The 288,358-nt window shown below is 47.1% G+C and overlaps 1 protein-coding gene across 2 annotated transcripts; it reads left to right on the top strand.

Moving 5' to 3' along the window:
• Window positions 1-73,333: 73,333 nt before the first annotated feature.
• GALM (galactose mutarotase) lies at window positions 73,334-272,211 on the top strand. Of its 2 annotated transcripts, none has more exons than XM_086927186.1 (7): window positions 73,334-74,268; window positions 141,086-141,240; window positions 142,073-142,279; window positions 145,155-145,236; window positions 201,609-201,750; window positions 267,113-267,287; window positions 270,847-272,211. In XM_086927186.1, exons 1-7 carry the CDS (start codon window positions 74,073-74,075, stop codon window positions 270,922-270,924), a joined length of 1,035 nt encoding a protein of 344 aa, XP_086783312.1. In that variant the 5' UTR covers window positions 73,334-74,072; the 3' UTR covers window positions 270,925-272,211. The 2 variants fall into 2 exon arrangements, with proteins under 2 accessions (XP_086783312.1, XP_086783313.1); XM_086927187.1 differs by having other exon boundaries at window positions 73,358-74,268; window positions 267,131-267,287.
• The last annotated feature ends 16,147 nt before the right edge of the window (window positions 272,212-288,358 follow it).

The following is a 288,358-nucleotide window of genomic DNA, read 5'->3' as shown; positions in this document are numbered from 1 at the left end:
AAATGGCCATGGAATAGCAAAATGATTAAACCACTGTAAGCATCAGATACACAAGTTGAAGGAGAGAAATAAAATGCCTCACTGGAGAGGAAAAGGGTGGGTGCCTAGTGTGCAATGGTTACTGAACATTATATCTGTGTTACTGACAAACTGCACAACCCTTCTTCCAGCCAATCGAGTCTCCAAAAATGTACGTAAAGTACACAACTTTAGAGGTTTTTTCAAAGCAGTTTAGAAACATCTGCTCTAAAATTGTCCTGACTTGTTAATATTCTAAGCAATAGCGCATACTGCTGGGATAATTTATTACGTCACAACTTCATAAAGAGTAGTTCAATAAAAAGCGTGCAGCAGCAATCCAAATTAAAACAAATTGACAAACCTAGTCGGTCAGGCAAGTCCTATTGGCTTTATCAATGCTTGTTCAGTAATTTCTTATTGCTGAAATTTGGCAAGAAATCTATTTCATCACTAATCCTACCACACTAAGGTGTTCAATACAGATATTAGAGTGGCTGGTGGGGCGTGCAAAGCAATATGCTCGTTTTAAGTAGAATTTTTAAATAATTTCCAATGTTACTAAGGCCGGGATGCTGCAAGGAAGGTAGCAGAGGCTTCTGCTGGCCCTCCCTTGGCACTCTACCCTACCCTCACTCCGGCTTGTTTGCTTCAGGTCAGTCCCCAAACACCTGCTCTCACAGCCTCCATCAGGATTTGGAAGACTATTAGCTGCGTGTGCATAAGGATAAATAACAAGTAATGCACAGTGACATCATGGGCAGCATCTGTCAGATACAGAAGCCAAATTTAAACCTCTCTGGTTGTTTCCACCACAATCATAATCTCGCTCAACAACCACACCCCTGGAGGAACACACCAGTCATCCCTGAAGACACTGGTACTCACTCTGAACTGTCTTCAGGGACACGTAAATACCTCATCCTTTCCTTCTAACAGGACATCCAGTGTGCTTCCCAATAAGTAAATAATTTGGATTTTATTGCTTGATTAATATAAATGATTGAACATAAATAAACTAATAAAAGCATTCTTAAAAGAACATTTGTCGAATTTTTAAATGTTCTCTTATGGCTCCTATACTAAACCGTGGCTATTCGTGCAATAAAAGTGAAGTTGTACAGGGCAAGTGTTGGGAAGTATGACTCTACTCTGCTTCTTCATGGGTCCTCGATGACCTGAAAGTGCAGGGCACAAGCTCCTTTGCCTTATGGCAGGCACAAAAGGGATTGTTAGTCGCCTTGCTCATTTCTGACAGAGCCAACTTAATAAACTTGAGAAATCGAGGTCGGAGGTGCCATGCAAGCCAGCTTCTTCTGCTGAATTACAAGTTCGAATGTTTAGGCCTTTGAATACAAGTTTCAGCCAAAAAAGTGCTTCCTAATGGTAGCTTGTCCAGAAGCCTATAATACAGCACATCTACTGCAATCACTTTGCACACTTCAAATATACATCAGAGAACACAGCACTAGAAATAACAGTCTTCAAAACACTGAAAATTTTATAGCTGCAAACCAGCTACTGTTACATGTTTCGAGCACAGGCCAAGGAGGTGTTTATCTCCCCGCATAACCACTCATGCTTTTGCCAAATATTTGGTCAAAAACTGCACCATGGTCGAGATAGCTCCAAAATGTGAAGAACTGTAATGCCAATCATGACAGAACTCTGGATGGTCTGTCAATGGCATAAGCGCTTTGTAGGCCGACTCACTACATTGAAAGTTAGAGTTTCCTTCAAAGTATTGGAAGGATTCACGCAAACCTTTGTTGACCTGGCTAACCCCTCCCAACAAATAAATGCCACTCTAATGTCCTGAACCACTCCAGAAACTCCAATTTACTTGCAACTACACCAGGAGAAGGTGGCAGCCCAGCTCAGGAAAGCCTAACCAGCACCAGTCCACAAGTTCAAGAAGTACGGTGCTTTCCTCAAATAATTCAGGACCCACCTCTTCCTAGAACTACTTTCGCCCTCAGGCAGCTAGACACCCATTCAGCGAGTCACCATATCCACGGACAACACAGCACGTTCATTACACATACTCAATTCTATAAACATAAATAAAGGATATCAAAAATTAGAGCCAGATGGCTTAAGTAGGTGAATTCTAGGGCAAATTGTATGTTTTAAATGTCTTTAAGATATTGCAGAGTAAAACACGCATGCCAAGCTTCCATAATGATTGACAATTACAATGTGTATGTGAAAAGATCTACGCCCCAAGATAAAATATAATTGTATTCTGTATCAGATGTCTGTATCAAACTCAGACATCCATATCAAACCCCAGGGTCGGATTGGCAGAGTGGCCTGAGGCAAATGCCAGCTGGTCGGCTGTTTTTATTTTGGTTTTTTTTAGCTGCAAATAAACTCCCAACATTTGCCTTGGTTGGTGGCACACAGCCCGAAAGGCTGCTGCAGGTGAAGAGCAGATGCCAGACCTCAGCATGACCCAGTACAGACCCTGGGTGCTCACTGTCATGTGCAGTAGGACAATGGACCAAACTGAGCCGGCACAGCATGTGGTGCGTCTCCCCCCATCCTGAGTCACTGAGTGGGACAATGAGGCCTCAGCGAGTGGCGAGGCTGTTTTTGAGCATCACAGCTAGCACTAGTGTAAGTGGAGATGAAGAAAAAGAGGGTTTGTGCGTGCAAAGAGACAGCCATTTAAGAGGCTCTACTTTTGTCTCCAGCAGCAGACAAATGAGCCTGAGGTGTTTGCTGCCATCTTGTCACCTTCAAAACTGCGAGGGGCCCCCGTTTTTAATTGAGAGAAAATATTTAAAAAAAAATAAGGCTAGCTATAAAACTGAGAAAAAAAAACTTTGGTGACAACTCAAAACAATCGTTTTTTTACAACAATACTGTGAAACACATTCACCCCTTGACAAAATGACAAAGGAAAGAGAGTAACAAAATGAAATGAGAGACAAAAAGAAAAGTGAGATATGCCAGGTGAAGAAGAATAGCAAAAAGAAGGGATTAAGATAGAGGAATAACTCCCCCGATACGAATGAAGCAACATTTTATGACAACTAATTATCCACAAGTGTGGGCCAGTTCTTCAATGGGTGCCCAGGCCTAATTTTGATCGTAATCCAACCATGTCAAACCCTTCCTTTTTAGATAGTGTTCTCCAAATCATTCTGGCACTGAAGAGAAATATCCGAATATGCCCGAACTCGTTTTTCTAGAATGGTCAAAAATGTATTTTGAGCCATGCATAACTGTTTTCACATTAAGATTTACGATAATCAGCCGTCAGCCCTCTGTAATCCGTTTTCTTATAATTGTGTGCAACGGGTAAACTAATGTAAATGTCACTTCCTGTTTACAAAAACAAATAAATACTATAATTTCAAAATTTATGAACTGCTGCACAACGGCAGCCATGTTCAAAGTCCAAAAATAAAGGTAACAATTTTTCTAAAACGTTTAAACGGTTACTGTTTTTTTACCACTGGAACCTCAGTTCACGCTGGAATGCTTAGCAACTCATCTATTAGAGAGTCATAGAAGAAAGAAAAGAAGGGCACGTTTAGACAATAAATTGAAAGTGAGGCCGGGCCCACCAAAGTGACGATCATTTTAATTGTCAGTCATCTTTGACAGGAGAGAAGAACGTTATTTTTTTAATCGACGATGAGACGAGAGAACTTGATTTTGAATGAGACAAACGGTGAGGCATGTTTTGGGGAGGCAGGCACAGTACCTCCGCCCGAGTGCACATCGGCGGCTCACGAGAGCAGCAGCATAGCAGCAACTTAAAGAGACACTCGCTTGGTGCTGCAAAGCCCACGGCTTCCCCCGCCTCCGCCGACAAACTTTAACAAGAAATAAAAAGATTATTTCAAGTTACCTTGGCGGGGCTTGCTGGGCTTGCTTGTGTGCTTCCCAGAGAGACAGGAGATTGGGAAACACGCGCGCGCGGCCGGCGCCGATCGCTTTCCAGAGCGTGCGCGTGACCTCTCCTGTCTCCTGGGAAGCACACCCAGCAACATTAGTATCGCGCCTGCGCGATGGCATATGGCTTCGCCATATGCATCGCAGGCGCGAGACCTAAAAACTGCTGGGTAATATTAGGCAGTGATACGTACCTGCCCCACGAGTAAGTAGGCCAGTGAAGGTATATGATTGGCCTCACAAGACATCATGGATCCATGGCACTGAGTTTTAGGGGACAAATGGTTTTCCAGAAGCCGGTAAAAAGATGAAAAGCGAAAGTGCGGGACTCGCCTGACTGTGCCCAGAAGTGCGTCCCCACGTGTCTGCGAGGCTGAGGCAGCTAAGCTTGTGAGCGTGAGTAGCTGGGTTTGGGGATCACAGTGCTGCAACATGGCAGTATTAATTGTACCAACTACTGACGATTACCAGAGGGTCTTAATCGGTTTCCTGGGACGTCCTGCAGCTGCCGATAATCCGCTACAGTAATTAGGGCTGACCACGGAGAGGAGAGGTGTCCCTACACCCGAACCCATGATGCTGGATACAAATCAAATCATTATGGCCATGTCCTGGTGGCCAAGATAGAGCCATGTAATGGGGATTTGGGGGGCAGCCACCCATAGAGAGGTCTGCACCCCAGGTGTATTGGGAAATGGAGCAATCTGTCCACTGCTGCGGTTTGGGCTTGTTTGGGCTATAGACATAGCCCAGGTTGTTTAACCGGACATTTTGGAGTCCCCTGCTACTAATATTTTTTGGTAACACAGTGGCTGGTACTATAGAGATGGCCTTTATTTTCGTTTTTCTGTTTGTTAGCCTTTAGAGGTAGTGTTTGTTAGCAGTCAGAGTTAAGGGTGCTGTATATATATAGCATGTCTTTTACTTGTGCCTCCTGTTGCATGTAGCATGATAGTGGATGAAAAAGTGGCCCAGACAATGAGGCTTTTGAAGGAGATGGGGTGCCTCAATCTCATAGCGGTGAGTGCTCTGCCGCACGATGGTCGCCCTGTACATAAAGCAGCAGATGGGGTTACGCTTACAGAGATGGCCTGTTAGCCGCCACACTAGTCCTCTGTGGTGGCAATGAACCAGGTGAGCATGTTGGGCCGCTCCCGTGTGAGGAGAGCAACCCCCAGGAGGTGTGTGACATGCCGTGGGGCATCGTCTGAGCCCACCAGGCCCTCTGGCACCGATTACATGCAGGAGATCTGCCATGGTAAGGTGGTAACAGAAGAGAAAGTATTAGTGGCAGCCGAGAGGCAGTGCAAGTCTTCTCAGGCTCTCAAAGAGATCTTGTTAATGAGAGCAAGGAAGGACCGCCCAAACCGCCCTGGAGGAGGTATTGCCATCGTCCACAAATCCACCCTCCACCTGAGCACACTCCCTGATGAGCCCACAAACCTGATGGAACACCTTCACTTCAAGATACTGGCAACCCCTACCTCCACTCTCTGAGGAACCCTCAACTACTGACCCACTGGACCCCGCGAACTTTTCGCCAACTCCATCACGGACATCATCTCCCCGCATACCATCACGTCCACAAACTACACCCTGATGGGAGACCTCAACTTCCACCTCGACAATCAACTGGACCCCAGCACAGCATCCCTTCTGGACAACCTTCACAACATCGGACTCTGCCAGATCGCGACCGAACCCACGCAGTCAGCAGGTCACACCCTCGACCCTCTCTTCTCAACAGGAAACTCCATCACCTTCAGCCACAACAACAAACTCCCATGGACTGACCATTGATGCATCCATTTCACCTTCAGAACACCCACCATCCACAGACACCAGCACCCGCTCCAACGAACAAACTGGACCAGAATCACAGGCGACCAGCTAACCTCCTCACTCAGCAACTCCACCCCAGCCATCGTGGAAGACAATGACCCCAACACCGCAGCCCGTACCATGCACAGATGGATCTCCGACAGCAAAAAACACAGTTGATGGACAGAATGTAGAACAATGTCATACATTCACCCCAGTACAAGGATCTGGGCCTAAATCCATCATTTTTGTGCACTCCACACCACCCTGGGTTAGACACTGGCTATATGCAAATCAGCTCTGACCCTGTGCCTCATGGGAACAGTCCAGTCCGAACTACCAAGCCATGTCTTTCCCAGACCGGAATCAAGCATCCAAGGACCGGTTTCTGGCTATCAGCCTTCATCAGCCTGGATAGCTTGACTCCAGTGGTGTGGAGAGCCTGGGACTCACGTCTGAGTAAACCCAGCACACTCTGGGTGAAAATTGCAAAAAACACAGTTGATGGACAGAATGTAGAACAATGTCATACATTCACCCCAGTACAAGGATCTGGGCTAAATCCATCATTTTTTTGCACTCCACACCACCCTGGGTTAGACACTGGCTATATGCAAATCAGCTCTGACCCTGTGCCTCATAGGAACAGTCCAGTCCGAACTACCAAGCCATGTCTTTCCCAGACCGGAATCAAGCATCCAAGGACCGGTTTCTGGCTATCAGCCTTCATCAGCCTGGATAGCTTGACTCCAGTGGTGTGGAGAGCCTGGGACTCACGTCTGAGTATACCCAGCACACTCGGGGTGAAAATTGCAAAAAACACAGTTGATGGACAGAATGTAGAACAATGTCATACATTCACCCCAGTACAAGGATCTGGGCCTAAATCCATCATTTTTCTACACTCCACACCACCCTGGGTTAGACACTGGCTATATGTAAATCAGCTCTGACCCTGTGCCTCATGGGAACAGTCCAGTCCGAACTACCAAGCCATGTCTTTCCCAGACCGGAATCAAGCATCCAAGGACCGGCTTCTGGCTATCAGCCTTCATCAGCCTGGATAGCTTGACTCCAGTGGTGTGGAGAGCCTGGGACTCACGTCTGAGTAAACCCAGCACACTCGGGGGGAAAATTGCAAAAAACACAGTTGATGGACAGAATGTAGAACAATGTCATACATTCACCCCAGTACAAGGATCTGGGCCTAAATCCATCATATTTTTGCACTCCACACCACCCTGGGTTAGACACTGGCTATATGCAAATCAGCTCTGACCCTGTGCCTCATGGGAACAGTCCAGTCCGAACTACCAAGCCATGTCTTTCCCAGACCGGAATCAAGCATCCAAGGACCGGTTGACGATCGTAAGTGGTGTTTTTTACTCACACGAATATGGTCGAGTCTGGTATCTATGAACCGCAAATGACGAGTTTAGTGGGTGTACGTAGTTTTGCTGTGCTAACCTAAACCGTTCGTCTGTTTCGTGGGTTTCTATATCTGTACCCACGGGTTCCATCTTAGATACGGCATCCATTTTGTTTCTTGCCCTCAAGTAGCCAGCGAACGGACGCTGTCCGCTTCGCGACCCTGGGATTCCCAAGACTCTTGCGGAAGACACGTTTCCTTTGAAAGTGTCTTTATGATGAGGGGGATGATACTGTAAGGCAGATGGCCCCGCTCGAGGCTCATCTTGCCGTGCCGGTCTATTGTCTCAGCCGTGCATCTCATTAGGCGCGTCTCTTTGATGCTTGCAACTCGTGTTTCCCGACACCACCCCTTTTTACACCTTTTCCGATCTCCCCACTGTTTCTGCCTTCCTCTGCACCTGTTTCTGTTCCTTCTTCGATCTGTTTACTGCCAATTGGAATGTACTAATGGTGGGAAGATGGGTTTTTACAGTTGGGAACCACCAAATGTTTCCGTACTTATGTTCCGGGCCCTGAATACATGAAAGCAACCCCTTCTGACGTTTATAATGGGAACCAAGTTGTAAACCTTTGTGTATCATGTTAATCTATGGGAGAAATGTGTATAAAAGGAGCGACCCACAGTAGCAATTTGAAGCAGGCTCCGCGAACCTACATGTGATGTACTTCTCGTGACTTCTGTGTTCCCTGCAGTAATAAACCTCGAATCTTTGACGCCGAAGGAAGTATCCCGTGTCTCTGTCATTTGTATGCCTGAACAGGTTACCCACGAAGGTTTCAGGTGTTGTCCCCTGGCACCGCTGGGTCTTAGAAAAACCCAGTCCTTCAACCCCAGTACAAGGATCTGGGCCTAAGTCCATCATTTTTTTGCACTCCACACCACCCTGGGTTAGACACTGGCTATATGCAAATCAGCTCTAACCCTGTGCCTCATGGGAACAGTCCAGTCCGAACTACCAAGCCATGACTTTCCCAGACTGGAATCAAGCATCCAAGGACTGGTTTCTGGCTATCAGCCTTCATCAGCCTGGATAGCTTGACTCCAGTGGTGTGGAGAGCCTGGGACTCACGTCTGAGTATACCCAGCACACTCCGACAGCGCCAACACCTTAGCCCCCCTCAAGAAAAACAACAACACCCACGCCAAAAAAGCCAGATGGTTTACCATCGAACTTCGAAAGTCCAGTAGCACTTGCCGCCACCTCAAAAAGGCCTGGAGGAACACCAAATCCACAGAAGCCCACAACAACCTCAGAGCCACCACCAACGCCCATTACCAACTCATCCGAGAAACTAATAAAAAAGCGATTGAAGACAGAATCTCCACTCATGCACACAATAGTCAAGAACTCTTCAACATCATCAAGGAGTTCACCCAACCCACCAGCGACCGACATCCTTCCTCTACCGACTCTATCATCTACATCTCTATCATCTATCATCCTTCCTATCTCTATATATCTACATCCTTCCTCTACCATCCACATCCTTCCTCTACCATCTACATGACTCTATCATCTACATCCTTCCTCTACCAACTCTATCATCTATCATCTACCGACTCTATCATCTACCGACATCCCTCCCTCACAAGACCTCCGCGAAAAACTCAGCACCTTTTTCCCCCACAAAATCAAGAGCATCTACGACAAATTCGACGAAGACAACCAACACACTGAACCCTCACCGACCACCCCGACATCTTGAAGCCAACGATCGAAAACTGGACAGCCCTCACCACCAAAAACACACTGAAGACAATGAAGTCAATCCGCTCCGGAGCCCCCACGGACCACTGCCCCCACCACGTATTCAACAGAGCTGCCGACACCATCGCACCCATGCTCTACCACACCATCAACCGCTCCCTGGGGACCGCCTCCTTCCCCGATGACTGGAAACACGCCTAGGTCAACCCCCTCCTGAAAAAACCATCAGCGGACCCCACCGACCTCAAAAACTGCAGACCCATCTTCCTGCTCACGTTCCCAGCGAAAATCATCGAGAAAGCCATCAACAGCCAACTCGCCACATTCAACGAAGAGCACAACATCCTCGACTCCGCTCAATTCTGCTTCAGAAAAAAACACAGTACAGAAACCGCCCTCCTCAACGCAGCAGACGACATCCGCACCCTACTGGACAAGTGAGAAACAGCAGCCCTCATTCTCCTCGACCTCTCTGCGGCATTCGACACAGTCTCTCACTGCACCCTAACACACAAACTCCACAACGCAGGGATGGAAGACAAGGCCCTCAACAGGATCCGCTCCTTCCTATCCGGCATAACGCAGCGCGTCAGACTACCCTTCTTTCCTCTCAGACCCTACACCTACCACCTGCGGAGTCCCCCCAGGCTCCTCCCTCAGCCCGATGCTCTTCAACATCTACTTGGCTCCACTCGACCCCATCGTCCGAACCTACAGACTCAACATTGTGTTTTACGCAGACGACACCCAACTCATCCTTTCCCTATCCAATGAAACCAACACCGCCAAACTCAACTTCGAGAAGGCATGGAAGCCGTCACCAAATGGATGAAAAACAGCTGCCTACAACTAAACGCCAATAAAACGGAAGTACTTATCATGGGTCCAAACCCCAATACCTGGAACGATACCTGGTGGTCCCCGCCCTCGGAAACCCACCCACCTCCACGGACCACGCACGCAACCTGGGAATCATCCTGAACTCAGAGCTCAAAATGGACAGCCAGATCAACTCTGTCTCGTCCTCCTGTTCCCACACCCTCCCCCTCCTACACAAGACCTTCAAATGGATCCCTCTTGAACACAGAAAGACCGCCACTCATGCCCTGGTCAACAACAGACTCGATTACGGCAACGCACTCTACGCCGGAATCAAGAAAAACCTCACCCGCAAGCTACAAAACATCCAAAAAGCTGCTGCCAGACTGGTCCTCAACCTACCAAGACACTGCCACATATCCCAGCACCTGCGCACACTCCACTGGCTCCCCATGGAAGCTAGAATCACCTTCAAGATACTAACCCACACTCACAAGGCCCTCCACGACACCGGACCAGTCTACCTGAACAGCCGACTCAAATTTCAGGCACCCCAAAGGACCCTATGATCCGCTCAGCTCTCCTACGCCGTGGTCCCACAAACCAGAAAGACCAGATTGGGAGGCCGCTCCTCCTTCCTCGCAACCAAATCCTGGAACAACCTTTCTCTCCACCTCAGACAGACAGCATCGCTTCACATCTTCGTAAGAAACCTCAAAACCTGGCTCTTCGACAGACCCCTTCCTTGATGGACCGGAACCTGCGACCCCCCCTCCCAGTGCCTTGAGACCCTTACGGGTGAGTAGTCGTGCTTAACAAACCCATGATTGATTGATTGAGGGCAGTGGGTGAGGCCACTGGGAATGCATGTGCGGCTGCTAGTAAAGGGGGGAGGAGTAGGGTGACCAGGCGTCCCGGATTTGCCTGGACCGTTCTGGTTTTTCGCCTGATTTCAGGAAATTAAGCCCATTTCCCGGTTTTTAGGTCGAGCCTAGCGCAGCGCGTAAGCGTAGCTCTAGCAGATGACCTTTTGGAATCGGTCTGCGCTTTTGAAACACTTGTGCTTGTGGCACGCAGGAGCCATCCGTTTCCAATTAGCATGGGCGGGCGTTTTTTTACATTTGCCTACTTGCGGTCGCTTTCACTTTCTTGCCAGCTGTTATTCAAGGCACTGGAACATTTTTTCTAAAATGGCATGATGATAATCTGCATTCTTCCACTACTTGTGAAATTGGAATGGTTTTACAATTCCTGATTGATGGGTTTTATAAAGGTATTTCAGTCGCTATATTAAGAGCACAAGTGGTTGCTATTCAAGAAGAAAGTAAGGCATCTCCCATCCATGTTCTCACTCGCTGTGGAAGTCTCGGGGTAAACTGACACAGGCTCTGTGTTTGCGCGCCTCAGAAGGAGACAGCAAGAGCGCGCAAACGACCTGGCTGGACTGTAGTTGAGCTCATGCGCTCCTCCCCGGGATCCCCGTACGTCACGCTTCCCAGGTGCAGTGCAGGTCGGGATGGGTAGATGTTGAGAGCTCTAGACTGGGGCATGCCCATTGCGGCACCGAGCCTTCTAATGCTGCTCACAGGGCTGTTCTAACACCCCCGGACTGGAGTCCCTTTACCAGCCGTGCCTGCATGTCTCACGCCGTCCCCATGGAGATCAGGAAGTTCACCCGGGGGCTGAGCAAACTGGACACCGTGGCCGAACTGCGGCAGAGTGTGTCCAAGTCGGTGCGGAGCTCAGTGCTGCTGGTGAGTGTACTCCTCTCAGAAATGCCCATTAGCTTCAGGGCACCAATAGAGTATCTAACTTGTAACTCTTGCTTTGAAATGGACACTAGAGTTTTTTTCATTTAGCACGAGCTGCTCTCCCCCAAAAAAAACCAATGCTATTGAGCCTGGATTGCTTCTCACCAGAGCTCTTATCTTGTCCATTGACTATCAATTTGCACAATGTATGGAATCATGTATCCACACAAACTCTTGTCCCCTGTAAGCATGGATTGTGCCTACATTGCCACAGCTTGCCTCAACACTTGCCTAAACTATCATTTCCATAACTTGCTTACTACATCAATATTGTCGTTCTGATCTGTGCATGGACTGCACTTCTGTAAAGCACTTGCTTTGTACATGGACTCCCACCCCTCGCAATTGTTCATTTATTGCCACCACCTTCTTTGCACGAATGGCCCCCTGCAACCACTCGCAAGGTACATAGACTGTACCACACACTGACATGCCTTCTCACAACTACCTGAATTGTATGTTGACTCCTTTCTTCCAGCCCATTAGCTGTCACTGTGCATAAACGTACCTCTTCCCTGATTTGTTATGTGTAACTCTTTCTCTCACCACACTCTCATACTACAGTGCTGAGTGCCCAATGTTTTGCACTGTGCATTCGTTGTCCTACTTAGTGAAGCATGCATGGCCTTTTGTTAGTGGTACTATTATATTTATGTTCAAAGTAGCGGAACGCAGGGGCCATCTGTTTTCAATTAGTGTGGCAGCGCATGCTTATTTATATTTGCCTACTCGCGGTCGCTTTCACTTTTTTGCCGGCTGTTATTCAAGGCACTTGAACATTTTTCTAAACTGGCGTGATGATAATCTGCACTCTTCCTCTACTTGTGAAATTGGCATGGTTTTACAATTCCTCCTTGATGGGTTTCATAAAGATCTTTCAGTTGCTGTATTAAGAGCAAAAGTGGCTGTTATTCAGGCCTTTCGTAGTCCAATTGGGGAATTTCCTGATTATGACATTTTTGCATTTTGACTCCATAAGAGTTTTGCACTCTTCAGACCTATGACTCAATCCTTTTGCCCTCCATGTGATCTTCCATTAGTTGTCACTTCTTTACAAGGGCTTCCTTTAGGACCTCTTTGTATGGTGGTGTTAAAGTGGTTGACCTTAAAGGTTGTGTTTTTGGTCGCAATCTCCTCTGCTAGATGGCTGGGGGACACAGAACCTTATTGTGTAAATCTCCAGGTTTAGACATTTTGGAAGATGGTATAATTTTAAGAACGGATCCATCTTTTTAAACTAAAGTCCCTACCTTTGCTCATAGAGAACAAAAAATATTTCTTCCCTCTTTTTTTTCTTATCCTTCTTTAGAGGATGAGCGGTTGCTGCATTTACTGGATGTAAAATGAGCCCTTTTCATTTATTTGAACCACACACTCTCTTTCAGAAAGTCTGAAAGTTTGTTTGCTACCTTTGGTGGGGTTAACCAGGGTATCAAAGCTTTTAGTACTATGTATTGCGGGCGCGGCGAGTACTGCCATGAGGGTTGCTATGTAATGGTAACCTGTCCCCCCCAGTTGGACTGATTTCTGACTAAACATAGATTGGGAGTTCTTAAACAACCTTCAAACACCCTCCTCAAGGTAAACCTGTTCTAAACAACCATCATTAATAACATTTATATCTCAAAGAAGCTTTGCGGATGCAGGTGTGTGTTGGGGTTGAGCTCTAAGTCGAAGATCTCGCCCCCCTGTCTTCTTTTGTTGGACCTTCATTCTGGTGGCTGTTACAATAGTTTCTGGTTTGTCCCACCTCAATATTTACATCCTAATACATGAGCATGTACTGTAAATATAAGTAAACCAGCAGTAAACAGCATTACCAGCACCTACAATTATAATTAATCTAACCAAGACAAGATGATTGCTGCTAGATAATGTGCTCTGGCAAAGAAAGATCAGTGGGCTCCCCTAAGAAATGAACCCGAAGAAATCAAACACCCAATCCACAAAAAAGGCCCATGTAAAAGCGCAAATAAAGGGGGCCACTCAGTCACTAATTTCGCCTATAGCAAGGATGTTTGAAAAATCGACTAAAATCCCACAGAAATTTTAATTCATGAAAGATCCATTAACTGCACTTATGACTATGCCTATGCAATCGGAGCAAGATTTTAAATCCTTACAGTCCCCACTTAAACCAATAAACGGAACGAAAGCAATGAACGGGGTCTGGGATCCAAACATCGAGGTTGGAGCTAACTCACCAGCTAAGCTCTATGACAATTCTGAGGGAACAGACCCACATACAGACCTAAGAAATGACCATCTATTGCGTAAAATATTTGTGCAAGAACCGAAAAATGGCCCAGTGGAAAGAGCTATTAACTTAGAGGTCATTAATCAATCTAACATCATACAGGCACCTAGTTATGAATCTATTCCGATACCGCTGGAGGCCAATGTGGTCATAAAAAATAATCAAGCTCTTACTCCCATTGATTTGCTATTAGCACCTAAACCAGGTTTTCAAAATGTTTTAGAAGGAGCAAAGTCTGTACATGTATCAGGAAACCAACATACTGACGTAAATGGTCAATTCATAACGCTAAAATATGATTCTTCGAGAATTAATTGAGCAGGAAAATAATAGTCACTTACAGATCCTAGAAAGTTCTATCAATGAAATAGGAAGCAAGCATCAACAATCATCTGGAACTGGTATTGCATTAACAAATGGGTCTGCAATCAAAAAACAACCAATACTAATAAACGGATCATCAACCATAAAAGAAAATGCTCTTTTCCAACAGAGTGTACTATTTCCAAAGCACGCATTGTCAATTACACACAAAGGTAGTCCTGACACTATAATAAACGATGTAGATAACAATAGTACCTCAAATAGTAATGAACAAAATCTTGACCTTAATTCAAAACAAACAGGGAAAATGGATGCTGGAACAATATGGGACATACATTATCAAACCTCAGTATTAACTTTGGAAGCTTTAGCTTCTCAGTCTAAAGAAATAGATTTTCAAATTGACATTTTGGGCCTTTTGGCAAATGCAGTCGTAGGAACAAATTAGCCGACCTAAACAATTTAATAATAAAAGTTCAAGAGGAAAAAGCTCCAACCTGTATAGAATGCACATGTGCTCCAATAATAAATAAATTAGTATTAATTCCGGATGTTGTAAACACAATATTGGAGGACGTCAAATATGCTATTCACAAACAGAATGCAGAAGATAGGGAGGGGATTGGAAACCAGTTTAGGAAAAATTCAATCTCTGAAAGCAACCAGTAGCAACCGACTGAACTGTCCATAAAAAAAAATGATAAGTCAAATCTGATTAATCAAGCAAAATCAATCGATGACTCAAGTAAAAATAAGGCAAATAATAGTTCAGGAGTCTCGCCCAGTATCCAAAACAAAGAAGATGAGGTTACAGTGGCTTTTGAACTAACAAAAAGACAGAAAAAGAAACTAAGGAAAGCAAGAAATAGGGTAAACAAGGAAAGCATTCTATCTAGTGAAACAGATAAAGCCGAAACCCATAAAGGAAGAGCTAGAACTCCAGATCCCAAATACAGTAGAACCACAATAACTGCAAACCAAAAAAATGAACAGAAAAAACCATCAAACGGGGGAGATATTAGGACGCCACAAATTAATGTGGCAAAAAACAATGTAGAAGAGAACATTATTACCGCAAACCAAAAAAACAACGAGAAAAAAACATTAAACAGAGAAGACACTAGGAGGTCTCAAACTATAGCGACAAAAAACACTGTTGAAGGGATTTCATATTACGACATTTTCGCCAAACCGTCCGCTCTCAGACTAAAACAAAGACCGAATGAAAGTAAAATAATTAGTATCACTGAAACCTCCGACCTAACCTCCGGATTATGTGAGGTCGAACATTAAACATTACAGGAGGTGCAAACAATAAATACAATTAACCCAAATGGATGTATAATAAAAGATCTCATTCTTTACGGAACCCAAAACGACCAAACTCAGTGCATGATTGATGAAAATAATATTAAATCCTCAAGAGATTTAGGAACCATACTGTTAGACCTGTCTGGCTTTTTGGCGAAGTCCCTCCTAATTATTATTTATTTTGTCCCCTTTTTGCCCCTCATACCCTTGATCATTTTTTTGTCTACTGACTTTTTGTAGGTGTTGGCCAGGGGAATAGGTGTTCTTTCTCCCCCTCATAATCTCTTACCTCAGGCCCAGAGGCCTGTTCTGACAGGAAAGTTGGCACCACCTAAAATGGTGGCCACCAACTGCCCCAACTGTCACACACAGAACTTGGCCATAGCCTAACATAGGGCATTCTAGAACCTTCTGGTCCATTCTGGACCACTGAAGGGCGGCCTATATAAGGCGGAATGCAGGGAAGCCATTTTGTGCTGACCAGAGAGTGGAGGAGTGAGGCAGCGGTGAGAGGAGGAGGACGCACTGGGAGCAGTTAGTTTGTCCTTGTGACAGACAACCACTACAGGGAGACGTTCCCCCTTCAACCCCTGACCAATCCCTCCCAATCACCTTCTTCCACTGGAGAGTGTAATCCTCTGCCCAGTTTAGAATCCCCAGAGACTGTCCCAGAAGAAGGATCCCAGTGGAATCATAGCAGTAAGGGTTCCCCCTGTCCAGTTCATCATCTGGTTGCTGGCCGACTGCTGGACACCCTCCCCCCACCTAGCGCTACATCACCCCTGTGGCCATCTTCCTACCTGTGGGGGTAGAGGCAGAGAAGTGACAGGCTGTACTGCCCTGACTGGCGCGAGTCAAGCGGCGCCGTGTGGAGCAGTTGCTGGATCAGGAGGTGAGGAGCCGACCTGTGGTGGTTTCCCTGGTCCCCGGAGTTGAGAGGAGTGAAGGGAGGCGCTGACGCGAGCGCGCGATCTCCAGGAAGGAGACGCTGCTCCCTCGCGCATGCCCCCAGCGCTGTAGTGTCCCGGGTGCAGGAGGGGCCTATGATCGAGCAGGCCTGGGTGGGCGCGTCCTTCCTTGAAGCGAGGGCGGAGTACAGCGGAATCGGAGCCGGCACTACTGCGCAGGTCTAGGAGTATAGTGACCCCGCCGAGCGTGAAGGAAAAGCACCGGCTGCCTCAGGAGACCCGGAGAGAGTCCCGCCTTCTCCCGATTACCGCCGTAGTTGTGAGGTAATCTTCCCCTCGCTCGAGCGCCACACAGGAGGACCGGCGCGAGCGAGAGGGGAGAAGTAAAGGAGCCGATTGTGGACAGGAGAAGCGGGCAAAGTCCTTCCTCCGCTCGGGCACCGCCAGAGGAGCTGGCTTGAGCGAGAGAGAGGAGCGGAGGTGCCCTGAGGGCTGGTGAGCCTCGCCAGGATTGGGCATACTTAATCTGTTGTGAGGCCTTCACCACTCGTTTTTCCTAGTAAGGCCGAATCATCAAAAAACAAGTAAGGAGGTAGTTCAGTGGGGAAGTGACTTTCACCTAATTAAGTGGTGCTCAAGCCTACAGGGAGGCACAGTGGTCAGTACTTGTGTCCTTCTACAAAGGAAATTGGTGAAGGGAGTAGCTTGAGAGAGCGAGTAATAAAGGAAGGTTGCTGGTGTCTAAGTAAAATCCACTATTTGAGAAACTTTCAGCAACTGTGTTTAAGAAAGAAGGGGCTAGTAGTGCTGTAGGAGATCAATAGTGTGTACTACATAGTAACCTTACCTAACTGACTTTGAGATTGATGGTAATGTACTGTATTGTGATTCCTATTAAATCTTCTTCGCCGCCGGCACTCGCCAATCTACTCACGCCCTATGTGCCTTCGAGATCCTTGAGATCGGAGGGGCTTCATTTGGCTGTCTGTCCACGCTTTAAGCTGAGCAGAATGGGTGGCCGTTCCTTTAGGGTGCTAGCGGCAGGTTTATGGAATTCGCTCCCGGTACACATCCGAGCTCTTGAGGATTTGCTCGCCTTCAGGCAGGCGATTAAAACTTTCCTGTTTCCAGTGTCTAGTTAATTTCTTTTCTTTTATTGTGTGTTATGTTACAGCGTCTGTCAAAGCGCCAGGACGCCCCTTTGCTGGGGCAGCTGCACGCTATAAAAATATAAATAACATAACATAACATAACATAACATAACTAATATGTATTGAACTGTGATTCCACCTGAAGCTGAATTGTTGCACTTAATTATTTAAAAAAGAAAGGAGTTACTTGCTAAAGGTGAATGAATAATAAGGTTAGAAGTACTGAAGTAGTTAATTAATAAATTGCTTAGCAGCTTTAGAAGTGTAATAGTTGATATAAGATAACCTGAAATGATATAAGCTATTTATATCTAAAGTGACCTGAAATGTTCTAAGCTATTTTATATGGTGAGAACAGAGAGTATATTATTTTTATAAAGCAGCACGTATTTTCCCACATATTTGGTGTAGCGTTTTCTTTTTGAGTGCTATTGCGTGGAATTACTTTTGGGTGGTCTGCAACCTTTACACTGTGCCTCTGATATGCTAGTCTTGCCCTAGGCCAGGCTACCCAGTTCCATCATATTGGTGCCTAGCGGTGGGATACTGACTTGGTTGCAGCTACTCACTAGTAATTTGACGTAATACACCAAACCTACACCAGGAGTTTTCTCCTTGCGGCCCTCCCAATTAGTCTTTTTGATTTTTCCAAATTTATTCCTGGTGGTGGGTGGAGTTGGCTTTAGGTTGCCCTTGCAACTCTGAAATTTCTGGTGTGTATCTAGGTTTGCCTGACTCACAATGGAGTTCGCTGTGGAAAACCTAGAGGTCTATTCCGTGTCACAATTGAAAATGTTCTTTCAACAAATGGGGGTATTTTTCAAACATGGTGCCAGGAAGGGGGAGCTCCAGACCAGTCTTAGGGCTTGGGTGGAGGCGCACCAAGGAAAGAAGGAGGAGGATGAAGAGGCCGACCAGGACACGGTGGGGGAGGTAGAAGAGTTATTCCGCCATGAGGGGGTAAACTTACTCACAGGACCCGTGTCCTACTCCAGAAGGGGCAGTAGCATCTCTGGGGGAAGCCTAACGGAAGCCGAGCTCACCGATAGGAGGGAGAAAAGACAGTTAAGGTGGGAGTTGGCTAAGTTGGAGCAGGAGAAAGAGGAGAGGAGGATGGCCCACGAGTTTAGACTGAAGGAACTGGAGCTCCAAAGTCTGCGACGGGGGTCCTCTCCTAGTAGGAATGGTGGCAGCGAACCAAAGGAGTCAGCCAGGGAGACCAAACCCCATTTACCAAAAGACCTGATAGCAAGCTTCAGTCAGGGGGACGATATAGCAAAGTGGCTGGCTGCTTATGAGGTTTCTCTGAGGGTTCATGGGGTGCAGGAGAAGCACTGGGGGGGTGGTTTGTACAGGTACATGCCTCCTGCTGGTCGGGACACCTTGCTGGCCCTGGATCCAGAGGAACAAACTAACTACCCCACCATGAAGCTGGCGTTGTTGAGGAAGTTCGGGCTTACCCCAGAAAGGTACCGACAGAAGTTCAGGGGGAGCCACAAATTGAGCACTCAGAACTGGGTGGACTTCCTTGACTACGCCAGAAAGGCCTTAGAGGGTTGGGTCAAGGGCAGTGAGGTAAAAGATTATGAGGGGCTGTACGATCTATTTTTGAGAGAACACCTCCTCGAGAAATGTTTTCCCGAGCTGCGCCAACACCTGGTGGACAGCAAGCTGACCAATCCCCGGAAGCTTGCAGAGGAGGTGGACATCTGGACAAGTACCCGGGTGTCCTCCAAGGGGACTGGAGGGGAATCTCAAAAAGCCGGACAGGGCGCCCCCCAGAAGAAGGAGGGGGGAGAGAAAAAGAAAGAGTTCTCTAAAGGTCCCCAAAATAACTTCCAAGGGAAGGGAGCAGGTTTCACCCCTAGGGCAAACCCGCCCCGGAACCCTAATCCTGGCCAAAGCCAGCAGCCCAGGGTTCTCCACTGTTTTGAATGTGGTGGTGTTGGACATTATAAGGGGGATGTCAGATGCCCAAAGAGACCACCCCCTCCCACCGGAGGAAAGTCACCGGGAGTAGCTAGTGTAGCGCTCGGGGAGGAGTTGCCCTTAGATAAGGGGGGTGAGTGGACGGATGTCACCTTAGTGTCCCTGGGAGAGCGGGAGATGGTGCCAAAGATCCAGGTGCCCCCAAATACTACAAAGTATGGGCAATGGGTTACCATCAATGGCCAGAGAGGGGAGGCTCTGAGAGATACAGGAGCCAGCATGACTATGGTGAGAAGTCAGCTGGTGTCTCCAGAGCAGGTTGTTCCTAATGTACTCCACCCCGCCGCGATGGCTGACGGCAGAATGGGCCACTATCCAGTGGCTGAGGTTCCCTTTGAGTGGGAGGGGGTTGCAGGTTCACTTCGAGTTGCCGTAAGCTCTGCCGTGCCAGTCGATTGTCTGTTGGGGAATGACATGGAACACAACACTTGGAGAGAGGTGGAATACCGGACGCATTCTGCGATGCTGGGTACACCTGACTGGGCCTGTGTCAGCACACGGTCTGCGACTGCCCGGAGAGGGAGTTCGCCTGGGTTGGAGCCTGGAACAATGGCCCAACCCGCTGCTAAGAAGGGACAAACCCGGAGACAGAGAAAGCCTGCTCCTGCTTCCACACCCCATGAGACAGATCGGCCACCTGCGGAGGTGGACCAGGAGTCCGTGGAGGGGGAAGTAGACTCTCTGGAGGATTTGCCCATCCCTGCGGAGTGGCATGTGGAGGGAAGTCCTACCAGAGAGGAATTCTGTAAGGGGCAGAGGGAGTGCCCCACCCTTGAGGGACTGAAGCGACAGGCTGAAGCCCAAGCAGCAGGTGATGTTACGGGACATTACCATATTTACTGGGAGGATGGACTCCTCTACAGTGAACCCAAGGTACCCTTGCCTGGTTCATCAAGGGCCTTGGTAGTCCCGCAACAGTACAGAGCCTTTCTTTTGGAATTGGCTCATGCCATACCCCTGGCAGGACACTTAGGCCAGGACAAGACCTTTGCACGGCTTGTCCTCCACTTTTACTGGCCTCAGATGAAAGTGGCGTCCGACACTTACTGTAGGACATGTGTAACCTGCCAGGCCAGTGGGAAAACAGGGGTGAAGCTAAAAGCTCCCCTGGAACCACTTCCAGTCGTTAGCACACCCTTTGAGAGGGTGGGCATCGACATTGTAGGGCCTTTGGATCCACCAACAACAGCTGGTCACAGGTTTATCCTGGTTCTGGTGGATCATGCCACACGGTACCCAGAGGCAATACCTCTGAGGACAGTCACTGCACCTGTAGTGGCAAGAGCCCTAATGGGAATCTTTACCCGAGTGGGATTTCCCAAGGAAGTTGTGTCCGACAGGGGGACCAACTTCATGTCAGCATACATGCGGGCAATGTGGAAGGAGTGTGGAGTGACCTACCGGTTCACCACTCCTTATCACCCCCAGTCGAATGGACTGGTTGAGAGGTTTAATAAGACCTTGAAGGGCATGATCAGAAGTCTGCCCGAGAGCCTGCGGAGGAAATGGGATGTCCTCCTACGCTGTTTACTCTTTTCCTACAGGGAAGTGCCCCAGAAGGGAGTGGGCTTCAGCCCCTTTGAGCTTCTGTATGGGCACCCTGTACGCGGTCCTCTCAGCCTGGTGAAGGATGGTTGGGAGAAGTCTCCCAGGAAATCCCCCCAGGATGTGGTGAGCTACATGCTGGCCTTCAGGAGCCAAATGGCGAAGTTGTGGAAGCAAGCTTCTGACAACTTGGAGGCCAGCCAGGCAGTCATGAAGGAGTGGTATGACCACAACGCTCACCAGGTGGAATTGGAGCCTGGACAGAAAGTGTGGGTGATGGAGCCTGGAGAGCTTAGCGCCCTCCAGGATCGCTGGACAGGCCCCTTTGAGGTGTTGGAGAAGAAGGGTAAGGCCACATACCTGGTGGACCTTAAGACCCCTCGACAGCCCCTACAGGTGCTGCATGCCAACCGACTCAAGCCCCACCACGAGAGGCCCGAAGTCATGTTGATGATGGTGACTGACGGGGAAGAGGAAGCGGAAAGCGAACCTCTCCCAGATCTCTTTTCGTCCCAAGAGAAGGATGGGTCAGTGGAGGGAGTGATTCTCTCTCCTACTCTAACTCCTGAGCAACGGGAAGACTGCCGCCAGATCCTGGAGCAGTACTCTTCGTTGTTCTCCCTTGTCCCGGGAAGGACCCACCTGTGTACCCATGATGTGGACACAGGAGACAGCCCACCAGTGAAGTCCAAGACCTACCGGCTGTCTGACAAGGTGAAGGCTAGCATCCATGGAGAAGTTGCCAAGATGCTAGAGCTGGGAGTAATTGAACCTTCCAACAGCCCTTGGTCCAGTCCGGTGGTGCTCGTGCCAAAAGCCGCACCACCAGGCACCACACCCGAACTGAGGTTTTGTGTGGATTACCGAGGACTGAATTCAGTAACCAAGACTGATGCTCATCCGATCCCTAGGGCGGATGAATTGATTGACCGGCTAGGAGCTGCCCAATATCTGAGTACCTTTGACCTCACTTCAGGGTACTGGCAGATCTCCTTGACAGATGGAGCAAGGGAAAGGTCAGCCTTCTCCACGCCTGAGGGACACTACCAGTTCTGTGTGATGCCCTTTGGGCTCAAGAACGCCCCTGCCACATTTCAGCGGCTGGTGAACCAGGTCCTCTCTGGAATGGAGAGTTTCTCTGCTGCTTACTTGGATGACATTGCTGTCTTCAGTAGCAGTTGGGAGGACCATCTGCAGCATTTGCAAGCCGTTCTCCAGGCCCTGAGACAAGCTGGATTGACCATCAAAGCCAGCAAATGCCAGATTGGGCAGGGGTTGGTTGTGTACCTTGGACACTTGGTGGGTAGGGGGACTGTGCAGCCCCTGCAGGCGAAGATTGAGGCAATCATGGCCTGGGAACCCCCCAAGACACAGACTGAGGTCCGAGCTTTCCTGGGCCTCACAGGCTACTACCGTCGCTTTGTGAAGGGGTATGGCACTATTGTAGCGCCCCTCACAGAGCTCACCTCCAAGAAACAACCTCGACGGGTAGTTTGGACGGGAGCTTGTCAGCAAGCTTTCGAGAAATTGAAACAGGCAATGTGTGCGGCACCGGTCCTGAAGGCCCCAGACTTCTCCAAGGAGTTCATTGTCCAAACAGATGCATCAGAACATGGCATTGGGGCAGTGTTATCGCAACTGAATGAAGAGGGCCTGGATCAACCTGTAGTCTTCTTATCCAGGAGACTGCTTCCCCGGGAACAGAAGTGGAGTGCCATTGAGAGGGAAGCTTTTGCGGTGGTGTGGGCTCTGAAGAAGCTGCGGCCATACCTCTTTGGCTCGCACTTCCTGGTTCAGACTGACCACCGACCCCTTCGTTGGCTGATGCAAATGAAGGGGGAAAATCCCAAGTTGTTGAGGTGGTCCATCTCCCTACAGGGAATGGACTTCGGGGTGGAACATCGGCCTGGAGTGGACCACGCCAATGCAGACGGTCTCTCCAGGTATTTCCGCCTTAGTGATGAAGACTCCCAAGGGGTTGGGTAGTTCTCCCCACTTTCAGCTGGGGGGGACGCGTGTTAGACCTGTCTGGCTTTTTGGTGAAGTCCCTCCTAATTATTATTTATTTTGTCCCCTTTTTGCCCCTCATACCCTTGATAATTTTTTTGTCTACTGACTTTTTGTAGGTGTTGGCCAGGGGGATAGGTGTTCTTTCTCCCCCTCATAATCTCTTACCTCAGGCCCAGAGGCCTGTTCTGACAGGAAAGTTGGCACCACCTAAAATGGTGGCCACCAACTGCCCCAACTGTCACACACAGAACTTGGTCATAGCCTAACATAGGGCATTCTAGAACCTTCTGGTCCATTCTGGACCACTGAAGGGCAGCCTATATAAGGCGGAATGCAGGGAAGCCATTTTGTGCTGACCAGAGAGTGGAGGAGTGAGGCAGCGGTGAGAGGAGGAGGACGCACTGGGAGCAGTTAGTTTGTCCTTGTGACAGACAACCACTACAGGGAGACGTTCCCCCTTCAACCCCCTCCCAATCCCTCCCAATCACCTTCTTCCACTGGAGAGTGTAATCCTCTGCCCAGTTTAGAATCCCCAGAGACTGTCCCAGAAGAAGGATCCCAGTGGAATCATAGCAGTAAGGGTTCCCCCTGTCCAGTTCAACATCTGGTTGCTGGCCGACTGCTGGACACCCTCCCCCCACCTAGCGCTACATCACCCCTGTGGCCATCTTCCTACCTGTGGGGGTAGAGGCAGAGAAGTGACAGGCTGTACTGCCCTGACTGGCGCGAGTCAAGCGGCGCCGTGTGGAGCAGTTGCTGGATCAGGAGGTGAGGAGCCGACCTGTGGTGGTTTCCCTGGTCCCCGGAGTTGAGAGGAGTGAAGGGAGGCGCTGACGCGAGTGCGCGATCTCCAGGAAGGAGACGCTGCTCCCTCGCGCATGCCCCCAGTGCTGTAGTGTCCCGGGTGCAGGAGGGGCCTATGATCGAGCAGGCCTGGGTGGGCGCGTCCTTCCTTGAAGCGAGGGCGGAGTACAGCGGAATCGGAGCCGGCGCTACTGCGCAGGTCTAGGAGTATAGTGACCCCGCCGAGCGTGAAGGAAAAGCACCGGCTGCCTCAGGAGACCCGGAGAGAGTCTCGCCTTCTCCCGATTACCGCCGTAGTTGTGAGGTAATCTTCCCCTCGCTCGAGCGCCACACAGGAGGACCGGCGCGAGCGAGAGGGGAGAAGTAAAGGAGCCGATTGTGGACAGGAGAAGCGGGCAAAGTCCTTCCTCCGCTCGGGCACCGCCAGAGGAGCTGGCTTGAGCGAGAGAGAGGAGCGGAGGTGCCCTGAGGGCTGGTGAGCCTCGCCAGGATTGGGCATACTTAATCTGTTGTGAGGCCTTCACCACTCGTTTTTCCTAGTAAGGCCGAATCATCAAAAAACAAGTAAGGAGGTAGTTCAGTGGGGAAGTGACTTTCACCCAATTAAGTGGTGCTCAAGCCTACAGGGAGGCACAGTGGTCAGTACTTGTGTCCTTCTACAAAGGAAATTGGTGAAGGGAGTAGCTTGAGAGAGCGAGTAATAAAGGAAGGTTGCTGGTGTCTAAGTAAAATCCACTATTTGAGAAACTTTCAGCAACTGTGTTTAAGAAAGAAGGGGCTAGTAGTGCTGTAGGAGATCAATAGTGTGTACTACATAGTAACCTTACCTAACTGACTTTGAGATTGATGGTAATGTACTGTATTGTGATTCCTATTGCAACTAATATGTATTGAACTGTGATTCCACCTGAAGCTGAATTGTTGCACTTAATTATTTAAAAAAGAAAGGAGTTACTTGCTAAAGGTGAATGAATAATAAGGTTAGAAGTACTGAAGTAGTTAATTAATAAATTGCTTAGCAGCTTTAGAAGTGTAATTGTTGATATAAGATAACCTGAAATGATCTAAGCTATTTATATCTAAAGTGACCTGAAATGTTCTAAGCTATTTTATATGGTGAGAACAGAGAGTATATTATTTTTATAAAGCAGCACGTATTTTCCCACATATTTGGTGTAGCGTTTTCTTTTTGAGTGCTATTGCGTGGAATTACTTTTGGGTGGTCTGCAACCTTTACACTGTGCCTCTGATATGCTAGTCTTGCCCTAGGCCAGGCTACCCAGTTCCAACACATACTATCTAATGAGAAGGACGTACAAAGCCATATGCAAAAAGATAACCAAACCCGGACCGACCGCAACGAAAACAACCCATCCAGTCTATTGAGTACCTGTAAAAAACATGATGTTCTCCCGGAACAGAACGAAATGGGAAGTAAAGGTCTAATCATAAATTGCTCCAAACGAGAAGAAACGATTGATGACCTGAATTATAACAAAATGCAAGAAAATGTACTCATTGTAAAAAGAGGGAAGAGCAGGCAGATCATCTGCATGGAAAACAGAAGAATGAGGGAAAACATAGGGGTAACATCTCCAACTAAAAAAAGGACCACACAAATAGTCCTCAAGCCAGTATATGAATCAAGAGGCCCTCATGACATTTTAAATAGAGGAAACATCCTCCGGTTAATGAAAAACTTACCAACCCTTGATAGTATATCATCAGAAGACATTGAAACAGTAGGCCTTCAGCCAAATCCGGAAGGCACTCTGCCACTAACACTGATATCAGTACCCACAGGCCCAATTGTGGACTCCATATTGAAGGAGCATGGATGTTTCCATGAATGGGGTATATTAATAAGTCAACTCCCGCCAAAGGTTTATCCAACACCCCTTTTACATACCGGAAGTAATGCAAAAAAATCTCAGTCTGTTGAACACAACGCCATTTTCTCCGTATTAAAAAAACCCCTGGGGAAAACAAACCATGAAGCTAAATCCTGTTCTATCCCAATAGAAAAAATGGAAGTAAATGAGGTAAACGACCACTGGATTAAGGCATCTCTTCATTGCTCAAAGGACCATTGACAAAACCTACCGCAAGACCAACTTCAAGAAAATCCTAGGGTACTGTCTAAATTGAAGCTATGCTCATGGAATATTAATGGGATCTCTGGTCAGTGGAAGGAAGCTAAAATCCAACGTTTTTCAACTCAAACCCATATAATTTTATTGCAGGAAGCATGGGCTATAGACCGATTAATGTTAAAACATCATACAGGATACTTTGAACCAGCCGTAAAATATCAGAAATTTGGACGGCCCTGTGGAGGTTTAGCAATTTTCGTATCAAACGATCTAGATGCGAAACATGAGTCAATTCAAATGAGCAATTCTAACCTTCTCGTATTAAAAATTCATTATAAAGTGTAGGAAGGTGGATACCTGACTATGGTTACCCCAGATTTCTTTGCCTAGTGTTTAGCTGGTTTTCGACTTAGTTGGCCTGGGATCCTGCTAATCAGGGCACCAGGCTATCTGCTCTCTCTTTAAAATGGACTTCATGTACCCTAGATACATCTCCAATTGGATATTGGGTCACCTTGTCAGCCCCTGTACAGTGTACTATAGGTACCCAGGGCATAGGTGCATCCAAGGCCTACCAGGGGCTGCAGCATATCTTTTGCCACCCCTGGCTGGCCATCCAAACTGACACAACTGGCTGATCACTCAGCTGGGGCAAGGTGGTGTAATCACCCCTTGCTTAGATGTAGTATACCTATGTCTAAACCTATATCTGGACACATACACCTATAAGTCACCCCTATGGCAGGCCTTAACAATCCTGGAGGCAGAGTGCTTGGTTTTATGTGAGATGGTGCTCTAGCATGAGCTGAGCCTGTCTACAGCTTTCGGAACCATGTCCTTATAGCTGTTCTGGGATATTGCCATTCATATACTCTTAAGTGCATTATAATCCTCGCGGTTACTTGCTAACTTTGGTTTGGCTTTATCAAAACATGTTGTGTCATACGCTTTGGAATACTACCCCCTTGCCAGTCCTGGTGACGGGAGTAGCATTCCACCCTTCTAGAGGGAGAAGACATGTTACTTTCCTTAAACGCGGTTAAATCTAACCAGAGCCTCAGCATCACAAAATGGATGCTGCTGCCACAGACACAAGTCTGGCCTCCTGCTGCTGACCGAAATTCCGGCAGGGGAGGCCTGGACAAAAGGTTTCCTGTCACAGGGAGGTGTTACACCACCCCAGACAGGAGATAGTGGATTGGGGCAGGGAGGGCTGAATGAAACTAGACACTGCCTGGGGCACACAAGGTGTCCCATGCAAAGTTCAGTTCAAATCGGTGCTGGGGCACTCCAGCCCCAGCTCTGGCATGAAACTGGACAAAGGGAAAGGGGTGTAACCACCCCTTTCCTGGGTCCCACCCATAGGAGGGACCTAGCAGGTGATCCAGCCCCTTGATCTGGAATAAAGGTAGGAGCTGTGCCACAGCACATCAGATCATCCTGACTGAAACTTTGAAACAAAACTCTGGACCCTTCGACATCCTACTCAACGTAGAAGACTGAAGAATCCCCCTTGTGGTCAAGGAGTGGCCACCCTGTGGAAGCAGGCACCATCAGCGCTCAAAGGTTTTCTTTGCTGTTGCTCCCGCCGGAGCTCAAACAACAAAGACCAACAAGGCCTGGACTCCCAGACTTCCAACAGCCCAATCCACAGTCCTAGCAAACCTGAGACCCGTGGAGGCGACGCGAGACGTGGGACCGGCCATCTTAAAAAACAAAAAGTGCTTCCTGTGCAGCTCCTGAGGCACCCTTGAGGCTGTGCATTGGGGATTGAGAAGCCCCAGCCCCGAGCAGCCTGTGCACCGAAGATCACCTCTCCACACTCACTGAGTGCTGCGTGGGGCCCTTTTGCACTTTTCCTACTTGACGTGTTGTCCGGTCACTTGCCTGTTGGCTAGTGGCCTCTGTGACGATGATCCTTCAAATTTACACTGCTGGTCTGGTTGCTCTAGACTGGCCCTAGCTCCTCTGAAAAGGATCCACCGATCTGACCTTCCCGGTTTGATCCAGAAGCCATCTTTGAGTCCTGCGTGGGTTGCATTTGCCAAGGCCTGTTGACTCCGATTCAGGAACCGACACCGCCGACAGCGAGAGCCTTTGTGGGACAGCTCGTGTCCACCAGCTGGTCATCCTCGATCCTTCCTGGTCTACGTGGCAGCGGAGACAAACTACTTGACAGCACCTGATCGCAACCCGACATTGCCTGGTTCCGTCCTGGTTCCATCCTGGTCACTGGCTAGTGACCTAGACTCTGTCCCCTCTGCTTTCAGGTACTCTACATCTTCGATCCACCCTTGGATTCAACCGGACTCTTCTCTCCTGGTCGCCTGCAGCATCTTTTCCTCCAGGCTCCATAGAACTCCACAAAGAAACCCGACGCACTTTGGCACCTATGCACCCGCTTCCTGTGGGTGAGGTAACGAGGGTACTCCAGTGCCCCTGTAGTTATTTACATCCCTAGTGTCCTAGTTTCAAGTGGCTAAGTTTTAGTCCAGTCGGAAGACGCCCAAACCTATAACTTTCTGATTTTTACGTGCCATTGACTTGTATGGTAAACGCGGTGGCCTATAGACACTGCACCCGCATCCTGTGGTCCTCCTATGTCCTAACCTTTGTTAGTCCAGTGTAGGCCCAGCGATTCCCAAGGCCCTAGGCCTTACCATTGTTCGTGAGGTGGTACTTATACCACTTTTTTAATATATGGTTTGAGTGGCCACCGGCCTATCCATAATTGTGCAGCTTATTGTATGTTATATTAAGTTCTTTGTTTAACGCTTGTGCTTCTGTGCTCATAAAGAGTATAGGGGATTATTCTAGAAATAAATACATATATTTTATGATATATAACTTGTGTGGTGTCCTTTCATTTGATATTAAAAGGATTGCATTTGGTAAAACAGCTGGCTTCACATGCCCTCTTGAGTTTAGCCTAAGACTGCTTTTGACCATGCTACCCCTAAGATAGCTGGTCTATAAGGTTGACTTACAACCAATCATCATAAGGGTCGTTTGGACTGGTGCAAGGTGCTCACTAGAATTAGTGATCATCATATACCAAGCCAACTTCTCACATAAACCTTGTAAAAATATACCTTACAAAATTGTGACTCTAGTAAACGTCTATATACCGCCGAATAGGACCACAAAGAAAATTCTGATTAATACTTTAAATAACCTATTACTTGAGCAAATATTGGATGAGCCATTGGCTGATTATATTGTTACAGGGGACTTCAACACCAATTTGTTAATGCCCTTGGTACGGAGTGAATTTGTCCAATCACAAAATCAGCATTGGGCAATCCCTGACCCAATAACGTAACCAAAAAACGTCAGTCAACAAAATAAAATAGGGATAAAACTGGTGAACGACATGGAAGCGTTAGGACTTAGAATATTGAACAGCAGATTTTCAACTGACTCTCCACCGGCTTGTTCATTTCACTCAAGAAATGGTTCTTCACGAATTGATTACACCTTGACGTCTCTATCAATATACCACCAGGTGATATCTTATTCCTTGAATAAAGTGACGGAAAGTGACCACAGCCAGCAAATCATTGATATAAATATATTATGTCCAAAATCCGAGACCTTCAAGACAATCCCTGGAGAGATCTGTACTATTAATTACACAAAACTTATATGGAAACCCGAAAATAAGGATGAGATCATGGCAAGGGCAAAAAAGCTGGTGATAGAATCTATGGTCGAAAACATTACAAATCCCATTGAACGATGGGAAAATTTTACACACAAAGTAGTCACTGATAATACTTTAAAAACAAGTGCTCATGGAAGGAAAGGTCCATATAATGAAAAAGGGGAAGGCGCAGTAAACTACATCTTCCTTCCATATGCTGTAAGGAAACTCAGATGCCTACGAAACAGGCTGAGGAGACACCTAATGAGTTCTCCGCTTAACAAAGTTACAGCAGCGTCACTGAAGAATACCAACCGTAAATTAAAGAAAGTGATATGGAATGAAAAGAATAAAGCCAGGCAAGACCTAAGGACAAAAATATTCCATGCAAGTACATTGGCAAATTCAAGGGAGTTCTGGAGAATAATTAATGGCTTATCTAGACCAAAGAATCTTGGAATTGGAACAAGTCTATCTGAAGAAAAATGACTTTTCTTAAATCTCATCTTAACCCAAACCAACTGACTCTGATGCAATCCAATGTTGATATTTCTGTAACAAAGATCTGCAAAGAAGGAGATAGCGAGATAATTATAACAAAAAGTCAAGTGGCAAGCTTGATAAAAAAAACAAAAGGATGGTGCCCCTGGTCCGAATGGCATTCCTTTTGCACTCTTTAAAGAAGCGCCCGACTTTTGGTCAGTTCACTTTACTGATGTTTTTAACGATGTGGTTGAGAGAGGAGAAATCCCGAACTCATGGAAAGGATCGCTTATAATACCCATATTTAAGAAAGGCAACTGGCAAAAGCCAGGAAACTACCGTCTAATCACTTTACAGGATACAGACGCAAAGCTGTTCGCGGGTATTCTCCTGATGAACCTAACAGACTGGGAAAAAAAGAGCAGGTAATACCCCCAAACCAAAAAGGCTTTGTCAAAGGCCTTGGTACGACAATAAATCTTTTAATCTTAGCAATATTAATAGAAAAAGCAATACTAGCCAAATTACCCTTATATTTGTGTTTCGTGGATTTTAAATCTGCCTTTGACTGTGTCGATCGAGAACTTCTGTGGGTCAAGCTTGAAAAACAAGGAATTCCAGCAAAGCTGTTAAAGATGATTAAGCTCTTGCAATCTGAATCTTGGGTCAGGGTGAGGACTGGTAACGGCTCTACATTAACCAAAATAATTCCAACATCGAGTGGGCTCAAACAGGGTTGTGTGTTGGCTCCCTTACTTTTTAATTTATTTTTAGCTGATCTTTCTCTCGAACTAACCTCCATTAATGCCAACCCACCAAGGTTAGCTCAAACTCAGACATCCAGCTTACTATATGCGATGATGTTATACTTATGAGTCATGCAAAGACTGATTGACGGCATCTCTAAGTACTCCGAGGAAAATGGTATGCATATAAACTATGCCAAGACCAAAGTGATGGTAATTACAAAAAACGTGCGACTAAAACACGCACATACATGGTTCCTGCAAGGAAAAAAACTGGAACAAGTAAATGACTATAAGTACTTGGGAGTAACTTACAGTGATAATGGCAAGTTCGTGACGCACAAACACGATATTACAAGGAAAGCGAACTCCCTTATTTGTGCATTTAGATCAATCTAGAAATCTATTGGGGATTTGTCTTATCATCCCTTATTAAAATCTATTGCAGCAAAATTACTACCTACTCTGTCATATGGTAGTGAGGTGCTCAACGGGAAAGATGCAGAGATTATCAACACCTCGGTTGCAAAAACTTATAGACTTTTATTTTCTCTCCCAAAGAATGCCTCACAAACCCAAGTGAGATTGGAATTCGGCCTAAACGACCAATCTTGTGCAAGAAAAGGAAACATAATTTAAGTGTGTACACAGAATAAAAAACGATTACGACAATGAAATGTCTCGTCTACTTTGGCAAGAAATAAGTCATAACTGCTCCTTAAATACCGCCTCCTATTTAAATCTAGCAATTAATGAGTATGGTATAGCTCCTAACTGGAACTCCATGGTTAAACAGGAGAGCTGTAAAAAGACAGTAAATAAAATTACGGACTATCTCTCCTTGATAAAAGGACAAAGATAACTTTGTTAAAAGACAGCATGCGCGGCCAATCGTAAATGGTTTTAAGAAAAAGAAGATACAAACCTATCTGGAAACATCTTGGTCGGATCTTTTTTTTTTTTATTCAATGCTAGGTTTGGTATCTTTCCAGGCTTCTGCCATTTGGCACATTGGAAAAGTACGGAAGATATCTGTTTGTGTAGGCTATGTAAATCTGGTCAAGAAAACATCTTACACTTAATGTGCCTTTGCCCAAAACTGGAAGCGGAAAGAAAAAGTATACTTAAGAAACTGTTTAACGAACGAGGAGTAAGGACTTGTAGACAGGCACTAATGGCAACATTAGATCCAGAAGACCTATCAATTAATTCAGCTTTCGTGAAATTTCTCATATTGGTTCAAAAAAAGTTGGGAGCCTGTCTTTGAATAGACTATAATCAGTGTCAAGATGATTCTACTAAATGAATAATTTTAAAGGACAGAATATTTTATTGTCTTACGAGTAGTATTTGAATATATGCATTGTGTTAGCATTTTATATTTGTATAAGTTTTAGCTGTTTTGTAAGATTTTAATTAATCAAACAAATAAATTGAAATTGAAATTGAGTGCATCCTTGCGGGGAGGCTGGATGAGCCTTTCAAGTCTGAAATGGAGCAGCAGAGAGGAGGGTTGGGAGGGCAAGGTATGGTCCCCCAGTGCAAGTTGGAACACAGTGCGGTGGCCCAGCATGTTCAATGCATGCGGAGGTGGGCAAATCAGGATGCCCCGAGGGTGGCAGAGAAATAACTGTTGGACGTGTCGATACTCGATTACGAGGAAGGGAGTGTTGAGGAAGGTGAATTGAAGGATGAGAATGATATTCCAATTGTGGAGTTGTGATGGTGGCAGCAAAGCATGAGGCAGTGGGAGTCACTAATGAATGTAGTGTTTTGCAGGATGCAGGCTCTCTGAAATCTCATGGTGGACACTGTGTGACCTTGCGAAAGGAAGGGATGGCGAGGCAGCAGGCTCCGGAGTAGGCACCGACATTGGTGCCAGGAAAGGAAATGCGGGGTGGTGCAAAAGCTGCCAAAATGGTGTCCTTTGGGGTGGAGGTAAAGGAGCTTCAGGAGACCAGTGAGGCCCACTTCAGGCAAGGTCTGTACATCAAGGACACTGGTGTTGGTACGGAATAGCGCAGCCTGGGTAAGATGGTGAAGCCGGTGCTGGGTCGCAGGGAGCGCAAACAAGGGATCATAGATTTAGTGGGATGGAAGTCAGAGACCCACAAAAACAGCCTCGGACTTCAAGCAAGGATTTAGATAAGGGTGTAAATGGGAAAGTTGGGGGTGAGAAGGCAGATGGTGAGGGGAAGGCAGACAAACTAGAGAGCAAAGAATTGAAAATGACAAAATTGCCAAATATGGGGATGTCTAAACCCTTAGGGGCTCATCTAATGCTAGCTATTAAGGAGAAGATATGGAAGGGGGAGTATGTGAAGATGTTTAAACTGTTACATTGGGTATTAAGCGCCAAAGAGTGTTCCAAGTAAGAGGAATAATAGCGGTCCAAGCAGCCGAAAGCGCAGATGACTATAGAAATTTGAACTGGAGCCTTCTGGTTAGAAAATTTCTGGTTAGGCTAGAGCTTGCGCCTAAGCCAGGCAGAAACCACCGCTCTAGTTAGGGCAAGGGAGTTACACACTGAAGATAACTCCTGCTCACCCCCTTGATAGCTTGGCACGAGCAGTCAGGCTTATCCCAGAAATGAAATGAAATGAAAAATTATATTTATATAGCGCGTACATACCCTAAGGCCTCGCAGCGCTTGAACTGAATAGTGTGGTGAGCAGATAGCAAGGTTAACACATTTTGGCGAACAGGTAAGTTTTTAATGTCTTCCTAAAGACCATCAGGTTGCTAATTTCCCGCATATTCGGCGGGAGCGAGTTCCACATCTTAGCTGCTAAGTGTGAAAACGCCCGGCCTCCCCAGCGAGCCTTATTGACTTTAGTTGTCGTGGCAAGATGAAGGACGCTGGAACGAAGGGTTCTCGATGGAATGTAAGGTACGACCAGAGAGCGCAGGATAGCTGGACCTGTTCGGTGAAAAGCTTTGTGCACAATGCACATAGCTTTAAAGTGCATTCTGGCAGCTATTGGGAGCCAGTGGAGTTCTTTTAAGGCCTTCCTTGCTGATTGCCCACGAGGGATGCCAAACAAAAGTCGAGCAGCACAGTTTTGTGTAACTTGGAGTCTGTTGATCACTGCTGCCGGGGCTCCCAGATATAATGCATTTCCATAATCCAGGCGGGAGAGTATCAAGGCCTGAACCATGATTCTCCTCGCCTGGAAAGGAAGCAATGGGAGAATCTTCCGGAGCATTCTCAACAGTCCAATACAGGTGGAAGCAGTTTTAGTGGCCTGCACAGAAAAATCCAATGCTTTATCAAGCCAGACTCCAAGGCTTTTGATGTGGGGTTTCGGTGAGGGAGGAGCACCAAGACAGGCGGGCCAGATGGGAACCAGAATGGTCGGTGCGGAATTGCCCAGTAGCATAATCTCCGTCTTCTCCCCGTTGAGTCTGAAACATGAGGAATGCATCCACTTGGCTACTGCCTCTAGACAGGGCCCTAAGGTGTTGGATGAACCCTCTGTGTGATCCAAGGAGACCACCAGTTGGGTATCATCCGCGTAGGTGATAATACGCACACCGAAGGGCTGTACTATCCCTGCCAGAGGACTCATGTAGACATTAAAGAGCGTGGGGCTCAGGGCCGAGCCCTGAGGAACCCCACAGCTCAGAGGGTGTTTCGAGGATGCTACCTCGCCCTCAAACACCTGGAAGAAGCGCTCATCCAGGAAGGAGGTCAGCCATTTCAGGGCCGCGCCCGACACGCCCATGCCATTTAGACGATGTAATAATGTGGCATGGTTAACCGTGTCGAACGCGGCACTAAGATCTAATAATATAATGGCTGCCTTCCCTCCCTGGTCCAGCACGGATCTCGTTTCTTCCGTTACCGCGAGTAAAGCAGTTTCGGTGCCATGTTGAGGGCGGAATCCCGTCTGGGAGGCACAAAGCAGATCATTGGACTCCAAATACTCTACCAAGATGTTATTGATGTGTCTCTCCAGCAACTTACTCATCCAAGGGAGAAGGGAGATGGGGCGGAAGTTGGCCCAGTTGTTCTGGTCTAATGTAGGTTTTTTGAGAAGGGCCCTAACCATTGCACATTTCCACTGGGCAGGGACCAAGCTGGAAACAATGGACGAATTTAGGACATCTAAGATGACAGGACATATGGCCTCGCTGACTTTAAGGAGGGTCTGAGGAGGTTCAGGATCATTGGGAGATCCTGAGGTGACTTTAGAAAAAATTTTCTTCAGTGCAATTGAGTCAAGAAGAGGGAACTCCTCGAGCGAGCTGTAAGCTGGGGCGTCCGCTTTAGGGTCAGCAGTAATGTCCCGCTTCTCTGCATCAGTAGGGAAAGAGGAATAGATGGCCAAAATATTCTGAGAGAAAAAAGTTGCCAAATTGTTACATCGAACAAGCGCCCCAACAGAGCATTGTGTTAGGCAATGTGTAAAGTGTTTGTGCAACAGACACACAGCAGCAACACACTAGGCACACCACAAAAGAAACTCCACACAAGGTTATATAAAAAATAGCCTTTGTATTATTCAAAACACATTAGAATCATAATCACACATATACACTGTGCCAGCTGGCACTAGGTAATAATTTACAGGGGATTATATACATGACAGGGCCAATCGGGCCACTGTCAGAACCATCACAAGCACAAGTAGTAAAAATAAAACTCTACCAGTAACTAGTGGCGAAATACTGTACTCAGCATAAGCACAAGCAACATAACCACATTATGTCTGCATCACATTAGGCATAAAACACATTATGCATAAATCACAATTAGGAGGGCACCTTAGTGACACTCCCCAGGTGCATACATCACCTTTCCTTAGGGCCTTGCGCCCTCCTGGTACACACAGGTACCACAGATGGCCCCAGGCCCACTGGCCTTCTGTGCGGCTCGAATGCCCCCTGTCCCAAATGTCAGGGAGTAAATATAGGACCTTCCACTGGCCCTTTGGCTGCCTTGGCAGCAGCAAAGATGTGCGCCACTCACTGGGGGCCAAGGGAGTGTATCTCACTCCTTCCTTGTCACGAAACAAACATGCCCCAGTCGTTGCAGCTGCCCATGCTCTCACGGTGCAGCTGTGGAAATTGGCTTAGGCACCACTGTGCCTGGGGAGTCCCACTCTGGGGCTCCTGCAACAAAATTGCCCCTACTTTAAAGCTGTATGCGCTCCTGCGGTGCAGCTGTGGAAGCAGCACTGAGACCACTGCGTGCCTGGAGAGCCCCTACTTCCCGGGGCTCTACTCACAAAAGAAATCATTGCTGGCACCGACAGTGCTGGAAGAGCCCCGTTCACCGGGCTCCCTCTCCTGCAAGCACTTGGCCCCATCCGGCTGCGGTCTCAGCCCCACTCACTAGGGCGTCTCAGGACTTCTCCCATCTTTCTTGATATGGCGTGGCAACACGGAGTTCACAGCTTACCTGGCAGGACACGGAGGTAGCGGGACATGGAGCGCGATCTCCATCGGTGTCGTCCCCTCCACCTCTACGCCTTCCAGGCCAGTCTTCGGCATTACGCAGGGTTTCCACCGGCACGGGAGCCCTGCCCCACTCCAGGCAGCAAGTCTGCCTGACTTCCTCTTGGGCCGTCGTCATCCGGTTTCCTCGGTCAGGGGGTCCGCCTGATTTCTCACCTGGGTCGCAGCGGTGAACAACACGAGCCCATGCTCGAGCTCACAGTTAGCGGAGGCTTCTCTAAGCATACCAATGCGGGGTGGGCTCCTGCCAAAAGCGGCATCAATGTGGGGTAGGCTCCCACCAAAAGAGTACCAAATGGGGGGTAGGCTCCTGCCTCACTCTCCAGCAGCATGGGGGAATCCCTACTCCGGGATTCCCTCTAAATACTTTGCAACCCAGCGCTGCACAGCCCCAAAGCTCCCCTCGTCCTGGAGCTTCTAGCTGGGCCAGGGAAAGTGCTCACCAGCACTGCCTCTCTCCCCTCCAGGGGAGACAGGAAGCAAGGCACAGGCAGGCCAGCACACCGGATCCCCAGTGGCGGTACCTCCTGGCAGTCCAGCAGCCTGCCGGCTGCAAGCTCAAGTAAGCACCCAAGCACAAGAAAAGCACACAAACATGAGGTCACAGCCCCAGTATATATACAGCACTCTCCTTTGTCTGCGTTGGCACAGGGCTTGGGGGAACCAACCTCAACTGGTTCTGGGGGGTATTAGAGCACTTTGTTTTCAGGGCTCCTCTTCCTCTTTGTCAGGTGGATGCTCGCGGTCATCAGACACACCACAGGGGGGCAGAGCCAGCATTGACACAGGCAGGTACAGATCTATTCGGGGTCAGGGGACTACTCCTCCCACTACTCCAAATGCAGATCAACTGTTCAGCCTAGCACTGACTCACCCTTCCCTCCCTGGAGCCACACAACACCTCCCCAGCCCCAGTCACTCCAGATCCAGACAAGCAATAGACATCAGGCAAGCAGACACATAGCACACAGAAATGCCAACTTCTACAAGTGGCATTTCTAAAATAGTGATAATAAATCTGCGCACACAATTATGCAGCATTTATTATTACCATTCCAAAAATACCAAACTTGACCGCGCTGCTCCTCTCATATCAGGAATTACCACTGAAACACTTATCAGGGAATCCCCAATGCATTCCTATGAGAGGGCAGCCTCACAGCAGTGAGAAACAAAAATGGCTGTTTGTCACTACTAGGACATGCCAGGCACTTAAGGAACATGTCCTACCTTTAACCTACAATGCACCCTGCCCCTAGGGCTAGATAGGGCCTACTTAAGAGGTGACTGACATGCAGTAAAAGGGGGAATCACAGAAATGACGCACACTTTAGGTGCCACGTCACAGCTGCAGTAACACTGCACGCACAGGCCCTGTAATGGCAGAGGTCTGAGACAGGTTTGAAAGGCTACTTTGGTGGGTGGCGCAATCAGCGCTGCAAGCTCACCAGTAGCATTCAATTTACTGGCCCTGGGTATCTGAGATACCACTTTACAAGGGACTGACAGGTAAATTAAATATGTCAAACATGCGTAGATCAATCTTACCATGTTAACCACAGAGAGCACATGCACCTTACACTGGACAGCAGTGCTAAAGTGCCCAGAGTCCTAGAACCACCAACACCATGTCAGAAAAAAGGCTAGGAGGAAGGCAAAAAGTTCAGGGATGACCCTGCAAAAAGGGCCAAATCCAACACTTCCTTATTTATGCTAACGGATACTTTGAAAAGTACCCTGAGAAGTCAGGTGAACTCTTTAAATATATGGGTTTCATCATAAAAGCTCAGATAAACTATGGAGGATACACTTGGGTAGAACATGATGGTGCGCTCTGGATCCAGAGGTGCAATGGGGTGAAATTGACAGTGACTTATGGCAGCATACTATACTATGGGGCCTGCTAAATTTGGCAAAATGATTTTTATGGCTAGTGGATTGCTGATAGTCTATCGGCCCTTTCAGTGGTGCCCCACCCAGTAATGGGTGGAGGGTAACAGGAAAAGGACAGGGTGGTTAAACAGGGGCTTGCTGAGATTGCAAAAAGGGTCTTTGCATTACAGAATATTGTAAATTTCAGCATGAATGTTACAAATGCCTGGGCAGACATGCTATGGTCAACTGCTATGGGCGGGTAGAAAATCAAACTACCCAGTGAGGCATTGCCAGCAGCAGGGGAAAATGGGGGGCACAACATCAGGGTCAGTCAACAGGTTTCAGGGCAGCGATGGATGGACAAGGACCTGGAGAAAAAGGCTTGTACACCAATTAAATTGGACAGGTTGGAATTGTGACTTTCATAGTATGACTGAATGGGTGACGCCAGGCTATTGTTGCAAGGATTTACTTGGGGGTTCAGGCTGGAGTACAAAGCCAGAGGGAGTGGCACTGGGCAACCAATTTGAAATCACCCAACGCACATTCACACAGGTATTGAGGGATAAAGTGGACAACGAAATAAAGGATGGCAGGATGGTGGACCCCTTTGATGATTGGGCTATCAAGTACATAATTTGTGTCCCCTACAGGGGTGGTACGAAATAAAGAGCAAGGATATTTCAGGTTGATTCAACATTTATCCTGGCCAGAGGGCTGTTCAGTTAATGTCTTCTTGCAAGAGGAGCAGGTATTGGTGTCTTATTCATCAGTGGATATGGCTCTATCCTTAGTGGAAAGAGTCAGACAGGGGCACTAATGGCTGAGAGCGACATTAAGTCTGCTTTCCTTTTATTGCCAGTACACCCTGCTGATTTTCATCTTTTTGGAATACAGTTTGAGACCAGATGGTATGTTGACAAGGAACTCCCCATGGGCTGCTCTATATCATGTGCTCTCTTTGAGTGTTTCAGCATCTTTTTACGTTGGCTTTGGTTAGATCTGGGGGTTTCTAGTTGGCAATGGTATTCACCTTGGTCCAAAAAGGGACCCTTACTTCTAAGTCAGGAGAAGGGGACTACACTCCTTAATATCCCCTGCTCACCCCCTTGGTAGCTTGGCATGAGCAGACATGCTTCTCTCAGAGGCAGTGTATTAAGCATTTTTGAATATACACAGTAATACAGTGAAAACACTACAGATGGACACAACACAGGTTTTATAAAAATAAGTATTCTTTATATAGACTTAAACACAAGACCACAAACGACAAAAATCCACAATACTACACTTAAGATTGCTTAAAAGATGATCAAAGTTACTTAGTTCAAGTTGATGATAAATGCGACAAAGTTCTCAACAAAGTACCTGAATATGTAACGCAAAGTAAACAAAAGACTCACAAAAGGGGAGATGCGTCGGTTCCGTGACCCGGGGGAGATGATGCGTTGTGCCTCAATGCTTGCGCAGAGTAGGGGATGCGTCATAATCCTTACCGATGCGGAGGTGATGCGTATATTCTCGGCCTGCGGGCCCGTTGCGGTGCGCAAGATGGCGCCTTGATGCGATGCGATGATCCGGTTGTGATGCGAGAAGATGGCACCCTTGATGAGGCAATGCAATGACAATGCGTCGATGCCCTGGCAGCCTTGCGACGACTCTGTACTTTGGAGCCGTGACAGGCCCTGCGACACGCTTCTCCGGTGATGCGATGGTGCCTCTCACGATAATGCGATAGCAGGCAGCTTTGATGAACACACGCTTCCAGGGAGATGTGGCAAAGGCTCGCTTCTCAGGCGATGCAACGATTTCAGCTGCGCCAGCGACATGCTTCCTCTCGATGCGTCGCGCTTCCACCTCCCAGTGACACGCAAATGTCTGGAGTTGAGAATTCCGAGCAACGAAATTTAGAGGGGAGCTGGAGATGAAGTCTTTAGTCCCTGAGACTTCAGCAGGAGGCAAGCACAGTTCAAGCCCTTGGAGAATATTCTGAAGATGATGAAAGTCCTTAAAAAGTGCCTTCTCCTTTCCTTGGCAATGAAGCAACCACTGCAGGCCAACCCAGCAAACAGCACACTGGCAGAGGGGCAGTAAAACTCCTGCAGCTTCCTTGGTTCTGCTCCTTGGCAAAAGGTTTCTTGTTCCAGAAGTGATCTAATTTCTTGGGATCAGGGTCCCAATAGTTATACCTCAAAATCCTTTGTTCTCTGAAGGCAGAGAGGCCTCTGCCTGGTCCAAACCAGTTCCTGAACACTTTGTTTACATGAGTCTCTTCTTCCTTTCTCTGTGCAGGGCAGAGGCATCAGCCGCCCCACAGGAGGTGGAGCCAGCACAGGGGAGTGAAGGCACAGCTCTGGAGCACTTTGTTGACATGCTTCCTCCTTTCCTTTTACAGTGCAGGGCAGAGACATCAGACAAGCCACAGGAGGTGGAGCCAGCATTGTAGAGGGAAGGCCAAGCCCTATTCAGGTCCCAGGTGCAACTCCTCCCTCCCATCTAGATGCAGTTCTCTCTATTCACCACTGGGCTGCCCAGCCTGTCTCCTGGAATCCCCCAGCCCTGTCACTCACAAACCCAGACAATTAATACACAACCTAGCAGAGGCAGGCCTGGACAGTTTGGCAAGAAAAGACCTACTTTCTAAAAGTGGTATTTTCAAACACAGAATATTAAAACCAACTTTACTAAAAGATGTATGTTATTATTCTGAGTTCAGGCATACTAAATTCGAATTTCTACCATGTTCCCTGAGTCAGTTAGGATTATGAGAATGTAATAATCTAACTGCCCATTCTAGCCTATGTCGGACAGGTAGCCTTCAATAGTGAAAAATGAAAATGGCTGTAATTCACTATTAGGACAGGCTACACACACCAGAGCATGTCCTACCTTATACTTACAATGCACCCTGCCCTTGGGTCTACCATAGTGGTGTCTAATATGAAGCAAAGGGAAGGTTTAGGGACTGGCAAGTGGGTGCACTTGGCCAAGTCGACATGGCAGTGCTAGACTGCACATAGGCCTTGCAATGGCAGGCCTGAGACATACTTTACAAGCTGTTTCTGTGGGTGTCATAACCAGTGCTGCAAGCCCACCAGCAGCATTTGATTTACAAGCACTGTGCACACACAGTGCACTGTACTAGTGGCTGACAGGTAAATCAAATAACCCAATCATAGAATCACCAATTAGTACATACATTAACATAGGGAGCACTTGCACTGTGGCACTGAATAGCAGTGGCACAGTGCCCAAAGCATATAACCAGCAAAAACATATCAAAACAGAAGAGGCAATCCGTCAAAATAGAAAGGAGACTCTCGCCAATGATGCCAGGTCTAACAGCTATTTACATGGTATACAGGAAATGAGCACATCACACACTATTTGGATGACGTATTTGTTGTTGCGAACCCTATTTCAATGGACTGCCAGTGTCTGCTGGTAAGTTTTCAGGAGTTGATGGTGGATCTTGGGGTGGCACTGGAAAAGAGAGTCGGAACCAGTACAGTGTTGTCTTTCCTAGGCATTGAGACTGATTTAGGGACTATGGAAGCTAGACTGCCAGAAGATTAACAAAAACTGAGAGGGCATCTGCTGCTAGATGCGATGCTGGTTAAAGCCAAAGTCATGGTGAAGGAGGCTCAGGTGCTCTTGGGACATTTGAATTTTGCATGCAGGGTTGTGAGAGCAGGGAGGGCATTTTTTTTTTTTTTTGGTAAACCTTTATTAGCATTTCTCAGTTACATTCAAAGTCTACCAACTGTCACGGTTGAACAAAGGTACAGAGGTAGTACAACAAACAATATAGAACAGGATCAATGCGAAAGTACACCTCACAGTATCCATGTGTAACTCAGGAGAGTTTAGTAGAACATGGTCACAGGATTAAGGAAGGTTTGTTTTTTCAAAATTAAGAGAAAGCAGGATCTGATGCCGCACAGTTAGACCTTGCCAATGCTAGGGTTACACCTGAAATAGGATATTTACGGCAGGACCATCGTAGGCAGGATATTCGTGTCAGGACGCAAAATCAGGATATTCAACAAACATTACATGTCCCCACCCAAACAGTGCCTGTCCGCCATGTCATAGAGCATTAAAAACATAAACCCTTTTACTGAACTAGGAAAACGCACGGAGAAATACCTCTAATCAGACCCGCAGAAAAAGGAGAAGAATAAAGGAAGAAAGGAAAGAAAAACCAAAACATTAACAAGAAAAATAAAGGCCATAAAACTAAAAAGTTGAATAGAAAAACAAAAATACCCTACCCCCATCCCCCCACCCTGCACCCCTGCATACGGCTACGGCCTACCCCCCTAGCAGTGTGCCTGTCGCCCAGTATCTAAACCCGAAATATAGGAAGGAAAAGATAAAGAGGAGAGAAAGAGACAATATTCCACATGAAGTAAGAGGAGGAAAAGAAAAAAAATGAAAGAAAACCCCACGAAAGGGGAAGAAGAAAACATGGAGGGTCCCCAGTACAGGCCCCCCCCACCCCCGCCGCCTCGCATCCCTGCAATAATACCGTAGTGGATGGTCAAATGTCAAAGACATAAGCAGATTCAAGATCACAATTACAGCCCAACCCCGCAAGCCACCCAGGCAAGATGGAAACCTCCCCATGCTAGTACAAAGGAACTGAGTGTCATTGATGTACATGCACTTCGATGTCCCGAGTCAGAAACATATCGCAAACATTATAAGCGGGAGAAGGCAAATAGAATAACACAGTGATCGGGCAGACCAGATCAAACAGGAATAGGAAGCCTTGCAATGTTCCAAGTAACTGCACCTTCAGGAATAATCCGCCGCCATTTTAACCGTCTGTAATCCAAAGAACAATGTGTAGGAGAACCAAGGCAGCCATTTCGCAGTTTCAAAGCTTTACACTAGGAGAGGCGAGCAAAAGGGAAAATAATCAAACATAGCCGGCGGACGCTCCAATTAAGTGATGTATCCGTGGAATCAGGTGTCGATGAAGCAATCAATCAAAAGCATACAAGCAGTTTTACTTACGTGAACATTCTTCCACGCCACCGAGAAAGTCTAAGCGGGGTCCCACCACAAAACCTGTTCAACGAAGGCCGAGCAGGGGCCACATGAACAAAGTCTCGCAACAAAGATACCTGCGGCAAAGTGTTCTCCCCATTCCGATGACACCGAGCCCTCCCCTGTAGCAGTCCATTTCCAAGTCCGTTCTTTCAGCGCACGGGGGGCATCCACTCAACTCCCCTCGATCCACCGTGCGCGCTTCCAACGCCGTCTGTGGACACACCACATTAAAACACTACTCACAGGGGGGACCCCCAACACGAACGCCGCTTAAACAAATGCCAGGGCCGCCCACCCCGAGTCCGATAAAGAGGGAGTGGTGTCGTCAGTACCCCCACGTTAGTACCCATTAGTATCTTCGTCCCACTGCGTGGCGGATAAGCACATTCGGGCCCCCACAGTCAAAAAAGGCGCCACAGTGGTACAGCGCCGCAGCCAGCCCCAAGGAACTGAAATGCCAGGAGTAGGCAGTACAATGCAGGCCAAACAGCGCTCCAACCGAGTAGCCAGCGGCAGTTGGTGGACGAGCAAGCCCATCAGGGGGAGAAGGGGGGGGGAGACACCAAACCAGCGCTGAAGAATAGCATGTGTTCTGCCCTCCCGGTATACGGGGTAGCGCTGGAGCCAAGTTCTCAGGGGTGGGCTGACCTGCATAGCGGTTGACCGGTACCTTCTGGGTCCCTGCGGCCGTTGTTATTGCACTCGCTGGCGGCGGCGAAGTCATGTTAGGTCCCGGCTGCAAATCTCGTGCAGGCCAAAATCACGGAGGTCCGTAACTCCGCTTTCGGAGCATGGAAATCGCTCGGGTCGGACGCATCTGCTCAGCGCCCCTTCCGACACACGGGAGCACCGGAGCTGTGCGGGGCGGGCGAAGAAATCAGGTGGCGGGAGAGGAGAGCCGGCGGAGCCGGGAGCCCGGGCGACCATCTTGGCCGCCGGTCTGGCTCCGCCCCCAGGGAGGGCATTTTAAAGAAGGTTTGGATTGTTGTTGTCAGGTTTGCCTTTACTGCATCACCATGTGAGATTATCACAGGTGTCAAAGAGAGCGTGAGGATGTGACAAAGTTTTCTTGAATTCTTAAACGGATACCATTGGTAGCTTTGAGGGAAGTGGATTAGGATGTGCAAATATTTTCAGACGCTGCAGGAGGTATTTGCTTTGGGCTCTATTAACAGGGGCAATGGTGTGCAGAGAAATGGCCACTTTTTGGAGTTTTTCCCCTTGGTGGTAGCGGTGACATTATGGGGAGCCAGTTGGTTCACAAGAAAGTTCTATTTCGATATGACAATATGTCAGTGATGCAGGCGGTCAACAGGCAATCTGCCAGGGATGAACAGGTGTTTGTAGTTACTGCAGGTTTTTGTATTGAGGTGCTTGAAATATGATATTATTTTTAGAACCCGACATGTACCTGGTGTGGACAATGACCCTGCGGATGGTTTGTCTTGTTCACGTTGGAGTGAATTGCATGGGCTGGCCATGGAGGCAGACAAAGTCAGGACCCGGATGCCTCAGGAGCTTTGGACTGTAGTAGACAGAGGATGCTCCAGTTGGTGGTATAAATTCACTTGCAGTTTCTACTCCGACAGCTTATACTCATGCTTGGTCAGAATCCTTAGTGGGTGGTGCCCAAAAAGGGCAGGAAGACTGGGCTAGGACAGAGGATGTGGTCCAATTTATCATGCCAATAATAGATAAAGAACAGTCATGCATAACCATTTTGGGGAAATTGGCGGGTATAGACTTTATGTGGAAGCTTTAATGGGGTTATGCTCCCTCGGCGGGTTCAGCCTTTTCGATGTTATCAGTTCTGCTCCTTACTACTGACCCCTCCTTTACAATTCACGTCAATCACACACCTGCTGTTTCAACCTATCCCAGTGCGGCACTCTGTGACGTCAGTGCAACTCCGGCAACTGACCCTCCCTTCACAAGGTAATACGAAAACGTATTTCTTTTACTCTTCCTTTAACTAAATTTTGTTAGTAACAACATTAAAATATTCGCACTCTGCCTGTTCCACTAAACAAAGGATATATTTCAACTTATTCCGGAAACTCAGAATTGCTCCTCTTATACTACGAGTAAAACCTTCCATTTACCCTTCATTCAAGCTCGAGAGAACTTGTTACACCTTCAGAGTTACCCTTTCTAGGTGATATAAGACCAAAGTTTCATCAGCGAACCCCTTCGCTTTCACTCACACTCAACTTTTATTTGAAAAAGTCCCTAATTTAACACTGCCAACCCTGTGTAGCTTTTCAGTGCTATTCCAACAGACGAGTAACCTCACTGCAATATGGCTTCTATCATCACCCGCTATTCCTTCCCCGGTAATTTTCCAGACGACATAAAACAAGACACTAACCCTTTTTGTTAAACATAAATCAATAATCAAAAATCAATACATATCACCAAACTAGTCAATCATAACCGTAGCTCTGCTTCCAGAAAACTGATCCAGCGGCTCACCAGCAACAGGTACTCCAATACCATATACTCAGCTGGTCCCATAAACACACACTCACACAATCTGGCAATACACTGCTGGAGTCAATTATTTATGGTTTTCTACCATTTCAAGATTAGTCACTTCTTATTCTCAACTAAACTTTCACTAATCAAAAAGTTATTTCCCCTGGTCAATGGACCATCAGTTGAACTAGTTGATGGTGAAATTAAATTAAATAATCTTCCCACATTTTAAATGACAACAGACTCTGGAAGTATTTTAAATCTATATCTAAATTAATTTCATGTGAACCACTTACAAAGTACAGTACAGTCTCCGTCACTCATAGGAAGGAAGATTTGATTAAACAATCATCAAACACATACTTTTATATTTTGCAATGACTTATGCTCAGAAAGAAGAGGATAGAGAGAAAAGAACATTGGCACATACACAGGAAATATTTACGTAGGATGTTGTGAAAACCAGCCCCCTGGCCAAGGAGCTGGGAATGGTCTCCCGGGAAAGATCAGGTGACAAAAGCTTCAGGGCAGGAATCAGGACAGGATAGATGACCTCTCTACCACCGACGCTTGCATAGCACCCCTCTCTGTCACTCTCCTTCAGTCTATTGTTCAAAGATCGCCCCCCTTAATTTGTATTCACAAATCTTTATTCCCACCCGTATTCACATCTTACTAGACACAAAAATAGAATTTTGATGTGCTCCCATTCATTCAGAGGACTTTGGAGTTGGTTTCCAGGGTATGTATATTTTGCGTCTTGGACTGTATTCAAAAGTCACATCACTTCTTCTGCCTCAATCACACCACGCATGTGCGGAGGTCAGGTGGGTTATAGACTCTGGATTCGTATGAGAGGCCCAAATGCATACTAATAAGAAAGTCAGAAAGACAAATATTAATTTTAAAATAAAATGGTTTCACTGTATACTACCTATCTCTGCCCTAATCCCATTCATTTATTAATGCTCTCCCCACATTAGCATTAGTAAAATAGCTTGTGTTAGTTTCAGCAAAGCAGATGCTAAGCATGTTAGTTCTCAAGCAGCCATTTAAATAGCGTCTGCTCAGACACAAGAAATTCCTCCAAGCGACAGCTCGTCATACTGCTTAGGTGCAGTTGACGAATGCGCAAAAAGATTTCCAGTTAGCAGCCATTTTAAAATTTCACTTGAGTTACTTATTAGTAAAATCCGTAGGCAAGCTTCTCTGTCTTTTATGTTCAATGTTGTGCATATTAATTTACACAATACGTAGTTAATACAATATTAGAAGTTAAATGAGAGGATTGCTTCCAAACAAGTCTCTTTTCTACGAGTCCTTGCTCCATCAGCACGAGGGGTTGGGGCACGTTACATCCGCAAAGGTTTGGTGACAGAAACAGGTAAGCAGGGTAGAAGCCGGGAAGGAATTATGGGTCTGGGCAGATGGTCTTCAGACTTTTTCCAATGTTATGTTAGAGGAGGGAGGATGAATTCTGAGTCACTGTTCTGGTTTTCAAATGTTTGCTTCTTTTTTTCAGATTCCGGAGGCTGACGGTTTGTCTATTTTGATTGTGGGCCACTCTTTCGTAAAGAGGGCTAAGAGCCAAACGACACAGCAGCCATGACACAAATGTGAGTCTTGGTGTTAATGTGTACTGTATGCTGGCATGGCAATAGTGGCAAATGCTGGAGGGAGCTTTTACCATATTTTAATAGGCTGTTGGGGGGAGGCAAGTGCCTGATGTTTTGTTATTGCACTTAGGTGAGAACAAATTAGTTGTGGAGAAAAGTTTGGCTTTGATAAATTCTATGAAGGATGACTTGAAGGACATTCAACGTCAGTGGTCAGGATGCCATGTGATATGGGCAGATTTAATTCCCAGCAGGGTCTGCGTAGGGCCCTTAGGCAGGCAGCTATAGACAGGACCAGGAGAAAACTCGCAAAAAAATGAGTTCCTTTTGTTGGGACCTGGGACTGGGCAGACTTGAGTATTCGGATATGCATTGTGATGATGTTGAATTTTTCCGTGGAGACTGGGTACTCTTGTCGTTCATGGGTATGGAGTTGTATTTGTTACAGTTGAAACTTGTGTTGGCCAAAGTTTTAAACATTCGTTAGTCCGTGTCCTGTTTGGGGGTGGGGGCAAAAAATGTTGTGAGGGGGCCTTTTCCTGGGTGGCTGTTGGTCAAGAAGTTGGCAGGGTTTACCAAAGTTTATTGTTGTTGACAGAGGCAATTCAGGCTGAAAGGGATCAGGTAGACAAGCTCACATCTGGACAGGCTAGGAAGGTAAAGGTTCTGTAATACGTTTTGTTAGTTAGGGGTTAATAGTTGTAGAAATGAGGGAGGGAGGGGAGTTTAAAGATATAAGTAGCAGTTGATAAGCACTAGAAAGTAGACAATTACAGAATTAAGTTGTTGTGGGGGGATGGATATTTAAGGATGGCAGTTAGCTTAACATAGGTGAACAACTTTGCATAGTGAGATCTGCAATTTTGTAAGGCAAAGGTCCATGTTTGTTTTTGTGATGTGCACCTGTTTCAATGAAGCTTCCTTTTTCACACAAACCTGGTGTCAGTCGTTGGTGCTGCTCCCCGTCTCTTCCTCCCCATTGGTCAGTCTCGCGAGCAGTGGCCCTCACACTGACCACACATACACACCAGTTGTCTGGGCAGCAGGGTGAAGTAAAAAACACAAATAGATTCCAGAGACTTGAGATTCCACCAGGACTAATGACCAATTGTGGCCCAAAAAACAAAAAAAGGATCCTTGGGATCCACGTGAGGCTGGCTGGGCCTACTGGCGTTTTTTGTTATGTTTTAACAAAGACTTTCTGTCGCTGTGAGTGTGTGAACCTGCTGCTGTATCCATGTGACATGTCTGAGAGAGGCTGGGACTCGCAAAGCAGTGTTTTTCATAAGTCTTGCATTGTTGCGCTGCGGAAACAATTTATCAGTCACAAATCAGACTATTGTTCACTTTATAAATATGAATGATTCCAGGCTGACAGCCATGAATAAGCAGGTATAAGTAAATAGCCTTGGACACGCAGTGACACAGCAAGCAGCTGAAAAGTGCCTGGTCTGTTGTTGTTGTTAATTCCTGCAGCACCTGAATTCACATGAAGCAGGTGGAGGCTGTAATGCGCGACTAAGGCGTTTTATAGTGCAGTGATGCAGACACTAGCACTCAAATGCGTTAATGTAACCCATGATGCGTGGTACTTGGTAGGGCTGCATGCATGGGCCGAGTCAGAGCAAGTTATTCTATTTCAGGACAGGAGGCTCCGATTATGCTAGTCTCATTTCTTTATTTAGAAATGCCCAGCAGCCATGTAAAAAACTACATTACCCAGAAACACTTGGGTCATAACCATAGAGTCTGTACTATAAATAGCCATGTAGACAATCCCACTTCCTCTTTCTTTGCTGCTCCGCAGCCAGTTAAGTGCTACTTCTCTTACTTTACTGTTGTTCTTGTAGTTGCTTGATTTGCTTTGCTGACGCATTGTTTATTGACTTGCATTTCGCGCTGTGCTTGCGCTTTTCCCCGCGTTTCAATTTCCCGGTTCCGCTTTTCCTCTGGCGGCGTAACGCAGTTGGGAGCGAGTGTCTCCTCCCGGAGGCTGGGCGCATTGTGCCTGTGCCCTTCTAGCTCTTGTGGAGTGGAGTTTGGGGGTTTCGACAGCCTCGCGCTGCTTGCGCGAGCTGTCTGGTTTCTTGGCAGGCAGCCAGTGTTCGTGCAGGCGCGATAGTGCATTTCCGGCGCTCCGTGTGTTTCTCTGTCACGGGAGCTCTTCAGAAGGACGTCCTTACGGCGTTTACGCCCACAGCCTCAGGACTCAACCTCTTTGACGTAGGAGTCTGGCTAAAGGTCCCCGGCTGTAATAATAAGCATAAGCTTTGCCTAGAGTGACATTTTGTGTGTGGCAGCGAGCCCTCCCTCCACTCTTTATTGAACTTTGTCAGTATATTTATACTGTTTTGGCTTGCTGTAAGGGTTTTTTCACTCCCCTGTGACTTTTGCCTTCGGCAATTATTATCCTTCCTCCTATTGTGGGCATATTTCACGTTTATCGTGCATTATGAGTGATTACTATTATGATGAGGAAGGTGAGTTTGAGGAAGAGGCTCCTGAATCTCTGGAGCAGGATCTAGTGGAAGCTCTTGACAGAGGAGTGCAACACTCCATGAATAAGGAGCTAGTCCGCGCTATTACGCCCTTGAAGCGGCATTTGACCAAATATGCCCAACAACAGGGTTGTGTGCCTGTGGCAAAAAAGTCCTCTTCTTCTCCAAGTAATCCCCATGCTCCTGATTTCAAGAAGTTGGCACAGTCTCTGTCTTCCGCCAAGCCTTCCACTATTGTGGAAGATGACGAAAGTGATGATCAACAATCTTCTTCGTCTTCTGACCCCGCTCCTCCTCCGCCAAAGAAGAAAAAGTGTAAGGAATATTTTGTGGATGCACCGTCTTACCCTCCAGTTCTCACATTCGAGCCTGCAGACATTGTCCATCCCCATTCCACTGCATGGCTACCGTCCCCTGCGGTGACGGAATACGTGCAGCAACACATCCGCCAGCCCTTTGAAAAGGAGGTGCGTGCCCGTCTCCGCTCCGAATGTCCAAGGCCCGATCTGGCGGATCACCTGGCGGACACTCCTGAGGTGGATCCCACCATGATTACTTATTTACGCAAGTTTGCGAATGATCCCAAAAAGGGTCTCAACAGGTCCTGGCGTACGTGCCAGGACAAAGTTCTGGATCTCCTAGGGCCCCTCAGCAAGATTTTGGATCTTGGATTTCTTGCCAAAAGTACTTCTAGGATGGTTGATCCGGATGAACTGATAGAATGGGCTCAGCGTGCCATTTGTCAGTTGGGCAATGCCAACTGCGCGCTCTCCAGCGAGAGGCGCCGCTCTATTCTTCTCAAGCTCGACCCTAAGCTGGCAGATCTTTCAACTTCTGAGTCAGGCTCTGCAGCCCAGGGTTTGCTTTTCGTACAGCCCTTTTTAAAGGAATTGACCAATTTTGTCAACACCTTTTGTGGCCTGGATAAGGCCCAGGCCTCTCTTCGCTGGACCTTTCGTCCGGTTTTCGCCAGGCCGGACAAAATAGGGGACGTTCGTCCGGCCGCGGTCAACAGCAGCCCTCCCAAAGAGGGTATCAGTCCCATAGAGGAGGCCAACAAGATTCGGGCTACACCCAACGTTCAAATTTCTACCCTTACAGAAAAGGACGTGGCCACTATCAGAAAGGACGTTCCGGTGGCACCTCCGGCGGATATCAGGATTCCGCCACTGCAGGTGAGACTTCTTCCTGCATGCAGTGTTGTTCTGGGGGGCAGGATTCGCCTTTTTCTAGACAATTGGCGTTCAATCTCCAGCGATGCATGGGTGCTGGAGACGGTTCAGGGATTCAAAATCGAGTTCTATCAGCCCTTACGTCAGTCCCATCCTCCTTTTCCCCTTCATTTCTCAAAGCAAATTCAAGAGTTCATCCCAGAGGAACTCAGGTCTCTGGAATTGAAAGAGGCGATTGTGCCGACAGTGCGCCACCCTCAGTGCTTTGCCAGCTCAGTCTTCCGGGTGGAGAAGAAGGGAGGGGGATTGAGGTTAGTTCTCAATCTGAAGGAGTTCAATGTGGGAGTGGTTTAGCGTCACTTCAAGATGGAGGGCATCCATCTGCTGAGGGATCTCCTGTGGGAACGGGATTGGATGGTTCGTCTGGACCTCAAAGATGCTTACCTCTCTGTTCCGATCTTCCCTCCCCATCGCCCCTTTCTGCAGTTTCAGTGGCTGGGGACTTGGTACCAATATCAGGTTCTACCCTTCGGCCTTTCGTCAGCACCTTGGTGCTTCACGAAGCTGTTGCGTCCGGTTGTGGAGTCGCTCCGCAGTCGCGGGGTTCGCTTGATCATCTATTTGGACGACATCCTCCTTCTGGCGGATTGTCCTGTCAAACTGATGACTCATCTGGAGTGGACTATCGACCTTCTTCAGTCCCTCGGGTTTTTGGTGAATGTTCCCAAGTCTGTGCTACATCCTACTCAAGAGATAGATTTTTTGGGGTTCAGTGTCAACTCCCTCACTTGTCAACTTCTGTTGCCTCATCAGAAGATTCGATACACCAAACGGAAATTGACTTCCGTTATCTCGAGTCAGACTGTGTCGTTGAGATCGTTAGCACGAGTTGTCGGTCTCTTAGCGTCTTCACTGCAGGCGATCTTTCCAGCTCCGCAGCACTACCGTGCGTTGCAGCATCTGAAGATTCAGCATCTTCAATGGGGCCTTCAATATTCCGATCAGATTCCTCTCTCGGAGGAGGCGAAGTCGGAAATGCAATGGTGGCTGGATCATATGGACGCCTGGAATGGCCGGGCTCTTTTCGGATCCTCTCCGGAGATTGTGATCGAGTCGGATGCCAGTCGTTGGGGCTGGGGAGCCCGCTGCGGCCCGATCTTGACAGGGGGACGGTGGTCTCCACAGGAACTTTCACTCCACATAAATTGTTTGGAATTGCTGGCGGGATCGTTCACGATCAAGTGCCTGTCACCTCTTCAGTCCCACTGCTGCATACTTCTCCGGATGTACAATGTATCAGCAGTACGATACATCAACAAGCTGGGAGAGACTCGGTCGAGGTTGTTGGCAGAGATTGCCGAGGAGTTTTGGCACTATTGTCTTCAGCACAAGATCACAGTTATTGCGGAGTACCTTCCTGGTTGTCGCAATCTTGTTGCGGATTGGAACTCCAGGTATCTGAAGGACTTCAGCGACTGGAGACTCCACCCTCGTGTGTTTCGCCAGCTCATTCGGTCTTGGGGCCCTTGTCTGATCGACCTCTTTGCGTCCCGTCTCAACACCCAACTTCCCCAGTTCTTCAGTTGGAGAACGGATCCGGAGGCTCTGGCCACGGATGCTTTCCTTCAACCGTGGCCGTCATCCCTATGTTATGCGTTTCCCCCATTCATGATGATCCCCAGGGTTCTGGCTTATGCGACACGCTTTCGGGCGGAGTTGATTCTGATTGCTCCTCTGTGGAGGGCTCAGCCGTGGTTCCCTGTTCTCCTGGAAATGGCATGCGCATTGCCATTTCTTCTTCCTCGGAAGTGGAATCTCCTGTTAGATCCGCTTCAGAATCCGCATCCCCTGGTTCAGTCAGGCTCTCTCCTTCTCCTGGCGTGGCGGATTACGGGGAACGTTGGGCGGTGTCAGGCCTTTCTGCGGACGCTACCAGATTTCTCACCAACGCCTGGGCCCAAGGTACTCACAAACGTTACAGAGGTTCATGGAAACGTTGGAGTGATTGGTGTGCTCAACGGCAAGTTGATCCGACATCAGCTGATGTCTCTTTGATCGTCAATTTTTTGGCTTCTCTATCTTCTTCTTCTGGTTTGGCGTACCGCACAGTAAACAATTTCCGTTCCGCTATTTCGGTGGGCCATCTTCTTGTGGATGGGAAACCTGTGGGAGAACATCCTCTTGTGGCTAAGGTTCTTAAAGGTATTCGTCTGGCTACTCCTCCACGTCCCAAATATGTTTCTTTATGGGACGTTTCGGTTGTCTTACGTTTCTTGGAAGCCTGGCCGGTCAATTCTTTGTTAACTCGAAAACAACTTTCGGACAAACTTACTATGTTGTTGTGTTTGCTTTCCTGCAAACGGGTTTCAGATGTCCGCGCTTTGGATCTTGCAGGGCGTAGCTTCACACCTGAGGGTGTTACCTTTCGCCTCTCCAGGCGCACTAAAACCAATACTGAGGTCATTTCTTACCCTTCGTTTCCTGCTCGTCCTTACCTTTGTGTTGTCCAATGCCTTAAGGATTATGAGGTGAGTACTTCTCTTCTTCGCTCTGATATGCAAGGTCAATTGTTGATTGCATTACAGAAGCCCTTTCGCCCCGTTACTCCGGCCACGTTGGCTCGCTGGGTACGGTGGCTTATGGGGGAAGCGGGCATTGATGTTTCAGTGTTTGGTGCTCATTCTGCCCGTGGGGCCATGGCCTCTAAGGCCTTCTCTTTGGGAGTCACCTTGTGGGACATTATGAAAGCTGCTGACTGGTCATCGGATTCTGTTTTCAAGACCTTTTACTTTAAGCCTGTTGCTACTGTTGCTTCTGTTGTGGTGGATGGGCTTTGAACAAGCATAATCGGAGCCTCCTGTCCTGAAATAGAATTCAAAATTTGCAAACATTTGTGACAAGAATTTTCAATTCTATTAAGGACTAGGAGGCGAGGATTATCCCAGCATTTGTTTGTACATTGTATTTACTGAAGAATGTTCACGACTTACTCTGTGTTCCATTGTTTACTATTGACTTGTTTTCTTTACCCACCCTTCTTTAACATGTTCCTGTATATGATGGACGTGTATTACGGCTTTGTATCTCTTTTCAGGATCTGATCACAAATGACGTGCCTGCAGTGTGGCGTGGATGTTCTTGCTTTCTTCTTTAAAGATTGTTTCCTGTTTCTCCCTTCGGCAGTTGCTGTATTTAACTTTCCTTTGTTGCCCTGGACTGGGGTTTGCTTTTGCATTGACTTTCTTGTACTGTTTTCTGCTTTCCTGCATTTCCTTCTCACCAAAGAAAGAGGAAGTGGGATTGTCTACATGGCTATTTATAGTACAGACTCTATGGTTATGACCCAAGTGTTTCTGGGTAATGTAGTTTTTAGGTCTCGCGACCTATCGATGTGCGCAAGCGCATAGAGCGGAGCGAGAATTCAAGTGGCGAAAACATCGTGAAACCAAAGGGCTTTCAGCCCCGCGGTTTTCATGCAGTTCCCGTGTACATGCACGCGCATCGCATGCAAGCCCAGCCTCTCGCATTCCCAGGCTCTCCCGCCCCCATCCGGCATCAGGCTTCTCCTCCCCTAGCAGCACTCCTCCCACACCAGCAACTCCCCCCTCCCACACCAGCACCTCCCCTCTCTCTCCCCGCAAACACAGCCTTGCCGTAGCAGCACTCCTCCCACACCAGCACCTCCCCCCTCCCACACCAGCACCTCCCCTCTCTCTCCCCGCAAACACAGCCTTGCCCTAGCAGCACTCCTCCCACACCAGCACCTTCCCCCTCCCACACCAGCACCTCCCCTCTCTCTCCCCGCAACAGCACTCCTCCCACAACACAGCCTTGCCCTAGCAGCACTCCTCCCACACCAGCACCTCCCCCCTCCCACACCAGCACCTCCCCTCTCTCTCCCCACAACAGCACTCCTCCCACACCACACGGAGGATTCAGCAGCCGCTCTCACCAGCTTGTGGCTCTTGCAGGCAGTCTCCTCTAATCAGGCCCGGCCGATGCACCACGCTCCTGATTCAGCCGTATTGCAGGCCTCACCCGGGCCTCATGTTGTCTGCCGCAGAGAGCTATCGGCACTTTGCAGGCAGTCTCCTCTAATCAGGCCCGGCCGATGCACCACGCTCCTGATTCAGCCGTATTGCAGGCCTCACCCGGGCCTCATGTTGTCTGCCGGAGAGAGCTATCGGCACTCCGCATGTTCCACCCAATGCAGGGCGGCAGCAGATCCAGATCACGAGGGCGAGCCAGTCATCTCATCCCCAGTCGCCAGCAAACCGGTGGAGTTTCCGGGGTGCCGCACCAGGGGGCGCCCTCTCAGCCAGGCACTCAGAGTGAAGGCCAAGAGCCGGGTCGGCACTCCCAGGTTTGTGTGTGACACCAGCCGCCGCCTCCCAAGCCACACCACACCGAGGATACAGGAGCCGCTCTCACCAGCTTGTGGTTGTTGCAGGCAGTCTCCTCTAATCAGGCCCGGCCGATGCACCACGCTCCTGATTCAGCCGTATTGCAGGCCTCACCCGGGCCTCATGTTGTCTGCCGCAGAGAGCAATCGGCACTTTGCAGGCAGTCTCCTCTAATCAGGTCCGGCCGATGCACCACGCTCCTGATTCAGCCGTAATATGTACAGTATCAAATCCCACTTTATCCAGGGTATGAATGCGCTGGTGAAATACACTGGATTTACAAGTGAAGATGCAATCACATGAGAAAGTTTGGCCGCCCAAGTGCCTCTGGTCAAGTCTGGCTCTCCTCTTGACCCTTGCCCGGCCCATATCCTCCGTCACATCTTTGTTACCTGCCCGGATCCCCCCCTCCACCTTTTAAATAGCTCCCTTGCCCAAGGTGTAGTTCCCAATTCTTTGAAATCAGCGGTAATTGTGCCTATTTTAAAAAAACCTGGGGCTGATCCTTCTGTCCCCGCCAATTTCCGCCCCATCTCCCTCTTGCCATTTCTGGCTAAGGTACTCGAGCGTCATGTCACCCGCGCTCTGAGTTCCTTTGTGGAGACGCATGGAGTTCTTGCCCCCCGCCAGGCCGGCTTCCGCCCCGCTCACTCCACAGAGTCCGTTGTCATCTCGGTCCTGGACAACCTCAGGGAGGGTATGGACACCAATCAGCACCAGGCCCTTGTGCTCCTCGATCTTTCAGCCGCCTTCGACACGGTTGACCATACCATCTTGTTGTCCCGTGTCGAGGCGGCGGGTATCGGGGGGACTGCCCTGGTCTGGTTGTCCTCCTTCCTGAGTGACCGCACCCAGGCTGTCCGTCTGGGTGATTTCACGGCGGACGTCTGGGGAGTGCAGTGCGGGGTTCCCCAGGGTTCTTCCCTCTCCCCCCTCCTGTTCAATCTCTATCTTGCCCCCCTTATCTTTTCCCTTCAACAGATGGAGGTTGCCGTATTTAATTATGCGGATGACCTCCAGCTTGTTTTCAATCTATCTTCTTCTCCCTCTTCTGTGCTAAATTTTCAATCTGTCATGCTTCACATCAGGGACTGGATGAACCACAACCACCTTAAACTCAACCCTGATAAGACCGAGTTGGTGTTGACGGGTGGTTCATCCAGCCCCTGGTCCTCTCTCTTCTGGCCCCCCTCTCTTGGTACTTCTCCTGCTCCCTCCTCCTCTGTTAAAACCCTGGGTATTAAAATCAATTCACAACTCACCCTTCACTCCCAGGTTAGCTCTGTGGTATCTTCCTCCTTTCTTTCCCTGCGAACTATCCGCAGAGTGTCTCGCTTTTTCACCTTTTCTGCTCTTAAGATTATAATCCTGGCCATGGTGGTGTCCCGCCTGGATTACGGCAATGCTTTATATGCCGGCATCCCCGCCTACAGCTTGCGGCGTCTACAACAGATTCAGAACCAGGCGGCCCTCCTGGTCTTCAATTTCCCTAAATTCCACCACTCTTCCCCCCTCTTGAAATCTCTACACTGGCTCCCTGTGGGTGCCAGGGTCCAATTCAAGCTTGCAACCACGACCTTTCTGGCTCGACTTGGATTGGCTCCGGCCTTTATCTCGTCCGAGATCACTCCATACATTCCTACTCGGGAACTTCGCTCGTCTTATCAATCCCTACTCACTGTTCCCCGTTTCCGGAGAAAGAAGTGGGGAGGATCTAAATTCGCCACCCTTGCCCCGACCCTTTGGAACTCCCTTCCCCTTGAACTTCGTACCATTACACAGTACCCTCAATTCCGTAGGCACCTTAAGACTTATCTGTTCAAAAAGTCTTTTGACTAATTTCCCCCCACCCATCTCTGCCTACTAGCTTTGGATCCAGTTAGAGTCAGCACCAAGAAACCGCTGGTATACGTGCGCTATAGAAATAATTTTAAATCAAATCAAAATAAATCATGAGGTATTGATAGAGCGCGCAGTTCCCCCGGGTCACCTGAATTACCAATTCTTTACACGCACTGGGCCCTTGGCGTGCAAGCCTTTAATACCACACTAATTAGTTTGGGTGAACTGGGTGAGGATTTCTCCTCCTGCACGCTGCTATGAGTAATTAAGGTTTGGATTCACCTCTGCTTACCATGCACCTGACTTACCACAGGCACAGTTCTTTCGACGGACCTGGAGCTATTAGGGAAAATAGTAGACAGGCCTAACATCAGATATTCTTTATAATCTGTAAAAACTTTCCACAATTTCGTAAAATAACCACAGACACCTGAGGATATTTAAAGTTTTATATAAAGTTCAAGGAGAATATGACAAGGCAATAAGCGATAGGCAGTATAAAACATCTAATATCAAAATCAAAACCATGAAGTAGCTATAGATAAGTGCTAAGACCATTAGTGTATATGGGAAGACTAGAGGTAGGATTTTTAGAACAAAACTAGTCACTGCAATTTTATACTAAAACATAGGATGTGGATGGGACCTAGAACACGTACTTAACCTAAGTCTTTAAACTTTTCTTACTAAGTTCACCGCAATCAGGCTAAAGGTAGGGGAAAAATTGGAACATACTAATATACTATGACAGTAGGTAATTTCCTAAGGGAGGGGAGAGAAGTGGAACAATTCTAATAAACAATAGCATATAACTTGTTCTCAATGAGATAGAGCAATATCTCGGCAAGAGGGCTTTATTAAGGAAGGAGAGAGAGAAGTCAAGAGAGAGAGAGAGAGAGAGAGAGAGAGAGAGAGAGAGACGCAAACCCACAGGTTAATATTTACCTAGGACTGAGAGAAGACTAACCCTGGCCACGGGTCAGTTGGAAGGACGGGGACAAGGACCCTCAGGAAGGAATGCCAGAATGCGAGCAGGTACAGCTCACGGACAGTAAGGACAGGATACCCCTCAGGATTTGGGATCAGGACTGGGCTCACCAAGGTACGACCAACACCCACAGCTTCAGCAGCAACGCCAGCGTTACCCCTCTCTGCAAGTAATCCGCCAGTAACCCCGATTTGGGTTTTTCGAATTTCCCAGCAAAGTGCTTCGCCAGCACTTAGGATTATTTCCACCCCTTAGGAGTTTGTGGAAAGTATGGACAGAGTGCTCCGCAGCACTTCAGATTGAGCACCTATAGAGTTCGTAGGGTCAGTGACAGGTCTGCTACTCGGACAAGTCGGACAATTTTCCTAAGCTAAACTAGGGCAGTTATACTGTTTTGGGGTCCCTCAGACCACCCACCAATGTTGCAAGTGACAGTTTCCCACATTGTGATTGGTCAGGAGAGGTGGTGCGGTCATTACCACCTCCTAGAATTCAGTTTTCTCATACTTAATATTCAATTTTGCACACCCGCCCCCCGGGTTCACGTTCCCATGCATGGAATACAGCAGTACAGGACAGTTCACAATAGGTAGCAACAGTATTGCTTTTTCCAAGGTAAGACTCCGTATTCCCAGCGATGTTCCCAGGCGCATTGTGCTTCAGGAGCCAGCTGGCTAGATTTAGCTTCTGCGCAGTTAGAACTTTCCCTGGTCACCTGACAGGGTTCAGAGGAGCCTCAGCATGGCGTCGCTCATGTATGCCCCAGCCCACAAAGACGCGGTACATGAAAAGTAAGCGAGAACAAATTAAAATCACATATAAAATGATCACACTGTATACCATGATAATATTCTAACCAACCCTTACTTTATAATGACTATAGCATTATGGTTTAGTGCGAAAAGATAGATAGGCTAAAGCAGCAGTAGCAAGCGGAGAGCGTGGTGAGAGACAAGCGGCCATATTTGCAACAGTGCGCATGAGCACAGAATCCCTCCAGATTGCGAGTGCGTCACATCACATGGGTATGACCAACGCATGCGCAGACTGAATTTCGGCAAAGCAGCCATTTTTAGTGCAAGCTTCGTTTAGTACGAGAAAAGACAAACAAGCAAGCATCCTGGGGACACCCGCGTGTTGGGAAAAACACTTTAAAAAATGACGAATAATGAGGTTAATATTATTATGCAATTTAGACAAGGGTTTTGCATACGAGCAGGGCGCTGGCACGCGAATCCCAGCTCCATCAATCCCCTCTTTGATGATATTTACTATCATCACCACATAGAAGGAAACAGATGCCAACTTTTCTCATTCATCCACATCGTCCATTTCAATTTCAATAAACTTATTGTTTAGTTTTCTTTCAGCTTCCCTATGAGAGTGGTGATTTTTCGCCTTTTTGTAAATTGCACTCTTTAGCTCTTCTAGTTCTAATTCATCAATGTTTCTTTTCACCCCCCTCTGATTTACTGTATATTTCTTTTTGCACCTTTGGCATTTGCAGCAGATAAAAATGATCAATACAATTACACCTATTACAACTATTGGCATCAGTATTTTCCACAGAAGATTTTTACCTAGGTTAGTAAACCAATTACCTATAGAGGAGAGACCTCCAGTCAGTCTCGTCCAGGCACTGTCAACCTCTAATGGTTTGAGTTCTTTTTCCAAATTAGTTATGTTTTTCACATATTGTTTTAGTTCGATACTTTTATCAGGAATGTAAGTGCAACAATGTTGCGCTTTCAGCATTCTACAGACTCCGCCCTCTTTTGCTAATAGGGTGTCAAGGGCAAGACGGTTTTGTAAAACCATGGATCTGATCGCAACCATTTCAGTATTGACCAGCAGGAAACCAGCAGCAGTGTCCGTTGATAGCCGGTCCACTACTGTAGACAATTTGCAGATTCTATGGGTGTTCAGAACTACCCCCATTCCAGGTATCAGTGCACTAAAAATATCACCTATAATTTCACCTACACTTTCACGTCTACTACGCACTAAGCCATTAGTTTCTTCATCGCTTCCAGCTGCATTATTCACATGGTATATTTTCGGGAAAACAATGCCAAAGTAGCAGCTTCCATACCAGTGATCCGGCAATTTGAAATAAGCCTTGTTCCCACATATATAATATATTCCGGGAAACACAGGTTCTGACCCATTTTTGAAACCCCAACCTCCAATTACCTTGTAATTATGTTCACACTCGCTGGAACCGATGAATACATTGTTATAGTACTCTGTCTTTTCCCTATGGATACAAAGTTTCCCCTTTCGTTCAAAATCCAGCAACAAGGCAGGACTAGCTTCGCCTTCCGAGGTGTTATCCATGTGTTCAGCCCACCTGGGGACTCTATCCTTCTCGTCATTTGCCTTCTTCTGAAACTTCTCTCTCCTTCTGTCTGCCATCTTTATAAACATCTTTTCCTGCTCTTGCAGAGAACAAGTCAGATTATCTTCTCTTGCTTGATCTAAATCTATGTTACCTATAGTCAGGAAATATTCTCCCATATAGCGGGTCACGTCACTTGTAGTATGTACACGGTTCAAGTGTCCTCTAACAGGAAGTTCAGAAAATACTACGTCATCATTTGAATAATAGTACTGCAAGGTGCTTCTATAGAACAAGCTAGCTAATATACTACAGGAGATTCCATAGGTCAAAGGTAGATGGTGGTATGTCACGCCTTCAGCCACTGAGGTTGGTAGCTTCATGCAGACATAACAGTCCTCTATTTCCATAGCTTCTACATAATGCACTAACAAGTTAGCAAAAACATTTAGATGCGTCCTGTTTCTCATTTTGTGAAAATGTAGTCCATCCTCATCTGATGTTTCTAATTTTGGTCGTGTGTGTGTCAGTCCTACTCGTTTGTCGCGTCTTTCTAAACTTCGTGGTGTTTCTGCAGTCTGTACAACCCCTACGTCTACTGCTTCGGGTTCAGTAGGGGACAAGTTAGGATTTTTACTTATCATAAAAGGTAGAAAAACTGTTAGTCCTATCCACATTACTATTAACATGGCTACACTACACAAGCATACTTTACAACAGGTTTTGAGACACCCACACCGGGATCTCCCAGAGACATTCGGATCAGACATATTTAGCTTACAGGTGGCTTTTGCTACCCCTCTTCGTTTCTTTGCACCAAAGGCTCACTTCGGGGCTCTCTCAAGGAGGGTCTTCGTCCGAACTCCGATCAGCAATGGACTCGTCGTCACTGTTGCCACTGTGGTGTGGCTCGTCAATTTCCTCCAACACAAAGTACGTCCACTCAGGGCTCCGATACAGTCGGTTCTGTTTCTTTATTCTGTCGCTCTTTCTTAGCGATTTGCCTTGGGCTGCATTTCTTTCACTTTGAGCCCTTTTTCTGTCTTTCTGATTTTCTTCGACTGTCTTTAGTCTGAGCCTCAGTCTCTTGACATATCGGGGTGCACTTCTGCCTCCGTGCCTCCCAGTTGTTGAGGAAACTTGGCCTTCTTCGTGCACTCTTTTTACTTTTTGATGTGGCACCTCTGTTTCCCTGCCTGTCTGACTTGTTCCAGGTCTTTCATCTATTTCTTCTGCCTGGTCGCTAATCTGTCCCTGCTCAGATTCAAATCGCACTTTCTTTTTATTTCTGGTTACTGTTGTTTCCGTTGTCTGAGCACTTTGATCTAGTTCTATCTGTTCCTGTTCATGCTCTTCGATTTCTTCGTTTTCTTCTGCATGAACGTCAGCTCTAATTTCTAACTGTCCCTTTCCAATTTCAGGAGTTTCAGGAGGAGTTTCGAGGTCCTGATCTGACCCTACTTGGCCTACGTCCTGATCAGGTGTGTTGTGGCTTTCGTTGACCTGACCTTCTTCTTCTATTTCTGACTCACCTGGACTATCCCACTCACTGTCTAAGTAGGAATATTTCCGGGTTCGTATTGGATCATGAACCGGGTCGTCGGCGGGGTACCATTCAACGTCTCGACTTGTGCTCGGCAGTTCGATGTCAGCTAGCTCCGGACTCTCTTCCTCGGAAGCTTCTTCAGCTGAGCTGCCTTCAGCTCCAGTCGCGTTTTCTCCAGATACCCGCTTTGTGTGGCTGGCGTGGATCCACTTCGGTACACCAGCGCACTTTACAGCAGTAGTGGTGACGAGGATCACTTGTCGTGGCTTTCCCCACCTTGGCTTCAGGCAACTGCTCCGGGTGTGTTTCTTTAACGCCACCCAGTCTCCGGGTTGCAGTTTATGCGCTGGAGTCTTTGGCCACTCGTCTTCTGTCTCTCCAATCTGCTGAGAGAGAGAACGCACTTGGTCACCCAACTGCCTGCAGTATTCTAATACCATATCATCAGAAATGCTTAGCAGTTTGTGTCCGGGCACCCAAGCCTGTCGCATCACTCTTCCCATCAACACTTCATGGGGACTTAGGCCAGTTTTTCTGTTCGGGATACTTCTCAGACTCATCAGCACAAGGGGTAAAGCCTCTATCCAGTTCATCTTTGTTGAATCACACATTTTTCCCAATCTGGACTTCAGGGTGCCATTTATTTGTTCCACTACCCCAGAAGCCTCTGGGTGGTAGGCACAGTGCAATCTTTGCTTCATTTTGAAGGCTTTACAGAGTTCCTCTAAGACATCGTTGGCAAAATGCCCACCTTGGTCCGTTTCGATTGTCTCTGGGATCCCATACCTAGGTATCAACTCCCTGAGCAATAACTTGGCTGTGGTGAGAGCATCATTTTTCTTCGCGGGATATGCTTCCACCCACCTGGAGAATAGACAAACTATGACTAAGATATATCTATATCCTTTGCATTTGGGCATGGTTATGAAGTCTGCCTGCATTCTGACGAAGGGACCTACTGCCTTTCCAATAGTACTCTGCTCCACTACAGTCTTCTTTCCTGCATTGAATTGCTGACACACTAGGCACCTCTGGCAAAGCCTTTCCGCCTGGTTCCTGAACTTTGAATTACAGAACACCTTTTCAAACACCCGACACATTGCGTCTCTTCCCATATGTGTTGGCTCATGTATCATTCTGATCATGGGGTCAATCAAACTATCAGGCAGGACAGGCACCCCAGTCGAGTTTACCACCACACCATCATCTCTCAGTTTGCATCCATTTTCTGCCCACCTTCCTTTTTCTTTCCTGTCTGTGGCCTGCTGCAACTCTTTTAATTCTTCCCACGTTGACACATTCTCAAACAACATAAGTTGGCAGCTGGTTCCATCCCACAGTGCAATTTGTAGGGACATATGGTGTCGGGCACAAAATTGTGCAATTTGGTCAGCGTACCTATTACCGGCAGTCACATCATCATTTCCAGATTTGTGAGCCGCACACTTGACCACAGCCAATTCTTTGGGTAATTGGATAGCTTCCAGCAAGTCATGCACCACCTTCCCATTTCTGATAGGTGTGCCTGAGGAAGTCATGAATTCTCTTTGTAGCCACAACTGGCCGAAGTCATGAACAACCCCGAAACAATACTGGCTGTCCGTGTAAACAGTTATTCTCTTGTTCTTACCCCTCTTACAGGCTCTGGTTAGCGCGATGAGCTCCGCCACTTGTGCAGATTTCACCTCGCGCATGTAAGATGCTTCGATAGTTCCTGTCAGCGTAACCACAGCATAGGCAGCACTCAGACTCCCACTCTCATGTCTCAAACACGAGCCATCCACGAACATTGTTTTATCCCCATCAAGTAGTGCTATTTCACGGATGTCTGGACGGGGTTTTGTGCTAAATTCAGTTAGATCGATGCAATTATGTTCCCCTTCCTCTTCAGATTCTACATCCAGAGGGATAGGTAACAGTGTCGCAGGGTTTAGGACATTGCACCGGGAAATAGTTACATTTTCAGCACCAATCAAAATTCTCTCATACTTAGTCAGCCGACTAGGTGTGAGGTACTGGGTCTTAGTTCTAGTCAGTAGGATGACAACAGAGTGAGGAACATATACAGTGACGGGATGTCCCATGACAATGTTCTCACTCTGTTCCAGACTGACGCAAGTAGCAGCAACGGCTTTCAAGCATCCAGGTAATCCAGCAGCCACCGGATCTAGGGTGGCCGAAAAATAGGCTACTGGTCTTCTGACTAATCCGTGCTCCTGGGTCAGGACTGAAAGAGCACAATTCTCTCTCGTGTCACAGAACAGCTCAAAGGGCTTTGTGTACTCAGGCATACCCAATGCAGGAGCGGTACATAGACAGTTTCTCAACGTTACCCAAGCATTCATGCTTACACTGTCCCAGTGGACGGGGTCTTCTACTCCTTTCTTTGTCATATTTATCAGGGGTCGGGCTAGAGCCGCAAATCCAACAATCCATTGTCTGCAGTAACCCACAACTCCCAAGAACATTCTCACTTCTTTCTGTGTTCTGGGCAGTTCCATTGCTTTAATTATTTTGATCCTTTCGGTAGTGACTTTCCTGATTCCTTTTTCTATCTGGTGCCCCAGATACTTTACTGAGTTTTTACAGAATTGTAACTTGTCAGGCGACACTTTATGTCCTCCTTTTCCTAAGTGATTCAGCAAGGCAATTGTGTCAGTGACACAGTCAGTCTGGGTTTTAGACGCCACTAACAGGTCATCTATGTACTGTACCAAAACAGACTCTCTTGGCAGCACTAGGGATTCAAGGCACTTTTTCAGTATCTGGTTGAAAATTGATGGACTTTCGGTGTACCCCTGGGGGACACGATTCCAGACATAGATATGGCTGTCAAATTCAAAACTGAAAAGGAATTTGCTTTCTGGATGTAATGGGATGGAAAAGAATGCGTGGCACAGATCGATGACAGTGAACCATTCTGCATTCCAGGGGATCTGGTATAGTATCACTGCAGGGTTGGGCACAATAGGACAGCAAGGCACAACAATTTGGTTTACCTTGCGCAAATCTTGCACCACCCGGTACTTTCCACTAGGCTTTTTGATCCCAATGATTGGTGAATTACAGGGACTGCTCATCACTTCTTCTATTATTTCTGCTTCGAGCAGCCTGGTAATTTCGGTCGCCACTCCTGCTTTTACTTCTGCACTCATTTTGTATTGTCGGGTTTTGGGGTATACAGCATTTGTTTTTATTGCTATTTTAACTGGGTCCACATTTGCCATCAGGCCTACATCTTTTCCTGTGAAATCCCACACTTCTGGTACTACTCTTAACTGGAGTTCTTCAGGTAAATCCTCAATTGTCAAAGGCTTGATATCAGCATCTTGTCTGACTAACATCAGTTTATACAGGCCATCTTCATCGGGGGTCTGAATTTCTACGCCATTTGGTGTGCAGAAAATGGTACAACGCATCTTGCACAACAAATCACGTCCTAGCAGGTTTACAGGACTGGAATCACAGACCACAAATCTGTGCATTTCCTTGAAATTTCCTATAGAAATTTCCATTGGTTCAGTTACAGGGGTACTTATTATTTGATTTGAGACGCCCACTACTTGGATTGCTTCTCCCGAGAGGGGTAGGTTAGGAACATCCACTGTTCTTACAGTAGATCTGGTAGCACCAGTGTCCAACAGAAAGGTGACGTCTTTTCCCTCAACCTTTCCTTCAATGTATGGTCCAGTCTGGTCTACCGGTAAGGAGGCGCCAAGCACGCACTCCTCATCCTCCCCTCTCAGGCCCCGTCAATCTTGATCTTCACAGAGGAAGGTATCATTTAGCAAGTACTGTGGAATAATTGCGTTTCTTTCACTCTCAACCTCCCATACTTCCGCCCTCTCATTCTGCTGACCCTGACTTTTAAAATTCTGTCTAGGAGCGCGAGGTACTGGAGGTAATTTTACCTGTTGCTGGGTTTTTCTTGTCCCCTCTTTCGGCACCTGTGGATTTAAACCATTTACAGGGGCATTACCGGCCTGTAGGTGTGGACACTCGTCTCGCCAATGCCCCATCTGGCCGCACCCATGGCTTCTTCCCGACTCATTTTAGGTCTGGGCTTTCCCCCCCCCCCAGTAGTGGCTTTCTGAACATCATTATCAGAAGTCAATTTACTTAACTGTTTTTCTTGCTGTTCAGCTAATTTCACCTGTGCCCACATGACTTTCTCCTTGAGGGCCTTCTTTTTATTTTCGATTTCATCTTCGCAGTATTTTGCATATTTCAGGACATCATCTATGGGCTTTCCCTGCCAACTGATTTTGTTATCTCGAATCCATTGTGAGATTTCAGGCCTTAATCCTAGCACAAACCTATAACTGAAATGGGTCATGTCTTTCATGTCTACATTATCGATCCCACTGTAAGTTTTAAATACCTGCAGTAACCTTTCATAAAATGAATGCACTGTTTCATCACGTTCCTGTGTGGTTCTGTCTATTCGGGTCCAATCTGTCTCTTTTGCTGGCACCTTTTTCTTAAGGTACTGAATGACCTGGTCATATTTCCTCATTACATCAGGTGAAGGGGCTCCCGTTTTCTCATCTCTGGGATATTCATCATTAGGCCAATCGATTTCTATTTTACATTCAGTCCATAGGTCTACAGGGACAACAATGTCGAAAAACCCATCCAGGTCTTTCAGCAGACACTTCTGAACTTTTATGAAGCGTTCTACCTGCCTGTACCAATCAACTGGCTTCTCACGTAATTTCGGGAAGTCGTTTGTAAATGACACAATGTCCTGTCTGGACCAAGGGACATGGACATATTTTCCTCCCGGGACCTCTCTCATGGGGCACAATTTTTCTGTTGGTGTCACTTCCTTTAATACGAATTCTGAAGTCACTGACCCAGCCCTGCTGCTTTCCTTTTTCTTTGCCCACCTGGTTCTCCATTTCCCCACCTCGCCCTATTTCTGCAGGAGTTTTAACAATTCCTTTACTTGGATCTGTTTTCCCATCACATTCAGGCTTTCTAAATCCTTGTCTGAAAAATCCACTCTATAGGGTTTCTGAAGAATTTTGGAGCGACTAACATCAATTCCCATTTCTGTGGCTGCATCCATTATCTTTTCATGGAGCACCCTAGCACTCCGGGTAAGACTTTTACTGATAAACAGTAACTCTTCTTCATTATACGAGCTTAGGCGCTCAACTCCTACGTTCCCAGCCATCATTTCTTCTATTTCTATTCTTAATTTATATATTTCCAATGCTTTAGGTTGGGGAGTGGTCTCCTTCTCTAGCTCCTTTGTCCATCTGTCCAATTCTTCAGGGGAAACTAAGGTGGCACTCCTAACCCCAGTTGCACTTTCAATCAACACCTCTTTTTGTCTGGGCTGACTTCTTGTCCCTGCTATACTAGCCCTCGATTCTCTAATGGGCAGATCCATCAGAACCACAGATTCACACTCACTTTCCTGATCCTCATCTATGAATACTTCCTTCCTCGGGGTCGGGTTGCTAGGAGTAGGCAGTATTGGGGTGATAACAGGAGGATGGGGACTAGTCAGGTCATTTCTATACAGTGGAATAGCTGGACCAATAGTTACTGGAATAGTCAGGGAATCAGGATGGGGATGCATTTGGGCAATGGTTCGAACTAAATCCTCTCGCTGTTTAGTCAGGGCTTCCTTTTCTTTTTCCTGCAACCCCTTTTCGGCAGAATTGCCATGCAATACCTGAGGTACTAAGGACGGATAAATACTTGGGGCAGTCGGAGCAATCAATCGAGGTGGACTTTCTCCGAATGGCTGATAATTCGGGACTGTGGATTTAGGTCTGCAAAACCCATCCCTTTCACTGGTTTTACTGCCTGTACCTGTTCCATCTGTATCACTGTCCCTCCTACTTCTGGGATAATTTGTGAAGGGATTTTGAGAATGCACAGGTTCTAATTCTGCAACATAGGGAGGTGGATTTTTCATTAACAAATCTTCCAGGTGTTCATCTTCTATGTCCCCCATAGGTGCTAGGTGATGGGTTTTTTCTTTACATTTTCCTCTCTTTTCTTCTGATACCCCCATCATAGGGAACAGCCCTTCAGTCAACATAGATTGCCTCCACTGTTTCATTTTCTGCTCTTTGGTTGGCGTTGGAAGCCTGGGATACCATTTACTCACTCCCTTATCCATCCGGGGTTTATCTCGCTCGGCAGCCTCAATCTCCCATTCCTCCAGAGCTTCGTACTGGGTCAACCTAGGTCTAGGGTGTAATTCATTCATGCGGGTCCTTAAGTTAAACAGGATCCGACCATTAAATGTACCTTCAACAGGGAATGCTAGGACTCCGTCATCTACAGTATACTTTGCCCAATTTTCTAACCAGACACAAGTGTGATACCCTTTATCAAACAACATGAAAGAAGCAGGGGTATTTGGCGGGGGTATGAGTACGCCTTCCCTTGTTCTAATGGGCTTGTCAGTTTTGAAAAAATTCTTTATTTTATCAGAGAAGGACAGTTTCCTCTTTACTCCATACATCATGTGCGGTCTACCTCGTAAAATCTGCTCCTTATGAAATCCTAGGTACTTTGGATTTGGTATGAAGTCTGGATACCACATACAACTCTCCAGACTCGCTTCTAACTCGGCTGGATTAATTTTGTTTACCTTTATGCTTCCAATGCTAGCGCGACTTTTATTTCGCACCACCCAATCAGGTCAGAGAATACAAATACTGTTAACCAATGGGTGCGCGGCCTTTTCGCAAGACAGAGTCTCACTCTTCGGCACTCACCCCTCCTTTACAAATTCAGCTCCACTACCCGCCCGCTGTTTTGACCAATACCAGCGCGGCACGGAGTGACGTCAGAGCAGCTCTCCGACTGACTCCCTCCTTCACAAGGTAACGGAAACTTTTTACTCTCTCTAAAGTGCGAGTGCAAGTTTTAGTCAGTAACACACAACGTTTGCCACTATGTCTGAGTGTTCTAAAGAGAGAAAAGACTTTTCTTTCGCTACTAGTAAACCACTTCTGTCTACTTTTCATTCACTCTGGATAGACTTCTTTGCCTGTCCCTTCACACTAGTAACATAGAACCCGTTATTCTTCTGACTCATCCACCTTAGTCGGGGATATGTACTGAGCCAGGATTTCACCAGCGAACTATTTTACTTACCAGACAAGCCCCAGAGACCCTACTACTCCTTCCGTATGCGACCCTTACTAGGTGATATCGCAATGAAAGTTTTATAAAGGACTCGTAGCTATCATTCACTCCAGAAATAAAGGTCCTAATTAGTGCTTCCAGTTATTCTTAACCCTGCACTAATATCTCGAACTTAGTGACTTCAACAGCTAACCGGATTCTGCTCACCGTTAGCTAAATACTTCCCCGGGGATTCGGACTACACTGAACATTCACAAACACTGGTTAATATAACATTTATAGCATCAATGCAAAAATCATATACATTTACATATAAGTCTTTAAAACATTTCAACAATTTGACAAAATACAGTAGAAAATTAGCAGCACGTTTTATATTCACGGTTTGTTTATGAACTATCCTGTCTACCTAATCTAACTAGTCCAAACCATCCTCTGGTTACCAGAAAATTACTGATAGAGCGCGCAGTTCCCCCGGGTCACCTGAATTACCAATTCTTTACACGCACTGGGCCCTTGGCGTGCAAGCCTTTAATACCACACTAATTAGTTTGGGTGAACTGGGTGAGGATTTCTCCTCCTGCACGCTGCTATGAGTAATTAAGGTTTGGATTCACCTCTGCTTACCATGCACCTGACTTACCACAGGCACAGTTCTTTCGACGGACCTGGAGCTATTAGGGAAAATAGTAGACAGGCCTAACATCAGATATTCTTTATAATCTGTAAAAACTTTCCACAATTTCGTAAAATAACCACAGACACCTGAGGATATTTAAAGTTTTATATAAAGTTCAAGGAGAATATGACAAGGCAATAAGCGATAGGCAGTATAAAACATCTAATATCAAAATCAAAACCATGAAGTAGCTATAGATAAGTGCTAAGACCATTAGTGTATATGGGAAGACTAGAGGTAGGATTTTTAGAACAAAACTAGTCACTGCAATTTTATACTAAAACATAGGATGTGGATGGGACCTAGAACACGTACTTAACCTAAGTCTTTAAACTTTTCTTACTAAGTTCACCGCAATCAGGCTAAAGGTAGGGGAAAAATTGGAACATACTAATATACTATGACAGTAGGTAATTTCCTAAGGGAGGGGAGAGAAGTGGAACAATTCTAATAAACAATAGCATATAACTTGTTCTCAATGAGATAGAGCAATATCTCGGCAAGAGGGCTTTATTAAGGAAGGAGAGAGAGAAGTCAAGAGAGAGAGAGAGAGAGAGAGAGAGAGAGAGAGACGCAAACCCACAGGTTAATATTTACCTAGGACTGAGAGAAGACTAACCCTGGCCACGGGTCAGTTGGAAGGACGGGGACAAGGACCCTCAGGAAGGAATGCCAGAATGCGAGCAGGTACAGCTCACGGACAGTAAGGACAGGATACCCCTCAGGATTTGGGATCAGGACTGGGCTCACCAAGGTACGACCAACACCCACAGCTTCAGCAGCAACGCCAGCGTTACCCCTCTCTGCAAGTAATCCGCCAGTAACCCCGATTTGGGTTTTTCGAATTTCCCAGCAAAGTGCTTCGCCAGCACTTAGGATTATTTCCACCCCTTAGGAGTTTGTGGAAAGTATGGACAGAGTGCTCCGCAGCACTTCAGATTGAGCACCTATAGAGTTCGTAGGGTCAGTGACAGGTCTGCTACTCGGACAAGTCGGACAATTTTCCTAAGCTAAACTAGGGCAGTTATACTGTTTTGGGGTCCCTCAGACCACCCACCAATGTTGCAAGTGACAGTTTCCCACATTGTGATTGGTCAGGAGAGGTGGTGCGGTCATTACCACCTCCTAGAATTCAGTTTTCTCATACTTAATATTCAATTTTGCACACCCGCCCCCCGGGTTCACGTTCCCATGCATGGAATACAGCAGTACAGGACAGTTCACAATAGGTAGCAACAGTATTGCTTTTTCCAAGGTAAGACTCCGTATTCCCAGCGATGTTCCCAGGCGCATTGTGCTTCAGGAGCCAGCTGGCTAGATTTAGCTTCTGCGCAGTTAGAACTTTCCCTGGTCACCTGACAGGGTTCAGAGGAGCCTCAGCATGGCGTCGCTCATGTATGCCCCAGCCCACAAAGACGCGGTACATGAAAAGTAAGCGAGAACAAATTAAAATCACATATAAAATGATCACACTGTATACCATGATAATATTCTAACCAACCCTTACTTTATAATGACTATAGCATTATGGTTTAGTGCGAAAAGATAGATAGGCTAAAGCAGCAGTAGCAAGCGGAGAGCGTGGTGAGAGACAAGCGGCCATATTTGCAACAGTGCGCATGAGCACAGAATCCCTCCAGATTGCGAGTGCGTCACATCACATGGGTATGACCAACGCATGCGCAGACTGAATTTCGGCAAAGCAGCCATTTTTAGTGCAAGCTTCGTTTAGTACGAGAAAAGACAAACAAGCAAGCATCCTGGGGACACCCGCGTGTTGGGAAAAACACTTTATAAATGACGAATAATGAGGTTAATATTATTATGCAATTTAGACAAGGGTTTTGCATACGAGCAGGGCGCTGGCACGCGAATCCCAGCTCCATCAGTATCAGCTAGTAAAATGCAACTTTTCGTTACAGTGACACGCCACAAGACCCTAAAAGTAGACCGCAATCAGCTTTCACTAGAATAGTAAATTTAAAAACAAGTATGCATGATGTTATGCAAAGCAACAGAAGCAAGCACTCCGGTAGCAGTGTGCTATCCCTGGGCCTTTGCAGCAATATTAATAAAAATTAAGCAAGTGTGGGAAGCGGACATGCGGGGATCATGACGAGTGGCGAAGCAAGTGACCCAGTAATAGTCTTTCAGACACGCAACGCCACTCACACCCACGCAAGCCCACTATCACCCACGCAACGCCACTCACCCAAGCAACACCACTCACACACGCAACACGACTCACCCACGCAACCCCACTCACACGCAACGCCACTCATCCACGCAACGCCACTCATCCACGCAACGCCACTCATCCACGCAGCACCACTCATCCACGCAGCACCACTTATCCACGCAACACCACTCATCCACGCAACGCCACTCACACATGCAACGCCACTCACACACGCAACGCCACTCACACACGCAACGCCAATCACACACGCAACGCCACTCACACACGCAACGCCAATCACACGCGCAACACCACTCACGTTGCCAATAGGTCTCGCAGTAGGAAAGTTGGAGCCATTACAATTGCAAATAACAATGCCTTTTATTTTTTTTTCATTTTAAAAACATAAAGGGCTTTTTTCATTTACAAAACCAATATTTCCAACTTTCCTACTGCTAGACCTATTGGCAACGCCAGTGCTTGTTTACATGGCTGCTGGGCATTTCTTAAAAAAGAATTGAGACTAGCATAATCCTCGCCTCTTAGTCCTTAATAGAATTGAAAATTCTTGTCGCGAATGTTTGCAAATTTTGAATTCAGATCGAACCAGGACCGAGCCTTGGCTTCATGCCTACTTTTAGTGCCAGCTAGAAAGACAGCCACCATTGAGTCCTGAGAGATTTGAGCACTCTGATGTCGATGCATGTTTTCAACAAACACAAGTGGGGTAGCTTACAGCAAAATGAACACCGAAAGTGTGTTTTATTTATTTATGTTATATTATTTCACTTCCGATGTAAATGATCTCGACAACTTTGCTATGTCTCTTTTCTATGTCTATGCAAGGCAGCTTCTTCGTAAGAATGCTGGGAATAATCAGATGAATGGGGCACATTACGTCCCCTGCTATTCCGTATTAGTGTGTAGAACGGCCGTATTAGAATGACGTAAAATTGGGCAAGTTTAACTACAGCACCGCAAAAGTTGGGCATATTCAACGGAGACACGTTTAAAGAAAGCAATAAAAAGAATGGCGTATGACTACATTATATTTCATCGCAATGCAAGACTTTTTTGTGTGAATGTAGGTGATATGATTTGCTTCCTAGCAATTAGAAGTATTTACAATAAATAATTGGTATGCACCTTACAGTATTAATTAAAACTCGCCCAGTCATTATGAAAACTTTTGATGTGTTTTTATTTCTCTATAATTTCAAATGCCTTATTTGATAGGTAACCAATAGGAAGGACTGCCATTCCAAGATGGCTGCCGCGTTCCAGCTCTACTTCTAGGAACTGCAAGTGACTGTGCTTTGCTTAAAGTTGCAGTACGCGTTCTGGTTTGGACTCTTGGCGCAGGAGGTTTTACATAAATTTGTAATGTACTTTTTAAACGGGCAGAAACGGCCTTAAATCGTTAGCCCCGTGACTACCACTGTTTCACTGTCGACGTGCTTAAAGCAGCAGCGCGGAAGTAGAAGCTACAGCCATTCCAGTACAACAACTGCGCCCCAGCTGCAGCCCACACTTGTGCAGTTCCATACCAGGAGCTGGTGCACGAGTTTCTGCAGCTCCGCGGATTGCAGTGCAGTGCAGTGCAGTGCAGCTGACTCTCAGCCACAACAGAATACGACAGTCTGTACAAGCGGGCACCCCAGGTCTGCTCCTAGTCGGCACTTGAGTGGTATACTCACTCACGTAAGGGCTTAAATGCCATCACACTCTCACAACTAGCATAATAAACAGACAGCAATAGCGTAATTCGTCAGTGTTGTCCCGTTGCATATATACGAAAGGAACTGTTGTGCACACATTCAACGATTGACGTGCATGGAAAACTTTCAACGTACTTTTTATTCTGAAATATTACAGTACCATCACAAATAACTGTAAATATTATCTCGCTATTGACTGGAACGAATTAAGTTGCCACGAAGGGCGCCCCTAAAGCATCATCGTTTATCATTTAAGAGACCCTAAACAGTCCAGATTATCCGACTCCTGGGCTGTGACCCCGAAAAACCCTTTTCTCAGTGCCTGTGGTCATGGCGCCAGTGACGGTGACCAGGGAGCTGTTTGGACGATTACCCAGCGATGGGGCCGAGGTTGAGAAGTTCCAGCTCAAATCCGAGTTGGTGACAGTGGACATCATAACCCTAGGCTGCACAATCACCGCTCTCCAAGTGCAGGGCCGGAAGGGTGAAACTACAGACGTTGTTTTGGGATTCGACTCTTTGGAAGGTGGGTTTAATGTTATATTTGAAAACAAATCATAAGCTCTGCAGCAGTTTCACCAGCCGGAACCGCAATTCTAGACTATGTACGAAATTTGAGTTATTGCAGTACAACGCTAGTAACCCAGAGGCACTTTAGGATTCCAGAGCCAAACTGAAAACAGGTTTGCACTTGGGCAGACATAGCACAAATCTGTTTTGTGCCACAATTGCTACTTTTCTATTAAGGAATAGAATAAACACAATTTGATGACCACCCACTACACTTTCACTTATTGGAACACTGATGAAATTAGAGGTGGGCGAGACAACATATTAACGAGGCGAACCAAGGGTCTGGCACTGGCTTGGTCCTTAGAGCCTTTGGACGAGCCAGGCTCTGAAAATATTTGCCACATAAATCATACAGCAAACATCACTTAAAATATAATAGACTCTTCAAAATTCAAAACGGTCTATTTCTTTAACATGTGGAAGCTGTGACATTATTGCGTGAAGTTCTAACAAAGCACTAAGAAGTATTTATGAAAAGTTATAGTTTTTAAACATGAACTCTTAGAACCATTCCTGCCCCGCCCAGCTGGCGACAGTGCCATTCGTGAAGGAATATGCAAGACAGTTATTATGTGAACCCTGCAAGAGACACAGAGCAACATTATAGTCTAGTAAATCAAAGCCAGTAGGTTTTTATACAGCTGGTATTCCGAACTCACACATTTGAAGGTGATTTCATATGCTATAGTTAAGAAAAAGGAGGATCAGTATCTAAAATATTTGCCTTCGATCACACAGTTTGGTTAATCGGGGAAAGAGTGATTAATCAAAGTTTTCTGGTTTCGCTTTGTTCAAATCGGCCATTAAATGGGTATCTATTTCTCTCCATTTTACCTAAAATGTAAATGCTGTGTTTCTATCCCTTTGCGCATGTAGGTAGAGCAGTGGTGACACACTGAAGCCACATGAAAGCTCGGCTTGTTATAGGCTTGAGGTTCCAACGGGACATCAAATTGAGTCAGAGCCAGGTTCAGACTCGAGCCTGGCTTGAGGTTTCAGCAGCTCCCCCACCTCTAGATGGAATGGTCTGAAAATGTGTATCTCTAGAAGAGGAGTGAATTTAGGGGAGGGTGCCTCTTTGTGTGGCAGGGGCACCGTGCAGATAGACCCAGTAAACGCTGTCCTACAAGGAACCTTTTGGTGCGAAACCTTGAGGTTTTGTGCAAGATGGTGTAGTACTGGAAGGGTGCAATATCAGGAAGCAAAGTGGGATGGCTAAGTCCACCTGCATGGATAGATGTACCGCTTCACAGTGGATGTTGGTGATGCTGCCCGAATCCTAACCCATAAAGCAACAGTAAGCGTATGTTTGAAAGATGGTATTCTTGAGTGATGGTGGCCTAAGGATTGAAGAATGTGCCTACCGGCATTAAAACATTGATGGCTAGGCACCTATGACATACAAGGATACAGGGCAGGATTAAGTGGAATAATATGAAATGCATCAATCCTGAAAGTAATAGTCACAAAAATGCCTGTCCGTTGTCAGTCACCAGGGTTTGGGACTCTTTACCAGGGTGGATAAGCTGCCCTCCTCCCCACAGGGGGTAATTATGAGGCTGCTCCTTTTTGGGCCCCTCCTGATGTAGAAGAATTACATCTGAAAGATCTTAGTCTTGGATGATCTGTACATTGATGCTGATCATATCTGGAGGACAGACCCCAAAGCAGCACATCGTTGTGACACCAGGGAGGTCCAGGAATTCCATCTGTGAAGGAGGTTCTGCAGCTTTCGGCCCACTGCAGCCGGAGAGAGGTCCTGTCATCGCCATTAACTCTTTTCAGGCCTTAGTTTTCCAGCTAGCAGCATGTGGTGGGCATCCTTACCAACACAGGAGCTCGTCAGCAACACTTTACATCCCTTTGTACAAAATCTGAAATGGACATAACCTCCTTCCACCAAGACCCTAGGTACCATCCCTTCCACACAATGAATGAGAAGCAGGGCAGCCGTTTCTTGCAGAAAGTAGGTTAGCACGGCCAATTGTCAATGTAGGAACACCCACCTATTGGGCAGAGTGTTCTGGAGTTTCCTGGTGATAGCAGGAAAGTCGCCAAACAAGACTAAAAACCTCATCCTGCTTCCTTGCCCAGGTTCCAACTGGGTGAGACATACCCTTCACCTGGGCCTTTTCCAGACCAGGGACGAAGTAGAATTCCTATCCACTCAGGGAACTCCCTGGATGGTGAATGGAACGTTAGCAGAGCACTGATGAACCTTCTCTGGTGGTGTGACTGATGTACGGGCTCGTCTCAGCATTACCTGTGCAGATTAGGAATGTAGATTGTCCCCCTTACCATACCTATAATCTAGCTGGCTGGTATCACTGGCGGGGCACCTTCAAAGGCCCCCATGAATTGCATAGTGACAGTCTTAAAGCTGCTTGGCACTCTCAGTAGACGTCAGAGGATTGGTTTCTGCGAATTTATGCAGGACCTGCAAACTGCAGGGAGAAGTATACAAAGTTGGATCGTGCAGTTGGGACTTAGGGCCCCACCCTGTATCTAGGGGGGCAAGTAATTTCATCTGTAGGGATCCAGAGGTATGGCTGTGCACAGCACCTGAATCCAGCACAAGCCTCCACTAGATAATTTACTGTGCACTTCTGTCTGACTCTCAAAGTGTATACTTCTGCAGCTTACATTGTGATGCTAAGGACACAGCCAGGCCTGGGCCACACTCCCCACAAAAATTTGCCTACAACAAATAATGTAATATGGGTCATAAAGTTATTTTTCATGCTTGAAATGTGGAAAACCATTCGGTGTGGTTTTCAGTAACATTTAAAAAATTTAGTTTGTTCCATTATTACTCTTGTTCTAATGATTATGTAATGAAGCCTGATTTAGAGTAACTTTGAATCAACACAATGTTTAAGCTAAATCCTTAGACCTAAATGTTCTCCCCAATTTGGATATCAAATGAGAGGTGGTTCACCCACTTCCCTAATCCTATATGGACATGATGCAATGCATGACAGAGAACAGCTCTTGAAGCCTTACTCCTGGCTTTTCAATCCTTTTGCAGTAAAAGACACCTTTTAATCAACAGTTGATAACCGAAAATTAAAACAGTTCTTGTTGGTGCTGAAGTCCTCATGATGCTTTGAAAATCTGAGTCTTACTTACTTGAAACTTTATTCGATCATTATCAGATAAGATCTTAAAAGTACATAAAACAATAATAGTCTGTAGATTAATCTCGTTACCAACATACAGTGATAGTTCATCAATTCCAGAAAGACTTATTTAAAAAGAGAAACAAAGTAAAATATGACTTTCAATATATACATACACAAGTGCCACGTTAAAATATGGGATTAAATACATTATATGGTAAAAATATATTGGGAGAGTTAGAAACGGGAGTTTTGGTAACTAGGGCATGTGCCAATGCCAGGCAAAAACCACCACTCTAGTCAGAAAAAGATAGTTACACTCCTAAAATAACCCTTGTTCACCCCCTTGGTGGTTTGGCACGAGCAGTCAGGCTTATCTTAGAGGCAGTGTGTAAAGCATTTGCACATAACCAACAGTAATACAGTGTAAGCACTACAAAAGGACAGCACACCAGTTTAGAAAAATATCCAATATTTTTATATAGTTAAGACAAGACCAAAAATGATAAAAATCCTCAATGCAGTACTTAGAAATCTTCAGTTATCAAATAATCTTGAAAAACAGTTCCTTGCAGTCGATCGCTCTGTCCGGGGCTGTCAAGTCGTCATGAACAAACAAATCCAAACAGTTCTGGCTAGCCCCGGCATCGCTGGCCAGCTACGGGTCAGGAAGACCCGCAACCAGTACCTTTTTAGAAATGCGGGGCGTCGGCGACCTCTTATTGAGCTTCCGAAAGCACGGTGTCCGCAGGCGTCGGTTCTGGAGGTCGGTACAGGAATCGTCGGGCCCTCGAATTCACACGCGTTGCAGATTGAACTCCTCTCTGTTGAAGTCAGGAGCTCTGGCGTCGGCAGGCGTTGGGTGCTGCGGGACGAAGTGCGGCGTGCGGTACCCTCAGGTTGCGTTGCGAGCAGAGGCTCGGTGGCGGCATCAGATGGCATTGTCGGTGAGACCAAGGTCACGGTGCGAAGTGAATGTGGTGCTCCTCACGGTGCTGGCAAGTCGCGGTGCAAGCAGCAGCGTTGTCGTTGCTGGAGCACTGTTATCTGGAGTCGATGGTGCATGAAGTGTGTGCCTGGAGGACAGTGCATATGATAGACCCATGGACCGTTTGACATGTGTTTAATGAATATCTGCTAAAGAACTTGAGGAGTAAGAAGGCCAGTTTTCTATTATTTCCAGCAATAATATGTGGAAAACGGTGCTGACATTATTTGAATACAGTATATTTCTGATGCCTTGAAAAAAGTTCGCCATGGAAGAAACAAGTTTTGGTTTTGAGGATTTTTATTGCAACACCATTTTGGATCTATTCAAATATACCTCAAGGCATATTTTTAATATAAGGGATAAAGTACACCCTGGTATACATTATACGAACATTGCAAACCCAATGAACATATATGGGAACGAGAGCAAAGTTCCTTTATACGGTCATGGAACTCAGAGGTGACTTGCAATATCCTTAAAATGTACAGCAGAGGGTGTTTAATTCCTTATAATACATGGTCACACCATCACGCTTCCCCCAAAGCAGCTAAATCCTTAGTATCTTCATCTTTCATATGAAAGAATTTTTACGACTGCAGACATTAAAAATAAATTCCTAATCTGGTGCAAAATAAACACATCATGAAACACTATGCCGCCAAAAACAGAGTGTGAGAAGTTGGCCTGATATATGATGTCTCCAATTCTGGGGGCACCTTGTATCAGTCCAAACAATCCCTTATGGTGATGGTTGTAAGTCAACCTTATAGACAAGCTATCCTAAGGGTAGCATGGACTAAGCAGCCTTAAAGGCTTAGCTCAAGAGGTCGTGTTAAGCGAGCTGTTTTACCAATCACAATCCTGTAATATCAAATGAAAGGACACCACACAAGTTATATATTATAAAAATATATGTATTTATTTCTAGAATAATCCTCTGTACTCTTTATGAGTGCAGAGGCACAAGCGTTTAAACAAAAGCACAGTTAAACATATAAAAGTTGCACAATTATGGATGAGGCCGGGGGCCACGCAAACCATATATTAAAAAAGTGGTATAAGAGATACCAATTGAACAGTGGTTAGGCCTAGGGCCTAGGGAATCGCTGGGAGCAGTCGGGACTAGCAATGCTGAAGTCGGGAAAAGCCCGTGGGATTCGGGTGCAGCACTTAAAACACACACATGCATCAATGCAAAGTCAATGGTGCGTAAAAGTTATAACGTTTCTGCAAAAGGAGACTTACGCTTAACCTAGAAGGACGAAACTTTAGACACATACACTAGAGGTGTGTACCAGTGTAGGAACACTGGCGTTGCTGAGTTACCTCACCCACAGGAGGCGGGTGCACAGGTGCGAAGTAGTGTCGGCTTTCTTCACGCAGGTTAATGGTGCCTGGAGATGAAGATGCTGCAGGCGTCGTGAAGAAGTGTCCGGTGTGATCCAAGGGTGGATCGAAGATAAAGATGATCTGAAAGCAGTGGGGACAGAGTCTGGGTCACTCAGCAGTGACCAGGGTGAAACCAGGAAGGAACCAGGCAATGTCGGGCGCTTTCAGGTCGCTGTCGTGAAGCTTCTCTCCGCTGCCACGTGGACTCTGGGGCACCGAGGATGTCCAGGAGTGGATCACGAGCTTTCCCACGAAGGCTCTCGCTGTCGGCGGTGTCGGCTTCTGGATTGGAGCAAACAACCCTTGGCAAGCGCAACCCACGCAGGATTCGAAGATGGCTTAATACTCGGACCAGGAGGGTCAGAGCGGGTGCTCCTTTTCAGGGGAGCGAGGGCAAGTCTGGAGCAACCAGACTCACAAGTCAGATTTCAAAGTTCGTCGGTACAGGGGCCACAAGCCAACGGGCAAGTGACTGGACCAACGCATTGAGCCAAAAGATGCAGAAGGGCCCCACGCAGCACTCGGTGAGTGTAGAGGGGTGAGCTTCGGTGCAAGAGAGGCTCAGGGCTGGGGCTTCTTAAACCCCAATGCACAGCTTCGAGGGGGCCTCGGATGCTGCACGGTCAGCGCCTCGTGGTCTTTCCAAGATGGCGGGCCCCACGCTTCAGGTCGCCTCCACGGGTCTCAGCTCTGCAGGGACTGTGGATCTGGCTGTTAGAAGGCAGGCACTCTGGGTCTTGTCGAACTCTGTCGCTCGAGTTTCGGCGGGAACTGCAACAAAGCAAACGTCGAGGTGCTGGATGGTGCCTGTTTGCACAGGGTGGTCACTCCTTGACCACAAGGGAGATTCTTCAGTCTTCTACGTTGAGTAGGTTGCCGAAGGGTCCAGAGTTTCGTTTCATAAGTTTCAGTCAGGATAATCTGAGTGCGTTGGCGCTGCTCCCATTCTTATACCAATCTAGGGGGCTGGATTACCTGCTAGGTCCCTCCTATGGGTGGGACCCAGGAAGGGGGTGGTTACACCCCTTTCCTTTTGTCCAGGGTCGCGCTGGGACTGGGGCTGGTGTGCCCCAGAACCGGTTTGACCGGATTATGCAAGGGGAAGCCTTGTGCTCCCCAGGCACTGTCTGGTTTCATTCAATCCACCCTGCCCCAATACAATATCTCCTATCTGGGGAGGTGTAGCACCTCCCTGCGACAGGAAACCCTTTGTCCAGGCCTCCTCTGCCAAGTTTCGGTCAGCAGCAGGAGGTCAGGCTTGTGTCGGTGGCAGCAGCATCCATTTTGTGATGCTGAGGCTCTTTCAGAAATCAACCGCGTTTTAGCAAAGTAACATGTCTTCTCCCTCTAGAAGAGTGGAATGCTATCCCCGTCAACAGGACTGTCGAGGGGATAGTATTCCAAATCGTATGACACCTTACACGACATGTTTTGATAAAGCCAAACCAAAGTTAGCACATAACCGCAATGGATTATAATGCACTTAAGAGTATATGGTATGGCATTATCCCGGAACAGCTTAGGGAGTTGTTCCCGACAGCTGCAGACAGGCTCAGCTCATGCTCGAGCACCATCTCTAGCGGCTAAACTTGTACTAACATTTCTAGTAGTACTTGGATTGAATCAGAACTGAGAATAATAATTCTGATCTACTGAACTAACCCTGAGTCTAAGGATCCTTACAGTATACGCTCATGCCAGCCTAGATCTTGCAGTTTATTGGCACAGTGCAAAAGGCCCTTGAATACCGTGTTCTTCTCCTTCAATTATTCTAATGCTTTAAAATTTTCCTCGCGAGCTGGGTATTGCAGTTTACCTAAATTATTTAATATCCCCATACTAAAATTCACAATATATAAAGACCCTATTGCAATCATTCATTTGTAAGCTTCTCGGCTTAATTGGTTGGTTTGAATAGCAAAAGCTTTAAAGTGGAGAGTGGGTTTAGTTACGCCATGATAGCCACAGTTTGTGTTGCATTCCATGCAGTTTATACAGCAACAGGAAGCCAACTGGACCTGGCTTGTCAGAATAGTTGACTCTTCAGAGTCCTTCAGAATTCACAAAGGTTGTACATCGCATGCGAAGAAATTCAGTAGCACATCCAACTGAACTTTGTCGGGACAAGATCTGCAACCCTTATTAGTTGTTATACTGGTTGGATCTACTATTCCCTAGCTCAGATTGTCAGTCTTAGATTAAGTGCAAGGTAATCTCATTGGATCCCCTCAGAGATAATTTTAAAGTAAATTATGAATAAAAACATGTTTAGAGCTACCCTCACAGAGAGTACCTGAGCCCTCATCTAACCGTAAATAAAGCTTTGCATATCATCCCCCACAATTGATCTTGGAGATGCCATCCTTGGATTATCTCACACAGCAGGCACATATGTCTCCTAAAAATGATTAGTGAGACTCTGAACAGTTCTGCAAACTCAGACCCTCTGGTTTGCAAAATCACAGCATTCACCACCACAAACGAGTGTTTTGAAATGTACAGATACGCTTTGTGAGTTTTAAAAGTTTTTATGACTTGTAAAAGGGGCTTTGCAACCTATTACGAATCACAAATAGGAGGGGGGCATGAAAGCATCCTCATTTGGAAGTCACAATGAAATGAAAGGCTTGTTACCATAATTGATGTTTCAAACCGTTGATCAGATGCTAACATCTCAAGGGGGCTGGTGTCTTACCTGCAAATGGGAAACTGTCCCCCTTTGGAAATTATGCTGGGCAGCCACATAGGAGCAAGCAGTGGCCTGTGGGACTACTACCCGTCCCCCACTTTGTTTTACAATACACAAAACATTATTTGTCTTTTGTAAACGCACCACCTGCCCCTTTAATGGAAACTGGATGATTTTACAAAAAATCTTTTCCATTTGGAAGAGAAAATGCAGGGGTATTGGTTTGCTGTCCCATTCAGACCACCATCAATGCATTTGCAGCTGTTCACTGTAGGTCACAAATTGCGATAGGGCTTAATAATATTCATTAGGTAATTAGTTTTTCACAACCCAAGCACATGTGCAATTTGCATTGTGACCTATTAGTTCAATAAATCATATCACAACTTATGTGCCCATTTGCAAACCAATCAGTGAGCAATTTGTACATCCTAGTTTGCACATGGGTCTTTGTTCATCAGGCCTGTAAGTACAGTATGATGCTTATGTGACTGATGTGTGGCTTAACATTGCCAGTATTTATGTGCAGAACTCTCCCTCAGTGAGTGCACACCAAACTGTTCAGGGGTATCCCACTCCCACTGCTGCAATTTTATATTTCAAGGTGTTTCATGGAGCCCAGAGGGATTATTCCTCAAATTTGCCCATATTGAGAAACTTTATTTTTTCAGCCCCACACTGACAGTGCACGTTGATATGAAAACGGACGACTTTCTCTAATCTTCGTTCAGAGGAAGCCTCTTCATATATTTACAACTGCAAGCTCAGTCCAAGGAGGGAACGGCGAAGCATAGATGGCCCAGTTTAATTTAGCCTGTGAAATCCAGTGTAAGGCTGTGGTTCTACAGTTTTGTTCTTCAGGATTTTTTTTGTCTAACATGAGATTAGAAATTGGCTTATTGATGGTGGGTGATCAAGCATCAAATTTGGGCTTGTGCGGCAGAGGTATCTCCCCTTATTCATCAGCACTGGTGCTTTTCATGAGCACCAGGTAGGACACATTCATTTACAGGGAGATTAATTAATTTGCCCAGAATCACAGGATGTTGAGCTAATGCTGAGACTTGAACCTGGTTCTCCAGCGCCGGAGTCCGCAGCTCTGGCCATTACGCCACATCCTCTCCCAACTTTCATGGTTGATAGTTGGTTCTGTTTTAGGCTGCGATAACAGGAGAATTGGGCTGGTGCAAGCTGCCTCCTGACGAGAGCCCCAGCACTTATTGCTTTACAAATTAACCACTATCTGAGGTGGTAGTTACCTTTTGACTGACTTTAAACACAATATTGATATAATTGGCTTCTTTTTCAATGCATTTTACACAGTATGCCTATTTTCCCTAAAACTGTATTGGAGTACCTCTGAATTCGATTATTGAAAGTGATATGAAGAAAATGTTCAATATAAAAGCAGCAGTAATGAAATGCAATGGGTTTAGTGTATAGTTAGATTTGTTTACTTCTTAATTCCCAAGCCACAAAATATTTGTGCAAATCTGGTTACTAAAGGCCACGTGCATCAAAGTCCGGTTTTGCGATTCCTTATTTGCGATTTTTAGGGAATCGCAAATAAGGAATCGCAAAATGGGATGCATGATTTAAATCGGATAATATTTGCGATTCGGTAAAAATCGCAATTTTTACCAAATCGCAAATATTATGCGAATTCTAATTTGCGATTTCGCAATTCCCATTGATTCCTATAGGCCAAAAGGCCCATAGGAATCAATGGGAAAGCATTGACATTTTGCGAATTTCAATTAGCGATTCGCAAAATGTTAATGCATTCCATGGGTGCAGGGGGGGGGGTTCCAAAGGACCCCCCCTGCACCCCTGAAATGTATTTTGAAGTGCATGTTTCACACACACATGTCCTAAGGACATGTGTGTCTGTAACATGACAGTGTTTTAAAATGCAATTTTGAGCATTTAAATACATTTTCGCAAATTACCACGAGGTTCACCCTCGTGGTAATTTGCACCCCCTAATTGCGAATTCGCAATTTTAAAAGTAATCATGCATTGCTTTTAAGGAATCGCAAATTTGCGATTCCTTAAAAGCAATCACATTTTTGGAATTCGCTAAAAATAGCGATTTTTCCAAAAATGTTTGATGCATCCCAAAAACCTATTTAGGAATCGCAAGCGGCCGAATTTACCGATTAGCACCGTTTGCACTTCCTAAATAGGTTGATGCATGTGGCCGTTAGTTTCAAAACTGCAAGTAAAAGTGGGTATGTTGTGCCCGTGTCTGAGGTATTTTGATCTTTTACAATTCAGATGTGTGTGCTTCAGTTGATACCCAAATCTAGTCTAAAGAGGTTGTTATTCCAGTTAATGTTTTCGTTTTTTATATGGTGTTTAGATTGCATTTTGTCTGTTTTTGTTATTTACATTTCTTTTATCACTTTCTTATTTGTTACAATTTTGTAATGCTTCTTTGAAATTATGTTAAAGAAAATAGCACAATATTTGCTTATAATAATCTTAATACAAGACGCTTGATGTTAGTAACTATTTAAAGATTGGAAAAATACATTTGTGGAGTCCTTTGCAGAATTTGTCTTCGTTCACTTGATAGTATTCAACATTCATCTTTTCTATTTTTCAACTTTTGTATTCAATTCTGGTGATGTGGATCAAATTCAAAGAGATTTTCAAAAGTTATATGAATTTTAACTAATGAATGAACACATTCTTGGCACGAATTTCTGCAACGATTTTACGGATTTTAGCTAAAGAGTAAACACTTTCTGATAGCCTACAACTTTGAGATCATGTATACCTAGGATACTTGGCAAATCCTGAGTGGTATTGCAAATCAGACAAGTTTCCGAGTTAAAGAAATTTAGAATTCTTTATCAATGTTAGTAAGACTCCTAACCGATCAGAAACCTAATACATTCAGGATGACTTGGCCTATCTGTTAGCTCAATGCGCAGTGGAAAATCTCTTTTTTTATTTATTATGAATACTTATTTATTTATTTATTTAGGGATTAATCATCTTTTGGGCATGTGTCCTGTTTTATGGGTTTGCACAATCCATGTATGTGTTTTGTCGTGCCTGTTATTTTTTCTCCATCCACCTACAAGCACTGTAAATCAATCAATCAATCAATCCTTACATTTTTAGAGCGCGCTACATACCCAATAGGGTCTCAAGGCGCTGGGGGGGGGGAGGTACTGCTACTGATCGAAGAGCAAGGTCTTGAGGAATCTTCTGAAGGCCAGTAGGTCCTGAGTCTGTCGTAGGGTGGTTGGGAGGGTGTTCCAGGTCTTGGCGGCGAGGTAGGAGAAGGATCTTCCGCCGGCTGTGGTTTTCCGAATGCGAGTGACTGTAGCGAGGGTGAGGTTGGCTGAGCGGAGGCTTCAGGAGGGGGTGTGGAAGTTGAGTCGGCTGTTGAGGTAGGTAGGTCCGGTGTTGTGTAGTGCTTTGTGTGCGTGGAGGAGGAGCTCGAAGGTGATCCTCTTGTTGATGGGGAGCCAGTGCAGGCCTCTCAGGTGGGGTGTGATGTGGCTGCGACGGGGGACGTTGAGGATCAGTCGAGCTGAGGCGTTCTGGACTCGTTGTAGCCATTTCAGGAGCTTGTTAGCAGTTCCTGAGTAGAGGGCGTTCCCGTAGTCGAGTCGGGTGGTGACGAGGGCCTGGATGACTGTCTTCATGTTAACATATATGTAGGATGGTCAAGTTTTAGCTATGGTAGTTGAAATCTTATTGTTGGGAGATCCTTTAGTTCAACCCCAAACCACCATTATTTTGTTGCCACACTACTGACCTAGCACATTCTCCACATTAGCAAGGTCGAGCGATGGACCCTCTAGTCACAAAGGACTAGTCTACATTTTCAGTTGACACCATCAAGATCACAAATGTCCTGATACCCCAACTCTTTATGACTTTAGGTAATAAAAATAAAAATAGAGATTGAGTTTTGGGTATGGGTAATGCTGGGCTCCTTTTTAGGTCTCGCCTGGAAATAGCATCCGAAGGATGCGTCCAGGCTGGAGACTTATAGCTAGCTGACACGGGGGAATGAGGGACAAGAAACTGTCACGAGCTTATCCTTGGCTGGATTGAGCTGCGTGCACGAGCTTTCTGCCTTCAGCCTTCAGTTTCTTTTACAATGTTTCTTTTTCTTTGTGTGAGCTTGCCTTAACCGACAATGTTTCTTTCTTGGTGTGATCGTTGTTTCACTTTCGTTTCCCGTGTTAGACCGTTTTGTTTCTCGTCTCAGACTAGAGTGTGTTTGTTCTGAACACGAAATATGGGGCACAAGGCACACATTCACTTGACACGAAGCAATCAAACAGCAAAGAGCACATTTTAAATACAGCCGTCCGACTGCGTGCAATCAAACAGCACAGAGCACATTTTAAATACAGGGTCACTTTTCAACACGAAATAAATAGAATATCATGTGTCTTTAACGCATGCCTGCCTGCCTCAGGGATCACGCCAGCAACTCCCCGGGCGGCGGCGCTACACCTCCAACTCCCGGCGCAGCCCAGGCAGCAAAGCAACAGAGGCTGTCCCGGTGTGTGCATGAATGGCGGTGGCAGTCTTCAGGGCGTCGGGGCAGCTCCTAGACCAAGCCTGCCTCAGCTCGAGCCGCCCGTCTCAGGGTTCCTGCCTCAGGGGAAGGTCCGGTCCGGGAAGGTGCTGTGTCGACGGGAGTCGCAGCACACGCGCCCCAGCGCCTGCTCGCACATCCGGCCATCGACACTCAAAACAGGGGGGGTGATCCTCCGCAATGTTCGACCACCCTAACCCACACACCAGGCGATCACTCCGCTACCCCAGCCAGGGCCATCCTCACCGCTATTTCGCCATCAGCCGGGATCCTGTCTCCGCAATCTCTCGGCGGGGCAGGGCGCCCCCGGGTGCGCAGCCCTCACGCCGCGAGTCCGCTCACCAGCGCAGGCAGGATTGTAGGGACACCCAGGTCTGACCGGCGACTTCCGGTCTCGGCTTCCGGCACCAGTGATGATCTCGTGCTTGCCCTCTGCCTCCCGCTACTATCTCTGCTGCCACTGCTGATACCGTGATCCTCAGAGCCCCAGGGATTTTCTGCGATGCCTCTTGCAGTACGCGGTTAGTGGGTGAGCTCCGTACCTCAGGTTCCTTGGTAGCAGCTCGCGGCCGCCTCTCGCCTCTCACCGCTGCCGCATGCATGCACACGCATTTACACTTACACGCAGGCACCCAGACAGGCAACCCCCCACAGTCACACACACACACACACGCATACACACAGACTCCAAGACACAGACACACACACACACACGCACGCTCACACACATGCACAGCCCGTCGCCGCACGCGCGCGCGCGCGCACACACACACGCCCCCCCCAACAAGGCGAAGCCCAACTCACCGGCTTCCTCGGCTCTCACCGGCAGCAGGACTCTTCCTTCCTTCTTCGGCACCGGGGCGCAGGGTAGGCTCCTGCCTGCTCCGGTGCTCAAAACAATCGCGGGCTTCCTCGGCTCTCACCGGCAGCAGGACTCTTCCTTCCTTCTTCGGCACCGGGGCGCAGGGTAGGCTCCTGCCTGCTCCGGTGCTCAAAACAATCGCGGCTCTTCCGTGGGAGGCGTGGTAGGCTCCCGCCCTCCTACTTCCTGTTTCCGGTTGTCCCGCCCGGCCTGCCTGACTTCCTGGTCGCAGGCCGGCGGCGGACTGCAGCACGCGCCATGCTTGTTCCAAGGAGAGGCCGGCGGCTTGAGCAGGGGGATGGGCAGTTTGGTGTTTGCGTGGTATAGGGAGGTGAGAGCCCAGCAGGAGGACGACAACTTGGAGTTTGTTCTCATTTCATTATATTTAATTAGTGTTCTGTGTATTTGTCAGCCTTTTTAAGACTTTCCAGTGCGGACTTCCAGCGCTGTTACGATTCATTGGATGATGAACTTGAACGTTCTCCGCCTTAGTTCCTGAAAACGCCAGGGGCACGTTTTACTTTTCCTTTCACCTTGTTGAAGGTATTAGTTACAGAACGCATCCATCCATTCAGCAGGCAGGATGGTCTTTAGGGGAACCTCCAGCGCCCTTTATATAGAACAAAACTAGAAATTCCCGTTGGTGTATTTGGCTCATCTTTCGTCCCTCTTTTATCAGTGCCCGTCTCACTCGCCTTCTCTTTTCTAGCGCCAGCCAGACAGCAGATGTCCGCCTGCTCGAGGTTTTTTGTTTGTTGCTGATTGTATCGCACGCTAATCTTTGAAAAGAAGTATGGTGACTCCTTGCAGCAGACAAATGCAGAGTGCAGAGTGACAGTAAGTGCAGAGTGCGTGCAGAGTGAGTGCAGAGTGCGTGCAGAGTGACAGTGAGTGCAGAGTGAGTGCAGAGTGACAGTGAGTGCGGAGTGACAGTGAGTGCAGAGTGAGTGCAGAGTGAGTGCAGAGTGACAGTGAGTGCGGAGTGACAGTGAGTGCGGAGTGACAGTGAGTGCGGAGTGACAGTGAGTGCGGAGTGACAGTGAGTGCGGAGTGACAGTGAGTGCGGAGTGACAGTGAGTGCAGAGTGACAGTGAGTGCAGAGTGACAGTGAGTGCAGAGTGACAGTGAGTGCAGAGTGACAGTGAGTGCAGAGTGACAGTGCGTGCAGAGTGACAGTGAGTGCAGAGTGCGTGCAGAGTGACAGTGAGTGCAGAGTGACAGTGAGTGCAGAGTGCGTGCAGAGTGAGTGCAGAGTGCGTGCAGAGTGACAGTGAGTGCAGAGTGAGTGCAGAGTGAGTGCAGAGTGACAGTGAGTGCGGAGTGACAGTGAGTGCAGAGTGAGTGCAGAGTGACAGTGAGTGCAGAGTGACAGTGAGTGCAGAGTGCGTGCAGAGTGAGTGCAGAGTGCGTGCAGAGTGACAGTGAGTGCAGAGTGAGTGCAGAGTGAGTGCAGAGTGACAGTGAGTGCGGAGTGACAGTGAGTGCAGAGTGAGTGCAGAGTGACAGTGAGTGCGGAGTGACAGTGAGTGCGGAGTGACAGTGAGTGCGGAGTGACAGTGAGTGCGGAGTGACAGTGAGTGCGGAGTGACAGTGAGTGCGGAGTGACAGTGAGTGCGGAGTGACAGTGAGTGCAGAGTGACAGTGAGTGCAGAGTGACAGTGAGTGCAGAGTGACAGTGAGTGCAGAGTGACAGTGAGTGCAGAGTGCGTGCAGAAACAGTGAGTGCAGAGTGCGTGCAGAGTGACAGTGAGTGCAGAGTGCGTGCAGAGTGCAGGGTGAGTGCAGAGTGACAGTGAGTGCAGAGTGAGTGCAGAGTGAGTGCGGAGTGACAGTGAGTGCGGAGTGACAGTGAGTGCGGAGTGACAGTGAGTGCAGAGTGACAGTGAGTGCAGAGTGAGTGCAGAGTGCAGGGTGAGTGCAGAGTGACAGTGAGTGCAGAGTGAGTGCAGAGTGAGTGCGGAGTGACAGTGAGTGCGGAGTGACAGTGAGTGCGGAGTGACAGTGAGTGCAGAGTGAGTGCAGAGTGACAGTGAGTGCAGAGTGAGTGCAGAGTGACAGTGAGTGCAGAGTGAGTGCAGAGTGACAGTGAGTGCAGAGTGAGTGCAGAGTGAGTGCGGAGTGACAGTGAGTGCGGAGTGACAGTGAGTGCAGAGTGACAGTGAGTGCAGAGTGACAGTGAGTGCAGAGTGACAGTGAGTGCAGAGTGACAGTGAGTGCAGAGTGACAGTGAGTGCAGAGTGACAGTGAGTGCAGAGTGCGTGCAGAAACAGTGAGTGCAGAGTGCGTGCAGAGTGACAGTGAGTGCAGAGTGCGTGCAGAGTGACAGTGCGTGCAGGGTGAGTGCAGAGTGCAGGGTGAGTGCAGAGTGCAGGGTGAGTGCAGAGTGACAGTGAGTGCGGAGTGACAGTGAGTGCGGAGTGACAGTGAGTGCAGAGTGACAGTGAGTGCAGAGTGACAGTGAGTGCAGAGTGACAGTGAGTGCAGAGTGACAGTGAGTGCAGAGTGACAGTGAGTGCAGAGTGACAGTGAGTGCAGAGTGTGTGCAGAGTGACAGTGCGTGCAGAGTGCGTGCAGAGTGACAGTGCGTGCAGAGTGACAGTGAGTGCAGAGTGTGTGCAGAGTGACAGTGAGTGCAGAGTGTGTGCAGAGTGACAGTGAGTGCAGAGTGTGTGCAGAGTGACAGTGAGTGCAGAGTGCGTGCAGAGTGACAGTGCGTGCAGAGTGACAGTGAGTGCAGAGTGAGTGCAGAGTGACAGTGAGTGCAGAGTGACAGTGCGTGCAGAGTGCGTGCAGAGTGACAGTGCGTGCAGAGTGACAGTGAGTGCAGAGTGCGTGCAGAGTGACAGTGAGTGCAGAGTGACAGTGAGTGCAGAGTGCGTGCAGAGTGACAATGAGTGCAGAGTGACAGTGCGTGCAGAGTGACAGTGCGTGCAAAGTGACAGTGCGTGCAGAGTGACAGTGCGTGCAGAGTGACAGTGCGTGCAGAGTGACAGTGCGTGCAGAGTGACAGTGAGTGCAGAGTGACAGTGAGTGCAGAGTGACAGTGCGTGCAGAGTGACAGTGCGTGCAGAGTGACAGTGAGTGCAGAGTGCGTGCAGAGTGACAGTGCGTGCAGAGTGACAGTGCGTGCAGAGTGACAGTGCGTGCAGAGTGACAGTGAGTGCAGAGTGACAGTGAGTGCAGAGTGACAGTGCGTGCAGAGTGACAGTGCGTGCAGAGTGACAGTGAGTGCAGAGTGCGTGCAGAGTGACAGTGCGTGCAGAGTGACAGTGCGTGCAGAGTGACAGTGAGTGCAGAGTGACAGTGAGTGCAGAGTGACAGTGAGTGCAGAGTGACAGTGAGTGCAGAGTGTGTGCAGAGTGACAGTGAGTGCAGAGTGCGTGCAGAGTGACAGTGAGTGCAGAGTGCGTGCAGAGTGACAGTGCGTGCAGAGTGACAGTGAGTGCAGAGTGACAGTGAGTACAGTCACTCAGCACCACCACATTATCACTCAGAACCACCACAGCACCACTCAGAACCACCACAGCACCACTCAGCACCACCACAGCATCACTCAGCATCACTCAGCACCACCACAGCACCACCACAGCACCACCACAGCACCACCATAGCACCACTCAGCACCACCACAGCATCACCACAGCCCCATTCAGCACCACCACAGCATCACTCAGCACCACCACAGCACAAATATGTTCTCTCAATGTTTCGAGCTTTATTACAAATGTCACAAAAAGATGTTAATATTTCACTTCTGTTCTTGGATTTCGTTACAATAAAATACACTGAACATAATCTTCACAAAAGTTATTTACAAAAGTTTAAGCTATTGCCATTATAAATTACAATCACTTTTATTAAGTATTAAAAAAAATTAAAAGCCATTGTTATTTGTAATATCAATACATCTAAGTCACGTAAATACAAATGTTGCATTACAAATGCTATAGGTGTCACATTTGCGAAAGTTATAACTATTGGCATTGTAAATGACAAAGCTATTAATTTAGCTATTTTCAAAACCAACACATAAATGAACATTTGGTGAATTACCATTAACATATTTGACTTTTTTACTAAGATATTATTGTACTCTTTTATGCAAACAAAATTTAGATACTGCATAAATAAGTTTAATAAAACATATTTTATATGTAGCTTTTTATGTAAAAAAAAACTATAGCACAAAGCAAAAAACAATTGCCATTTACAATGCTAATAGCTCAAACTTAAATAATGCGAGACCTATTGCATTGCAAATGCTTGTTCTTGTTTCATTCATCGTTGACCTGCCTGCTCAACAGATTGTCTGGTATTTTAGTTTTTTAGTGTGGAAATCTTTAATACTCTGTATTATTGATTTGCACACGTAAGGCTTTACCTGTCAACCCAATAAAAGAAGAGGGAACAGAAAGAAAATACAGAGCTGTCTTCTTGTCATGCTCCCTGATGCAACTTGCTATGTTTAAGTGCCAAAGGCAAAACGCCAAGCAAAATATACCAGACTGTTTTTTCAGTAGCTCTTCCTTTTCTCCATCACTACATACTTGGTGGTATCCTCCCTTCATGCAGATTAAAAGCTGCCTTTTTGACGTGTGTCTTGCCATAAGTTGAAAACTGGTTCTTGTCACATAGACAATGATGGGTGTCAGGATCATAACGTATTTTTGGACCTGCATAGTTCTAATAATTTTGTTTAAAGTTGTCTTGTCCTTTTAATATGCATGGACAATTTGGGGGAATTTATAATAAACATAATGTCAAATCAGTGAATTTGTTTGCACGATTTCGTAGAAACCTCACACAATAGTCTGCAATATTATCCATCATATTAGTTTGCTTTCCATTTCCTTTTCATAAAGAATGTTAAAGAATGCAAATCCGATTAGTTTTACAAATGAAAGCACGTTTTCTTGTCCTCACGCTTCAAAAGCTTATGATAGTGTTTCACTTTTAAAAGTTTTCAAAGTTTTTTTGTACCCCGATTGCCCTGTAAGATCTGTATCTTGTGTTGCCTCAACATTTAGGGCAGAAATCCTTCCATGGGCTTTCCTCCCATTTTGCCTCATGCTTTTTTAACAGGTTTAATGTTAACGAGAAAGTGCCACAAACTACATTTTACAAAAAAATCTGTTTCAGAGATAAAAAAAAATGCTTCCAAGGCTATGATTTAATTTTCAGTGGTTCTGTTATGAAAAACTCTTACTTTTTTCTTGTCATAGACTTTATAGCGTACTGGACCAGCAGTTCTCTGGGAAATATGTCTTTTTCACTGTGATCATTCGCTTTCAGTTCAATCTTGATGCATTCAAGCTCCCAAGTCATCTAGGCCTCCTTATGAAGGTCCTGTAATGAGCACCTCCATCAGCACACTGTGGCTACCTATATATTGTATGGTCTGCCTGAGGGATGTCAACAGTATCTGACATGGGCAACTAACATTCAGCATCGCTTTGTGTTAATTAGACTACGACTGTGCATAGTCCATCGTCTTGTTGCCATCCTTGAAATGAAAAAGCTCCCACCTTTTATAACACTCTGTCCTCGTGATTTGGCATCAGTTCAAAGCACAGAGCACTTTATCTTATTTTGTGTTTTTTATGAGGGTTTAAGGAGATACTATTTGAAACCACTCCTTCTTGAGGGCAATGTCCGGGATCATAGAGATGGTCTAGGGCTTTTATTTGCACTAGAGAACTCTCTGGTTTGTGTTAGAACCCCACTTTATAAGTTTGATGCTATTCATTTTAGAAGAAGGATTATACTGTAACATATTTTATGTGGAGGGAGCGAAGATGTTTTTTTCCCCAGTCTTACTACTGTTGTGTATATATTGATGATTACTGACAATGCGCTTTGTCTATATATTTGGTGTCTGTACACTCTAGGATATTGTATTGCTTCGTATTTTCAATATGTGGCCTGTTTTGTAAGGTTTTAACTATTGTTTAATATCACTAATGTATTTATTGCTGATTATTGATGATGTATATACTTGTATGGCCTGTTGCTTCCTGGGCCGAATAAAGACTCAACTGGCGAGCACCTTAAGGCCACCTAAGTGAGCCCCAGTTCTAAATATCAGCAGTAGCAAGAATAATATTAGACTGCATAACTTCCCCCATATGAGCCAAGTGGCATGCAGAATTGCTGATGTGTGAACGTATGTGAGAGAGTGAATAACTATATGTGAGACAAATCGATAACTGAATCTGAATGTTCACCAGATATTTAAATTTTAATATTGGGGAGAAAGATAATGCCAGCTCCGCCAACGATCTCTTCGTTAAGGAGAGGTGTAGCAGAATGAGCCAGTTGCACTTTTTTGTTGCCACCTGACAAAGCAACTTTTTGGGGGGAGGTAGCCAGTATTTAGTGCTGTTGAGCACCTTCTGAAGTTTCTAAAAAAACCCTCTACAGCTATATGAGCAGGAAAACATGCCTTTTACGAAATGGTCATATACTGTATTTGTATGTATAACCATATTGCTATTTGGTATATCCCTTGGGGGTAAAATTGGATTTAATCATCACAATAGGTGAAACATTTTAGGTATTACAAAGAATGTCAAGGTTCGTGTGCATATTGCAGCATTCTTATTTACAAGTAATATAGAGCACATTTCCTGGACACCCATTAGAATTTACCACATAAGGAATTGGCATAACCCATCTCATCCATTTATTTTGGGTTCGTTTTTATCGTTCTGTTTTTGTGTTCCTTGGGCATGTTCGAGTACTTCTCTTTGTTCTATTTAATTTGGTGTAAGAGGCCTTGAATTTCCTTTTCAGGCATAAATGTGTGAAATTTGTGGAGTGGCTGATTTTGAGAGATTAGCAAAGTTTCCTTCCAAGCTTTTTTATCAATTGAAGTGATTCCTTTTGCTTAGTTTATCAAATCTGAAGTGCAAGGTATTTTTGTGCTAATTACCTCGCTTTTGATTCCACTTTATTTTATTTTGGCAAAAATTGTCTTTAAGCATTCTGATATCTCCTAGTTCATGATCAACTGAGCCGTTTCTCGAGGATTACTTTTAAGTTAGTGGAATATATTTTACATGCTTCTCTAATTACAATAATGTACTTTGTTAATAAATATCACCTTTTTAATTTCAGTTCAGATGTGTGCTTAACATGTACTTACTTGATAAAATCTCTGGGCCAAGGCCATGGGTGTTTCCACTGAGCAAGAGCACTCGTCATTGTATTGGACTCACACAACCACCCTAAGAAGCCAGTTCCTTTATAATAGAATGACTCTCTGTACTCAACCATGCCGATGTCCTTAATGGTTTATCTTGCTCTAAGTGCAGCTAAATATATAATTTGCATTGATCTTTTTGTACAAACGATCAGCTATTGAGAAAGTGATCTAATCTGATCCCATAGCTCCTCCAGGTCGCTCTAATAGCATCTTGTGACACATGCCATGGTCTATATACAAAAATCCCATGTGTTCTTTTAATGTTTACCACATCAATGAGAATGTTACTGTCAGCAACAAATTGGCAATTAAATCAGGTTTAACAGGTCTTTTCAGTAAACCTGAACCCCAGCTCTCGCAAAGTTTCAGATGAGGCGAGGGCTGAATGACCAGGACAAAGGCAAAGATGCATGATTGGACAGTATTCTCGGACCAAAACCTACATGGAATACCTCATCTGTCCCTTGTCAATCCATCAACAACCTGTTGATACTAGTGTAATCGTTATGTAATTTAGAATAAAAGAAATCATCCCTTTTTCCTGTGTGTTTATGTCTCCAGCTATTGTACGAACCTAAAATCACTGCATATGAATAGAAGCATTAAGTAAAGGGGCCAGGACGTGTCATTTGAAGGAGCTGGGTATTGCCAATTGAAGGGTGCCTGGACGCACCAAAGGAACGGTCCAGCAAAGAATCCATTGTGAGATTCAAATTGTTTGCCAAGAATAGAACTGTCTCCTGGATGCCTATGGTGAGTGTCACTGTGGATGTAAAAAGATTGAGATAGTTCTACTCAGAAATAAGAGATCCACTGTCCTGTCAAAGATGGTGCCTTAATTGTAATCCTGTTGCAGTGGTCACCATTCTCATAAGCCGGGGCTCTAAAGAGTTGCAGGTTATCAATCTGGATTCATATCCCCTAGCCGAAGACCTTTAACAATAAAAGAAAATAGGACCAGCCTCATAGCCATCCATTTTGATGTGTTCCATTTTAATCAAGTGCATTTCTTACAAATTGCCCATTTGGACCCTCTCTCATTCGGCATGACCTTGTCATGTTTCCCACTAACAATAATGTATAATCTTCCTGCAGAAAGTCTGATTGCTGTATCTGAAATCCATGCCATATCTAGTGCAAGTGTGATAACGACACAGTATAGCACAATGGTGTAAAAATTATGTATATTGGAATTGTTCATCCACCGGCCCCAGCTGAAGCACCTCCTTCCACCCTGTTCATAGTCATCAACCCTAACCTAGCAACTGATCCCGAATCAAAATAACCAAGCGATACTCACCTGATAACCAACAGGAAACAAATAAATAACACCCATAAGGGAAATATATGAATAGTGCCTAACACACACAACAACGCTTTGGTCTCTTTAAAATGTCTCTATGAAGAGGGATTCCAATAAGCAAGAACAGCTAGTTCAGTCTGGAAGTCGCTGCATCCTGGCAGAGGGGAGCTCAAAACCCGGCAGCAGCATCAGGATAGATCTTGGCAAAATCACGCAATCCCTGGCGGCACAGTAGCCATGTTCCATCCTATTGCTGTTTAGGAGTCGCAGAGGGGGCCAGCCCATTGACTCTACTGAACTCCCTTGTGGTATCTGGGCTCTAGGGGCTCATACATGGGTTAAGGGATACATTCACAACATAACTCTTGAGCAGCTGAGTCCTACACTGAGTCATTCCTCTACCTTCCTCCTCTGATTAGATACACCTCAGGGGTCAAAAGCAAAGTAGGAAGTTACCGGGCCTCATTATGACACAAAAAGCCCCAGCACCTGATCCTAAAATGGTGGTTACCAGAATCTGGTCGCATGCACTGGTAAGAGCTGCTCAACATCTCTCCCCAACGATGTCCACCTCATGGAGGGGGAGAGACCAGTCATGCACACTTCCCATACATCCAGCATGAGTAGACCAAAACATTGTTCCATCTGCCCTGAAAGTGAAGCTTACAGATTATGCCCAGTTTACCGTACTTTTTTTCTGAAAATGTACATAGAGAAGTGATGTTATAATCTGGTTCAGAGGTTTCACGATTTGGCACAGTCTATTGATGCAGCATTGTATCCACTTCTCAGTAACCTTTGACATCTTTCCCCCAGGCTTGATGCAAGATGGTGTCAGCATGTTGACCCAGTGCTGGCAGCAAAATGCAGGATGGTGCCAGCATTACGACCCAGTGAGTTGCCTCTTCTCGCATTGCTGGCCATCCCTGGTTCTCCTGCGCAAGTCAGTATCTTCATATAGTCAATAAACATGGTGTTAATTGGCTTTGTGGCCTAATCTTAGGTATTGAGAGCTACATGAATAGAATAAAGTATGAAACAATACAAAGGAATGCTCTATGACATTGGATTATTTTGGCATAGTTGTTAACCAAATATGTTGCTCCATTGCTACAAGGCTTCAGTCCCTTACTCATTTGGATAATTTTCGTCATAAATTTGAAAGAGTCCAAACAACAGGCAATTGAATTGACAACAGATAACAATTCTGGATTGCCCTTCCTAACTTCAGTGGGGACAGAAGCTTGTCTGAAGCTACTAATGGCATATAAAATGGGACTTCTGAAATATTCTCTACTTTTGTTCCACTTATTGTATTGTACACAAGCCTAAAGAAGCTTGTTTGACAGGCTTGCCAGCCAGAAACTGGAGTTACCTGGAGCGTTGGATGAAGACTCTTCATCCCTTCTATTTTAAGCATAGGTTTCTTTTTATCTGAGTTGTAGTCCCAATTTTCCATGCACTGCTATCGGCTGCCAATTGAGCACAGCAACTGCACCAGTTTGTAGCAGCCCCAGTCAGGCCTCCAGTACATAGTCATGCATGTGCCTCCAAATCAAGCCCAAAACACATACTTTGACTGATCATCAGCAAGATTCTACATGCAAGCACAGAGCAGGCACTTATTCCCTAATAATCCTTATCGGACCATTGCCGATGGTGATCTCCCTTTAAAGCTTTTGATAAGCCATTGATCCTGCAAAATCTTGTTGCTCAGATGAGCAGAAGGATAGATTGGAGTGAAGCCTTCCCCTGCGTGCAATAAAGGATCGCCTGATAAAAGATCTACATGGATGTCGTCTCAATAGACTGAGTTATTTAGAAGACAGAGATACTTGCATCAAGCTGGTCAAAGCCATTGAATCAACTCGAGTTCCTTGGCTGGTCCATGGAGCTGCAAACACGTTCCTGTCCAGTTCTGTTCTATGGTAAACCTGCACCATTCTCATCTGATGTTTGGTGCTCCCAGCATACTTTACAGTGTGTGCTGACAAAGTACTTCTGTGTCAATTGCACAGTACGTTGTGATATCATTTGAGTCCTTACATGGGCAGTTCACTCTGTCCTGACTGGATCACCAAATATGAGATCAACACAGCTCTGACGAACTGGACCCCAAGAATCATGATGATTCCACCATGTGATGTTTACTTGGGTTAAGGATTCTTTTTATTAGGGTGGCAGGGTTTTGAGTTATTAAACGTTTGAACAAAGTGGATTCTCAAATCCACTGGGTTAACCTGCTTGCAGGGACATCCAGAAACCACTGAAAAAGAGGTCATAACACATGTATTAAATTGTGGTTGTCTGACACCTCTGGTCCAGTTGGCTGAACTATGGTTACCAACATTGAAGTAATACAAAGAGGATCAGAACTCTGCCCCCTCAGATTACACGAGCCTTAATAACCAGTGTTTTGTTTAAAACTCTAGCAAATACGGTGTAAAGCTTAAACAAATGTTTGTGGTCATCATGTCTTGAGCCCCAATGATGCTAGCATCTTCTGGCTTTCTGTGTGAACACTAATTTTATCTCCCGCCTTCCACTTATTTGCTATAAAAAAGTCCCATACTTCTTGGAAGTGATAGCATGGACTGGACAGTGAGTTTACTTTGTCATGATGCGGGAGAGTTTATAATGCCACTACTTCCTAAATTAAGCCTTGAATACTTGCCGTTGCTAATGTTTGAGATTCTGGTATCCAAAGGAAGTAATAAAGTTTTCCTTTGAGAGTGCAATAATAATGGTGTTCCTTGAGACACCACTGGTATATGACAGTATCAGTGCAATATATAAGAGTAATGGCTTCTTGAGGATTCTGTTAAAGGACCCTATAACTCCTCTTAGCACATGTAGGACTTGGCCATTGTGTTGTCCATGCATATCTGATCTGACTGTCCCGTCAGTGCTCTGGAGCCCAGCATGACCTTGCATATTGCTAACAAGTCTGTTGAGTTGAGACTACAACCGCTGTGAGAGCAACATGTTCACTCTGGGGCATCAATAGTAACCGCTACTGTGACATGAGGTTTGAAGAAAATCTTGCTCACAAGATATGTGCCTTCGGAACGACACCCTCCCATCCACGCCCCACAGAGATTTAGATCAGAACTTTGCAGTTCATTCAGGTGCAGCCCGTCCCAGTGTAACAAACAGATGGAGACTGCAATGTTTGGGGCTTGAGGTGGACTATGTATTTTACCATCCCCCACCATATTCAGGGCCATGTAGCTGGCATCTTGTCGCCACAGCCCCAAACATGGCCCAGTATCTGATATTCTGCACCACCACACCCCCAATCATTGTCCATACCAAACATCCTGCCGCACATAGAGCCCTCTCATCTGTGGCATCCCTCGGTTTGAGATGCGAGATTGACATTTGAATAACTTTCAAGCACATGGCATGCAGCTGGGAATCAGGAGGAAGAGTATTCACCATGGTTGAATGTGACCCAAATTTAACCCCCCATCCCAACATTTATTCCCGTGGTTTATGTTCTCCAGGGGGGCTTGTAGTCTCCATGGCTGGCTCCACAGTTTGCCATTAGCCAGTATTCCTGGAGCTCGCCTAGCCTTTCCCAACAACATTCCTGAGCAACAATATCAAGAACCCCCAGTGAGAGATAAAGGAGGTCTCAAACATGTGCTGCCTTTGTACTGCTTTGTCTCCCTCTGGAGGCAAAGCAGTAAAAGTGCAGTAATATACCTTGCTTTTGTTGTAAATAAAAGGTGTTACCCACCTGGCTTACTGGAAGTGGACAATCCACCATTGTAGGCCTGTAGTTGCTTGCTGTCTGAATCTGAGAGCAGAGGGTGACATTCCACACTTGGCCAAATCCAGCTAAAACACTCGAAGAGGGGGGGGGGGGCATCGGCCATCAAGTTCAATCATTTCTCCAATCCTTCTATTCCCACCCATAACACCTGATCAATAGCAGGAGCACCAGTCACACTGGAGAAGTGGAGCTACTGAGCATTTATGGAACCTGTCGGCCAGTGACTGGTCGCCTCCAGTGCAGGGTTCAGAACAGAGCCTCAGTCTAGCTAGTGCGCTGCAGCGGGGCCTCCCTACTTTGCTCCACACAGCCCGCCTTGCATGTCAAAGTTGTGTGTCCAAGGATATCAAAATCAGCCTAGCACAACCACAGAATTAAATTGATTATCTGTATCCGCTGAATACAATCCTTCAGAAAGAAGAACCTGCTTTGGTGTAGATGAACTGGATTAATAGGTCGTTTTGATTGGGGACTGGCTTTTTCTGGCATGTGGGTTGATGGTGCTTAAACGTATTTACTGGATGTTGGAGAGTCTGCGCACACCCACTTTATTAGTCAATAGAAAATAATTGATGTGATCAATTTTAACTAAGAATGCGTGCAACCCAGTGTGAAGGCAGCCAGCCTAATTCTCAGTACATATATCCGGAGTCCAGCGATGTTAGACTAAGGGCCTACTATAACTGGGTAATTCTTGACTTGCAGGGAAGTTGCAGCGTTAGTGCGGTATACGCGTTTCACCAGGAACACCGAAGAGACTGTGTTGCTCCATTTTCGCAACTGACACCGTGCGTGGTGTGAAGCTGTGAACAGTGTTTTTTATTTCAGGTGATCAATGTTTTTTTGGAATGAGGTAGCATTGGTTACATTCATCAAGGGTCCCATGTTTTATGGACAATTATTATTATTTTTCGACAGCTCACGTGTTTGAGGTCTGGTGTTACATCACAGGAACAGTGCTTTACTGGTGCCTATACAGTGCAGTACGTTTATAGGCTTTTATCTCTCTTTCTGAAAAGATGCCACTTTAAGAGGCGAGGTATATTTATGGCACTGCTTTTTATTTAAGAGTCGAATCAGCCTTTGATTATTGGAATTCGTCTTACAAGTTCCTTCTCAGCTTACAGCCATAGAGTAAGTCGCTCTATTTAGCATGACTATTAGTTTGTCAACAGCTTTCCACAATATTGCGAACGGCTCACACTCAAGGGTTTACGCGCACGTATTAACAGTTACTTCGGCATTTAAGCAGCGTGTCACAGTTTTCGCAGACGTTTCGGAATTAATGGACACGGTAGAGGCGAGTATTTTACACCTTTCTTTTCACTCCACTGTCTTCTATGGATATTGCCTTGGGCAACATGCATATAAGGAACTCTTTATTATCATTAATCTCTGGTCGCGGATGACGACGCATCATTTTTCATTTGATACGAAGTCAACAGTATTATTCATGGTCATTTATCAATGTTTTTATCTTCAACAGTGGCCCCTGAAGAAGGGATTAGCTTAATCCCGAAATGCATTGGGCATGGCTGCATTATTCAGGATTCCTAATGGAAAGTTTTTTTGTCGTTTATGACAATGATTTTGTACAATAATGAAGTCTGATCCATTTAACGTTTTGATGTAAAGTACTGTCATTTCGTATGTTCATTTTTGTACAACAAAAATATACAAGAACAACAAAAAAATGTGTGTTTAACATTGTGGTTCAATTTACATGATTTATTTTGGTACTAGTGGATAAAATACTGTGAAATCTTAATACATTCGTTTACGCTGTGCGTCCAGTATACTGGTGGCTTTCCACCAGATATATGTGCTTAAAAGTGGTTGTCACTTTAACACAGCATTGTGACTGGAGGGAAATTAGGTTGGGCTGTTTTGCAGATATGATCCTCCCTTGAAGGGTAATGGCAGTGAGGATGATGAAGAACGTGAGGGCAGTGCCAAGTTCAAGCCCCATCAGTCGATCCAAATGTAGTTAGGACATTTTGCATGATAAGTCAGGGATTAAAAAAATCAAGGTCTGGGCCACTCAAAGTATGTTTCAACAAACATCACAAGTCTTGAAACCAGTTGAGTATATCAGTGTCCACATTCTTATGCTTTCACAACCCTCCTCTTACGCGTGACACTTGCCGCACACGCCCTTTTCTTTGTTTCAAGATTAGCATCCCTTAACCTCAAGGCAGCTTAACTGTGGCAGAATTCAATCACGGACGACCGAAGAGCAGAGGTTCCTATTACCGAAGTGACAAGAGATCTTTCACGTGGCCTTTTTTTTAGAAGTGTGATTGTTATCCTTGGCTTCAGGTTTGTTTCTTCTGTTAAAAAAAAAAAGAAAAAGTGTTTAGGGGCATCAGAGTGGAGATTCCTCTAACTGTTTTTCGATATTTGAGGCAGCATTCCTAACCTTTTCCTCGGGGTCTTTTTCTGCGTTGCTAGTGAAAGGTCTTACCAATTGTAGTTTAAAAACAGAATACTGGGCTATTTCTGTCAAACCAACAATGACACTGTTTTTACAGTGCCAACCCTATATACATATATTTTGTAACACATTTCATACAATTTATTTGCACTCTTCAAGTTTTCATAGATTTTGTATTGACAAATATGTTTTGTCATATATACAGAGCATACAGAAAGATAACACCCCCTTTTAAAGTGTTATTTTCTTACCTTACACACTGGAATTAAAATAGTATTTTTCATCTACACATTCTCACCCACAATTCCCAAGTGGTACAATATTCAATTGATGACAAATAAGAATTGAAATGTCTTTCGGATATGTTTCCATTCATTTGTAAAAGCAATCCTAAATAGACTTGGGTTTCAGGCATTCACCTTAAAAATCCCACTCCAGCTAATTGACCTGCGTCTGTGTTCCATTGTTGTAGTTTACATGAAATCCGTATACACGAAGAGTGTAGGTTACCTCAAGTGGTTTTAGTGGATTTCAGAGAAGGTAATGGGCAATTTTGAAGGGGCTGTGTGCTATAGGCAGGGTTCGAGTTGGGGTACCACTCGGGTGGATGGTGTCCCCCTACTTATTTTACGGGGGGGGAACGCCATGCCCCCTGCCAAATAGCTAGACTTCACTCGTGGCCTCTCTGGGACGAGGAGCTCGGCACCTTCCGTGGCGTCACTTCCGGTCGTGACGTCACTTCCGGTGACGGCGTCCACCCACTTCTCTTTTTTACGACTTGTGCCCTGGCTATTAGGACCAAGACAGGTCACAGTGCGCACTGGGCAACCGTATTCAACGCATTCCACAAACTTGATAAGGTGGCAAGGAGAAAACATGAAAATAAATACCATATACTATGATCCATGCAACTAACACAGCCACTTGACGGAAAATCACTTACAGTCACAAGCTCCGTCATAGTCCCCTAAGGGCTCATCTGATTACAATCAGACTAAACCATAAGAAAACGTATTGGGCAGCACAGAGGCAATCTCAGAGTAGCAAATCTGCAATGGTTAAAATCCCAAAATGCAAGAGCCCCCATTTCCCAGCTGTCTTGCCAACTCATCAAGTCCTTGCAGGCCGTAATCAAACTTCAGAACACTGTTGGCAAACCCTACTTAGGCCCTCATTAGGATTGCATTTTTTTCGCATCCTCCGGGCCGGCGGGAGTGTCCGCCGGCCCGGAGGATGCGGAAAAACCGCTGCGGACACTTCAAAGACCAGATTAGGATGGCTGGGGGGTCAGGAAGACCGTCTGCCGCTTTTCGGTTGCGGTCGCCTTACGACCGCGGCGGAAAAGCTCTAATATGGAGGCGGTGTCTAACAGACACCGCCAGCCATATTAGGATGGGGGAAAACTGATGCCTTTCCGCGGCGGCTACTCCGCCATGGAAAGGCATACGGAGATTTCTTTGGGGGCCCGTTGCGGGCCCCTTCAGGGTTACGGGGTGTGGGGTTGCACATGGGAGGTACCTATGGTGCCTGCCGCTTTGTGCATGTAAATGCGAAGCATGCATATTTAACCTTGCGGCGGGTGCTGCTTCAAGCAGCACCCGCCGCAATGTTAAATATTGAGGATGTGACCGCCAGGGTGGCGGTCACATCCTAATCTGCACGGAGGGACCGCCGCTGCCCCTGCGGACGGTCCCTCCTACTATGGGGTGGCAGACGGACGCAGGTCCGTCCGCCATCCTAATGAGCACCTAAGTCTGAACTCCTTACAAGGGTAACCACCAAAATTTAAAAAACAGTTATCCTCATTGTTAAACTGTGAGACACATTGAAAATTAAAGCACACGCCTCACCCCTAATAACTGAAGTGATATCGTTTTGGGGTTGTTTCATGAGTTAAACGAAGTAAGCCAGAATCTTTATAAGTATCCTCCCAGCCCATCATCACACTATACTTCTCTTAGGTAGGGGGACAACCTAGGAGAGGCGTCGAAAATGGATTTATCAGCAGCTGCTAGGCAACCAGCCACTCACTTGCATTGTCTAATCAACTTGAAAAGCTCAAGTCCCACATATTAGGCCTCATAGACATGTGATTTATCGGCTTATCAGATCAGTGAAGACTTCACACCAATCTGCAGTGTTATCCTCTGGAATAGACCAAACAAGAATGAAAGTGGGGTGATCCTAATCTATATTGATGGGTTCACATGTGGCAAGAACATTAGCAGTCCCTTTGATCATTTGGGTGTTTGGCTACTCCACGCGTGATCACTGCTTTTGAATCTTTTATTGTGGTGCTCTGGCCAAGAAGGCGAGGAGAGAGAGGGAAAAAAACTTATTAATACACCCTGTCGAACATAGACATGATCATAGACATACAAAATGCAGTAGGTATAGCGAATCAAAGGGAATACTAAAAGTGTGACAATTATTTTGATAATATAATCCCTGATTGGGACCGAAAACTCTCACCAACTATTTGTGGTTTGCTTTATTTCATGATACTGTCCACATTTAAGGCACATGATTGCCTGAATGTGCTCAACCAAACTGGGGGCTCTTATTGATGGAGCATTAAATGATAGATGGATTCCAAACAGCAGATTCGAAAGACCTGGTAGTTCACCCAATTAATTTTTATCGGGGTGCCCAAAAATGAGTGTTTTGGAATATCTGTTCCTATATTCCTCTTTTGGTCTCCAGAACAGTTTTTTTATACTCTGATTGGCTTCCTGATTTCTCGATTATGTAGTGGTGGGTATTACATTTGCTTTAATAGGTGCTATATATATATATATATATATATATATTTGAGCAGCAACTTGGAATAAATCTTACTTTGGAAAAGAATTCACGGTGTCCGCGCCTTCCTTGTATGAAGAAGTGTGGACCTGTTTTGGATATATATATATATATATATATATATATATATATATATGTGTATATATATATATATATATATATGTGTATATATATATATATATATATATATATATATATAATATATATATATATATATATATATATATATATATACACTTATACACATAAACAAGGCGGGTGCTTACCGCCGAAACGCGTCAAGCAGCCTATGAGTGAATAAAACTTATTTGGGATCATCAATTTCACGGAGTCAGTGCCTTACTTGCATGCTGAAGTTTGGAGTGTTCCTGATATATATATATATATATATATTCATATATATATTCCAACAACAGCCACTACTGGTTCTTGTGAAAATCAGAACCCTCCAGGCAAATAGGAGACGGACCACGAACTGGATACACAGATGGTTTTATTCAAGGGTTGAAAAACAGCGAGGGCAAGACGCGTTTCGGGCTTCCAAAGCCCTTGTTCACATGCATCGATTCAACGTCATTTTTATAATGCAGTGCAAGCCCGCCTTCCCGCCACTTCACACTCCGGTCACATGATCATAGACATAAACAAAAGAATGTATACATAATCAAATTATTATACAAGGTAATATGAAGGTGCATTGGCAAAAACATTATAAATAAATTATATTCGCTAATAGCTAATTGTTCACACATTCTTTTGGGCATAAAAATTGCATTAGTTTCATTTACTTTTCTGGGATAAATCCAAAAACAGGCAGTGGCCAATGTGCAAAATTACGCAATGAACACAGAACATTGTAAACAGATATAATTTCATTTCCTAGTTGGTTTGGGATGAATCCCTGTGCAAATAGTTGCAGATGCTTGTGCAAGCAATAGCAGATGTGCAAAATCACGCAATAGGAATGAAACATTTGGGATGAATCCCTGTGCAAATCAGGGCAAATGCCTGTGCAAATATAGCAAATGTACAAAATTATGCAATTTATGTGGAACAATTAAATTAATGCCATTTTCCTTTGTTTGTGCAAATAATAAAATTGTGCAAAATTTCGCGACCTGTAAACGATGGGGGAACGGGATAAGTGGTGAAAGTGCAATTACTAATGTGTCATTGAATCGCAGTCTGCAATTCATGGAGATAATAAAGTGCATAAATGCGGATAGAGGGAAAATAAGCCAAGAAAAAGGGGGGAAAAAGACAAAGTGCTGTGAGTGTATGATGATAAAAATCTGTGTATATGATGCATGTATGCTAATCTAGACATAAAGGGAATTTTGAATTTTCTCCTTTTTTTTGGTCTGATTAAAACCATACATAAACCCTATTAATACCAGTATAAATATATCATCATGTTAAAAGATATAGAAAAAGACACCAAATATATAAATAAGTGCTAAAAAATCTCACATCTAAGGTACATAAATAAATACCTAAAACACAGTGAAAATATATACATGGTGAAAAAAGTAGAGCAATATATAGGAAAGTGGCTGACAAGGAACTTGACCAGCCACTTTGGTTACATATATGAACAAGATGTTTCTAAGGTGATACATGAAAACAGATTGCCACCCTAGATCACAGGGAACCTGACTTATCTAGGGGGCTATTGAGGTGCTGACAAGAAGCCAAATTTCATTATATTAGTTGCAGCTAACAAATCTTTAGAGCGAGTGATTATAAAAAGTGGCGTAGAACCTCGGTGTTGTTAAGACCGTTCGGCCATTTGCTGTCGAATTCGAGGATCAGGCTCGACTCTAATCTCCTTAACTTAAGCTCCCTGTTGCCTCCTCTTCTTGGTTTTGGGACAGAAGCTATCACATAGTAAGAGAGACAATTCAGGTCTTTATTATGCGTAATCTCAAAATGGCGAGCCACCGGATATGCCTGGTCACTATGAAGGATAGCTCTAATGTGCTGCAGTATCCTGACGTGCACTTGTTGTTTTGTACTGCCAATATAGTTAAGGCCACAAGTGCACGTCAGGACGTACACGGCATATTCAGTTTTACAAGTGTGGCTACCCTTGATCGGAATATCAGCAGTAGAGAAGGGAGTTCTGTAATGGGTCTTATTAACTCCGAACTTGCAAGCCCTGCAAGAAGTACACTTTCGAAAACCTGCTGATATTAACCAATTGGGCTTTTGTTGCAATTCAGGGCTGCTTTGATCTAGAATTGCTCCCATGTTTTGTGCCCGTCTGAACGTGACCAGGGGTTTATCAGGTAGCATACACCCCAAAACAGTGTCTGTTTGAATAGTAGACCAGTGTTTGTTAATAATCTGTCTAATTTTATTTTCTTGGCTACTGTAGTCAGTGATGAATCTTGGACAATCTGTGTCATCTGTTTCAATGGAGGTCATCTGTTTCAATCTCATTTGTGGGCATACTATTTTTGTTTATCAGTAGACTTGCTCTAGACAATTTCTCAGCCTTGGCTAGAGCTTGGTTGAAAATCTGGTCTGAATAGCCACGAGCCCGCATCCGTACTCTTAATTCATCAGTACATCTTTTGAAATCCTCAGCAGTACTACAAATTCTTTTTAACCTTAGGATTTCTCCGTACGGTATGCTGTGGATAGTATGCTTAGGATGTAGGCTTGCGGCATGGAGCGTGGTGTTGCCAGCCGTGGCTTTCCTATGTAAAGTAGTTTGGATGCGATTATTATCATCTATATATATCTTGACATCTAAAAATTCTGCTTGCCTGGCACTGATGTTGGAAGTGAATTTTAAATTAAGGGGATTGTTGTTGATTTCAGCAATAAACAATTGTGCTTCTTGTTCATCCCCTTGCCAAACAATAAAAATGTCATCGATATATCTAAGATATTTTACAATCTTCTCTCGTACCCAAGTTTGGTGTAAGACCTTGAGGACCCGCTCCTCCCACCAGCCGACGTATATATATATATATATATATATATATATATCTCCTCGCCACACGCCAACGCGCTTACAACCCATCTTCGGTTGAAAAATGACGATGAGCAAAGACCCGTTCTGGTGCCAGATATTTGGTGCTTTTTATTTGTGCATTATATATATATGTTTGTACATGTATTTCTAGGCTCGCGTGGACATTTGGGTTGCTCTTGTCTGTTTGCAACAGACACTACACCTTCCCTCTTAGCCCATTGTCGGAGGGTTTTGCCACACTTTAATGCATGTGCAGAAGCTCTGGCTGTTTTAAATATTATGGGAAGAGTCCCCTATAGAATAAAGGGAAAGAAAGATAACGTGCGTGGAGAGAGGGAAAACAAGTCTTTTGGACTAGTCCTGTAATTAAACTGACAGTTGGTAGGTGCACATGATTACAGGGCCTCTCTCTGCCGCCTGAGGATGGTATTAGAAAACACGGTGCTGTGAATTCAGTACTTATTAGTGTTCAAAGTGGAAAAGCGACAATGGAATACTGTTCTAAGGCAAGAAGAAGGACTCCAGGCAACAAGCAGAAGTTTGTCTTTATACAGGGGCACCTCCTCAGCTAAGGCGGAGGAGCGTCACCCCACTGCCTTTGAGCACAGCAAAAAACGAAAAATATAATGCTAATAATGCAATGTTATTATCATTTAATTTTTTCCGTGCTGAGGTAGTTTTGAGGGGCGGGGCTGGGCAGCGGAGGGGGTTGGAGTAGTGACACCCTCCTAAGAACGCATAAATGTTCGGCCAGCCAATTACCATGTTCTCCACCCAGGCTACATTACAGCCTCGGTGGAGAAAATGCCCAAGCTCCTATTCCCCATCTGAGCGCCAAACCACAGCGCACAGACCAATCACAATGCTGCATTACAGCGTTGTGTTTGGCTTAGGGGAGCCTTACTGCTTTTTGCTCCCTGTTCAACCAGAAGCCAGGAAGAGGACGGAAGAAAGGCAGCAGATGGCCGGCGGGTAAGTGATTCTTTAAATTATTTTTTTAACCCCTCTCCACCGCCCTTCCCGCCCATCTAGTGCGTCGCAGGAGCAGCCGCGACTGTTAATAAATCTCCTGACCCTAGCACCCTGTAATCACTGCTGATCCCAGGAACCTGCCATCCGGCCAAATTGACAACGCGAGGTAGTAAACATCACACAGGAGCATACATCAAAGGCTGCATGCTGGGGACATAGCAAGGAGTGAGGGGGGGAACATAGCATATCTTTTTTTGCCGAAAACTTTATGATAAGAAATCAGCAATATACAAGTTCAGGGCAATTCTATATTGATACATAAAGTGGAAACTTACAATAGTATTACATTTTTACATGAACAACAAGTATGACAATGTATGTGTATATGAACCACAGAAAACATAATAAGAGTTCTGATCAACTTGCCGTTCTTTTCCATGTTGGCGCATCACAAAGGGGAACCTGTGTGCTCGTATCACTTCCATTTCCCAGTTCCATGCACTCAATTCTGGGAAGGCTTCTTTGAACATCTGAACAATGAATTTACGCGGATCTGACCCTTCTCTTGTTTCATCTATACCTAGTACGCATAAATTATTACGACACGCACGATTCTCTAAGTCCGTAAGCTTCCAGTCAATGTCTAACTTAGATTTCTCCAAGGTTTCTATAGCTGTTTGTTGCTTCACTAGAGAGTCCTCCGCCGAGGATACTCTTTCTTCTACTTCAACCACCCAAGTGGTTACTTCTGCGCAAGTCTTCACCAAGCGTCGTACAGTATTCTGGAGTTTCCTTATGGCTCCATGTGTGCATAACCCCTCAACTTTTATTTCACTACGATGAGCCATGATAGTTTTATAAATCAAACCAAGAGTGATTGAATCCTCTTCAAAATCATCATCTAGGTTAAGCTGGGCTAAGGGAGGCTCCGATCGTGCTGCGAGCCTACACAAGTCTCCCCGGTTTTCCTTACAGTATCATGAGACAGAGATTGCTCGAATTCATCCAGATCATTATCATCAGGGAGGTCCCCCCATTCACCTAGATTACTAGAGCTATCCTGGTCTTGTTCCTTATCAGACACATTCGTTAAATCTGCCATTGAATAAAATTTGCCGTCTGACCCAGCGTACTCAGATTCTGCCCCCTTATCCATACACTGCAGGGAGGGGTCATTGTTAAATCTTTGTTGAGAATTGCCATCCTCCGCGGCTGACACCATTGCTGTTACTATTATTGGCACTGCATTCTCTCCCCTTACTGCCAGGTTTTCATTTCTATCATGACTGCTATCCGAGGGCCCTCCAGGAGTAGCAGTAACAGTAGCAGGGCTCGAATGTTGCACATTGGGGAGGCCCCCAGTGACTTCCCCCACATTTTCTCCTACGAGCGCTAAATCTGACACAGGAATCATCTTAGCTTTTACTACACGCTTCTTATCAAAGATTGCTGGTACACTCTTTTGCTTTATAGGCGTCTCCAGAACCTGGCAGTGACTCTGACTCCGACTCAGCTTCTGATGGGGGGCTCCTTGTACATATGCTGTGGTCGATCCAGTCTGAGTCTGAATGGAGGTATTTTCAGAGACCATACTCTCGACACCAACATCAGCCCTAACTAAGGCAGATTTAGTAGTAACCGTCCCTGCGGCGTTACTTTTCATTACACTTTTCGTTCTATTTCCTTTAGTTTTAGGCGCATTGTCAGCACTGTCCATGTTAACACTATGCTCAGCCCCCCCTCCAGTGGATGTATCAGCCGCCGCACCCCCTTTGTTTCTTGCATTGCCCCTTCCCTTTGGCGCCATTCTTACCAGGAGGGTGCGTGTTTTGAGTCCCAGAAGTCCAGGGGTGTGCTATCTGCTCTCACACGATACAGACCACGAGTTGCTGGCGTCCTAACTAAGCTGTAACAGTCTATTTTCTTCGGCAGGTTGGAACACGGTTAGAACACGGCGAATTGTAGCATTGAAGGGGCCGTGCTGAGCCCAGCAGTCAGAGCACTCGGCGTTCAGAGCAATCAGCTCGGCGCGTATCTCGCTCCGCCTCACCTGTTCGCGCCCAGCTGTATGCACTCTAATCAGCTAGCAGCACCAGCGTCGAGCACCGGCTGCCGCTGACCTCCGTAAAGCCTTTACAAGATGACAGGGGAACACATCTCAGGGAACTTTTAACCAGCACAGCGCATCCAAATACGAATGCCAGAAGCTCCGCTCCGACAAGGCTAAAGCACAGGACCAGTCTCGGAGGTAATCACCACAGGCAGGGGGAGTCAATCGGAGTCCTAGGCAGAGCACCTCACACGGCCACAGCAGCGGCCGCCATCTTGCCCCTCCTCATTGGCAAGTTGATCAGAATTCATATCCCAGGGCAATATTAGTTTGTTTGAACAACTATTTACTACGGGAAGCACTCTATGAATTAGCACGTCCAGGAAAAAAACAGAGTGGTATGGGATGCGAGTTTTTTGTCCGCCCTGATTTTTGTCCTGTAACTGTGAACGAACGATGGCAATTGCGGAAATTGATTGCTCCTCTACAAGCAAAGGGAGGTTAGGTCTTCTTGCTCAACCCTTCCAAATTAAAGGTCATCCTCAAAGGTCAAACAAGGTATTTTACTTCTGCCAAGGCTGCACAGGACTATCTAATGGACTTGGAGAAGAGCGCTAAAAAATAATACTATAGTACATGATGTAGTCGCAGCGGGCACACTGCCCCATGAGGGCGCTCTGTTTTGCTTCATTCTTCAGGGAGGGTTTAATCACCATGTGGTTGTTTGTAGTTTTTTCTTTGAATTTTTTTCCCTCTTACCCATGCAGTGTGCGTAAGGGTTTCTTTGTTTTTATCTCTGAGATATAGATGGATACTCTGTCTTTTCTCTTTTTTTTAAGCAATGATGAAATTGTGCAATTTGAAAAGGTGTGAACAGAATAATATATGAGGGCAAATGTAACGGATATTTTTCAAATCACACTAAATATGACATTGTTTAAAATGATGTGAATCTTTTGTTCAAAATATAATTTGGATAAAGACAGGGTAATAGATTGTATGTTTATTTTTCCTGTTTGTGCAGGGCTTGATGAGATATCAATAGCTAAGACAAGGGAAAGTGGGACACAGGGTGGTGGGGAGAGTCAATAGGGGGGCGTCGGTCAAAGCACCTCGACATCGCTGAGGACATGGTCCTTAAGCCTCATATTGGGTGGGTGGGTGGGTGGGTAGGGGGAAGGGTGGGAAGGGGGTTCTGGGGTGGAGGTGGGGGGTTGTGGTTGGGAGGGGAGGGGGAAAACATAAAATAATACATGAATATTGGTCGGAAATGAGTTACTTTGGTAAAAATATTGTTATCTTTCAGTTAATAAATGGAGCTAATTTAGTGAGAGTTGATATAGTTAAATGGCTGGTAGGGGCATTAGGATAGGTACTTTGAATGTTAGGGGGTTGAACTCAATAGATAAAAGACGCCGGGTAGCACAGGAGCTACGCACCCTTTATTTTGATATAATTTGTCTCCAAGAGACTCGTATTGTATGGTAAAAAAGCTGATTACTTGAAGAGTTGGGATTTAACCTTATTACTTGTACTAAGTACTCAGGTTCATCGAGAGGGGTGGCAATTTTGGGAAAGAAGCATGTAGGCAAAACTGGTAAAATTCTAGTTGATGATTTAGGAAGATGGGCAATTGCAGAATGCGTTGTAGGTCTGGTAAATTTTACGGTTTGTGCTGTTTATGGAGCAAATCTTGACGAAGAATCAACTTTGGAGTTTTTAAATGTTGAGTTAGATACTTGGCCTACACCGATGTTTCTGTGTGGAGACTTAAATATAAATTTAGCCCCGAACATTCTAGGTAATAAAGACGAAAGATACTGCGGTCGGAAGCCACGTGTGTTCAAGGCATTGCAGGCATTAATTATGGTACATGGGTTGGTGGATGCATGGGCCTTCTTAAGGGGGACTGCTCGTGGGTACATGTTCTTCTACTTCCCCCATCGTAAGTTATTTCGACTTGATTTTTTTTTTATTCCTCAGTCATTGTTGAAATCAGCCGTTATCCAAGTCTATCCTAGAATCACGTCCGATCATGGTCCAGTGGTTCTTTCTATAGCGGATATAGTAACCTTTATAAGACCAAGGGCATATTCTTTTGATTGCAAGTTATTATTAGAACAGCAATTCACTGAATACATGAAACAGTGGATTGAAACATTTTTTAATATTAATCGGGGACAAGTAGTGTCGGCAATGTCTGGGATTATTTTAAAGCTGCATTTAGGGGGGAGGCCCTGAGCTTTGGTTTATATAATCAAAAACAACAGGCGACAAAACTTCAAGAGCTTTATCAAGAATTAACAAAGGCTGAGGAACTACTAGCGCAGGGTATACGGTTGGGGCGGATATAACGGATCAGATGACGGTAGTAGCTAGACTTAAAGTAAGGCTAAACCTTAAATGTTCGCAGGAAAGAGCACATTTTTTTTTATTAAACAACAAATCCAATATGAGTACGGGGAGGCAAGTGGTAGATGTCTTGCCCAGAAACTAAGGTCAAGGGAAGCAGCACAGCAGATAGATAATATAGTAGATTCAAGAGGAAATTTAGTAGATAATGAAACTGGAATATTAGAGGTGTTTAGGCAATTTTATGAATCATTGTATCAAGGAGATGAGTATGACATGGATAGGGCTGCCAATCTCATCGGGCAATATTGTATGGCAGATTTACCAGAAGATGAAAGAGAAAGTCTAGAGGCACCTATTTCGCCAGAAGAACTAGAACTAGCAGTTAATGGGTTAGCCAGGGGCAAGGCGGCAGGCCCAGATAAGTTACCCTTGGAAATTTATAAGACTTTTTTTCTGTTTTAAAAACAGATCTCCTTGCGACGATGAGAAATGCCCAGAAAGGGGGCGCCTCCAGGGAGCTGGAGTGAGGCATGCATTGTGGTCTTCCACAGAAAAGGAAAACCTGTGAACCTAGCTGAGTCCTACCACCCTATTTCGCTTTTGAACGCGGATGGGAAAATTTATTCAAAGATCCTTGCGAATAGGTTGTCTGGAGTGATCACTAATTTAGTTTCCACCATACAGCATGGGTTTATCCCACACCGAGGAACGGCGGATCACCTTCCCCCCGATGATTACTTTATTTGATTTTGTCAATGTTACCCAGCAGCCATTATGTTTAATTTTATTAGATGCCGAAAAAGCTTTTGACCGGGTCTCATGGTGCTTTTTATGGGACGTAATGAAGCGAAGGGGGTTTGCCCCCGAGTTCATAACATCACTTCAGACACTTTATTTTCAACCTACGGCCCGTATCAGCACCATGGGACTCGTGTCCGATTGGGTGCAAATACAGCGGGGTACTAGACAGGGCTACCCCTGCTCTCCTCTTTTATTTTCATTGTATATCAAGCCCTTTTTAAGAATGTTGGAAGCTTGTTCAAGGATTCCTCCGGTGGCTATGCAAAATTATCAATTTACGGTCCTAGCTTATGCGGACGACGTGGCAATTGTTACGCCATGTCCTACATGTCCTATAGCCGCGAACTTTGGTGCAGTTGCTGGCTATAAATTGAATGCTTCCAAAACCCAGTTATTATGTGCCAACCTCCCAAAGTACTCCGATCCGCGGGTTTGTAAAGAAGTTACTTATTTGAGGATTAAGTTAATGGTCTCTTCAACGGCCCTGGTCAAGTCCAACTGGGAGGATCTAACATCAGGGGTGCGGAAACAGTTGGATCAGGCGAAATGTCTACATCTTTCGCTAGTAGGGCGCTGTAGTCTATTAAAAATGATGATATTGCCACAAATATTATATTTTATCAGATGTGTCCCTTTAGAAATTTCTTCAGTAAGCTTAACTTGGCCCCAGGCTCTTTGTATGCGTTTTATGCGGGCTGGGGGTAAGGCCCGCCGTGCCGGGCGTTATATGATCCTACCAAGAAATTTAGGAGGCTGGTCAGTACCAGATTTTACTCTTTATTATTATGCCTGCATGCTTCAAGGCATGAATGTCCTGCTAACAGGGATAGGCCCTCCGAATTTGGCAGAGTGCCCGTCAATTTATCAGATGCCATTGGGTGTGAAGGCTAAAAACTGTCTGTTGTTGCACCAGGAATGGAGTTATTATAAACGCACACGTTTTAAGGTTCTGTTGCTGCTTATAGGATTTGGAGAAAAGTAAGGAGAATGCTTGGTATAGAGAAAATTTCTTGATATACACCATTGACATCTCCTTTATTCCTGCCAATTGACTTATGGGATCGGGTGGTGCATGTATGGAGGCAAAAAGGATTAAGGCTGTTGGGGGATTTTTTTAGCGATGGATGTTTAAAATGCTTCGAGCAACTCCATGAGCAATACCAGTTTCCCAGGGAGAATTTTGCGAAGTACTTGCAAATCAGGAATTTTCTGTCTCAGAAAGCTAGAAATCTTCAAGCTAACACCTTGATAGAAGATAATATCAAAGCTACAAAAATAGGAGTGTTATATGGCCATATGTTGGGTACTAAGGCGAATGATTTAGATCAACAAAATGCTAAATGGGGGAATAAACTTGGGAGGCAGGATATACGGATAGAAATTTCTCTGGAGATGGCCACGAATCTATTCCTTCCGGCAAAATTATCTGCACAGCATTATAAATCCATCTTTAATTTATATTATACACCCGACAAGATTTCCAAATGACAGGGAGATATTATAGGGAAATGTTTTCGGTGTGGATACCTATCCGCGGACGACCTTCATATTTTTTTTGGGTGCCCGCGGATAACATCTTTATTATCAAAGACAGAGAATTATTTATCGGCCATTTTGGGTATACCAGTGCAATTAAGCGCTACGCAGATATTGCTAGGTGTAGAAATGGGGCCGGCAGTGCCAGACCTATTACAACAACATGCAAAGTTAATATTCTTAGTTACAGCTGTATATAGGCTTCTATTAGCCTCTTGGTGGCTACAGCAGGAACCGCCTTCTTTTGAATTATGGAGGGCACGCTTTTTTGCAGTGCATAATATGGAGTATAGCCTGTATGCCCTCAAGGGGCATAGAAAAAAGAAGCTTGGTCAACAAATTTGGGGCAATGTCACTAATCATCTAGAGTCTGTCCTCTGATGGCTTTTTTTCATTATTCCTTTTTCTCTGCAGTTTTATTGATATCTGTTGAATCTTGGACTATCTTATTGCATGGTTAATGGCATCTTTATGTATGTACTGTTATTGATTTTTTTTGTGTTTTATTTTTCTTGCTCCAGGACTATTTATGCTACGATTTTCAACAGTGTATATGTATCGTTTAAATTATGACTCTTTAACGACTAATTCATGTATTTTGCAAAAATCAATAAAAAAGAAAAAAAAACATAATAAGAGTCCAAAAGAACTAGGACAATAAAGGAGAAATGAAAAAGATGAAGATGGAATCATGTTGATGTTATCAGAATTCTGCTGTGAGTAAATAGAGTTTGGAGTGAGGGCAACTTAACTAACATGCCTCCATCAACTCTCAAACAGCTCTCAAATTGGCTTTCACACAAACCTCGCACAAAGACAGCCCTCATTGCAGCCAACGATGACATCAGAAGCATCCTCGACCAAGGAGAAACTGCCGCACTCAACCTCGTCACTCATCAGAAAGGTTTAGCAATTGGGTATCTGCGGACCAGCTCTCAAGTGGATATCTTTATTCCTCACTGACAGAACCCAACAAGTTAGACTCCCCCTCCCATGCACCTCAGAATCCAAGAAACTCATCTGCGGAGTCCCTCAAGGATAGTCGCTCAACCCAACACTCTTCATCATTTACATAACGCCCCTCGCAGACATTGTCAGAGCCCATGACATCCAAGGCGACGACACACAGCTCATCCTCTCCCTTACAGACTCAACCAGCACGGTCAAAGCAAACTTCGCCAACTGCATGAGCAATGTTGCGGCTTGGATGAAAAACAACTGCCTCGACCTCAACACAGAATAAACGGAATTCCTAATCTTCAGCAACAGCCACTTCCCCAGGAATGTCTCTTGGTGGCCCTTCGAACTTGACCCCCCCCCCCCACCCACCCCTGTGGACCATGCCAAGAACCTCAGGATCATCCTGGACACCACCCTCTCCATCAGAAGACAGATCAACGCCATATCCTCATCATGCTTCCACATCCTATGAATGCTACGCAAGATTTTCAAGTGGATCCCACTGAACACCAGACGAATGGTCACTTAGGCTCTTATCACAAGTAGACTTGATTACGGAAATGCCTCTATGTCAGAATCCCAGTCCACGTGCTACACCAACACCACACCACCCAGAATACCGTTACCAGACTCATCCTGAACATCCCACGAAATAACCACTTCTCTCCAAACCTCAACAATCTCCACTGGTTTCCAGTCCAGCAAAGTTGTATGTTCAAGCTACCCCACGCCTACAAATCTCTCCACAACACCGGTCCAGCTTACCTCAACCACGATCTCCATCCCAGGCAAGAGCACACCACTTTTGCATCTAGAAGACTATAAGAGGAGGACTCTCCGTCTCATACCTCGCAGCCAAGACCTGGAACAACCTCCTGAAACTCCTCAAACATCCCCTCCCTCATGGACTTCTGAAGGAACCTCAAGGTTTGTCTTTTCCAGACGAAAAAGGCATAATAATCCTCCTCCCCCTCATGCCTGCCCTACAGCACCTGGATACCATCACAGGTGATTAGCCGCGCTCTACAAATTCACATAACATAACATTGGCAGCCACCAATATATGTCTCTTATTCTATGTTTGGTGAGTGAAAAACCCAGATGACCTTTGTGGGCAGTGTCTATAACATTACATTGTAATGTTATAGGTAGTATCAAGTTTTCTTTTTTACATAGTATAACATCTAATATAGGTAATTCTTTTTTAATTCTTTTTTATTAAACAGTTGATCAGCATATACAGACAGGGTATCTTTGCAACATTACCTTCAATACAACAGGAAGAGAAGTATACCACGTTTCCGACATCCATTCAAACCCAAATATCATTGTTGGCATTCATATGCACAATAGTCACTGTGAGAAGTGGTCCAGTGAATTTTCTAGTCCCTTATGCTTGCCTGTCACTAGAGTCCTCACGCTACCCCTCCATAGTCCCCTGTACTCTGTCCACTGGTCCCAGACCCCCTCCCATTTTTTAGGGCATCGCCGCCGCTGGTAGATCACACTCTCTGCCTGATGGCACCAATCAATATCCGCTTCCCAATCCGCAACCCTCGGAGGCCGTCCAGACTGCCAGGCCTGTGCGATATTTCTCTTGGTCACTCTAGCCACTAACATCAGCCATACTTTTGGATATTTGGGCCAGACTTCCTCACCGGTTATGCTTAGGACAAGCCACCTTGCCTCCAGGGGCACATCTAAACCCATGACTCTGAACATCACCTGTACATTCCCCCTCCAGTATTGTTGGATTTTGGGGCAGGCCCAAAATATGTAAAAGAAGGAGCCCACCTCGCCACATCCCCTGCAGCAGAGGTCGGTGTCACTTCTCCCAATGTGGTGCATAAGCAGTCTGGAGGAATAGGATCTGTGCAATATCCGGAATTGTATCAGGCGGACTCAAGCTTTTATGGCTATTTTTCTGGGCTCTGAATAGCCTTCACCCAATCATTGTCTTCTATTAACCCCACATCAGTTTCCCACATCTCTCGCAGAGCCCCTAAGGGGTTAGGGAAATTGTTCTGAAGCTTCCTACAGGTTAGGGAGGTTGCTTTTTCGGGCTAGGGGTCTAGCAGGAGCCAATCCTCTAACAGTGTGTATTCCGGCAGCAGCTCTCCTTCCAGGATGTGGCGTCTAAGCCCATGTCCCAGCTGCAGGTATCAGTACCTCCCCGATTTTGCTATCTCATATTCGACCCTCAGGTCCTCAAATGCGATCAGAGCTCCGCCCCTTCAGATATACCCAAGTAGTCAATGCCCAGCAGTCCCCATTATGAAATCCTATCAGGTCCCCAACCTCCTGTAGCAGGTCATTGTCCCACAGTGGGGTCCGTTCCGTTTGCTAACCATCCCACCCCAGAAATCTAGAGGCCTCATGCCATGCCCTGACCACAGACTGCATGTGTGCTGGGAGCGTCTTTCCCCTCCTGATACTGTATCGGAGGGTAGCCCTGACTGCCCATTGTTAGTTGGTCAACTTGGTAGGCTTTCTCATCATTGTCGGTAACCACCCAGTCATTGATCGTGATCAACTGGGCTGCCCAGTAGTATTTACTGCGGTCCCGAACAGGCTTTAAACACTCCCCTCTAGAGTTTACTCAGTGCTATTCTGCAGCTGTCCCCATCCCAGAGGAGTTCACGCAGCTCACCAGCCATTTTTTGGAAGAAATCTGCCGGTATTCCGTATAGGTGTATGTTGCAATGTATAGAGCAAGCAAGGGAGAGCCATCGTCTTGAGGAGGATGGCCCTTTCCATCAAGGAGACAGTGAGCCTTCCCCAATGCTTCACATCATTGCGCAGTCATTCCAACTGGGGGAGCAAGTTCCTAGCCAGAAATTCGCCAGCGTCCCGAGGTAGGTAGGTGCTCAAGTATGTTAAGCCTTCCTTCAACACTAAGGCTGTGCATCTATACAACAGGACAGGGGCACCCTCAGCCAGTGGAAACATCAGGGACTTGTCCAAACTGATTGTGTATCTAGAGTAACTGCCAAAGAGCTGGGAGATGTGCAGCAGTCTGTCAATTTTGTGGTGTGGCTGTGTGACATAAAGCCGTATGTCGTCTGCATACAGCGAAATTCACTCCTCCCATCACCCTAACTCTTGATGCCTCAGACGAGTGGGTCATAACGGACCCAGGCTGCAAGTGGCTCCAGCCCCAAAGCAAAAATCATTGGAGATAGTAGGCATCCCTGTCTCGTGCCATTATGTAGGGCAACTAAGCAAGACATTGTGCCTTTGACCCTAACTCTAGCCACCGGGTCCCGATAAAAGAGCTTAATTGTAGTAGACTATTCTTGAGCTACTTTCCAATATGGTCTCAGAGTGACATGGAAATGTTTTTCCTTTGGCCAACCCTTTTGGTTATTTCTGAGCAAAATCTTTCAAAATAGGATAATTTTCTGTAGCCTTTGCCAATTCATCTGGAGTTATGTTGAATGATGAAAAACTTAAGTTGAGTTCTGCAACAAAATATTCGTCATCATCATTGTCTTCACACTGACTTTCAAATAAGAAAGATGGCCATGATAAGAAATCTGCAGAAGAATATTTGGTACCTGATATATATTCTGCTATATACCCGTACTCCAGTAATATTACACTCAATCTTGCATTTCTGACAGTTAATCTGTTCATAGCCATACCATTACTAATATTCATTAATGGACGATGTTCAGTTCTTAATATTAACTCCTTTCCCCATATGAAATTCTGAGGGAACACAAAGCTCATGCGCAGGCTAATAGTTTTTTCTCAATTACAGAGTATAGCTTTTGATGTCCTCCTTAAAACATGTGAGGCAAATCCGATAATTAACTTTCTCTGACCATCCAGTTGACTAAGATTAGTTCCTAACAGTTTATCTAAAGCATCAACAGTTAATAACATGTTTAGATTATTTTGAGTGTTTCATAATGCGGGGGGCAGAAAAATATTTGTGACCCATTCAGAGATTTCTTGTTGTCGATTAGACCATACAAATTTTAAATTTTCAAAAACGATTTCCCTTAAAGTTATAATGTTGCTTGCAAAGCTTTGCATAACCTTTGCGTAGAATTCTCATAAACTTAGAAATTGTTTTAGTTCATGTATGGAAACAGGCTTTTTGCAGCCTTTCCCCCCCGCCCCCACTATTCTGCCCCATTTGAACAACTAGCTTTTCACATCAGAGCTCGCTGAAGCCAGCTTACCAGACCTCAGTGCCAATGTTCTTACCCATTGCAGCATGTATGTCGAATTGGCTATCCCCAATTGGCAACTACTGACTTACTTATAAGTACCTAGTATATGAAACCCAGGGTACTAAGGGTATGTGAGTCAGAATGCCCACCCAGGGCAGCAGCACTGTTTGTGCCACCCTGTGTGTTTCAATGTACGAAACGTCTCTCAGCCTGCCACTGCGAACTGGAAGGACAGTTTTCACTCCATGTCAGTCTGACTTTGCCATTAACATTAATGGCAAAGCCGCCATTTCCCTTGATAATATATGTAAGCCTCCCCTAAGGAAGGCCTATAGAGCCCTAAGGCAGTGAGCTGTACATTATTAAGTAGGACATGTAATTTTTATGTGTCTAAACAACAAAACCCCTAAAGTCGGATTTTTGCTGTATAAAAGTTGGTAGCCCCATTAGCTAACCCAGGATTACAGGCTAGCGCCCCAGCTGGCTAACTTCTGATTGGGACTATCTTACTGGGTACTTCAAGGTATCAAATTAATTGTGCCATTAAATATGACCTGATGCTCAGGTCGAATTTAATGTCTCTATTAAATTAAAGCAACTTTTATAAAGTTGCCACTCTGTGTCCTAGCTTGTCCAGTGGCCTCACACGGCACTGGCCCACAGACAGCTTTCTGTCCGCCTGGTGAGAAGTGTGAACAACTCCCAGGCTTTGCAACAGTAGCAGCCCACTGCAGGGAGAGGTATCACCTCTCCCCTTCAGGAAGCCACTTGGTGTGGTCCCAAAGACAAGCTTCAGGAGGGAAGTAAATAAATAAATAAATAAACCTGCCTTTGATGGGCAAATAGCGATAACACTCCCAAGGGGCTGCCTTTTGTTATTGTAGACAGGCTGTAGATAGGACCAGAGAGGGAAGACCAGTATCCAAATCGGTTTTTCCATGAGGCTGTAGCCCTCAGGTGGTCACGCCTCTAGAGTAGGCTACCAATCACCGGCCACTCGAGAGAAGGTGAGAGATCTTGGGAGTGGCTGGTATTGCTAAATACCCCACATGGCTGGAAATTCGTCACCAAATAGGAGAGGGCCTGGTAACCCATTTGCTAGTGACCGCACTGTCCCCTCGCTGCACTTTCCCAGGATAAATAAGACACTCTGAACCTTCGATCACATTGGCTTTGGAATGAGTATGAAGAAGGACTACCCTGATTCCCTTGTAACTGCGCAAAGAAAGGCTTCACCGTCTGCTGAACTGCACCTGCTGCACTTCAGGCTGGAGAAGTTTGGACTGTACCTGGGCTCTTGGCTCAGGGAAAAGTCATTCACCAGCCCCAGACTGAAGCAGTGACTCCAAGGTTAGTTGGCTGGCCTCCTGGAACCAGCCATAGTGACAAAAGAGCTGAAGAAGGCAATTTGAAAGCCACTGGAGAAGATTTACTGCTAGTTGCCACAGGGCGCCCCAAGAGACCATTCCTTGACAGCCAAAAGTTGCACCTGAGTCAACCGGACGCTGGAGTGCCATCAGAGTCGGCATTCGTCACCCAAGAGGAACACTAGCCCCTATTAAAGGATTTTGCTCCAACCTCTGTGCTTAGAGACAAGTATTCCAGCAGCGGCTGACCTTCTACTGTCTCGTGGAGGACTTTGTCTGACCCCACCTCTGTGGCCAAAGTCGGCCCACATCACCTTGGACCGAGTAATCACCACAAAGGCACCTCTGTCAACCGCACAGCAACTGGAGCATGTTTGAGCATATTTTCATCCTGCATCCCCAGCATCAGGACCACTCCATTATCGTCTATGGTGGTCATGCTGGAACTGGACTGGACACTGCTCTAGTGGCCAGGTAACTGTCCAAATTTACCCCACTGCCCCCTAGACCTTCTCCCTGTCTGATTCGGTTGCCCAAGCCGGCCCGAAGTAGCCAAACTAACTTTGTTTCAAACTTTTGAAAAGTTTGCAAAGTTTTTGTTGACCAATGCTTGTTTGCAGTTAGAATTAATAGTGATAAAACCTTTAAGAATTTGTATATCCTGAACCCTCTAGTGGATTTTGCTCATCAAGGACTCTAAATAATCATAAATATATACTGTATTTGTAAAAATTGGTGTCATGTTTCTTTCTTGTTGTGAGGCTTTGTTATTTCATTGCTTGGTACTGTTAAATGCTTTACACTAAGTTCCTTTGTTCAAGCCTTGCTGCTCGAAGCCACAGCTACCCAGGGTTGAGCTTAAGGTTTACGTACAAGCCTGACTGGATCCAATAAAGGCTTTGCAAGTGTGTACCACGATAAGGCTACCTAGCCACGTCATGTAATACACCCAGATCCTCACAGTTCATCTTTAATATTTGGTGCCATGACCATTGTAATTGCCTCTACCAAGTTGGACAACAGGGTAATGCCTTTACTAAAGATGTAGTGAACCAAGTAATTAATTTCCCCTTTATAGAATGGACAATTATCTCTAGAGAAAGTGACACCCATGTCATGTAGTATGCATAACACCTTTTCAAAAGTACAGTCATGAGGTGGCTTGACTACTCCAAAAATGAATGTCATCTTGGAAGGCAATAACTCCTGTATGACTTTAACCTCTGAAAAATGGAAGCTGCCAAAGTTAAACCAAAAGGCATGCGTGAAAATTGAAATATACCATCTGGGGTGAGAAATGCAATCAAGTTGCATGAGTCATCAGTGAGCTCTATTTGGTATTATGCTGCCCTCATGGTAAGTTTTCAGAATACAGTGGCTTCAGACAATTCATTCAGCAAATTATCATTAGGTGGTAGTGGACAATTGGCAATCCAGATGACCTAGGTTGAAGAAAGCAAATCTGTGCAAACTCTTAATAAGCCATTTTTCATGCATGCAACATCTAATGGGGAGATCCACAGTGATGAATTGATGGTTTCTATTATTCTCTCACTTATCATTTTGTATTTCAGCAGACAGCTCTTTTCTCGCGCTAAGTGAGACATTGTGTAAATCATGTTTAACCGGAATGCTGTCTTCTTTTGATTTAATAGCACGAGTAACCCCTTTAAATTTCCTAGTTTTTGTGAAAATACCTTTTGCGATTTTCCTAAAATGATCCATGTAATCAATGTTTAGAATTTGCTCTTTACACTGTTGTGATGATTGAAGAGTCACTCTGTTATATATGTTTTCGAGTGTGGCAGTGACCTGTCCTTTTGCACCAGTTTTGAGAGTGAGTTCAAATGTACTTTTGTGCAACCAAACCAAAATGTCTATACCTTTCTTTGCAACATATATTTTTCCTCTATGACTTTTCCTTGATATTATATTTTGGAGACAATGTATTCTAGAATTTTCATTTTTGGACCATGAGAACTTGGATGTACATCACTGTGGAAAAGTTTAGTACCATGACCGTTTGTGATAAAATGTGATATCAGATAAAATAGTAATTTTTGAACATGAAACTAGAAGTAGTTTGAGTTGTATGCCCTCTATTTTCACTTTAATATAGGGATCATTGTATTAAATGTCATCATCATCCAGATGTGAACTATCTAAATCAGAATCATCAGCTATACATATTTCCTCATTGATAGTTACTTTAGAATCAGTGATAGCAGGAATTACATTATTAACATGTTTATTTAAATATTTATGTTCTTCTTTAGTTAAAACAGCTTTAATGACTTGTTTCTTATTTGATTTGCTAACTCATACATTTTTTTATATTAGTTAGATGTGAAATACTACCAGAACTATAGCAAGTAGGTTCTTTTGTAGTTGGATTTCAGGAAGTGTTGCTTGAAGTAGATGGTTTAATTACATTGACATAGCTGTTATTAGACCTATCAGATGACGGCCGAAGTTGTTTAGCAGAAGCTTACGTGAATTGTACTAATTTTACTAATTCAATGGCTTCATGTAATTTTCTTTTAAAAAAAAAATCCAACAATTTTTCGGGTGATCTCGTTATGTGCTCGTGCCATATCTTATCTGGGTGTGGACCAGATTGTGGAATGTCTGCGAAACTCCACATTCTAGGTGCTTCGGTTGGTGGGTGATTTTAGAATTGGCAGTTCCTGCGAAGCTGGCAGTGAAGAGAACTGCTGTCTGGTTTGGGTGTTACTTACTACTTAATAAAACCATTCTTTAACTTACCTTCGACCTTAGATCTTCACTTCTCGTTGCAAGACTTTTCTTGGATTTTCTTTCTGAAGCATATTGTGGTGAATTTATCCAGTGTGAGTTCATTTCTAAAGTTTTCTAATTCACATGGTGCAGCTAAGATCTGCAAGACTGCAATGTACGTATCTATGGAGTCACTGACTTGTGGTTCATTTGAAAAGAACTTGTCTGTGAACCACAATACTTGGTTGGGTATCAAATTGAATTTCTGATCTCTTAATTGAATTTTGAAATTCATCTATTCATCTATTATTTCCATAAGTTGCATTGGATTCCTCTTGTGTCAAAGGCAAAGGCAAAGGTAGTGAGTGTTCAAATACGGCTTGAGTTTCGAATCCTAGCTCAGGACTCTCAAACCTTGTCGCTAATAAGAGCTACTTATGTTCAATAAAAAACATCCTGTGCTACTTATATTATTAGTGTGGTGTAGGAAGCTGGCTCTGTATATAGTGTACTAAAAAGAAGTACACTGTGCAGAGAGTCCAGAGAATCCCCAAATGGTACACAGAGGTAAAAGCAGATAATTCTAATGCTGTTTTTGTGGTAGTGTGGTAAAGCAGTTAGTCTTATCAGAGGGTAGTGCTAAGACTTGGTTGTATTCCACAGAGGCAATAAATGAGAGGCACACTCAAGAATAAATCCGAGACCAATTTAGGAAAATAATATCTTTTTTATAGAATTTTTAAGACCAAGAACACAGTTCTAAGGTAAGTATTTTCGGAGTTACGATTCGTTTGGAAAATATCACACTTTTATTCGCAATTACGCACCATAGAAAACAATGGGGAAAAAGCAGAAAAATGCATAGAAAATCAGACAATGCTTTTACGAAGTTCACCTTGTTTTAGTTCGATGTCCAGACCAGGTCCAAATTTCAAGCAGGAGAAGTTCAGGAGCTCCCCGGATCGGCTGGGAGCAGAGTGCTGAGGGTCTTGGAAGCTGGTGCACAAAGACGAAGAGGCTACTTGAAAAGACACTGCAGAGGAGGACTTAAGTCCGAGGGCTGCTCATTTCTGGGAGGAGGTGGCAAGGGCCTGGGGAACACAGAGCATAGCTGGAAAGTCTGGGCCGGTGGGGCCGGGTGCAAAGTGAATAGGTTAGCCAGGCATCGCGCGTCTTGAGCAGGCAACCTTGGGAGGCGATTGTGGGAAAGCTGGGCCACTCAGGTGCTTGCTTCTGGCTGGTGCTTTGGGAGTCCGGTGTAGACTCTTCTTCTCAATATTTGCCATTGGGGGTTCGGTACCACGGGTATTGGTACGTCGTGGCTCCTGTAGGTCCTTGTGTCTACAGATTTGGTGAGGAGACCGATCTCACCCTTCACAGCTGTTGTACCTTTTCTTAATTCGGTGCTGCGTCGAGGTCGTCCAGGAGCAGGAAGTCGACAAACCGGACTTCACTGGATCGGAGCCTGAGGTGTGCAGGGGACTGATATCTTCACTCCAAGGCAGCTTCTTGATGATTTCTTGAAGGCTGGAGGTGCTCCGGGGTGCTTGGAGTCCTTTCAGGTTTCAGGATGACACAGCAGCAGCGATTGTTGTGTCCTGGGAGCCGCAGGTAGGGTTTAGCAGCTATTTCTTCTGCAGCAGGGTTTCAGTTCTTATGCAGCGGGTCTTCTTTGTCCTGGTCTTCTCTTGTCCATCAGATCTGATGTTCAGGTCTTGGGCTGCCACCTAAATAATGAATTTAGGGGTGTTACAAGGGGAGACAGGTGGTATGAAAGGGCTATCTACCTACAGGGTGTCTCCAACCTCTACTGACCAGTTCCTGTACTTAGAGCCACTACCCTTGCCTTGATAGGTTAGTTTCCCACCATTCCAAGATGGTGGAATTTCAGGATAGGGGTTCAGAATGCCTGCCCTACCCGGGGGGGAGGAGGGGGGGGGGGGTTGGGCATGTGGGGGGCGTAGGCTAGGTGGGGGATCTCCTCCTATCCTCCTAATCTAGATAATTTCCCCCTTTCGTCCGACCAAAAGTAGAGCAGGAATAGGGGCAGTCTTATCACAAATGCATGGTAAAAGTGAAAGGACAGTTACCTTTGCTTCGCGTACCCTGACCACTGCTGAGAGGAACTATTCGGTGATTGAACGGGAGGCTCTAGCTGCAGCTTGGGGTGCAAAATATTTTAGGACCTACCTCTGAGGGACCTTATTTCTCTTGCGCATTGATCACAAACCCTTGGTTAGTGTTCTGTTGGCAGGTGGAGCAAGCAATACCTCTGCAAGGTTGGCAGGCTGGCTGCCAGATTGCAAGAGTTTAGTTATCTGGTGCAGTTCATACCAGGATGGTGAAATTGCCAAGCCAATTGCTTGTCCAGGTTGTCTTTTGACTGAAAGGTGGTGGATGGCCCTGATGTTATATCTAAGGAAAAGGAAGGAGCTATTGCAACTGTCCATGATGTGTTGGAACTGGATGGGGTGTCCGCCATTACCAAGGAGAAGTGATTGGAGCCATGACTGAAGATATGGTGCTTGAGGAGGTTAAACAGTTGTTGAGGTTGGGTGGAAGGAGAGATAGCTTGGTTCTCATTTCTGTTAGGCTGTATCTCAAAATTTTGGAAGAATTGTCAATTGGAGATGATATGGTACTAATGAGGGTCGAGAAGTTCAGATCGCCCATGAGTCTCTGGTCCAGGTTGATATCAATAGCACATGAAGGGCATTTGGGGTGGTCTAGGACTAAGAGGTTGTGAGCAAATTGGTTGTGGCCTGGAATGGATGATCAAGTGGATAAATAGGTTGATGAGTGTGGAGTGTATAAGGAAGGAGAGAAGAGACTCAAGATGGGTGCTAAATTGGATATGGGGCACATTTTTAAACCAGGCACATTTGCCATGGCACACTTTGAGTGTGGAATTTATTGAACCTATGCACAAGTTGAGGTTAGATAAGAGATATGCCAGAGTTGTAGTAGACCGTCCTGCTCCCAGCAGAAGAGGTCGCTCCACACGCTGCTCCCTGCTGCTCCCTGCATCGCCTGGTATCGCAACGCCCACCGCCAGACTGCTAAGTGCTCAACTCGCCTTGCTCGCTTTAGCCAGATTAATTAATTATTGCACATAGCTCGTAGCGCTAGACTACCCCGCCTGTTTATCATTAAATTATCACTGTTTTAAAATTGATCGTAGAGCTTGACTGCCAAGGTGCGCTTTCACAATAATAAGTATTTGTGCTGTGCTGCCTGCAGACTCGTGCCTGATTGTGCCGGCGTCATTACCGTCTGCATAGCGCTATTTACGATTGTGCCCCAATCCTGAATCAATATTGCTTGCCGCCATTTTGGTGGTTGTGGCTGTGCCTCCCTGCCCTGAGCTCCACCCCGCTCCCGCCTCCCAGCTGACCCCCCCCTCGCCCCTCCCCTTCCACTATCCACATATGACAGATGATCTTGCGCGCAGCGTTCACGCGCAGCGGTCACGCCCTATGCGTGCCGAAGGCCCGCCAAAGGTAAGCCCGTCTATGCCCGTCCGTGCCTGGACCGCGCCCAGCGCCAGACCCCCTGGCCCCCGCAAGACCCACTCCACCCGCCTAACATACGACGCAGCTACCCTCTCAGCACTTAACCCGGCCGACTCCCAAACTGCTTCCAAGCCGCCCCAGGAAACACCCATGGATCCTTCACCTGCCACTCCTGCAAATTCGACTGCATCAGGAACCAGATCACAACCACTAACCCCAAACAAAACACGAACAATAACCACCTAAAGTGCATCCTGATCAACACCCGCTCAGTCCACAGACACTCCATCGAACTCTGGAACCTACTCGACACTACTTCACCGGACGTCGCCTTCCTCACAGAAACATGGATGAACGCCTCATCAGCCCCCGACATCTCCATAGCCATCCTGGAGACCTACAAAATCATCCGAAAGGATCGCATCAACCAAACAGGAGGAGGTATCGCCATCGTCCATAAGAACACCATTCGCATCACGACCAGTCCGGACGATAACCTCGCTACCGCCAAGCACCTTCACTTCCAAATTCACACCGACCCCAAAACCACACTCAGAGGCACCCTCATCTACAGACCCCCAGGACCCCGCTCACAATTCAGTGAAGACATCGCTGACTTCATCAGCCCACACGCCCTCACCTCCGAGGACTACATTCTACTAGGAGACCTCAACTTCCACCTGGACAAGAAAATCGACAACAACACCACCACCCTCCTGCACAACCTGTCCAATCTCGGACTCAAACAACTCGTTAACACCCCCACCCACTCTGCCGGACACACGCTTGACGCTATCTTCACCTCCAGCAAACACATCTCCTTCGATCACACCACAGCCCTCCATTGGACGGACCACAGCTGCGTCCACTTCACCTACAAAAAGACCAAGACCCACAACACCCCACAACCAATTCCCCGAAGAAACTGGAACAAAATCACCTCCGACCAGCTTTTCTCGTCGCTTCAACAAAACCCCCCACCAATTCATCGGACCCAAACCAAGCTGCCACCGACCTCACTCAATGGATCACCCACAGCGCCAACGAACTGGCACCCTGGAAAAATCATCAAATCAAGCAAGGTAGCAAAAAAGCCCCCTGGTTCAACAATGCCCTTAAGAAATCCAAGAAGCTCTGTCGTACCCTCGAGAAAACCTGGAGAAAAACCCCCACCTCTGACAACCTGGCCTCCTTCAAAAACGCCACCCGCAAGTACCACCAACTCATCCGATCCACTAAGAAATCAGCATTCAAGGATCGACTTGACAACAATGCCCAAAACAGCAAGGAACTATTCAACATCGTCAAAGAATTCACTAACCCCTCCGCAGGCAATAACGACATCACTCCCTCACAAGATCTCTGCGACTATTTATCTTCATTTTTCCACAACAAAATCGCCGAAATACACAACAGCTTTCAAAACCAATCTGAAGACCAGCCCACTCCACCCACCTCCGAACCAACAACACCCTCCAATAACCTTTGCGCCTGGAACCCAATCACCACTGAAGACACCATCCTCCTGATGAACTCCATCCGCTCAGGATCGCCAACCGACCCTTGTCCCCACCACATCTTCAACAAAGCAGATTCCATCATCGCACCCCATCTCCGAGATGTTATCAACTGCTCCCTCTACTCCGCCACCTTCCTGGAAATCTGGAAACACGCCGAACTCAGCGCCCTTCTGAAGAAACCCACGGCTGACCCAAATGAACTTAAGAACTACCGCCCCCATCTCGCTCCTCCCATTCCCCGCCAAAGTCATCGAAAAAGCCGTCAACAGTCAGCTTGCCACCTTCCTCGAACACAACAAATCCCTCAACTCCTCTCAATCAGGATTCCGAGCCAAACACAGCACCGAAACTGCCCTCATCGCAGCAACAGATGACATCCGAACACTATTGGACAACGGAGAAACAGTTGCTCTCATCTTACTAGACCTCTCCGCAGCCTTCGACACAGTCTGTCATAGCACCCTCATACAACGCCTCAGCAACATCGGAGTACAAGGAAAGGCATTGGACTGGATCATATCGTTCCTCTCCGGAAGAACCCAGAGAGTCCGCCTCCCCCCTCTCAAATCAGAAGCCACCGAAGTCATCTGCGGCATACCACAAGGATCATCTCTCAGCCCCACCCTCTTCAACGTATACATGAGCCCCCTTGCATCCATCGCACGACAGCATAACCTCAACATCATCTCCTAAGCGGATGACACCCAGCTGATCCTCTCCCTCACCAAAGACCCAAACACCGCCAAAACCAACTTACACGAAGGAATGAAAGAAGTAGCCGAGTGGATGAAGAACAGTCATCTGAAACTAAACTCGGACAAAACATAAGTCCTCATCTTAGGATCATCCCCCTCTGCCTGGGACGACTCCTGGTGGCCACCGGCCCTCGGAACCGCACCCACACCTACGGACCACGCACGTAACCTTGGCTTCATCCTTGACTCCTCCCTCTCGATGACCAGACAAGTCAACGCCGTATCAGCATCCTGCTTCAACATCTTACGAATGCTCAAAAAAATCGTCTGTTGGATCCCCACCGAAACAAGAAAGACAGTCACCCATGCACTGGTCACAAGCCGTCTGGATTACGGCAACACCCTTTACGCCGGAACCACAGCCAAACTTCTGAAAAAACTCCAACGCATACAAAATGCCTCAGCCAGACTCATTTTAGACATCCCTGGCAAGCTCACATTTCCAACCACCTGAAAGACCTCCACTGGCTCCCTGTCAACAAGAGAATAACGTTCCGTCTTCTCACCCACGCACACAAAGCCCTCTACGACCTAGGACCCGAATGCCTCAACACGCGTCTATCCTTCTACACCCCCTCCCGCCAACTACGATCGTCCAATCAAGCCCTTGCCTCAATTCCGCGCATCCACAGATCCACCATGGGTGGAAGATCCTTCTCCTACTTAGCGGCAAAGACCTGGAATTCTCTTCCCACCCACCTCCGCCTCACTCAGAACCACCTCTCCTTCAGAAAACAACTTAAAACCTGGATATTCGATAAGTAAATCGCCTCCCGCCCTAAAGCGCCTTGAGACCCTCTGGGTGAGTAGTGCGCTATACAAATTCTAGAACTTGAACTTGACATGTACTCAAAATGGCTCATTGTTAAATGTATAAGGGAAATCAGCATCAGGACTACCATCCAAGCATTGGGAGAGATTTTTCAGAGTGAGGGTGTGCTTTGTGTCATCATAACAGACAATAGGACACAGCTGGTCTCTGCAGAAATGCGTTTGTTTTTGGAATCATTTATCATTCAACATAATCTTATGTCCTTTTCCAATCCTCAAAGAAATGGTATTGTGGAAAGGGCAAATAGATTGGTGAAGGGGTGTATTCAAATGGCTGTTGCCAGTGGGCATAATGTGAGTAACATGGTGTTGGATATTATCTATGTGTATCATATAGCATACACAAGTCTACCAAGAAGTCTCTTTTTGAATTGATAAGAGGAAGGGTAGCAGGTTCCAAGTTATTACCAGCATGGATGAAAGACAAAACATGGTTTGACGGTGAAGTAAAGGGGAGTATGGTGACGAATCCTGAGAATTTGAGCAACTTTCATTTCCATGTTGGTGAATGGGTCAAGATTTGGTGCCCTCAGAGGGGAGGTGGCTTGTCCAAGTTTAAGGGTCCATTCAGGATCAAGGAGGTGCGACGATTTTCTGTTTTGTTGGAAAATGAAGAATGGTGGAACCATAGGTGTGTTGAGTTGTATCAGGGAGGTGGTCAGGGCTGCAGAATTAATGAACAAAGGAACAACTCCTTCATGCTCTTGAGTGATCATGACATAACTGCTCATCAACATCGAGCTAGTAATTGTTCTTTGATGGGCATGGCCAGTGGTTCCCCTCCCTTAGGCACTGGTGTTGCTGGTGGTAAAGACCCGCAAAGTTCATGTCCAAGAATTCCCAGGGTGCCCTGCCCGCCAGAATATCTGAGAGATTTTATTCATTGATACATGTTTCCTGTATTGTGGATCTAGCTTATTTGTTCCTCGTTTTGTCTAGTATTGTCGCCTCATTGTTGTATGTGTGGTGTGTATAAAGGGGGAAGATGTGTTGTGATCTTGTGATGTCCTTATGCCATGTCTTGTCTGGATGTGGACCAGATTGTGTAATGTGGAGTGTCTGAGATGCTCCACATTCTAGGTGGTTTGGTTAGTGGGTTACTCTAGGATTGGCAGTTATTGCGAAGCTGGCAGTGAAGGGAACTGCTGTCTGGTTCGGGTGTTACTTACTATTGAATAAAACCATTCTTTAACTTACCGTCGACCTTGGATCTTCATTTCTCGCTGCAAGACTTTTCTTGGACGTTTTTGCGGAAGAATCTACTGGTGAATTTATCCTGTGTGAGTTGATTTCTAAAGTTTTTGAATTCACTTGGAAGCTGGCTCTCTATAATTTGCAAAAAGAACAATTGATGTACAGAATGCAGAACAATATCATACATTCACCCCAGTACAGACATCTGGGCCTAAATCCATTGTTTTTGCTCACCATTCCATTCCAGTTTTGACCCAGCCATATGCAAATCAGTCTTGGCACTGCGCCCAATGGGACCAGTCCAGCTCAAACTGCTAGGCCATGTCCTCCCTGGACTGGAAACAAGCATCCTAGGACCGTTTTCAGGCTTTCAGCCCTCATCAGCCAGGATAGCTTGACTCCAGTGGCATGGAGAGCACAGGACTCACGTCTGAGCATACCCGTCCCACTCGGGGTGACAAATGCAAAAAGAACAATTGATGGACAGAATGAAGAACAATGTCATACATTCACCCTAGAATAGAGAACTGGGCCTAAATCATCGTTTTTCTGCTCACCATGCCATTGAAGTTTGGACCCAGCCATATGCAAATTAGTCTAGACCCTGCGCCCAATTGGAACAGTCCAGCCCGAACTGCCAGGCCAGGTCCGCCTTGGACTGGAAACAAGCATTCTATGACCGGTTTTGGGCTTTCAGCCCTCATCAGCAAGGATAGCTTGACTCCAGTGGCATGGAGAGCACGAGACTCACGTCTGAGCATACCCGTCCCACTCGGGGTGACAAATGCAAAAAGAACAATTGATGGACAGAATGCAGAACAATGTCATACATTCACCCCAGAACAGAGATCTGGGCCTAAATCCATCGTTTTTTGCTCACCATGCCATTCCAGTTTGGACACCCCATATGCAAATCATTCTTGACCCTGTGCCCAATGGGAACAGTCCAGCCCGAACTGCCAGGCCAGGACCTCCCTGGAATGGAAACAAGCATCCTAGGACCGGTTTGAGGCTTTTAGCCCTCATCAGCCAGGATAGCTTGACTCCAGTGGCATGGAGAGCACGGGACTCCTGTCTGAGCATACCCGTCCCATTCGGGGTGACAAATGCAAAAAGAACAATTGATGGAAAAAATGCTATAACAATGTCATACATTCATCCCAGTACAGAGATCTGGGCCTAAGTCTTTGTGTGTTCAGACTTGGTGAGGAGACATAGCTGACCCTCCAGAGCTGTTGTACTTTTTCTTAATTCGGTGCTGCGTCGAGGTCGTTGGGGAGCAGGAAGTCGACAAATCGGACTTCACTGGATCGGAGCCTATGGTGTGCAGGGCACTGATATCTTCACTGCAAGAGAGCTTCTTGCCAATTTCTTGAAGGCGCTCTGGGTTGCTTGGAGTCTTTTCAGATTTCAGGACGACACAGCAGCACCGATTATTGAGTCCTGGGAGCCGCAGGCAGGGTTTAGCACCTATTTCTTCTGCTGAGGGCTTCAGTTCTTGTGCAGCGGGTCTTGTTTGTCCTAGTCTACTCTTGTCCATCGAATCTGATGTTCAGGTCTCTGGTGCCACCTAAATACTGAATTTAGGGGTGTTACAAGGGGAGACAGGTGGTACCAATGGCCAACCTACCTTTAGGGTGTCTACATCCTCTAGTGATCACTTCCTGTAGAAATAGGCACTACTCTCGCCCTGATAGGTTGGTTTTTCACCATCCCAAGATGGTGGAAATTCAGGAGAGGGGTTCACATCGTCTGCCCCGCCCTGGGTGGGAGGGGGTGTAGGCTAAATGGGGGGCCATCATCCTAATCTAGCTACTTTTCCCTGTTTCCGCTGGCCAAAAGTGGAGCAGGAAAATGGGCTTGGCTATCCCCACTATCTGAAGGTCCCTGGGTTGGATTTCAAAGGAAGCAGCACCTTTAGTGCTTCCCGCCCAGGAAGGCCATCCTGTCCTAGAGGAGGTGTGAATCACCTCCTCCCATAGCAGGCTTTGTCTCTGGCATCTGAGAGCGCTGGCTCTCCCTCCAAGAGGTCAGAAACATGTCTGGTGGTGGCAGACTGGCAAAAGAAAGTCAGAGACCACACCCCAGCTTAGTAGGTTTTCAGGGGACCCTCTAAAGGGTCTCCTTTGTGAATGTATTAATAAATCCAACACTGGCATCAGTGAGGATTTATTAGGATAAGTTGTTTGGTACCAAACATCTTAGAAATCAGTGAAGCCATCATGGAGCTAGGAAACTCATTTTGACAAATATTATGCCCATGTACTCTTCATGGCTTCTCTGTGCACTTAACAATATCTCAGAATAGACAGGACATTGTAGGGGAAAGAACACTGGTACTGGCAAAGTGGGTAGCAGGGACCAAGCACACCACAGTCAAAGTTGCATCAAAAACCCATGCAAAAAGAAGGGGGTACTGCAATAAAAACCCAGTTTCTCCAATTTGCTAATAATGACCACTTCAGACAAAATGACATCAATCAATCAATCAATCATCGCATTTATATAGCGCGCTACTCACCCAGAGGGTCTCAAGGCGCTGGGGGAGGGGGGTCCGCTACCGCTCGAACAGCCAGGTCGTGAGTTGCTTCCTGAAGGCGAGGTGGTCCTGGGTCAGGCGGAGGTGGGTGGGGAGAGAGTTCCATGTCTTGGCGGCGAGGTAGGAGAAGGACCGTCCCCCTGTGGTGGCTCTTTGGATGCGGGGGACGGCGGCGAGGGCGTGGCTGGTCGATCGAAGCTGGCGTTTGGGAGCATAGAAGTTGAGGCGGCTGTTGAGGTATCCTGGGCCTTGGTTGTGTAGGGCTTTGTGTGCGTGGGTGAGGAGACGGAAGGTGATTCTCTTGTTGACCGGGAGCCAGTGCAGGTCTCTCAGGTGTCCGGAGATGTGGCTGCGAGGGGGATGTCCAGGATGAGTCGTGCTGAGGCGTTCTGGATCCGCTGGAATCTCTTCTGGAGTTTGGTGGAGGTTCCAGCGTAGAGGGAGTTGCCGTAGTCCAGTCGGCTGGTGACGAGGGCCTGGGTGACCGTCTTCCTGGTCTCGGTGGGGATCCACCGGAAGATCTTACGTAGCATGTGCAGGATGTTGAAGCACGACGAGGAGACGGCGTTGACTTGTCTGGTCATGGAGAGGGAGGAGTCCAGGGTGAAGCCCAGGTTGCGTGCGTGGTCTGTTGGTTTGGGTGCGCTGCCTAGGGCGGGGGGCCACCAGGAGTCGTCCCAAGTGGCGGGTGAGGATCCCAGGATGAGGACTTCCGTCTTGTCCGAGTTCAGTTTCAGGCGGCTGTTCTTCATCCATTCGGCTACCTCTTTCATCCCTTCGTGAATGTTGGCTCCGGCGGTGGCGGGGTCGTTGGTGACACCCCATGGAAGATTACCAGCAGTGATCACCGCAGTGAATCACTCAGAGTTTCTAGCAATGTGAAATTTGAAAAAGGCTTTATCAATAAGGAATACACTCACGCAGATAATGCATGACCACTATAGTTGACCTGGGCAGCTTGGTAATTATTTTAGTAATACGTTTCCCTAACACCTCATGTTTTATTACTCAAATTTATAATTAATTTTCTTTTTTTTAATCCAGTCATTTCTTTCCAAATATCAGATACGCTTATTTTTGAAAATAAATAAATATTTGTCTCTAATACATGCTTTTCGTGCAGTGTTTTAAACCATAAATGGCTCCCAGATAGTTGTTATATGCACGAATCCAGACACTCCAATGTAACGGTGGCTCACCTGGTTCAGCCTCAAGAGGAGGGGGTACATTTACATTCCCTTCCATTTTTCTCGTATTAACTGCTGTAGAGAAATCTGTTGGAATATATATATATATGAGAGTCACGAAAATTTCAAGAAGATATAAGAGGAGTTGTTTGTAGACGCCTGAAAAATGCTTGCGTGTAAAAAATGTTAAACGGAATTGCTGTGCAAATAAAAGCTTGGGACGTATAAATAAGATCAACTCTGGATCAGAAGTGAATAAAAAATGACAGTATACTTATACCAATCTCAGAGTAAGTTAATAGCCAGTAGCAAATGTGTATGCTGCCAATACTACTTGTGGGTGTGCATTAAATTATATGGGATGGCTGTTATAAATTGGTGAATGGAAATGATTCCACAAACTTTAAATCATGGCCACAAGAGGGCGCTGTTGATTTATATCAAGATTAACTTTGTAAAATGTATGAATACAAAAGGAACACACGTTGTACGCTGAAAATCACTGCAAGGTAAGATTAGTAGGCAAGACGTGGGCTTTTAAATCAAAGCTAAGGCAGCTCACAGAGGCATTTCAGGAAAAGCCCGAACACGAGATCAGTGTGTAACGCGTCCCTGTCTCTGATGGAGCTCTGGATGAGGAAATACTGAGGTGTGTCTGTTGGGAGCAAAGAATGTCAGTGAGTGAGGAGCAGTTTGTTCATTAAACAGAGCAGTGCCGGTAAATGCAAGTTGGCAATTGTGGTGTTGACATGTGTTCCATTCAGTGGTCGTAGTGGGGTAAAAAAACAAGCATTTGCAATGCAATAGGTCTCGGATTTATCTGAGTTTAACACCTTCCATGCTCATGAGCTCGTCATGAGCCACGGTGCTCGTGACGAGCTGAGCTCGTCGTGACCGTTAGAGCGCTCGCACACTGGGCAATTTCCCCTGCTGTGCGAGCGTTCTAATGAAACGGATGTGGCCATGACGAGTCATGAGCGCACGACCACCGTGGCTCATGACGAGCTGAGCTCGTCATGAGCACCGGGGCGCTGCGCGCGCCCCCCTCCCCCCAGCACAGCGGGGGCATATGCCCCGCACGGAAGGGGTTAAGCTATTGGCAATATAAATGACAATGCCTTTTATTATGTTTTTTTCTTAATTAACACATAAATAAAAAGCATTTTCATTTACATTGCCGATAGGCCAAACTCTTGTAAATGCGAGACCTATATCCTTTCAATGAAGCGGCCACCATTTTCCCAGGGTGATTGGAAAGTAAAAGCATGAATGGCACATTGAATGTTGCAGGAAAGCATGCCAAGCAACGTGTTGACAACCGAGTTTTAATATAAGGAGTGAAATGTGTAAAGTTCCTACCCAAGGGTCATCATGTGTTTTGTGCCAGCGTCGCCTTTGGGACCTTATGAGAGTTTAGCCAGCGCTATTGTCTCTGCAAATGCACAATTGTGGTCACAGAAACTCGGAGACTGTCAGTGATCCCTGTACCTCAAGGGTACCCTGTCCATATTTTCACTGAGTGCCTTGACAAGAAATTCTTCCTGTTCATAGCAGGGAGCAGACTCTCCAAAACTGTGCTTTCTTCGAGAGGTTTTGCTGACATGATATTAACAAAGCTGATGTCAGCAGTGTTCTCATTTCTGAGGCTTCAAGATATATTTGTCTACCCTTAAATAGGCAACTTACTGATGAGGACATCAGTTCCTCAGGCTATCCTCCTGTCCACTTAACTGCTTTTTAAACTGGGATAGGATGCTCTGATGTATTGAGGCTATCTTGGGCCCGGTATAGTGAACGTTTTCTGTATTTCAACGGTTATATGATTATACCACGCATGGCATTACCACGCGAATTTTACTTCGCAAGTGGCTTTAGCACGCAGCATTTTTGAACGCAGGATTATTCTACGGTAAAAAAACATCTTCGAAACATCTTACGTCCCTTAGGCACATATGTCATTCCATTGTACATAATGATAGTGATAGGCTAAAAAATGTGTGCATATTATTATTAGCGTTAGTAGGCTATATCCAGGGTAATGAGGCATGGAGAGGGGTCAGTCTACAGAAAAAGGAGAGAAACACTTCCTACTTTAAAGTCAGGGTAATTTTTAAGAACAAAGATTTGTTTTCTTACCTGACACCTGCACGCCTTTCATCAGCAGCCCTTACTTCCACCAACCACAGAAACAAGCGTCAAAACACGTCTTTGAAAATTAAAAAAGGACTTCTATAATGAGGGACACGCTACGCTACGACGTTGTGGAGGCTCTTCCATTGATGACAGGGGCACTGAAGACCGTTTTTATGTAAGTTTAATTCTTTTTTATTTCCGCTCGTTTTTTGGGTGGGGGGGGGGGGGGAGACCCCCCAAGCCCCCTCTTTTTTATTGGACCTTTAACTCACATTCCTTTACTACGTATTTTGTAGTAAAGGAATGCGTGGTAAAGGTTATAGTGGTAACAACGCATGCGTTGTAAAGCATGCGTGGTTACTGCAATTGTGGAAACGGCTTCGTTGTAGTGGCTGTTTCCCTATTTCAACACCTGGCAGAGTGATGGCGACTCCAGAGATGGTTATACACCTGAAGTCGCTTCATACAGTTGTGTATAGTGGGTTTAAAGACAAGTGCAACTTGTGGTCTCTCATGTAAGATTCTGCCACTGACGAGGTTGCATTTGAGAGCTATTCATTCTCTTGGGCCCAACTCTGTGGAACCAGTCATTGAATCCACAGTCCTTGATTTGTACAATGTTGACAGTCTGGTGTGTTTTCCTTGCCCTCGGGCAGTTAGTGACTACTGGGCAGCATCCGTGGTGGGTACTTTGATTTACCCAATTCTGCAGGGTCTAGGGTACTGAAGCTTTACAAAAAGCTAGCTAAGACAGCCTTATTGTACTTGACTCTCCAGTGGTTGGTTGGTCATCATCAGTCAAAGATCACTCTATAAGGTGGCATAGGGTTGTACATGTATATTTTGACACAGTAATCGTATACAATCTCTTGTCAATATTATTTTTGTGAAATTTGTGGTATTCTGTTTACTATCCAAAAGCCGTTGAGCGATTAAAAGGAATTAAATTATCTATCAGACTCTGGATTGAATGAGTTTTAGGATGAATTAGGAGGAGAAATAATAAAGGCAAAAACAATCAGTAGAGGAGGCGGTCCCAAAGGTGACTGTTTTGGAACAAGAAAAGCTCTTTAGCAACAGTCTGGTAAGGAATCTAGATATCGCCAGTACTCCCATCATGTCTTTTGGCCCAGGAAGTCATGTTTCGGGATTACTCATAATGAACTCTTTGGATCAAACATAGTAAATGTGGGCTCTGCTATCAGTCTGCTACCCATAAATTACAACGCACTGCATAGTTATTCACAATGGACTCCCAGTTTGTTGAGATGCTCACCACATAATGGTTTGTGTCTGTGGTCACGTGCATGGTTTGCCCTCCCTATGTTTGATTTGCTTTGTTTCCTGATGGCACCTGTGTGGGACAGAACATGCTGCAGTGTACTCAAAGAGCAAAAAATTGCCACAACCGATCCCGGCAAAAAGGAATGGTGCACCTGTGGGAGGCTTTAAAGAGGCAGAAATGGCAGATAATAACCCTCCTCACCAAACACTTTGTAAATTAAAAACCTACACACCCCAAAATAAAAATTGAAAGAATGATTAACTTTAAAACGAAATATGAAAAGCTCCATTGAAAAAAAAAACCAACAATTTCTAGCAATGCGGCAGACAAAAATGTTCCTCGCTGACTGAGCTGAGTATTAATGATGTTGAGGGTCTATAATTGTGGGCAAAGGTTTGTCAAGTGCAGTGACTTTGGACAAATGTTTTTTAATTTGTGCTTTAGATCTGATAATTGTTAAACATATGTCCTTATGAATACCACCACATCGAACATTTGTGAAAAGTTTCTGCAACACCCCCTCCCCAAAATAAATGCATGGCCAGCATTGATAAACCAAGGAAAATGTCTCCATTTAAGTAAAAAATGGGTTCCAGCTCATAGTAAATAATGTCAATACCTTTCAAAGTGGGTCTTCTGGTGGAAGTGAAGTACTTATCCAAACAGAATGAACATCTTAGAATTTGTTGAGGATCCTTTATCAAGATATACTTGCTCTTGTCTTTTGGACAGGGTATCTAAATAAGCATCCTTATTTTGGAGCTGTGGTTGGACGAGTTGCTAACAGAATTGCAAAAGGAAAATTTTCACTTGAAGGAAAGGAATACCAGTTGGCCATCAACAATGGACCAAACAGTATACATGGAGGAATAAACGGTTTTGACAAAGTAAGTAGGATGTTATGAAAGATTGATCTGTGTAATTCTTTGGGTAAAATCTGTTTTAATATTCGGTTTCTTCTCTGCCTGTGAAAAGGTGATGTGGTTATACCTAGACCTCCTTGAGTTGAGATTTTTGCTGGGAGTGGCTTCTTCTCTCACATGAAACCTCTTGCTTACAGCTTTTGGGGTTCTGCAACCAACCTTACTCTGTTTTTTTGTATTTGATTGGCGACTTCTCCTTGCTACGTTGGGATTAGTAGGCCAGCTTAGATTGTCTATCCTTTTCTAGCCTATTAGTTATTTAACATTTACCTATTTATTAAATACTCTTCTTGACTTTAACACGGACATGTTTGTAAGATTCCAGTTCATTAAAAAAGGCATTAGTTGCTCACTCTTCATGCAAGTTTATTACGCCACCCATGTACTACACAGAGCTATACTCCGGAATTTACTACCTTGTGTATACACATGCCTTCGCTAGTACAGCCCTCGACATTATGTTGCATAGTACCTTCACAGATCATGTTCAGCTCTTCTGCAAAATAATATATATATATATATCTGTTATTGATAGTCCTTTGGCTACATTATAGATAATCTATAATGGAAAGCATCATGTATTATAATTCTCTTTTATTTTTATTTTTCTTGTTGAAAAATGCTTTATTTTTGAAATGTACGTCTGCTTGTGCTGTCAATAAAAAAGTTAAAAAATAAAAATAAAAAAATAGGAAAGCATCAGCGTTATAGTGTATGGTGCCATGATATTTTCTCTGAAAATGTATGTTACCCTGTGGATCCAAACTCTTGATAAGACCCATTTCCTCTTTTACAGAAACTATGGACTCCTGAGGTGCTACTAAATGGTGTACGCTTCTCCCTTGTTAGTGAAGATGGTGAGGAAGGCTACCCAGGCGAGTTGAAAGTGTGGGTGACATACACACTTGATAGAGATGAGCTAACTGTCAACTACAAAGCACAGACCAGCAAGACCACCCCCATCAATCTCACCAACCATTCTTACTTCAACCTGGCTGGACATGTAATAATACTGGTTATTGATATCTTTGTTTTACTTATGCTGTCTGGCATGACTATATAGCTTTTCCCCCTCCACACAGCTTGTTCTGTAAAGGTTTCTTAACTTGACCACACATAACCTTGAAGATCTGCCCTGCGTGTGGCACATCGTCTCAACAGTACTCCATGCTGGGAACCTGTGGGTTGTGGGCTTTTTGGTTGCTTTGCATGTCATCAGCAGGATCATACATTGCCACTTCATTTTTTGAAAAGTGCATTTTCTGCTATAGGAAAGATGAATAGCCTGTGTGTGACTCTGTCACATCCTCTGTGTTATCGCAATGTCTTACATTACAGTGACCGTCTACCATCATTTTTTATATAAAACGAATACAATACAGGTGCTTGAGGATTTTTTGTTTTTCATTCTTACCCATCCACTTTTGTTCATGTTTTCTTTATATTTTTTAACTTAACTGCCAACCCTTTTCACTTTTTCCAGCCTCATGGTTAACTTATCCTATCCCTTATCATTATTGCCTCTACATTTTAATCAATTTACCCCTGTTTCTCTCAGTCTTTTGTGTCTCCTGCCTTGTTTCTCATTCATTCCTTTTCATAGGTGGATTTTCATTCACCTCTCTCTAAACTCTAATTCCTCTCGTGCGTCATTTCTTAATCGGAACTGTTGCATCCATGTGCCCGTGTATGGACCATTGTATAATCTTTGCTGTCTCCCATCCTCTTTCCATCTAACTTGTTTTCTCCTATCGTGTATCCTTGCATATTGTCTCTTGACTACCCTTTATTCACATCCTCTGCATTCCTGTCCTCAATCTGTTTGTCCATATTCCCATTTTCTCATTGCCGCCTGGCCTTCTAGCCTTTCTTCACAATTTTACCCAGTCATTTTTATATCATCTTCTAACTTGATCATGCTTTTCTTCCTCTGAGTGTCATCATCTTTCCTCACAAATCAACACCTTACAAAATGTTCTTGTGTTTTGATGCCCATTTCTCCCAGTCACTCTGTGTAAGCCATTACTGCCACTGCCCATTCTTGTCCTGTATGCCAGATTGTTTCGTAGTATTCCACTGTCCCACAATTTTTGTTGTTCACATTCCCCATAATCTATTTTTCCTCCCCCTTCGTATACCACCTCAAACCTACATGATCTTTGCCTATCTTTGGTGGGTAGAGCCAGTATTCTTTGTTAGCCAATCGGACTACTAACTTTTCCACAGCAAAAAACAACAATTTTGACGTTTTGCGGCCAGGACATATTAAAAGTAAATGTCCTACTTAATAATTTACAGCTCCCTGCCTTAGGGTTCCATTGGCCCTCTTTAGGGGAGACTTACATATATTGTTACGGGAAGTGGGGGCTTTGCCATTGGTTTAAATGACAAAGTCGAACTAGCAGTTTAAAAACTGCTCTTCCAGGCTGCAGTGGCAAGTGGGCAGCCATTTTGTACTTTGTCACACATAGGGTGACACTCCCAGTGCTGCAGCCCTCGGGGGACACTCTTACTTACATGCCCTGTGCAACCTTGGGACCATATAGTAGGGACTTATAAGTAAATCAGTTTATGGCAGTTGAGGGTAACCAAAACAACATACATTTTGTAAAGTATGAGGTTTGATTTGCAGTCCTCAGTGCACTCTCAGAATCGAAAAACCAGCAGCATCATTCCAAAGCTTTTGGGGTGATCATGCAATAAGAGGCATTTTGCCTCTTATGGTAGAGTTGCATGCCTCCCATAGCATGTTGGGGGGCTTAACAGAGCCCTGCTTGGTCTGGAAGTAGGCTTCAATGTCAGTGGCAAGGACGTCCTCACATTGAGGTTCCAAATGGGTTTCGAATGGTGGGTGGCGAGCCAAATTGGAGCAAGACTGGGGAGTGGTCTTATATGCCCAGAGGGTGAATAGTGGCTGCACATACCTGAAGGGCACCAGTCGTTGTGAGCAGAACGAGGTTGATGCAGGATTGGCATTTGTGTGCTGCGGATGTATGTCTATACGCTTTGACTCCAGGGTGCCAAAGTCCTCCAGATGTCTGTAGCCCCAAACCATCCATCCATCCTGAAGTTGAAGTTGAAGTTCTGAAGTTATAATTCTGTCTCCTGACATAAAACACAAATCTTTTTCTGTGAATCAAGATCAGACATTTACACCACGTATGGCACCTTTTGAACAAATAAATGGTTGTGGGTGGTTTATTCTTTTACCAGAACTCTAGCTCCTTTCTTTACATTGTAATTTATTTCATTGTATTGTAATTGTATAAAGAATGCCCGTCAGCCAGATGGACAATACTGAGTTTTCTTCATTTTTAATGTATTGAAAAACATTTTACTTGCACTAAACACAGTTGCTTGTTACCACCACCCTTTCTCAATTTTGAAATGTGATTGACCATCTTAGAAAGGGATCTGTTTTCATCAAATAGCCAGTAATCAAAAGAATGTTCACTTTCTAATAATATTATTTTTTTTAAAGAAAACTGTTTAATACTTTGTTTAACAAAAGAGGATAAAAATACCCCTCTTTCGTACACAACGAATAGTAGAATGGTAGGGGACATTAGGAAAATATTAATTTAAGGTCTTTAGAATCAGGTATTGCATACACATTCTTTTTATGCATATGCTTAGTTCAACTGTTAATGAAAAGGTGACTTCAAAGAAATATTACCATAAAAAATGTAATGATATGTTTACTATTTTCCCCTTGAAATGGTACTGTGAATAGGAGGGTATTGCAACAGCCTGGTTTGAAAACCTGTTGTTTGCAGCCTGATGGCTTTCTGTGTTTTAAGCACTCTGCTGATGTCCATTTGTGAAAGGTCGTTCCAATGTCCACTGTCGCCATTAATATGTATGAATGTCTTTTGTAGGGTGCAGACAATGTCTACGATCATGATGTTTCGATTGCAGCTGAGACATACTTACCAGTGGATGACACCATGATTCCGACAGGTGGGTAGCCATATTTGTTGCATTCTCTGCTTGATGTGCATTGAAAGGTTTGCAGGGATATGTCAATCATTCAGTTTGAGTGTGAGCTGAAGCATTCTGGTACAAGTGTGCAAACTGGGTGTGAACACAGCCCAATTCAAGGAGAACAGGGGTATGGGAGGAACTAGACATGCCTTTTTAGGGTGGTGGTGGGGTGAGGGTTGTTGTCTGTTTCTGTGGTGGTGTAGAGAATCTCCCTGCTAGTGTTCTCCCTTGTTGACCATCCCTTTGGTGTTTGATTCCACTGGTAGATGGGGTAATCGCTGGCACAATAGTGGCTGTCCCTGGCGTAATGATAGTAGTCCCTTGCATAGTTATTCTTCTTTGCCAAGTAGGAGAACACCTGGCCTAGTTGAGACCTCTCCAACCATAGTGATATTCACCCGAGCATAATGATGACTACTTCTGACACAACGCTATTCATTATTGACATATTATTGTGGACATCTTTGATATTATAGTACCCGGTGCCACTATATTTTTGGACATCCTTGGACCAAATATTGGCTACCTTCTGCCATGATGATGTCCATTCTTGGCATATTGTGGGCATTCTTTATGTAATCCAACCACGACTGACAGCTTGGTGGCCATCCGTGACATAATGATGGCCATTCTTGACATATTGTGGGCGTCTTTGGTATTGTGATATGCAACCATAGCATAATGGTGGTTTTGGAGTTATGATGGGAATCTATAGCAGCATTGGGCATCCTGAGTAATTCCCGGCATATGTATAAATACAATCAACAAGAGAGAAAGGGTCAAAAAGCCACTCCTGTACCCCTTAACAGTAATATATATCAATCAACATAAGAGTGACAGCATAACTAGAGAAAAAAAGGAAAAGGAAAAAGACCAAGGAGGTTCAAGGCGTAATATAATTACTACCACCAGAACAGATTCCCAATTAGTATGGCGGTAAGCTACACGTGCTCAGTGTAAAGTAACAGGACCCTCAGGCCCCAACTAAAAGTTGGTAGCCAGTTGTCTTCATTGGGTCCTAGTAGTAGAAAAGAGATCAGAGTTAGTGATGAAGGTGAATTAAAAGGAGCGTGGACTACTCCTCAAACTGAAACATTCTTTTTAATGAGAGGGTAGTTCTAACTCCGTTAAAACCAGTGAAAAAAATGCGGACTAATAAGTGGTTGTGTTAGTTTGAACCATAAAGTCCTATTAATAAAGAGAAATGGTCAACATGTTTCTGCTAATACGCCAAAAATTAGCTTAGCATTCATCAGGACCGAAGAAAGAATTCTCACTCCATGGTTGGTGCACACTAAGGCAACCAAACCTATGGTGTGGGAAGGAAAATTATTACAACCTTATCTGTAAAAGTTCATGCAGGTATTTTCTCCTGTGGCCTCTCCGAATTGTGAGAGACTGGAAAATCTGAAATGTAGAAATGTATAGTTTATAAACCCTCATTATGGGTGTTTAAACACATTGTATTTAAAAACACGTCGAGACACGTGTTCATGCTGTAGCTTCCTCCGACTTTTAGGCACGTTCAGAGAAGCCCATCGAGCAACCTCGCAATAAACAGTTTCATCTTCTGTGATTGCAAAACATTTCATTCGCAAATTAGTGAACGCTATAAACTTTAGCAATATTCATGGCATAATATTCACGCCCCACTCTTGTCTGCCTTAAAGTACCGCGTATTAAAATTCTAAACGCGTTGTTTGGCAGCCGAGTACATCATAATATAGAAAGTGCTCGTTAAGGATTAGCTAAAAAAACAGTTAAAAACACCTTTGAAACAACGGAAGAATCAGTATGTCAAATCTCACTCAGAGAAAAAACACTCACAAATAATTAATGGTGATTGTGGCAGGGGGATTTCTTCACGCCCAGTCTGTCTAAGGATAAACAGAAAGAAAAAACAAAAAGAAACAAGCATTTACAATGCAATGGTCTCGGCATTATGAAAGGTAGAGCTATTGGCATTGCTCATGACATTTTTTTTCATTTTTAAAAAAACATAAATAAATGGTATTGTCATTTACAATGGCATTAGAGAGTACTAGAGAGTATTCGCGGACATAGAGCCGTGCACACAGACAGAGCCACTCACACAGACACACAGACAGAGCCACTCACACAGACACACAGACAGAGCCACTCACACAGACACACACACAGACAGAGCCACTCACACAGACACACAGACAGAGCCACTCACACAGACACACAGACAGGGCCACTCACACAGACAGAGCCACTCACACACACAGAGCCACTCACACACACAGAGCCACTCACACACACAGACAGAGCCACTCACACACACAGACAGAGCCACTCACACACACAGACCGAGCCACTCACACACACAGACAGAGCCACTCACACACACAGACAGAGCCACTCACACACACAGACAGAGCCACTCACACACACAGACAGAGCCACAGACAGGGCCACTCACACAGACAGACAGAGCCACTCACACACACAGACAGAGCCACTCACACACACAGACAGAGCCACTCACACACACAGACAGAGCCACTCACACACACAGACAGAGCCACTCACACACACAGACAGAGCCACTCACACACACAGACAGAGCCACAGACAGGGCCACTCGCACAGACAGAGCCAAAAAAAAAAAAAAAAAAAAAAAGGAGTACGCAGTGAAACAAGCAAAATAAAAATAATTTTAACAAAGTTTGTTCTCTGCGTACCAAGAACAGGCATAAATGAACAAGTAGGGGTGGACAGGCCACCTTCTCTTTCTTGCGTCCAGGCCCCTTGCTGCTCTGTAGCGCCTCTGCTTTGGCCATATCGTGTATCTGCTTAGGTTCTGTACCCTGTGATGAAACTCACCATCCCATCAGGAGTGTCCCCAGCCTGCTGTGGGACCACAACTTCTATCATTTTTTGGGAATTTTCACCAAAGGTTTCTGTAGTTAGAACCAAAACTAGGCCATGCGGATGTGGTTCCCAAAAAGCAGGCTCTGGGACCCTTTGCACTAACTACAAAACATCTACAGTTATGTCTCTGCGATGTAGATAGCATTGTGCAAGGGGATGGTGTGTGGGCTGCGCACTTCATGACTGCACGTTTAGGTGGATTAATATTTTCTGCTCACTTTTATTGCATGTATGCTTATTGGGGCAGGAGTTTATACAGTTACTTTCACATGAATAGACAGAACTTTCTCCTAGTTTCGCTGCAAATGCACCATGTAAGGACACAGGACTTTAGGTTCAAATCAGTTTTACAATCACTACCTCAAACATCGGAATCGAAATTGGCTGTGCGATATTTCCTTGCTAGGACTCTGAAACAGTATTAAATGCTAGAATCTCACTGCACAAGGGTACATCATTATGTGTATGCTGTTGGCTGCGAGTGCAAAATTTAAGGAGCAGGACTTCACAAACAAAGTACCCCACTGCTTGTGCTCATAGTGTAAAGCAGACAAACGAATGTAATCCAAATTACGTGCACCACTCAGCAGTCTTTCATTAAGACGTGGTAAATCTCTCTGTGCATAAAAATGCGCAAAGCATTAAATGTCAGCAAACGCCGAACGGCGTACATAACAAATAATCCAACAGCCCAGAGGAATTCTCCAGCACCCAACCCAGCCACACACACACGCCCAAGTATTTACTCACCGCTCTTGGGTTTAGTTTCCCCCGCGAGCCCGGTCGAGCCGGCCCTGGGCTGGGCTTTGCTGATGGTGCTGCGGTCCATGTCGGCTGCGCCGGCTGGGCTCAGCGGCATGGACGGGGGTGCCGGAGGGGGGAGCGGAACACGGGAGGTGCTGGAGGACACCGAGGCTCATGGCGTTTGGGCACTGCGGGAGGGACCACACCTCAACATCATGGAGACATCCTCAGGGGCTGCCGAAGCCAAACAATAGACAAACATGCTGCCTTCCGTGAAGCCGGCCAGGAACAGAGCAGTCATCGGCGCGCGGCGGAGACGCTGGTGCCGTGAGCGCTACCAAATCCGTGCGTGGATGGAGGCGAGCTGGGAGTGAGAGTGCAGGGAAGTGGGAGGTTACAGGGCAGATTGCGCGCAGGACAAGAAGCACCGAGAGGGAGCCTGCCGGAGCATGGAGCTACGGACTGGGAGGACGGGTGAGAGCGAAAGGGAGTAGGGAGGTGGGAGTCTGCAGGGGTTGAGAGGGAGGCTGCAAGGTGACTGAAGAGGCGACCTCACAGGGGACGGGTTGGGGAAAAATGGCCGACTCAAGCTTTGGATATTTTTCGGACTTGGGGGCGTGGTTTTGCTGTTCTGAGTGACGGATGACGTCACTGTCTAAAGAACAGCAAAAATGACGCCCCCAAATCCGAAAAAGACGGGGCTTGTTTGGAATGACTCACTTCTCTTCCAATGGCTGGCCTCTGTTTAGGAAGCCAGCCAATCGAAGCGAACGGAGCTGAGAGGCGGGTCTAAACTGCCCTACTACACAGCATAAGATCTCTTTACATCCGGTTTTGCCTTCGGCAAAACCGGATATACCTCGACCTAAAAAGGGCATTTCTTCCTATTAACGATTAAGGGTGTGTATTTAAGAGAATGTTAATCTGCTTTCGGTAAATGACCCTATAAATCCTTCGGTCAACCTACTTGTCTCTGGGCGACTGCCCGCCGTTAGACCTAAGGTGTCCACATCCGCAGCAACAAACGGGCCGTATCAGACGTGGTTCTTAAGTTAGAAACGTGATCTATGTGGCTCGTGGTCACGTGACTGATGCCTTCACTTTGAAGTCTTAAAGGGGCCTCTTTGTTTATTTACGTATTCGATGGTGTTATGAATACAGGATTTTCATATTCGGGAGTAACGTCATTCTATGTGGATTATAACAACCGAAATCGGCCGTAAAACCGATGCAGAGTGATATTTAATTATCAACCGAACCCACTTCGGATAATTAACAGTGACTGTTCCTAGCAGACCTATGGTATCGCAAAGATATTAAAGCTACGAATATGTTAGGACACAGTAACATAAGGGCGTGTAGGAAACGTAATTGTTTTCTTTTAGGACAATTGAGATCAGTAATTCAGGGCTTTGTAGTAAATACTATTAGAGGCAAAAGGACAGATTTACACTAGTAGGGACTGTTTTTTCTCCAGTGTGGAAAATATTTATAGAGTAGGGATGGAAGCAAAAGGAAGAACCTGATCATCTCCGCATCACTGACCCCCAAGGTATGTCATCGTTGAGGCCATGTGTGTGTGTGGAAAGGCGATATATCCACCTTTGTTCCTTCTCAAAAATGCTGCCTTCATTAATAGGATTCAGTTGTTCTATTATTACCCATCTGAGATCATTGTGACAGTGGCAACATTCTAGGAAGTGGGCAGTTAATTTTGTTGTGCTCCTGCCACATCTCGCATTGCTTCGGTGCTCCCCAATGCGCGTTTTTATCTTTCTAGTGGTCATTCCCACGTATCTGAGACAGCAGGGGCAGGTAATTAAGTAGATGACATTACTTGAATTGCAATTAGTGTGTCCTCTAAGATGCCATTCTTTTCCCTCTTCTAGGTTTAGAACTTTAGTTGTTGTCGTAAGGTGGCAGACGCTGCATCCCCCACAAGGAAAATGGCCCATTACGGGGGGTAGGCCCCATGCATTCAGTACAGTTTGATCATGTGTAGTCTGGTCAGTTCTGGGGCGAGTATGCACGAGAGAGTCACGTAAACTTCTTTCTCGTTTATACGAAAACAGCGGTTTTTGCCATTTCCGTCCATTGCTTGTCAGGATATGCCAATGCTTACCAATGCAACGGCTCACAGCATTGGAAATATTGCTGTAAGTCGTTACACAAGTTAGTGGGATTTCAGTTTCAGTCTCTTTGTTATGATCTTCCAATAAATCCTCCCTGTTATTGTTTCTCGCTCTCTTTCGGCTTTTTTGCAATATTTTCTTTGGATAGCCTCTCAATAGCAGTTTGGTAGTCAGATCTTCTGCTTGAGTATTAAAGTCACTCAGATTGCTACAATTTCTACGAACTCGTAGATATTGGCCAAAGGGTAAATTTTCCCGTAACGGGCGCGGGTGAAAACTAGAGAAGTGAAGGAGGTTATTTTTGCTTGTAGGTTTGTAGTTGGAATTAGGGTCATATTGATGAGTGAATCTGAGGTGGGGATCACAAGTGTTCACCCCATCAAAAAAAGGCTAGAAGACTGTCCTCGGGTCCTTTCCAGATTAAAAGCACATCATCAATGTACCTCTGCCACAGGATAACATTGAGAGCGTAAGGATTGGTAGTGGCCAGGATGTGTGTCTTCTCAAAGTTGTAAACATACAACCCTGCAATACTAGGGGCAAAGGTACTGCCCATCGAAGTACCTTTCTTCTGCAGATAGATGGTGTCCTTGTATTGAAAAAAATTGGGTTTTAGGGCTAATGTAGCGCAATCGATGACAAAAGTCTTGGAGGTGGTATATGTCCAAGTGGTCTGCTCAAGGACATCCGCCAGTACCTTCATTCCACTGGTAGATGGGGTAATCGCTGGCACAATAGTGGCTGTCCCTGGCGTAATGATAGTAGTCCCTTGCATAGTTATCCTTCTTTGCCAAGTGGGAGAACACCTGGCCTAGTTGAGACCTCTCCAACCATAGTGATATTCACCCGAGAATAATGATGACCACTTCTGACACAACGCTATTAATTATTGGCATATTATTGTGGACATCTTTGATATTATAGTACACTGTGCCACTATATTTTTGGACATCCTTGGACCAAATATTGGCTACCTACTGCCATGATGGTGTCCATTCTTGGCATATTGTGGGCATTCTTTATGTAATCCAACCACGACTGACAGCTTGGTGGCCATCCGTGACATAATGATGGCCATTCTTGACATATTGTGGGCATTCTTTATGTAATCCAACCACGACTGACCGCTTGGTGGCCATCTGTGACATAATGATGGCCATTCTTGACATATTGTGGGCGTCTTTGGTATTGTGATATGCAACCATAGCATAATGGTGGTTTTGGAGTTATGATGGGAATCTATAGCAGCGTTGGGCATCCTGAGTATTCCCGGCATATGATCATATTGCATAGGCCAGTGAGGCAGACTATGTCAGTGTGATGGAGTTGTACACGTTAGTACCAATATAAATGACAAGCTACTGTTTGGGAACCAAACATTTATTTACTAACAATAAAAACTGGTATTTTGAGCAAATGTGTTATTTCTTTTCAGAAAATTACATTTTTGAGGGTTATCTTTGGCAAAAATGGAAAGCATGTATTTTAAACCAAAGGATTTGTTTAAGAAACTGTTAATCTAAAGTGTGGAGATAAGATGACAGCATTTCTCAAAAATATTTCAAGACCATCATTACATAGCTTATGATAGCTCTTCCTAATGCAGAGGAGTGATCACTACTGATAACCCTGTATGGGGTGGCCACTAATGTAATCTTGTCTGATGTGCTTGGAAAAGGTTGGAGAGCCCTAGGCTAGTGGGAAGTTGGGAGCAGCAGAAAGTGCTGTGGAAATATGCACATCTGAGTAATTAGAAAGAGGAGGCGATGTTGGAAGGAGATGGGCTCACCAGAATGCAGAGGCGAGTTCCCGACAACAGGGGCAGTAGAGGGTAGTGCAGAATAGCCAGGCTCAAACGAAGGCCTTCGATTGATATGTAGAGTGATGGAAGTGGGCAGGATCCTCCTCAGTAAAAGTTTGACCACCTGTGCTTAATAATGTTCTACAAATTAAGCACAGTTCGGCACCCCAAACTTGAGGATTGAAGGCTGATTTTCTGATCATTTTCACCAGGTCCACCCGAGCGGACAGGTGGGGAAGACGAGAGATATGAGAGTGTTTCAGCTATATAAACAGTGGCATAACAATAGCCATGGTGGTTTGGGGCCCGAGCTCCAAGGAGCCCACTCTGGCACTCTCCATGGGCGGCGGGCCCCTGGCCTGAGAGCTAACTGGGTCTGGAGCGTGGGGGGGGGGGAGACCTCCATGTACTTTCCAGGGGGCTCCCTCAAGTTTCATTATGCCACTGCGTATACAGAGGTCGCTTTTACTACATTTGTAGAGAATCACAATGTAGATTTTACGGTTGTATGACAGAACCATGCATGGCTAAACCGCGTGATCAGAACAACAAATGTGTCTTAACCACACAAGTCTTTCTAATGACTTGCCGTAGGGAAAGTGCTAGACTTTGGAACAGTATAATTTATTATTCCAACTCCAGTCTGCGCAACAGTAGGGATAGCTTTGGGCTCTTTACAATCCTTTTGATTGGCTGACTTGTATCCTTTCACTGCTCACATTGCTAGAACGACTTTTTTCTTTTTATTCAGCACTCAATGAGAGTACATGTTTTCTAGCTCACTCCCTTCTGTTCTTCTTCACCTCTAAAATAACCCCATCCCAGCCTATATTGTTCCCCACGCCTCCCAGTGTACCTGTAAAAGCAGGGATATTTGTTGCTAGGTATGGCTGTAGAGCATACTTTAAGCATGTTATTTGCTTTAGCTCCTGCTTTTGATTTATTGCATGATGACCCAAGCTTTGACACACAAAACATTCATGGCGCTGGGGTAAGGCCATCTGCTGCACCCACTCAGGTGGTAGCTGAGGCCAAAAGTGTACTTAGTATGACACCTCAATGAGTTCAGTAAACCTGCGCACTGGGGTACTGATGAGGAGCAAATGGTTTGATCCAATGGAAAGTAAATTAGGATTTGGCAAGCATTTCCCTTTAACTTGTGACACTTCCTTATTATTTTTTAATTATTGTCAATTTCCTGAGTCAAAAGTATTTGAATGCCATTTATAAAGATTGAAATCATTGTACAGTTTTGAGATACCATAAGATGTTTGCTTTTCATCCAGAATGTTGTAATGATTTTTCTTTTACTTTTTTAGGTCTCGCCTGAGCCAGCGCATGTGCTGATCTGGTGAGATATTTAGTGAGTGGGCTTTAAAAAGCTGACCACAGCTTTTTGTGTGGCATAGAGCGTGCGGTTACGCGCACAGTTATGAGCAGAGGCGCCATCTGGCCTTCCTCTCGCTCTCCCAAGCGTGTGCGCCTCGCTCCGCCTCTCTGTCTTGCTCACGCTTCAACGCCCCCCCCCCTCCCCCACCAAAGAGTGCGTCTCGCTTCTTTTCTCCTTGAGCCTTCCTTAACCCAGCGCCTCCCAATCCCACCGCTCTCCTCTTTTCTTCACACATAGCCAGCTGTGATCTTTCTTTTCTTGCCTTTTTCACGCTGCCGCTGATTTTGATGAAGTTTTTATTGATTTTGTTCAGAAGTAATTAAAGAGATAATTCTTTCTCAATTACCTTCCCTTTCAATTTCCCGAGGCTGTCGGCTTGGCGATGGTGTGCTGCTCTGTCTCTCTCACGCTCTTAATTCAAAGCACAGCATCACATGCTTACTTGAGAAGCCCTCCAAGTTGTGATTCCGTCTTCCTGTCCACTGAATACAGCTCATGTGTGAGTCTTTGTTGAAGCGCTCTTCAAGCACAACTTCATATGCTTACTTGTGAAGCCCTCCTTGTCGTGATGCCGTCTTCCTGTCCACTGTATACAGCTCATGTGTGAGTCCTTGTTTCTCTAGCCATAAAGTAGTAATACTTCAGTTTTCCGCTGATGTAAATGTTACCTCTTGAAGCAATAAATATAAATCCCCAACTTCCCCGAGTTTCTCTGAGTTTCTCGAAAGACTCCCTCAAACAGGCACCCACTGTGTCCATCATCTAGCATTCCCTGTTAAACGCAGCATCCGATACACAGTACAGTGGCTCTATTTTAGGAAAAGAATGCGTGTTCACAACAGCACTCTCCTCAGATACACAATATTCAGTGCTTAGTTTGTAAAAAAAAAAAAAAGTGCCAGGGCTAACGTTTTGCTCAGAAGCCCAGCTCCCACCTTGTTCCTCTTTACTACACCACAGACACCCTCTGCCTCTTAATATCAGTTAGTTTTTTTGAATCTCTGCTTTCTTCGTCACTGTTTGTTCTTCCATCTCTTCCTTCATCCGTTTTATCCTTTTCTTTTTTACTTTGATTCGAAATCTTTGAGGGAAAATAAGTGCCGGACCTGGTCCCCAAAAATTTGTGAAGGTGCCCCCCTTGCAATCCCTGGCTCAAATTTGCACTGCGCACAACGAACTGTTGAACATACATCTCACACAACCCAACTGTGCCTTTGATTGGCTTTTACAGAATTTAACATCACTCAATTACCACTGACTGTCTTGCAGGCTTTCTTTCACTTCTGCCTTACTCTAGAAAGTGTAAACACAAAAAACGTTCACTCACAACTCAAAGGTGACACTTTCCCCTACCTCAGGTACATGCATTCATGTTCACTTTACTGATAGCCAATTATTGACTCACTGAAGTCAGACTCCAGTCTGCAATGGAAACCATGAGAACCATCTGAGAAATCACATCCGGGGTACAGAAAGTGCTACAAAACCATACCAATGACAATCTGTGCGCTGTTCCAAGGTGAATATTGTAACAGGCGCGTATCAAGAGAGAGAGAGAGGACTAGAAAGCTAGTCCGAGTCCCCGTAGTTTATATGTGTTATCAAAAGAGACTAGCTTAAATATGACCAATATTGTTAGGACTCTGATTAGGTTTGTCATGGGCACCTCGTTGGTGAGTTCATGAAGCCCTCACCCACCAACCTGGTTGGTGGCATGCTTCGTCATCGGGCCCACCCAGTGACACCTAATGTGTCCCGGGTGTGCTGCGACGCCTGATTACAGCGGAGCTGGTATTTTACTGAGAGTGCAGTGTGAGGTGTAAAGTGAAGTGTGAGTTAAAACGGCTTGGCGAGGGTCCCAGTACCCGAGGGTAAATTAAATTTTAATAACTGGGCCCCCGTCAGCGGTTAAAATAAGGCTTGGGGATGTTTAAGGGAGGCGGGTTACTACCTCCTACATCCATCAGTTGGTCGACATGTTTCAGCCAGTGCCTTAAACTAAATCTGGCTTTCCTCAGGACCTTTTTAAAATAGAGTGTAGTGCAGGATAAAAAGGAGTGTAATCCAGGCTATGTGTTACACTCACTAAGGTGTTTCTCTAAGTGTGAGAGGGGATTCCCTTCTCATATATGCGCTTAGATTTTACAGCCAATGCTTCCAGGAGTGAAGCGGTAAGGGGTTGACCAGCTTTTCTGGTCAGAGCCTGCCTTGTACCTGTTGCACCGTCCTCGTACTCCGGTATATATTGTAACAGAACATGATATTCAAGAGCGATGCAGCACAGAGACCATGAAGCGGATAATTTGAGGTTTTATTGCTAAAAATATGAAAAAATAGCCCTCAAGGAGCTGAACATCTAGCTGGTATGCATAAACATGACGCCACTCTTGCCGACAGACATCCTCCATACGCCGTGTTGGCATGCATAAGATAAAGCGTGCTATGGGAGTGAAATCTGGGGATCTGAATCCTTAGATGCCCTTGAGGTCACCGAAAATAACTTTTTAAAGCAAGTTTTAAGGCTCCCTAGGGGTACGGCAAACTTCTCTGTTCACGAGGAACTTGGTATGCCCTATCTAAGTGACAGGATAGCTGTAAATCCCTTGCTGTGCTGGCTAAACAGCTGGCTAAATACAGATATACCCCTCACCAGAAACATCTTGCAAGAGGCACTAGAGTGGGAAGGGAGGTATAAGATCCCGTGGATAAAATACGTTAGAAGATGTCTCCTTGAACTAGGTCGGCCGGACCTTTTTCTAGCCCCCGAGAAAATAACTAAAACTGATGTAACTTACGTAAAGAACACCTTTATGGCATCCAGGTACTTGGCAAGGGAGGAGAGAGAGTATAAGAAAAACAGTGTGAGATTGAATGCTCTCACAAAAACGAGTCTACACATGGGACCCTATCTAGCTTGGCCTCTGTCGGGATATGAACGCTTTTTGTTGACAAGGTTCCGATTCGATATGTTCCATCTATTGTTAGCTGTACCAAGTGGGGCACATAGAGTGTTGCCAGCTTGCGGCTGTGACAATAAGTCTCCGCAAGATCTGGCACACTTTTTATTTTTCTGCTCGTATTACACAGTTCCTCGTAACCTGTTTTTAAAACCTCTACTAAAACAGCTGTATTTTGCACAATTCAGACCAGCACTTTATTACCTTCAATGCTAAACAGCGAATGTTCCATGTTTGTATGTAGCTTTTTAAAACTAGCACTTAAATATAGAAAAAGTATGGAAGGTTAATAAATTTTGCTACCGATAGGAATATCTTTTAAAATCAAAATTGTATTTTTATCTCTTTTAATTATAATCTTGTAACTTCGCTTGTGTTCGTGTTCATGTGGTAACAAACATTCTTCTTATAATTTTACTGCGTGTCAAATGTCTATGAAATGTACTTTTATGATTGTTATATGTAAACAATCGAATAAAGATATTTTACTTACTTACTTAAGGGTAGCTATATTACAAATATCTTACACACAACACAAGACACCCATTTCATGCTAGTATGTGGCCCAAAACATGGCACAAGTCCTAAACAAGCATTTGCATAGCCAATAGGTCTTGCCTTTGGGACATTATAAGTGTTTAGCCATGGAACAGTTGATATTGCACCAAGGATATTGTGCTGCATAATTAAATACTTATAAGGTCCCAAAGGCGAGACCTATTGGCTATGCCAATGCTTGTTTAAACATTACTTTACAGACAATATTTAGCAAAGCCAACCGGTTAGAACTCATAACGGTGAGACCTACTGGCTTTGCCAATGGTTGTTCATCTTGCAGAAGCGTAATGGCTACTGTTGACAAACAGCTGATCCATAGGGAGCTTCTGACTCACAAGTAATGCTCCCGAAGGGTCACTTTCATTATAAATGTAGGCATCAAAAGTGAGAAAGCAGTTCTTCTCGCACTATGATTGATCAACCATGACCTAATTATAATGGAATCTGACTACGAAATCTATATCCCCTGTAAATTAGATTACGTGTTACTAAAACTGCAGGCCTTTAGTGTGTTTGTAAACACTCGTTCTTGTTTTTTGAGGGATTTACGAGTGCTGGTTGGCATCAAGACTTTGCTTAAACCATACCGCTAGGAAAAGTAGAACTCTGACGAGAAAGGGATTCTAACATTTTCTTTACTGCGAATCTTTGTGATGTCAGCTTTTAAATGGTTTATGGAAATGTGTGTGCTGTAAGCTTCTACTTCAGAGGAAATCATTGTAACCAGCCCAACATTTTTCCGGTAAAAAATTTTGATCCAGCTAAGTTTGTACCCAGAGACCTTGGCGTAGTTGTCAATGGTGTCAGTCAGTGCTTTTATGGATCTCTCTGGGTCTTCCGTGACTATTAGTACGTCGTCTGCGTACGGCGCTCGCTTGAAAGTCTCTCCCCCTATTGGTATCCCTACAATGTCCACATTAGTTCTGATCATCGTGAGGAGCGGTTCTATGGCTAGCAGGAATAGGGCTGGTGACAGGGGGCATCCTTGTCTAGTTCCCCTTCCCAAGTTGAGTACGTTTGATGTGCCTCCGTTGATCACCACCCTTGCTTTGGGGTTCTCATATAAGGCCATCACCATCTTCCTATAGTTTGGACCTAGCCTGAATTTCCCCATACACTGATCCAAGAAGGGCCATGAGACTCTATCAAAGGCTTTCTCAGCATCTAAGGCTATCATGACTGCTGCGTTGTCGCTACGTGAGGAGTGGTTAATTACGTGGCATAGGAGTCTCGTGTTGTCATGTGACATGCGGTTTTTAAGATAGCCTACTTGCGAGTTGTGTATGAGTTTCGGAAGGTATGCGTTGAGTCTATTGGCTAGTATTTTTGCGTAGATTTTGCAGTCTACATTGATGAGGGAGATCGGTCTAAAGTTCTTCGCCTCTGTTGTGTCTTTCCCTTCCTTGGGTATCACTATTATATTTGCCTCTGCCATTGAGGGTGTCATGTGTCCGCTCTGGGCGCATGCTGTGAATACCTCCCTCATTGTGGGTTTGAGTATGTTTAGGTGTTGCTTATAGAAGCCAGCTGTGAAACCGTCTGGCCCGGGTGCCTTGTTATCTTTGAGGCTTTGCGTGGCTCTCTCTATCTCATCCCCCGTTATGGACATTTCCAGGATGTCTCGTTCTTGGTCCGTCAGTGAGGGTGGGGCTATGTTCGCTAGTAGTTCTTTCCCCCCATCTTCTTGCAGTGTATCATCTTTTGTGTACAGTCTCTCGTAGAAGTCCCTGAAGACTTCTAGGATGTCTTTGTTTGAGGTCTGGGATATGCCGTGTTTGTCTTTGATGGCTCCTATCGTGTGGTGTCTCTGCTTTCCTCTCAGGTAGGACGCTAGGTTTTTGCCCGCTTTGTTTGCGGTACATAGATTAATTGATTTATATTTATTGATCCAAGTACCCGCCCTCTCGCTCAGTATTCTGTTCAGTTCGTACTTTAATTTCGTTAGGTTTGTGAGTGTGTTCCTGTCCTCTATTCTGGCTATGTGGCTGTTCTCAAGTTTTTTAATTTCCTTCTCTAGGTCTGCAACTTTCTTGTTCCTGTCTTTGTTCATCCTTCCATTGACTGTCATGACTGTTCCCCGGATGGTGGCCTTCAGGGCGTCCCATAGGACTTCCCTGCTTGTGTTTGGTTTATCGTTTAGTAGTAGGTATTCTTTTATTGCCTCCTCTATTTTGGCTCTCGCTGGGGCATTTTGGAGCAGACTGTCATCGAATCGCCATCTGCGGGTCGGCTCTTCGTTGTGTCTGCCCGATAGTGTTAGGCTTATGTGTGAGTGGTCTGATATAGTTCTAGGTCCTATTTCCGTGTGGTCTATGAGGTGAGTATGTGTTTCTGACATCAGAATGTAATCGATTCGGCTATATGAGTTGTGTGGGTTGGAGTAGAAAGTATACTCCCTGGCATCTGGGTTACTTATGCGCCAAGGGTCTCTTAGACTTAGTTTGGAGCAGAGATTCTTAAGGATGTGGGGATTGTTTGTTGATTGGCTTGGTCTGTATGGATGCTTATCAATTGCTGGGCCTAGGACTTGGTTCATATCCCCCGCGACGATCAGCAGGTCTCCTAGAGGTAGTGAGTACAGTTGTGCGCCCACCCCCTCCCAAAATGTTCTGTCGTCACTGTTGGGTCCATATATGTTAGCTACATGGAATGTCTCCCCCGCCCTTCTGAGTGTCGTCGTAAGCATTCTCCCTTGCGTGTCTGCTTGAGAGTCTACCACTTCTATTTTGGAGTGTTTGCTTATAATTGTTACTACCCCATTCTTCTTATTCTGTGCTGGTGAGCCCTGCACCTCCCCTATCCAATTGGCCCCTATGCGGCTGATGTCCTCTGCTTGCAATCTTGTTTCTTGGAGTATATATATGTCGCTCTTGAGTTTCCTAAGGTGTTCGAGTACTTTCCTCCTTTTCACCGGGCTATTCAGACCCTTGACGTTTAGGGACACTATCTTAATGTCAGACGCAATGCTACTCTTGTTGCTGTTTATCATTTACAATGCTCTGGTTTCCCGCATTTGCAGTGGCCTTTCTCTGCGTCTTCTTCGGTCTTCGGCTTGTGTGTGGGACCATCCCCCTTCTCCTGCGTGTACTTCTCTCCCGTGTGAGTGTAAAGAGAAAGATAGAAAGATAGAAAGATAGAGTATAGAGAGGACAGATGATAGTGAGTAGACCCATGTATGTGCTCCCCGCTCCCCCCCGTTCTTTCGCCTCCTCTCCCCCGATTGTCCCTCCCCCCCTCCCTTACTTGCTGAGTGGGCGTGCGACGACAAAGTTCCTTTGCTCCGCGTCTTTTCCCTGAGGTAGTGTCGGTTTTCTTCCTTGATGTAGCTTGACTGAGGTGGAAATGGTACCAAGGACAGAGCCCGGCACCCTGCTCTGTTGCGGCTTGATTGTCTCGTTTAGATAGTGCCATGGTTGACCTTGGATTTGATGTACTAGCTGCCGCTCTTCATTGTAATTGTAGTACTTTTTATTTCCCGCTGTGGGTTTAATGAGGTAGGTATTTCCCGTATGGGTTTAATGAGGTAGATATGTTCCTTGTGCCATTGGTGATTTTATTCCTTTTCTTTTTCCTTTGGCGTATATCGCGTTCACTTATTCCGATTGTCCAGTCTCATCCGGTGAGGCGCTCCCTTTCGCTGCTCCTGGGCTTCTGTTATCCTCCATCTCTTCCACGGGTGGGCCTTGCAGGTATCTCCTTAGTTCCTCCGGGCTTTCAAAAATCATTGTCTTCCACTTGTCCATTACTTTGAATCTGGCAGGACCAACGAAGCTGAAGGTGGCTCCTCTTCTGCGTAGTGTTTCTCTTAGGGCCAGGAATCCCTTTCTTGACTCTACCGTGGGTTTGGAGTAGTCTTGGGTTAAAACGATCTTGCTGCCTTCCCACTTCAGGTTCTGGTTTTTTCTAGCAAAAGCGAAGATGGCGTCTGTTTGGCTTAGTCTAAGCGGGCTGCATATTATTGCTCTCGGCCCCTTTCCTGTTGCGGGCTTTCCTGCTGGTATTCTGTATGCCTTTTGCACCTCGAACCTTCTGTCGAATGTGATGCCGGTGAGTTTGGGGATCATCTCCTCTAGCATTGCTGCGCATGATCCCGCTTTGTCTTCTGTCCCCTCCGGCACTCCTAGGATCCTTACGTTGCCTCTTCTTGCTCTATCATCCTTCTCAGCAAGCTGTTTTTGAATGGCTTTCGTGGTTTTCTGCAGCTCGGCTATGGCTTTGGTGTTGTCTCTTGTTTCATCCTCCACTGCACTTATTCTACCTTCTGTCACTTCGATTCTTGTAGTGGCTTTGTGGAGGTAATTGACACGCTCTCAATCTACCTCACTTTGTAAGACATGCCGATCTGATAGGGGTCACTAGTTTAACTATGTCTTTTAATACGACACCATTCTATGATGTAAAACTGCATTCTTTTAAAGGTCTTCTATTTGATTCCGCTGTGTTTTACTTCCTGACAATGTAATCCACACGCGGTAATTCTGATAACTTTAAAGGTCTTCTATTTGACTCCCCTGTGTTTTACTTCCTGACAATGAAGTCCACACGCGGTAATTCTGATAACTATGCCGATCTGGCATGGGTTGTCAGCCTAACCATGCTTTGCCAATAAATGTCTATATCGATTTTGGTAACACTACCCTCCAATGATTCAAAAACAGGGTAATACCTATATACCCCTTTGTCTCTTCTAATTTTTAGATTGATCCATACTACCCGGACGCAACTTGATCCGAAACTATGTACTTTTGATTGGATAACCACTGATGCCCTAGTAAGTGTCCCCTGATGTTATCTCTTCGAGCACACATGCTCACAGTCTCATCCTAAGTAACCCAGTACCTAAACCTCCATTTTAATACACTTCCTAGGCTTCCTACAACACTATGGAACCGACGCAGGTCCATCATCAATAGGCCACTGGACGGCCTTACATGAAGTAAGAAGCCCATTTTTTCAATTGAGCCCTTTGTAGTAACACAGCACCTTTGTTAACTACAGTTTTGATATAGTCCTCCTTTTAAAAAAATATATTAGGGGCGTGGCCAAGATGGCGGGGTGAGCGGACGCTTCCTCCCGTAGCTCCTCCGGCCCAGCTCAGCTCGAGCCCCGATTCCTGCGCTTCTCTCCCCCTGCGGCTGCACTGCGGGCGAGAGAACTGTGCCGGAGTTCTTGGGGCACATTTTGATACCACTTTGACTTCTGTTGCCCCGGGGGAAGTCCCCGAAAAGTTTGTTCAACGATCGAGTCGAGGAGTGGAGCCTGGTTCGCCCCGAGGAGAAGGGCCTGGAGGCGGAGCGTATTGCGGCGCTGTCCGCGCGCCTCGGCTGGGCCGAGTGCTGAAAGCTGGGGATCCCGAGGGAACGGACTCGACAGACTCCGTGGAGTGCGGAGGCTTCCTGGCCGGCGCCCTGGTCGCCAGAGTCATCGCTGGACGACAGACCCCAGCCCTACGTCGGCGATCTACCCCCCTGCCATGGGTGTCGGTGTGTGACGCCTTGCGGACCTCGAGCCTGGAAGCGAGGGACGTTGGAGTTTGTGCGGTGACCGAGCCGGGCGTACTAGCCAGTGAAACTGGGGGACACTGGTTTCGCACTTTCCCGACCCATTGCTGTATGAGGGTCGCCCATAGACTTGCTGGCCTGGGCTGCCCCCCTAGGTTCCGCCCTCCCGCCATCTTGTCGTTGAGGAGCTGGTACTGGTGACCCTCGCCCGCGCCCTTGTCATACGGGCGCCTCGGTTCATCTTGGTGCCTATGCATCTGTCGTCCTCCCTGGAAGCACGCGGCTGAAAGCCTCCGACCTGAACCTTGATTATCGCCCTGACTGGCTCGATGGTCGTCTCGCCCTGGCCCGTGCCGCCATTTTGTCGCCTGTGACGCACTACCCTTGTCCTCGGCGAGGTCTTCACATCTGGTGCCCACGAGCGGCTGGGTGCACTTGCAGCGGCCAGCTCTAGGCTTCACCCACCGCGGAGGCCAAGATGGCTGGGAGGCGAGGCGCGGCACGGGGAGATCGCACTCTGCCGGACATGCTCGGCAGGGCCCAGCAACTGCGAGACAGGGCGCAGCCGTCCCCGGGGGTCCTCCCGGGCCTCAACAGACACCACCGGAGGCGAACCACCAGTCACGAGGTCCTTCATGGAGGACTTATTCAGCTCCCTCAAGGAGGAATTCCAGACTCTCAAGACCGAGGTGGCCGGAGAGGTCCGTGAAGTGCGTAGAGAAATCGAGGGCCTGGGCGAGCGGGTCGACACTGTGGAAACGGCGGCCCAGCGTCGAGATGAAGAGATAGTTCATCTCCAGCAGGACGTTCTCCGCCTACGGGAGCAGTGTGTCGAGCTCCAGGCCCACTCTGAGGACCTCGAGAACAGGTCCAGGCGGAATAACATCCGGGTGCGAGGCGTTCCGTCCGCGGATGAGGGTGCGGACCTAGTGGCCTATCTGCAGGACCTGTTCCGCGACATCTTGGGAGAAGGAGCGGACTTCCCGATCCGCATCGACAGAGCACACAGGGTGGGCCGCCAGCGCCAATCATCGGCACCCCCACCTGATATCCTGGCATTCCTGCCGGATTTCCCCCTGAAGGAGCGCATTATGACAGAGGCCCGCAGGCAGCAGCCGCTGTCCTTCCGAGAACGACCCGTGGCGCTCTATCAAGACCTGTCCGCCATCACACTGCAGAAGCGCAGGTCTTTCCGCATCGCTACGGATTTTCGAGAGCATGAGACGGCCTACTCCTGGGGTCACCCCTTCCGTCTCATCTTCCGATGGAATGGGGTGCTACATCAGCTGCGCTCCTTACAAGATGTCTGTGGGGTGCTGGGACTTACAGCTACGGAGGAAGAAGGGGCGACACCCGCATGGAGGCGCCCCGAGCGGCGGGGCCGACGGAGATCGAGGAGGCGCCAATCGTCGGCGACGGCGAGTCGCCCTGACTCCCCTACCATCAGGGCGGATATGGCGGAGGCCCTGAGGACTGCGGCCAGGAACTTGCCTGAATCTAATGGCGTGGCCCAGACGGCCTAACTTTACTCCGGGGGGAGAGACTCTTAGCTTCTACGATGCTGGGTTGGGGCTGGGGGTTGGGGGGGAGAGGTTGGAGGTGTGTGGCTGGACGTCCACTTGACTGGTTTCTACAGACTCGCCCACTTGGGCTAGACTGAGACAATGGGGTGTTTTTTCTTGTTTTTGGTTTTGGCTGGTTGCCATGGGTTGGTTTTGGGGGGGTTTAAGAGCTGGTTTGGTGTTGGGGGGGTCCCGTCCGATACTGTCCGAACACATGCGAAGCCGACTCTGGCCTTCCCTGCGCCCCTGCCCCGTGCGCCCCCTCCACTGATCCCTCGCTTGCTGCATAGCGCTTTGCTTCCCTGGGAGCGATGCCGTCCCTGAAAGTAGTGACCCTTAACGTTAAGGGTCTGAATAATCCTGTGAAGCGTAGGGCGATCCTTTCCCTGCTAGAAGGGTCGCAGGCGGATATCTGCCTCCTGCAGGAAACCCATTTACTCTCTAAAGATTGCCATAGGTTGCGCTCTGCCAAGTTCCCCACGCAACTCTTTTCCTCGGCTGCGACTAAGACTGCGGGGGTAGCCATTCTTCTAGCCAGCTCCTTCAGGGGTGAGGTGTTGTATAAACATGCCGAGCAGAAGGGGAGGCTTCTAGTGTATCGCATGCGTCTGGGGGGTGTTGCCTTCACGGTTGGCTCCGTGTACAGCCCAAATGACCACCAGGATCGCTTCCTGGAATCCGTGTTGGTAGACGTTACTGCCTCGCCCGATCGCCACGTCATTTTGGGGGGAGACCTGAACATGGTCTTCGACTCCACCTTGGACAGGTCTGCCCAGCGCTTTCCGCAGACGGGGGAGCTTTCTAGTGCGGTTCAGGACCAGATTGCAGAGATGGATCTGCATGACCTCTGGCGCACCATGCACCCCGCCGATAGGGACTACTCATATTTCTCCCACGCACACCGCACTTATTCGCGGTTGGACTACCTCTTGGTGAGTGGACCGCTTCGCTCGGCCGCCACGGCGGCAGACATCGGGGTCTTGTCCCTGTCCGACCATGCGCCGGTTTCCGGGATATTTGCTTGGCCGGCGGCCCCCCCCTCTAGAGGGATGTGGCGGCTTCGGGACACGCTTCTCCATAAGAAGTCGGTGGTGAAGCGAGTGGAGGAGGTCATTCAGGAGTACCTGACCCACAATAACAACTCCGACACGTCCCTAGCAACGCAGTGGGCGGCTTTGAAAGCGGTCGTCAGAGGGGAGTTTATCTCCATTTCCTCGGCGGAGAACAGGGAGCGGCAACGTAAGAGGGAGGAACTAACGGCGCAGGTCAGGGAACTTGAACAGGTTCACCGCCGGACGGGGGCTCCTCGAGTTTGGAGGCAGCTGAAGGCGGCGCGGAAACTCCTCTCTGCGTTGGACCTGGACCGGGCGGAGTATGCGGCGTTGCGCTTGAAACATGCCTTTTACACCGGCGGAGACAGATGCGGTAAGCTCCTGGCCCACCGGCTCAGGGCTGCGCAGCAGCGCAACGTAGTAAAGGAGCTAGTGGGAGCGGACGGGGTCCCGATTTCCGGTGACGCGGAGGTGGCGGATTCCTTCCGTGCCTTCTACGAGGCGCTGTACGCTGCAGAGCCCTCCCCACCGGGAGAGGCTGAGGCCTATTTGGAATCAGTAACCCTCCCGGCCCTGGATCCCGCCCAGGCGGACTACCTAGAGAGGGGCATTCATGTGGAGGAAGTCATCTCCGCTATTGCACGGTTACAGCACGGCAAGGCCCCGGGCCCGGATGGCTATACGGCCTTGTTTTACAAGACCTTCTGTCCCACAGTCGCGCCTCTCCTGGCTCGCTTATTCAATTCCTTCTCTGAACCGGGAGCCATCCCACCGGACCTCCTCTCGGCGACTGTGTCGGTTATTCCGAAACCGGGGAAGGACCGGACTCTGTGCGGCTCGTATCGGCCCATCTCGCTTCTAAATGTGGACCTCAAGCTTTACACGGGGATCTTGGCGGCCAGATTGGGTCTGCACCTACCAGGTTTGGTGGAGGCGGACCAGGCCGGTTTTGTACCCGGTAGGCAAACGGTCGACAACACCAAGAGGGTGACGCACGTGCTAGAAAAGGCCTCACGCGTCCCGGGGGAGCGGATGCTGCTGTCGGTCGACGCGGAGAAGGCCTTTGATAGGGTTCATTGGCCGTACCTCGAGCTGGTTCTCGGGAAACTGGGGATCGGCGAGAAGTTCCGCACTATGGTCTTTAACTGTTATAGGAGGCCGTCAGCATCGGTGCGTGTCAACGGACACAGCTCCAGCAGCTTTGCCATTGAGCGCGGTACGAGACAGGGCTGCCCCCTTTCACCGCTCCTGTTTGCCCTCTATATGGAGCCGTTTGCCCAGAGGATCCGCGATAACCCGGACGCTATTGGGGTGAAGATGGGGCAATACACCCATACTGTCAGCTTATATGCGGACGATGTCTTGCTGACCCTGGACGACCCCAAGCGGTCGCTCCCTGCCTGCGTCCAGGAACTGAACTCCTTTGCCCGCGTGGCGGGCTTCAAAATGAGAATGTCTAAATCGGCTGCCCTGGATGTGTCGCTCTCTGTCGACACCAGGCGGGACCTCCAGCGTCTTTTTCCTCTGCAATGGTCCTCCTCCGCGGTGCCTTACCTGGGGATTTTGCTTGCACCCTCCCTACCTGCAATGGTCGCAGCCAACTATTCCTCCCTGGGCAAAAAGATCAAGGAGGAACTCGGCCGATGGAACAAAGGCCTGCTCTCGTGGCTGGGCCGTATCGCAGCGGTGAAGATGACGATACTGCCTCAGATCCTGTATCTTTTTCGCGCTCTACCTCTACAGCCCCCTGTAGGTTGGATACGGCAGGCGCAGGCTGACATCTCCCGCTTTGTGTGGCAGGGCCGCAAGCCTCGGATGAAACGGGTCCTCTCCATGCTTGCCCCGGAGGCGGGGGGTCTCGGTGTCCCGGGCCTCCGGAAGTACTTTCAGGCGGCGCAACTACGATATTTGGTGGAGTGGAGCCGGTGGGAATCGGACAAGCACTGGCTCTTTCAGGACCAGGCAGTTGCGGGCCGTACCCTCCAGGAAGTCCCGTTCCTGCGGCGCACTCACCGCCCGCCTAATCTCTACGCCTCCTTTATCACCCGGGTTCCGCTGCGAGTGTGGGACGCGGTGTGTGAGCTTCGTGAGCTCACCACTTTTCCATCACCGTTCACTCCCATTGCTGGCAATCCAGACTTCACGCCGGGTCTGGAACCGGGAGCCTTTTCCCACTGGGTGAGCGCGGGTTGTAGGGTGCTTTTCCAGATCTACGGGCCGGAGGGTGTGCTCCCCTTCCAGCAGCTCCGTCAGGAGTTTGGCCTAACGGAGGGGGACAGACTGCGTTATATGCAAGTCCGCCACTGGGCTCTTCAACCCCCAGTGCGCGACGTCGCTGCCCGTTCGATTACGCCCTATGAGCGGTGGCTAGTAACCCGGACCTCGGATGCCAAACTTATCACCGACTTGTATACGTTTCTCCAACAAGGAGTGGGACAGGATCGCGTATCGGGCGAGGCACTCTGCGTACCACACTGGGCTGACGGAGACCTTTACTAAGGTGTCCACCTATTGGTATTACACCCCGGAGAGGCTCTACGAGATGCACAAAATCGGCGATAAAGGTTGCTGGCGCGGCTGCGGACAGGACGGCACCCTCACACACATTCTCTGGGAGTGCCCGGTGCTGTCGGCCTATTGGAAGGAGGTCTTGGATGAGGTGGATAGGCATTTCGAGATCGAGCTCCCGCGCTTCCCTGCGTATGTCTTGCTAGGCCTCCCCAATGACCTGATGTACCCGCTGAAGTCCCGCAGGGGTAGACAGATTGCGATTGCGCTAGGCTCAGCGGTTCAAAACATCCTTGTGCTCTGGCGTACCCCCACTGCCCCCTCTATCACTGGCTGGCTACACCGGCTCTGGCAGGTACTGGGTATGGAGAAGATGTCGCTAACAGTAGCTGGGAATGTAGACCAGTTTGAAGAGCTCTGGCACCCCTTTTTAGCACTGCTATCCACGGAATTTCGCGAGCTCACATGTCCACGGTACCTGCGACTCCTTAGGCTGACGCCACCGGCGGCTCCAACGGAGTGAATGTGGCGGGATCGGGGGTTTAGGGCTGGGGGTGGGGGGCGGGGTTACATGCTTCTAAGTGCAGACTTTCGGACGGGGATGTTGGGGTATTGTTTTCTTCCTTTTTCTCCTTTGCTTTTCTTTCTTCTATTTTTCCGGGGATGGGGGGCTGGAGGGATGGTGTGTTTTTCACTGTGTTGCGGGACGCTACTCCAGCTCGGCCTTGCTCGGGGAATGGGGATCTACTGGAGGGTCATTCGCACTGCCTTATTGCCTTATGACTTATGCCTTGTTACCCTCCGGGGCTTCCCGCCTCCCTACTTTCCTTCTGAATCGCTGCAACATTTCGCGTCTTGTACTGTATGTTCGCTTGACCTCCTATTCCCTTCCCCATGTTTTTTGTACCTTAATAAAATACTTTAAACCTAAAAAAATATATTAATTTTTAGGCGCTCCAGCTCCTCTTTGTCCTGAAGAAGACCCCAGCTTGAGGCTCCAATCAACCCTTAATCCAGGGGTCGAAACGTAGACTGGATTGCATCTGATTTTCTTAACATAGGAAGCAACCCATTGATTAATACGGGTTCGAGGCATGTGGGCTGCTAAATTCATATCTTAGCATTAGATCGCCACCTAGTGTTGGGTCCGGATGATCGCACATTGTTGTCCTGGAAGAGTCTTCGAAGTATCCTGAGATGGGTGGCTCCTCCCCTGGACTACAGTGCGCATGGGCATCGGCTCCATCCCCAGATTGTTTTTTTCCGCCATTGGGTTCGGATGCGGTCTCGACGTCTCTCCGTCGGAACCGATTAAACATCTTTTTTTTTTTTTTTACGGCCAAAAGGCTTTGGGTTCTTTACGTCGGTATTGTTTGCGTACGGTCTCGAGTTCTTCCGTCTCTCGGAGCCGGAATCACCGGAGTTTTACTACTCTTCGGACATCGAGGCCTTCTCATCGCGACTCGACTAAGTTCCCAGCATGGAGCGGAGTCCGTTTAAACTCTGCCCGCTCTGTGGGTCCAAATACCCACATATAGACGTACACCCGGTCTGTAATAAGTGCCTTTCGCCAGACCATGACGAAGGAAGTTGCCGGGCCTGTGCGAAGTTCAGGTCGAAGAAAACTCTTACGATTCGGCGCGCAGTGCGCCTCGTGGCCAATCAGGCGGCCCCGGATCCAGATAACATCTTCGGCGATCAAGAAGAGGAGGACCAGAGCCATCATCTTCAAATCTCCCCGCCTGAGACGGAGGTCGAGGCTGATCCGGAATATGACGACGACGGAGTCGTGGGTCAAGGCCTTGAATACGTCGACGAGGTAGGGGACGACGTTATGGTTTATGGGGCCGAGGAAGATAGCTCAGGGGACGAGCTATGCCCCGAAGTTGCTGAACATCAGGAAAGGGTCGCGGGATCGCCTGTCGGCCTTACCCAAGACCCTGTAGCGCAAGCCACGGCCCCGCCTGTCGGCCCGGCCACGGACATACTTGCTGCGCCGAGGGTTTCGAAACCGAAACTGAAAGCAACGGTCTCGACTACACCTAAAATGGCCGACCCGAAACCGAAACCGAAAGTTAAGGACTCAATCGTCCCTAAGATGGCGGTCGCAACGGCAAAAACAAATAAACCAGCGACCTCATCGACTCCGTCGACCTCCGGTCCGCAGAAGTCGAAGAAACACGGCGATTCCACAGGGTCGAAATCGGCGCCGGAGGAGAAATCCTCTAAGAAGGGTGGCACGCACAAAACAAGCAAGCCTGCCAAGACAACGGACACAGCCCCGGCTCCGACGGGGACATCTGCGCATCGCTCCAGGGACTCGGGGCCGTCCATCCCTCCAAAAGACCAACGGAACGTCGCATCCGAAGGCAAGGCCACCTCGTCGGTGCCAAAGACATCGGTCACCGACGCATCTCTCGTGGCTGCTTCACTACAGAGGATTAAAGACAAGGTTTTTTCTTCGTCGACGCCTACGCCATCGACGCAGAAGGCGGCAGACGTCCCGGTCAAACCGGCAAGTAAGCTCCTCTTCCTTCTACCGCCAAAAGTGGTGCCGAAGGCCTTTTCCACGAAATCGACGCCAAAGAAGTCGGAATCTTCTACGGCAGGGACATCTTCGGGTCAACTGCTCGACCCTGAAGAGGATTCAGAGTGTTTCATAGACGCGGACACGGGGAAGTTGACCCTTTATAAAAGGAAGATCACTTCGCAGCCGGTGGAATCCTACGTCATTCCCCTAAAGAAGAAAAAGTTTCCACAGGACGCCTCAGGCCTCATGGAACCTATCCAGCCTCCTCTGGGAAGGAGCCCAACACCGTCTCCAGACCACTCTGAAAGCGAGGGCTATGCTGAAGATGAACAATACACGTTCCCAGTCAATGAACCTGATGCACAGCCAGATTCTTATTATGGCATTGGGGACCAAGGCACCCAAGATATGGGGCAAGACCCACAGACTTTCAGTACACGTGCATCCCCTACAGAGGATTCTGCAGGTTTTCATGCACTCATTGAGAGGGCAGCTGCTAATCATGATGTGGACATGCATGCTGACCCAGTTGAGGAGGACTTTCTATTCGACACATTTTCAGTTTCGGAAAGAAATGTAAAGACCCTGCCTATGCTCAAAGGGGTCCTCAAGCATGCTGCGGACATCTTTAAAGAGCCTACCAGGGCGAGGGTGGTCAACCCACGTATTGAAAAAAAGTACAGACCAGCGCCTGCAGACCCTGCATACATTCGAGGACAATTGCCCCTTGACTCCTTGGTGGTAGCAAACGCACGCAAGAGGGCCAACTCCCAAACAACGGGTGAAGCTCCTCCCCCGGATAAGGAGTCCAAAGTGCTAGAGGCAGGAGGCAAAAGAGTGGCTGCACAGGCTGCCAATTTCTGGCGTATTGCAAATACACAGGCACTACTGGCACGATATGATAGATCACATTACGACACACTAGAGCAGATTGTAGAACACCTGCCTCCGCAGTTTCAAGAGGGCACCAAAATGATTATACAAGAAGGACAACTGATTTCCAACGCGGCCATAAAGTGCGCACTTGATGTCGCGGACACAGCCGCTAGGGCCATTAACACCAGTGTCATGCTCAGAAGACAGGCTTGGCTCCGCATATCGGGGTTCAAACCTGACATTCAAACAACCATACTTAATCAACCAGTCAATCCTGATAGACTGTTTGGTCCAGATGTTGACACCACCCTGGAAAAGATTAAAAAGGACACTGAAACCGCTAAATCGATGGGGGCCCTACAATCTCAGCAGTTTCGTGGCAATAATTTTCGTCGCTCAGGTGCACGTGGAGTCACCAGAGGACAGATGGGTCAACAGTCACAGTTCCCTAGAGGTGGAGCACAGTCCTCGTACCCCAAACAAAACAAGAGGGGCTACAGGGGAAACAGCAACAAAGGACGTGGCAAAGGAGGCAACAATTCACGCTCCTCTGCCCCGAGCAACCAGTGACTCTCTGTCACTGCCCCCCGACCATTTAACACCTGTCGGGGGGAGAATACAGCAGTTCCTGCCCGTCTGGATCAACATCACCACAGACAGGTGGGTGCGACAGCTTATCCAGTACGGTTATTGTCTAGAGTTAAAGTCCACTCCACCCAACATTCCACCAAGGCAAAGACCTATGTCCGCAGAGCACTTGCACTTATTGCAGCAAGAAGTGTTGGTGATGCTGCAAAAAGGGGCAATCGAGCTCGTGCCAGTGGGGGAGGAAGGCACAGGGGTTTATTCCCTGTACTTCCTCATTCCAAAGAAGGACGGATCTCTCAGACCAATTCTGGATCTCCGTCCCCTCAATCTGTACATACTGTCAGAGCATTTCCACATGCTTACACTGCAACAGATTCTTCCTATGTTGAACAAAGGAGACTTCTTAGCAACCTTAGATCTCAAGGATGCTTATTTCCACATTCCGCTACATCCGTCCCACAGAAAGTACCTCAGGTTTACTATCCAGGGCACGCATTATCAGTTCAAAGTCCTACCCTTCGGAGTCACAACTGCCCCAAGGGTGTTTACCAAGTGTCTGGCGACAGTAGCAGCGCACCTCAGGAGGCAGAACATCCATGTCTATCCCTACCTCGACGACTGGCTCGTTCAAGCCAGGTCGGAACAGCAGTGCGCCGCGGACATGTCGACTACCATTCACCTCCTTCACGACCTGGGTTTCTCGTTGAATTACCCAAAGTCACACCTTCAGCCGGCACACGTCCGGCAGTTTCTGGGTGCGACAATCAATACCCTGACAGCCTCGGCACAACCAAACCAGGTCAGAATAGACGGCATACAGTCTTTAATCCAGAAGTTCAGACCGGGACACTCACTTCCAGCAAGAGTGTTCATGCAGTTGATAGGCATGATGGCCTCCTGCATCTTCATAGTCCCTCACGCACGGTTGCATATGCGCCCGCTCCAGGAGTGCTTAGCAAATCAGTGGACACAGGCTCAGGGACAATTAACAGACCTAGTGTTGGTTACCAGTCGGGCATACAACTCTCTGCATTGGTGGACTCCACACAACCTTTGCAAGGGCCGACTGTTCCAGGAGCCAGTGCCACAAGTTATCCTGACGACGGACGCATCTCTCCAGGGATGGGGAGCACACCTGCTCACTTACACAGTGCAGGGACTATGGACGACGCAGCAACAGAAGATGCACATCAACTATCTAGAACTGATGGCGATCTTCATGGCACTCAAGTCCTTCATTGTACATCTGTGCAACAAAGTGGTGTTAGTCCGGACGGACAACATGACCGCGATGTACTACATCCAAAAGCAGGGGGGCACCCACTCACCACAGCTGTCTCACCTGGCTCAGAGCATGTGGAAGTGGGCCATTCAGAGGAACATCTTCCTCATGGCAGAACACCTCCCGGGGAAGGACAATCAGATGGCGGATCTGCTCAGCAGATACAGTCATCAAATGCACGAGTGGGAGATACATCCATCGGTACTCCAGCCGTACTTCCAAAGGTGGGGGCGTCCAGACATAGACCTGTTCGCCACAAGGGAAAACGCAAAATGCCAAAGCTTCGCCGCCAGGTTCCCACACCCCCAATCGCAGGGCAATGCGATATGGATGAACTGGTCAGGCAAATTTGCTTACGCTTTTCCCCCGACACCCCTGATACCACTGGTGGCGAGGAAACTACGGCAACACTCCATGACACTCATCCTAGTTGCTCCAACGTGGGCGCGCCAAGCATGGTACACCACGTTCCTCGAACTCTCAGTGGTCCCGCATCAAAGACTGCGCCTCACGCCCAGGCTTCTGACGCAGAACCATGGAGAAATTCAGCATCCAGATCCGCAACAGCTCAACCTAGCGATCTGGCTCCTGAAGTCTTAGAGTTTGGGTACCTAAACCTACCTCCTGAATGCATGAACATCATCAAGGAGGCGAGGAAGCCGTCAACCAGAGCATGCTATGCCGCAAAATGGAAGCGTTTTGTCATTTACTGTGCAGACAATGACATAAACCCGCTAGATGCATCTATCCCTAACATCATTTGCTATCTGTTACACCTTTATAAGTGCAAACTAGCGTTCACTTCTATTCGGATACATCTATCCGCCATCGCAGCTTACCTTCAAAATAGGCAGCATCTCTCAGTCTTCGGGGTGCCGGCCATTAAAGCGTTTCTGGAAGGCCTGAAGCGAGTCATTCCCCCAAGAACACCGCCAGCTCCCGTGTGGAACCTCAATGTGGTCCTCACAAGACTGATGGGACCACCGTTTGAGCCAATGCACTCGTGCGAACTGCAATTCCTAACGTGGAAAGTTGCTTTCCTAATTGCCATTACGTCACTAAGACGAGTAAGTGAGTTGCAAGCACTCACGATACAAGAGCCATTCATCCAGATTCATCCAAATAGGGTAGTGCTACGCACTAACCCCAAATTCCTTCCAAAGGTGGTGTCACATTTTCATCTCAACCAAACTATCGATTTGCCTGCATTCTTCCAGAACCCACAAACAGTGGCGGAAAGGATGCTCCATACGTTAGACGTACGGAGGGCATTGATGTACTACATAGACAGGACACAACACTTTAGGAAGACAAAACAACTCTTTGTTGCCTTCTCACCACAACACAAAGGCAACCCAATTTCCAAAGCAGGAATAGCCAGATGGATTGTTAAGTGCATTCAAATCTGTTATCATAAAGCCAAGCGCACTTTAACAATACCCCCAAAGGCACACTCCACACGCAAGTTGGGGGCATCCATGGCTTTCCTTGGAAACATTCCTCTAGAGGACATTTGCAGAGCAGCCACGTGGATTACACCACATACCTTTACAAAACACTACTGTGTTGATGTACATTCCAAACAGCAAGCGGCTGTAGGACAGGCTGTTCTCAAGACACTTTTTCAGGTTTCTGCAGCTGGCACGGGCAACCGCCGCTGATGGAGGGACTGCTATGTATTCTATGCTAAGATATGAATTTAGCAGCCCACATGCCTCGAACTGAATATGCTACTTACCAGTATGCATCTGTTCTTGGCATGTAGGGCTGCTAACATTCATATCGCCCACCCTCCTCCCCGGTGCCTGTCGCAGCTGCAGATATACTATTGTATTCAATCATTAGCATGGACATCCTTTACACTTCTCACTCCATCCTCTGCCACAATGGCGAAAAACAATCTGGGGATGGAGCCGATGCCCATGCGCACTGTAGTCCAGGGGAGGAGCCACCCATCTCAGGATACTTCGAAGACTCTTCCAGGACAACAATGTGCGATCATCCGGACCCAACACTAGGTGGCGATCTAATGCTAAGATATGAATGTTAGCAGCCCTACATGCCAAGAACAGATGCATACTGGTAAGTAGCATATTCAATCCTATGTTAAAGAATAGAACGGAACTAATGAACTAAATTAGTCTGTAAAGGTTGCATTTCAAACCACTGTGATTGTAATAAGGTCACAACACCCTTTACCTAGTCCTCACCTCTACCCAATCACCCCCAACCCACTTAACTGTCTCCCTTTCCTTGTCACTTCGAGCGCACTATGTAAATACTTAATACATATTGTATTCTTAAGAATTGTCTCCACATGAACGTTGCTATATAAGAAAACTTCTGAGACTTATGTCCTTCAGTCCTCATTTGATCCAATGAAGTAATTGGTCCTTCTTTTGCTTTAATGTCTGTGTTTTCTATTGCATTAGTGTGAATCACAATGTCATAATAATGTTGAAATAAATGCTTTTGTGTACTACACTTTGGTAGTTTCTGCTAAATAACTCTTTTTGAAAAACTAATTCATGATTAATTCTTGACTAGAATCCATAGAACCTGACCACTATATACGTACTTATGTTAACTGACCCAGGTCAGAGAGTTCTTAGGGTATACCCCATTGTAAACTCACCACTGACTAGATAAAGCAGACCGCATAAGACCACAAGAAAAAAGTTCATTCGTTATAAGAGGTTACTAATGCAGACAAGGTGGTACCAAAGAGGAACTAGTAAGCCTATTAACAAATGAAAAGTAATGTTTCTGAAAGAACTGTACAGGAGCCAATTGAAAAGATAGGTGGGAACTGGGCGGAGTTTTTTTTTCATTCCTCAATACAGCATGCCTTGCAGAGCAGCGCATGCGCTGGCCAGGCTCGACCTAAAAATTAGTTGGGCGTTCAGCAAAGCAGTGTCAGCCCCCAAAGACAAATAGGTGGCTGATCAACTGTGAACAGCACAACCATTACCTGTCTATAGGGGCAAACCCTTTTTAGGTCGAGGACTGTAGGCTGCGCTTGAGCAGTTCGGTCCAAAGATATAATGTTTTTAGGTTAGGGGGCTTGAACCCGCCCCTCTTCTCCATTGGCTGGCCTAGTAAATGCTGGCCAGCCATTGGAGGAGAGGGGCGTTACTCGATTCAAGCCCCGTCTTTTTCGGATTCGGGATCGTGTTTTTTGCGTTCTTTCTATCTGTGACGTCATCCGTCACTCCGCAAAAAACACGCCCCTGATTCCGAAAATTTCGGACCTTTGCGGCAGCCATTTTTTGTTTGTCTCCGTCTGAGCAGCATATGTAAATGATGCCTCTACGTGATTTCCGCCCAAATGGGAATATCGTCTGCTCGGCAGCAAGTGTGACTGATTCCACCCCCTGCACTGCTCCCCCGCCCAAGGAGGTGAATATTCTCTCCCTGGAGGGCTCTGGCAGCAGATGGGACGGGATTAGATTGACATGTGATTATCTTAAGTCTGAGGTGGCATCTGCTTTGGGGCCCAGGCTGTCCCCGCACGGACACTGGCTCTTTTGCGTCTCCCATGCTACCAATGCTGCAAGACCCAGAGGGCAGTCAGTTCGAGCATCTGCGTGCATGACCGACGACTGTGTCTACCGATAAGGTGAAAACTCACTTTGGGACTGTGAGGGACATCGCAGGTTTGGAGAGGTCAGAGGCCGCCGATGGCATGTGAGCGAAGGGCACCGAGGCCTTGCAGTGCCACAGTGTGGGCTATGGGCAGAGTTAAAGCATGCTGTTTGCTTATCCTGGGTACTTGCTACCTGGCTTAGGTATGAAATGAATGTGTGTAGGCGCTAGGGGTAGTGTGTGGTCAGTGCACAGATAACAATATATCGGATACAGCGCCTTAGGTGGTGCAGTGTCAGTCTTAACCGCATGCAGCGCTATTTGGGTGGGTTGGTTTGAGTTGTGCAATGTGTACCTGGTGGTTAAAGCTTGTATAATAAAGGTACTGGCGGCCTGAGCGGTACATCCCAGACGCTGTGTGGCTGGGCGGCGTGTTCTGAGCTACGAGTGTCAGATGTGTATACCAGGCACTGCTTGGCCTAGAATATATCCATGCTAGGCAGTGGATGGCTGGGGTAAATAGAACAAGTGTACTGGGTGACAGGTTGTATAGACCAAGAACCAGGTGGCCTGAGTGCCTTATCCAGGTATTGGAAAGTTACATCTGTGTACCTTGCCCTGCTTGGCCAGGGGAATGTTTTAAAGAGCAAATGGGGTTGTCAGTGTGAATGAAAAAGTGAGTGGCACTGTGTCGATAAAGGTGCATATAGCCGGCACTGTGCGTGCATTAATGTATGTTCAATTTATTTCAAACAGCCCATGGAGGAGAATGACTGAACCTATGCGATTATTACATGTAAAAAAAGACTCCCAGGCAGTTTAAGTTGGCCTATTTCCTGCCTAAGCATACCTCACACACCACAAACTCTAGCTTCACTCTTCTCTCTGGGCTCTGAGGTTGAGTAATTCCCCAGTGCTTTCTCAGCTTCTGTTGAGGTTACCCTATGCCCACATTCTGTCCTTGATGGCTTGATGGTCACCGCTGCCTCCTCCCTCTCTGCTGGTATGTATATATATATATATATACTATTATAAAGAGAGAACACACACTTTTGAGCCAGGTAAACTCGGGAACCACAGCGCCAATCAAAACACCCAATACATCATAGGAAACGTCAGGGTAAGCAGAGGGACATAAGCTATATAACAAACAAAAAATATACGTTCTTTAAAAAATTTACCATAAAAAAAAGTAGTCCCTTGGAAGTAGCGCCGGCCGCGATGTGCGTGCTGACATCGGGAGCGCAGGGAGGAGCCAAGCCGTGAAGCAAAGCATCCAGTCCGGATGGGCTGTTTAACAAGCATTTACAATGCAATGGTTTCGCCTTTGGAAAAGTTAGAGTTATTGGCATTGCTCATGACATTTCTTTTTTTTTTACTTATAAATAAATGGCATTGTTATTTATATTGCCAACAGCTCTTTATGCTTTCCCGGAAGCAGTCAAATGTTTCCGGAACAATATCCCTACTACTCTATTACCTCATAGATCTATCCCTGCTTGTCTTATTAGCATATGTTCAGGGACTTGCTCTAACAAACCTTGCATTTTTCTGGTTAACAGGGTTATTAATAGTGCTTGAAGATTCTGGGGTTTGGTGCCTACAAAAGGACATTAGTTTCCTTGATGACATTCTGCAGAGGTTGGAGTTCCCACGTAGGAACCTGAAGGAAAATGGTTAGATTAAGAGTCCTCGATACCATTCTCATTTGCCTTCAAAGCTGGAAGCACTGATGGGCACGCTAGATTGGGATTCCTTCAAACATAGCAATAGATGCTCAGGCTTGTGAAATAGCTATCTTATGACAAAGTCTTGAGCACCTATACCTCCAACCTGAATGCCAGGCTTTTTTGTGCGATTTCCCTCAAGTGTGCACACCCTCCTTCCACGACAACTTCAAGTGCTCCTTCACGCATCATTGACTTCTTCATATGCATGGCCACAACTACAACCTCAGGAGTTACTTGATCTAGAAACCTGAAGTTCACACTTTTTGACACCCCCTACACCCTTATCTTCAGGTGCTATGACCGCTGCAACATCAATTTTAGGTGGCCCCCTGCACACCAAAATGTATGTGTTTTTATCCATCCATGAACTCAAACTTACATAGTTTTTCCAGAGCTCTAACTTCAAGTGCCACCAGCACCCTTAACACTCGGTGGACCCCCTGCAACCCCAAAAGGCTGCGTCTAGTCCACCTTCTACACTACAGGCATTTCACGCATCTTGTGTGTGTGCTCGTCCACCCTCCAATGCCAGCTGAATTGGTCATCTTCACTTGACTCGAATGGCTCCTTCAGTCTCAATACTCCAAACTCTAATTATTCTCATGCTCACGTGCCTCAAAATATTCATATGTCCTTGTGTAATGTAAGTGTTGCTCATCTAACGTGCTCCAATACCAACGGGTCGAGTTCGAGCTATATAAAAAAAAAATGTGAAAGAATCTGCATGCATGCCTGCAGACAGCCAAGGCATGAATCGCGAACAGGTTAGCTCCAAATTCATAGATTGCTTCCGAATTTGGAAAAAAAAGGTAATTACCGTGCCCTTCTCGGATCAGGATCATGTGTCAGTTAAGATGGGGAGGAGGATTGCTGGCAAATAGAAGCACACTTTAGAGATTAAATTAAAGACGACCAATCGCCACAAGGGTATCGACTTCTTGCTCAAAAAACAGGGGAAAATGCAAGACAGCAAAAACACAAAGAATGAATTAAAGACCCTAGGAATCTCAGGAGACACATGCGAAAGGGATTAATTGATAATCTCTGGACCAGACAGTCCGAGTAACAATGGACAAGTATATATTTGAGCCAACTCCACGTCAAAGACCGACCAGAGGCATGCACTCCCTCCCGCCCCCCTCCAGGGCCGTGATCGCTCTATAATCCTCAGGGCAAGGGTGAGGCTGCGGAGAGTAAGCGTGCTAGGGGCACCTGATACAGGTGGTGGAGAGGTGAATAGAAATCAGAGAGCTTCAGGAGGGCACAGTTTGGGATTTTCCTTTGTTCACTGGGGTCAATTAGTTCTCAGAGAAGGTACTAATTGCAGGGCTTTCTAGTAACCTGGGGTCACAACTTCAGGTTAAGGATTGAGCATGTCCTGCTGAACTGGAAGTGAGACAAACCATCAGCCAACACGTGTTTTACCGCAAGAGATATCCTGTCGGTTCTACGGAGGCAATTCGGGTATTTTCAAGTTCTGAGAAGACTCATTTCAGTCAGAGAGCGTCACTTCCCTTTTCAAAAGTTACTTTCATACAGATAGAAACGATCTTTCTCGAGGTTTGTATTTATTGCAAAAATGTAAAAACCTGAAACTAAAGTCCAATAAATAGACTCAAATACACAAATGGGTGTGAAAGACAATGGCTTTTTTTCAGGTGTTTGTATTGTTGTTTTTGTATACGGCTGCATACACACGTAAAGCCACACATCCAAGCCTGGGGTAGGGGGGCTGGAACGGGGCACAGGAAGGCGGGTGCCGGCATGCGAGCACGAAGGGCTCGGACACCCTGCCACACGGAGCCTTCCCTAGCCCATTTGACTTACCGGGCACTCTGGCGGGGGCTCCTTGCGGGATCCGCATTGCTCCTTCTCTCCGGACTTGCTTTGAGGGACGGCCGGACTCCAGATACCTCCGGGCGCGCGCGGGGACGCCTCTCAGGTCGGGCCAATCTCTGCCCGGCCCAGGAATGACGCGGGGGAGTCCCGGCGGCCGAGGACCAATCGCCGGGCTGAGGGGGAGAGCTGACGACGGCTGGCCGGGGCAGAAGGTTACTCCTCAGCATTGGAGAAGCCAAGAGTTCTCTCCTTTGGCTGCTAATACAGGCCACCCTTCTTCTCGCATCCGCGGCGGCTTCCCCAGCAGTTCCGGTCTCCCTCTCCACACGGGAGACCGGCAACGAACCACCAGCAGGCTTCCCCCGGGCAGGGGGAAGCGGAAATGGACGCCTCGAGGCCCCGCCCACGTCGCACCACTGCGTGCCTGGCTTCCTGCGCTGAGGGCCGCCAATGGCAGCGCGGCCCTTGGCAGGGAGGCGGGCGCAGCTCCTCTTGCTCGATCTCCGGGCCAGCGGCGGTGAAATAAACACGGAGCAATGCCGGGTGGGCACCGGCCTCCAATAATTAAATAAAAACGGGGTGGCACCCGTAAATAAAAATATAACAAGCGGGAGGGGGCGGGAAAGGGGGAGGAGAGACGCTGACGACGGAAGGCGGGTGCCGGCAATGCCGGACCAGACACGGGGGCGTTCCCGGCGTCGCGTGACGTCGGCAAAAGCCAAAGAATCTCGGGAACGCCCCCGTGTCTGGTCCGGCATTGACGGACAGGCCCCTCGTCCAATGGCAAGGCTCCGTTTACGGAGCCAGCCAATCAACGACGAGGGCCGAACCAAAGCACCCTACGGTTCTCAACAGGATTTCGCCTGCGCGGAAAAGCTGCGCAGAGCGCAGCTTCCGCTAGGCGAAACCTAAAAAGGAGGAAGGGCTGCAAGCAGGCTCAACGGACACAAAGCTTTAAGCTAAAGCTTTCCTTATACGCAGGAAAAATGAAAGCATTGCCAATGTTTGGCTTACGAAATCGTGACGCGGTAGCTGTATTAGAGCATGCATGCCACGACACCTCAAAGAGAAAGGTAAAGGTACAGATTTGGTATTGGCTCCCGGAGGCAGCCGGCGCGTAGAGCAGGAAAATAAAACAGAAATCCCATGGAATACCAAATATTGTACAGCATCGGCCTGCACGCTCCCCAGGCTGTTCTTAGGCCCTGAAGTGTTGAAATAATAAGAAAGAAAGAAAGATCGAGGCGCTGGTTCTTGCCGAGTTCTGTAGTGCGCATCATGTTGTCGCACTGAGAAGGATGACCTGCTGATAGACCCCTCTAGAGTTTGAGACTCAGAACTCGAGCTGCGTTCACATCTCTGCAGCAGGTGCTTAAACCTTAGCGCCACAGTAGGAGCTTGCAAAGACGCACTGGAAGCCTGCGGCATTCCTATAGAAAGCTTAACCCCGAGCAGCTGGCGCGAGGGACTGCTCCCCTAAAGAGAATAATGCCTCGGCTCATTAGTATTGTGGTGCTTAACTGGGGGGCTTGGCAACAGGGCTGGTGAAGAGGACCCCAGAAGAACTTATCCTTTTACAGGAGGAGTGCTTACGGGCGTCAGTGTGCGTGCTAATTAAATATCAAATCAATTCTGACAAATCAGAAGTCCGAAGCTGTTGTACACACAAAACCAGGGCGGATTTGAGCCCTTAAAACTGTCTTCTCTGATGTTTTTGCTACAAAAGTGCTTAATGCTGCAAGGAAATGACCAGACAAGGTGTTTCACGCAGCGTTTCCCAAACATTGCAAGACGATTTTTTGGGGATCAGAAAGTTCCAGCAATAAAGAAATAAAGAGATGCCTTTCAAATCTGTGTTTATCTTGGCAGATTTACAGTTGCTTTGAAGACAGAGGTCAAAGGTCAGGCTATGTCTTCTGACAATTGCTGCTTATTCTTTTAACATGGGATTGGTGTTTATTTTTCTTTCACTGACTGCAAAGTGAGAGGATACTATAAAGTGAATTACCATTTGAGTGCTATCTATACTCTATACTACTATTATAAAGAGAGAACACACACCTTTGAGCCAGGTAAACCCGGGAACCACAGCGCCAATCAAAACACCCAATACATCATAGGAAACGTCGGTAAGCAGGCTATGTAACAAAAAAAAAGATACGTTCTTTAAAAAATTTACCATAAAAAAAAGTAGTCCGGCCGCGACGTGCGTGCTGACAGGAGCGCGGGGAGTAGCGGCGTACAGGAGCGCGAAGAAGAGCCGCGGACAGGCAGCAAGGAGCAACGAAACAAGCGTGGCCAGAAGCGGTCAGGAGCAAGAAAACGGGGGCAAGGAAACAACACCCTGGGCACGTGATGCTGGTGAGTACGCTCTGCTGCTCCCGCTGCTGGCTGCTCTGCTGCGCGTCTCATGCAGCGGTGCTGCCCCCAGCCCCCTTCTGCCCCGGACAATGTCGGGCGGGCTGCTAGTATATATATATATATACAGATATATATATATATATACATACATATATATATATACACTGCAGCAGGTAGTATTGTGTGTGCGGCACCTATGTAAAAAAAAACATGGGTGATTGATACATTTTTCCTCCTGTGTGCGTGAAAGTTTCAGAATGCCCATCTGCCAGGTTTCAGGATGTGTTTCACATTAGGAGGGAACACAATGGAAGCCTACTGGACCTATGGAGCCACTGTGGTTGTTTTTACGAGGGATGGTGTATGTGTGCGTGTGTTTGCGTGCGTGTGTGTGTATATATATATATATATATATATATATATATATATATATATATATGTATATGCCAAAAGACTCGTTTCCAACAATCCAGAAGTCCCTCGTAGTCGGGGACACCGCCGGAAAAGAAGCGAGAGCCGACCCCATTATGCAGGTGAGGAATCTTTTTTTATTATTTTATTTTTCAGCAGCCTGCCAGCATAACCTTTTGGCCTACCCAGAGGCCTTGGTGTCACAACGCCATTTGAGAAGCAAGCAGATTTTAAAGTGCAAGGTGCTAAGAAAGCTGTCACATAATTGGTTGACATTAAAACAAATTGCATGGGTGTTCGGGGGTCAATTTTCTTTGCTTGCTCTAGGGCCCATGGTATGTTTGCTACTCCACTGCTCCAGGTCACGTTGCTTGTGCTTGCTGTCCTGCCCCCTCGTTGCTCGTCCTTGCTCCCCTGACCCCCCTCGTTGCTTGTGCTTGCTGTCCTGCCCCCCTCGTTGCTTGTGCTTGCTGTCCTGCCCCCCTTGTTGCTTGTGCTTGTTGTCCTGCCCCCTAGTTTCTTGTGCTTGCTGTCCTGCCCCCCTCGTTGCTTGTGTTTGCTCTCCTGCCCTACCTCGTTGCTTGTGCTTGCTGTGCTTGCTGTCCTGCCCCCCTCGTTGCTTGTGCTTGCTGTCCTGCCCCCCTCGTTGCTTGTGCTTGCTGTCCTGCCCCCTCATTGCTTGTGCTTGCTGTCCTGCCCCCTCGTTGCTTGTGCATGCTGACTTGCCCCCTCGTTGCTCGTGCTTGCTGTCCTGCCCCCTCGTTGCTTGTGCTTGCTATCCTGCCCCCTCGTTGTTTGTGCTTGCTCTCCTGCCCCCCCCCCCCCTTGTTGCTTGTGCTTGCTGTCCTGCCCCCTCGTTGCTTGTGCTTGCTGTCCTGCCCCCTCGTTGCCTGTGCTTGCTGTCCTGCCCCCTCGTTGCTCGTGCTTGCACCCCTGCCCCCTCGTTCGATGTGCTTGCTCTCCTGCCCCTGCCCCCTGTGTGTGTGTGCTAATGCAATAGGTCTCGCATATGCAAAAGATTAAGCTATTGGCAATGTAAATGACAATGCCATTTATTTATGATTTAAAAAAACAAAAAACAAAAAAAAATGTCATGAGCAATGCCAATAGTTCTACCGTTAATAATGCTGAGACCATTGCATTGTAAATGCTTGTTACCCTTCTTTTTGTGTCGAGGCCTGCGCTGTCTAGTTACGAAAGACGAATTGTGATCTTACCAAGAACATACAGGTTCCTGGAGCCAGCCCATTGCTTCCCATTGGTTGGCTTAATTTCATTTCCATTTGACTGCTACTTATTTATGTCTCACCTTGTCAGTCCTGTGTTTGCCTCATGGAGTGTAGCCTTTTTACCATCTTTCGATTGGCTGGCATTTATGCTTCCACTATTTGCTTTTCAAGCCTACTTTTTTGGGGGTTAAGCACTCCAGAAGAGTGCATGTGTTTTCGGGTGATCTCCCTGTGTACTTCTCTTCCCCTGCCTGCTTCTCCCCTCCCTGTCCATGTTGTGCTAGCTCTCATGTCCTCCCCCATTGCTTTCTTGCTTGTGTTCTTCTCCCCTGCCTGCGCCACGTTGCTCTCTTGCTTGCTGTTTCTCCTCCGTACCTTGCCCTGCATGTTGCTTCTGTCCTCTCTGCCCTCACTGTTACTTCCCCAACCCACACCCTCCTTCTCTGTCACCCATTGCTTTCCCTCCCCACTTAACTTCCCCCCACTCACACCCCCATATTGTTCTCCACCCGCACTTTAAAGAAATACTTTTTTGCATATTTTTCTTTTTATTTGCTATTCCATCTGGATCAGCAGATAAAAAGAAAAAATAAGCAGTTGTGTCCCTTTGAAGGGGCACGCATGTATGGTGTGTGCAACTACAAATTGACACAGCTGGCTCTGTCATGCACGCTTTCCCCCCTTATTTACCCATGCTGCACAGCATCGAGGATGTTGCACAACTTGGCTAAAAATCATTGACAAAGCCAATAAGTCTCAAGGTGAGTCCTATTGACTTTCCTTGTTGTAAATAGCAATTAGACATAAAGTTCTTACTAGTTTTTTGCAGTGAACCAATCATTATTAAGTGCATATTTCCTTTATATGTTTTACAGATCTTAACCCCTTCCACGCTGATGACGAGCTGGGCTCGTCATGGCGTAGCCTCCTCGCACGCTGATGACGAGCCCAGCTCGTCACGTAACATGCGATTTAAAAAATCTCAGCGTGCGAGCGGAATTCCGCTAGCGCGCATGAGGTTAACCAACCAGCTAAAGAACGGTGTAATTTCACTCTGGTTTCCTTGCTGGTAGCAAGCACCCCATGATGTCTATTGTTTCTGTGTATTTGTGCCACACATGCTTCTGGCGAATCAGAAGCTGTTGTTGAGCTCATATTTTTAGGACCGTGTGGGTAATAGGGTTGAGTATGCAGCCTATTAGCATTGTGTAGGTGTGTTCCAGTTGCGATATCAGACCCACAGTCAGGTGTCTCATTTGTCAAGCAGAGTCAACCGTCATATCCATCTGGGAGGATCTAAAACTCACAGTGAACAAAATCCTTATTACTTCTGTATTTATCAGCTGAATTTGACACAGTCCACCACCACATGCAACTGCAAAGGTTTCACAATATTAGAATCCGTGAAAATGTTTTAAAATGGTTTGCTTCTTATCTCACAGACAAAGTGCAGTTTAACTATCCTCTTTCACATCTTCTCCTCACACACAACCCCGTGGCATTTCACAGCTGTCTATAAAAGCCCCTCTATTATTCACCATTTGTCCCTTTCCAAATCTGATTAGATCATACAACCTCACCTCTTACAACTATGCAGTTGACAGCCAAATCATTTAAAAAATGTTTAGCCCCTTAGACTTCTATAGTTCAAAACTTGATGACTGCCTTCATGCCTTCAACCACAAGGGTAATGAATAACCATCTAAAGCTCAATACCACAACAACAGAGATCATGACATGCGCACAGCGGCAAAGCTACTGGCCTACAATCATTTGGCCTAAGGAACTTCAAGACCCTCCGACAACATCGAGAGAAGTTAGAAACCCAGGAGTAGTCATGGGTTCAGACCTATCCATGATACGGTATATAACAGTGTCACAAATAGTGCATTATAGACAATGAAAGTACTACATAACATCTTCCCATACCTTGCATACCAACATAAACTGCAGGCAATTCTCACGCTTGTAATCGCCAAGCTTGAATGTGCTAACAGCTTGAACCTTGGTGCACCCGCATCCATTACACCCAAAATACAACTCCGCATGGCTTCTCCTCTGCCTTCATCGAAGAGAAGGCATGTCTCCAGTCCTGCAATCCCTCCAGTGGCTACCTATAGCTGGACGGACAATGATCAATGCACTATGCATTGTCTACAGAGCCTACCAAATGTAACCGACTACTATACCTACAAGTTCAATTCAAGAAATACAAACCAAACAGAACATTGTGCTCCAATACACCTTACAATAAGAAATCAGTAGGAGGCACCACTTTCTCAGCACAAGCCTACCAACCAGTATTAGAAGCATCCATGAACAAACATGCTTCCAAAAACAGTTAAAAACTCGGCAATTTCCTAAATAACTGCAACACCTGCATCCCGGCTACAAATCCCTGAAAACAGCGACATCATCATGCACAATCCACAGCTTACAACCCACAAATTGCAAATAACTCAACCAGCAACTGCAGTTAAGCAAAAAAAAGGCTGACCTATGGTTTGCCATGGCATTATATTGTTATGTACTTCCATATATAAGAATTATGTCCCATAATAATACTAGAATGATGATACACAGCAGTTAGCAACCCAACAAATTGTAGCTCACACCTATTAAATTTACATAAGAAATATCTGCTATGAGGTTTGCCCGGCACCAGCACAGTATAGCCAACCCTCATCAAATAAACAAGTATGGAATAACTGAAGAGATTTGCCACACATTACTTGAAAATTTGGAGGAACTTAATTGAGCCCATTCAATCAAGGTCTCAAATATCTATACAATCTTTACATCTCATATAGACTATCAGATATAGGCTGATCACAAAAATATTCATGCCAACAGATCTCTCCACTCCTCATTTCCTCCAGCCATCCTACATTAGAACCACAACTTTACACAAAAACCCAGACTGGAGAACCCTGTGCAGTACACAGCTATGCAGACTATATCATATGAAATACCATAAAGGGACCTTCAGAGATGTTCTGAGCTAACAGCATGTTGAAAGCTATAAAACTGCATGTCTGTCTTTTACACTTCTTCATCCAACATACTGCTATGAGCTGCATCTTATAACATGATAATCACACCTCGGTGGTCATCACGTACAACATGAAAACACTTCTCACATAAGATTTATTATAAAAGCATGCTTCCAACCACACACGCCACCCTTGTAGGAAAGCACTTCACCGCCCCAAATACATGTAGTAGGTTCTATATAAATGCTGCGAAAATAATGAAATCTGTCAAGCTATAAGCTGATCTACTGGAGCTGGGTGAATCCAGGGAAGTCAGGCATAAAGAAACCATCCTGCTTCATTGAGGATGATTTGAATCTAAACTGCACACATAAACGTGACTTTGCTATTACTGCATCAGGGAAGAGAACCAAGGGACATGCGAGGAATGGGAGACATCATCTGTTTGACTTTCCTAAATCCTTGGGGGTTCCAGCAGTCATTGGGCCCAAGTATGTACAAGGCACCCCTAATTATGGTGCTCCACCCTCTTGTGTTCAGGCTCCCTTTCTCTCAAACCTTTTACACTCAGTGCACATTCACAATAAACCACACAGATTTACACTGGGAGAGCCAGTAGCCAGTGAGAAACCCATCTTGAGTATTGAGTCCAAGTAAAAAGGCCTGCATTCCATCAATATTTTGCAGCTGCCATTCTGCAGGCGAACACACCTCTTCGCGATGGGGAGGTCCGGTGAGGATCTATGCAGAAGGGGGTCTTGGCAATAAGTGTCCCTTGTACACTTTTTGTGGGACAGCCCCGAAATAAGAAATATTGGGGATAGATCAGTGGCAAGCAATCCCAGGCAGGGCCGGACTGGGAATTCAAACCAGCCCTGGCAATTGAGTTGGGGGGAGGGGAAGGGGGAGGGGGGGGGGGGGTTGCAAGTGGAAAATACTACAGTGCTTTTGTTACAGGGGGCTGATATTGCAGCTTTGTTGCAAAAACGTCCCCATGTAACAAAAACGCCCCCCAGGGATCCAAATCCTTCACCCACCCTGGCGGCCCACTGGGGTAACACCCAGTGCCCGCTACTGTCAGTCCGGACCTGATCCCAGGCCATCGATTGTGCTTTGATCCAGACGCCCTGCTTGGTAATGCCGAGACGATCTTGGGCTGGTGCATGAGGGATGAGAAGTTGGTTTGCCAAGCCTACGTCTGTCCCCGCAAATTTAAAGAAAGGGGGAGTACATGGCAGGACGTGAGAGAGGGCCTGGAGTGAGGCAGGCTTCAACTACTTCTGCTTTGTGGATCAAAACCTTCCACAACCCGCCTTCAACAGATCAGTAGATGGCTGGAAATACAAAAAAACACATTATACAGGGTAAAGCTGCATTCTTCTGCAGAGTGCTAGATAAAGCAGAGAACTGCTCCAAAGAACTTTTCAACTTCATTAAATAACAAACTTCAAAACCAGCAAAACAAAATCCTCATGTCTCCAAAGAACACTGTGACAAAATTAGCAAAATTCTTCAATGACAAAATCCCAAAGATCGAACTCTCCTGAGACCTCCTCACCCTGCCATTCATTGGAAACCTTCCCTTCGGAATGGAAGGAATCAAGACACCTTCACTCCTACAAACTCTAAAGAAGCTTTCACCCTTCCTGAGACCTCGGGGTGCAGTGTCACTCTCAACTCACAGGAGTTGCAGGACGTTCAACTCGCTCACAGAGGAGGACATCTCAAAGATGACTGTGAACTCAAATCCCTCCTCTCCCTGGTGAAGAATCTCAACAACACCCTAACACCTCTCTGAATTAAGATAATAAACAGCTCTCTGAGCAAGGGGGTGATGTCCGACTGCCTCAAACTAGGTCTAGTCACCCACTTGCTAAAAGAAAAACAGGGCCTGACCCGGATGGCCTCAACAACTTCATGCCTGTCTCCAACCTTCCCTTCCTGATGAAAATTCTTGAGAAATGCATGCTCTCCCAACTCAACCACCACATGAATTCTCACAATAGTCTTGACTCACTCTAATCGGGTTAAAAAGGATGCAGCACGGAAGCAGCTATACTTAATGACGTACACAAATCTCTGGATGCAGATAGATGCTGCCTGCTCATATTCCTAGACTTAGCAGCAGCCTTCAACATGGTCAATCATAAGCTGCTTTTAGAACCCCTCCATAAACTGATTGGAGCTGATGGCCTGGTTCTGAAATGGTTCACCTCATATCTGCACATCCGCTCCCATCTAATAAAAATAAAGTACTCAACCTCAGATACCGCCGCCATAACCAGGACTATCACCCAAGGCTCACCTACCCTCTTCAATATCTAAATGGAACCCCTCACCACCATAATCAAACAAGCAAACATTTCATACCACCTCTATACGGACGACACCCAGCTCTACCTAGAATGATCCTCTCCAGAGGACTTACATCAGTTAAACTCCACTCTCATTAAAATCCAAAACTGGCCCTCTCACAATCACCTGAAACTCAACCAAGAAAAGATGGAAATCATTCTCCTTTCCAACAGCGGACAAACCACCAAGGTCCAAAAGTGGATAAACACCATCAATGCTTTTAACTACAAACGGACTCTTGCTGACTGTTAAATCTTTGGGGATCAACCTGGACCCAAGTCTGAGCATGAGCCTACACATAAAGAATACAGCGAAGAGTGCATTCTACAACATAAAACTCCTACACAAGATCAAACCCTTTCTACCTCGGAATGATCTAAAAACCGCCAAAAAAAGCGATGGTGCTGTCTAGACTGGATGACGGGAACTCCGCCTTCGCTGTCAGCCCTAAGTTGCATTAAGCCTAAGTGCTACACGAAATGCAGCAGCAAGGATGGTCACTGGAGTAAAAAGACAATCACATTTCCACCTCCCTAAAAAATCTAAAGTGGCTCCCAATTGAAGCCTGTTGTTTTAAAACTGCCTTTCTCACTCACAAACTCCCTCACACCGGTAAACCAGCACAGATGAGAAATTTAAAAAGCACCAACACTCTGCTTCTCATCCCACCCAAAAAACAGAAACAAAAAGCCGTTGCACGCTCCTTCTCGGAGAATAACCCCAAAATCTGGAACTCCCTCCCAGTTCACATTAGGACGAACCCTTCCTTCATGAGCTTCAAAGGACTATTGAAAGATCTTCTCCTCAACCAGCACCTCAGCTCTCCAGACTCTAACACATAGCACCCACTGAAATCTCCCTCTCGAACTATATAATATCTGTTTTCTTTTATCTCTAAAGATTGCTCAGATTCGACTTTCATCAAAGTTTTCACTCTTTAAATAATGTCTTCTTGCACCGCCTTTACTGTGTCTGTAAAGCACTCTGATACCCTCGGGTCTTGCCAGCGTTCTAAATTAAACTTTAAATAAATACATAAATAAAATAAATAAACTACTGTATGGGGCTGGGTGACCATTTCTGGAGTGACCCCTACATTTGGACTCGCCTCCATCGGACTCTCACACGTATGTAGATGCCTGTTGGATCAAAATACACCAAGATAATGTAGTGGCTGGTGGTGGGGTCAGGACAATATGGCTTCACAGTTACAGTTTTTGTTACTTGTCTGTTTGTGGCATAAAACACCAAAAATAGAATTTTAAAAAAACACAGCTCAGCTGCCACCAGCAGCTAGTCATATAATACCTTGCGTTGGGGGCCAGAGACACCCATGCTAAAAAATGTTATGTCCCTTTTGCCCAACAGAGTCTAGAACCCAGTTGGAGGCCAACATCCCAAAAATATTTTGAACACCTCTCCAGTGACTACTGACCAATATTCCCTTTACGATGCACTCCTGAGTGACGGGGCTACTCCATTTTCACAACTGCACTTTACTGCCGGGAGCAGCCAGTGTAACAGGAAAGCCATATGCTGTTTGCAGTGTTTTACTAACCAGTACTTTGCCAGAAAGGTGTGAAAGCTTTATGCCTGCAGCACTCCGATGTCTCACCTGTGAGGGTGGGAGAGGTGTACGAGACAAGGCTTCAAACGGACTGTGATGAATGAACCCAAAAAATAGGCTCTGACCGAGAAGGTGCGTGCTTAATGCCCATTCACTACAGAACACGGGACCTGCACGACTCAATCACCCGCTTAACTTCCACCAACCCACCAGATAACTTCGCTCATCATTACTCTCAGTCACACACATTCCGCATCCACAGAAGCAAAACTGGAGATCGATCATTCTCCTACCAAGCCACTAAATCCTGGTAAGATCTCACCCAGCACATCAGGGCCTCCTCCTTACGTCTTGAATTCCGCAAGAAGCTGAAGACCTGGCTATTCAATTTGTCTTCTTGTGGGACCATAAAGACTGCTTGTATTTCAGGGCCAGCCTCACCACACGCTTATACTCACCTTCTCAGCACCTGGATATTCTCACAGGTGACAAGCATCGTCTACCAATTAACCTTACAGTACATTGCGTTTCCTGGCTCACAGAGTAGTTTATATCCCCAAAAATGGGCAGCAGTTATGTTAACTCAACCAGTCACTCAGAATGGATGCAGCACTTGTATTTGCTTACTTACTTATGCCTATTACCCCTCCTGGGGTATAGGCCGTCAACCAGGACTCTCCAGCCATCTCTCTCCTGGACTTCTCTTTCAATCTGACTCCTGGTGTAACCCATTTCCTTGCAGTCATCCGCGAGGCCTTGGCGCCAGGTGTTTCTTGGCCTTCCTCTTTTCCTTTTTACTTGAGGCTTCCAGGTCAGAGCTTGTGGTAGTGTTTGATGCGGGCTTGTGGAGGGTGTGACCTATCCAGCTCCAGCATCTTTTTAGGATTTCTTCATTAGCAGAGAGTTGGAAGGTCTGCTTCCAGAGGTCAATGTTGCTGGCGGTGTTTAGCCGTCCGATTTGGAGGATTTTCCTCAGACCAGTCTTGGCAATGGTGTGGACTTTGTTGGTGGTGGTCACTGTTGTTCTCCCAAGTTTCTGCTCCATACAGAAGGACTGATTTTACATTGGAGTTAAAAAGCCTGATCTTGGTTTGCAGTGTTAGGTCCTTGCATCCACAGATCTTCTTTAGCTGAATGAAGGAATCTCTTGCTTTGCCGATTCATGCCTTGATGTCAGCGTCTGTGCCGCCTTGCTGTCTATGACACTCCAGGTAGGTGGAGGCCTCAACCTCTTGTACTGCATCACCTGCCAGAGTGACTACAGTTGTGCTACCAATGTTAGCCTTCAGACTCTTGGTTCTTCTCTTCTGGATGTTGAGGCCAAGTTGTGCTAATGTGGCTGCTGCAATGCTAGTCTTCTCTTTCATCTGCAGATGGGTATGGGAGAGTAGAGCCAGGTCTTCTGCAAAATTCAGGTTGTCAAGCTGTGTCCATTGGATCCCATTTCTTCTACTCACTGTGGATGTCTTCATGATCCAGTCTATAGCGAACAGGAAGAGAATAGGTGAGAGCAAACAATCCTGGCAGACTACGGTCCTCGCTTCGAAGGCTTCTGTGAGTTATCCGCTATGGGCTATCTTGCATGCCATTCCCTCGTAAGAGTTCCTGATGACTTTATGTGGCACACCTTAGTGGCGGAGGTGTTTCCAAAGGGTCTCTGTGTCCACGCTGTCAAGTGTCTTCTCATAGTCGATGAAGTTAACATAGAGGGAGATATCTACAGTGCTGAAATCTGGTCTGTGCAGCATCTATCCTTGAGGAAGCTGGCTTGCTGGTCTCGCAACTGAAATTCAACTTGGTCCTTTATTCTGCTCATATTGACTCTGTTGAACACTTTCCCTGGGATTGATAGAATAGTTATCCCTCTGTAGTTTGCACAGTTACTCAGGGAACCTTTCTTATGGATATTGATGAGATATCCCTCCTTCCAGTCTGAAGGCACCCTTTCCTGTTCCCAGAACCTTCCAAACATGGGTTAGAGCTTGTCTACTGATGTTTCAAGGTCTGTCATCAGTGCCTCTACAGGATTGTTGTCAGGTCCTGCTGCATTTCAATTTCTCAGATGTTTGATGGATTGCTTCCTTGGTTGGTCTTCTGCAGTAGATTGGCAAATCCTTGTCAGCAGGCTATCTATCTGGTGGAAATTGTGGCACGGCCTGGCTTAGCAGTTCTTCAAAGTGCTCTTATTGTTCGCCTTTGTTACCCCTGATTCCAGTCAAAACAACACCAATGATATAACTCCCCCTCCTCAAAGATCCTCAGACAGTCTCATTCGTGCTCGTGAGCACCAGCAACAATAGGCCTACCTTTGATGAGTACCGGTACACTCCTTGGCAGCAGAGAAGTGCCGGTACTCAGCGCGATAAAAATTAGAAGTGCCGGTACACAGTACCGGAGAGTGCCCCTAATTTAAAGCACTGACTTTACTGGTATCAAACAATGAGGTAGTACAAAGGTCTCTCCCTGTTACATTAAGGTTTGTGAATCTGCTGAACAAAGTAGTGTCTGGCAGTAGGTACTGAACCTATCTTCTACGGGGGGAACCAGTAGGCACTCCTCCCACACATTTACAGGTGAAAAGGCATCTCGCCTCTGACTAGAAAACACACAGTCACCACTGCCAGCGTCAAGTAGGCTGGGTAGATAGGGCGTTGGCCCCTCTCACCAGGGTCGCTACACCACTCTCGCCAAAGGAGTGCACTTTGAATAACCTCTGTGATGTCCACAAAAATTTACAGATGGGGATATCTCCAATGGGTTCGCATGATTGTCAAGCTAACTGGGGTAACAGCTGTCAAGAATATATATATGCACGGCAGGGCAATGTTGCAAATCCATACAGAGGATTTTCATAAAAACACAGTTGCATCTTATTAGCCTTATAGTGGAAGGAAGTGCTGCATTGAAAGTTGGTAGTTCTTTCCTAACAGAAGGTCGAAACCGCCTTGAATGAGGAGGTTGTCCGTATGGTGCTTTGCGTTTGTGCTTTGCATGGAAGTTCAGATATAGTCTTTGGAGTATTTGGATTTAAAGAACTGCAGTTTTGTAAGTTGGAGCTTTGGGGCAGAAGCACATAACAAGGAACCTTCTACCACCTGTCACGACCCCTCCCTCTATCAATATTACAAGGGGATGTTCCCAGTTCGAGAAGGAGCACAAATACACTGCATTGATATCCATGCGTCAGGTGTCCGCAATAATTATCCTCTTACCAAGGACAACCCACATGTGCTGCGGTGCTGGTCAGCAAGTAAAAGAATACTCTCGAGTAACGTTTTTTAACGTTGGTCAGGAGTCAATGACTTTTTAGAAAATTTAAGAATATTAGGAGATTAATAAAGTATATATACTTTAAAAAAGCAAAATTGAAAACTTTAAAACATTCTGTAAAATTGAAGGAATTTAAAATTGGAGGCTAAAAATTAAGTTGGTATCCTTACCTTGCTTTTTGAAAGCAACACAAGTAGAGCAAGCAGCATCTAGTACCGGTATTGGTGGCCTCAATTGAAGCACTAGTTTATGCTGACAGAAGAAAGCATGCATTAGGAGCAAAAAAAGCAGTTATCTGACAATTATATCCCAGAGTTTAGTATATTGATATTTTTTTAGAAATAAAACTACATTTTGAAATGCTCTAACCTTTCCACTATAAATTCATTTTTTGCATAATTTATATTTGTGAATTAAATTTAGCAGTTTGTGTAATTGTTTGATTTCAAATTGTTTCTGTATATTTGGATGTTCTTTTGAGATTAAAGTCTGAAATTGCTTAGGTGGGGGGTCCCATTTTGCAATAGTGATTCATTTAGAGTACTACAGAAGTAAAGAGGTTGATAACCATTGATCTAGAGAAGGTAGTATGGGAACAATAAGAAGTTTGAAGAGGAAATCCAAATGGAAGTCCAATAACCCCGGTTAAAAGGTAAAGAGAAAGGTACGGGATAGAATAGGACACAGAGGACAACTTCTGCAGTCACCTCTGGGTGCAAAAATATCAACTGAAAGATTGGGACTCATATCACGCTAAATATATTATCATTAAAATGCAAGTTAGGCCTGCGGGTGAGTTGGGCGTCTTAGGTCGGTGTTGGTTATCTCTGGGCCCCCATATGAGTTTATGGAACAGAGTAGTGAAGGTTGAAGGCTGTATGCTGAAGGCTTTGATAGTTTTATGGTGGAATCCAATAGACGTGCAAGAGTGTTCGAGGGAGGACAGGTCTAAGTTTTAACCATGGGAGTGACGAAGGCATGTCTATGTAAAAAAATAGGGAGACCGATATGAAGATACATTAGAACATGACAAAAGCCCAGCGCCTAGCTTGGAATTCAAGAACAGTGTCCCGAAGAATCCTCCAAATTGTACGAGATGCAAATAAGTGCAAATAGCACCGAAGGAAAAGTTACTTATCTTCGGTAATACTCTTTCTGGTGGATACTGTATCTGCCAGCCGAGTCCTCACCTTGTAAATATCCCAGGCACCAGTCTGGACCCGAAACCTCTTGAATAGCTCTCCTACACAAGGGTGCCAGCTCCACCTCAGCACTTCATGCTATACCTAATGAAGTAATGAAGCCATAAATCATCCCCAGTGGCGTTATGACAGCAGTTAACATCCTTTCTTTTCAACATGCCTTTGAGGCAACTGGATGACATGAACGTCCAGAAGGTAGGTGCAGTTTTCGGTTACATGTTAATGCCACATCAAGAGGACAAGCAGTATTATCCGCCATGCAACAGAGAGTTGGCAGGGTAGGTAAGGAATCTGCAGTTGGATAGATTATCCACCAGAAAGAGTGTTACCAAAGGTAATAACTTTTACTTCTTATTGATACTTCTACCTGCAGATTCCTCAACTTGTGAATAGATTAGCCCAAGCAGTTCCCCTCCAGGCGATAGGTGCATGATCGATTATATCTCAAAATCACATCACAGAGCGAGTGATCTGACCTCTCCTTCTCACTTCAGAATGCAATAATGCTTTGCAGATGTGTGAAGGCTTCCAAGGTTGCCACTTTACAAATGTCACGCCTCTTACTAGCACAGAAGTGGAAGTCTTGGCTCTGATGGAGTGAGCATGAACACCATCTCGTGGCTCTTTGTGTGCCATGGTGTAGCAGATCTTGATGCACAAAATTATCCATTCTGACATTGTTCTCTTGTGCACTGCTTTGCCTTTTATCTTTCCAACATATTTGACGAAGAGCTGGTCGTCCAGTTTACGTGTCCTGGCCACATTCAAGCTGACCGCTCTCTTGGGATCAAGGTGAAGTCTTTACTCCAACTTCGTTGGATTTGGCAGGGGGTAGAATGCTGGAAGTGTAATGGACTGGGCTGGGTGGAAGAGGGTGACCATCTTTGGCAGGAGGGCAGTCCTGGTTCCTAATTCCATCTTCTCTAAGAAGGAAGAGGTAGATGTTGGCTTCACATATTAGGCTTATAATTCACTAACACGCCTAGCTGACGTAATATCAACCAGAAAGTCCTTGTTAAAACTTAATAGCCTTAAAGGGCAACTGTGTTACACATAAGGATTTTTGAGAACAAGGTTGAGGCCCCGTAAGAGCACAACAAAGAAGACGCGTGGCTCAATGGTTAGAGCGGCAGACCCTGATGCAGAGGTCTAGCCCGGGACCAGGGTTCAATTCCCGCCTCGGCGGGTCTTGGGCTCAATTTCCCCGGACCTGATAATTCTCGCCTCGGTGCCTATTCTAATCATGTGTCCCACTCTGCAACTCTGGGCAATAGCTTGCTTAATCTCCACAACGGCCCCAACAACGCTAGGATGCCTGGCTTCACCTTGGGGGTGCCCAGGAGTGGACGCCTCACAGGGAAAAGCTAGGAAGGGTTCCACAGCGGTATGCGTACAAGCGCCGAGATACCCTCATGTGTCGATTCGTGCGCTATACAAGTACTACTACATTTACATTTAAAGAGAGCAGTGGGAATCTTGTTAGTGATCCCCTTTTTAGGTCGAGCAGACCTACTCTCAATGCGTGAGCATTGAGAGTGTCTGCTTCAGACCTTTTGTGGCCCGTATTTAGGAATGTGGACAGCTACCAGAAGCGCTTTGACGAGGTCAGATTTCACCTCGGGAGCGAGCGTCTGGTAGCTGCGCATGCGCGAATCAAATCCCTTGCTCACACACACAGGCAGCCCCCACCCCTCTGCATGCACGCACACACAGGCGCGGGCATGCACACGCAGGCATACGACACACATACAGGCACACTATCCCCTACCTCGCATTCTCTCTCAATCACACAGTCACGCATGCGCACACACATTCCCTCGCGCACACACGCACACACGCGTGCACACTCTCACCCCCCTCCCTCCCCCCCCAGGCATACACACAGGCACGCACGCACGCACTTCACATCAGCCCTGGGCCCCACTCACCTACTGCGCTCTTCCGGCGGGGCTCCTCTCGCGCTCCGCTCCTCACGGCGCGGCGCGTCTCGTCTCCTCTTCTGAGGGAGCCCCGCAACAGGCGCCACACTCCTCATTCTCATGGCCCCCTCCTGGGGACCCGGGCTACCTCGGACCGGCAGGGCGCTCCATGCGCCGGCAGCTCGCGGACCTCGGGAGGCGGGACTTCCGGTCGGCCGCGACCGGATTGGCCGGCCGGCCAAGAGCTTCCGGGTCGCCGCGGGACTTGTTTTCCGGAGGGGTTGAATTTGTTTGAACTACAATCCCCAGTAACCTTTAATGGGCGTATCTTTTTTCGGTTCAATTCAAGAGCCAGTATCTAGCTTTTGTCTACCGCTCCTTAAGCGTCCTTGCACTCTATTTATTTTGCACGTGTGTTCTTCAACCATTTTAAGTCCCGTTGCGATTTCTTAGCATCCGATGCACAGGGCTTCCCTTAAGAGCAGCAACTTCCTTCACAACGGTTACTCTTACTTTTCGAAGGACTTTTAGGATGTTGTCTGCGGCGGCTGCCGCCGATAGAAACAAACAGCCCATCCTGGATGTGCTCCGAGGCTGCGTGGATCCCTATGCCCCCGTTGTCCACGTCCTGGAGGTGGCCTCCGGCTCTGGTCAGCATGCTGCCCACTTTGCCCAGGCATTGCCCAATGTAAGAGGACAGCCGTCGGAGATGGATAAGAAATGCATAGAGAGGTGAGCTGTGGCACAACATTTTTTTGCAAGTGGAGTGCGTCTTTAGACCGTATATTTGGTAATGGCACGTTATCCCTGTCAGTGTTTCCTGTGACTTATGATATGCTGTGGGCATGTTGTTTTTAATGTTTCCGTGTAAACACTGACAGAGAACACTACAGAGACAGTGAACAGACTTGAACTGTAATAGTGAAAAGGTGAAGCTTAGTCTCAGCCACTATTAATAGATTGGGCTTCATTCCAATCCATTGCCGTTTGCCCTCAGCATCACTCCAGACAAGGGGGCAACATATGCACATTATATGTGTCCTTACTTCACTATGAACAGTCCGACCAGTGCCAGGCCATGGTATCTTTTGCCAGAAACACAGCAATCTATTGTGCCCCAGTCACTACTAACTCTAGAACAGAGAATGCTATGAGTGTGTGGATCTCAGAAATGAATATCGAGACAGTGGTTCCTAGAAGCTGGGCAAGAAGCACACTAAACATTGAGAAAGAGAATACACTGGAATTTTGACAGGAAACCCCCTGACACTTGTTTCTCTGTGGGCTCTCACTTGTAATGGGGGCACTTAGGTCTATAAACTGAGTTTTGCAGAATTATAAACTACAAATGTATGTGTGTGTGCGTGTCCTTGTGTGCTTGTCTGTGTGTGTGGTCCTGTGCTGATAAGCAACTGCTCCACCTTTAATGAAATGTGCGGGATTGTTTTGTGGTCAATGTTTTCCGCACTGTGCCTTTGCTCCGAATCACTGAGCAGCAGCTACAGTTTGTGTATGACATACAACGCTCCTTGCTGTAATCAAAGCGTGCCTAGTACTCCACACTACACATATTCTCCTTGGCTTCCACATGCCTGAGTGAAAGCTGCTTTTTTGGAGATACTAGAGATAGGTAGAGAACTGCCGCTTGGTGGTGATAACAACCCTTTTCCCCTTCCACTGACTTGGTTCCCCCAGGCTGCTTGCTCGAGCCAGGGTCACTCCCTCTGTGCATTGCCCTATGGCTCAGAAAGCGATGTTTCTCCATTTTTTTCTCCTCACCCTCACACCCGCTCACATACCCTCACACACCCTCACCCACACTCACTCTCTCACTCACCCTCTCACACCCTCTCACCCTCACACACCCTCTCACACCCCCTCACCCTCACACCCCCTCACCCTCACACCCCTCTCCCTCACACCCTCACCCACCCCCTCACACACCCTCTCACCCTCATAATCTTCACAAAAATTATTTACAAAACTTTAAGCTATTGCCATTATAAATTACAATAACTTCTATTTAAGTATTAATTATTGGAAAAAAATTAAAAGCCATTCTTATTTGTAATATCAATACATGTAAGTCACGTAAATACAACACATATTGCATTACAAATGCTATAGGTGTCACATTTGCGAAAGTTATAACTATTAGCATTGTAAATGACAAAGCTATTATTTTCGCTATTTCCAAAAACAAAACATAAATAAAAAAATTGTCATTTACAATACCAATAGCTCAAACTTTCCTAATACGAGACCTATTGCATTGCAAATGCTTGTTGTGCTGTGGCTACTGCAAAGTCTTCTCTGGTGATTAATATAACATGTATTTCTAAAGCGCACGTTCACACGAGGGTATCTAGGCGCTGAATTACAGATGTTTATTGTTACCAAATGTGTCAAATTCTTGTCACCCTAATGACTGTTGCTTTTAAGACTGTTTTATTTCTTTGTGTAGTAGATTCTCCTGTTACGCTGTACATTTTTAACATGAAATATTTAGCCCTGTATTTTAGTACTCACAGCCCATGAAATGTCATAGATTTTATCTTTTTGGAATACTGTGTATTTTTGTATGCCTTTATGATTTTAATTGATCGAATATAGCAATTTTTACTGATTGTTACCCAGCTCAATAGTACTTTTTTTTATCAGCCTCTGAAGAATGAAAGGCTGAGTGGACCCGCCGGGATTTGAACCTGTGACCATGAGGTCAAACACAGGCCCCTACAATGGACCTAATAGTCCCCCTAGGTCACCAGAAACGGCTAGCAAAAAATTACAACACAAAGTTAAGTTCTTTTGAGGTCACGAGATTCTTTTTTTTTTTTTACAAAATACGGTATGAAGGAATCGAAAAGCTAATGGGCACAGTAGCTGATCCCTAAAATATCATCATTAAGACTACATAGCGGTAACTAAGACAGCGTATTTGTTAAACATTTTTATAGTTCCTGGAGTTTTATTATGTCACTCTCATTTCATCTGAAAATGTGTAAACTAGTTTATTGCCCCTTGGAAGGAGTGTTATTTAACATATAACGAAAACAACCTACACTTCCTTAGGCACTTCTTTCAGAACTGTAATTCTACAATCTAAGGTTCTTAAAAACTTGGCATCACAAACCATCCTTTTTTAAAAAAAAAAACTTTTTATTGAGTTTTAGGTGAAGGAATTACGTTATTCAGGGTTGTAGGTGCTGGGAGAGGCGTGCTGCGCTGCTATTGGTTCTTTTGTGGGAGAAGGGAGATGATTGGGGGAGTTGGGGACTTCGATTGGTTTGAGGGGGATATTGCAGAATGTTGTAGGGGTAAAAGTAGGATGGGGTTTGTGATCATGTTATGCATGTCATTGTGCTTTTTAATTATAATTTTCACACTCCATAGTGCGCTTAGAAAAAGAACATCTGTGTGCCAGTTGTAAACAAGCATGGATTAATGAAGTTATATGACTGTATTTGTTGTCTAGCAATAAATATGTATACTTTAATTTATATAACAGGGGAGATTGCTTCCGTACAAGGAACTTGTTTCGATTTGAGAAAGCCGGTGGTACTTGGAGCGCAACTGGAGAAGTTTCAGTTTCCTGGCTTTGACCACAATTTTTGTCTAACTCTTCAAAAGGATCAACGTTACTGTGCCAGGTAGACTTAAGCTTTTACTTTCTAACAGCTGCACATTATTAATGCATTTCAATTTACTTCAAATTTGTATCCGTCTTTTCTCTTGAAGTTTTTGCTGCATTCATTTATTAACAACTTGTCCTCCGCTAGCCCCTCTTTTCATTCAATCAAAGATCCTCATTTAGGTTTTTCATATGAATAATCATGAATGCGCTATTTGTTAAGCGCAACATTCATCCGAGAGGAGATCACCGCGCTAGGAAAGTGATGACCTGAAATGAGGGTGGTGTGATACTGGCTACATCTGTGAGAAAGGGAGCCTAATGCTGTGAAATGTCAGCAGTTATAACCTGGGGAACAGATGTGTTTTCAAGTTTCTTCTGAAAGGCATGTAGTCATTGCTAAGACGAAGGTCTACAGGAATTTCAATCCAGAGAGCCGCCTCCAGATGGGAGAAGGAACGGCCCCCAGCTCTAGCTTTCTTAATGCGTCTGTTTTTTGCTAGTGTTTGGTGGCAGGACTTCAATTTACGCATGGGGGTATAAAATTCGACTTTGTCTTGCAGGATTCTGTGGACAGGTTTGAGAAGTGCTTCGTGTGCATAACGCAGGAGCTTGAATTTGGCTCTTTGGCGCACGGGCAGCCAATGGAGCTCCGTCAGATATTCTGATGCCGAGCTGTATTTGTTTTTGCTATACACAAGCTTGACAGCTGCGCTCTGGACTACATGTAAATGAGAGAAAAGGTAGTCTTCCATGCCCACATAGAGCGCATTCTCATAATCCAATTTGCTTGAGAGTAAAGCCTGAGTGATGGTTTTCCTACAATTCAGGGAGATCCATAAGAAGTCTTCTTAATAGTGTAGCAAATCTTTTCCCACACAGAACTCGGACTTGGTCCTGCATGGTTAATGCATTGTCGATGAGTATGCTCAAGTTTTTTTTAACCTGTTTGAGCTCGGTGGCAGATCCTAGGGATTGGGGCCACCCGGTTGCACCCAAATTAGGTGAGCTCCTTCAAAAAGTAAAATCTCTGACTTTCCAGCATTCAGTTTCAAACAGTGATCTGACATCCAAGTCACCATTTCTGAAAGGCAGTTATTCAGATTGTTCCTAGTGTCCTCATGCCTTTCTTCGAAGGCTGCTGTGTATCGTCTGCAAAGGAGCAGATATTAAATCCCCATTTCTTGTTGATTTTGGCCAAAGAGGATACATCGGCATTAAAAAGAGTGGGGCTCAAGGAGGCTCCTTGCGGGACATCGTAAGTAATAGTTTGCGGGTTGGAGGTGAAGGGGCCATTTGTACTGTTTGTGTTCTGTTGCTTAAAAATGAGCTGAACCATTGAAGAGCTTTAGAGTGTAGACCCTTTTCATGTAAGGTATTCGGCAGGATTCTATGAGAAACGGCATCAACAGCCGCCGACAAGTTCAGAAGGATCAGGGAGGCAGCTTTACCCTGGTCTTCTAGGGATCGGATGTTATCGAAGACCGCCAATAAGATGGCTTCTGTGATGTTTGTGGCTCTGAAGCCTGTCTGGGATGGCTCCAGGAGCTCATTGGTTTCTAAAAAGTTGGTTAATTGTTAGTTGACCAGCTTCTCCAATACTTTGGACAGATATGGGGGCTGGGAGGTTTGCCGGTAGTTAGCGGGGTTGTGGACTTCCGTGCCCGCCTTATTTAGTAGTGGGAATAGAATGGCTTCTTTCCAAATATCCGGGAACACAGCAGAGTCTAGGGATTTATTGAATATTTGGGTAACATGAGGGCATAGGACCGGTATAAGCAGAGAGAAGATAAAGTGTGGGCATGGGTCAAGCGGGGATCCCAATTTGACCTCAGTCATTTCTTTAGCAACCTGCTCTTCTGAGAGGGGGGCAAAATTGCTTAGATGAAAACAAACGTGCCTTAGGGTGAGAAGGCAGGGCTTCCCAGTCTGGCTCATCTGTGGAGGTTTTTTTTCTTTTTTTTTAAATGATGGGTACATTTCGAAAATTTTGTCAGCAAAGAGGTTGCTGGTTTTCTCAAAGTAGTCTACTGAAGGGGGCAGAGTTTGGGACATACTGGTTGGTTTGCAAAGTTCCTTTCCTATTTTGTATATTTCTTTAGGTGACTTACTGTTGTCATTTATTCGCTTCACAAAATAGGTTTTCTTAGCGTATTTGATGGCGTTAGATTCTCAACTCTGCTTTGTATAACAGTCTGTCATTGTTGTCTTTAGACAATATCCACTTGTGTTCCAGTGATTTACATTTTCTTTTTAATAGCATAAGATCCGACGAGTACCATTTTGAGGATGGTGTTTTCCTGTTTGATATGCTTCCTAACCTGGGGGCACATTGATCCAGTGTGTTAGTGAACTCAGATTGAAGGCTTTCAGCCTCTACTTGTACAGGAAGTGTCGAGAAGAGGGGCGTGAACGAATTAGGAGTGCTGAGACTCCATGCCCTTTTTGTCACTGTTGAAGATGTGGTCGGGCAGGTTAGCTTAGCCATCGTACTAAGTGTGAAGGAAATTAAAGAGTGGTCGGTCCAGGAAAGTGGCATAACCCGCAAGATATTGTTAGATTCTATATTAGAAAACAAAAGGTCTAGTGTATGCCTGGCAGTGTGCATTGTTTTTTTAATCCTTTGTTTTAGCTGCAAATCGCTTTCCTAATGTTTGACCACAGAGTTATCAGCATTTTCAAAGTGGACCTTAAAATAACCTATTACTGTACAGTTCTTATGTTTTAAGCGATAGTGGAATAGTTTACATAGCAGTTGAGCACCAAAATCCGGCTTAGGCCCTAGTGGATTATAGATTACTGCTCCCCCAAGTGTTTTGTGGTCACCACTAGACACTTGAATTGCTAAAATCTTGTGTTCCCCTAGTGGAGCCACTGACTTGGGGACACAGGTAAAACCGTCCTTAAAAAGAATGGCTATCCTTCCTCCCTTCCATCCCAATCTATCCCGGTTTAGTATTTTATAGCCAACGGGCAGGGCGGCGGCGATATCAGGAGAATTGGTATCGTCTGGGCCGGTCTCTATAATGAAGGCTGGATCAGGTTTTGTTTCTGCTAGAATGTCTAAGACGTTGCGCCAGTGTTTGGGCAACGACCTTGAGTTAAAGTAAATGCAGTTCAGTAGGAGCCCAGTCTGGCTATCAGATTTTCTGGGGGCTGCTCTGTCAATGCGTGGGTGCCCCACTTGCAATTGAGGCATGAGAAAGGACCCTCTGCGTCCCCTGGGTAGACTTTAACACAGAGCACCTTTTTGTGTGGCAGGGGCTTGGCTAGCTTGAAAAGTCTCTCCCTGGAGTAGTAGTGGTGGCTGCCAAGATCTGGTGTAAAAGGAGCTGGGTTCCTGTCCCCTGGTCCCGTTCGGGGTCCAGACGCGCTTGTCTTTGGCGCGCGGCCCAGTTTTTAGTGCTGCCCACGTTTAGCATCTAGGCTGCTGAACCTCCTAGAGCGCTACCTCCGGTGATTTCCAGTTTTGCTGCTCCTGGGTCGCGGTCTTGCGCCCTCCCAATTACATTAGGTAGGTCAAAATCAACTCCAAATACAGTTTTCAGATTCGAAATCAAATTGAAGGCAGTTAGCTAAATAGTGAGAACGCTTTACAAAATTGTGGCAAAGGTTAAACAACAGTTTAAAATAGTTTCAAATACAAGCGGATAAAAACTGTTGCCTCGCACCGTTCAGTGAGGTAAAGGCAATCCTCAAAAGCTATCCTCAAAATACACTTCTACCCATCAATCAATCAGTAGATTTGTAGAGCGCTTCTTGTCCTACGTGAGGGAGTCCAGGCACTGTCAGGGTCCAGTTCATTAGCCATGCCTTCAGGGACTTTCGTAACTCTGGAAGAGATTGGGAGGTCTGCAGATGAAAGGGTCGCTTTTTAATGTCGAGGTAGGCGAAGGAGCGAACGCTGCATACATCCTATCCTGCTCACCCTAATTGATGTGCGTGTCTGTACATGAATCTCCCCTGACTTCTTAATCACTTCTGACAGACTTGGCAGCATCACCTTTCTCTGTTTCTCTTGTATTCCAGCTCGGGTTTTCAGCAAATGCTCTCTGTACCTGGAGTCTTGCTGGGTAAGAGGCCATGTGAGATTCCTTTTCAGCTTCCCGTAGAAATGTGTTGAAGAGTACAGTATCAGTCTGAATTCTGTGCGATTACTGTTGCAGGAGTAGGTAGTTTGTTAGATTGCTGATCAGTTTCAGATAAAGGTGGACAAGCCACCACGTTAACATGAAGAGCAGAGCCAAGCCAAGGGTCTGGTTTGCCTCTAATAGTCCATTCTCAAGCCGAGCCATGAAAATGTTTAGCATGTCATTTGAGCAACAGATCTTGTGTGAAAATATGACGAAGCCTATTCAGAATTAAAAAACGTTTATGTATTTAACACGCCAAGTGTTAGTTTAAATTTTGTAAATCAGATTATATTGCTGTACTGAGAAACATTTATTAAAAGTGATAATTCAGCCCATAGATTGGTATCTCTATTTCTTCCCTGTTCTATATAAGAGATTAATGCTTCGCCTTTCATTCTTGGCGTATGAGGTTAGAGCGTGGGTGACAGATAGAAACCTTGGGCTCTAGGATCCAAGAGGACCTCGAGCTGAGCCAGAGCCAGGCATCTGGCTCAAGCCTTCAGTAGTTGCCCACCTCTAGTTTCAAGACCTAGTTATCCATTCTGACAGAAGACCTTGTGGAGAAGTGTGGCTCAATGGTTAGAGCGGCAGACCCTGATGCAGAAGTCTAGCCCGGGACCAGGGTTCAATTTCCCACCTCGGCGGGTCTTGAGCTCAAAATTCCACGGACCTGATCATTCTCGCCTCGGTGCCTATTCCAATCATGGAGTCCCACTCTGCAACTCTGGGCAATAGCTTGCTTAATCTCCACAACGGCCCCCACAACGCTACGGATGCCTGGCCTCCACCGTGGGGGTGCCCAGGAGTGGACGCCTCACAGGGAAAGCCAGGATGGGTTCCACAGCGGTATTCGTACAAGCGCCTTGAGACCCTTGCGGCTGAGTAGTGCGCTATACAAGTATCAATTTTTTGTCGCTACTGCATAAAGAGACAGTAACTCTGTTGGCTACTGTACGTAAATAGGCGCTCAAGATCCATGTAGCCTCCTTCCCCGAGAATAAGGATTTAACCAGACATTCTAGCACCAAAAATACAAGGGTCACCTTGCATGTTCAGGCCGGTTTTATCTGTAATCTTAAAACTTTGGCTAGAATTGCGTCAAGCTTGGAAAACCCCAGCAGACATAAAACAAAGCCCCCACTGACTCATAACTCCTCTGAATAACTACATTTTCCAGTACCATCTTTATCTAAATTCACTAGTGTATACTATCATCTGCAACATCCGGCCCTCCTTCAATCTACTCACTATTCTTTCAAACTGATGCTCATTCAGCCGTGCTTATAAGTATTGTGGACTCCGAAAGTTATGTTAAATGCTAAAAGATCCACGTTTTTGGGCATTCAATCGAAGTGATCGGTCCTCTTAGGTTTCAAGTTTATTTATTTTTTATTATTTTTTTTGCATAGTTTGTTAAAACCATTGCAACACGATAATATTTCATTACAGACCAATACTTGTATATAAAACTCCTTAAATTTAAAAGGGTAAAAAATTCTATTAAAAAGACTGTGCATTAGAAGTTCGGATATAAGCAGTCACTTGTACAGACACATTTTATCCAGATTATTTACACCATGGTAATTCTTGGATATAATAAAATGCATAAGTAAGTTTTAAAATTAGATTTCAGTCAATCTTTTAAGTTCCGGCAATTTCTTATGGCATGCTGTCAAGAATTTTACAAAGGCGCAGTTTAGTTGGGATCACTTGGAGCAAGGCAAGCCAAAACTGCTTGTGTCCTAGTTCGAATTCCCCGCTGGTTGAATTTTGCTTTTAATAATTGTAGCCGTTTTTGTGAGAGTTGTTTGCAGGAGCATAATAGATGCAACAGATCTTCTGATGCTAACCCGCAAAGACGGCACCTGGGGTCCACCTTCTCCTTCAGCCACGGTGGAGAATGCTGAGTGCCAGGCAGCAAGCCAAGTCTAAACTTCATGAAGCTCATTTTTGTATGCTTGGCGTAACCCGTGTTAAAGTACTTCTGAGCTGCTTGCTCACAGTATGTGTTCAGAGTCATCCAGCCGAGAGACCTTTCAGCAAGTGAAGCTTTATCCTCCAGCCACGATAAATATTTGACTGATTTCCAAGTTAATTTTTTAAGTACACCAGGGCTAGTGGGAGTTTCCCACAGCTGGTTCATACCCAGTTTGTGTAGCCCTTCTTTGAGGTATTTCGCTGCAGGAGAGGTAGTGTGCCTGCTTAACTCTTTCCACAGCTGTGTGTTTAGTTATTCTGGAGCAGCTTTTCGTATTTTGTCCCACATTATGATGTATGCCCCATGTCTCGCAAGCGATTGCTTCTGGATGCCAAACTCCAGCCTTATTTGTGAGGGGGAGGTATATTTGGGTTGTCCGAATATAATCCTAAACACATGTATAACTGTGGAGTCCAGTAATTTGGCATCTCTTCCTTTCTGGGCTTCACTTCTATAAGTTATTGTTGGCAATAACTTTGCACGAATTACCTCAACTATTGGCAAAATCGACGGGCCAGTTAATTTGGAATTCAAAGATTTTAGAGTGATTGCCAGAGCGATACCTTTGCGCTTGATACTGTTTCTCTGTGCAAGGAATTGACCTCCTTTGTCGATCTTTACACCCAGGTATTTCTATTCCTTGGTGCTCTCTATTCGGTTATTGCCCCAGTACCAAGTTGATGGCTTTTCCCTTTTTTTGCTCACGGTGATGGTGTTTGTTTTGTCGAGATTTATCGTTAGGCCATTTTCATTTGAGTACTCGTGAGTTGCATTTATAAGGCCTACTCTCATTTTGCTGATCAAGACTATATCGTCTGCATATAGGAGACACGGCACTAAGATATCTCCCAGTTTTGGAGCATGCGAATTGCAGGCGTTCAATCTCGGTATAAGGTCAGCTAAAAACAGGTTGAAAAGTGTGGGGGCCAGAACGCAGCCTTGCTTAAGTCCTTTATCAGTTGGTATGCGTCGCGACAAGTGTGTTCCGTCGCCCAGCTTAATCTGGACCCAGTTATTAGTATGCAGGCTTATCAGGAGGCTTAAAAGAGATTGGGGGAGCCCCAGTTACGAAGTTTGGACCACAGTCTGTTGCGTATTATGTGATCGAAAGCTGCTTTGTAATCAATAAAGCACAAATGCAGGGAGCTCTTAGTCGTTTCCACCAGTCGCTCTTAGGTGAGAAGCTAAGAAAATTGGTAGAGACATTGTGTCTAGGAAAGCAATTTACCAATATGACAATTTTCAGTTTCTTGGTTAAGTGTAGCCAAAATAAGAATATGGAAAAAGGCTTAGTGACATTTTACCACATATGGGAAACAGCTTAATAATAAATAAATAAAGTATATACCCAACAGCTAACTAATTCACTATGGGCCCGATGTAGGTAGGCCGTTACCGATCGGTAACGGCCGAAAATACCGATTTTTGGCCCTTACCGATCGGTAAACAGCCATCGAGATGTAGGGAACCAAAAAAATTAATAATCGGAGTGAAAACCGAATCGGAATGAGTACCGAATGGGAAAGAATCCGATACGTACATACCGAAAATCGGATATGTAACGAATCGGTAACACACCGAATCGTAAGCAAACACCGATTCGGTCCATGTACCGAATCGGTAGTGACACCGAATCGGAAAATCACCGATTCGGTCCAGGTACCGAATCGGTAGTGACACCGAATCGGAAAATCACCGATTCGGTCCATGTACCGAATCGGTAGATAGACCGAATCGGAAAATCACCGATTCGGTCCATGTACCGAATCGGTAGATAGACCGAATCGGACATGAGCCGAATCGGAAAACATACCGATTTGTATGAATCGCCGATCGGGAAATTCCCCGATTCCGACAGATGGGGAGATGTAGGGAGGCACACAAACACCGAAATCGGCTCAGAATCGGTAGAATTCACTCGGTATTTACCATGGATTCCAATCAGGTGGTAACCAACTCCAACCCATATAAACAGCCCCAAAATGCATTGCAACTTGCAGGATGGCAGCTTTTTATGTCATTGCGAGGCGGCTACGGCTACAGCAGGAAGGACAGAGGGAATGGCTAAGAAATGAACAGGTCTACAGACAGAGGATAACCCTGTTCATGCTCACAGAGGCAGAGATCCTACAGAGATACAGGCTGGACTCTGACACCATACTTGAGCTCATCAGGGATCTCAAACCATTCTTGGACCACCACACCCCAAGGGCACACGCCATCCCTGCGCACATCCAGGTGCTATGCAGCCTACACCTGCTAGCGTCTGGCAGCTATCAAAGTGGAGTTGCAGCGGCAGGAGGGGTGAGCCAGAGCAGCCTGTCAAGGTTCTTCCACACATTCCTTGACGCCATGATACACAGGATGGACCAATACATCTCTTTCCCTGCAACCCACGCAGAACTGCTACAAACTAAAGCTGACTTCTACCAGTTGGCACAATTTCCCCAAATCATTGGTTGCATAGATGGCACGCACATTCCGATTTGCCCACCAGCGGACACCGAATACATATACCGCAATCGGAAGTCTACACACACCATCAACGTGCAGGTGATCTGCAATGCAAAGTGCACCATCACAGACCTGGTAGCAAAATTTCCAGGGAGTACCCATGACTCCTATATTTTCCAACAGAGCGGCATCTATGCACGGCTGATGGCTGGCGAATTTGGTGAAGGATACCTCCTAGGTGAGACACATCATCAGACCCCCATAACACATAGTAGCTAGGTGGAATACATGTATGCATGTGTGTAATGTTACCCCTTTCTCTTCCAGGCGACAGTGCATATGCCCTCCGCTCATTCATACTCACCCCCTACCTCAACCCCTCCACACCCAGCCAAAGGAGGTATAACCGGGCCCACATACGCACAAGGAATGTTGTCGAACGGACCTTTGGCATCTGGAAAAGTAGATTCAGATGCCTGCACAAGAGTGGAGGTGCAAGGCAGTATACCCCCATCACCTGCTGCAAGATCATAGCTGTATGTGCAATGTTACACAACCTTGCGGTGAAGAAGGGCACTGAGGTGGAGTTGTCTGACTACGAGGACCATGACGACGACGAAGCTGTGCCACTGACACAGCCAGCTGGGGTGTGTACGCCAAGTGATGGCAGATACAGACGTGAGGAGATTACTGAAAACTATTTCTGAGTGAGTACAGATGCAAAGACAGCTAAATGGTTGTTGGGAAAAAACAAATTTTAATACAGTTGCAACACAGTTACTGCACTGATGTGCAACAAAAAAATGGTGTAATGGAAAAGAAAACAAAAGTCCAGGGTCCAGGTTGCCTCACCCGCCCTTGCAAGGCTATTTCTTTGCCCGCTTGCCAGCCCCACTGGGGTGTCCCTCAGCCCCCTCTGAATGACCAGCAGCATCTGCGGAGCGCCTGGTGCTCCTACGTGGCTCAGACGCAGCGCTGGCCGGGCTGCTGCGGCTGCTGCTGTCCCCAGCATCCCCCAGGTCCAGGGCAGGATTTGTGGCTGTGTTCGAGATGATCATGGCCTCCATAGCAGTGGTGATGCGGGCCATTCCCCTTGTGAGCTCTGCCGTATTCTGACTCGGGCTAGACTCCATGTTTGCGCAGCGCTGGCACAGTTGTGCCGTAGCCGCAGCAAGGCGGCTCATGCAGCGGTTCTGCACCCGGGCATCCCGCCTGCGCACCAGCTCCTGCTCCTCCATTCTGCCACACAACTGGGTTATGGCAGTGGTTAGCCTGCCTAAACCTGCTGCCACCTCCTTGTTTGATTCCACGAAGGCCTGAAATCCCTTTACCATTTCTCCCATCTGCAGGTTGTGCTGCAGGAGCTGGCGTTGGCAGGCCATCGTGGATTTTGCCTGCTGCCTCTGTATCTTGACCATCTTTCCCTCGAGGCCCAGGAAGACACTGCCCTCCCGTGCTGGTGCAGCAGTGGTGGTGATGGCACGGCGCCGGGTACTGCTGCTGCCGGCCTGCTGAGTGGGCTGGGGTGCCACTGGTGGGGGTGTGGTGCTGGCCGGTCCCTGAGCCCCTGCTCCCAGGACAGGTTGTACTGGTGCCAAAGCCATGGTTGTGGCAGGAGCTGGTGTTGGTGGAAGGGGGTCCCTTGTCGGGGAGTTCTCTGGGGAGAACTGCAAGGGGGGTGTGCTGGGCATTTGTGGGGAGTGCAGTGCTTCGAAGTCTATCACCAGGTCTCCCTCCATACCAAGCCCTAGAGTGTTTCCGTCCTCCTCCTCCTCCTCGGCAGCCTGGCTGGTGCTCGGCCCTGCGAGTGCAGTGTCAGATGGTCCTGCTGCCTCTGATGACAATGTTTGTCCGCCTGATGGTGCCCCTAGGTACAAAGAAGCATTTGTAAATTGAGTGCCGATGTATTACAGTCAGTACAATTAAAGCATTCCACATGTCCTTGCATCTCCTTAGACTGTGTTCCACTGTTTCCTGTCTTGTGATTCTGCACTGCCATATTTTGCTAACTTCTGCTGACTACATGTACCATGATGCTTGTCTCTTGTATGTTGGTTACAGTACTGTGCTGGGGTTTGCCTATGCATTGTGTCTAATGGGGAGGTGTCTGGTAGGGTGTGTCATGATGCGCATGCTTCTGACCTGTAGCTGTAGCTCTGGCAGAGCTGTCCAGGGTCCCAATTCCAGTAACACTCTCCCTCTCAATGGTGGTGGAGACCATTTCCTCGAGGTCTGTGAGGGGTGGCGCCGGGTTCCTGCCTCCACCTGTGACTCCAGCCTGCCTCTGGATCTCTGCCATCTTCCTTTTTGTGAGGTTGCGGATGTCGTAGAATCTCTTCTTGAGCTCATCCAGGGACCTGGGGGTGACACCCACAGCATTCACCTTTTGGGCGATTTCGCTCCAGATCCTCCTCTTGGTGCTGTCTGGCACATTGAGGGACAGCTTTCCAAACAGCTGGCGGTGCACCCTCACCACCTCCTCGACCAACACCTGAAGCTCGGTGGTGCTGAACTTAGGCTTCCTCTTCTGGGAGGACTTCTGGCTCTCGCTCTGGTTTGCCATGTTCTTCACTACAGTTCACAACCTCCTACTCCCACTGCTGCTAACTGTGAGTGTTGAGCTCAGGCTGGCTCTCCAGAAACTTCTTAATTAGCTGCACCTGCCAGGGTTGCCACTCCCTGTTTGGGTGGGGGAGGGGGAGCCACCTCATTGGCTGAATCGGGTTTTGCCGAATCGGCTTTTACCGAATCGGATATTACCGAATCGGTAAAATCCGATTCAGTATTATCCGATTCGTATTTTACCGATTCGGTTTCTTCAATGCATTCCTATGGGCTTTTTGGCCATGGGTGTGTTTTCATAGCTACGATTCGATAATTGCCGATTCGGATTTTACCGAATCGGCTATTTCCTAATCGGTGTTAGCCGACTCGGCTATTTCCGAATCGGTGTTAGCCGAATCGGAACTTTCCGATTCGGTGTTAGCCGATTCGGTACTTCCCGATTCGGTCCGTGCCGATTCGGAACGTACCGATTCACATTACCGATGCCGACCGATTCGGTATTAATTCGCCTTTTATTAGCTACATCTCGTTTTCCGATTTCAGAATACCGATTCGGACCGCCTCGGTATTTTGAAATCGGAAAATCCCTTTTACCTACATCGGGCCCTATATCTCTAAACTATAAGGACTACAATAGAGGTGCAAGAGTTTTCGAGTACAACAGTTTACGTATGAGCATGGGAGTGATGTAGGCATGTTTATATATTAAAAAATAGGGGGGCAGATGACAAGATGAGAAAAGCCTAGCACCTAGTTTAGAATTTGAGCATAGTGCCCTGACCAATCCTCCAGATTTGCTGGGATGCATAAAAGGCGAAACCAGTTTGCACCTAAATGGATTAATTTCTGGTTCCATATTTTCTGGTGAAGGAGTGTTCATCCCCATCCCTCTAAAGCCAGGAAGTGCCAGATCAGATCTCTGTGAGGGTGCTGTAATCCTCATGTCCCGTCCTCCAGGTGGCCCAAAGACTGTACAAAAGCAGTCAACCAGAGCGAATGCAGGTGGCGGCAGAATTTTCTAAGAATCCCCTCAGCTGAGAGGACAGTAGTGTTGTGAAGCCAACAAGACTTGTCCAGGCACAGCTGCAGGCATATGGGCAGAGAGGAATTACACTGCTCTAGCATCTCCTGTCACTTTATCTAATTCTGGGCTTCTGAGTGGCAGTGGGTCAAATGGCGAGAATCAAAGAAGAGCCAGGCTGGATCTTTACGAGTATGCAAGTGTAGGAAAGGGTCCCTTTTTGATATGGTCTTCCCCCACTCTTTTTGCCTGATATTTGATGCAGTTTTGACTGAAGTACACTGGGTTCCTGCTAACCAGGTCCCCCGTGTCCGTGCTCTTTCCCTAAAACAAGGTACCTGCTCAATTGTTCCCCAACTGGCAAGACATTTAATACCTCTGTAAGTCCCTAGTAAATGGTACCTTGGTACCTAGGGCATGGGTACTAAGGGATGCCGCATGAATTGTGCCACCCTAAGAGACCCACCATTAGATTCATGCAAACTTCCATTGCAGGCTGCATGAAATGGTGCAGAAAAATGTTCACCCCGTGTGCCATGCCCACAGACACTGCATGCAATATATGTAAGTCACCTCTACAGCAGGCTTTATAGCCCTATGGAAGGGTGCATTATATTACCAGTGGCGGTTCCTCCGCTAAGTCGGAGGAGCGTTGCCTCACTGCTATTCAGCATTGCAAGAAAACATAAAATCATAATAACTCAATGTTATTATCATTTTATTTTTCTTGCGGCAGCTTTGGGAAGCGGGGTGGGGCTGCTCTGCTGAAGGAGCAGGGGCTGGTCAAACATTTATGCGCAGATAGCATGCTCTGCACCCAGGCTACATTACAGTATGGGTGGAGAACATGCCCAGGACCATATTCCCCATCTGAGCACTGAACCATGGTGCTCAGACCAATCACAACGCTGCATTGCAGCATTGTGATTGGCTCAGGCGAACCTGGGTGTTTCCGGTATCCTTCCTGTTCTGGCCGGGGGAAGGAGTGGAGAAACGCGACGAGGAAAATGCGGTGACGCAGACACCAGGTAAGTTTTTTATTTTTTATTTATCCCCTTTCCTTTTGCCTGTCACCCTCGATCAGTGCCGGCCGCCACTGATATCTGCATGAGCAGATATGCCCCTGTGCTGTCTAGTTTAATTGCTAGATAGTACAAATGAACAGGGAAGCCATCTTGAGTACATGTACTGGGCACTGGTCATTCAAGTTCCCCAGCTACATGACGGCTTAACTGAAACCTTCAGTGTTTTGTATCAAACAGCTGGTCTTTATAAATCGATGCTGATGCCAGTAGTGGATTTATTAAAACATGCACCCAAAGGGCACCTTAGAGGTGCCCCCTGAAATCCTACCAGCCTCTAAGTGTGCTGGCTGACTGGAATCTTCCAGCCTGCCATCACGGACAAGTCTTTGACCCCCTGGAGGTGAGAGCTTGTGCTCTAAGGTCAGAAACAATGCGTGCTCTGGCAGGTGGTGTTTACACCTTTTCCAACAGGATGGCTAGTGAATCTTCATACCAAGGCTTTGATATGGGACCCCGGCTTCCCCCACACCACCTGTCCTGAGGCCTTTCTGGCACCAGGACAGGCAGGAAGTTAGGAATGCAAGTAGGCGTGTTTCACCACTAGGCTAGTCACTCCCCTAAGGTAGACTGTCTGATGTGCTCCACAAATGAAGGGTTCCACCAGTTTGATTTTGGTGGAATTAGGAACTCTGGGACAGGGTTAGGCCCACTCCCCACAGGAAGTAGTCCTAAAGGGAAGTGAAGTGAACCCAAGGGTAAGTAGCCCATTGGCTACTACCATTCACTCTCCTTAACGTCCCTAATTTCAGTATTTTGACGGCCCCCCAGTCACCTGTCAAAAGAAGAAGGACTAGAAGAGCTGAAGAAGCGAGAAATACAGACTACTAGTGGACTTTGGAGCCAAACTCTTCCGACAATCGCGACAACTTGCTCATCCTGCAGCTGTTCACCCTCCAAAAGCCTCGGAGGGCCACCAATACTTCGCCAATCCGTCAGCATCTACCTTGAAGTGGAGGACCTACTTCTATACAATTTGCAGGCACTGACCGCAACGTCTGGTTCACAGTTCTGATGACCACCAAGTCCATAAACACAGCAGCCGCCCAAGAGGAAGTCACCCTGCTCCCTGAGGCCAGATCCATCTCCCTACCAAGTGTGAAGGCGCCAGGACACTCAGGAGTCTTCCTTAACCATTACCAGGGGTACAAGACCCCTTGCAGCAACCAAAGCTTGTTTGACGTCCAATCCATACTCCAATGCCGCAAAGACCGACCAGCCAATGAGGGATGTCTGCACCGCAGAGGCGAGCACCGAAGGTGGCCACACTGTCCTATTCTGTCCCCCTTTGCAAGTCCGACCGAGAACTGTGAGTGCCTTTGATGCATGGTTCCAGCCGACCAAAACCCTCTGCACCCAGGCTCCCCTGGCCCAGTTTCACGAGAACTGGCTGTTCCCCCTGCTCCTAGAACCCTCATGAACTGAGCTCCTAGACATGTCCTCAAGTCCCCTTCTGCAGCCTGATTCCAGATGGCCGCGCGCTTTGCCTACGGTGTAGCACGCAAGGCTACCAAGCCGTCCAGCACCTCTGCACCCGGACACTCCAAAGCAGGTAAACCCAAACTACTGGTGGTTCCTGGAACCTTGACCCTCTAGCAATTTAACACATAGATTCATCATCGGCATGTTTTGCGAGTCTGTAATAACGATTATTAAGGAATCGCTATTACAGACTCGCAAAACGGGATTCATGTAGAAATCGCAACATTTATTGCGATTTCTACAGCTTCATTATTTGCAATTAGCTAATTGCTAATCGCAAATAAGGAATAACTCCACATTCAATCCTATGGACCTAAAGGCCCATAGGAATGAATAGGAAGACATATCAATGTGCGACTCGCTATTAGCGATTCGCATGTTGAATTTGCGATTTCAAGGGTGCAGGGGTGTCTGGACACCCTGTTGCACCCCTGAAATGATATTGGATGCTGGTGTTACGCACACACATGTCCCAAGGACATGTGTGTGTGTAACATACAACTTAGAAAAATGCACTTAAGTGCATTTTTCTAAGTTTCCGCTATTTACCACGAGGTTTGACTTCGCTGTAAATAGCGGCCCAAAATTGCGAATTCGCTATTTTTAAATGTTTCATGAATTGCATTTAAGGAATCTCAAATAGAGATTCCTTAAATGCAATTCCTCGCAATTTTGCAAATTAAATAGCGAATTTTGCATTTGGGTTGATGAATCCCAAATGCAAAAATTGCGCTCGCAAAGGGCCAGATTCTCAGAATCTGACCCTTTGCGAGCCGATTTTACTTTGATGAATCTAGCTGTAAGTCCTAAAGAGGACCCCCGAAATACGATTGCAAATATCTGTATTCCGTGTATGTACCTTTTTCCATAGGAAAGCATTACCAGTTAAAACGCATTTGTGGGACATTTTTACTTAACCTGTAAAAATTGATATCTCCAAAAGTATTATAACATTCTTGATATATATATATATATATATATATATATATATATATATATATATATATATATATATATATATATATATATATATATATATATATATATATATATATATATGTATATATATATATATATATATATATATATATATGTATATATATATATATATATATGTATATATATATGTATATATGTATATATATATATATGTATATATATATATATATATGTATATATATATATATATATATGTATATATATATGTATATATGTATATATATGTATATATGTATATATATATATATATGTATATATATATATATATATGTATATATATATATATATGTATATGTATATATATATATATATGTATATGTATATATATATATATATATATGTATATATATGTATATATATATATATATATATATGTATATATATGTATATATATATATATATATATATATGTATATATATATATATATATGTGTGTGTATATATATATATGTATATATATATATATATATATGTATATATATATATATATATATATATATGTATATATATATATGTATATATATATATATGTATATATATATTCACAGAAAAAACCATAGGTTATAGTGGATATATAGTTAGGAATTAGCATTTACAAAACCTTATTTTACTCGCATAAAACCATTGAAATTCCATATATAGTTAGCTAACTATAAGCGCTAACTATATATCGCGCACCCGCAATCCACTGCTGATGATGTCACATATTACATCATTCATGACATGGTCAGTGACATCACTGATGACATCTCAAATGACATCACTGATGACAACATCCAGTGATTGTATGTGTCTGTAAAGTTTAAATATGTTTCACATATTGAAGAATGAGTGGATGTATAAGTGTCTGGATGAAGAATTTAGTAGGTGCATGACTGACTGTATGAGTGAGTGATTAAATGTGTCTCACTGAGTACATGGGTTAGTGACTAAACTGTCTTAATTCGTGCATCAGTATGTTTGTTGTTGTGTAAGCTGCTGCATGTGTTGATCATTAGCTATAAGAGTGGCCATATGGGTTATTGATTGGTTGCCCAAGTATTTGAATGGGAGGCTGAGTGTGTGTGTGGGTGGCTGGGAGGTGCGTGACTCTGTGCATAGATGTGTAAGCAGTTGATTCACTAGGAGTATGAGTTCAAGAGTGCATGTGGAAACAGCTATATGGGCGGTTGACTGTGCATGGGTGTGTTGGTGAGTGAATGGATTTCTCATTGCTACATGTGCAAGTAAGTACGTATGTAAAACACAATACATGTGAGAGTTGAGATATATAAATAACTGAACATAAGAGCCAGTGAATGTGTGAGTGGCTGTATCGATCACTGTGAGCTTGTATCAGGGATTATATAAGAGAGTAAATATGTGTTATTATATGTTTGAATAAGTAAGATGTGTATAACTGTATAGTTGAGGAAATGGAGGTGTGATTGATTCTTTGCATGACTGACTAGGTGTGTGACTAACTCCATGGATGAGTGACAGTCTGTGAGTGTCTGTTTATACTGAGTGTATGTAAGGTTATATTAGAGTCTGAAGAGGTTCATTGTATTATCACATGAGTGATGTGATCAGTGATGACAAATGAGATGTCATCAGTGATGTCATTTGAGTTGTCATCAGTGATGTCATCAGTGATGTCATTTGAGATGTCATCATTGATATCATTTGAGTTGTCATCAGTGATGTCATTTGAGATGTCATCAGTGATGTCATCAGTGATGTCACTGACCATGTCATGAATGATGTAATATGTGACATCATCAGCAGTGGATTGCGGGTGCGCGATATATAGTTAGCGCTTATAGTTAGCTAACTATATATGGAATTTCAATGGTTTTATGCGAGTAAAATAAGGTTTTGTAAATGCTAATTCCTAACTATATATGGCCTATAACCTATGGTTTTTTCATTGAATTTTCAAGGTTTTGTAAATGCAAATTCCTAACTATATATCCACTATAACCTATGGTTTTTTCTGTGAATTTCATTGGTTTTTTAATAGCAAATATGAAAAGCTTTAAAATGTCAAGTACGTGATAGATAAAAACATTTTCGTATTTATGCACGCTGATGTGCTTTGAACGCTGCCCCCCCCCCCTCCCCTCTTTTGCCTTAGTAGTACTCTCTCTTTGCAGATACTGAAGGGTAGTTAACGCAGGCCTTTACCCCCGTTGTAATCCGTCGTGCCTCCTTGTCTCTCCATTTGATTGATTGTTGTCCAAGCATTTACTGTTTTAGAATTGGTTCTCTTTGGATCATTCTCTATTTACAAACAAGCACAAAGTCGCAATACTCTGTTTAGTCTTTGCAGATAGTGAAAAATCGTGTAAAAAAATAAAAGTAATCGAACAAAATCAGTAGGCCACTAATTGGATCTCTTTTTGACCTCGCTAAAATAGAAATATTAGGAACAACCCTTCTTGAGAAATACGAAAATAGTGAGATGAACTGAGCTCCACACCATGAGGGCTGCAAGACAGCTCGGCTCCATCACCCATCCCGCACAAAATAACGACAAACCCTATGCAAATATTAAAAATATAGACAACACACCAGCAAAGAAACAGGGTAAAACATTTTATTAAAAAACTATTTACATAACGTTGGTCTATAAGATGATGTCAGTAGTGGACCGATGTGTGAATAGATCGAAAACAGCACAAGGCTCCAAGATCCGGATAGCAAGCTCCTGGATGTTGGGTGCCATAGTTTAGAGTTCTGAATTTCAGCCTTTTTCAATGCCTGTGCTTTGTTGAATCAAAATGGCGGCTTGACACAAAGCTAACTCAAACGTTGTTACTGATGCTATGCAGACCAAAACTGGTTTTCAGTTTGTACATTTTTCTAGATTTTTCAATCCAAGTTTGGTTGACTTTGTAGAACGATGGCTTCAGATTTTCAACATACGGTGTGGTGGCGCTGACTGGGAGGGGGCGCTTCGCTCCTGCCCCCTCCCCAAGTAAGATTTTCATACGTGAAAGTACGTTAATGGTTTTGGTCCCTGAGATGCTTCGATGTCACTACCATTCTCAAATAGCATAAGTTCTGGATGTTGGGTGCCATAGTTAAGAGTTCTGAGCAGTGCTTGTAACACTGTCTGAAGCTTATTTCCACCTACTGCAGCTTCACTATTCTCAAAGTAAGTGAGTGTCGTTTGTGGACCTGACTGCATTAGAAAACAATGTGATATGTTACCTTCCTAAACAGCTTGACGGAGGCCCCTGAGGGGCGGTGTGATGGCCATGGACTCGGAGAAGACGCTTGGCTCCGACACCCTCCCCAAGTCTTATAGCACTGGTGTAGCCTGAGATCGCCCCCGACATAGGCGGCCGGCTCCCGGGGTCCGGCGGAACTTTTTGCCTTTTGATGACTCTTCAATTCTGGACCTTGTCCCACAATCCGTTTGACCTGAAGACAAGCTGTAGTGGGGCGCCCCTTTATCGTTTTAGTTGCTATTCCGCCCGCTTTTGCTACACTGTGCCTCTTCCGCCATTCAGCTGTTTTCCGCCCGCTCTTGCGACTACAGCGTCTCGCTCACCATGTAGTTGAGATGCGCCCGCTCTTGCGGTGCAGCGATAGGCGGCTGCCACAGGACTCTCAAAATGGCGGCCGGCTCTTCGGTTTTGGGCCTGGTCCACTAAAATGGCCCTGGGACACCTTGGAACTCGGACGCTTGTCTGCTAGGGCTTGGGTCCCATTCTCGAAAAGCGTCCCCTCAGCCGTGAAGATTCTACAAAAGTCTTGGGGGCCTCCGACTCCCGCAGGCTTCTGGTGGGGAGCGGCTGCCATGATTGCTCGTGGAATGGCCACGACGGAGCTACGAGATGGTAGTGGTCTCATGCTGACGCCAGCTTTAGTCTGAAACATCCAGAAACACTGTAGACTACCAATTCGATCAGTTCCGGTAGCGCCCCAACATGACCCGGAAGAGAAGAACTTGCCCTCCCCTCTTTGACTGATGGTTCTTGTTGCCTGTCCCCTCTGTTGTCATTTAACAGAACTTTTTGGACTGCTGAAAGGGGTTGTGTTCTGAACGCTGGTTGGTGGAGACATTTAGACTATATTCTTGACCTACGTTGTCGCGTAATGCGTTTTATGACACGCCGCGTTAGCGCACCCGGAAGTGATCCGAGGCGCGGCGCGCAGCGCGTAACGTAAGCATAACAGGTCATGTGACTTGTTAATAAAACTTTTCATTGGTTCATTTTACTTTTGTTAATTTAATGATGAAAAGCTTGGTCATATGACCTAAAAATTACGCTTTTTATTATTTTCGAACAATATTTTTTTTTCAAACATATGTTATAATATTCCAGGCTAATGTACTTTCCCGGAAAATTTACAACTGTCTTGCAAGTAAAATATATTCCTTTTTCGAGAAAGAGGGCGTTTCTTCCTTCCATGACGGAGCCGTTGAGTAAAAGAGATTCGGCCTGCTGTCTTAGTCGCCGATACGCCTGATTATCAGATTCTTATCGATCACTTTATGTTGCAGACATGAAAAACACAACTGCCCTTCACCATTTATCTTTACTGCGTTCCTACATATTATACCTTTTATCCGTCATGTAATTGGACTGCTTTATTTCACTTGCCTTTTACTGATTCGAAAACAGTCACTAAAAGTAAAAACTTTACAAATGAAAATACTACTACCGTGTTTTGTTTTAAAAACCTTTATTGTGAAAATGTCAGTATACAAATACGGGCCTATAACCACGTGGGCCGGCCACGGAGCAAAGTGAAATCGTATATGATGAGGAGACATTTACACTGTAGAAGAACGTAACGAGCGGGCCATTAGGTGACAAGAACAAAGGTGTCTAACAGTTGCGGAATCGGTGGACGTACATTTTGTAATTAAAATACGACAGGGCCACTTACAATAACATTTTCTAGATATACATTTGCGGGCAAAGAGTTACGAGTCCCATTTATACCGGCGCCATTTTGGGCGAGGCCGGGCAGGTCCAAGATATAGTCAAAATGTCTCCACCAACCATCGGCCAGACCAGAACCCCTTTCGGCCCTTTATGCTACAAGATGGTGTCTTCCATTCAGAAAATATTGGTGGCAGCATTTTGAAAGGAAACAGAAACAGCCGTTCTCCTAGTGAGTTTCACATTGTTACATTTAGGAAGAATGTTGAAGAGTAGTATGTGGAAAATCTGAAGCCATTTTTCTACAAACTCTCAATCAGACTTGGATGGAGAAAAAAAAACCTGAAGAATGTACAAACTGAAAACCAATTTTTGTCTGTATAGCACCAACAGTAACGCTTGAGTCAGCTTTGTGTCAAGCCGCCATTTTCATTCAATCAATAGCGTCCCCCTGCACACATTCAGGGACCTGGTCGTGTCTTCAGATGAAACGCATTGTAGGAAAAGAAGCAGAAAGGAAAAGGAAAAAAGTTCCGCCGGACCTAGTGAAGCTGCAGCAGGTGCAAATAAGCTTCAGACAGTCTTACAAGCACTGGTCAGAACTCTCAACTGAGGCACTCAACATCCAGGACTTGCCATTCGGATCTTGGCGCCTTGTATTTTTGTTTTGTTTTTGATGGAGGGGAAACAACAAAAAAGAGACATTGAAAAAGGCTCAACAGTGCAGGGCGCCTTGTGCTGGTTCCGACCTATTCACACATCGGTCCACTACTGACATCACCTCATAAACCAACGGGGCACCCCACGCCGACTTTCGGCGCAGCATTGTAGGATGGCCACACCAGTGCGGCAATTTTCTGGACACCACCTCGGTGCCATCCAGATCTCGGCGCGTTCATTCAATCAATAGCGTCCCCCTGCACACATTCAGGGACCTGGTCGTGTCTTCAGATGAAACGCATTGTAGGAAAAGAAGCAGAAAGGAAAAGGCAAAAAGTTCCGCCGGACCTAGTGAAGCTGCAACAGGTGCAAATAAGCTTCAGACAGTCCTACAAGCACTGCTCAGAAATCTCAACTGAGGCACTCAACATCCAGGACTTGCCATTCGGATCTTGGCGCCTTGTGCTGGTTCCGACCTATTCACACATCAGTCCACTACTGACATCACCTCATAAGCCAACGGGGCACCCCACGCCGACTTTCGGCGCAGCATTGTAGGATGGCCACACCAGTGCAGCCACTTGCTGGACACCACCTCGGTGCCATCCGGATCTCAGCGCGTTCGAGTCACTGTGCCGGAAGAGTGACCGGAACTCAGCTGAACACGCCGTCTTTCGGCGCAGCATTGTAGGATGGCCACACCAGTACGGCAATTTGCTGGACACCACCTCGGCGCCATCCGGATCTCGGCGCGTTCGAGTCACTGTACCGCAAGAGTGACCGCAACTCAGCTGGACACGCCGTCTTTCGGCGCAGCATTGTAGGATGGCCACACCAGTGCGGCAATTTGCTGGACACCACCTCGGTGCCATCCGGATCTCGGCGCGTTCGAGTCACTGTACCGCAACAGTGACCGCAACTCAGCTGGACACGCCGTCTTTCGGCGCAGCATTGTAGGATGGCCACACCAGTGCGGCAATTTGCTGGACACCACCTCGGTGCCATCCAGATCTCGGCGCGTTGTGCTGCCTTCGGACTATTCGCACATCGGTCCGCTACTGACGCCGCCTCACGTGCCAACGGATTTTCTACGCTTTTTGTAGCCCTATGTCGCATAACAGGTCATGTGACTTGTTTATAAAACTTTTCATTGGTTCATTTTACTTTTGGTTTCCTAAAGATGGAAGGCTTGGTCATATGACCTAAAAATAACACTTTTCATTGGTTTAGAACATTTTTTTTTCCCAAACGATGAAAGCCCCACCTTGTTTCTGGATCATTCAGACTGAAGCTGGCGTCAGCATGAGAGCACCACCATCTCGTGGCTCCGTCGTGGTCATTCCGCGAGCAATCATGGCAGCCGCTCCCCACCGGAAGCCTGCGGGAGTCGGGGGCCCCCAAGACTTTTATACAATCTTCACGGCTGAGGGGACGCTTTTCGAGAATGGAACCCAAGCCCTAGCAGGCAAGCGTCCGAGTTCCAAAGTGTCCCAGGACCATTTCAGTGGACCAGGCCTAAAACCGAGGAGCTGTCCGCCATTTTAAGAGCCATGTGGCAGCCGCCTATCGCTGCACTGCAAGAGTGGGAGCAACTCAACAACATGGTGAGCGAGACGCTGTGGCCGCAAGAGCGAGCGCAACTCAGCTAGATGGCCGCCACCTGGGGAGGCCCGTTCACGCCGGCTCCCCCACGCCCCCCCCCGGGCCGCCGCACGCCAATTTTCGGAGCAGCATTGTAGGATACCAAAACCAGTGCGGCAGTTTACTGGACATCACCTGGGTGCCTGTCGTACATGTTGTGTCAGCCATGTGACACTGGACACAGACCGCTACTGACGAGGCCTCCCCCCGCACCACCCGGGACGCCCCACGCTGTTTTTCTGTGCTGCATTGTAGGATCCCTAAACCAGTGCGGCACCCAGGCGACATCACCTGGGTGCCGTCCAGAACTCTGCACGTTGTGCTGCCTTGGGACTATTCGCACAACAGACCGCTACTGACGAGGCCTCCCCCCGCCCCACCCGGGACGCCCCACGCCAATTTTCGGAGCAGCATTGTAGGATCCCTAAACCAGTGCGGCACCCAGGCGACATCACCTGGGTGCCGTCCAGAACTCTGCACGTTGTGCTGCCTTGGGACTATTCGCACAAAAGACAGCTTCTAACCATTGTTGCTTTTTGTGTTGAGAAATGTTTAAATGTTTTTAGTTTTTGTTCCGTTTGTTAAAGTTAGTAGTTAATAAAGTTTTATAACCTTACTTTGTTGGAGTGTTATCTATTTTTTTAAAAACGGGTGAATGGGGCCTTGAATCGGGTTATTGTCATGTGTGGGCTTTGGAAGTGTGCTGCTGCAGGATCGGACATTTCAAACTCAAATGCACGTTCTTTTTCTTACCTTTCCGAAGCATGGAGCGCAATAGCAGGCAGAGAAAGGGTGATGCACGTGTTGAACACTACCTGACCTGGCAAGTTGCTGGCAGTGCCCCCCCGCCCGCTCCTGAAAAAGGGCACACACACACCGCCGCCCCGAGTACTTCACAAATCTTTAAAAGACCATGCGCTTGTTCATGAGGCTTAAATGGTTTATCACCTCTTCTAGAACCCCTGCATCGACCCTCTGACGTTTCCTGGAAAAATTACCATGTAACACAATACCAAGCCCTGTCAGCTGAAACCCCCAAGGAATCGTGGGGCATATTATCAAGGGGGTTTATCTCCGCTTTTTTGGCTTTAAAAACCATGAAAGCGGAGATAAAATTATTTCCCTATTATCAAGCTGTCGCTAACACCAGTTAGTGACAGCTAAAAGGAGATAGCGACCATCTTGGGCCCCGCTTTGCATGTCAGTGATACTTATCACTAATGACATGCAAAGTGGCGTGCCAAGATGTTAGCGACTGGAAACAGTCCCTAACATCGCTACCTTCTATTACCAACTTTTGGAGATATTCGCGCTAAGCGCGAATATCTCCAAAATCTAACACCTGCCCTGAGCAGTTCTTAGCCATGTTATCCAATGGGAGGTGGATAACATGGCTAAGAGCATTAGGTCGATAATACATGAATATCGCGGACTTTTCTGCGATAATAGCAAGGTTTATCTGCGATAAAAATCGCCGATGTGCGGCGATAATTTTTGTCTCTAAACAAGTTAGAGACAAAAATTATCGCTAGTTGTTCGTAATATGCCCCCGGGTTTTTGCTTGCAGAAATCGGGAGGCGGGAGACTAGCACTGAAATCAGTACTCACACGCCTGAATCAGGAGGATTGGCATGTCTGAATTCTCTACAGCTGGGGCCATAAACTACATCCGCAGGGTTAGGTGATAGCCTGGAACCAGCCTGGCATCTAAAATGGCTGCCGTGCACGACAAAATTGTGGCATTCGAAAAAAGGCAAGATGGCGCAGCCGCTGGAAGAGATGTATCAACATATATCAGCCTCCTCAGCCACCCTCAGGAAACATAGGGGATTAGGATATGTCTCCCGCACCCCCTTATACCTAGTACTTTAATTAACGAAGCACAAAATGGCGAATTCCCGTTTCGCTACCAGTTTGCGGCCCAGTTCGCGGCCCGTGAAGCGCTTCTACCGTGAAAAATCATTTTTTTTTTTTTTTCCCCACGGGACCCTTTAATAACCCCAACAACATTCCTAGGGGGTCAAGAGGGGGATACCTTGCCCCCTTTCATTAAATTCCCCCTTAGTTTTTCACCTTTTCTTCTCTCTCGATCCTACCGAGAGACAAGATGGCGGCCGCTCCGGACTGTCACGCAGCAAAAAAAAAAAAAAAGCTCACGCACAGCCGCTGGAAGAGATGTATCAACATATATCAGCCTCCTCAGCCACCCTCAGGAAACATAGGGGATTAGGATACGTCTCCCGCACCCACTTATAACTAGTAATTTAATTTACGAAGCACAAAATGGCGAATTCCCGTTTCGCTACCAGTTCGCGGCCGCGCTTCTACCGTGAAAAATCATTTTTTTTTTTTTTCCCCACGGGACCCTTTAATAACCCCAACAACATTCCTAGGGGGTCAAGAGGGGGATACCTTGCCCCCTTTCATTAAATTCCCCCTTCGTTTTCCACCTCTTCTTCTCTCTCGATCCTACCGAGAGACAAGATGGCGTCCGCTCCGGACTGTTTAGAATGTTGACAGACACCGGAGAGCCAATCAGCTTTCTGCGCGCAAAGTTCCGATAAGCGAAAAGTAAGCGGACCGGATCGCTGCCCAGAGCGCTGTTACAGATATATATCTTGGTTTGAACGTTAATTTCTCAAAAACTACTGGAGCACATATATTGAGACCTAGCAAAGGCACATCGGGCTAACAGTCCCTACAATTTTGCCAAGTTTCGTGCAAATCCATTCAGCCGTTCGAGCTAAAAGTGAGTCCAACCGCCCTATGGAAAACTCAATGCAAAAAACGCGTTTTGGGACCCCCCTTTTTTCTCAGCCCCCCCTTGACGAAACCCCACCAAATTTTCAGGGGCTGCTCAGAAACAAAATGTGCCATTTTCCTGAAAATTTCAGCCGATTCCGTCCACAAACGCCAAAGTTATTAGACATAGTATTTTCAAAAGTCCCATAGGGAAAAAATTCTAACTATATATACCTACTGGCGATAGCCAGTAGGTAATATATGTATATATATATATATATATATATATATATGTATATATATATATATGTATATATGTATATATATATATATGTATATATATATATATATATATATATATGTGTATATATATATATATGTATATATATATATGTATATATATATATATATATATATATATATATGTGTGTATATATATATATGTGTGTATATATATATATGTGTGTATATATATATATATATGTGTGTATATATATATATATGTGTGTATATATATATTTATGTGTATATATATATATATATATGTGTGTATATATATATATATATATATCTCCCCAGTCCTCGGAATTTTCAAGATTTAAGAGCACTCAGAGCCAATGTAGCGTAGGTTCGACAAGTATTTTATTTTCAAAACTCTTCTGCAGATCGAGTCAGTTTACAGACGCGTTTCGGCGTTGCCGCCTTCGTCAGTGTAAACTGACGTTTGTTTTTACCATTATTTAAATGTAACCTAGGTGACCATGTGTCACATGTTACCAACGTAATACATATCAACATAAAGAAAGCCACAGAAATAATGATTGCATTCATGGCGGCCATCTTATAACGGTTTGAAAGTAAATACTAATCATCATTCACATTGCATTACATACCGATGTGTGGTTCAATATGTGTCATTTATGCAGTAAATCAAGCTGCCATTATTATACAGAATTTCAATCATTCTCATTCACCGGTGTCCCGAAATGCATATTAACATATGATGGCGCCTAAGTCAGTAGTGCCAGGAGCATGAGACTCATTACCATTTTTTCATAAGTTCTCAAGGAAAGTTCACAGTTTATGTGGTTCGCAATTGAACACTCAACATTATTTACCATCGGATACAATCAAGCCCTGAATGGGCACAAGGTTCTTCATATTATGTGTTATAACAGTTAATTTCATGGAGATGTCCTTTTGATTCACCACATGCATAATATAGTTTTCATTCAAAAAGGATGTGTCGAGTAGGGGGGCAGACATTGCTGAGTATGTGCTTATAAATTACTCCAGGTTCCTAAGAAAACAGTGTACGGTGAAGTGGGATTAGATTTCAGATGTGGTTTACTAGATGTGGGTCCACATTTCTTCCTCGTTGTTCATCCCACCCGGGGTCTTGGTCTGTAACTGGATGATGAATCTCGACTCTAGGGTTCTCAGTTTTTTTACCCAGTTACCCCCTCTCTCTGTTCTGACTAATTGATCTAGAATGAAATATGTCAAAAGGTTACTGTTGCTGTTATGTTTCTGCTCGAAATGACGAGCTACAGGGTAGCTTGGATCCTTTGAGGTGATAGCCCTCATATGTTCAAGGACCCTAAGTTTGGTCGGTTTTATTGTGCTCCCTATGTATTTCTGTCCACAGGGACACATCAAACAGTACACTGTGTAGTCAGAATTGCAATTTAGCAGTTTAGTTATCTTGCTCTTAGTTTTCTTGCCTGGGATTGAGTATTCTTTGACTTTTGTCGAATTCCTACAGGCCTTGCACTTCATACAAGGAAAGAAGCCTGAAACAGTGACCTTTTTCTTCTTGTCATAGTGACGGTTCACTAAATGATCTTTGAAGGAATTTCCCTTTCTATATGTGATAAGAGGGTAATCGGATAGAGACTTGCCGATTACAGGATCTGATTTCAGAATTTTCCAATTTTTTCGCATTATATTGAAAATTTCAGGAGATTTTTCTGAATAATCAGTGATTAATCTGATCTTTGAATCCGGGGATCTGGGTTTGTTAGTAAGCAGGTCTTTCCTCCCCACTAATTCACTTATCATTTCTGCTCTGTCCAAGACCCCCCCTCCCATATCCTCTCTGTGAGAATCTTTCTTTCGACTGTTCGTTCGCTTTTAGAAACTCCTGCGCAGTTGAGCAATTGCGTTTTATTCGCAAGAACTCTCCCAGGGGAATGTTATTTATAACATTGCGGGGGTGATAGCTGCGTGAGTGAAGTATGGTGTTACCCGCGGTTGGTTTTCTATAAACCGCGGTTTGTATTGAGTCATTTTCTACATAGACCCGAAGGTCCAGGTAGAACACCTCACTTTTGCTGATGTTGCTTGTGAAACTGAGGTTCAAGCTGTTTCTATTTAATTCTGCAATGTATTCCTCAGCTTCGCTCTGTGGTCCACGCCACACCAAAAAGAGGTCATCGATGTAGTGAGTCCACAGGATGATGTTGTTCATCCACCTGTCATTGCCCCCCGCCCAGGCCACGTGCTTCTCCCACCAGCCCACGAAAAGGTTCGCGTAGCTGGGGGCGAAGCACGTGCCCATCGCGGTCCCCTGGAGTTGTAGGTACAGTTTCCCTGCAAACAAAAAATTTTTATTTCGCAAACAGAAGTCTGTTAGCTCTAACAACATATTGTTGTGGCTTCGAAATTTGATAGGTCTATTGTCCAGGAAGCTTTTCATTGCCAACAGACTATCCTCATGTCGAATGGAAGTATACAAGCTGGCAATGTCCAATGTTATTAGGACCATGTCCTCTTCCCATTTGACATCCTGTATAATCCTTAAAAAGTCTTTTGTGTCCTTCAGATACGAGCTTAGATCTTTGACGAATGGGGCAATGAAGCTATCGATATAGCTCGAAGTTCTTTCCAATAGACTGTCTTTTGCAGACACGATAGGTCTGCCAGGAGGCCATATTTTACTCTTATGCACCTTAGGCAGGTGATAGAATGTGGCAATTTGAGGGAATTCACATTTTAGGTTGTTCCAATCTTTACAATCCAGTATTCCATTGTCCTTCCATTTCCCAATTAAGTCATTGAACGCCTTGATACTCTCTCTGTGTTTTTCTCTTTTAATCTCAATGTAGTGTTCTTTTTTGTTCAGTTGGGAAAGTGCCTCATCCTCATATTGGCTGCGTTTCAAAATAACAATATTCCCACCTTTGTCACTTGGTTTGAAAATAATGTTTTCATCCTCTTTGAGATTTTGTATCACAGCCCATTCTTCCTTAGTTAGGTTCTTTCTTTTCCAATTGAATCTTTCGGCCTGTAAACCTTTCAGTTCTTCAATAACTATCTCTTGGAATGTGTCGATTCCATCATATGGTGTCCTCGGATTGATTTTAGATTTGATTGTCATTTCACTTTTGCAGCCTTGCTGTATTATTCCTCAGTCCTCTAATGTTTGTGTGGGTTGCATCTCCCAATCCTGAGAGTGACTTGCTCCAATCATAGTCTGTGCCACAGCAATGGCTTGTAAATCTTTCCCAGTTATTGTCACCATTGGATCAATCCCTTCCGTTGTCATTCTCCCATCCACCTTTGGGTTCAGAGTGTGTATCTTCTGTAGCTTCATTTTTCTAATAAATCTAAACAGATCTATCCTTGTCTGCGTATAATCAAATGCCGGAGTTGGGCAGAAAGTTAATCCAAGTTGTAATAATTCTTCCTCCTTTGATGTTAATTTTCGATCCGATAGATTTATTATGGTGTTTTCTTTGGGCATTGTTATATTCATTTCCAATTTTTCCCTCGGGTGCTCCTTGTCACTACAGGGGTAGATCTTCCTTGTGCGCCCCCGCTTGCCCCTCCTCGTTTTCCTCTTGGGGTTCTTGGTGGGTGTGTAGTTGCAGCGGGTCGCTGTCTGAGTCCTCTTATCATCTCGTACTCCTCGAAAAAAGGATCGGACTCTGGGGTAACTGTTTCGGCTACAGTATGATCGTCACCACCCCCTGCACCTCTGGATGCTCCTGTGCTCTTAGCCCTTGCTGATTCGTCCTCTGAGATTTCCGACTCTTCAGTGCTCGCTGGAGTCCTGTTTCTTAATTTCTCTTGTTGAAGCGTTTTTCTTGGAGCATCATATTTTCGCGCGAATGTTAAGATCCTCCCATTCGCATAATCTTTTTCATCACGGATGAATTTGGATTGCTTTCTCAATTTGATAGTGTTTTCATATTCAATTAACCGTTTTTTCATCAAGTCGCGCAGCTCCTCGCATTTCTTTGTATCTTTATCGCCGCTGATCTTTGCCTCGATATCCTTAATTTCCTCTTGTAGTCTCGTCCTATCATTCCATGCGTGCTTCACTAAGAGTTTAAGCATCCCTTGCATGACATAGGTCATGAATTCTGACCATTCTCGCAATAGATCGTTGTTGGGTTTTTCATATGATGGGACTAAAAGGATCCTTAGTCCCCTTGGACTATATCCTGTTATTTTTCTAAATTAGTCTTGAGTTTCTTCTTGAGTGTGTGTCTCATTTATTGACACTGTGTGTTCAACAAATGTTTAACACTACCCTTTGATAAGCTTCAACTGCTCGACCTAACTACCACAAATGAGAGCATTTGGGATTATTTATTTAAGCCCTGTAAATCAATAAGGGTCAGCTGGACTTTCTACATGGTATACTTTGTTTTGGTACACTACATAAAAAGCCAGCTTCCAACAACAAGGAGCTGCAATCCTTCCAAAAACCTCAACTATGGGGGAAGTGGGGCAGGTGGACTTGGCTGGACTTGCCAGAGCCGCAGCAGGCTGAGGGCTGTAGATGAGAGTGAGATTGAAACCTGTTGTCATTTTATACTTTAGATGACCCAGCAAGGGCCCTGTTGAGCTCAGACCTATGATGATTGAAAACACTGATGAAGACTATCGGAAGTCAAAATTACTGAAGGCTTGCTTGCAACTCACCCTCTTAGTATCTACCTGGAATGCAGGGAAAATCTGTGTTCTTTCTTAGAAAAAGCAGTCAACTTCATTGATGATGGTTATCCACGAGCCAAGGAAAGCCATTGACTCACAAACTAATGCTTAAGGGAACTGTCAATCCTGCCCTGTTCAGTACTGTCGATCAGCGGCAGAACTCTAAACCTCATCATCTCTGCAGCAGATATGCATTTAAGTCAGCGAGGTGTGGTTTGATGCTTTAATGGTGTGATTGTCTAAATCAAGCTATTTTTTAGCAGTCAGTATTGACTAGTGTCAACAAAGAAATTCGGGCTTCTTTTAAGGACTAAATATCAGCGGTACCTCAGTTCATGGACTGCCTGTTTTCAAGAACCTTTGTGCAGATGTCTACTAGTCTACTGTGAACAGGTAAATCACTCTCCACATCACATTGCTTCCGGAGGCGAGTATTGTCAACATACTCCTCAAAAATAAGTTACTGGGGGGGCGTGGCTAAGATGGCGGCGTGATCGGTCGCAGGTCCTTGAGGCTCCCTGCCCGATCCCGCCCGACTGAGCCCTGTTGCATAGCCTGATCTCCCTAACACACACCGGTCGGCGGATCTTATTGCCGACACCTTGCTGAGTCCTCCGGTCCCTTGATCTCCGACACTTGTGCCAAGCCGGAGCTTGGAGACGCCGAAGACCGCTCACCGCAACCACAACATGGCGACCGCCGCGGCCCTGTGAGAGCCGGCGTGCTTTGTATCTGCGGCCCTGTGGGAACCCTGCGGTCTGCCGGGGCACCCGCTGGCGAGATCCCGGTGCGCCCGCGAGGCCCTTGCTACCACCTACGGGGCACCCCCGATCCAGCGGCCCAGCCGACGGTGCGGCGTATGTCGGCCGGGAGCCACGAAAATCGACTCCCCGGCTTTGGGCCTACCCGCACCACCTGGAGGACTGACCAGTCGGGGCTACACACCGCCCAACTGAGGCGCGGCCGCGCACAGCAGCGAACCTTCTGACCGGCATCCTGCCGAGCCCCACGGTGCCCTGATTGACAACACCTCTGCCAAGCGGGAGCCCAGAGTCGCCGAGGACCATGCACTGCAGCCGTAACATGGCGGCTGCCTTGGCCCTGTGAGAGCCGGCGCGCTCTGCCCCTACGACCCCGCACAACTCCTGCGGCCTGTCAGAGCACCCACAGGTAAGAATCCAGCGAGCCCACGGAACCCCAGCCCCCACCTGCGGTGCACCTTCGCTCCTGCGACCTGACCGGCGGTGCAGTGTGTGCCGGCCGGTCAACCTCAAAATCGACCCCCCGGCTTTGGGCCTACCAGCGCTGACCGGGGGACGGACCGCGGGAGGCCAAGGAGCTCCTAACAGTGGGGCAGCCACAACGACGCTGCTGGACTGGCAGTGCAGCACCCGGGCTGGCGGAGAGCATCGCGACAGCACTCCCTGCCATGGTGGGCTAAGAGGGCACAGCCCTGCGGACCCGGAGACGCCACGAGACCGGAGCTGAGCCACCACTCTCCACCTGTACCACAACGTGATACTGCTACACCCAGTTGAGGAGTGCTGAGGGGGTCATCACCACGAGACTCGGGGGGCACACCCAAGCCCCCGGCGTTTGGGTTCATGTGGCCTGCCATCTGTGTCCCCCTCGCCACGGTTTGCTCACCACGAGTGGGACGGGTCCACATCAACACCGGACTCCGCCAACGGGCGTCACCACAGGGTTGAGCACTCAGACCCTCCAGTGCACACCTCTATCACCCACCCTCCACATAGTCCCGCTGCCGGGTGGCTCCCTAAACTGGACTTCTGGGCGACCACCTCGCTTATTGCGGCAGGGACGACACCACCACGCCACCCGATACCACCACGGAGCCAGACCACCGGGGTCCGCAAGTCTCGCAACCACTCTCGACCACCCACACACCGACACCCGGGACTAACACGGCCCCAGAGTCGAGATGGTGGGGCAACGGTCAAAGAAGGGGTCACAAACACTCCCGGAGCTCTTGGCCAAAACACAGTCAAAGCCCAACAAGGACCAACCTTCCCCCCCCCCCGACTGCAAAACAGGCGCCAACACCAACAGAAGACCAGTTGCCCATCACTAGAACTTTCTTGGAGACGCTTTTTAACTCCCTAAGGGACGACTTCCGATCCCTGAAGCAAGAAGTGGCGGGTGAAGTCCGGGAACTCCGGCGGGACGTGGAAGGGCTGGGGGAGCGAGTAGTAGTGGTCGAGGAGGCTGATCAGTCCAGGAGCATGGAAATAACACACCTCCAACAGGAAATAGTGCGTCTCACAGACCAACAGATGGACCTCCAGGCCCATACAGAAGATCTTGAGAACCGCTCCCGCCGGAACAACATACCGGTCCGGGGAGTTCCTCAGAAATCGTAGGGGTCTGATGTCACAGGCTACTTGCAAACTTTATTCCGGTCCGTTTTGGGAGAATCAGCAGACTTTGAGATACGCATTGAACAGGGCTCATAGAGTGGGGCTGCCCAGAAGATCCTCCGCGCCACCACCGGACATACTAGCCTTTCTACCTGACTTTCCTTTGAAGGAACAGATCCTTAAAGAAGCACGACGAGCGCAGCCTCTTCAGTTCCAAGGCCACTCCATAGCGTTCTAACAGGACCTGTCGGCCATCACCCTGCAGAAACGCAAGGAATTCCGTAAGGCGACGGACTTCCTACGGCAACATGAAACTCCGTATTCCTGGGGGCACCCGTTTCGACTAATATTCAAGTGGGACGGAAAGTTACACCAATTGCGTTCGCTCAAAGACACATTTGCTCTCCTGGGCCTTGAGCATGACCTGGATGAACCTGCTCTTAGTCCATCCTGAGGGCCCCGTGAAGGTGGCTGGCAAACTGTGAACCGCAGACGATCACCCTCACACCACCTAAAATCGGACGCCTCTATTATCACACAGGCAGTTGCGGAGGTGGGGTGGGAACCAGTGTGCCGGGGGGAATTTGCTACTAACGGACTTGCAGAGCTCTACTTCTTTGCCTTAGTGCTCAACTTCGCCCTACAGGTGTTTCTACATAGACGCACATTTAGGCCGGGAACACACACATGCTATAACGTTTTCGACCCCTTCCCTACAACAATCTCTAGCCCCAAACTGAAGGTATTGATGCTTAACGTCAAAGGCCTGAACAACCCCATTAAGAGACGGGCGATACTCTCTTACCTGGAACACTCTGGGGCGGACCTATGCTTGCTCCAAGAGACCCATCTACTGCCCAAAGACTGGCACAGACTGCGCTCGCGTGCCTTTCCCCAACAATTCTTCTCTTCCCTTCCCGCTAAGAAAGCTGGGGTGACCATCCTGGTTTCTAGACATTTTAGAGGAAAGGTAGGGACCAAAACCGGGGAAGTTAGGGGCCGTCTTCTCGCACACACCTTCCAACTTGGTAACATGAACCTCACGATAGGGTCGGTTTACGCTCCCAACATGGGCCAAGAAACCTTTCTGAAAAACACTCTCTGAATATCTTCAGCTATCTAACACACTCCTACTCATCGGGGGGGACCTTAATTTAGTCATGGACACCACCAAGGATAGGTCAGGACATCGCTATGGTGACGCTGGCGCTATTACTACCGCTGGGGCGGAATGGCTGCGAGAGAGAGGCCTGGTGGACATATGGCGCACTGCACACCCAACCACAACACAATTCACCTTCTATTCCCATGTCCACCATACCTACGCCAGGCTAGACCACTTCATAGGATCATCTGAGTTACTTCCTAACGTAGCTGACATTGACATTGTACCCGCGGCGCTTTCGGACCATGATGCCATTGAGCTGACCGTCAATGCCCCAGCCCCCTCCCGTCCTCGTGGCACATGGCAGCTCCGCGAAACCATGTTGCAAAGACCAGTGATCCGCGAACCCCTGAACACCTGCATTATCGACTATCTGAATAATAATGACACACCGGAAGTGTCGTTGTCGGCCCTCTGGGGAGCCCTAAAATCGGTGGTTCGCGGGGAACTAATTGCGATAGCGGCTGGAGAAGCTAAGGATCGAGGGGAGAAAAGGTCCGAACTCACAACCCAAGTTGCGGAACTGGAGAGAGTTCACAGCCGCACTGGCGCCCCGCGAGTTTGGCGACAACTGAAGGCTGCAAGGGCCCAACTGGCCTCCCTTGACACAGATAGGGCGGAATATGCGGCGATCCGCCTTCGACATACATACTATGTTGGGGGCAACAAAGCTGGACGCTTACTGGCCAGCGCCCTCAAAGCTAAGTCCCTCCGCACAAAAATCACAGGCCTCACTGATAACTCTGGGAACACCCTCACCGAGGAACCCCAGATAGCCAACGAGTTCCGGACCTACTATGCCTCACTGTACAGAGGTGACGCGCCATCGCTCAGGGATATTGACACATACTTGTCTTCGGCGGCCATCACCGAGTTGTCCCAGTCCAGCGCGGACGCGCTGGATGCTCCCATTCGCTTGGAAGAGGTCACAGCGGCTATATCCAGACTTCGCCCACTAAAGTCTCCAGGCCCGGACGGCTTCTAAGCGGGATTTTACAAATCGTTCAGTCACCTGGTGGCTCCTGTCCTCACCCGGCTTTTTAATTCTTTTGAGGGACCTGGCTCCATTCCTCCTGATATGCTAGCAGCCGAGGTGATCGTCTTACCCAAACCGGGCAAGAAACCGTCTCAATGCTCGGCATTCCGCCCGATCTCCTTGCTGAATTTAGATCTAAAGCTCTGCACCGGAGTTCTGGCAGCACGCCTGGGCCTGCTCCTACCCGGAATCCTGGAACCTGACCAATCGGGCTTCGTGCCCAATCGGCAATGCAGTGATAACACCAAAAGAATGTTACATCTAATAGATAAAGCACACTTCCAGGACTCCGACGAGGCGCTCGTGGCCATAGATGCGGAGAAAGCTTTCGACCGCGTTGACTGGGCGTACTTACAACAGGTGCTGCTCCGCTTCGGACTCGGCGACCGCTTCCGTTCCTGGATAGCCAGCTGTTACCATCAGCCCCAGGCCCGAGTCCGGTTGGGCGGGATGCGCTCGGACCCCTTCGATATTCAACGCGGGACGAGACAGGGCTGCCCCTTGTCTCCCCTTCTGTTTGCCCTCTACATTGAACCCTTGGCGCAGAAAATTCGAGACAACCCTGACATTACTGGTGTCACCTTCGGTGGCGAACCACATACCATCAGTCTGTACGCAGACAACATCATAGTTGCTCTTGACCGACCTACTCACTCGATACCCGCCTTCCTAACAGAGCTGGAAACATTCGGTACGGTCGCAGGCTTCAAGATCAACAGGGGGAAGTTCCTAATATTGCCACTAGGGGGTAATGCCCGCCCTCACGCCCCAACCTCCACCTATGGCTGTGACCTCCAGATCACCACGGAACTCCCCTACTTGGGGATTACCCTTACCCCTTCGACGGCATCGACGGTTGCTCTCAACTATAAAACTCTCACCACTCAGATTCGAGCGGACTTAACACGCTGGTCCAAACAACCTCTATCCCTCCTGGGTAGAGTTGCGGCTGTGAAGATGTCGGCCCTGCCAAAAATCCTATATGTCTTTCAGACCCTCCCAGTAGCCCCCCCGAAAGGCACCATTTCGGATCATCAGGCAGCACTACATCACTTTGTCTGGGAGGGCAAACGGGCGCGCCTTCACAAACAACTGGTCCACAGGGGCATAGATGAGGGAAGCCTGGGAGTCCCCAACTTACTACAATACTTCCACGCCACGCAGCTCAGATATCTAGTGGAATGGTATAGACCCGAGTCAGAGAAGAGGTGGCTCTTCCAGGACAGAGCCATGGCCCAACGATCCTTCAGGGCAATTCCCTTTTTGCCCAAGAAACATAGACCAACTTACCTCACTAACTCACCCATAACACGCATGGTCACTAAAGTATGGGACGCGGTGGCAGTCAAATGCGGCCTCACCACTTTTCCCTCTCCATTTACCCCACTCTTAGACAACCCAGACTTCCCACCGGGCAACGACCCCGCGCCTTTGCACAGTGGCGGGGCACCACATGCAGATGCGCTGGGTATCTCTTTGATCTACAAGGCTTCCTCACTCTTTCCAACATCAAGCAAGGCTATGGCATCACAGACCCTCACCTTTTTCAATATTTTCGATTGCGCCATTGGCTCACTGACCCTGCGACTGTCGCTTAGGTGGGGCGCCCACTGACCCCTTTCGAGAAGTGGCTCCTGACCAAAGACACTGATCGCCACTTGATTTCTGACATATATAAAATGCTCACACCCCCGGTGGCGTTGAACAAAACCGCAGGTCAGAAAAGATGAGAAACCGAACTGGGCAGGACACTATCACCTAAGGAATGGAGCCAGGTATACTACAGAGCATCACACACCACACGCAATACAGCAGGCAGGGAGACGGCCGTGAAATTGGCGATCTACTGGCACCTTACGCCGGCCAGGCTTCACAAGGGAAACCCATCAAGGAGTGACCTATGTTGGAGAGGGTGCGGGGAACAGGGCACTCTGACACACATCCTTTGGGACTGCAGGGAGGTTCGGGGCTATTGGGACACAGTTTTAAATGACATCGATGCGACCTTTGACACCGAGATCCCTCGATTTCCCGCATATGCCATCCTGGGGCTACCCAACGCACTTACCTTCCCCCTGAAATCTGTCCGAGGTCGCCAAATGGGCATTGCCATGCAAGCAGCTACGCAACATATCCTTTCGCTCTGGGGGTCACCATCCAAACCCACTCACATAGGGTGGTTACACAAACTCTGGTTCACCTTGGGCATGGAACGCATTCAGGCTACTCTCTCCCAAACTACAGACACATTTCAAAAGATCTGGCAGCCATTTATATCGCTCCTGTCTAAAGAATTCAACGAAATTACCTGCCCGAAATACCTAAGACTGCTACGCCTTACCGAGCCGGCTACTGGGACCTAGGCACCTCAAGGGTAGCCAGGGCAGCTCTTTTTCTGATCAATAGACAATGGATCTCCTGCATACGGCACACTGGTTGGGGAGGAGGGCGGGGGGTAGGCTGGGGGGGCGGAGGGGTTTTGTGGGGTTGGTTTGTTCAAACTTGTTTGCCAATATTGCCTGCCATTTGCCTCTTGAGCATCACATCGCTCTTCTCGAGTGACCTTCTCCTTTGCCATTTCTTCCAAAGCGTTATATGGACACGTGCTTATCACTTTCGATTGGTCTACCTGTCACATGTACTTTGTACTGCGATGCTTTACTATGCTTTTTGGCTCAATAAAAAACCATTTAAAACTAAAAATAAGTTACTGTTCTTTAATATTTTAATGCATATGGAGGTTGAAGGATAAGGGGCGAGAGCAGAACCCTGAGCTGCGCCGCATGGCACAGTGACTTTGACATATGCATGGCACAGCATTCCTCTGCTGGATCCGAAATACCAGAAAGGACCGGTCTTGTGCTCCCAGTCACCCTCTTGGACATCAAAGGAGTCAATGGCATCCAAAATTTGTATTCAAAATAGAATCATCCATTCTTCCAGAGTCTGTTGCTCTCACGTCGATTCATCCAGTCTCCATTCCAAGGCTGGGCTGCAATCTCGGTTTTCCAACATCTATTTATTTATTTGAAAAGTTTTATAAAGCGCGAACATGACCCTTACGGGTATCAGAGCGCTGTACAAAGTGGGGAAGGAACAATTAAACCAACACATTGGAACAAAAGATGTAAATAAATAAACACACTGTCAAACTAAGTGGCGAAACAATCAAGGTCAAGGGACAGGGAATCAGCCAGTCTTGAGGGCCCAGTACAGTTTCAGAAGGTAAATAGAACAAGATAACAAGTGAACAGAAAAGCATAACATTAATCGAAGAAACTGTATAAAAGAAGTATCACATTCGGAGAGCTAGAAGGCTTGAGAAGGAAACCAGGTTAATGTTGTTGATGTTCACTCAAGATTAGCCATTTGACAGGTTTCTTGAAAGATGCAGTGAAATTAAATTAAATGAAAATAATTTTATTGCACGATTACCTAAAATCATTTACAAAGAGTGAAGCATATTACAATCATGGTAAAACAAACAAAAACAAAACATTTAAAATGCAATGAGATTAAAAGAAGTCTATTCAATTAGGGTGGCAGTGTTCATGACCATAAGAATTAGCATCACTATTAATACTATGGATGCTTGTCTATGTGCAAATTCTACTTAAGCTGTTATTTTTCTAGACTTTGCTTTTGACATAAGATCTGTCCAGCAGAGACAAAGAACTTCCCGGCACGTGCCAGCTCCATTGGCACTGTTGTGGTATAAATGTGCGTTAAGGCCTCCTTACATGTTCTTACTTTATTAAGATTGAATATTGCCCTTAAGTATTTACGCCTTGGACTTACCAACGCTGGGCAACAACAGATGATATGCTCTGCCGATTCTCTGTGGTATTGACAGTCGACATCTTCTATTTCCACTTAGTGTGGATGACAAGTGAGCCCCATAGTCCTTTATTGGTAGGGTTAGCAGCCTGGTCTTCAAGACATTTTGAAGAGCATATCTCCCCAGTCCGGCATTCAGGTATGGTTGGCATTGAGTGGCTTCATGTGATTTTACGAGGCCCTCAGTGCCAAGAATTGTTCTGATCGTATCTATATCCCAGAGCCTTGAGATGGTCTTTCCCTGTTTTTTTAACAGGTTTTTAGGCTAACTGTTGGCAGATTTAATATTTGATCGGTTGTCAGGCATAGGCTGGTTTGATCTATTAAGAGAGTTTGAAGTGCTTCCCTTAGGGTACCCGGGCTAGCCTTGTACGCACAATGGTATAATTTCACTATGTCTTTTTTACATTCTATGTCCATTGATGTTAAGTTGAACTCAAGTCTGATCAGTGTGCGCCTTGTCGAGAATGGTAATTTGAATATTTTCCTGAAAGCCATAATATGTAGATGTTCAGTTTATCGGACAATACGCCCGGGAAAGCCAGGTGGCCATAGCTGATTGTTGAAAAGAGCTTGGCTTGTGTTATTCTTCGAATGCCCTTAGTTGAGTGACTCACAAGGTTCTGGTGGATTTTACATAGGGCGTGTGTGACCTTAGCGGATTTTGTCTCCAATGATTTGGCCTGAGATGTTGTTCTGACGGTGTCTGAGAATTGTACACCCAAGTAGGTGTATTTATTTTCAGTAGCAATTCTGAGTGGTCCGATGTTCCAACCCAACAGATTTTTTTTGGTTTATGTCCAAAGACCAATACCTTGGTTTTATTTGCATTAGTTTGGAGCTTGTTTTCTAAGTTATATAAATGGAGAGTCTCCAATGCCCTTTTCATGCCTACTCTGGTTTGATCCAAGATGACAAGATCGTCCGCATATTGCATGATGGGTATTCTAAGGTGGCCCAGTTTAGGTGGAAAAATATTGGTTTTAGTAAGTGCCGCTCCCAGGTCCGCGGTGTATAGGTTAAACAGTGTTGGCGCAATCACACAGCCCTGTTTTAGCCCTTTATTTGTATAGATTTTGGCAGTTGCATGTGACTGTGTGAGCTTCGTGCGGACCCATGTGCCCGTATGGAGGGACACGATGGCTGCCAGAAGTTTCCCTGGAATCCCCCACTTTGCGAGCTTTTCCCACAGTATATTGCGGTCAATGCCATCAAAGGCAGCGCTGTAGTCAACAAAACAGGTGTACAGAGGTGGGTTTATCCCCTCTGTAGCCTTAGGTACCAGGTATGATAATGCCAGGGCGTTATCCATTGTTGACGAGTTGGTCCGAAATCCAGTCTGGTAGTATGGTATTATTTGGTTGTCTGTTATCCATTCCTCTAACGCTTTTAGTAGGACTTTCGCATATGCCTTCCCGTCCACTTCAAGTAGGGCGAGTAGTCTATAATTCTCAGGCTGTAAGATGTTGCCTTTCTTATATATTGAAAGATGCAGTGGATGGGTTAGATCTGATCTCGGGAGGAAAAGGGTGGAGCAAGACCAGTGAAAGCACAATTGGAAGTTCTTTTCTTTTTGAATTTGGGAGGTTTCTAAAGTAGGGTGGACGAACTTCTTAAGTTCCAACATGAGCCAGATAGTTCAAGCTTTTTAGCCAAGTATACCGGGGTGTTGGAATGTATGGCTTTATGCGTCAAACAAGCTATCCTGAAAAGTATCCAAGCTTCGATAGACAGCCAGTTTAGTTGAATAAGGTCTGGGGTGATATTGTCATGCTTTCTGGAGCCTGTGATGAGCCTGGCCAAGGCGTTTAGAGTGGCTCTGAGCTGGACCAAACTAGCTTTAGGAAGCCCAGTAAGGGGCACCAAACCATATTCCATACGAGAGATAACCATTGCTTGAGCTGCAGGCTGGATGTCTTCAGGCGGAAGGAAAGGCTTGCTTTTCTTAAGGCTGTTGAGCTGAAAATTGGTTCCCTTAATAGTTGCACTGATGTGAGCTTGCATATTTAGGTATTTGTCCAAGGTAATACCTAATGACTTAGCAGAGTCAACCACATGGGATGTGCAGTTAAGAGCAGTGAGTAGGTTAAGCCAGCCCAGGGTAGGTGCACAGTGGTTGCGGGAGGAGGGGGAGGAATTCTGTTTTGAGAGTATTTAACAAAAGATGTGTCTGGGCTAGCCATTGTTGAGTTTGTAAGAGTGCATCATTTAAAGTGTTTATGTCCTCTGGAGAGGGGATCTTCAAGTACAGTTGCGTGTCATCAGCATACATGTGGTAATGAATGTTAGAACGGTTCAAAATATCGGAAAGTGGTTCCATAAAAAGGTTGAAAAGAGTGGGCGAAGTGCAGAGCCTTTAGGAACTCCAACCGTGGCAAGGGTACTGGTTGCAAGGGGATGGTTAACTTTGATTCTTTGTGTGCAGTACTGAAATAAAGAGGCAAACCAGACAGCTAGGAGGAAGAGCTAGTTAATATGGTACTGAAGAAGCCCTTGGACTAGAATCGTGTGAGAATAACATGATTTTGGTCATCATTAGGAGACTTGAAATAGGATGAAAACTATGCTGCATTCTGTGGTTGTAAATCAGAAAGTTTTAATTGTAGCTTCACCATGGCTTGATCCAAAACAAATGAACCCAATCATTCCTCCAAGGGTAGATTCATAATTTACAATAAGGCACTCGAGCAAGCTGTGGTCCGTAAGCTTTCACAGTCCACAATTTTACCTTCCATTCTTTCAAAATAAAAAACAAAAAGAAGCGGGTACTGACACTACAAACTTGAAAGATGTTTGTCCTAGACCCCTCATACCAGCACCAACTGAGCTACTGGAAACCAGTCTAACCAAAAATTAAGCGAAGCGTCAATGGACCTGGATGCACTCCAGTAGGAGTCAGCCCTGTGAAGAGCACTGAGTTACTACCGCTTGACGTGCTTGATGATCTCACACTTGAAGCAGATCAAGGTAACATCGGTGCATTGATATTACTGGCGTTGTAAGCCACATTTGTTACCATAGTCATTGGCATCCCCTGTACGATGAGCTGAAAGCAGTTGGCATCATTTTCCATGTTCTAGAATTATTTACTATCCTGACAGATCATACTCAGTCTGACAGTGTGCCACCCACCAGGCTCCAGGGGCACAGTATAATCCCCCCATCTCTTTAACATACATGGCAGTCATTGCAAGTGGTGCTAGCACTCGCTTACACAGGCTACAATGGACGGCCTGTAGTTGCATTTTTAATGGCCTCCCATTGGTGGCATGATGCATGCTTCAGCCCGTGATGGACCTCCGGTGTACCCATGCCCTGGGTACTTAAGTACCAAATACTAGGGACTGAAAAGGGTACTCCAGTATCCAATCTTGGATGTTCCTAAGTACAGACCACAACAATTTTAGGGAGAAAGCAGAGCGACTGAGGTCCTGATTGGCAGGATCCCAGTCAGACTAGTCAAAAACAGCATCAAGTCAAGCAAAACGTGGGGGTAACCATAAAAGCAGATCCTACTTTCCTACAGTCACCAATCGAATGTCACACTTCCCATATCCTGATGAGGGGACTGCAATCAGCCTTTACTATGGGTATATATCCGGTCTACAATACAAGTAGAATATCCCCCAGTGCACTTGAGATGCTGGGCTTATCGGTACAAGAGTAATATGGAAGGCCATAATGCACAAAGTGGAAGTAAACTGTCATAGCAGATTGTCTATAATATAGTGTTCCTCTGTGCCACCAGATCTAAAACTTGTAATAGATAAGCTTTCTGTTCCTGACAAGTCTAACAACTAGTAGTTTTGATAGGATCCAGTATGCTTTGTGTGATGTAATGGAACTAGTTGGTGCAATATGAGAGGTGAGTAGGTGTGGTGAGTCGAATACTTACACACGTTTTTCAATTTCCATATTAATTTAGGTGTCAGATTAGTTTTGATAGGGAAAAATAATCTATAGAGTTTAGAGACCATATGACCTCCCCCACCCCTACCCGTTATAAGTTATTTCTAGTAACTATGAGATGCCTGGAACACACAGGAGATCTAGTTTTAAAAAGCTCCTACTTATTGTGACCATAGATCACTTATACACATAAGAATGTGGTGACTGCGTAGTGCCTAGATCACTGACCAATGATATACCTTCATGTACTCCCATCCAATGAGAATAATCTGGTTTTTGATGCGTTTGTTGCACCACAAAGACATCAGGGAAGAGTTATTCATTATTTTCTCCAGCTTAGTATCTAGTTTAAGGAGATCAGTTGCTGTATCTAACAGAATATGATGTGACTGTGGTGTTTGTGGACTTGTGGAAGGTTGGACAGATATGATATGCAACAGGACAAGTAGATCTTTTAAGTTTATACCCACATCAGACTGGATGATGACTGAAGAAGTAACCAATGCTAGCTTTTTTAAAGGTATGGAAATTAGCTAACTTTATGCTGCCTAGTGTTTTACATAACCTAAGTTTTGTAAGTTAATTCTGGATTTTTGGGATTTTCAGTGGAATTTAGAAATTACTTGGTCTATTTTTTTTTTTTATTTGACGGAATTGGAAGCAGTTTACCAGTAAGGGAGATAGCAGTCAGAGTGATACCTTTTATGGCCTCAACCCTACTAAATAAGTACAAGTATTTCTGGGACCAATCGTTAACCAAGGTGGAGATTTTGTTTTTAAAAAACGGATTTATGATGGGATGAACGCTCCAGTTCTTTACTAAACCTGGTTTGTAGATATTTTTTTTTTTTAAGCAGATTTTATTTGTCATAGGTCACATATACTGCAGAGCTCCGGACCCCGGAGTTCCCTGCACACATCAATATATCAGCAATACAATCTTAGACATTTATACTTAAACTAACAACACCCCCCCCACACACTCCGTTTGCGCCAATGCTACCACCTGTTTACAAAGAGTCTGTAAAGTGCATGCTAAGTCCAACGAAACACCCCCTCCTTTCAACCAATGAGCCACCTATCAAATGGCCTCGAGGGCAGCCCTCTCAGGCGGCGGGTCCAGGTCCAATCCACGATAGTCCGCTCATCTCTTCCTGGTCTTAAAATGCTTACAGGGGCACCCCCTAGCTATGAATATAGGTTGCTCAAGTCCCATAGAAAAGTCCATCCCTTTCTTCCAAGCAGTTCACGGCGGAGCTTGAGGCGCCTTCCATGCCTTGGCAATGTCTCTCTTAGCCAGTGTTAAACCTAGCAATAGCAGGTGGCGCTTATACCTATTGCCCCCTATCCCCTCCATCACATGCAACAGAGCTAATTTCGGCGTGCCTGGGAGCTCCTCTTCCAGGCACTCCCTAGGCGCATACAACTCCTCATCGTATGCTGTGAAGCTCTCCCCAATGGCCGAGGGCTCAGTGACGGGCACCCCCTCAGAATCCACCATCTGGGGCAGTGGCTGGGCATGGGGGGTGCCCTGGCATAATCGGTGCAGCATCTTACTAGATTTATCGCACCACTGGTACACTCTGCTGCGCGTGGCCAGCCAGGCCTGGCATGCCTCCTCCATCAAACCCGCGGTATATTGCTGCTGTGCCAGCGCTAGTTGTCTTCTGGCTGGTCCACCGCCCACCTCCCGACCCCTCCGCTCCAGCGCCTCCATGGCCCGCTCCGCTGCACCAAGTCTCATTGCCGCTCCCTACGCGCCGCTGCATACCAGGATATATCGACACCCCGTATAGTGGGCTTTAGCGCCTCCCAGAGGGTGGCCGGGGAGTACCCGGAGCCTACATTCGAGACAAGGTAGTCGTTTATCTCTTTAGTCAGGTGTTCCCTATAGTCATCCTTCAAGAGATGCCACACCGACAGTCGCCACCTGAAAGGCTGTCTGCCCGGACCTATCGTAAATATGAGGACCACCGGCGAATGATCGGAAAGGGCTCTAGGCGAGATGTCGGCTGACACTATCCTATGCGTCAGTCCCCTAGGCACGAAAATATAGCCTAGTCTGTAAAATGAGTCATGCACCATCGAAAAGTATGTGTATTCCCTATGCGGACCATGCATATGTTTCCCTACTTCCATCCAGTCAAGTCCTGTAGCCAGGGCGCGCAGCTTAGTGGAAGGCCCCCCACCCCATCAGTCCCCCCACTCCGCCACCTATCGCAGCTCAGGTCCATCACATCGTTCCAGTCCCCCACAACCACAGCTAGGGTATCCGGCATTCCGCCCCAAAGAGCCATAAGTTGCTCCACAAGGAGCCACTGCAATGGCGGATGGAGCGTAAACGGTTCCCAGGGTCACCCTGTCTCCCCATATCCTCCCCTGCACAATCACGTATCGACCGTGTGTATCGGTCCAAAGTCTGTCATGTGTGTATGAGACCCTGCAGTGTATTAATATTGCTACCCCTCTTGACCTCCTGGCGAACCCGGAGTGGTACACCTGTCGGAACCCATAGTGTTGCAGACATGGCGCCTTCGTGGCCAGTATATGGGTCTCCTGCAGTAGGAGTACGTCTGCCCCAGCCCTTATGGCATGATGAAGCACTGCCCCTCATTTCACTTTATTCAGCACCCCACGCACATTCCAGCTAAGGATGCGTAGGGAGCCAGGGGCTACCGGCCCTCCCCCTTCGGCGTCGGGCATGGAGGACAACCTCTAAATAGGCTAGTAGTGTTTCTGTGACTCAGCACACAGGCAATATGACATATAGGCAACATCAGAACATGCACAAACAGACCCCTCAACCCCAACCCCTTTCGCAACCCCCCCCCCCCCCTCCACCCCCTACCCCGTACCTCACCAACATGGAAGAACCTGTCGCGGTCGGAATGTAACCAAGACCCCAACGAGGGAACAAAGGCTACCCCCTCCAATGGATCCCCAAACGATAACCCCAAAACTCTAGGGCTTCACTCCCACCCACCCACTCCTCCAGGGCCAGGCTCCCAGCCCAAGGAACTAGCCCAACTAGACATCCACCCATACCATACTTCAAGAGCAATTCGAAAGTCTCCAGAGTCACTTCACTGCAGTTTGCTGCTCCGGCAGCGGATCTCCCCGCCAAGCCGTGGAGCCAGAGCAAAAACTGCGCCCGGACCGCGGTCTCCTGTTCCGACGCCGCTGGGATCTGAGGCCTTCACGGGCAATCCCGCTGGAAGAAGAGTCCGATTCCCTCCCCGGCGGCGTGTTGACACGCAGCTTCACTGTTTCATCCGTCCATTTGAACACCTCCTCCGGGGAGTCGAAAAAACAGCGTGCGGGATTGGAAGATGACCCTCAGCCGGGCCGGGTACAACAGGGCATACTGAAGCTTGAGGCCACGAAGTCGCGCCTTGGTGGCAAGCAAGGATTGTCGCTGCTGTTGCATTAGGCGTGTGTAGTCCGGAAAAATGAGAATGGTCGTGTTATTGCACATGAGGAATGCCTTTATCCTCGCCTGCCGGAGGATAGTGTCCCGATCTGAATAATTGAGGAATTTGGGTATGATCGGCCACGGACGTGCCCCTGGGGGGGCTTCTGCATCAGGGCCCTATGGGCCCGCTCCACCACAAAGCAACGAGACAGCACCTCCGGTGGGAGCCAGCCCTCCAGCCACTGGGTGAGGAAACATTCCACATTGTCCCCCTCACAGCCTTCTGGAAATCCCACAAACCGTAGGTTTTTCTGCCGAGCCCCTCCTTCGGCATCCTCAACGTGCATAGCCAGGCCCTTCTGCAGTCTCTCCATGTCCGCCACCTTCTTCTTTAGGATAGACACATCATCCTCCGCCTCCAAGATACGGGTCTCCGTGCCAGTGATGCGTTCAACTGCGTTCCTTAGATCCTGTCGGAGCAACATCACATCTGAGCCCACCGCCCCGATCTTGGCGTCAAGCATGTCCCTGGATTGGGTGATCGCAGCCAGGAGCGCAGCATTATCAGGCGACTGGTTCTGCGACCCCGCCGCCCCCGCTGCAAGGCCGGCCTCTGTGAACTTATCAATGGGCCCCTGCTTGGTCTGGCTTCCACCAGTACGGTCTTGGGTCATTGCGGCGCCGTCCTTGCGGTGAATCACCTCCCGATCAGGGGTACAGCAGCAAGCAACACAACAGCCGCGCAGACTAACAGGCCCTCCAACTGCTTCTTTCCCTTCGTCCCAAGTGGAGCGCGACCAGCGTGATGAGCCTCAGCACCAGTCTCAGTCACAGGGGGCCGTGCGCCCGCTCCCACGCCGCGTGTATTAATAAGGTGTGGTAACAAAGGGACCCAGCACGTCACCACCGCGTCTCTTCCCTCAGGCACCTCTCCGCACTAATTGAGGGGCCCATCAGCTGCCACTGTGGCCCAATCCGACCACCAACCCTCCCGGCTGCCCTACACAGTTGCCACTGAAAGACCTCCACCAGGGAGGGGGGACATCAGGGGGGGCTCGGGGCGCACTCTCCACTCCATGCAGGTCAACTCCAGCTCACCGATCTGCGCCAGGAACCCCAGCAGCGCCCCTAGGCTCCCAGGGCCAGCGCCAACAGCCGCAGCAATCTCGAGCCTCCCCTGCGATGTCTGCCAGTCTGGCTGACCTGCCACATCCAGAGCCCTCAAGGGGGGGCCCGATCAGTCTCATACCGCCGCCAGCATCTCCCGGTAGCCTCAGCAATGCCTCCCCACGCTCCACTTGACCGGGAGAGGCCGTCCACACACCGGGTGCCAGAGCAGCGCCGGCCCACTCCGCGCCGATTGCCCCGCCGCAGCCGCGCCTATCACCAGGCACCCCTCGCCGGACTGGCGATTCACTGGGGGCCCGGCCTGTTCTCTGTCGGCATCACAGTAGGCCCAGCCGCCGCCGCAGGGCTCTCCGCACCTCTGCACAGTCGGAGAACCGTCGCCACAGTCACCGGGAGATCGCTGGAAAGTAGGCGACCTCAACGGGACACAGCGTTGCGCAGCAGATGTCTAGGGACAGGATATAAAGGCAGGATACTTTTCAGCCCGGTCGGAGCTCTCGCCCTACACAACCGCCATAGTTGCTGGCCAAGGCACGCCCCAGGTTTGTAGATATTTTAGGTTTAAAGTATTTTATTCAGCACAACATAGAAGGACCAACATACATCAGCATCAAGCATATTGTTAGTGCGGGCAGAGCCTCATCCACCGCAAAGATCTATCAGGTGCAGTTTGTTTGTGCTAGTCCATCACAGCAGTCAGTGACATGTATTGTCGCAGTATGAAATGACATTTCCATTGCAAACACCCCCCCCAAAACCCCAACTTCCCAACTCCCAGGTCCCTGTCTCCCCCCTCTCCCCTCCCCACCCTTCGTCCAGTGCACAGACCCTTTCCAAGTTATTCACCAAAGTCGCCTCCTACAGGGGGAGTGAGTCTCCCATCAAATCAAGGGGCTGGCGCTGCTGGGCTCGTGAGCCGCAATAGGCAGAGGTATTTGGGACAAGTAAGTTCTTTAAATTCTGTAAGCAGCAAGGAGTGAAATGGTTGCCAAATCTCATTAAATTGCTCTATATCCCTCGGCACTGTGAGCGACAATTTCTCCATGCCCAACACGTGCCATAATCTATGGAGCCAGCCCGCGATAGAGGGTGTCGTGGTAGTGCGCCAATGTATCAGGATGTTTTGGACCGCTGATCCTAGTGCGATGGCTATCTGCCTACCCCTGCGAGATCTGAGTGGGTATATCCGTCCATTCGGAAGCCCTAGCAGGGTGTACGCGGGAAAACGTGGTAGTTCAATGCCAAAATGGGAATCGATTTCATCTAGCACTTCCCTCCAATAGGCTTCTAGAAGTGGGCAATCCCATAGAATGTGTGTCAGTGTACCCCGGTGCCCGCACCCTCTCCAACATGTGTCCTCCCTGCTACGGTCCAGTTCATGAACCCGCTCCGGCGTATGGTACCAATAGGTGGAGACCTTAGTTAGTGTGTCAGTGAGGCCCATGTGGTATGCTGAGTGCCTTGCCCTATAGCAGGGGTACTCATAGTACGGCCCGCGGGCCAGTGGCGGCCCGGCAAGCCTTCCCTGGCGGCCCGCGGACCCCCGAGACATCATAACTGTGTTTCCCGAGTTTTTTTTTTAAAGTGTCTGCAGCAGCGAGAGAGACTCTTGCAGCATAGTGGGGGCTGCCGGCCGGGCGATCCGAGGAATGGCCAGAGTAAAGCTGCAGGGGCCTAAGGAGAGGTGAAATACAAAGGCATCATTAACATGCAAATGGTCTTTTAATGACCTGTGAAGTGCTCGGGTGCGGCTGTGTGTGTGTGCCCCGGCTGGCGCACAGGCAGGGTGAGGTGACAGAGGGAGTGGGAGGGAAAGGGAGGGGGAGGGGGAGGGGGACGGAGAGGGAGAGAGAGAGTGAGAGGGAGTGAGTGAGTGAGAGGGAAGGAGGGAAGGAGTGAGAGGGAGGGAGTGAGTGAGAGGGAGTGAGGGAGAGGGAGTGAGTGACTGAGAGGGAGTGAGTGACAGAGGGAGTGAGAAAGAATGAGTAAATGAGTAGGAGTGAGTGAGTGGGAGTGAGTGAGTGACTGAGAGGGAGTGAGTGACTGAGAGGGAGTGAGTGACAGAGGGAGGAGAAAGAATGAGTAAATGAGTAGGAGTGAGTGAGTGGGAGTGAGTGAGTGGGAGTGAGTGGGAGTGAGTGAGTGGGAGTGAGAGGGAGAGTGTGAGAGGGAGAGGGAGAGGGGTTGAGAGGGAGAGAGAGAGGGGTTGAGAGGGAGTGAGTGGGGGAGAGGGAGTTAGTGAGGGAGAGGGAGTGAGTGAGGGAGAGGGAGTGAGTGAGGGAGAGGGAGTGAGTGAGGGAGAGGGAGTTAGTGGGAGTGAGTGAGTAAATGAGTTGAGTGAGTGAGAGGGAGTGAGAGGGAGGGAGAGAGAGAGAGGGAGGGAGGGAGAGGGAGGGAGTGATAGAGTGACTGAGAGAGTGACTGAGAGAGTGAGAGTGAGTGAGAGGGAGTGAGTGAGTGAGAGGGAGGAAGTGAGTGCAAGGGAGTGAGTGGGAGGGAGTGAGTGAGAGGGAGTGAGAGGGAATGAGTGAGAGGGAGTGAGTGAGAGGGAGTGAGTGGGAGGGAGTGAGTGAGAGGGAGGGAGTGAATGAGAGAGAGTGAGTGAGTGAGAGGGAGGGAGTGAATGAGAGGGAGTGAGTGAGGGAGTGAGAGGGAGGGAGTGAGTGAGTGAGTGGGAGGGAGTGGGAGGGAGGGAGAGGGAGGGAGAGAGAGAGAGAGGGAGGGAGGGAGAGGGAGGGAGTGCTAGAGTGACTGAGAGAGTGACTGAGAGAGTGAGAGTGAGTGAGAGGGAGTGAGTGGGAGGGAGGGATTGAGTGGGAGGGAGTGAGTGAGAGGGAGTGAGAGGGAGTGAGTGAGAGGGAGGGAGTGAATGAGAGGGAGTGAGTGAGTGAGAGGGAGTGAGAGGGAGGGAGTGAGTGGGAGGGAGGGAGTGGGAGGGAGGGAGTGAGAGGGAGGGAGGGAGAGAGAGAGAGAGGGAGGGAGGGAGGGAGAGGGAGGGAGTGAGAGAGTGACAGAGAGTGAGAGTGAGTGTGAGTGAGAGGGAGTGAGTGGGAGGGAGTGAGTGAGAGGGAGGGAGTGAATGAGAGAGAGTGAGTGAGTGAGAGGGAGGGAGTGAATGAGTGAGAGGGAGTGAGAGGGAGGGAGAGGGAGCGAGAGAGAGAGGGAGTGAGTGAATGAGAGGGAGGGAGTGAATGAGAGGGAGTGAGTGAGTGAGAGGGAGTGAGAAGGAGGGAGTGAGAGGGAGGGAGAGAGAGAGAGGGAGGGAGGGAGAGGGAGGGAGTGAGAGAGTGACTGAGAGAGTGAGAATGAGTGAGAATGAGTGAGAGGGAGTGAGTGGGAGGGAGTGAGTGAGAGGGAGTGAGTGAATGAGAGAGAGTGAGTGAGAGGGAGGGAGTGAATGAGAGGGAGTGAGTGGGAGGGAGGGAGTGAGTGAGAGAGAGAGTGAGTGAGTGAGAGGGAGGGAGGGAGTGAGTGAGTGAGAGGGAGGGAGTGAATGAGAGGGAGTGAGTGAGTGAGAGTGAGTGAGAGGGAGGGAGTGAGTGAGTGAGAGGGAGGGAGGGAGTGGGAGGGAGGGAGTGGGAGGGAGTGAGAGAGTGACTGAGAGAGTGAGAGTGAGGGAGTGACTGAGTGAGTGAGAGGGAGTGAGTGAGTGAGTGAGAGGGAGTGAGAGGGAGTGAGTGAGAGAGAATGAGTAAGTGAGTGGGAGTGAGTGAGTGAGTGAGAGGGAGGGAGTGAGAGGGATGGAGGGAGTGAGAGGGAGGGAGTGAGAGGGATGGAGTGAGTGAGAGGGATGGAGTGAGTGAGAGGGATGGAGTGAGTGAGAGGGATGGAGTGAGTGAGAGGGATGGAGTGAGTGAGAGGGATGGAGTGAGAGGGATGGAGTGAGTGGGAGGGAGGGAGGGAGTGAGTGAGTGAGTGAGTGAGTGGGAGTGAGTGAGTGAGTGGGAGTGAGTAAGTGAGAGTGAGAGGGAGGGAGTGAATGGGAGGGAGTGAGAGGGAGGGAGTGAGCTAGTGAGAGAGAGGGAGAGAGTGAGAGTGAATGAGTGGGAGAGGGAGGGAGAGGGAGTGAGTGAGACGGAGAGGGAGTGAATGAGAGGGAGTGAATGAGAGGGAGTGAGTGAGTGAGTGAGAGGGAGGGAGTGAGTGAGTGAGTGGGAGGGAGTGGGAGGGAGAGAGGGAGGGAGGGAGAGAGAGAGGGAGGGAGTGAGTGAGAGGGAGAGAGGGAGTGAGTGAGAGGGAGTCAGTGAGTGAGAGGGAGTGAGTGAGTGAGTGAGAGAGTGAGAGGGAGGGAAAGGGAAGGAGACGGAGAGGGAGGGAAAGGGAGGGAAAGGGGGTGAGACAGAGAGTGAGTGAGAGGGAGGGAAAGGGATGGGGACGGAGAGGGAGGGAGTGAGAGGGAGGGAGTGAGAGGGAGTGAGAGGGAGTGAGAGGGAGTGAGAGGGAGTGAGAGGGAGTGAGAGGGAGTGAGTGAGAGGGAGTGAGTGGGAGGGAGTGAGTGAGAGGGAGGGAGTGAATGAGAGAGAGTGAGTGAGTGAGAGGGAGGGAGTGAATGGGAGGGAGTGAGAGGGAGGGAGTGAGAGAGAGGGAGAGAGTGAGAGTGAATGAGTGGGAGAGGGAGGGAGAGGGAGTGAGTGAGACGGAGAGGGAGTGAATGAGAGGGAGTGAATGAGAGGGAGTGAGTGAGTGAGAGGGAGGAAGTGAGTGAGTGAGTGGGAGGGAGTGGGAGGGAGGGAGGGAGAGGGAGGGAGGGAGAGAGAGAGGGAGGAGGGAGTGAGAGGGAGAGAGGGAGTGAGTGAGAGGGAGTCAGTGAGTGAGAGGGAGTGAGTGAGTGAGTGAGAGTGAGAGGGAGGGAAAGGGAAGGAGACGGAGAGGGAGGGAAAGGGGGTGAGACAGAGAGTGAGTGAGAGGGAGGGAAAGGGAGGGGGACGGAGAGGGAGTGAGAGGGAGGGAGTGAGCGAGCGAGAGAGAGGGAGAGAGTGAGAGTGAATGAGTGGGAGAGGGAGGGAGAGGGAGTGAGTGAGACGGAGAGGGAGTGAGACGGACAGGGAGGGAGAGGGAGTGAGATGGAGACAGAGAGGGAGGGAAAGGGAGGGAGTGAGAGGGAGGGAAAGGGAAGGAGACGGAGAGGGAGGGAAAGGGAGGGAAAGGGGGTGAGACAGAGAGTGAGTGAGAGGGAGGGAAAGGGAGGGGGACGGAGAGGGAGTGAGAGAGAGGGAGTGAGAGAGAGGGAGTGAGACAGTCGGAGTGAGACAGTCGGAGTGAGACAGTCGGAGTGAGACAGTCGGAGTGAGACAGAGGAAGACAGGAGAGAGGGAGGGTGAGAGGGAGAGAGAGCTAGAGAGAGGGAGGGAGACCGAGAGAGATGTGTGCAAGCCGGGACGGCTCAGTGGACGAAGGCGTCCGCTGCAGGGACCTATGATCAACCTCATGGTCAGTTTTATGTTGTTGCTCTAGCCCCTCCCCCTCCCCCACTGACCCTGCCCCCCCACCAATGCGGCCCTCGGACACAAACCAAACTGTAAATTTGGCCCCCGAGAGAAAGTTTGTGAGTACCCATGCCCTATAGGATATTTGCTCCCATTCTTTAGGGCTCAGTGTCCTACCCAACTCCCGTTCCCAGCGTTCTCTCCCTGGGTTATAGAGGTGTGTAGAAGGCGGTTGTAGTAGCCTATAGAGATCCGTAATCAATTTCGAGTCTGACGTGCGCATCAGAAGCCATTTTTCGTATGGAAGGAGTTGCCTATCGGCCGTCTCCCGCACCTGTGGTTGAAGAGCCCAGTGGCGAGCCTGCATATAGCGGTGCCTCTCGGTTTCAGGGAGTGAAAACTCCTGGCGAAATTGCGGGAAGGGGACGACCCCCTCTGGGCTATACATGTGACACAGGGCTCTAAACCCCGCCTGCCTCCAGTGTGTGAATGCTCCCCTTTCCATTCCCGGGGTAAATTCTGGGTTGTCCACCAACGGTGTGAGTGGTGATGGAACGAGGTGAGGCTATACGCGATGTTGGTAGCGTCCCAGACCCGCAGGGGCACCCTAGTAACAAAGGAGGCGTACAAATTCTTGGGCCGGTGAGGCCGGCGCAGAAATGGGATTTCCTGCAGGGGTCGGCCCGCCACCGCCTGATCCTGGAAGAGCCAGTGCTTATCTGACTCCCACCTACTCCATTCCACTAGATGGCGCAACTGTGCTGCTTGGAAATACTTACGGAGGTCCGGTATTCCCAGTCCTCCCGCCTCTGGGGCCAACAGTGAGAAAGCCCTGCGCATTCTGGGTTTTTTTCCTTGCCAGATAAAACGCGAGAGGTCCGCCTGTAGTTGCGGGATCCACCCGACTGGTGGCTGGAGCGGTAGGGCCCGGAACAGGTAAAGCACCTGGGGCAGGACCGTCATTTTGATGGCGGCTATCCTGCCCAACCAGGAGAGAGTGCCGCAATTCCATCGTCCCAATTCCTCTTTGATCTTTGTGCCCATGGCTGTGTAGTTGGCCGATACCATGGCCGGTAAGGTGGGAGCTATCTGGATCCCCAGGTAGGGCACCACCTCTGATGACCAAAGCATGGGGAATTGGTTTTGTAAGTAGGTCCTAGTGGCCGGCTCAAGTGAGATATCTAGAGCCACAGACTTTCCCATGTTCATTTTAAAACCCGCGACCGCACCAAAGGAGGCCAGCTCCTCGATGCAGGCCGGCAGGGCTGTCCGAGGTTCATCAAGCGATAAAATGACATCGTCCACGTAGAGGCTTATAGCGTGCGTGAAACCTCCCATCCGCACCCCCATCACCGCCGGATTGTCACGGACCCGTTGGGCGAACGGTTCCATATAAAGGGCGAAGAGCAGGGGCGAAAGCGGGCATCCCTGCCTAGTACCTCTCTCGATGTTGAAGTTCTTTGAATTATCACCATTCACCCGAACCACAGCAGTTGGCAGTCTGTAGCAATTAAGGATCATGGAGAGAAACTTATCTCCTATGCCCGCCTTCACCAGGACCTGTTCTAGGTAAGGCCAGTGCACCCGGTCGAACGCCTTCTCCGCGTCCACCGCCAGAATCATTCTTTCCCCCGGAATCCGGGAGGCCTTCTCTAACAGTTGGACGATCCTTTTCGTGTTGTCAACCGTCTGCCTCCCGGGACAAAACCGGCCTGATCAGGATCTATAAGACTGGGTAGGTGAGGGGCTAGTCGGGCGGCTAGGATCCCCGTGTATAATTATTTTTTTTTTTTTTAATTTTTAAAACCTTTATTTTCAAACAGTGCACACAGCTATTCAGCCTTACATCCTGGAGGCTAGGCAGCAGAGCGGAACACAGTAAAGCAAAGTGCAAGAATCAGTATATCAGAACGAGTGAAGGTTAGATTTTCAAATTTATATAACAAATAGAAGAAAGAAAGAAAGATACAGAAAGAAACGCCAAAACGGGCGCAATGAAAGAGGCAATGAAACTAATACACAGTGAGGCATAGTTAAGGGGCCGGTCAAGCACAGCGAGCACATTAATAATCAGTACAATAGAGATACTAGGAACGCTGGGGGAGGGAAAACACAGGATAGCCAAATATCAAATATTCAGTTGGAATTATAGGCTATGGGGACAAGTGTTCTTCCTGTGGAACGGATTCTGGAGGTACGCAAATGTCACCCCTATACTCGTTCCAAGCCCCCCATATTTTCTGCCATTTTTTAGGCTTACCCCTGGCAACATACACAGTTTTTTCCCGGAACATACACCAATCCATATTGGCCTTCCACTGTACCACCTTCGGGGCTGTTGTAGCTCCCCACATCTGTGCGATGTCCCGTTTCGCAACCATATTACCAAGGGTCACCCATTGGGTCTGGGCCACATTATGATCTGTCGGGCCCCATATGTTCAAGAGGCATCTTCTGGTCTCCGCATGTACTTCCACCCCGGTAACCTCGCTCATGATCGTATGCACGCGTCTCCAGTAGGAAGCTATTACATCACATTCCCAAATAATGTGCATGAACGTGGCGAGAGCACTACAACCACGCCTACAGAGGCCATCAACAGAGTGTCCCATATGTATAAGCCTGGGGCCAGTGACGTAAACTCTGTGCAAGATCTTTAGCTGCACTAGCCGAAGACGGGAAGAAATAGCGACCTCCTTGGGGGATGATACTGCGCAATGCCAATTTTCATCATCAATCTCTATCCCGTCCCGCACCCACTGATCCCTCACCCCCAGAAGGAGGTCCGTACGAGCAATGATAAGCTTCTTATACGTCAAGGAAATGGCACTATCCGGCATGTGACCATCCAGCACCCTATCCTCCAAGGGAGAACTGTAGGGAATCGCCTCACCCTCTGGCATAACAGACAGTAGTGCATGTCTCAGCTGAGCGTACCGGAAATATTCCGTTCCACCCAGCTGAAACTCTGTCTGCAGGTGGGCAAAAGATTTTACCTCGCCACGCAGCAACATGTCCTCCACCCTGGAGATGCCAATTAAGTCCCACTTATCAAAGCCTTTAGTGTGCCACAGTCTACCCAGTATGTCCGAGTCGTAGAGTGGGGTCCCTTTGTTAGCCTGCCTTTCCACCCCTGTGCCTTTGTAATTGCTCTCCAAATGTGTACAGCGGTTTTCGTTGGTCCGGACATCGCCTGTCAAGAGACCTCGTGTAGAGCGCCCTATGATATTTCCCGCCACCCAGAAGCCACCGATCCATGGCGAACCCCGGATTGTCCACTGGGCCATATAGGCCATGATTGATGGCTGCTAACTGGGAGGCCCAGTAATATCTCCGCACGTCAGGCAGCGCTATTCCCCATCATACCACGGAAGCGTACGCTTCGTGATAGCGATGACAGGCCGACCATCCCAAAGTAGGGCGCGTTGCAAGCTCTCAATCTGACCAAAGTATCGGGCTGGGACCGGGTCTTGAGTGTTCTGCAGGGCGTAGAGGAATCTGGGCAAGGACATCATTTTGAACAGCGCCGCGCGCCCAAGCAGAGAAAGCGGAAGCTTTCGCCACCCCTCCACGCCTGAGGCGGAGGAGAGGGGGAAGCAAATTATTCTCGTATCGCGCTTTGGAGTCAGTGGAGATGAAAATCCCTAAGTATTTGAAGCCTTGTCTCGCCACCTGTATGCCACATCCTCTCGGGAGGCGGGGCGTTCCCCCTTTCAAAACGTACAGATGCGACTTGGACCAGTTAATAACTAGGCCGGAGTACTGACCAAAGAGTCGTAGCACGTCGCAGGCCACAATGAGGGACTTGCAAGGGGAAGTGAGATACAGGAGAATGTCATCTGCATATAGCGACACTTGGTCCTCGAAGTCAGGGGACCACCGGATGCCATGTAAGTCAGGGTGGGTGCGTAGCCAGGCCGCCAATGGCTCGAGCGCAAGTGCGAACAGGAGGGGCGACAGAGGACAGCCCTGTCTGGTGCCCCTCTGAAGAACAAAGGGTGCTGAAACTCGGCCATTGACCGTTACATTAGCCAGCGGATCGGCGTATAAAAGCTTGACCCACCCCACAAATTCCGGGCCAAAACCGAGCTTCGCCAACACTGCCCACAGGTAACTCCACTCAAGGGAGTCAAAAGCCATCGTGGCATCCAACGACGCCAGGACAGCCGGCTCCTCGAGCGTATGGGCCCTGGCCAGGGCACCGTGAAGTCTACGGAGGTTAAGAGCAGTGTTGCGGTGTGGAATAAAGCCCGACTGGTCCGGATGCACTAAGTCGCCGATGACGCCAATCAGTTGATTGGCGAGCATTTTGGCTAGAATCTTAGGCTCCGCGTTTAACAGAGAAATGGGGCGATATGATCGGCACAAATCTCTTGGCTTCCCTTCCTTATGGATAACCACGATGGTGGCCAACCTCTGGTCGTGGGGAAGTATGCCAGCCTCCCGCGCCTCCGAAAACATGTTCCGCAAATGCGGAGAAACTACTTCCGGCTTGGTTTTATAAAGCTCTACCGGGATACCGTTAGGGCCAGGCGCCTTGCCAGACCTTAAAGAACGAATGGCGAGTGCAACCTCGTCCGCAGTAATGTCCCTGTCCAGATCGTCACGATCCGCCTCCGACAGGCACGGGAGATCAATATCCGCCAGGAGGGCGCACGAGTCGGCCTCAGACCGGTCCGAGACAGAGGAATAGATGCCCCGAAAGTAGTCCGAGAACGACTCAACGATTGCACTAGGGTCAGTGACCAACAAACCGTCGTCCCCCAACACCTCCGGGACCACGCGGCTGGCTCTCTCCTTCTTGTCGAGCCAAGCTAGTAGCTTGCCCGCCTTGTCACCCACATCGTAAATCCGACCCTGCTGTTCCCTGCCCATGACGGTAGCAGCGTCGGTGGCAAGGTCTCGATATTCCAGTTGCTTAAGGGAGAGACTATGTAGCAGCTCGGGCGCGGGGCCCACCTCTAATTGAGAGTCCAACTCCATAATCTCAGCCTCGATGCGCACCATATCGGCGTCTCTGTTCCTGCGAACGTCTGCTATGAGGGCAAATGCCTCACCCTGCAGGACCGTCTTAAACGCCTCCCATAAGGTGGCAGCCGATGTAACCGACCCCACATTCTCAGCGAAGTAGAGCTCGATAGCCCTGGCCAAGAGATTACACGTCTTTGGATTTCGAAAGTACCACGGGTTAACCACCACAGGCCGCTCCGTAACCACAATGTCAAAATCGAATGACACCCATACAGGGGAATGGTCAGAGATGCCCCTTGCCAACAAGCGGGCCTCCGAGATCGCCGGTGCGTGAGCAGCCAAGGCGAGGACATAATCTATCATCGATAGGCTACCATGTGCGCCAGAATGAAACGAATATTGGCTTTGAGTGGGATGTAGGAGTCTCCAGCAGTCGACCAGCCCCATAGTGTCAAGAAAGTTGGGCAGCCACAATTGCGAGCTACGGAGGTCTCTAGGCGGATGTCGGTCCAAGGACCCGGAGCAAACCGAATTGAAGTCACCCCCCACAATAAGCAACCCTGCAGGCAGATGCAAAATGGCGCTTCCAAGGTCCTGAAAAGTGTTGTTTTGCAGCCCCGGGGGAACATAAACCGAAACCAGACTCAAGACACGCCCCTCCCACCGCCCCGCGACGGCGGCATACCGCCCCCTCTCGTCCACAACAGTGGAGTCAATCTCGAAAGGGAGAGACGTGCGCACCATAACACCCGCCCCCCGGGACCCCGAAGAGAACCCTGAATGTGCCACCATCTTGAAACCCTTCCTGTTGAGCGCTCGGCACGTATTCCCCACCAAGTGTGTCTCCTGCAACAGAACAACATCAGGCATATGTCTTTTGAACAGTTGTAATACCACCCCTCTCTTAATGCGGTCACCCAAGCCATTAACATTCCAACACAGAACTTTCAATTTCCTACCCCCCATCGTCATACCTCAAGCCGTCACCGGCCCCTAGAGGCCCCACCGAAGCATAAAGCGATTCAGAGCATACAACACATTGCCTAAGTGAAAGAAAGGAGAAACAAGAAAAACACACAGAACCAGCCCTCACACCACCCCCCACCCTGCACCCCTGCAGCAGACTAAAAAGCCCCCCCAACCAGCAGTGTGCCTGTCGCCCCATAAACTAAGCTACAAAGAGACCCTAGAGGAGAAAGGAGCCCACGCAGTCCCCCCCTGCCACCCTCCATGGAAGAAAAGGATATACCCAACAAAGTGCAATAGCTTGGCATTATCGGTCATAGTCAACGGGCACACCAACCGACAAAGGTAGTGCGAAAAGTACTACTCCTGATGATCTGTGCCACCAGAGGCGCCTTCAGAATGTTCCTCCTGCTCCTCGCGTCTGGGCGACAAAGTGTCCAGCCAGTCACTCGCAGACTCAGGCATGTCGAAAAACAGAGCGCGGCCATCGCGTTCAATGCGCAGTTTAGCGGGGAACATCATAGAGTATTTCAGCCCCAAGTCTCTGAGGCGTCGCTTCACTCCCGCAAAACTTTGGCGCTGTCTCTGAACGGCCCTAGTAAAATCCGGGTAAAAGTTCACATCTGCATTCTGGAACTTGAGAGGCCCATGTCGCCTCGAAGCCTGGAGGATCACATCACGATCTCTGAAGTTGAATAGGCGGGCGATGATGGGCCTCGGTGCGACGCCCGTCTTCGGAGGGCCGCCCGGTATTCTGTGGGCCCGCTCGACCAAGAAAAAGTGACTGAGGCCCGCTGGGGCTAAATGTGTCTTAATCAGATCCTCAACGAAGAGGTCCGTGGCCGCTTCCTTCGCGCCCTCCGGTACCCCAATAATGCGCACATTCTGCCGCCTGGCACGTCCCTCGAAATCCTCCAGCCGCCTTGACAACAGGTCATTGACCGACCGCAGGTTACGGACCTCCGTTTGCAGGTCCGAGACATCGGTCGTGAGGCTGGCAGTTTTGATATCAAGCGATTTCACTCGATCGTTCGTTTTGCCCAGATCGGTCAGAGATCTCCTTCACCAGCTGACTCTGGCGCGCTACTCGGAGCCTATTGGCCAGCAGTCTGCCACAACGGTCCCCCCCTGTGTAATAGGTATGGCGCAGCCGGAGTGCAGCATATTCCGTGCGGTCCAAGTCCAGGGCCGCCAGGAGTTTCCTCGCCTCCTTAAGCTGCTGCCAAATTCTGGGGGCCCCTGTCCTGCGATGTATCTGTTCAAGCTCGCGGACCCGATTGGTAAGTTCTTCCCTCTTGGCCTGTCGCTCTTTATTTTCAACAGAGGAGATCGCCAAAAATTCCCCCCAGAGGACTGCTTTCAAGGCCGCCCACTGCGTCCCCCGGGTGGTGTCAGAGTTGTAGTTGTGGGTCAGATACTCCCGGATCGCGTCCTCGACGCGGTCCACCACCACCTTCATGTGCAGCAGGGTGTCGCGGAGACGCCATGTTCTTGGAGGACCAACTGCCGGCGGCAGACACAAAGTGGCACAGACCGGGGCGTGATCCGATAAAGATAACACTCCCATGTCCGACCCCGAGACCAGTGCCTGCACCGGAGACGTGACCAGGAGATGATCTAGCCTCGCATACATTTTGTGTGCGTGGAAATAATATGAGTATCCCCTGTCTGTGGGATGCATGTGTCCCCAAAGATCAAGTAAGTCTACCTCCGATAGCCGTGCCCTACATCTGGCGGAGAACTCTCCGACCTGCGGGCAGCGTTGCGCCGACCTGTCTATGGCGGAGTCGAAAACCATGTTAAAATCTCCACCGAGAATAATGTGTCTATCTTGCGAGGCGGTAATATCTACAATCGCCGATTGCGGGAAACGTTCCTGCCGTTCATTAGGGCTATACAAGGACCCGATCGTGAAAGTAAGACCTCCAATCCTAAACCGGTATGCTAACAGTCGGCCTTTCTGTTCAATGAGTTTGTGGAGGATATCCCCTTTAAAGTGTCTGGCCACCAGTATCGCCACCCCCGCCGTCTTAGTGGTACAGGAAGAGAAGAACTGTGACGGGAACTTATGTGAGCGCAGCCTGTGTGTGTCCTGTGGCAGCAGGTGTGTCTCCTGAAGGAGACATATGTCCGCACGTGTGTTCTCCAGGAGAGAAAGCACTGCCCGCCGTTTGACCGGGTTTTTCAAACCCCTGACATTCAGAGTCACCACCTTAAAAGTGTCAGGAGGCATAGAGGAAGATGTAGAAGAAAGCGTTAAGGCCCCGCCCAGGTGAGGCAAAGTGCATGAGCGTCCGTAAAGCCACCAGAAGCTGCAAGGCGTAGAAGAAAGTGTAAGCAATCGCGTAGCTTCCCCGCCCGGGCAAACTAAGGTGTATTAATGCTGCCAAAGTATCTAGGAACCGTGCAGTGCACTGGACGACCCCTCCCCAACTCCCAGATCCCCATCCCCACCCCGGGCCCCCCCAACTCCCCGTGAACATCCCTCAAACTGCCCACCCCTCCCCACTCCTTTCCCGTCCCCCCTCCCCCCCAACAATCCCGTCATGCAAACAGCCAACCTCCCACCTCCCCAACTGCTCCCTTCCCTCACCTCCCCCTCAGCCAACTGTTCAAAAACCCCCATTGTCCAAGTCCGGTCCCTAGTGGACAAGTCTATGGAAAGTTATTCAAGTGGACGTCCAGCCACAACACACTCCCACCCCCCCCTCCCCGGAACCCCCGAACCTGCATTGATGAAAAAGCCATTTCGATCTTCCCCCGGAGTGCATTCAGGCCGTCAGGGCCACATCACCAGACGCCGTCTCTCTGGTCACCTCCCGTACTGCACTGTCCATTTCTGCCCAGACAGTGGGTGAGTCCGGCCGCATGGGCGTAGAAGGAGAGCGCCGTCCCTGGAGCGTCTGCCAGCCATCTCGGGTGCCGCGTCGGCGGCGAGGGGTAGGTGCATCTTCATCCGTCACTGTGATCCCCAGCACTCCACAGGTGTCCTGCAGGGACCGGAGTTGATGCAAAGTCCCGTTCCACCGAAAGATGAGCCGAAAGGGATGGCCCCAGGAGTACTGCGTGTCAGGCTCCCTCAGGAAGTACGTAGCTATTTTAAATGCCTTGCGTTTTTGCAGCTTGATTGCTGACAAATCCTGAAAAAGGGCCACCTCGTGTCCCCGGAAACGCAGGGACTGCTGCTTCCGCGCTTCACGAAGAATCCGTTCCTTCAAGGGGAAGTCCGATGAAAAGGCCAAGATATCAGGGGGCGGCACTGAGGCCCGGCGCGGCAGGCCCACTCTGTGCGCCCTGTCAATTCTTATAGGAAAGTCCCCTGGTTCGCCCAGTATCTCCCTAAATAAGTCCCCCAGGTATCCGGCGACATCGTCGCCCTCCTCTTTAAACAGAATACCCCGGACCCGAATGTTATTGCGCCGAGACCTATTCTCAAGATCCTCATTGTGTGCCTGGAGGTCAAGCTGCTGGTCCCTTAATCGTATCACCTCCTGCTGTAGCTGTGCAATCTCTTCGTCTCAAGAGTGGCCGGCGTCCTCCACAGTGGCCACTCTGTCGCCCAGGGAGTCGACTTCTCTTCGCACCTCCCGAACCTCTCCGGCCACCTCTTGCTTTAGTGTCTGGAAATCATCCCTTAGGGAACTGAACAGTGACTCCAGGAAGGACCTGGTTACCGGGGGTTCCCCCCCTTCCGCTCCACGGGAGCTGCTCGAAGGGCCTGGAGCCTGCTGTTGTCTATCCGGTCTCGGGGTACCCCTACCCAGCATTTCCGGCAATGTGCGGTCTCCCTTCTTACTCCCTCTGGTACCCGACATCGTGAAGGTGGGAGAGCGCGCTCAACGATGCAGTCCTCTGTCGGGGCCCCGTGACTCGGCACCAGGTCAGGGGCACCCTCCGTCCGGTGGCGAAACTCCTTGCGGGGCTTGGGCCCTAGGACACATCAACTGGAGTCTCAGCCAGCTCACGCTCCTGTCTGCGAGTCCCCAGGCCGCACCGAGAGCCCCGATCCGAAGGAGGCGATTGAGGTGCACCTCCCGTGTTGGTCGTAGTAGCAACTTACTGAGTCTGGAGGGCCGGCTGTGCGGCTCGGTGATCAAGGCCCGTCACCACTGCGTAACTGGTCGTCTGAGACGCGGCCGTCCCGCCACGTGCTTCCTCAACGTGACCATGTAGCCCTTCTCGCCACAGCGCTGGTGTCGCCTTCGCCGGAGTCTAAGACACACATTGGCTGGCCGGGATTGCGGTCAAACTGCTCCCCTTCAACCATGGAGCGAGTATGGCACAGTCCGTGCGGTCCGGCCCCTGCAGTGTCGCGGCCCCCTTCGGGTCTCCACAGTTGTTCCGGGCCTCGCGGTGGAAGGCTTCGGCCTCACTGCGGCGTCGGAGGGTTCGTCAAGGGCACCTCCACCTCCGGTGCCGAGTGTCGGCAGGCCGCGGGGAAACGTGCAACCAGAGGCCAACTTCCGGCCGCGTCCCTGAACTTGCGTAGCGACCCCACACCGGGCCGCAGCGTCAACCTCTGGAACGTGCAGATCCAGCCGCCGCAGGTTCCCGCCCGGGTCAGAGCGATGTCCGGCAGCCGTGCTTTGGCAGTCTGTGCTATGCGGAGGCTCCTCGGAGCGGCCGCCCACTTGTTCTCTCCCCCTGTGCTTATCTCCGTTGGACCAGGAGGATAGCGTGCAGCCTCAGGCCTACCGGCAGGCCCAGTCGCCGGCCCGTCGTAGCAATCCATGCCGGTTCCACACGTGGCATGGTCAGCTCCGGGCACTATACGCACCGTGTGCGTCCCCTCCACAGGGTCTCGCGAGGCTGTGGAGGGACCGCCCGACACCTCCAGGCGGTCCGTGTGCCGTTAGGTCAGCTCTTCCGCAGCGCCGTCTGTCTGTGGCTCCGGCCTCTTCAGCGCTAGGCCGGCTCCCCGAGTCTTCTGCGTACCCGAGCTCACTCCGGAGCCCTGCTGCTGCCTCCACAGGGTCACCCAGAGTTCCGGGCAGCGCCGCTGTGCGCCGTTTCGATTCCGGCGCGGATCTCCACGCTGTTGGGGGGAGATCAGCAAATATCAACAGGTCAAGGGCCCAGGATCACGGGAGCTTGCGGACGGCGCGTCCTCTCAGCCCGCCATCTTGCCCACGCCCCCGTTTGTAGATATTGTAAGTATTCTGTGTGCATCCATTGTAAAAATCAAAATGTCATCCACATAGCTCACACCTGATATGTAACATGTCTTAGGTCAATACCCAGTATTCTATCAGCTATGCTGATGCTTTCTAACAAAGGCTCTATAGCTGGTAAACAAAACAAAACAGAGGTAGCAGGTGACAGCCTTGCTCCATACACCAGGCACAAACTGAAGGGGTCAAAAGGACACCGTTTACTGCCAAATTCGCGGATGACTCAGTGAAAAGGCCCATGATCATCTGCTCAAAACCTTCATCAAAACTAGATCTTTTCAAAGAAGCGCGAGAAAAAGGGCAGCAAATGTATTGAATGTATTTTCTGAATCTATGGCAATTGCAGCTATGAGGAAGTGTATCTGTCTAGCTTTGTTTTTTCACGTGGGAAAATGGACTGCTTTCTATATAGAATGAATATAGGGGAGAAGAAAGTGAACGTAACAAAAGCATGATTATTGCATGTACTTTTCAGAAGTAACTTAGTCTCTTAGGAATTCCAAAATGAAGTACTTACTTTCTAAAAGGTGGGAATCATACAGTGAATAGCAAGAGGTAAGAGTAATGTTCTTCTGGGGGGTGCCAAGACCAACCCTGTGTACATTTTAAAGAACTGGTAACAAAACTTAGGGCTAAAGTACGAGTCTGTGGGGGGCACGGCAGTGGCGGTCCTTCCACCGTCGCACCTGTGGTCCGACCACCCCATTACAAGTTGGGCAGTGCACCTCAGCAGCCATCTGGGAACCGCCGTTCCCTGGCAGTGGCTTGGCAACACGGCCTCACTAATATCTTGGTGGCGCCACTGCGGCACCGCCATGCATATTACAAGTTTTATGACCGCCAGCGGTGTCATGGAGGTTTTTTCCTCCATAAAAAGGTTGGAGGTCCTGAAACAAAGGAGGCCCTTCAGGGCACCATGTTGCTTATGTGCATAGGGATGCATGTAGGGGGCACATCGCCCTGTGTGCATGCACCACAGTTCCTGCACGGCATGGACTTTACAAGCCCTGCCATGCAGAAACTGTTTTTAGCGTTTCCATTGCGGTGCCCATTTTCTGAGGCACCACCGTAGGACCGCCAAGAACACCCCGCTAGACACTAGGAAACTCGTAATCTGGTGGGCTGTGCCACCACGAGTTTGGCTTTGCATAAGCAGACCACCGGCGTGGCAGTCTGCTCCCGCACTGCCAAACTCGTGATCGAGCCATAAGTGCAGACGGCTGCACTGTGAGGCCAGACCTAAAACTAGAAGAAGAGAACTAGGAGCAACGTAGTAGCACCATTTAATGAGCTGTTCAGTGTGGGATCTAAGTCTCCTTTAGCTTTGAAGCGTTTCTTAGGATTGTTGTTTTAATGGCTACAGAACAAATCCCTCATTTCCTTATATCGTCTCGTTGATAGGATTTCCCACCCCCCCAGTGGCAGGACATTGGAGGTGGGGACAACTCTGCCCGGCATCCAGTTTTACACTTCAAACTTTCTGGATGGATCACTGAAGGGCAAAGGTGGCGCAGTGTATCCCAAACATTCAGCATTTTGCTTGGAAACCCAGAACTGGCCAGATGCTGTGAATAAGGTAGGAACACCGTGGATTGACTCGTTCTCATTTTTCATGTGAGTAGCCAGTTTACGGGCCCAAAATGTATAGCTATCATACAGAGGTGCATCTGAGAACTAACAAAGATATCTTTCAGTTTTCCACAAACTGTTAAAAACGTGGTTGTTTTAAATTATCTGATAGTGACTAGGTATGACACGTTATCGTGATGAGCTTAGCTCCGGGAAACTCTTGGGTAGCTTATGTGCTTTATAAATCACGTACAATAATAATAATAATAATATCTGTATGCACGGGACTCTAGAAGTTTTTTAAAAACGCTTCTCTTTTTAAAAAAATGCCCTTCTAACGTGGGAGGGGAGAATTCCTTATGGGGTAACCCAGTATCCCTCAGAACCTGGGCAATACAATAATAGTTTCAACAATGGCTCCGTCGGGTACGACCACAATTGCTTTAAATCACGTATTTATCTTTAACTCAGTTGTAGACATAACGTTTCTACTTATTATGCCGCCTCTGTTAGGCCAAGAAGTGCAATTACCAAACACTGATAAGGGTCAGTACGACATTTTAATCATTGAATCATTTTTCATTCATAATTTTTGCTTTGTTCTTATCGACTGACACCTTTGAATATGCAATTAAATTTACAAAAAACTTTCAAAAAGCGGCGCAACAAACTATATTCAATGGATGTATTATGTTGGACGCTTTCAGAGACAGAAGCCGTCTAGCGGAGCAGACACGCGTTAGCGACCCGCTCTGAACTGTTTAACTCCTTCGTGATGATTGAGTAAATTACCGGATGATACACGGGTAGCCACGTAGGAGATTACAACATATCGTGGCTTAAAATAACTCAACGGAAACACCACCAGAGCCACTATTGGATATTGGAAATTAACACAAATGGATCCTGATAATTAATAAACAGATTGCCAGTGACTAGGATTACACAAGGACTAATGCCTTTCTAAATAGATATTCTTCAAATATATAAGAAGACCAACTGATTGGAATGAACATCAGGATGTCTAACTCTTGAAGAACTGGCGCAACCACCCCTACCTGCCCCCGTCCTGAAGAAGACCCGCTAGAGACCCATAAATAAGGTGTCCCAGGGTCGAAACGTCGACAGACTTACAAAAAGGACCAGTCAACCATGTCCAACATAATACATCCATTGAATATAGTTTGTTGGTCTTGAGTGTCAGCTTAATGAGAATCGGCCTTCCTAATTCATTTCTTCCCTTTTTATAGACCTGTTTTCACGCACGTGTATATAGATCACTTGATGTCACTTTGTCACATTTATTTCACACTATGTCACTTCGCTCACTAAACTGAATTGTTGCGCCGCTTTTTGAAAGTTTTTTGTAAATTTTATTGCATATTCAAAGGTGTCAGTCGATAAGAACAAAGCAAAAATTATGAATGAAAAATGATTCAATGATTAAAATGTCGTACTGACCCTTATCAGTGTTTGGTAATTGCACTTCTTGGCCTAACAGAGGCGGCATAATAAGTAGAAACGTTATGTCTACAACTGAGTTAAAGATAAATACGTGATTTAAAGCAATTGTGGTCGTACCCGACGGAGCCATTGTTGAAACTATTCTTCTAACGTGGGAGTTTTGCTTTGTCGTAGTAGTTATGCATGTTTTACATTTTCAGTGGTACCTCTGCGTAATGTCAATCAGCAATACCACAGGCATTGATGCATACTGAGCAACGGTTTAGTAAAAAAATTACAAAAAAAAACCAAAGAACTTTTCCATAGGGAAACTTTAAAAAGTGTTTGGTGACTATTTGAATAACATCTGTCTTTGCCGAATAATTTAGTGCTTTTTGGCCTTTTTTTTAAGCCAGTTTCAAAACTGATACAAAAATGTAAGCGATACTACTATGTTTACTATTTATATAGACATTGACAAGGTAAGAAGTTTTCGTTATGGCAAACTGGTCCTGATGTACCAAGTTTTTGTTAAAAAAACTTCTGATTTGCATATTGAAGGCTTTGTATCTCCAAAAGCCCGGTGCGCAGTGTACCCACTGTGACTTCTCAGAAATGGGTAGGAGAAGAGGATGTGAAATGGTCCTCCAGCCATCCTAGCGATTCACAATGAAATGCACCAATGATTTGCGACCTTGATGAAGGTCACAAAGCATTGATTAGACCCCGAAATCCGAAAGGAGGTGGTATCCATGTGCAAAGTGGAAGCCATTCATACGGGACAGCTTCTGCTTTGGGGCATTAGGGCCCGGGGACCACAATCATGAGACCACATGCTCTCCCCAATGCCATTTACATGAAGCCATTTTTTTGCATACCCCTTTCCCTTTACGGGACAGGGTCTTTAGTGGCAGGATTTTTCACATTTCAAAGCAGAAATTTAGGACTGCTGTCCCCTCGAAGGCCATACCTGCATTAGTTGCTATTCGACGGAATTTGCAAATGGAATACTGGCTTATATTAAGATGCATAATGTGATGTAGGGTTTTTGAGAATCCTACTGTTAATTTTTGTGGTGTCACGGATTAGTACATCTGTCATATTGCGAGGATATTGTTGAGCCACAAGCCAGTCACTGTGCAAGAACTGATAGTGCTTTGTGACCCAACAATTATAAAATAGAAAATTAAGTATGAAATCCCCATTAAAAATTCCGTTGCTACTTAATACACATATAAATAGACTGAATCATGTCACATAAATGTTTTGATTTGCACAGAATATGGATTTGTTGGTGGTCTGGAGCCTTACCACAAACAGACGTTTGTTAGAAATATTTGAGTTTATTGACTGTAAACGCTGGCCAGAACCCAAACTAATAATCAGTTTATAATTGTACACAATAGCCTTCACAACAATGAACAGTACATATATAGCCAATATGGTGCTAAATCAAGCATTGTATAGATTTAAATAAGGATGACACATTGTATGCCACCTAGCCTGATGCACCACACAAATTCAAACAAGTTGACGTAAAAGGTTTATGTGATCCAGCCCAATATGTGCCATTCACCTAGGGCCGCTTGGTCAAAAGACAGCCCTCTGAGCTGGTTATGGAGTTTGATCAGAGTAGGGACTTGTTTAGCGACCTAGTGCCTGGAGCACTCCTTACATTAAAGGGAGCAGAGGTGAAGTGTGGTTTTAATACTTGAAGCTTCGTAAATCAAGCACTGCAACATGGAGTTTATTAGATTCCAGAAATCAACAATGCCATTTTGATAAGATTTACTGTTTGAAAGGATGCAATGTCCTTTCACTGTCACCCATCAGACTCCCATACTGGTTCGAGGCTCACCAACGTCTGAGAGAGACCTTAGGGAAGTACAAGAAGGGAATGGGGTGATGCAACCAGCTGGAAATTGACCCACTCTAGATAGAAGTACAAATGAAGCATATTCGTCTCGGTACATTGGCTTCTACTGAATGGACGTCTTAGGTAAAAGATCCCTTTTCAAGTAGGTGGAAGCCATGCTGTTCTCTGGCTCTCGCTATCAAGAATCTGATGTGATGACTTAAAAGAGGGAGTTGAAATACATTCATATTTATTTTTTCTCCAACAGCCCAACTTTCCTGACGTCCTGCTGCGCCCTGGAGAAGAATACAACCACACAGCATGGTTCAAATTTTCAGCTGCTTGAGAAGGCTCCTCTCTGAGCTTCCATCCCTGGGCTGTGGCACGTTAACTCTTTGCTTTGAGGGATAGTCTTGCTGACCGCTCCAGGGTGCAACTTTTTTGGGTGCTGGCGGTATTAATAGCGCACTGTTCCTCGAGGTATTGGTTCTGTCTTCGCTCTTTGTGCTGTAGAAAAATCAGCAGAAAACTTTTTTCAACCCCTAACACCAACATAATCAAAGTTCGATCAGTAACATCTCCAACAAATTGATTTTGTTTATTAACAATTGTACAAATAAGTAATATGTTCACAACTTGATTACTGTAGTAAAAAGGCCAATTTCCACATCCTTGTAAGGGAAAGGCCTAACTAACTTGAGAAAGTCCATGTTACAATCAGTTTACTGAGGAAAGGTGCTCAGAGGGTATATTTTCTCCACGGATTCAACCCATTCTGCTCTGCTTTTGGTCAATGACTGTTTCCAGTTTCTATGAGTGAAAAGCACTATAGCAAAAACACCACATACAGGTCTGTTGAGCTTACACTCTTTGATGGGGCACCCTAGTCTGCTTGATCCATGGACCCCTATCCATACTCAACGGGAATAATGTGAAGCATATTACCCTTGGTACCCCTACACTTAGGCTATTTCTGTATGTTATACGCCTTTCTCCCATCATTCTGTAGTAGGTTGAATGTGAATAAATCCAATAACGAGGTAATCCACTTGTAAGAGTAAGTTTAATTGAAGAAAAGGACCCACGACCTCCTGCTTATTGTTTCAATGCAGGTTCTCATTAAAGCCATGTACCAACTCTCTAATCACTAAAGTTCTACATTCAACATTCCTAAAGTGACATGTAAGATTTCTACATTCAACACTCTATAGAGATAACTCTTAATTACATTACCATATATTATACATTCCCAACCTACCTCCCAGGTGCAAACTTTGCAATATGGCCCAGACTGGATTGTGTGCTTTTTTTCCACGGACTGCAGCCTTCAGGTTGACGAAGGGTTATGACAATAACGCTGATGGCACTTTTCCTCTGGACAGTTTCACTATGCATAAATGCTGATCAAGTTAATTTAAACCTATGCTTCAGACGTGGAGATGCATCCAGGTACTCCTGTTAGTTAATCATTGTGGCTGCCAAAATGTATGGGAAATTTTGATCTGTGTAAATAACTTTTTTATGATGTGTAACTGGTGATTCAGTAGTACTAACCATTTTGAATAAACATCATAATTAATAAAATTACCCAATTAAAGAGTGATCAAATAAAGCTGCATTGGTGTCATGAATAGAACATTGCGATTCTGACTAATTTGTTTGGCTATTGAAATTGATTTCCTTGTTATTTTTGCCATTATGTTGTTTTGTCTTATTTTATTGCGTTTATGAACATGTCACTAGATAGGTGGAACGCCCCCCAAAAAACTTGCATTTGTGAGCAATGCAAATAAAGTAAACTAAATTGAGGTGAAAATTGAAAATAAGTATTTTTGACTTTGCCAGTTTGAGCTAGCTGTGTTGCAATTACACGGCGCCTGCCTAGGCTTGGGAGGGTATGTGAGCAGCACTTACGCCTCATTCCAAACAGATGTGCGGATTACAAAGTGCTGAATGAGAATTTGCCCAGCCTTGGTGCTGGTAAGTTCCAATTCTATGAAGGACTCAGAGGCGAGGATTATGCCATTCTTTCTGTCGCTTTATTTTCCACAGCAGCAAGAAAAAATATATAAACAAACTACTTTCCCATGAACATTCAGGAAAAAAACCAAAATCGAACGAGTCCTATCACAGTGTCTATGCACCGGCAGCTCCCATCATGCTCTGCTGTAGTTTCCTCTTCCTCTTTCTTCGCGCGAAGCCCATACACTGTTCCAATCATGCCTCCTGATTGGAACTTTCAGTCCCTGCAAAAGAACACACTATCAGATCTAGCCCGTTCCAATCGAACGTCATCATTCAAAGTGAAGAGCAGTACAACGCAGAGCAACAGCAAATCATCCATTAGAGCATCATAAAAGATTTACTTACATTGCATACAGGGAGGGTCCACTTCCAGGAAGTCACTGGGGGGGATAATCCTCGCCTCCGAGTCCTTAATAGAATTGGAACTTTCCAGCTCTAAGCCTAGGCAAATTCTCATTCTATGGCAGGACCGGAGGCTTCGGATAATGCCAGTTCAAAGCTTATCGACAACCAGCTGAGCTACTTCTATAAATGGCGTGAAATAGAACCTCTTGAATGTGGAGTCCGAGGACCAATCGGCCGCTCTCATCAAATCCTCCAGTTGAGCCCCGAGGGCAAAAGCTTTTGAGGCCATGGCTCCTCTCGCTGAGTGAGCGCCAAATTGCTTGGTATCAATCCCCGCCTCCTGCATTACCCAACGCACCCAACGGGCGATCGTTGGCGAAGTAACAGCCTTGTACAGTTTCCGTAGGGCAATAAGAAGTTGTCTTTCACCCGGAGGGCGAGTATCATCAGTCATATCTTCATAAGCACGGAGGCACTGCACAACACACAGTTTGGTGGAGTCCTGAAATGCAGGGTAGGAAATAACCCTAGTAAGGGTCTTAGTCTTAGCCTACTTAGCCTACTGACAGTGAAAGAAACTCCATCCGGAGAAAAAACTCTGGCCGTGATATCTAGTGCTCGTACATCCGAGACCCGTCTGCAAGATATCAGGCACAACAACATAGCTAACTTAGCAGTCAACTCCTTACGAGACAAGAACCTGTTCGGTTGCCAAGAAAGGAACAAATTCAACACTCTGTTCACGTCCCACAGGACGGAGTACCAAGGCTCTGTCGGCAATGAGAGGTGAATACCTCTTAGGAGCCTACAAACCAAAGGATGTTCGCCAACTGGGGAACCCTGCACCAAGTCGTGCCCTGCTGAAATCGCAGATCGGAAGGTATTGATCGACCGATAGGCCAGTCCCTCTTGAGCCAGTTCTGCCAAGAAATTCAGGACATGGACTACAGCCGTCCCCACGGGATCAAAATTCCATCGCACACACCAACGACTCCATCTATGCCATGCAGATCTGTATCGCTTGGTCGTGCTGTCAGCCCAGGCTTTGGAAAGCAAGTCTTCTGCCTTTCCCGAAAGGCCCGGGAGCGTCCAACGATGCCTGAGAGCCTCCATGCCATCAGCTGCAGAGAGCCCTCTTGGACCAACCTGTGGGGAGCTCCTTCTGGAATGAGGAGAATGTGAGGAGAGTGGGGGAGTAGGATTGGAGAATCCCAGGAAAGTTCCAGTAGAACTGGAAACCAAACTTGAGACCTCCACCACGGAGAGATCATCACCACCTGCGCCAACTGACGACGTAGCAACGCCGACGCACGCGCTATCATCGAGAATGGGGGAAACGCATACCCCTGCTCGACCGACCAGTCCTGGAGGAACGCATCAGTCGCCTCCGCCTGTGGATCGGGGCGCCAACTGAAGTACCTCGGGAATTGATGGACCAGGCGGGATGCAAAAAGGTCCACTGAGAATGGACCCCACCGGTCCAAGAGCCTGGAGAACAGAAGAGGATCCAGCTTCCAAACGCTGGCATCTAGGATGTTCCTGGAATGCCAGTCGGCAACCTCGTTCTGACGCCCAGCAAATACTCCGCCGTGACCGACACCTGATGGTCCAGGCAAAAGTGCCAAAAATCTCTGGCGAGGTCCGCCAGCATTTTGGACCTGGTGCCACCCAGATGGTTGATATAACGGACCGCCGACACGTTGTCCTTTCTGAGAAGGACGAAAGATTGCACTCTGTCTTTGGTCCAACACTGCACCGCGAAGGAGCCCGCCAGTATCTCCAAGCAGTTGATATGTAAAGATTGCTCGAAAGTGGACCAGGCGCCACCCGTGGAGAAATCCCTGCACCTGGCTCCCCAGCCGGAACGACTGGCATCAGACTCTATCACAATGTCGGGAGCTGAGCCAAAAATCGCTCTGCCATTCCAAGCCTCCATGTGCGTGAGCCACCATTTCATCTCGTCTCTCACGTCGTCTGACAAAGGAATTAGCTGAGAGTACGTTAGCCCTTTCCTGAGGTGGTACGCCTTCAAGCGTTGCTGGGCCCGATAGTGGAGGCGACCTGGAAAGGTAGCCTGAATTGAAGACGACAACAGGCCCACCAACCGCGCCAGGTGACGTAAAGATATCAATGGTTTCGCCAGAGTCTGGCACAATTCGTGTCTGATCTTCGTCATCTTCCTGGCGGGCAGACTCAAGGTGGAAGACACCGAATCTATGTTGAAACCGAGAAAGGTTGCACACTGGACGGGAACTAGAGGGGACTTCTTCTCGTTGATTACAAAACCCAAACCTTGAAGAAGGTTGATCGCGGACTGCAACTGAGACCGCAGGCGTCTCGGGCACTGGTCCATGAACAGCATGTCATCCAAATACACGATCATTCTGACACCTCGAGCCCGTAAGGCCTCCACCGCCGGACGCAACACCTTTGTGAAGCACCATGGCGCTGAGGATAGCCCAAAAGGTAGTGTGGTGAACTCGTAAACCTGATCGTCCCACCTGAACTGGAGGAAACTACGGTGTGGAGGGAAGATCGGGACCGCTAAGTAAGCGTCTTTTAAGTCGAGCCTGACAATCCAATCGGACGGGCGTAACACATCCCGTAAGAGGTGAATCCCCTCCATCTTGAAATGGCGGTATACCAGCCATTCGTTGAAGTCTTTCAAATTGATCACCGGGCGCCGGCGCCCTTCGACTTTGTCGACTAAGAAGAGATTGCTTAGGAAACCTGAGGGGTGTTAGCAAGCGCAACAAATCGCCCCTTTGTGGAGGAGGGCAGCGACCTCCTCGCTCACCAAAGCCGCATCGCGCTGGGAAAAGGTAATGGGGCGAGGACGCTGAAGCTGACACGGACGCCCAAGGAACTTCAACTGGAAGCCCTGCACCGTCTGCAGCACCCAGGCATCGCTGGTAAGGGAGGCCCACGCTGGGAAGAACTGCGCTAGTCACCCCCCTACTCGCAAGCTTGCGGAAGGTAGTACACTCACCTCGTCCACCGCCCTGATGTTGGCCTCTTTGACCACCACGTCCTCTGAACTTCTGCCCTCTGGTGGGGTAGAAATTGTTGAAACGGGCATTGTCTTGAAACTGCCCGCGTCCGGAGCCCTGTCCTCTGTCAGAGCTGGCGCCTCGACCGAACGAGCGGCCCCTGCCTCGTCCGGCCTTATCAAAAACAGAAGGGGCGAAGACCTTTTTGATGTTGGACTGAGCCCGGTCCAAGGAAGTGGAGGTCGGCACAAACTTCCCCAGCTCTTTAATAAATGGGTCTCCAAACAACCCACCCTGGGCCACAGCGCCAGCCTCGGACGAGGCGAGGTCGCCCAGCTTGGGGTCCACTTTTATTAAGAGCGATCGCCTCCTCTCTGTAGAGAGGGCACAGTTTGCATTGCCCAGAAATATGATGGCGCGCTAGGCCCAGTTCGATAGTACCTCCAGGGAAATCATGTCCCCCGGCACCTTGGCCTCCTCCGCCATGTCCAGAATTTTTGTCATGGGGCCTACCGCATCCAGGAGCTTGTCCTGGCACGTACTCCAGTACCTTTCTATCCCCTTTCGGGGATCCTTGACTAATTTTGCCAGGAAGGTAGCCATCTTCGGGACGATGTCAGGAGTTATGGCTACCTTACCCTCAAGGGAGGGCCAAGGGCACTCCGCCCGAAGGCGGCTACGGGCATCCTTATCCACCGGCCTCCTGAGGCGATTCGCAACATATTGGGCCACCTTGTCACATGGGACCCATTCGGATGATCTGGGGTGGACGATGTCGTCCGGGTCCATCATGTCCGACGGACCCGCGGAGGTGGATGGTTGAGATGACAGCCATGACCTGGAGGAACATGCCTCCTCCTCCGAGTCCTGAGAGTCATCGTCCTGCTGCGGCTCCGGAGACATAGTACGGGGCGTAGGAGGAGGAACCTCCACGGGAAGAGCCTGAGGAGATTGGGAGCCCTCCAAGTCCATAAAGGCACTCTTCACCCTCGCGAAAGCCGTAGGGTTAACCCCTTCAGTACAGGGTTTCTTAGGGGGAGGGGGAGGAGGGGACGTGTCCAGGCCAGAGGCCGGAGCAGGTGCAGGAATAAGAGCGGCGAGCTTAGCGTACGCCTCATCCAACCGCGCCGAGAGCCGTTGCTCAAGGGGTACCATTGCCTGGTCTACCGCCCGATAGATCGAGTCGGCGACCGCTTGATAAAAGTCATCGTAGAAGGGGACGTAATTCAGAGGATCCTCCTCTGTATATTGGTCCGACTCCCTCTGCATATTGAGGTAAATTAGGCTCGAAAGGGCAGAGAGGTCCGCCAAGGAGACCGGAATTGACCCTCAAAGGGCACTCTATGGTCTGGGGAGGTCCCAGCGATATGGGTGGCCAAAGGCACACAATTAACGGGACTAGCCCTTGGGAACGCTGCAGCCCTCAGATTTCAGGGGCACCACCCGGTGAAGTGTTCCCACGCCGAACACTGGCACAATTACGACCCCGTAGGGTGTTCAAAGCCTCAGTACAACCCAAAGAGGGCGTCGAGGAAGCAAGGGGAAAACTAAATTGCGACCCCGAAGGGTGTCAGAGCCGGGTGGCCGGGTACAGGCTACACGCTGGTGAAAAAACCGCGCCAGAACGCTCCAGAAAGCGTCTGATGGCGGTACCGCAGCAGCCGAGACACTGACCCCTAGCGGCGAGATAACCGCACCGCACACTACTGGGCACCAGAATCGCGTGAGGAGCGCCGAAGCGTCCCGCGATCGAAAAGGGAATCTGTGAGGGGAAAACAAAACAATCGCCCGACCCAGGGGCAAAACGCTCAAGCCACAGAACCCACAAACCCAGGAGAGAAGAAAAAACCGACTTAACTTGCTGCTGAGCAGCGAAGAAAGAGGACGAGGAAACGACAGCAGAGCATGATGGGAGCTGCCGGTGCATGGACACTGTGATAGGACTCATGTTCGATTTTGTTTTTTTTCCCTAAGGTTCATGGGAAAAGTAGTTTGTTTATATATTTTTTCTGAAAGAATGGCATAATCCGAAGCCTCCGGTCCTGCCATAGAATTATAAAGTTTATTTGGCTAAAAGAAAGTGCAAGGTCTCTTTAGCTTTCCTTTCACCTAACAGAATCGAACAAATGTCATCATCACCTTAGCCATTACAATTCAAAAAGCAAAACGTTTCATATAGATAGATATGAATAACATGTTACTAAGAAAAAGAGCATTGAAATGCATTACACTCAATTTATGTTAAAATTAGATTTAAAAAAAATCTAAAATCTCATCACTGTTCAAGAAATCAGCATTTAAAAACAGTAGAAAATGATTTGATGAACCTGGACAACAGTTATGGCCCAGCGTCCCACCCCAGTCTCTACACATAACACTGGGTTCAGCCCATGGCTTAGTTTAATTTAACTTTCCCACATTAGAGTTAGACTCCTCGGCTTCTCAGTCTTAATGCTCGCCACAAGAGCTGAATCACCAGGTACTGATTTGTTCTCGGTACTCTGTAAAGAACAGACTAGCTGCTTGTACTGTCCCTATCCTTTAATCACAGACCAGCAGAGCCACCCAGCTCCTTCTGTGATTTTTGTCCTAGGGACAAAATTTTTTTTAAAAATACAAATGTGCACTATAGTTTCAAGTGGCGGCCGGTAAGTTTAGGAGAGAGGGGGCAGAAGGGACACACACGCACACATACACATACAGACTTACAGCCATGAATACACATTCACACCACTTGTTACCAAACATTAATGCATACACACACGCACCAAACATTATTTTAAAAAAGAACACACACACTTGCCTGCAACTCTGCTTCAGAGGTCCCAAGAGGTTTCCAATGAGGGAAGGCAGCAGTCCCAACGCCAAAACAGAGTGGGATGGGGTCAGTGAGATTTCCAGCCGCCCCACTCCCCCGGCTGTGATGAAGTGTCACTGATTGACACTCAACCCATGGCGCTTTAGGGCTTCACTGGTGTGAGGCAATCAGCGATGCTTCCCCTCGTCACAGAGGGGTGGGCCTCAGGGACCTTTGCTGAGCTGAGGAGGTCAGGCCCACAGGAGCTGTGACTTCCTCACCCCAGCAAAGTTCAGCTCAGGCAGCCAGGAGCCTGCACACTTAGCTGTTGGCTCCTGGCTGTTTAAACTGAAAATGAACAGTGTCTGTCAGGTTGACCTTTTCTCAGCCTGACAGACTCTGTTCGTGAGGGGAAAACGTTGGGGGGGGGGGTCGTGGCCCCCCAGTCCCAATGGACCAGCCGCTGCTGATGATAGTAACTTCATATTATCATCATTTTATTTTTTCCTGCTGCTGCAGCTTTGTTGGAGAGAATGCCATTCCCCCTGTCCTGCTCCTCTTGTGGCAGGAGGACAGGCAGGAAAATGGGTTAGATTAGGAATGGTGTCCACATTCAGCCAGCACCAACCTAGGATGGGGCAGGTGATGTGGACCCCTCTCTTCAGATTCCTCCTTCTTGATGTGTAGAAAATTAACCAACCAGGATCAGGTTTATGCCCACTTTCCAACACAAGTAGTCATATGAGGGTGATCTCATCCTAGAGGTAAGTAGCCCATTGGCTACTACCTGGCATACCCTCTAACTCCCCTAAATTCAGTAATTAGGGGAGCCCCTGGCACCGGAGAACCAGATCCTGAGGTCCTAAGAAGAGAGATGGTACGGGTCCTAAGAAGAGAGATGACACAGAAAAGCCCCAAATGCAAGACTGAAGAGAGTACCTGATTTGGCCCCAGGCCCACCGGTCTGTTTGCTGCCCTGGTCGAAAACTGCACCAAAGTAGATTCGTCCTGCAGCTGTTGACTTCAGAAACTTGAGAGAACTGCCTACTTTCGAAAAAGACTCAAGACCTCCCGTGAACAGCTGACCTGTTCTGAAGAAGCTCTAAAGAAAAAGATCTGAGGCCTCTGGAACTACTAAAGCCCGACACTGGAAGCAACCACTGCACCTGTCACCTCTGGCCCGGATTGAAGCAGGCCAATGGTGCCAACAAGATGCCCCAGCTCTCCAGAGGTCGAGTCCATTGTGGTTTCAATCCTCCTGGACTCCCCGACGTGGCCTGCAACCTCTGCATGCAGACCCCCTCTACCACAAAGGCTCCTGAAAGGATGCCTTAAAAAATACCTGTGTGCCCATCGCTCCTGGGCCATGGAGAAGAGGATCAAAGGTTTCACCCTGTCCCCGAGAATTGCAAAGAATGAGCCCACTACTGGTTCAGCCCGACTGGCTTCCTGGCCAGAGCCTGCAGCCTCTTTTCGTGGTGACCAATCCTTATTGAAATACATTGAGCTTCCGACGCTGTTTTGCACCATACACCCCTTCATGCCAGTGGTGGTGTTCTGTTGGTGCTTCCTTAGACCTTGCCTGCCACTCACCTTAAATCCGGTAGACTGGCCTTGTAAGTCACTGTACTATACCTGTTTGCAGAACTTGTTCTTCCTTCCATAGGATAACATTGAAGAACTCAGAAACTGCACTGTGTCCACTTTTTAAAGTGAAAAGAATTTATATTTGAATACGTACTTATCTGAACAATTTTTCTCTGATTCCTAAACATATATAATGATACTTGCTATTTTTATAAATTGGTGTGGATTTCCTTCTTGAGTCTTGTTGTCATTTATTAATCATTCTGTGTATTCTCAAATTTCTTACAATCCTCTGTGTTAAGCCTAAGGCTGCTCAACCACAATACCCCTAATGGAGCACTCTGGGATTGCATAGCAAGTCCCTGTCCACTAGCAAGGGAACCCCTGGACTTTTTACATGGTATATCAGACTATTGATATATCACATAAAGTCCCAGCTTTCTACATTGGTACTGCAGCGGTTGGGTAAAAGACTCAACATTTGCTATATCACTTGGTTGATAAGTCGTTTCACCGAGGAATACAAAATTGTCTTTAATTAAAGACATTTTTCTCGGGGCGTGACCAGCCGGCAGCAAAGATGGTTGCTTTCTAAAGCGGCTCCAGCATCCGACTTAAACGCCTTTCCCAGTCTCCAGCATTGAGCCGACCCCTCGTAGGGTTTCAGCGCTGTTGAATCGGTTGCGCTGCCATGGGGGAACCAGAGACGCTCATTGGTCCTGAGAACGCAGGCTGTGCGTGATGTGGAGCCTGGGGGTTTGGTCGAGGAGGAGAAGCACCGCCCTCCGGTGGCTCGAGGCATCTGGAAGGACGTCACTGCGAAGGACATCACTCTCCCCACCTCTCCACTCTGCCACCCACTAAGCCGAGATGGGGGGGGAGGCTGACAGGGAAAAGTGGGACGAGGGGCCCGCTTGAAAACTCAACACTAATATATGAGACCACACCAGGACATCTAATACAGCAGACAAGAACAGAGAGGGCTCACTATGGTTCCATGTAAGCCTTTTAGAGACGGAAGGAGAAGGCAAAGAGGAATTGAAGCAGCAGCAAGGACCAGGCTACAAGACGGAGCCCGAAATAGATGGGCAGCCATTGGGGTGAATTCGCCCGGCGATATCATACCGGGATTCTGGGTACAAATTAAGACCGACCCAGGACAAGCTGCAAGTTGTGCCCCAGGGCATATCTACCAATACCTGGGCCCAACAGGGCGATGCCAAGGGGGGACAGAAATCCTGAACAAGCTAGTGGAAAACCGACAGGCAGTGTGGAGGAAGTTGCCCCTCCACAGGCTGGCGTCAATAACTACTTTTTATCTCTTATAAGCCCCGCTCCCTTCCACCTAGCCGGGACATTGATGGTGAGTCCCCAGAGCAGACATTGTGAATAGCCATAATGGTGGGCGGCAAGGGCCACAAAGGCGCTCAGCAGTTGAAATTAGATCAGTTTGTGGTCACAGAGGATGGGGACCAGTAATAAGGCCTGAGAACAAACAGCGGCAATGGGTCCTACCTACCTACAACGGAAGTGTTGCTATTCAGGGCAGACCTCTGTAATGTAAACTACAGAGTAAAAGAAATTGAGAACACCTCTACTTCCATAGGCCAAGCTACAAAGACCCTCCAGAAGCAAGTCCAAGGTCTACGAGACATTAGTACCAAAATAGAGGCCCGCCTGGAAGACTTCAAAGGAAGAGCGTGCCGCAACAATATACGCATACTGGTGGTCCCAGAATGAGCAGAGGGACCCTCTGCAGATCTCTTTGTGGAAGACTTGGTGACCAAGGAACTGCAGCCCAGAGGACTCTCCAAATACTTTTCGATTGAAAGGGCCCATAGAACTCCAGGAGGGCCCCCATGACCGGGTGCAGTCCGGAGACCTATCATTGCCAGGTTTTTTTAATTTTAGGGACAGAGATGTGATTCTACAGTCAGCCCGAAGTGCACCCCCAGTACTCTATGAAAATGCGTGCATAACTTTTTTTCCAGACTATACACTCACAGTACAAGGATTACGACAACGTTTCCTGGAAGTCAAGGGAGAACTGAGGGCCAAGGGACTCAAATATGCAATGCTCTTTCCGCCCGATTGTGAGTGGAAGAACAGGGTCAGAGCTGATTTGCATATCGCCATTGTCTAACCCAGGGTGGTGTGGAGTGCAAAAAAACGATGGATTTGGGCCCAGATCTTTTGACTGGGGGAATGTGTGACATTGATCCACATTCGGTCCATCACTTGTTGTTTTTGCAATTGCCTCCCTAAGTGCGCTGGGGATGCCCAGACGTGGGTCCCAGGCACTCCACACCACTTGGAGTCAAGCTAGCCGGGCTGATGAGAGGTGTTACCTCGAAACCGGTCCGGTCCTCGGATGCTTGATTCCGTTCTGGGAAGGACATGGCTTTTGTAGTTCGGACTGGACTGTTCCCATGGGGCAACAGGGTCAGAGCTGATTTGCATATCGCCATTGTCTAACCCAGGGTGGTGTGGAGTGCAAAAAAACAATGGATTTGGGCCCAGATCTTTTGACTGGGGGAATGTGTGACATTGATCCACATTCGGTCCATCACTTGTTGTTTTTGCGATTGTGAGTGGAGGCAGAGGGGAAAACGTGTTTTTTGAGTCACCAGAGGAAGCGTGGGAGTGGCTGGATGGATGAGGAACCACTGGAAACCAAAGAGTCAAGACCCAATGAGAACTTTGAGGTGAGCCCGTCGGGGATTGCACCGCCTCCCCGACGCAGAGCAACCGCCGATGATGAAGCATGACACCCTTCTGGGTGTGTGAGGCAAATCCATCCAACAAAATGGATGCCCCAGGGTGTTACTCCTACTCCTTTGGTCACGCCAGTTTAAATCTTCCCTAGTTCTCCTTAGGAACAGTCCAGCAACTCCTCTTTGTTCCACAAGGGGAAACGATTAACATAGTCTCAGCTTACATACCACCAACATGGCATAATATCACACTACCAGACTTAGGTAAACTCCTATTGGAGCTTCCAACCGGCGAACTCTTAATAGGGGGAGATTTTAACATGACTATGTGTGATTCACTGGACCGGTCACCTCCAAGAACCATGGCATCCTCCCCCACTCACTTGACAGATTTCTGTACGGCAATGGGAATAATAGACATATGGCGCTCTCAAAACCCCACAACTCAGAACTTCACATTTCACACGGGAGCCTTTCTTAGATTAACCCTCTGTTCACTTTGGCACACCGACTGCAGAGATTCAGAGAGGTGCGGCACCTTGCGCGAGGAATATATGATCATTTCCCCATATGGGCCATATACAGTGTAGACAAGCATGAGCCTAGTAAGGGAATCCCACTCAATCCATGGAAATTAAAGGGCCCACATATTAGGAAGGGCCTGACAAAAGCCACGGACACCTTTCATGAAAATAAACGATCTATAAACTCCGCCCGAACACTCTGGGAAGCCTATAAAACTAATCAAGGGTGAAGTATTATCATTAACTGTTGGACACAAAAAACAAACTAGGCTGGAAGTCGAACAAATTGAACAAGACATCTTGATGCTAGAGGCCCTACTTAAAGTGGACTCCACACCTGACCTGAAACATGAACTGGCCCTTAAAAAGTAGGCACAAAGGGACCTGACCACAGATGCGGTAAGACTTAACCACTGTGCAGCCCAAAACCGCATACGTGATTCGGGAGGCAGGGAAACTGATAGTATGGCTTGTCAAGAGTGAAAAGGTGAGCAGATGAATCAACAAAATCGCAAAAGAGATGGGGAAGCCTTTTAATGACCCCCAAGAAATAGCAAATGCTTTCGCGGACTATTATGAACAGTTATATGCCCAAATGCGTACGGCACCTGAGGGCGATGCCCATGATCTCCTCAGAGATCTACAACTCCCCACACTCACTAGAGAAGATTGGGACCTTATGGAAGCGGACCCACCGAAGATGAAATTGCCCAGGCATTCTGAACGATTGCATCGGGTAAAGCGCTGAGGCCGTCAGGAATCCCACTTGAGTTATATAAGTCTACTACAGTGCTGGTCACACCCAATTTACTGGAGATGTACGTAGAGAGCCGGGAAGTGCGAGTACTTTCCAGAGATCAAAGACTGGCATCTATTGTAGTCATTTACAAAGAGGGCAGATCGCCGGAGAACTGTGCCTCGTATGAACCCATTTCCCTCCTTAATGCTGAATCAAAATAATGGTGAAGCTTCTAGCTCTGAGACTGTTATAAATTATTAATAAATTGGTCCATCTGGATCAATACAGCTTCATGCCAGGCAGGAATACAGCCCTGAATTTGAGACTTCTCCAAGGGGTTCTGGGTTGAGTCAAACTATCCAAGAAGAATCTGCTATCCTGTCACTCAACGTCTGCATAGCGTTTGACACAGTGGAAAGCCAATATCTTTTGATAGTACTGGAATGCATGGGATTTGGTCCAAAGTTCTTGTCCTGGATATGACTGTTGTATATCGAACCACTGGCTAGGGTAGTTGTTAACGCAAAAACCTCTAGTGAATTCCCACTCAGAAGGGAGAGTCGACAGGGCTGCCCCCTCTAACCCTTGTTGTTCTCCCTATTACTAGAACCTCTGGCGATCCGCAGACCCCTTAGTGCGGGGCCTGCGATGGGCAGAGGACTGGGAAGACAATATCGCTGTATGCTGATGATATGTTACTATAGGTGGCATCTCCCGTGCCTGCTTGAGTCGGATATGGTATATATTCACATCCTTTGGGAAATACTCAGGATACACTATTAATTGGTCTAAATCTATTTTATTCGTCATTAAGGGAGACGCTCCACGGCAACCTCAAGGTCCTGAAGTAAAAGTGACCAGAGATGGCTTCTGATATCTGGGGATCTGTGTCACCTCTGGCCTAATGACCTTTACCGACCATAATCTCCAAGGCCCCTGGATGCGCCTTAAGAATGATGTCTGCCATTGGAGGACACTGCCTCTATCCCTAGTGGGTAGAGTGGCGCTATTTAAAATGATTGCATTGCCCAGATGTTTATATGTATTACAAAATATGCCATTTCCAGTCCCCAATGTTTATTTTAGGGCAATTAAATCTAAATTGAGGACATTGCTTTGGTATGGGAAGGCTCCTCGGATAGCGCTCACAAAACGTACCCGTGACTGGTAGGAAGGCGGGATATCGCTGCCGGACATTCACAAATACTATCAAGCAGCACAGCTTGCCACGATCAACCAGTGGGTGCACTGTCCCCAAGGGGACCGAGCATATGCCAAAAACTCTCACTTCTTACAAGCGCACGGCTACAAACAAGCACTCTACACCCTGTCCAAACACATAATCCTCACGGGACCTACATCACTAACGGTCCAAGTATGGCATAGAACCCTCAAAGTACTAGGCTGGGAGGGGAAAGTTACACAATTCATGCCCCTGTGGGATTCCAATGAACTGGGCACTCTGAGACTCAAATCTGGGTTTGGTAAATGGGACATGATTGGCAACTTTAGGGTGGGGGATCTCTGGAAGAGGGTAGTGATAACATTTCTCGAGTTACAGCGGGAATACGGTCTAGCCAGATCGGAAACTTTTAGATGCCTCCAGGTTCGACATGCTATAATGACAACAATTCCCAGAGGCGAAGTCCTCCCTGAAGCATCCCCTCTGGTAGCTAGGCTACTCGACGACTGCATGATGCGCATAGCCATCTCACTAACATATGAGAAACTGATTAACAATCCTCCAGACACATTGCTCCGGCTCTGTCAGAGATGGGAGGCGGATATAGGGGACATAGATGAGGAAAACTAGGGTGACGCTCCGTCCTCACCCAGAGAAGTTGCGATCAGGTCATAATTTTGCCTAGTACAGCTCAAGATCTTACATTGGGCATGTATGTTGTGTAACACACTAGTAAAGATGTGGAGGAGACCTGATTCCGCCTGCTTGCGAAGGTGCGATGGAGATGGAACCTTCCACCATATACTATGGGACTGCCCAGAGATAAAGAAATATTGGACTTCCATTTTGTCCTGTATAAATAATGTAGTGGGAGGTGATATTCCCCTCACAGAGAGTAGATGTCTACTGAATGTGTGAGAATCCTCTGACATGGGTAGATGGAGAAAATATGGATCACACTGGGACTTATGGTGGCCAAGAGGAACATTGTGAGACTGTGAGGAGCGGTTTCGTCACCAAGGATTGGAAACGAGATTTGGACTGTTGTATGATGGCAGAAAAAGTAATCTATGAAGGCTGTGGATGTCCACGAAAGTGGGGTAAGATCTGGGCCAGTTGGAACCATTACAGAGGTGGCCTTTGTACTGAGCCGGGGGGGGGGGGGGGGGGGGGGGGGGGGGGGGGGAGAGGAGAGAGACCTGCAGTACTTGCCAAGAACGGGAGAGCAGATGGTGGAGGAGTAGGGGATGCAAATCTGTGATATGCCCAGTTGGTCAGTAATGGGAACCGAAATAAGAAAGCTGTATTCATCATGTGTATGTGTATGTGCATTTGCCTGGTACTGCTGAATATATTTTGCAACAGCTGTCATAATTCTTTCAATAAAAAACATATGACAAATAAAAAGAAATTCTCGATTTTCAATTTTTTAAAATTGTTTTAAAATAGATGTTATGGCCTTGCTTAAGGCCCTTTGCAAAACAGTTTAGAATTTAAAAAGTCTTTTTAGTAGGGTAGGCCAATAGAAAGCACTGTAAATTTTTTGTCACTTTTCTAAACGGTCCCACATCTCTTTAAACCATGACTGATGCACCAGGTGCTTCCCAAAAGCTCGACCTTGGGCTGTATAAGAACCTTAAGTTGGACAGTATGGAATCTCCCAATTGGATCTAGACGCACTTCAGCCCATCTGTAAACATTGCTTGCAGAAAATGCTAGAGCTATGGATAAGGATAAAACCCTTCATGCAGAAGAGGAGGCATAAAAAGAGCAAGCAGTGGATGAGGTTGACTCTGATTCCAACACTGCCCCCTCAGCAAGAAATAATCTGGGAGCACTCTTAGTAGTGTCTCAACAGTGATAGACGTTGCAGATCTTTAGAAATTAGCCAACAGAATAGCATCAGAGGCTAAACTCTTGGCTATAGAAAAAGAAAGAGCTGAGATGGGCCTATGACCCATCTCTGGTGGCAGCCACTCTATAAACAGAGAAGGGGAGGAAATCTTTGACCCTAAAATTCCCAAAGGGATTGTCCCCAAATATACAAATGTGATATCACCAAATGGTTTACTGCCTTTGAGAGAGCTTCTATCGGTAGAAGGATAAACAAGAAGCATTGGCACTCTCTTGTGGGAACAGCTCTCAGGTAAATGCAGGGTTAGACTACTGACCTTGAATAAGACAGATGCTGAGTCCTATGACCTCATGAAGGGTAGCCTGATGGAAGGTTTTGGACTCACCACTGAAGAATATAGAATCAAATTCAGGGAGACTTGAGAAAACTCAGAGTTAGTCCTGGGTCGATTTTGTGACTTTTCAGTTAAGACACTAGGTGGCTGGTTGAAAGGTAATAATGTGCATGTCTATGGTGGGCTTTACAATTTAATCATTAAAGAACATCTGTTGAGTAATTGTTATCAAGAGAAATTTCATACGTTCCTGGTAGACCTCGGTTTACACTTTTTTCATCAAGAATTGGGGGAAAAGGCAAACCCTTGGTTCAAAACATTAGTGACCAAAACTACCACTGGTGGGGTGTGAGCAAAAGAAAGCGACCAAAAAGAACCCCCCCCCCTCGACCCCCCCCTCCTCCCCACCAAGGAAAGGAATGTGACCAAAAAGATAAAAACATAAATTAATCTTCTAAAGCCCCTAAAAACCTGAACAGGAGGGTGAGCCCCGAACAATACACAGTCTACGTGGGGGGGAGGGGCGGGGGACCATGATAAGAACTGGGATCCCAGAAGCCATGGTGCTTTAATTGCACATGCAAAGGGCACCCCACTAAGGACGCTAGCTCTCCCAGCAAAGAGTCCCGCCCCTAGCGCACCTGGAGTGTCTGCAATGGTAAGTCTCCAGATGGTATCCCAGATGAG

This window comes from Lissotriton vulgaris, chromosome 6 (assembly GCF_964263255.1).
Source record: "Lissotriton vulgaris chromosome 6, aLisVul1.2, whole genome shotgun sequence".
NCBI lineage: Eukaryota > Metazoa > Chordata > Amphibia > Caudata > Salamandridae > Lissotriton > Lissotriton vulgaris.
The sequence above is the reverse complement of the archived record's forward strand: the minus strand, read 5'-3'. Positions and strand labels throughout refer to the sequence as shown.

What these genes read in the sequence shown, in the direction of transcription:
- GALM (XM_086927186.1), top strand. Translation starts at nt 74,073, where the DNA reads ATGGCGCCAGTGACGGTGACCAGGGAGCTGTTTGGACGATTACCCAGC. An exon ending in GGGATTCGACTCTTTGGAAG is followed by an intron (nt 74,269 to 141,085) that starts GTGGGTTTAATG and finishes TCTTTTGGACAG; the next exon opens with GGTATCTAAATAAGCATCCT. An exon ending in GAATAAACGGTTTTGACAAA is followed by an intron (nt 141,241 to 142,072) that starts GTAAGTAGGATG and finishes CCTCTTTTACAG; the next exon opens with AAACTATGGACTCCTGAGGT.